The 277,625-nt window shown below is 35.3% G+C and overlaps 20 protein-coding genes, 2 long non-coding RNA genes and 3 other non-coding genes across 35 annotated transcripts; 10 read left to right on the top strand and 15 right to left on the bottom strand.

Moving 5' to 3' along the window:
- Nucleotides 1-7,718: 7,718 nt before the first annotated feature.
- On the bottom strand, nt 7,719-12,184 carry LOC110794776 (BTB/POZ domain-containing protein At3g05675). The gene is made up of 2 exons (XM_021999734.2): nt 12,047-12,184; nt 7,719-11,959 (listed from the first exon to the last, which is right to left on the bottom strand). Exon 2 carries the CDS (start codon nt 11,950-11,952, stop codon nt 10,648-10,650), a length of 1,305 nt encoding a protein of 434 aa, XP_021855426.1. The 5' UTR covers nt 11,953-11,959; nt 12,047-12,184; the 3' UTR covers nt 7,719-10,647.
- An 18-nt stretch (nt 12,185-12,202) lies between these two features.
- LOC110794775 (uncharacterized) lies at nt 12,203-17,920 on the bottom strand. Of its 4 annotated transcripts, XR_002535133.2 has the most exons (7): nt 17,244-17,875; nt 16,181-17,150; nt 15,280-16,089; nt 15,071-15,189; nt 14,094-14,981; nt 12,444-12,499; nt 12,203-12,285 (listed from the first exon to the last, which is right to left on the bottom strand). XR_002535133.2 is itself a non-coding variant. In XM_021999733.2 (6 exons), the coding sequence occupies exons 3-6, from the start codon at nt 17,145-17,147 to the stop codon at nt 14,352-14,354; spliced, it is 2,526 nt and encodes an 841-aa protein (XP_021855425.1). In that variant the 5' UTR covers nt 17,148-17,150; nt 17,244-17,609; nt 17,779-17,920; the 3' UTR covers nt 13,818-14,351. The 4 variants fall into 4 exon arrangements, 3 of the variants coding, with proteins under 3 accessions (XP_021855425.1, XP_056687194.1, XP_056687195.1); XM_021999733.2 differs by lacking the exons at nt 12,203-12,285; nt 12,444-12,499 and having other exon boundaries at nt 13,818-14,981; nt 17,244-17,609; nt 17,779-17,920; XM_056831216.1 differs by lacking the exons at nt 12,203-12,285; nt 12,444-12,499 and having other exon boundaries at nt 13,818-14,981; nt 17,244-17,604; nt 17,779-17,918.
- Nucleotides 17,921-22,500: 4,580 nt separating this feature from the next.
- On the top strand, nt 22,501-29,694 carry LOC110794777 (zinc finger CCCH domain-containing protein 1). Of its 2 annotated transcripts, XM_056830798.1 has the most exons (5): nt 22,501-22,737; nt 24,287-24,634; nt 27,158-27,265; nt 27,352-28,187; nt 29,010-29,694. In XM_056830798.1, the coding sequence occupies exons 3-5, from the start codon at nt 27,226-27,228 to the stop codon at nt 29,112-29,114; spliced, it is 981 nt and encodes a 326-aa protein (XP_056686776.1). In that variant the 5' UTR covers nt 22,501-22,737; nt 24,287-24,634; nt 27,158-27,225; the 3' UTR covers nt 29,115-29,694. The 2 variants fall into 2 exon arrangements, with proteins under 2 accessions (XP_056686776.1, XP_021855427.1); XM_021999735.2 differs by lacking the exon at nt 22,501-22,737 and having other exon boundaries at nt 24,231-24,634.
- A 769-nt stretch (nt 29,695-30,463) lies between these two features.
- On the top strand, nt 30,464-33,826 carry LOC110794779 (NADP-dependent D-sorbitol-6-phosphate dehydrogenase). The gene is made up of 6 exons (XM_056830799.1): nt 30,464-30,708; nt 31,735-31,829; nt 31,940-32,057; nt 32,483-32,615; nt 33,045-33,264; nt 33,389-33,826. The coding sequence occupies exons 1-6, from the start codon at nt 30,576-30,578 to the stop codon at nt 33,617-33,619; spliced, it is 930 nt and encodes a 309-aa protein (XP_056686777.1). The 5' UTR covers nt 30,464-30,575; the 3' UTR covers nt 33,620-33,826.
- Nucleotides 33,827-35,128: 1,302 nt separating this feature from the next.
- LOC110794797 (E3 ubiquitin-protein ligase PUB23-like) lies at nt 35,129-36,677 on the bottom strand. Its single transcript, XM_021999758.2, has one exon. It carries the CDS (start codon nt 36,571-36,573, stop codon nt 35,323-35,325), a length of 1,251 nt encoding a protein of 416 aa, XP_021855450.1. The 5' UTR covers nt 36,574-36,677; the 3' UTR covers nt 35,129-35,322.
- Nucleotides 36,678-50,632: 13,955 nt separating this feature from the next.
- On the top strand, nt 50,633-51,875 carry LOC130464254 (uncharacterized). The gene is made up of 2 exons (XR_008924634.1): nt 50,633-51,324; nt 51,498-51,875. It is a non-coding gene; the product is annotated as an uncharacterized lncRNA (long non-coding RNA).
- Nucleotides 51,876-55,401: 3,526 nt separating this feature from the next.
- On the top strand, nt 55,402-56,867 carry LOC110794799 (E3 ubiquitin-protein ligase PUB23-like). Its single transcript, XM_021999759.2, has one exon. The coding sequence runs from the start codon at nt 55,519-55,521 to the stop codon at nt 56,767-56,769; it is 1,251 nt and encodes a 416-aa protein (XP_021855451.1). The 5' UTR covers nt 55,402-55,518; the 3' UTR covers nt 56,770-56,867.
- Nucleotides 56,868-63,828: 6,961 nt separating this feature from the next.
- On the bottom strand, nt 63,829-63,914 carry LOC130464751 (small nucleolar RNA snoR114). The gene has a single exon (XR_008925102.1). It is a non-coding gene; the product is annotated as a small nucleolar RNA snoR114 (small nucleolar RNA).
- On the bottom strand, nt 63,915-63,985 carry TRNAG-GCC (transfer RNA glycine (anticodon GCC)). The gene has a single exon. It is a non-coding gene; the product is annotated as a tRNA-Gly (tRNA).
- Nucleotides 63,986-65,654: 1,669 nt separating this feature from the next.
- Nucleotides 65,655-66,872, bottom strand: LOC110794800 (dof zinc finger protein DOF3.5). The gene has a single exon (XM_021999760.2). It carries the CDS (start codon nt 66,870-66,872, stop codon nt 65,793-65,795), a length of 1,080 nt encoding a protein of 359 aa, XP_021855452.2. The 3' UTR covers nt 65,655-65,792.
- Nucleotides 66,873-70,550: 3,678 nt separating this feature from the next.
- On the bottom strand, nt 70,551-87,214 carry LOC110794780 (DExH-box ATP-dependent RNA helicase DExH1). 4 transcript variants are annotated; one of them, XM_021999738.2, is made up of 16 exons: nt 86,382-87,214; nt 86,089-86,234; nt 82,732-82,831; nt 82,436-82,651; nt 82,200-82,295; nt 81,365-81,640; nt 80,380-80,583; nt 80,124-80,279; nt 78,039-78,131; nt 75,563-75,777; nt 73,769-73,928; nt 73,414-73,687; nt 72,720-72,912; nt 72,422-72,608; nt 71,210-71,578; nt 70,551-71,114 (listed from the first exon to the last, which is right to left on the bottom strand). In XM_021999738.2, the coding sequence occupies exons 1-16, from the start codon at nt 86,712-86,714 to the stop codon at nt 70,998-71,000; spliced, it is 3,135 nt and encodes a 1,044-aa protein (XP_021855430.1). In that variant the 5' UTR covers nt 86,715-87,214; the 3' UTR covers nt 70,551-70,997. The 4 variants fall into 4 exon arrangements, with proteins under 4 accessions (XP_021855430.1, XP_056687061.1, XP_056687062.1 ...); XM_056831083.1 differs by lacking the exon at nt 78,039-78,131; XM_056831084.1 differs by lacking the exon at nt 86,382-87,214 and having other exon boundaries at nt 82,732-82,835; nt 86,085-86,226.
- Nucleotides 87,215-87,361: 147 nt separating this feature from the next.
- LOC110794781 (alanine--glyoxylate aminotransferase 2 homolog 1, mitochondrial) lies at nt 87,362-92,939 on the bottom strand. The gene is made up of 8 exons (XM_021999739.2): nt 92,500-92,939; nt 91,736-91,966; nt 91,103-91,273; nt 89,456-89,599; nt 89,194-89,373; nt 88,840-89,065; nt 87,987-88,100; nt 87,362-87,877 (listed from the first exon to the last, which is right to left on the bottom strand). The coding sequence occupies exons 1-8, from the start codon at nt 92,734-92,736 to the stop codon at nt 87,747-87,749; spliced, it is 1,434 nt and encodes a 477-aa protein (XP_021855431.1). The 5' UTR covers nt 92,737-92,939; the 3' UTR covers nt 87,362-87,746.
- Nucleotides 92,940-102,647: 9,708 nt separating this feature from the next.
- LOC110794782 (syntaxin-121) lies at nt 102,648-117,814 on the top strand. Its single transcript, XM_056830994.1, has 2 exons — nt 102,648-103,396; nt 117,211-117,814. Exons 1-2 carry the CDS (start codon nt 102,812-102,814, stop codon nt 117,526-117,528), a joined length of 903 nt encoding a protein of 300 aa, XP_056686972.1. The 5' UTR covers nt 102,648-102,811; the 3' UTR covers nt 117,529-117,814.
- Nucleotides 117,815-120,253: 2,439 nt separating this feature from the next.
- On the bottom strand, nt 120,254-121,448 carry LOC130463911 (uncharacterized). The gene is made up of 2 exons (XR_008924126.1): nt 121,043-121,448; nt 120,254-120,451 (listed from the first exon to the last, which is right to left on the bottom strand). It is a non-coding gene; the product is annotated as an uncharacterized lncRNA (long non-coding RNA).
- Nucleotides 121,449-134,575: 13,127 nt separating this feature from the next.
- On the top strand, nt 134,576-136,187 carry LOC110794784 (syntaxin-121). Its single transcript, XM_021999744.2, has 2 exons — nt 134,576-135,540; nt 135,705-136,187. Exons 1-2 carry the CDS (start codon nt 134,971-134,973, stop codon nt 136,020-136,022), a joined length of 888 nt encoding a protein of 295 aa, XP_021855436.1. The 5' UTR covers nt 134,576-134,970; the 3' UTR covers nt 136,023-136,187.
- Nucleotides 136,188-136,346: 159 nt separating this feature from the next.
- On the bottom strand, nt 136,347-143,358 carry LOC110794785 (multifunctional methyltransferase subunit TRM112 homolog A). 4 transcript variants are annotated; one of them, XM_021999747.2, is made up of 2 exons: nt 143,219-143,358; nt 136,347-136,984 (listed from the first exon to the last, which is right to left on the bottom strand). In XM_021999747.2, the coding sequence occupies exon 2, from the start codon at nt 136,934-136,936 to the stop codon at nt 136,568-136,570; it is 369 nt and encodes a 122-aa protein (XP_021855439.1). In that variant the 5' UTR covers nt 136,937-136,984; nt 143,219-143,358; the 3' UTR covers nt 136,347-136,567. The 4 variants fall into 4 exon arrangements, with proteins under 4 accessions (XP_021855439.1, XP_056687158.1, XP_021855438.1 ...); XM_056831180.1 differs by having other exon boundaries at nt 136,347-136,981; nt 143,219-143,351; XM_021999746.2 differs by lacking the exon at nt 143,219-143,358 and adding an exon at nt 137,630-137,815 and having other exon boundaries at nt 136,347-136,981.
- Nucleotides 142,544-143,386, top strand: LOC130462589 (chitin elicitor receptor kinase 1-like). The gene has a single exon (XM_056831178.1). The coding sequence runs from the start codon at nt 142,547-142,549 to the stop codon at nt 143,384-143,386; it is 840 nt and encodes a 279-aa protein (XP_056687156.1). The 5' UTR covers nt 142,544-142,546.
- A 378-nt stretch (nt 143,387-143,764) lies between these two features.
- On the top strand, nt 143,765-155,204 carry LOC110794783 (chitin elicitor receptor kinase 1). Its single transcript, XM_056831181.1, has 12 exons — nt 143,765-144,549; nt 146,281-146,311; nt 147,852-147,856; nt 147,976-148,128; nt 148,510-148,688; nt 149,835-149,924; nt 151,727-151,820; nt 151,900-152,051; nt 152,119-152,210; nt 153,970-154,108; nt 154,585-154,680; nt 154,757-155,204. Exons 1-12 carry the CDS (start codon nt 143,913-143,915, stop codon nt 154,916-154,918), a joined length of 1,830 nt encoding a protein of 609 aa, XP_056687159.1. The 5' UTR covers nt 143,765-143,912; the 3' UTR covers nt 154,919-155,204.
- A 1,058-nt stretch (nt 155,205-156,262) lies between these two features.
- On the top strand, nt 156,263-162,541 carry LOC110794787 (uncharacterized). The gene is made up of 12 exons (XM_021999749.2): nt 156,263-156,419; nt 156,509-156,529; nt 156,639-156,739; nt 156,901-156,958; nt 157,051-157,094; nt 157,263-157,343; nt 158,397-158,467; nt 158,557-158,667; nt 159,946-160,028; nt 160,758-160,974; nt 161,694-161,777; nt 162,226-162,541. The coding sequence occupies exons 1-12, from the start codon at nt 156,392-156,394 to the stop codon at nt 162,290-162,292; spliced, it is 966 nt and encodes a 321-aa protein (XP_021855441.1). The 5' UTR covers nt 156,263-156,391; the 3' UTR covers nt 162,293-162,541.
- Nucleotides 162,542-162,625: 84 nt separating this feature from the next.
- Nucleotides 162,626-165,164, bottom strand: LOC110794788 (33 kDa ribonucleoprotein, chloroplastic). The gene is made up of 4 exons (XM_021999750.2): nt 164,551-165,164; nt 164,358-164,459; nt 163,098-163,406; nt 162,626-162,962 (listed from the first exon to the last, which is right to left on the bottom strand). The coding sequence occupies exons 1-4, from the start codon at nt 164,998-165,000 to the stop codon at nt 162,879-162,881; spliced, it is 945 nt and encodes a 314-aa protein (XP_021855442.1). The 5' UTR covers nt 165,001-165,164; the 3' UTR covers nt 162,626-162,878.
- Nucleotides 165,165-165,479: 315 nt separating this feature from the next.
- On the bottom strand, nt 165,480-171,160 carry LOC110794789 (uncharacterized). Its single transcript, XM_021999751.2, has 4 exons — nt 169,804-171,160; nt 169,257-169,705; nt 166,273-166,315; nt 165,480-166,141 (listed from the first exon to the last, which is right to left on the bottom strand). Exons 1-4 carry the CDS (start codon nt 169,919-169,921, stop codon nt 165,711-165,713), a joined length of 1,041 nt encoding a protein of 346 aa, XP_021855443.1. The 5' UTR covers nt 169,922-171,160; the 3' UTR covers nt 165,480-165,710.
- Nucleotides 171,161-177,505: 6,345 nt separating this feature from the next.
- On the bottom strand, nt 177,506-177,612 carry LOC130464518 (small nucleolar RNA R71). The gene has a single exon (XR_008924922.1). It is a non-coding gene; the product is annotated as a small nucleolar RNA R71 (small nucleolar RNA).
- Nucleotides 177,613-190,303: 12,691 nt separating this feature from the next.
- On the bottom strand, nt 190,304-198,358 carry LOC110794790 (uncharacterized). Its single transcript, XM_021999753.2, has 3 exons — nt 197,825-198,358; nt 190,891-190,998; nt 190,304-190,805 (listed from the first exon to the last, which is right to left on the bottom strand). The coding sequence occupies exons 1-3, from the start codon at nt 198,146-198,148 to the stop codon at nt 190,494-190,496; spliced, it is 744 nt and encodes a 247-aa protein (XP_021855445.1). The 5' UTR covers nt 198,149-198,358; the 3' UTR covers nt 190,304-190,493.
- Nucleotides 198,359-199,724: 1,366 nt separating this feature from the next.
- LOC110794792 (NADPH-dependent aldo-keto reductase, chloroplastic) lies at nt 199,725-203,426 on the top strand. Its single transcript, XM_021999754.2, has 7 exons — nt 199,725-199,974; nt 201,620-201,670; nt 201,838-201,914; nt 202,053-202,140; nt 202,247-202,522; nt 202,682-202,930; nt 203,145-203,426. The coding sequence occupies exons 1-7, from the start codon at nt 199,867-199,869 to the stop codon at nt 203,229-203,231; spliced, it is 936 nt and encodes a 311-aa protein (XP_021855446.1). The 5' UTR covers nt 199,725-199,866; the 3' UTR covers nt 203,232-203,426.
- A 2,807-nt stretch (nt 203,427-206,233) lies between these two features.
- LOC110794749 (NADPH-dependent aldo-keto reductase, chloroplastic) lies at nt 206,234-212,979 on the bottom strand. Its single transcript, XM_056833550.1, has 6 exons — nt 211,966-212,979; nt 207,625-207,701; nt 207,446-207,533; nt 207,051-207,326; nt 206,712-206,963; nt 206,234-206,538 (listed from the first exon to the last, which is right to left on the bottom strand). The coding sequence occupies exons 1-6, from the start codon at nt 212,122-212,124 to the stop codon at nt 206,452-206,454; spliced, it is 939 nt and encodes a 312-aa protein (XP_056689528.1). The 5' UTR covers nt 212,125-212,979; the 3' UTR covers nt 206,234-206,451.
- Between the last annotated feature and the right edge of the window lie 64,646 nt (nt 212,980-277,625).

Genomic DNA, 277,625 nt, shown 5'->3' with positions numbered 1-277,625 from the left:
GATCCAAATGTAATTAAATCATGTTTAGAATTCGATCCGTGTTCACTCAATCCTGATCATGATATAAACTGATGGCTTGATCACAATCCGACCACACCTTGGACAGCTGGACCCAAGTGGGTCAACCCAAAACTCTACCGATGACTCGAATTCACTCAATCCTGATCATGATATCAACTGATGACTTGATCACAACCTGACCACACCTTGGACAGTTGGACCCAAGTGGGTCAACCCAAACTCTACCCATGGCTCGAATTGAAACCTATATAACTCTATTGGTGCGTACATGAGGGTGTTGAATTGCCTAGCCATACTTGTCCACGAAAAAGAATGATAATTCATTTAGTCGAAGAAAAGCCAGAAGAAGAATACAAAAAACTAAAGTAAAAAAGGATTCCTTGTTTAATGAAAATGGGACAAAATCCATCTCTCTCAAAACTTTGTTGCATTACTTCCAAAGACATCGTGATCATTGATAAGTGATAACCTAATTCAATTGATGCAATTGCTACCTACAATCCTCATCTTTATGTGTCAATTTTATTATCAACCTTAAAATACAATACGTAATTTTATGTACTTGTATTTAATCCTCTTAAAGAGTAATTAATTAAGACTTCTTTTGACATTAAAAAAATAAATAAATTAAGACTTCTTTTGATAAATTAATATTTGTACATCAAGAAAATGACACATTTGATGTCATTTGCTTACATTGGATAACAAGGTTAAAAAATACTATTATATGATCACATATTCACATGATGAGGTTTTTAAATTAATTTAAGCATAAGACAATAATAGTCCATCACGTCAGCAAACATCATAATTATTTAAAAGATGATAATATTAAATGCGAACCAATAAGAATTGTGCATGTGTTATGATTAATAAAAATTTCAAAACATCAAGCTATAAAGTATTGATAGTTGAGCTAAATGGATCACTTTTGTCAAGGATTAGGGAAGTTTTAAATTCTACATTAGATTGCTTGTCAGAGAAGGATACCTTATTTTCTAACTTTTATATTTCAATTATAATATTAGCAATTAGTAACTTAATTATTTGTTTTGTGTATTAATTATGAAGATCATGGTGATACTTAACAAATAACGATCCCATTTGGCTTCTATTAAAATAACTCCCTACCTTCCCATACTCACAAAAATATATGTGGGTGGATTGGGTCCAAACTCACTTCAAAGTTTATTTATCAATGAAATAATCGGTTTTAAGATAGCATTCTGCTACGTTTATATGTGATACGGATTTTGTTCTGATATGATTACATGAGTTCTATGTTTGATCCATGATCTGAGTTAATTTTGTGACGAAGGAGGTAATAATAATATAGGAATATTAAAAGAAGTGATGGTTAGGCAATTGATTATTCAAAGATGAGGAGGACCACATAGCTAAAGATATTGTCCCAAACTTAGTTTGGTCATTGTATTTGGTTAGGAGCATAATATTGGATGAGTGAAGACTCCAACTATATTTTATTTTTTTACTCATTTTTCTAAAATGAGTTTTTTTTTCTTTTTTCTTTTTTATTTTTAGCAAATATATTTTACTAGTACGCGTTATTTTATTACATTTTTCTTACACCTGTTACTTTTTCTATAAACAAGAGTTTACGGTAATTGGATACATATAAATAAAAAGTGAGAATGTGTGTATTGTGAATTTGTGATAGATGTTAGGTCCCCACAATTAATTTGTCCAAGTTTTGAAAGAAAAATTAGGTTCACAGAACTTGGTCTTTTTGACAACTTTCCCCTTTAGAGCTCTTGTCCTTTGTCCACTAAACAGCAATGGACAGTGGTTTTGTGGCCCCTCCAAAAAAGAAGAAAAGAAAGAAGATAAGAAGTTGGTTGTAAACGCAAATGCTCATCTTGGATTTTTATGATTCCTAGTTCTCAATTGATGTCAAATTCATGTCTAAGTAAGGCCAAACAACTTTTAAGTGACTTGCTAATATGCTTAAACACTTGGGTCGTAATTGCATTTATGATGGAATCAAATAATGTTAATTGGTGATTGTAAGAGAAAAGGCGGTGAAAAGTTGTAGATTTTAATTGAAATTATTCTTCACTTTTAATGGATTTTTTGTGAGACATACAAACTCAATAAAAAGAAATTACAAGCTACGAAGTACTTTGTAACTACTAATCTAAAAGCACCACTATTATGAGATTTACTGGATTTTATAGACTTACATACTTGTAAGAAAAACCAAAAAAGTAATAAAATTTTAGTATTATCTTGCTCAGAGAGTCAGAGATCAACCCTTGCCTTCGAATAGACTAACACTACTTTTGTTTTATGATACTCATGGTAGCTTGGATGACCTACAATGATACTCCGTACAACTGTTCTTCTTACTAACCTACGTGATTGAATAAATGGAATATATTATATATATCATACTCCTTCCGTCTCTTTTTGTTTTTTACGTTTGGTATTTTTCACGCGTTTTAACGATTAATTAATTTGCATCGAGATTCCTCAATTTTTTTATTTAAACAAGATAAATTACGTTTATTTATAATGTTTTCACTTTTATCAAAATTCTCATATTGGGAAATGAGAAAAATTTTGAGAGATTAAATGACTCAATGAATTTAATTGGTTAATATAATAATTGGACACAAATTTTGATAAAATACTAAGTCATTTATGTGATAATATAAAAAGAAATGTAAAGAACATTTTGAAATACCCAAAAAGAAAAACTAAAAAACAAAAAGAGACGGAGGGAGTAGATTGAATCACGTTAAAGTTAAATTACGCGAATTCAAAATCGCAATGCTCCAATGAGTAAAAGTTGATTTATTCCTCTTTGGATTCAAATTGAGACACATTTTTTACATTTTTCATGTTTATTCATTAAAGATTTTACCAGCCTCATAAATTTTGGTTGATATGTCACTAAGATAATTTTCTTTTTCCCCAACGGAAAAAGCTATTTCCTCCGTTTCTTTTTGTTTATTACGTTTGGACTTTTGCACGTTTATTAACGTATCATAAAGATTCCTTTTTTATTATTAAAAAAATAAACCAAGTGAAACCTCAATCCACTAATCATTACAACAACCAATAAGATTGTTTTATTTATCAAAATGAACCAATAATGGAAAAGCACAAATATTGCTAACTTAACATACTTGGGAAATTGTAAAAAATTTAATGAGTTAAAAAAGTTGGACCAATTAAAATTAAAAGATGGCACAAAAAATGATAATATAATAAATTTATAAAAGGAAGTGTCTTCCACGTAACAAACATTGTGAAACACCATAAAAGTAATACGTAACAAACAAAAAGAAATGAAGGGAGCAGTATAAATGACTTCCTTCCAAATACTATCACTCATAATTTTTTGTTGATCTATAAAAATGAAATAAATGACTTCCTTCCAAATACTACTCTCTCCGTTTCTTTTTATTGTATCCGTTTTCATTTTAAGCGTTTTATATTGTTGTATCCATTTAGAATATATTCTATTTTTGGACATACATTTTATCCTAAAATACCCTTACATTTCTATCTAATTACCAAAATACCTAAAGATTCTACCCATATTCCCACCTAATTTTCCCCACCCATAATATTTAATTCTTTTTCCTTCCCCTTATACCCACTTTCTCACCTCCTTTATCACCCATCGTTATCACTCCTCCCTCTTATCTTATTTCTTTATTATTTTCTCACTCCTTTATTTATTATAATCTCTTACACCCAATCATTTCTCTTACACCCAATCATTACACTTATACCCATACTAACAAATATTCCAATTTTCTTAAAAATCACACCAGATTCCAAATGGATACATCAAAAAGAAATGGAGGGAGTATCATTCTAGAAGCCTAAGCTTTATCGCCTCAAAAAAAAAAAAAAAAAAAAAAAAAAAACAAAGCAAGAAGCCTAAGTTTTCTTCCATAGGGATGAAAAGAAAATGATCATAATGGTTCATTGGGCACAGTATCCCACAGCCGCCAACACCATTGTTGCATTGCACCTATTATTATTATATTTTTATATATATATATAGGCTTAATTTTGCATAAAAGAAACAAAGTTTACAAATTACAATAAGTAACTTACATAAACAAACTACAAATAAACTACTTAATTTTGCATAATAAACTACAAATAATAGCACCTACTATTATAAGTGCTCCTCCAATCCTAAATAATTACACCATTTGTGTTTTCAAAGGTCTTCCACGCATAAGATGTACAATAAATTTATTGTGCATCAATATAACTTTTATCCAACTTTTTTTTTATACAATAAATTTTACCTAATTTTTTGTAACTTTCATATTATAAAAAAATTGATAGTAAAATATTTTTAAAGGGTTAAATGATTAATTTATACATTGTTAGTGATTTTGAAGATTTTTTATTATATTAAAATGAAAGAAATTATCACTACAGACTAGATAAATTTTACATATATATGGAGTATAAAGGTAACTTTTAAAAGAGATATTTCTTTCAATATTGCATAAAGATTCAATAATTCCCAAAATACGCTACTTTCTAACTTAATTTCCACCATATCGTCCACGTCAGCAAGGGAGAAAGAAAAGTTTTTTTTTTTTTTTTTCCGGTTCAGCGTTGAACCGCCTTCTGAGATGGCGGTTTGCTTTAAAATAAAACCGCGCGGTTTTATTATAAAACCACGCGGTTTTATAAGTTTTATTATAAATCGGCGTGGTTTTATAAAGGGTTAACCGCTACCTGAAATGGCGGTTCATTAAATACATAAGCCACTTTTTCAGATAGTGGTTGACCCCTTTAAACCGCTGTTTCAGATAGCGGTTTATTGTAGATTTTATATAAAAAAAAAATTAGACCGGCTTTCTTGCTGACGTGGACGGTAGAGTGGGAAATAAGTGAAAATGTAGCGTATTTTGGGAATTTACGAATCTTCAAACAATATTGAAGGAAATCGCTCCTTTTAAAAGTATTGAGTTATTTTTCATCTGGGTGTATAGTATTATTGTACTCCGTATACCATTTGTAAATAAGAATTTGTGCCGTATTTTTTTAGGGTTACATTTTAATTGTTGGTAAGTTTTCTACCCTGCTCTCCATTTATTATTTACTTTTCTATGAGACCACTAGTATAATAAACTCTATTTTCTTTGTTTAAAATACTTTTTCCACCATTGTTTTTCTATTGATTTATTACTCTCTCCTCCACTTGCTTTATTATTGTATTACACTCAACTCTCCTATCTAATACTCCTGCGCAACTCAACATTTAACTTCTAAAAAAATACGGAGGATGTGTCCCTTTAACATTGCAAACTAGTTCTTGGGCCCGGATTATGCCCTGGGTTACTACATATACTAGTATTATATGCACGCGATGCGTGCGAGAGTATGAAAAACTAAAAAAAGTATTTTATTACATTATCCCCATAAACTTCAGGCGATAAAAAATTGTTCACAAAGTTCTAACTAAAAAAATTATGCATTATTAGGCCACCTTAGGGGATGGGAAGACAGAATAAAAGTCAATAACAAAGAATAAAAATTATGCATAATTAAGCATAACTAAGCATTATTCGATCTGCATTTTTACAACAAAAACCCTGCAATGATAATCGCTTAATTGTGAACGAAACTGGGACATGTTTAGTTGTTAGTCTGTAGGTGTAGCCTGTAAATTACATTGTTGGTCTTAGTGAGAACAGATCAAGTAAGTAGCTGTTAACAGATAAATTGTTATGGAGATGTTTGAGATAAGCCAGCAATTAACGGTTCTTGAATTTGCTCTGAACACACTAAAATGCAAATTCACAATGAAATGACAAAGAGTTGATTCTGCTACGTATCCAATAACATATTCTGGTATTACACAAATGGAAGAAAAGTCATATACAGAGTAGTCATATATTCTGGGAAGAAAAGTAACCATTTACATTTACTTATTTTATTTTTGCAATGATAACATGAAACCTGTAGTTAATTAGTGGTAAATGTTTTATTCTTTAAACTAAAGGTAAGGGTTTCAAACCTTACGTAAATCATGTTTGACATTTTTTTTATGTATATGATAAGTACATGGAACGATCGACTCATAAACAGAGCGGCACATATCACGTAAACTTTATTTTAAACGCGCCTTTAATTAGATTAGTAATTCAAGAAAAAAAAGATGTTTTCTTTGTCTTATAACTTTCATTAATTGAGGACATTTATTCCAATACTCTTCCTCCCAAAACTCTCTTCGAAATACTCTCACTTCCTATTCCTCCTAAACATGTCTTATATTTCCATCTTAATTCCTCTGGTAACCCCCTTTATTAAAGTAACTAGTTTTGTGGCTCGTTCAACGAACGTGCTAGTAGTAAGGAAAATGTGAATTCTTGTAAGAAAGTAAAGTTATGCTAAGCATTGTTATAGGGGTGTTGAAAAGTTACAAACTTACAATATTGGAGACGTCTTGTGCATAACTGGTAAAAGTTACATTAAATTAATAGGTAGTAATATTTAAAACAGTAAATAAGAAGATCGAGCAACATAATTATTAATTTTTCTTTAAAGTGTGTGATGAGCACAAAAACAACACAAATTACAATTGGAGGAGGAGAAATAAACCTGAGAATTATCGTGCACATTCCCTCCGTCTTTACCATTAGACTGATACCTCATTCGAATTAATGCATACTAATAGCTAATTTGTATTGTACCTCCAACTCAAGATATTATTGGTTAAATCTATGCATTATTGTGAAATGTGAAACATCAAACGTTGCAATTAAGAAAAAGAAAAGGAGGATCCCTTACTATAAAAACAAATTACAAAAAAGTGAAAAAAAAAGAAAAAAAAACTCTAGAAAATTAGAATACCCCCTCCACTCACTTTCGTGCTCTATCCGATCACTCTCTGTTCTTTGTTCTTCCTCACCACTGTAAACCACAAATTAACTTCCATTTCTCGGATTCTACCGCCTGAACTCTCACATTCTACAACAATTTATCTGTAAAATCATCTGATAATTGTTATACATCTCCTGATTTTCTACCGCCTAACCCACACTGTCACACATTTTATTACAATTTGATATGGCTGTACAAGATATTTTGGTAGTTTGTGTTGTTTGTAAATATATTGGATTTGATCGAAATTGTGGATTGATAGTTTGCAAGTGCAATAATGCTTATTGCTTTCTTTTGATTCCATTAGCGAAGGTGTTAAGCCTCCATAAGTGGTATTTGGAAAGGTTGGGTACTTGGGGATATGAATTTCACAACTAAATTGTCTCAACTATAAATATTTAGTGAACGATAATATTATAAATTGAAAATACTGAGTTGCTAATTGTAGAGGAGAAAGTTAAGGGATTGAATTAATTATATTGAATAATATTGGAGGAAGAGAGAAGATGGCAGGATTGGTTGAAGTTCTACCGAAATGTGGGAATTAAATTATAACGGTAGAATTAATGAGAGTAGATTAAAGGATTGAATTAAAGGTTTAATTGAATCGAGTTTGAATGAAGTTTGAACTGAAGGTTTAATTAAAGAGGAACAATTGAATGCTCACGAGAAGGTAACAGGGAAGATGGGTGATGCTGATGTGTCTGCCACATGTCTTTACGACGGTGTTGCTTACGTGTATTTAAAATAGAGATGGTTATCTTTTTTAAATACTAGGTATTGATTTAATTGCAACCCTTTTCTACCAAAAATAAAAATAAAAATCCATAATAATAAATGTATTATAGTGCAATACTTCAAATAACTAAAGCATCTGGTTGGAAGGCAAAGATGATTTCACTGGCGCGCAGAGCAACATTAGTACAGTCGTCCATCAGTTCGATGCCCTATTATGATGCAAACTACCAAAATCCTGAGAACCACGTGTGATGACATCGATCGTGTCTCCAGGAGGTTCTTATAGGGTAGTACAGAGGACCAGCGCTTAGTGCATTTAGTATCCTGGGATACGGTCACAAACGACACGGCCAATGGAGGGCTAGGTATACGGTCAATGAGGCAAGCAAACACCGCTTTTCTAACAAAACTGGGGTGGAGGGTCTTGGCTTAACTTGATGTACTGGGCTCGAGTAATGCGGAGTAAATATTGCGAGGGTCGCTGTGACTTGGAGATGTTCAAACACAAGGTGGGAGCATCCAATGCGTGGAGGGGGATGGTGGACAATGTGGACATCCTAAGGCAGGGTGTGAATATGGTTGTGGGTAATGGCAAGAAGGCGTTGTTCTGGCACTACAAATGGGTAAGCAACCACTCATTACTAGATGTGGCAACTAGGGAACCGCCTATATGCATGCGAGATGAAACGATTCAAGAGTTGTGGGATCCACGAAGGGGTTGGAAGTGGGAGGAGTTCGCTGAGTATTTACCTGCTAAGGTACTTCAGCAGATTGACTCCTTCGAAGTGATCGAGGACGAGGAAGCTATAGACACCGTCTATTGGAATGGGTCGACCTCTGGGTGCTTCACCATCAAGTCCGCGTTGAAGATTATTCGAGGGGAACTTGACTTAGGAGCTACTGTAAATTGGAACTTTGTTTGGAAGTTGCAAGTTCCCCAACGAATTAGGTTTTTCTTATGGTTGGCTTTACATAATCGCTTAATGACAAATGCGAATCGATTTATACGAAAGCTCTCAGATGATCCAAGGTGCCTGGCTTGTGGAGAAGTGGAAGAAAATGTGGAGCACATATTACGTAAATGTCCAACAGCCACTATGGTGTGGAGGAAGTTCCCTGGAATCAATTGTCATGAGATATTTGGGAATACATTTGAAGAGTGGGTCATTCGAAACACCAAGCAAGACCCCACTCGTGACGAGCACTGGCCCGTGGTGTTCTGCACCACCTTGTGGTGTTTATGGAAGTGGAGGAACGCTAGAGTGTTTAAAAGTCAGCCTCAGAGATCCCTGTAGATCAACTTGGATTCATTATGGGTAGAGTTGTTTTGATTTTACAGGCGATGGAGAGGGAGGATTACCTAAACGGCGGCAACAATAGGGTACAACAAGAAATTGGGGTGTGTTGGCAGCACCCACAAGAAGGGTGGGTAAAACTTAACACTGATGGAGCTTCGAAAGGAAACCCGGGGCTAGCTGGTGCTGGAGGGATAATTCGAGGATGTCATGGAGAGGAGTTGGGTCTCTTTGCTGCAAACTGTGGCCACACAACAAGTAGGAAGGCAGAATTCCTCGCAGTCCTAAAGGGGCTTGCTTTGGCTTGGAATAAGGGCTTTAAACAAGTTGTACTGGAAGTGGACTCGATGATAGTGGTCCGTACTCTGCTAGGAGATAATCAACCTAGCTCCCCCTACTTTCACCTAGTCAGGAGATGTAAAGAGATGGTGCAACGGCAAGAGTGGGAAGTGGTTATCCAACACTGCTATCGTGAGGCAAATCGTGCGGCCGATTGGTTGGCTAACCACGTAGTTGGACTGTCACCCAAACTTGTGATCACGGAGGCGGCTCCACCGGGCCTTCGTGTAGTTTTATTGGAGGAGTTGGGGGGTGTAGTCCTACTGCGAAGGGTACCTGCTGTTACAGCTTGAGGATGGAGTAACTTAGCTTTTGTTTTCTGTTTTTAGTTTCCCTTTCGTTCGTCTCTTTTTTCTGTTTTGTGCGTTGTTTTTCCTTCTGCGTGTTCCTTTACTTTATTGGAGCTACTCTCCTCCTTTCTCACCAAAAAAAAAAATTGACAATTATTTAGAAATTCGTATAGTTAGCTAAAGCAAAAATGATCAGAACAATCTCTTTCACCCTTTCTTTTAAAGTTTGTGACTTTTTTTTGTGTGTTTTTACTACATTGCAAAGTAGCCGGTTTGAAAGATAAAGTGGTCGTTCGAAAGTCCTTTCACCACAAGGTACTAAATCACATCTTAACTTCCCTCCCTACTCCCTAGTTTGATCTTTCCTTTGCTAATCAATGCACTAAGGCCTTGTTCAATTCATCCGATTTGGTCTAATTTATCTAGTTTTTAGTCTGATCTGCTTGTTTCATATAAGTGTTTGTTTTGCTTTTTTTAATCTGATCTAATAAGCAATAAATATAAGTTAAAGATAACAGAGCCTACCTGTCAATTTGTTACTAACCCGACTTTAGTATGCAGAGACCATAGACATACGAAATTTAATACTTCGTATTTAATGACCGGAGTACTAGGCCGAGATATGCCTAGACTGGAATCGGAACAGGATCGCACCAAAAGCCCTAAAATAGAAGAAAATATAGAAAACCAATTGTTAAAGGCATTATTATATGAAAGCCAAAAATAGAGTAGATCATAAATTCATAACACAATACCTCAAACGCATATTTAAAAGCACCAACTTCCAGGTAAGATTCTTGATGTCAAAAAGAAAAAGAAAAAGAAAAAAAACCTTCTTGGCAAGATAAAAAAAAAAACCAGTCCGGTCTAAAACCATTTTGATGGGTTTCGGACAAGACGGACCAGAAACTAGAAAATAATATTTCCCGACCAAGAGACTGGTCTAGTCTGGTACATTTTCCCGGTCCGAACCGGTTATTGAACACCCCTCCTTACAAAAATATTAATTCTTCACATGAACTAGTCAGAACATCCTGCAAACTGAAGAACGATGAAACACATTGCAATGTTTAAGATAATCATACAAATGAAGCACCAAAAGGTGTCAGTCTCTTTCTGGCAACCTTAGATCTATAACACCATACCTCAAATGCCTCGGTTAAGTCGGGATACTGAATATGTTGATTCTCCAACCATTTTGTCAAAATCTCTGCTTGATCCCCTGAAGGCAACGCGAGTATCATTGAAATAAATGCAGATTCTAATGTCTGCCACACCTCACTATCTATTTTCACCTTCGAACTATCCTCAGACGAAGCGGTATCGATCAGCGGCTTTGTAATTCTTGCAAAAGGGAGCCATAACTTTACCATGTGAAGCCTCTTTGCAGTTGGCAAAACAACATTTCCATACCCTACTGCTTCTAAAACTTTTGTTGCCACCTCAATCACCTTCATCTTAATCTCGAGTGTTTCTACTTTTGAACTTGTGCTATCAATAAGCTTGACAATCATATCGGACACCTCTAACCAAAAATTAACCAAGTCTCTCATTAATTCGAGTTTAGCAGAAATCTGACACGCCCATGATAAATCTGATAAATATGATTGTAGCAGCACAAACTTTTCACCATCAAAAACTGTTGTTTCAAGATCCTTCAGTAAAGATTCTAGAAGATCACTAAATCTCAATGAGAGTCTCTTCATACATTCTCTCACCTCAACCTTTAGCTCATCACAGGAGGTGAGAAGTGGAGCGTCATCATCCTCAGCAAGCATATACTCTAGCTGTTCTTGAGCTGAAGATTTGAGATCCCTTAACGATGGAGGTGGAGATGATGTGGCAAATCGAATGGCTGATGTGAATATCCTCCAAATTACACCCTGATCTACCGGTTGAAGGCGGGCAAGAATCGGGTTAGTTGTGGGTCCAATGGATGGTATGGTTTGTAGAATTTCCTCCTCCTCAGCCTCTTCCCAAGGGACAGCCTCCAAGTACTCTACAGAAGAAGAAACAATTTGAGGGCATCCTAGCTCAACAGCCACTCGAAGGATGCCTAGGGTGTTTCGGACTCCATGCCAGCTTTCAGAAATCAAGCTATCAGAAACAGCATAGAGAAGGCGTAGAAGAGTGATATTGTAGTCAAAGTCAGATTCTTGGCAATAAACCTCAACACAACTGCGTGCATCAAGGATCTGACATGTTGGCCAAGTGTCAGAGAGACGATCAGCAAAATACTTGCTTTTCTTGACAAGGATGGAAGAGTGGCAATATAACCACTCATCACGACCTTCAGGAGTTCGCAGCCTAACAACGACATCACTAGTTGGCCGGTCATTAAATCTGAATGAAGAACCAAATCCATTCTCCTGCTTAAGGGTCATTGAGAACCTAAATGGAACAATAAGTACAGAGAATATAATGTGCAACCAGAATATATATGTATGTATAAGTGTATATTTTCACTCGTTTACCAACCTTTCAAAATAATATAAACTTGGCTACAGCTTCTTACTCAAGCTCAACTCGGGCTGTGAGTCCAATCCGAGTCTAGCTGTCAACTGTGCAAATCAAGCTCGACTGAGGTGAAGCTCAAGTCCAATCTATTTCGAGAAAAGCTAAGCTAAGCCAGACTGAAGCTCCATTCAGCCCATTATCACCCATAGTGCTAAGATTTTTCTTGCAGCTCAAAATTTTCAACAGGGTACAACATGTATCTGAGCAAAAAGTTTCTATTATCATTCAATCACCCTTTTTTATTTTCGTAATCATTAGAGATAAAAAATGAACAACAAAGCCAGGAAAGGATATGCTTCAGAAATAAGAATTGCATCATTAGTTCTCAAACAAAGACCCATATGGTCAGAATACTTACAGGCTTCTCCATTTAATTGACAGGCATTTTTGGGCGCAAAGCAACCAATCATCCAGCTACACATTCACAAAACAATGAAGAGTAAGTTACAGAAAATATAAGAATTTACAACTACAGATCGACACAATCATACATGCTCAGGCCTTAAGCCAATGTAGATTAGCTTGAAATGACAGGAGGCAGATGTTATCAATCTACAGTGGCTATCAAAGTTAGTAGGCACCATCAACAATAACTTGAATGAGTAGAATGCTGAAGGAGACTTATCAGAAGGATCTCAATGAATCATTACATCAACATGCTGTTATTAGAGCAACAAGGCCAACAACATAATTTGTCTTTCACAAAACTGATTAAAAAAAAGTCTGAAATGTAAACTTAACTTAAATTTTTTATACTCAAATGTTCTAGCCTCACATTCCCCTTCGCTGAAGGCAATTCTCAACTCCTAAAACATACACTTAGTTTCTTTCGTCAGGTCAAACCAGAAAAGTTGGTTCCTGATGTCAATTTTATCATCTATTATTCTCATTCATATTCATTTTAATCAAATTCTCTAACACCCCATGCTCCTTTATTAAACCCACTCAAGTTCAGAAGACATAAAAAGAAACAATGCACTTGCTTCTATTTCAGCCACACCAGTAAAATTATCAGATTTTTAAACCATGTACAGTCACTGCTTAATTTTCCCCTGACATCTTCTTTTATAAGAACTCCTGTCCAGAGAACGGATGGAGAAGTGACATATACTATAAATGAAAGAGTAAAACAGATAAACCACGCCCAATCACTGAAGAATAAAGAGAGTAAAATTTAACAACTGTTAGCAAACAGCTAACCTGCGGCTTAATTGACTGTCACAGGCTAATACCACAAATATCAGTCAAACTATTCACAAGTCAAGTGAGAAGGACAAATGAGCACATTTAAGTCAAGAACTGTAAACTAAATAGTCGTTGACTACAAATCTAAGGACACATCCACTCGGTTCTTGGATTGGCAGTGCAAGTTTCTCCATTCTTTTTCATCTTCCTTCCCTGAGTTACATTAAGCAAAGACCAGAAGCGGAAGAGAAAAATGGAACTTACAGACATAACTGAACCTGCCAACAATATAAATGGAATGCAAATTTCCGTAAAATTGAAGCATGTGAAATCAAACTATATTTAGAGTTATACTCGACCTCTTTGTTATTGGTCAGCTAATTGGTTATTGCATCATGTGTAATTGCTTTGTCAGTATTAGGAATAAAAAAATATACATCAGAAGCAGCAGATAACAAAATCATTCTTTGTTAGCATTATTAACTGATAGCCTAAAAGAACAATTTCAAGAAAAGAGAACTAAAAGTTGCAAATTACGCACATCAAATGAAGAAGAAACACATAAATCCCTGTGCTTTAGTATCACCAGAAATGGCAGAGTTTAGTGATAATATGGGAAAGATGAAGAAACTTGCATAGCTGGTTAGCCCAAAAACTCAAAAGCAGAGTACAAAGATGATAGATGACATAGCTCAAGGTTCTTTACCACTATCATATCTCCTCCTAGTGTAGACAAAACTTTGTAGACGACGCAATGTTCTTTAGTGGTTTACAAAGTGGTACTTACTTAAGAAAATGACGTTTGAGAGTTAAGACCCATTACCATTTCTAACAAAGACCCACTAATAAGCAGTCAATCATAACAGATATGTGTCTAGGTTGACTTCCATACCGGCCCTTTCTCCCATGGTACTACAGTTTCTACCAGTCTCCCTTATTCTTTTCATTTGATTCATCCACATTTCAGACATTTCATAAGCTATACGGGTGTACTTGAATCTTAAAGCCTGTGCAAGAATCATCCACAGTAGCTGTTCTTTAGGATTTAGATCAGATCTCTTCTCCCTCACAGTCCTCTAGCCTAGAAGCGCCTACGGCGCCGTACGTAAACCGCATTCCGCCGAAAGTGACTGGGTGTGCCCTGCAGCTGTAGGTCTCTGCGGCCAGGTGTGTCTGATGCGATTGGGTCTGCACCGCTCTGCACCGATCTGCTAGGCACGTCTGACGCTTCCTCTTCATAACTAAGGTCATCAATATACGCATCGTCATCTTCTACGTAATCATCATCTACACCAATATCTTCTTCTATCTCATCTTCATCATCCAACGCCATAGTTCTAAGAGATGTTTTGGGAGTAGAGCAACTAGCATGACCCTTTTCTCTATCAGATTTAAATGAGGGCCTAGATCTATCCCTAACCTTCCTTGATGCCGTAGTGACATAGCTAGGAGCAGAGGTTCCAACAACTCTATCAACCGCACCCCATGTTAAATCATCATCATCAAACACAAAATCATCATCTACATCAGCACAAGAGTTCTCATCCTTTTTCCTGAGTAGCCACTCATTACATTCATCAATCTCTTCTAAGAGAATGGGATTTGTGGTGTCTTTCCTACTGTATCGGCGATTCAAAGCACGATTGCATCTCACAAAGACCAAATCTTTCAATTGTCTCTGTGCACGCTTGTTTTTCTTCTTGGTATGGAGCTGTTAGAAGTTAAAATTTATAAGTTTTGTAGTCTGTTGAACTAAAAAAATTAGTAAAAAAACTAATAATAAAAGGAAAAGCCACTTACAAGTTGAAAACCATCCCAATTCTTCTCACAACCAGTAGCACTACAAGTGAGGCTAAGAACCCTCATAGCAAATTTTTGGAGGTGGGGGGTTGAATATCCAAATGAAGACCACCAATCCGCTGTTAACAAGCAAACATTGAAAATTTAAATAATTAGTGTAAAACAACAAAGATAAAATTATTAACATTCCTTAATTTAATTTTCTTTACCGGGAGATTTTATCTTCCTGTGCCTAACGGCTATGGGTAAACCAAAGAGTCCAGAGCCATTTCGATATGCTTCTAATTCACAACTAATCTTGTCTTGAATTTCCAAATCTGGAACCAACCGTGTAAGGCAATCAAAAAAACCAATCATAACTTCTTCAGAATCTGATACATTAGGATTATCATAATGGAGCTCTGGATTAAGAAAATAGCCGGCTGCATGCAAAGGCAGATGAAGTTGACAATCCCACCTTGCATCAATATACTCGAAAGCTGTCTTGTAGTGTTCTTCCTTCATTGTAAAACTATTAGCAATAGCTTCTTTAGCACTATCCATGGCTTTAAATATATACCCCATGGACGGCTTTTTCTCTTCATCAACCATTTTAAGAATCTTAACAAGAGGCCCAGACAACTTGAGAGCATAAACAACATTCTTCCAAAAGGTGTCTTGCAAAATATATGACGCAACTTTCTTTCCTCCCGCTTCCTTTGGCCAATTGGAAGCATTCCATTCTGGAGAGGTAACCATCTTCTTTAAGTTGTTTCTTTGCTTATGCAATTGCGCAAGAGTGGTGAAACATGATGCAAATCTAGCAATCGTCGGCTGATGCAAATATCTTTGATTTGTGGACCTTCTCATCATGTTCAAAAGAGACGCATAGCTATTTATATATTCATTGATGAACATGCACTTCTTCAGTGCATCTTTGACTTTTGTAATTTTTCCAATATCCTCCAGCATGAGATTAACACAATGTGTCGTACAAGGAGTCCAATAAAGACATGGTCTGTTGGCCTCTAGCAATCTTCCTAAATTTTGACAAACAAAATAAAAAAAGACATCAGATTCAAATTATTATTTTTAGAAAGAAAAAGAAGAGAGAGGAAGTCGTAATCTTACCAGCCTTCACATAATTAGATGTATTACTTGTCACGACTTGGACCACATTATTCTCTCCAACTTCCTCCACCATGGTATCTAACATTTGAAACAACATGTTGACATCTCCCACAATCTCAGAAACATCTATAGATCTTATGAACATGGAGCCCTTTGGAGAGTTGACTAGAAAGTTAACAAAATCCCTTTCTGCAACTGGATCATGCCATCCATCAATGACAATTGAACAACCTCTTTGTGCCCACTCTTTCTTATGCTCTTCCATTTGCTTAAGAATCTCATCTACTTCCTGCTTAAGGAGAGGAACTTCCAACTCATACATGCTTGGTGGTTTCAACACAGGACCGTATAGTGCAATTGATTCAATCATCACTCCAAAACTTTCGTAATTAACAGCATCAAATGGAATTCCCGCATCATAAAACCACCTAGCTATTTCTCTACAAGCTTTATCCCTAGACTCCTCATTACAAATGGAAAAACTGCCACGCTGCCTCCCTTCATTTCCATTCTTTCTACCACTGATTGCATCTTCAGGAATAGGAGTAAAGTACATGTCCATCGGACCCTTTAGTCTTGGTCTTTTAGACGTGGCTTTAACTGAGCTACCTCCCTTAGAGTTCAATGTCTCACAATCTTCTTCATCATCATTACAACCATCAACATCAGACTGAGTTACCCTTGGTAACATCTGACCACCTACCTTTGCTTGTTGCTTTTTTATCATAAAAAACTTGACTTCCTCCTTTACATGTTCCGGACAACTATAACATTTGGTCACATTCCTAAATCCTCCAACCAGGTGCTGCTTTAAACGATACGCCCCTCCCTTTGTTACTTTACCACAAAAATTACAAGTAAAATTGTTCCTATTATTAGGATCTGGTCTCCCATATTTCCTTGCCGGATCTTTAGGATCCAATGAACCAGGACAGGATACCAACAAATCGAAATTACCCAAACTCATTCTCTGAAAACACAAACAACCATACACAGAATAAACAAAAGACTAACCATACTTACATTCTAACTGCAGAGTTTATAGAAGAAGAAGAGAGCATACCTGAATCAACGGCGAGGCGACTAAGAGAATAACTGCTGAACTATGCTAGTGTGTTGCGGCAGGGAGTAGCTAGGGTTTCCCGACTATTGGAGAAGAGAGAATTGATATCCAAAGGAGGGTTATGTTATCTCTTTTTTCGATACACAATTTTTTTCAAAAAATAAAAATCGGTGGCTCCCCTCAAAAAAGTACTCAACCGCGCATAAAATCATAAAGCGCACAAGCGTCTCGCCTTGCGCCCACATTACGTCAAAAGCGCGCGCCTTCTTGCGCCTTTCAGAACTAATTAAGTTAATTAACACACACTTATCCTTCATTACTTGCATTGTAAAATTCTGGGTTTTTAATTGGCAATTCCAATCTGAGCTGAATTTGAATGATTGGAACTCGTGATTATTGATGCACTAAAAAGCACTTAAAAAAATACAGAAAATCTGAGCTGAATTTGAATGATAAATAAGAACAAAAAGCACATACAAAAATCAATCAGAGAAGAAGCAGTAGAAGCTGATTAGCGGAGTGATAAGAAGATTACCTTGAATCAATTTGTTAGAATCTTGAATTGCATTATTGGATTTTGCACATAATTTCATATTTTTCAAATTGGTAAAGCACTTGATTTCAGCAAATTCTCTCTCCTCTCACGGGAGTGATTATCAGTGATCAGTAATCACAATCCATGTCTGAGGTTCAAACTCGGGCTCTTCGGTAGTTTTGGGCTTTAAGTCCGAAATCAGAGATAACTGTTTCTAGAGATTGTCTGGCGGTCTAGCCCAAACATTCTATATAGTCATATAGGGATTACGCAAATTTTTGGCTATACCCGGGTACAGCAAAACTATGTCGTTTTGTATCTTTTAAAATGAACATTAATATACTGGTACAAAAATGAACATTTATTATTTCGGAAATGAACATTTATTTATTTATTTGGAATGAACATTTACTATTTTGGAAATGAACATTTATTTATTTATTTGGAAATAAACTACAAAAATGAACATTTACTATTTCGGAAATGAACATTTATTTATTTATTTGGAATGAACATTTACTATTTCGGAAATGAACATTTATTTATTTATTTGGAAATAAACAATATAGGTGCTTGTAAAAACATAAAAGACCAATGAAGGGAACAATTTCATTATGAACATTAACCATATATTTATTGTGAACAAACAAATAAACAAGAAAGAACAAATAATTCAACAAAAAAGAACAAACAATATAAAAAAGAACATAAAATTCCAGAAAAAAAAGAACAACCAATACAACAATTATGAACAATTTTATGATGAATTTTAAAGCCAACATGAAAGAATAAACAATACAACAAGAAATAACAAATACTGGTACAAAAATGAACATTTACTATTTCGGAAATGAACATTTATTTATTTATTTGGAATGAACATTTACTATTTTGGAAATGAACATTTATTTATTTATTTGAAAATAAACTACAAAAATGAACATTTACTATTTCGGAAATGAACATTTATTTATTTATTTGGAATGAACATTTACTATTTTGGAAATGAACATTTATTTATTTATTTGGAAATAAACAATATAGGCGCTTGTAAAAATATAAAAGACCAATGAAGTGAACAATTTCATTATGAACATTAACCATATATTTATAATTAACGATCTTATAATTAAAAGGTGAAACAAGGAAAGTATATGTTACATATATGGGCCATTTCAATCAATTCGTCACGGAAAACTACTTCCATTATTAACAACCATTGGTTGAGTTACTTGATTATCAGAAAAATCTTCAAAATTAGTAAGAAACGCCCCTCAATCACCATCATCATCCGTGACACTTTTTGTATAAAATTAAAGGAATGTAATTACCCCTACATCCTCACACCACTTCTAATTATTCTTATAAGTTGATCTTTTTCAATTATTTATCTCAAATTATTTTTCTCACTCCACATTTATCAAACTTTCTTCCCCTAAAAAGGAGTAATTTCTATGTCAAAAAAAGAGTAATTCCTCTTTCATTTTCTTATTTTGTTAGGTATAGATGATAATGGTAATTAATTACTGATTTTGAAAAATTGTCTGATATTATTGAATCAATAATTGTTAATGATCCAAAAGTAATTTTACATGACGAGTTGACTGAAATAGTCCAAGTCATGGAACTTGTTTTCCATGCATGTTTTAGCTTCTAATTATGCATGAAAAATCGTGATTCTTTTCCATGTAATACGTTTTAGCTTCTAATTATGCATGAAAAATCGTGATTCTTTTCCATGTAATATCAAGTAAATATAGTAACAAATCAAAATCTATCTATGACGCCTTTTCCATAATTAGAAATCTTGAGTTCGATTTTGTACTATAATAGTTTACGGAGTACTACTCTATCTGATTCTAAAAGTTTTTCACATACATTTCCTCTTAGAGTGTTTGCCAACGTTGCACATATTTACATGCTAGTAAAAATTATAAAAATGTTTGATATTATTATAAAAAAAACTCTTGAAATAAATTAAAAAACACTACATGACTGTGTTTTTCTTTAATATTAGAAATATTTTAGAAAATTCTCCTTATTTGTGGACAGTTTCCAGACTTCTCTAATAGAAAGAACGTAAAAGATGGAAGGAAATAATAGTTTAATCATAACAGGGATATAAATGAACATTTATGCACACATAATTTCGGAGCATGCATGAGTGCGCGCATGACTACATGTTCCCAATCCCATAAGGCCAAGTGGTGTTTTGACCTTAATTAGCTCAAGCAATATGATCGGTAACCAGGCAATGTGTAAAAGTACATAATTCCATCCAAAAAAACGTACATCTCTTCCCAAAAAGCAACAAACACAAGTGACACAACCCTTAGGGCCTTGTTTGATATAAAATTTAAATGGTATAGATGAGATTTGATCTTAATTTTTTGGTATTTAACTCTTAAAATTTCATCAACTAAGGTAGTTGGCATCTTACACTAAAAAAAAATTAACAAAAAATATTAGTTTCTATATTGTTGTTGTCAGTTTTTAAATCTACCAGATTACTATAGATATGGACATATGACTATTGATCGGTTCATGATTCAATATAAATCACTTTTAAAACCAAAAATCAAACTATGATACTGAACCAAAATGGGAAAATATCATTGAATTATTTCTATATCTAGATTATCCTGTCAATAAACATATGATAAGGCATAAAAACATGGAAATAGACATCTAACATGACACTTTAATGTTTGTATTAAAAACCATACCAGAATCTCATACACATGTTAAGATGAATCTATATTGAAGCAGTTACATACTCCTTGCCCTCATGGTGCGTGCTTCAATCCCGATCGATAAAAAACAGAACTCGAGACTCCAAGTGTACGTACTGTAGCATTTCTATTTAGTCCACACAACAAATTTCATTGATGATAACTAGCTTTTAGCCTATGCATGACACATATTCTCTTAATTACAAAAAAAATCATCATAATTTTATGTAATAATCTACATGATATGTGAAATGCAAAAATGTCGAAACAACTGTGAAAAATGAATATGCAGTTTGATAAAAATAAAAAAAAAGGGTGATGATAAAGGTCGTAAGTTGCGACAACATTTAGTTGTCGCAATCTTACGTGTCAGAGTTTAATTGGTACATATAGGCGCCACGTAGGATATTAGTCATCGTAATATTTTTACTATCAATGCAAAAATTTTACTATGAAAGTATGTAAATAAGGTAATCGATATAAAGAAAGAAACAAATTAGAATCTTAAGATTTTTCTACCTTTATTTTAAACATGTATAATAGGATATATAAGTTAAATATTTTAGATTCCAATTTAAATCATGACACATAAGCATGCCATGTCATCATTGTGACACGGCTTAAAGGTCGCATGTTGCGACCTTTATCATTTTCGGAAAAAAAAATCAATTCAAATTGGAATGTCAAACTTATAAATATAAGAAAAAAAAGCCATAATGATTGATAAAGTTTAAGAGATATGTTTGATTTGTTCAAAGAAATCAAATAGAAATACAAAAGGAGAGGGAAATGGGGCATCCTAATATGCAAATTATTTTGCTTTAAAATATTAGTATAGATTAGCTAGAACTTTTAAAAGCCTAATTTTCTCTTCTCAAGAATTGATGAACGTTTGGTTTTGTGAAAAGGAGAAAGAACATATGTTTGACATACTTACTTTTCCCCCTCTTGTTCATCTTATTTATAGAGTATAGGAGGAAATTTCCCATTAATGGAAAACCCTAAAGGTCAACATGAGACAACCTCATACTTCCTTTTTAGGCCCACTTATGTGGCCCTTATAATTCTAATGGACTTCAAGCCCATTAGTTTTATAATTTGGACATGATGAATTTCAATGTTTTGGTAATGTTTTTTTATGGCTTAAATAATACTTCCTCCGTCTTTTAATACTCGCAACGTTTGGACTTTTGCCACTATTCATATAATCTACTTTGACTATTCGTAGTGTTTTTTATATAAGATAAAACATAGTCATGCGGTATCTTGTTAGATTCGTCTCAATGAGTATTTTCAAATTATCAACTTTTTATAATTTTTGCATAAAGAGAATTCAAGATATAAATGATCAAAGTTGTGCATTGGCATGCGTGAAACTTACAAACGTTGCGAGTATTAAAAGACGGAGGAAGTATATTTTAATTACACCGAAAACAACATCATTTTTTATTGAAGCAATAATAATAATAAAATAATAGTAATATGGAGTAATAACAATGATATAATAATAATAATAATAATAATAATAATAATAAAAATTAAAAAAAAAAATTAATAATAATAATAATAATAATAATAATAATAATAATAATAATAATAATAATACTCTTCTCCGGCGCGGCTGTATTATGAGGAGCATACCTTGTGGTCTTGTCAAGGTGTGCAACAAGGGGATCCTCTCGGCTCTTTGCTCTTTTCTCTTGTTCTAAAAGGTAAAATATTATTTTAAATTTTATTATAAGTTTGTCAAAAGCTATCCGCTACCTTCAAAGCTACAAATTTTAATATTTGACAAAAGCTACCCAAACGCTACCTATAACGCTTACAAATTTTACAAGTAGCGTCTTGACTAGGTCAGATCAAATCAGACTAGCGTTTGAGGTAGCGGTTAGCGTTTTCACTTCTCTTCTTGTTCTTCCTTCTTCGTTTCTAGGACTCACTCCTACTCACAAACTTCACCCAAAATTCTGGCTTGTTCACCACCACCGAGAAGTGTTCGCCGCCTCTGTCCTCAAACATCCATAATTCAGGTCGATTTCTTCACGTTGTCCGCCTCCCTCCTCTGGGCTTCGTGTTAGGGTTTTCATCCTTCGCTTTTTGGTTCTCCAAGTATTGCTCACTCTTCCTACTCAAGTGAAATTTTTGGACGAATTCCTCTATGCAATCGATTGCTTCATCATACTTACCTGTTGAATTTGTAATTTCAGCGATTGATTGAATTTTTAAGGTAAGAGTGTCTTTTAATAAATGATGTTCTGCGTTTTGTGCTAGGTAGTTGCGAATTAATAGAAAAATATTCGAATTTCCTTACTCTATCCAAGTCACAAAATGAGTAACCCTCTATGAGAATATGTAATCAGATGCAACAGGTAGTAAGGGAGGACAAACTTACTCTATGTATTAATGTATATTTTTGTTCTAATTAGACAAAGTGAAAATATGGTCAAATTGAACGATGAGAAATTGAGTATTGAGAAATTCTTAAATAACATAACTTGTTGGTGGGAAAGAAAGTTGTTATGTAAAAAGAATTGGAGTACTTAAAATTGTTAGGGCTTGTTTGGTTGACATGGGAATTAAATTCCCATAGGAATTAGTTCCCATGTTTCAATTTATGGGAATTTCTTAAAATTGTTTGGTTGACAACATGGGAATTAGAAATTCCCATGAACTTTGAATGACCAAGGGGACTAGGTAATTTACTTCCAATGTTTTGTAGGAACTCAAAATTCCCATAAATTTCAACTTCCTCCATTTTTACTTTTTTATGTCAACCAAACAACTAATCAATTTATGAATTCCCATGAATTTCCACTTCCTTCATTTTTAGAGTCAACCAAACAACCCCTTTGTTACTCCAATCAACTCTGATTTATATCCAACTAGATTAGATCCCGTGCACGCACGGATTTTGATAATTTTTTTCACAAAATATTTAACTGATTATCTCCCAAACTATTGCATATTATAACATTTTTAACATACTCGTTTAAATTTATTTATCTAATGTGCATATTTAAAATGCTAATATGGTAATTTTACCAAAATATTGAGTGTTATATTTTTCATTATTAATATAGTGATTTGACTAAAATATTACCAAATTAGAATAATTATTATTACTTCGTATCTATTATTGGCATAATTTATAAACTAAATTTTGTTTCCATACATAAATAGTTTATAAAAAAAAGGTAGAGAATAAAATAAAAAAAAATAAAACAGATACACTTAAATTTTTGTTGGAAAAATGAACTTTGGCGGGAAAAAATCGCACCAGGAATTGACACGTGTTATTCCTGGTGTCTCTTTTAGCATATAGTAATAGATGCTTAATATGAACAAAATATTATTATTGATATGAAGATCTGACTAAATATTACCAAAATTGTTTAATAATGTCATATTTAATAATCCTATAAAATTTTCTATTTATAAACATTTATATAAAAGGAGAGAAAATAAAAATAGAATAAAATAAATTTTTTTTAGGAAATGATTTTTGGCGGGAAAAAATCACACTAGGAATTGACACGTGTCATTTCTGGTGTCTCTTTTAGTATATAGTAAAGTAATAGATAGATGGCGGAACTACCATTGGTCCCGGTGGGTCACGTGACCCAGCAAATTTTGTGGAAAAAAACAAAAAAATAAAAAATAAAAAAAATAAAAAAAATAAAAAATTTCGCACACAGAAGCGTAGATTACAGACCCGAAAGACTAAAAGGTCACTATTTCGCGAAATACATTAACCTACTTCTCTCCTCCCCCCACAGCGCTGCCCAGCCCTCTGAGGCTCTGAGTCACCGTTACCGGCACGGCGGCACCACTCACCAGCCGCATCCACTGTCTGCGGCTCACCTCACCGGTCATCGGCAACTTTCCGGTACTCCGTCTCCAGTCGCCCAGTTCTTTAATTGCTCACCAGTCACCTCAATTCCTCAAGTAACGCGAGGTCGCGAGAGCCCAGCCAGTGAGCCAGAGAAGCCTCCCCGGCCGGCGGAGCCCACCTCAACGCGTTCTCATCAGGAACTCCGGCAGCCGCCCACCTCACCATTCACCATTCACCATTCGATCCTGTCCATTCTTCAAGGACGCAAGTACGTAACTCACGCTCACGCAAGGTTGGTCTCTAAATCTCTAATTGCTTCATGTTTTTATTACAATTTATGAATTATGATTGATTTCTCATGTTAATTAGTCAAAATTTCAGTTATTGCATTATTGATGAATGGTGATTGACTGATTGGAATTGAGATATTACTCAGATTAGAATTGGTATGATTTGTGAGATTGGTTATTGCTGGATTTTAATTCATTTATGATTGAATTATGATTGATTGGAATTGGAATTGCAAATGAAATGAAGTAAAAAAAATTGAATAACAGAGAGTTATCCCCCATTCTTTAGTCCACTGACTTGATTTTTGAGTTTGTTTTAAAATTTTCAACATTTAATTCATGAATTTGTTTTAATTGTTCAATTTGTTGTTGTTGTTGTTTGTTATCAGGGGATTATAGTAATTAGTTCATGAGTTAACAATGGAATTTGTTTGGTTAGTTATTTAGAGAAAGATTTGTTTTTAGATGTTCCCATGGATGATGTTATAGATCGATATCAAAACATGAAAACTCGTAGAGAGCAATTGTAATAATTTTGTAGGTATTTGATTGTAATAGGTACTTTTGGGACGAATTTTATTTTTACGTACTTATATATGTATTGTGTGTTTTTATATTGATTTTGCGGTGCGTTACCGATAGTGACCAAGCACCCTAAAATTCCCGGATACGCCACTGTTTATATCTAAGTGTAATTAAATAAAAATGTTCAAAGGACAATCCTGTTATGTACATCCAAAAAATGATTCAAACCTTAATTAATTCTCTAATCTAAATTGAACTAAAATTTAATCAAAAAGAGCCGAAGACGTGAGCAGGAGGAAAAGGAGAGTTCTTCCAAGCCCTGGCATGCATCTTCAAGATTTCTCTAGTTTTCTCCTTTGTCTTTGCTTCACAATCCACTTGCAATGCCAAACACAACTTGGTCACCACCGCTGTCTGTCTGTACTATCTCCGCACCCAGTGGCAGACTCACCTACTAACATGGTTATGCACGTGCATAACCATTGAAAAATTCTCGCGACTGTACTGCAAGGCCCAAACCACGCGTCTTCCTTTCTTCCCCTTCCAACTTCAAAGATATTTTCTCTCTCCTCTCACCATACCTAATCACCTTCTCTGCTCTTTAGACTCCTCCGCCCTCTCATCGGCCCCGGCGCACCACAGCGGAACCACTCTACGTCTCTACCTCCTCTATCCTCTCACCGGCCCTGGCGCACAACGGCACAGTCACCTTCTCTGTTTAGAAAATTAGGGTTCGTGATTTGGGAATTGAGAGTTAGATCTAAGCGGCAGCGGAAGCACGGCACACCAGCGGGAATCGGAAGTGGCCGCACACCATCACGGAACTACGTGGAGTCCTGGACGATTCGGCCGCCGGCAACGGTAGACGACGGACTGACGGAGCAAGGTTTGTTTGGACTTCAATTCAAAAAGTCGTATTTGAATAATTTTTGTGCAATTATCAATTGTGTATTGTAATTTGGACTTCAATTTGGAAAAATCGCAAATCGCAAATAAAAATTTATATTAATTTTGAATTGGAATATCAGTTCCAAATTCAAGGAATTAGGATTAATAGAAGCTGCAATTGATAGTGATTTAGAATTTGTATGATTTCGTATGATCCAAGCTTTCAATACCAAATTAGATTTAGGAATTAGGATAAAATATGAATTTGATGGAAACGTTGTTGATGGGCTCAAGAAACGTTGTTGATGGAAACAGACTGTTTGCAGACTTTTGTTGGGATGTTGGAAACGGTTGGATTTTTGATCTTTTAGAGGTAATAGCCTATTAGGTAGTATGAGAAGTCTGGGAACATAGGTTCTCCACTTCTGTTCTTTCCCCCCTAGTGATTTGGTTGGTCAATGATGCTCAAAACACCTTTCTTGTTGAAGTTATATTGATATTCTTTCATGATCAGGGATTTGGGAAAAACAGGAATTGGCTTAAGTTTGTGGCAAATCTAAGGTATTGTTTGCAAACAGTCTATGAGTAGCTGGTGTGACAGTTAGGCTTTTGCTCTTACCGAGCAGTAAGTTGGCTGGTATATTCATTGTTATGTAACTGCTGGCGCATTGTGTGACTTGGGATAATTTTGCTCTCTCTTTGTTGCTTAGTTTTTTCGTTGAAATCTTTCTCTCCTATACTACTGGGATGTAGAGACTAGAGAGTGTATACCCTAGACAAAAAAATGGTAAAATCAATTCAATTTAAGGACCCCGATACTCTGATAGAAAACTCAACCTATTTTCTCATTGAATTGCATAAGGAGATATATTAACTAAGAAACATTCTCTCTCTATGGATAGTATTATGGACTTATGGTAGGTAATCAAGATATTTCTTACTTACCCCAAAAAAAAAGTATGTCCTTAAACACATTGATATTGCCCTACCCTTATCAAATTCCTGGGTCCGCCACTGGTGAGTGTGATTGTTATAAATGTTTTAGTTAGAATCTTAATTTGGTAGTTCAATAGCTCATACGGTCAGATTGTAATTAGTTTGCAATTTCTCAGTTTCCGGGGTGTGGAAGTTGCTAAAAATTTTGCAGCTCTGCGCATAAGCTGAATCCTTTGATATCATAATGTCAGAGTCAAATGAGCAGGAGAAGAAGGTTGATAAAGGTTTGATTTGTTCCCATGTATCTGGTTTATTGCTCCTTTTTTTGTTTTATGCTTTAAATGCGGCTGATTTTCTTTTCTTTGTGCAGTGTGCAGCTTTGTTAAAAAACCATTGAGGAACAAGGTCATAAGAAAACGTCCTGTTGATGCCGTTTCAGATGGGGATGAAGATAATAAGGGGGAGAGTTCCGTGGTACAGCGTGCTAAAAGGCCTACCATGGCAGACAATGGACTTCACTTTTCTACCGGGACATCCAAACGGTCGGTGTCTGAGGAATCAACCAAGGATTCAAAGAATGTGCTGTTTCAGTATGAGTCTTCTAAAGAGATTCAGGTGCAGAACGATAGCAAAGCGACAGCTACCCTTGAGACTGAGACAGACTTTTCTAGAGATTCCAGGGCTATTCGAGAGCGAGCTCTCAAGAAAGCAGAGGAGGCCTTGAAGGGAATGAATAAGAAATCTGGCGATGATAAGCTATATAAGGGTATGAACAGTTACACTGATCACAGAGCAGGTTTTCGCCGTGAGCAAACTCTTGCTGCCGAGAAAGCTGGTGGGTCTCACGGACCGCTCAGAGCCTCAGCTCATATTAGAGTGTCTGCTAGATTTGACTATCAACCAGATATTTGTAAAGATTACAAAGAAACAGGCTACTGTGGTTATGGTGACTCATGTAAGTTTATGCATGATCGAGGGGATTATAAGTCCGGATGGCAGATGGAAAAAGAATGGGATGAAACAGAAAAGGCAAGGAAGAGAAATTTGGCTCTCGGAGGCCATGACAGTGATGAGGAGGATGTTGAGCATGATGACGAAAATGACGATGATGCCTTGCCGTTTGCCTGCTTTATTTGCAGGGAACCTTTTGTCGACCCAGTAATGACTAAGTGCAAGCATTACTTCTGTGAGCATTGTGCTTTAAAGGTAATTGAAATTTCTCATCTTTTTTTTCTTCCTGATATTCTGCTTTGCCCCATGAGTGATTCTGATTTATGCATAGCATGTGTTGTTTTTGGTACGAGTACTGAATTTTATTTTCTGCTGATGACTTTTGGAATTCGGACTTATGGTATAAGAGGGTTCATGGCACAATTGGTGCTTGGTTCAAATCTTTACCACACCTAGTTTGACAGCGGGTTTGCCACCAGTCCATCACCCTTGCTAACCTTTCAAATGAAAAGATATTTTGTGCCATAGAAAACTTTACGAATGAAAAGTCTTTTAAGGAATTATGTTATTTTTTCTAGCTATTTGTTGCTCATGCCAAGTGGTTTACAATCTTTAAAAGCCTTCAGGTCCCTAAAGGCCTTAAGTAATTAAACAGCTTCAAGGAATGCAATATGGAGCCAAAGGCTTGGCATTGTTAACTCATTAGTTCAAAGGAAGATACTGAGTAGGAGATGGTAAAATGAATTAGGTTTTAGTATAACTATGTTTCATATAATGTCACTGGTTTTTGGTATGGTATTTTTGCTGGTCTTGAGCAAACACTTTCTTTACTACTCATGTTAGTTAACCTTGTTGGTGTTAGTGTTGTTGATCTTTCCTCTTGAATGTTGCATCGTTTAGTATAACTATGTTTCATATAATGTCACTGGTTTTTGGTATGGTGTTTTTGCTGGTCTTGAGCAAACACTCTCTTTACTACTCATGTTAGTTAACCTTGTTGGTCTTAGTGTTGGTTTGTTGATCTTTCCTCTTGAATGTTGCATCGTTAAGTAACTTGAGCTTTCCTCTTGAATGCAGCATCATTCCAAGAACAAAAAGTGCTTCGTGTGCAACAAGCCTACTCAAGGAATCTTTAATACTGCTCATGAGATACGTAAAAGGACAGCAGCAGACAAAAAATGAAGAGTCAGTCTCTCACTCTGATCCTGTACTATACTCTATATTTGTCATTGTGCTGCTCTAGAGGTTTTAGAAATGTAAATGAATCTTGGTAAGTGCTCAGCTTAAGCATCCATAAACTGAAAAATGGAGTAGTTTGATTGTGTTAAGAGACATATTCGCTCTTCAGCTGCTCCTCAACTATCAACTTTCAGTTTAAATGCATCACCAATCACCATGAACCATGGCTCTCAATTTTTTTGATGAGTGAGGGGATCTGCATCCTGTGTTTTATCACATGCTCAGTTTCTGGAAGCTGATTTGATCAACACTCAATTGGAAATAATAATCCAGTTGTTTAACTTTCCATGTTGGCATGTGCAATTGTGCAAGGCGACATAAGGAGATTTTCTCTCTTTTTGCTGAAAATAGAGATGTTTTCTGTGTAGTTTTTACTCAGTTCTGTAGCCTTTGCTTTCTTTTCAAAGGAAGATGTATTGATTCATAAGACTAGTTTCTTGTAGACGACGAGCTTACATGTTTTTACTTTTCTCTATTGCACTTCATCACTTTTGAGCTTCTGAATGGTAGAAATATTTGTATCCCTCGTCTTGCTATTGTCCCATTTCATTTGCGTATTAAGCTTAACTGATGGAAATAAATATTAAAGTCTACGTTATTAGCACGAAACCAATTGAAATACAAACCATTGTTCAAACAAATATTCGATTATGAATTTACGATTAGGCCAATTTGATTTTAATGTAGACTCTACAACATACACTTTTATCGTTGTACTTATATGAGTTGTACCTGATAAGGTAACACCTATACCATCCGAATTCATAGTCCTCACAAGTTAGATGGAGCTATTTCAAAATGTTTAAAAGTTAACTCAATATATGTAAAAGTTAATGATAACATTTTCGGCTTTAATAAAAATTATTTCTTTAAATCACCAGTAACGTATAAATGTAATTATTTAACCTTCTAAAATATTTAGTCATTAAACATATTTTATACGAAGTAATATGAAAGTTAATTAAAATCTACGAAATATTAAAAATTCCCAAAAAAGAGTAAAAATTAGTACAATAAAGTTGTTGTACAGCTAATACGTGCAAGGACCTCTGATTTAATAGTCGCACCTTCGCTAAATATTATCCATGCCAATTTAGTACATTCATCCACCCATTCTCAAGGTAAAAATGTTGTATGGACAACTCTACTTCCTTTTTTAACAAAGATGAGTAGATGACTCCATTTTTTTTTTAACGATTTGCCAATATTTTAGTTTTTACCATCCCTTGACAGAGCAACTGTAAAAAAAACTGGTGGTTATTTGTTGTTTATAAGTGGAATATCAGAATAAGCGGATTAAAAAACAACACTGTACAAAAATTACAACCTGAGAGAGGCAGCAACAAATTTAGCTTCTACATAATTGGAGTTCATCGCTGAAAACCTGAGTTAGAGAGAGGAAAAATGGCGATCACATTGAACAATGGATTCAAAATGCCGGTTGTTGGGCTTGGAGTTTGGCGAATGGATAAGAAGGACGTCAAAGATCTCATCCTCAACTCCATTAAAATGGGTTATCGTCACTTTGATTGCGCTGGTATTTCTCTTTCCCCTTCTTCAATTTTTGGTATCCTTTATTGTTAATTAGCGAATTCCCAGATTATGATTTCCCCCTTTTTTCAGTTTTTTTATAGGGTAGGTGGGTATTTCTGTTTTTGCTCCGGGTTTCATTTTTTTTGGGGGTTTCGTGATTAATTTATTGTTATTGTGCTTTTCAGGCTGTGTTAATTATCATATTAAATGATGTTAGTTGGTGTTAAAATACTACTTTTATAGAATATGAATTCATGATTAGCCTGTTTTGATTTGTGATTCTTCAATTGTTGAACTTTGCGAAATAGTTGCTCTGTACAGATGTACTAAGTTGTCAAAAACAAAAAGTTGTACATTTTGGAGTTGAGCCTAACGTACTCGCTAGCTACCAGCTTAGCTGGGTCTAAAGTCTAAACCCCGACTAAACCTCGAGTTTGGACGGGGATTTTGATAAGCCTAGCACTCAAGCTAAATAAGGGTTGGGACCTTATTAAACAAGAAAAGTGAGCTGGAATGTTTGTTTGAATGTATGAATCAAAAAGAGTAATGAGTTATGACTTAGTCTTACGAGTTATGAGTAAGAATGGATTTTACAAAATACTTATAGTCATTTAGTATTGGCAAAATGCTAAAACGCCTGAAAGTAGGAATGTTTTTAACTTGAGAGAGTATTTGCTTGATTGAAACTCGTTATTAAGGTCGAGTGCTTGAACTTGTTCGGTTTCTTATCACCCATAATTCCAACCAAGTCATAATGGAAGACTCATGGGCGTCATGGCCTGTCAATAGGCGAAGAGGGTGGTTTTTTGATGTTGTGTGATTTATGATTCTGTACTGTTTGTTTGTTGTTGTAGAATGAATATTAAATCGGAATGATGTATCTCGAAAAATTGGGGCAGTTTACTTCAGACAATCTTTTATGCAAGAGCCTTAGACAAGTAGAAAACACATTCTGATGTTCATTAGCAAGTATATCTTAAGCTCTTTATTGATAAAATCACGATGAGTAACCAGTTAACTTTCCTTGCAGCTGATTACCAGAACGAAGCTGAGGTTGGGGAGGCTCTTACTGAAGCATTTCAAACTGGGCTTGTTAAGAGGGAGGATCTTTTCATAACCACTAAGGTCAGTCTATTTGGAAAGGGGAAAAAAGGGACTGTGTTTCTAATTCTGGGAGATATCTTGATCACTAGCTGACAATGACACTCATGTATCATATCTGATTCCAATTGCAGCTGTGGAACTCTGACCATGGACATGTACTTGAAGCCTGCAAAGATAGTTTAAAGAAACTTCGCCTCGATTATTTGGATCTATACTTAGTTCACTTTCCTGTAGCCACAAAGCATACTGGTAAAAGTGAAATTCTCGACTCTTAAATGATAAATTGCAAAATTAGTTAAAATTGGACTACGAAGATGTTGGGTATTTGTGCAGTGGTATACTGGTATGAGATACATGAGAAATATCTCCGGTTCCATACACTTGTATAAATGTCTTACACTTGTATAATTGTTAATGGTCATGAGCTGTGCATGTCAAGGTTCTAGGATGTTACATGAAGAGTTATTTTTATTGAACTTAGATAATCACCCTTAAGCTATCAGTTAGCATTTTGTGTTTTGGCTTCTCACTATAAGTCTATAACTGTAAAAGATGATATTGAATTACTGATAGAAACCTTCTTGTAGATTTTCAGAGGAGTGAACGTAGTAACATATCAACTGATATTTTTTTGGTGTAGCAAAGCTTACTTTTCCTGTACAATGTTCTGGCAGGAGTTGGTACCACTGCAAGTGCATTGGATGAGGATGGTGTGCTGGAAATTGACACTGCCATATCGTTGGAGACCACCTGGCACGCTATGGAAGATCTCGTTTCTACAGGTTTAGTTCGCAGCATTGGTATCAGGTAACTCCGACAAAGCTACTTGAAACCTTATTTAATACTCTGATGTGAAAAAATATGTTTATCTTACTGCCTTATGGTAGCCCTATGTTTTTAGGCTCCCTTGAGACATCATGTTAGTTAGTTACGTAATAACAAAGATAACCCCCCCCCCCCCCCCCCCACCCCACCCTATATGGGAACTGTTCTATGGTGCCTATTTATGTTCTGAATAATGGGATCTGAATCTGTTTGGTCACTCACTTCAAATATCTCATTATTTGCCATGATGCTTTAGATCTTCTCCCATTGACTTTGGTGTTTAGTAATTACTATGAAATTATGAATCTGGGAGTCTGAACTCTAAACAGTATGTTCCTGCGCTAATTGTAAATACGTTTTTATGCATGATAACTTGGACTTTAGATCACTAATTATTGAAATTGCTTGCAGCAACTATGATATCTTTCTGACGAGAGATTGTTTAGCTTATTCCAAAATCAAGCCAGCTGTGAACCAGATTGAAACACATCCTTACTTCCAACGTGATTCTCTGGTGAAATTCTGTCTGAAGCATGGGATCAGTGTTACTGCACATACTCCTCTAGGAGGTGCAGCTGCTAACACTGAATGGTTCGGTACAGTATCTTGCTTGGATGATCCAGTTCTTAAGGTAAATTTCCCCATCTGTTCTGTTCTTATGCGGATATTTTCTTACGAGTATTTAGTATCATCCTCATCCAGCTATATTGAAAAATCTTATGCCAGAGTTTCTTTTATTTTTATTTTTATATCAGGGCCTTGCGGAGAAACACAAAAAGACGGCAGCACAGATTGTTCTTCGATGGGGGATCCAGCGCAATACAGTTGTCATACCAAAGTCCTCCAAGCTAGATAGATTGAAGGAAAACTTCCAAGTTCTAGACTTCGAGCTGACAGAAGAAGACATGCAACAGATTAAAGGCATAGATCGCAAATACCGTACCAATCAACCAGCCAAGTTCTGGGGAGTAGATTTGTATGCATGAAGCTAACTAAGAATAAGATTTTAAGATCTACTTATTAAAGGACATGTTAATGCTTACTGATGGATTCCTTTATTATAATCCCTATGTTGCTGCATGCCTGCATAGATGCATCATTTGTAGGCTAAGGCCCTGTTTAGTTCACCTTATTTTTCCTGATCTGATATGAACTTATTTTTCTGATCTGATATAAACTTATTTTTTCTGATCCGATCTGGTCTGATCTGATCTGATTTTCTGAATTAAGTTTAAACAAAAATCTACATTTATGGTTATTATTTAAACGAAAATCTAAATGACTTACGTGTTAAATAAATGTTACACAAATTCATGATATTGTTATTATTTATTTGACTTTGCTCATGATTTAGCTATTCCTTATATTAGATAGACATAGACATGATCTAGATAGATCGGTTATGATCTTGACATATCAGTTCTGACCTATATATGATATGGACAGATCAATATAGATCTGGACATGATATATACAGAGTAGTTTTGATCTGGACATGATTTGTACGGACAAGTTCTGATTTGGACATGATCTGGACAGATCGGTTTTGATTGAAATAGATCGATTCAATTTTGGACATGATCTGGACATACAGGACATGATCTGGACATATGGATTTTGATATGGATATGATCTTGACAAATCAGTACAGATTTAGACATGATTTAGATAGATCGATCCGAATATATGGGTTATGATCTACACGTATGGGTTCTGATCTAGATCGACATATTGGTCTGTGTATATCAATTCTGATCTGGACATATTGGTTTTGTGTATATCAATTCTGGTTTGGACATGATCTATACAAATCAGATATTCTGATCTGGACATGGTTTGTACAGATCCGTTCTGATCTGGACATGATTTATACAGATCAGTTCTGATCTAGTCATGATCTTTACAAACCATTTCTGATCTGGACATGATCTAAACAAATCAATTCTGATATGGACATGATCTCTGCATATCAATTCTGATCTGAACATATCTATACAGAGTCGATATCTAGACTAGTTCTAATCTGGACATATCGATTCTGATCTGAACATGATCTGTACAAATCGGTTCCAATCTAGACATATTGGTTCTATAAGAATCAGACATGATGTGTAAGGATCGGTTCTGATCTAGACAAGATCTTTGCAGATCTGGACATGATCTGTACATATTGGTTATGATTTGGATATTATCTGGTCATACCGGTTTTGGTCTGGATATATAATGATTCTGATCTGTAAAAATCAGTTCTGATATGAACATGATTTGATCATATCATTTCTGATCAGGTTGCACAAGTAAAATTTGATAAAACAAAGGCTTTCATCAAATCCAAGTCACAAAACGAGTAACCCTTTATGAGAATATGTAATCAATTGCAACAGGTAGTAAGGGAGGACAAACTTACTCTATGTATTAATGTATATTTTTTGTTCTAATTAGACAAAGTGAAAATACGGTCAAATTGAACGATGAGAAATTCTTAAATAACATACTTGTTGGTGGGAAAGAAGTTGTTATGTATAAAGAATTGGAGTACTTAAAATTGTTACTCCAATTAAATTTGATTTATATCTAAGTTAACATAATAATAATGTGCAAAGGACAATATATCCTATTATGTACATCCAAAAAATAATTTAGACAATTAATTCTGTAATCTAAATTGGACTAGCTAGCTAGAATTTAATCAAAAAGAGCCAAAGACATGAGCAGGAGCACAAGGAGAGTTCTTCCAAGCCCTAGCATGCATCTTTAAGATCTCTCTAGTTTTCTCTTTTGTCTTTGCTTCACAATCCACTTGCAATACCAAACACAACTTTGTGACAACCCCTGTCTGTATCATCTCCTGCACCACACTCGGACTTCCCGAGTATTTTGCAATGGCGAACAATATCTTGACACCTCTCTCCGTTGCAAAGTGTGAGACTCTTAATATCTTCTTTGACACAACTGCTAAACCCGCGGCATGACTTAGAAGTTCAGCCCTACCTTCAGCACAACCACTTAGTTGTTCTAACACAGCTAACACCATCTCACTAGTTCTCCTGTCATTAGACTCTAATAAAAGTTCAACCATTACTTGTACTGCACCAGCTTCAACAACCTTAATCCTATTCCTACCCCATGGACATGCCAAAGCCAACACTTTAAGCGCGGCCTTGGTAGACTTTGGGGAAACATCATCCTTAAGCTTGATTAGTTGTACTACTTCTTCAAAATGTTGGCGTGTTAGAGAAACTACTTGTGTTGGTTCAGCTACTTGTATTAACAACTTCATTATACCAACAGCATCAGCTCGTGACTCGTAGCTATTCTTCTGCATTATTCTCACCAATGAATCTAACAAATTATTCTCATTCAACATCTTCTTTAAAACTGTCTCATCAGATATCTGAAGATGAGCTAATATCCTCAATGCTTCATCACTTACACTACTCGAACATTTATTATCAACGTCGTCGTTTTGGCCAAGGATAATAAGACGCGTTAAGAAATCGGCAACACCAGGGGTGGTCTCTAAACAACGCTTGTTACCACTACTTCCATAAGCAATACACTTTATCTTTTCAAGATTCATAACAAGTCGATGAGCTGATGAATTAGAGGATTGATCAATAAGCTTAAGTACCTGAGCTTTTGTCACCGGTGGCTTTGGTGTAGGGAACCGTTCAACGCCGTTAGAAGCGTTCAGAGTACACCAAGACTGAGCAAGGCGTCTAAGAGTGTGGTTGGGTGTCAGAAAACTATCAGGACTATCAATATTAAGGGGTTGTTTGGTAACTGGACAAATACTATTATTGTTGGTGAATACCCATTTCTCAATATTTTCACGATCATAAGTAATTCCTGTTGAAACTGTTACTGGATCTTTCATTATTTGCAATGAAATTGGACACAAGAAAAATGGTGGAACATCAATTTCTTGGTTGTGATCCATTTTTTGCTAATTATGGGTTGACTTTTTAAATGTTTTTAGCTAAATTTGAAGGTCTGGAAACAAAAATGGGCTTGTTGTTTGTCTGCTGGTTGTTAGTGTTGATGGTTTATGAATTATGGGAGAAGAATTTGGGGTTATATATATATATATGGTGTTATGAGGAGAGAGAGAGATTCAAAGGTCAAAACACGGAAAAAACAAAGAAATGAAAATTAAATATAAAAAATAAAATAAAAAGTAGGGAGGACTTTTCAAACAAATTGAAAGGCTCAAGGCAGTTGGATTTTATGACTAAGTTGAACCTTTTTGTTTTTTATTTATTTTTATTTTTTTTTATTTTTTAAGTTTTGGTTATAAAATTGCAAATTTCCAACCTGTTATTTACAAAAGTTTGCCTGTATTTTTGTGTGTATAATAATAAACAGTTGTACTAGTTGAAATTTTTAAGCACAAGGTATATTCCTTTGGAAATTCAAGTTGAATTGGTTGATTTTTTTAATATATTTTAACATTTGTGGTCAAACAAGTTAACTTCAATAAATATTTTGTTGAAATATATATATTTATTCATATTTATGGAATAACTATTTTGAGGGAAAGAAAATAATTAAATTTAGTGTACTCCTGTACAAAATAAATTATTGGTCAACGGGTTATAATGACATTTACTTTAATTTTAAGGATGGATCGAAATTTTTTCATTGATAGTACTGCATAAAAGTAATTATCATGAAAATAATGCAACTTCTTCACGTAAACTTTTATAATTTTTTCTTTCTTTACAATACTATGCACTCTACAAGTCTACATACTCCGGACATAAAGTAGTAAGTACAACGATTATAATATTTTACGGCGTATGTAGGAGTATAAAACTACAATTATCACTACAATAAATTGTACCATTAACGACGGGTGATTCCGTCACTAAAGGTCAATAATCGTTGATTAATGACGGATTTTATGTCGTAAACCCGTCATAAAAGGGGCCGTCATTAATGAAAAATTTTGTCTTTATCCCGTTGTAAAAGACATTTGCGACGGTTGTTCCCGTCTTTGTTTGGTTGTTAGCCCCGTCGCAAAAGGGTTTTGCGATGGGATTTTTTATCATGCGTTATTAGGTTGTCATTAAAGATACAAATTTTTATAGTGTATATTTTATTATTAAATAATTATACTTTATATTTAGAAAGTTACACTCTCTGTCAAAAGTTTAAAATAAAAACCTACACTTTTATCGTCAAACAGTAATGTTTTTTAATATCTTTTAATACCAATAATTATGCTTAGGCTGTATTATGTACATTTGTTCGCCTTATTTCCTTTATTTTGGGGAAAATAAGTTCAAATAATTAGTTTTGATAAAACCAGATAAATTCAGAAAAACAAAGGCTATTCAAGCTAGTGCAATTTATAATTAAAATAAATTTTGGTAAGTTCTAATAAATTATACTACATATAGTTTAGTTAAATTCAAGAAAAATAGTGAAATCAGGTGAATATGACGCACATTAAGTTAATTATCTTTTCTAATATAAAAAAATGTGTTCATATAAGATTTTCATTTTAATAGTTATGGTTTTAGGAATAATAGTTATAGATTTTGTGTTATATAAGATTCTCATTTTGTTTTGGGAATAATAGTTATAGATTTTTATGTTGATAGCAGTATATTTCACAAAACTACTCGTTTGTATTTTCTTATTCCATCTTCAATTCAACCTCTGCATGAATGTTTTTATGTTCTCTCATTACATACGTAATTGTGTCCCATGTTGTTTCATCAAATATGTATTGTGTAGCATGATACTTAATTAAGATGATTAATTAAAGGGGCGGTGTTTATTAATTAATTTAAAGTAATGGCTAATAAAGTTCACTAGTGAAAAAACGTGCTTAAACCACGAGTATTAAGAGAATAATTAGTGGAAATTAAAAGGTAACATATATAATAGTACGGAAATGATAAAGGTCGCAACATGCGACCTTTAAGCCGTGTCGCAATGGTGACATGGCACGCTTATGTGTCATAAATGTATTTGGAAACTAAAATATTTAGATTATGTAACCTATTATATATGTCAAAGGTAAGAAAATCTTAATATTCTAATTTACAAATTGAATAATGTAATTTTTTATTTCAGAAAAGTAATTCTAATTTGTATAGGAAATTAGAAAAAAATATTTTTAGTTATTTATATGATATAGGAAATTAAAATAAAAAAAATATGTGTACTAATTTATACTTAGAAAATAAAAAATACAGTACATTTAGAAAATAAAATATTAAGAAAAGGTTTTCATCTTTATTGGTTTATTGGATTTGTTCTTTCACCTTCATCTTCCTGTCTACCCTGACGCGCCCCTCCCCCCAAAAGAAAAAAAATGTTCTTCAATGGGCGACCATAGTCTGAAATTCAACAACAAGCAGCAATTAAGCTTGTTTCTCAATCTCTCTTTTATTATCATCAATCAATCATCAACGAAAAGTTATCATCAAGCTAATCAATTTTATTTTAAAAATTGGGAATTAGAAATTTGTGGATGAATTGACTTGAAATTGTGGATAGAATTGGCTTAAAAGTTGGGGTTTGGGAATCGATTGTTACAGTGCCTTTGTTTCATATGATTCTGCTTGTTATTAATTAATATGTTAATCCTTGTTTTAGTTAAATATTCAATAGATATTTCACAGGGCATAAACTATAACCGTATTAGCCTAAAGAACTTTTGTCTGCCTAAAAATCATACTTTCAGTGTTTGGTGAGTTGTAATCTGCAATGTAAAACAAATTAAGGATAAAAAACGAGTCACATCTAATCATTAAAATTAAAATAATATTTTAAAGTAATGTATAATTATGAATTTATATTACAAAAATATATTATTAGATTATAATTATAATATTTTTAATTTGTAATTTATAAGATAAAAGGAAATATATATACTATAAATATAATAAAGATTTGTTTCCTTCTTTGTATCGACTGCCTTATTTATATATACTTTCATAGTAAAAATATTGAATTGATAGTAAAAAAAAAATGATGACGTGTATCTTACATGGCACCTATTTGTACCAATAAAATGCCGGCACGTAAGATTGCGACAACGTAATATTGTCGCAACTTGCGACTTATATCATCGTCCATAATAGTAAACATAATTAATACGTAGTATATAAAAATAAAAAATAAAAAAGATTTGAAAGAAGCTAGCCAGCCATAACCATAAATAAAAAGCTACTCGTAAAAGAAAGGGACATGCGATGCATGAAAAAATAAGGTGCTGCGTTGTTTTGACTTTTGTGATGGGTGGATCAAGTAGAAGTATTCCGTAAAAGGGTGGCCCCTCACCTCTAACCTCCAACAGTCTAATTAACCAATCAGCTATCAGGTCTCACCCTCGTGGTGTAATTCAATTCAATTAAAGTCCATAAATTAAGAATAGAATAAGAAGGTGGTGTTTAGGTGCCGACAAACATGATTATATTGAATCTTCCAGGCGGCTACCTTCCCATTACTGTCTTACTGCTTGTTAAAACTTAAAACTACTACGGAGTAGTGAGTACTGTGCCCAACTTGGTGTGCGTTTCAGCTAACCTTTGAAGTTTGAACCCATCCCTTTCTTTTGTCATCGTTCATTCTTGTTTTCTACTCTACTGTTTTAACTATTAACTATTAACTATTAATCGTTAGTGGCGTATTCAGGATTTTGAAATAGGATAGACACTTTTAAAAGAAATAAAAACTACAATTTTTTTTTTAAAAAAAGATACAATGAAAATGACAATTTGCGGAGTACTAATTACAATGTTTACATAAAATTTACCAATTTCACTGTTCACTCTTATTTTATAAATTGTAAGATTTTAAATATTATACAAGGTAAATTATAGGAAATACTTCCTTATTCTATTTTATTATTATTTTAAGTTATAAGTTTGTTAGAAAGTGGTTACAATTCAGTTACACTTTTAGCTGATGTGGCACAATTACATTGTATAATATTCTGTTTGCGTTGTATATAAGCTGATGATCAGCTCTCAGTATTTTGTGAGCTCATAATACAATATTTGGAATCAGTTGATTTCTTCTAAATTCTCTCAAATTGATTTGAGTTTCTTCATGGTATCAGAGCAATAATCTCTGATTTGAGATTGAGGTTTGCTCATTTTGAGATAAATTCGATCTGTTTTCAAATCAAAGCTGGCAGTATCTGTTTACAGGAATTTTATTGCGAAATTTTCTTGCAATTCACGAGTGTGATTGCGAAATTTCTTGCGATAGTTGAGATCTTCTTCGACAATTGTTCGAGACTCTTTGTTTGTTCGAGTGATTTGATCATCAGAAATGACAATTCAAGATTCTGAAAGCAATAATTCACATAACAACAACAACAATGGAGGTAACACTGATAATTGTGATCCGTTTTTCATTGCTAATTCAGATAATCCTACCTCTTCATTAGTTGCTGCTGTGTTTACTGGTACGAATTTTATGAGATGGAGTAGAAATGTTAAACGTGCTTTAGTAGCTAAGAACAAAGAAGGATTTGTCAATGGTGAGATAACAAAACCTGTTGTAAATCATAAAGATTACATGAAATGGAAACGTGCTGATTTCATGGTGGTTACTTGGATTTTAAGTTCCATGAATCATGAATTAGCAGATGATTTTGGTTATATTGACACTGCTGCTGATTTGTGGAGAGAATTGAATGAGAGGTTTGGTCAGTCCAATGGTCCACTGATTTATCAATTGAAGAAAGAAATTGAAAGTTTAACTCAGCAAAACATGACAATTGTTACTTACTATGGGAAACTGAAGAAACTATGGGATGAAACGCAAAATTTGAGAGCATTTCCTAGCTGCACATGTGGTGTTATGATGCAATGTAGCTGTCAGTTTCTGAAGAAGATTGTTGAGTTTGAAGAAGAAGATAAAATGATGAAGTTTCTTCTTGGACTGAATGGTGGATTTGATAGCACTGTAACTAATGTTCTTTCCATGGATCCCTTACCTAGCATTAATAGAGTATTCTCAATTACTCAGCAAATAGAAAAACAGAAAGAATTGAGTGTAGCAGCTGTGGAATCCAATGCTATGACCAGTAGTGCTATGGCTACTCAAGCTTATAGAGGAGGACAAAATCAATCTCAGAAGTATGCTGCTGGATCAGGAAAGAAAGACTGGAAAGAAATCAAGAAGGAGAAAATGAATAGGTTTTGTAATCATTGCAAAGGCAGAGGTCACACTGCTGATCAGTGTTTCAAGCTTATTGGCTATCCTGATTGGTATAATTCCATCAAGGCTTCTAAGGGAACTGGCTCCACTGGAAATAGGCTTGCAGCAAATGTTGGCTACACTGCTGATGATGCTGATGAACCTTTGGGAAATACTGACAATGACAATGATAGGGTGAACAATGAAATGCTGAATGCTATCTGTCAAGAAGTTATGAAAGTGATGAAAGGCAAACAATCTCAAGTGACTGAAACCAGTGGTTCTCATTCCTCTTTTGCAAGTTATGCAGGTATAATCTCCCATTCTTTCAACTGTGCTGTAACTAAACTGCATGATGCTTGCTTATGGATAGTTGACTCAGGAGCTTGTGATCATATGACCTATGATGAAACCATCTTGACCAATATCAGAACTCTGTCCAACCCTATTAAAGTTGGTCTACCTGATGGTTCTCAACTTACAGTAGATACCATTGGTGATACTTCTTTGACCAACAAATTGGTGTTACACAATGTTCTGTTGGTCAAGGGTTTCAAACATAATTTGTTATCTGTTGGTAGACTGATTGAACACACTGGTTTACAAGTCTTATTCAATGGCACTGGATATGTTTTCCAGGACCCTACTAATTCTGAATTGCTTGGTGCTGGAAAAAGAACAAATGGTTTGTATTACTATGTTCTGCCTTCTCTTGCTGGTTCCATCAAAGGTATTGATTCACACAATTCCAGTTGCAATAATATAGATATTGTGCTTGATGACAATGTTGATATTCTGCCAAATAAGACTGCTACCAGTGCTTCTCAAGTTAAGAGTTCCGTAGGAAATAAAATACATTTGTTTCATGCTAGACTAGGTCATCCTTCCTTGTCTAAGATGAAATGTATTGATGCTGAAAGCTGTAAAGGTTTTACTGAATACAATTGTGTTGTTTATTACAAAGCTAAACATCACAAAATGCCTTTTGATGTCAGCATTAGTAAAGCTGTGGCTTGTTTTGATCTGATTCATTTGGATTTGTGGGGACCATATAAAGTCAAGAGTTTAGATGGTGCATCCTACTTCCTGACTATTCTAGATGATCGCAGTAGAACCACCTGGACCTATCTACTTCATAATAAACTACAAGTTGCCAAAGTTATTTCTGAATTCCTAGCAATGGTTGAAACACAATTTCACACCAAAGTCAAAAGAATAAGATCTGACAATGGTACTGAAATTGTGAAAGAATCTTGCAGACTTCTATTTGCTGACAAAGGTATTATTCATGAGAAAAGTACACCTTACACTCCTCAACAGAATGGCAGGGTTGAAAGAAAACACAGAAGCTTACTTGAAATTTCTAGATCTTTGAGATTTCATGCCAATCTGCCCAAGAAGTTATGGGGTGAATGTGTCTTAACTGCCACTCATCTACTTAACAAAATTCCAACTAAAGTGTTGAACTGGAAAACTCCATTTGAGGTTTTATTTCATCATCCACCTGTCTATGATAACCTAAGAGTCTTTGGTTCTCTGTGTTTTGCTCACAATAATCAGGTTCACAGGGATAAATTTGACTCTTGAACAAGAAGGTGTGTGTTTATTGGATATCCAGCTGGATACAAAGCTTTCAAGCTGTATGATCTGGATTCTCACTCTGTGTTTGTTTCTAGGCATGTGACTTTCTTTGAAACCATTTTTCCCTACAATCTATCTTCTCCTTTACTCACAAACTCTAATGATTCACCTTCTCTTGTTCAATTTGGTATTGACTCTGATATGACTGTTAATCAATCTGACAACAGTCTTGTTAATGACTCTTTTACTTATAATCATTCTCCTATACTCACATCTTCTCTTCCATCTTATTCTTCTTCTCCACATCTCACCCACTCTCCTATTACTCATATATCTTCTTCTACCCATGATCTTTCTCTTGATCATAATAATCTTACCCCACCTCAGAATTCTCCTGTTGTTTCTATGCCTGTTGTGAGAAAATCTACCAGAATTATTAAACCACCTGTTGTTCTCAAGGATTTTGTTGGTAGTTATATTCCTCACAGAGATATTCCTCCTCACCTTACTGATAGTGAATCTCTTTCTTTCTCTGTTAGTTCCATTTTGGATGATTCACATGAATCTGACTATTCTGATACAGCTTGGTTGCTTAACCTTTCATTGCATGAATTTGACACTTGGGAATCTCTTGCTTTCTCTGTGTTTGCTTCTCCTACTGATCCCAAGCATTACAATCAAGCTAAGCACAGTGATCATTGGATCAAAGCCATAGATACAGAAATTCTTGCTCTTGAGGGCAATGACACTTGGGATCTTACTACTTTGCCCAAGGGTAAGACATCAATCAATTATAAATGGATTTATAGAACCAAACTCAATCCTGATTATTCTATTGATAAATATAAAGCTAGGCTTGTAGCTGTTGGATATCAACAGGTTGAGGGAAGGGATTTTAATCAAACTTTTTCTCCAGTTGCCAAATTAGCTACTGTGAGAATTGTGATTGCCTTGGCTGCCATGAAGGGTTGGATTTTGTGCCAACTTGATGTCAACAATGCCTTCCTACATGGCTTTATTGATGAAGAAGTTTACATGAAACCCCCTGCTGGATATACTAAAGCTAAACCAGGAGAGGTATGCAAATTGAAAAGATCACTTTATGGTTTGAAACAAGCTTCTAGACAATGGAACAAGGAACTGAGCAAGTTCCTCAAAACTCTACAATTCCAACAATCCACACAGGATTACTCTTTGTTTACCAGAACTCTTAATGGTGAGTTTTTGGTGTTATTGGTGTATGTAGATGACATTTTACTCACAGGCACTTCTGCCTCTCAAATTGAGGATGTTAAACTGGCTCTAGATCGATCAGGCATTCACCATCAAAGATCTTGGTCCCTTGGCTTATTTTCTGGGTATTGAAGTACAGAGAAATGCCAATGGGATATTTCTTTCTCATAAGAAATATGTGTAGGATATCTTGATTGATGCTGGTATGGACAATTGTGATCCTGTGTCTGCACCTTTATCATGTGGTCTCAAGTTATCAACTGATATTGGTGACTTACTTGATGCACCAGATGTCTACAGAAGACTCATTGGAAGATTTCTTTATTTAGGCATCACTAGGCCTGACTTATCCTACAGTGTGCAACACTTAAGTCAATTTGTGCACTCACCTAGGGTACCACAATTGCGTGCAGCTCTACATGTGTTGAAATACCTCAAGGGTACTTTAGATAAGGGAATCTGGTACTCTGCAGGAAACAATTTTGCTCTTTCTGCTTATAGTGATGCTGACTGGAGCTCATGCCAGTTCAATAGTAGATCACTAAGTGCATATGCTGTGTTTCTTGGTTCCAATCTCATCTCTTGGAAAACCAAAAAGCAGAGAAGTGTCAGTAAATCTTCAGCAGAAGCAGAATACAGGAGTATGTCTGCTGCTGCAAGTGAACTGGTTTGGATTCAAGGTTTGCTTGAAGATCTTCAAGTTGTGATCCCTTTACCTGTTAAATTATTCTGTGACAACATGTCTGCTGAACATTTGGCAAAAAATCCTGTTTTTCATGATAAAACAAAGCATTTGAAGAGAGATATGCATTATGTAAGGGAGCAAGTGGAGGCTGGTTTCATCCAGACTGCTCATGTTTCCAGCAATCAGCAACTTGCAGACATTCTTACTAAACCATTGGCTTCATCTCAACATCAATCACTTTCTTCCAAGCTTGGACTTATTTCCAAGGTCCATCTTGAAGGGGGAGTATGGGAAATACTTCCTTATTCTATTTTATTATTATTTTAAGTTATAAGTTTGTTAGAAAGTGGTTACAATTCAGTTACACTTTTAGCTGATGTGGCACAATTACATTGTATAATATTCTGTTTGCGTTGTATATAAGCTGATGATCAGCTCTCAGTATTTTGTGAGCTCATAATACAATATTTGGAATCAGTTGATTTCTTCTAAATTCTCTCAAATTGATTTGAGTTTCTTCATAAATGTATACGGAGTACTCCGTGTTATATAAGAAAATAACAACAAAACTTTAAAAACATACGAAGTAGAAATTAAAAATCATATGAGAATATGACGTGTCATCCCCGAAAAAAGAACAAAAATGGAATTTTAAATACTTGGCAAACTAAAAATAAGGTTTATATATTTAATTTGCAACATAGAAATATGAAGGCAAGATGCTAGAGTGGTTAAAAAGGAAATCTAGTTATGATATTGCCCCATTTGGTCATGGATTCGACTCCTACATTGAACAAATTTGTGTTTTTTTTCTTTTTTTAAACTCAACCTATTAAAAAATGTCTACCCAGGTTACACTATGCATCCGACCCTGTTAACCGTTCATCCCGACCTTTACACCATATGAAATATTCTAAATTTATTTACCTTTACACCATGTATAAGCCGTTCTTAATTTAATTATATTGATATCGTCTCCAATGAGAGTTTTTATTTCCAAAGCATATTAAGTAATAATTAAGTCTTCTATTCTGACTTCTGAGTTTTATTTGTTGCCTACAGAAATTATGGATTTGTTTGACAATTCCATTAATTAGATGTTGGTTGTTAAATGTACTCCCTCTGTCTCTTAATACTCGACCTGTTTTGATCGGACATGCTTGCCAATGCACAACTTTGACCACAAATTTCTTTAACTACATATTATAAAAACTTATAAAAATATTAATATTTTGAAAGTATATATTAAGATGAAGCCGGCCAACAATATATTATATACTAACATTTATTTTCATATACTATAAATAAAATAGTGTCAAAGTGATTTATGTGAATAGTGCAAAAAGTCAAAACAGGTCGAGTATTAAAGGAGTAATTAGTTAGCTGAAATATTTATACTCCGTATTATTTATCACGTCGTACCTTGTAGTTGGTTTGACGTAGTGGCTAGCAACCTAGCTAGCTAGCTAACTAGTTGTAGAATGGGCATTCACAAATGTCTTTTAAAAAATATATTAATTACTTAAGACCAAGTTTTCCAAAATTAGCCTTTTGAGCTCGATCAAACCTTATGTTAAAGAATGCCTTCAACCAGCTTGTCTTGTTTCTTGAACAAGCTCGACCGCATCAACCCAACACGACACTACAAAAAATTGTACTATTAACGACGGGAAATCCCGTCGCGAAAGGCCAATAATCGTTGATTAACGACGGGATTTCCTGTCGCGAACCCGTCATAAAAGGGGGCCGTCGTTAATAGAAATCCCGTCGTAAATCCGTCGTAAACCCGTCGTAAAAGACATTTACGACGGTTATTCCCGTCATTGTTTGGTTGTTAGCCCCGTCGCAAAAGGCTTTTACGACGAGATTTTTGACCCGTCGTAATTAGGTTGTCGTTAAAGATATAAATTCTTGTAGTGCGACCATTTGTGGCGCTACAATTACCCGTTTGTGCCTACTTTGGGGGTGTATTCACATAATTTGTTAGGTTGTGCTATAATTACTTGTTTGTGCCTATTTTTTGGGATTATTCGCATCTGATTTTAGAGTACTATATAAATACCCTACGCCATTACATAATTTATCCAATACCGTCATTTTTTTTACCTCAAGATCAATTAAAAGTTGTTCTCACAAATTCTTATTTACAAGTACATGGTGTACACTAATATTGTACATCGGATTAAAAGTAAACTCAAAATGCTTAAAAGTTACTCTTATTTATATAAAAATTATCTATTTTTCGGTGATAAAACTTTTCATTTTAATAAAATTATTTTTTCAAAATCACTAATAATTTATAATGTATAAAATTAATCATTTAACCCTTTAAAATATTTATCTAACGTACAAGTTTTTTTTTTATAATATAAAAGTTACAAAACTAGGTAAAAGTTACAAAAAAACTGGGAAAAGATTTTCATAGTTTATTCTACACCTTGTGCGTGCAAGACCTTTTGAGTTTCTCTCCTCTAACCTTTGCATATAAACGTAGCTAACGCATTGTAAGCAAATCGACGAATCACTCAATTTGCCGCAAACCCCCTTCAACAAAACCAATATCTATATCATAATATATTTTTGCAACAAAGATACTAATAGACATATATTAATATATGAAATAAAAAATAGCTTTACAATTTTTTATTTCTAAGAACCTTCTATATAAAGGGAACCATTATATTCATTATTAATTAGCATACTAGCTACTAGTACAAATTAATACTTCGTATATAAAAAAAACTAAATAAAAGTTAGTACCAGAATTTTCTTTCGAAAGATTAGTATTACTATTTACTACGTACAACATATATATATATATAATATATATGTAACTGTGATTGGTTCTGAATTTGTGATTAATCTTAGCTTAATGTCCATTTGCATACATCAACATTGAAATAGTCGGCCGATAAAAAGTACAGAGTAGTTGATAACATTATTTACACGCATCTACGTCTAACTACGCATGCCATATTTGCCATGGTTTCTACGTTAAGCAACAAAATTCCAATCTAATTCTTGAATTTAGGCCAACCTTAGATATGCCACCTTCATAATTCTCCCGTCTAACTGCACACAGATTTTTGTCCCAATATTAAATACTCAATTTCAATATTATGGTCACCCCCACCGACTTCATATATATCTACCAGTATCTTTTTTCTACTCTTTAAATTAATAGGCCATTTCTCCATCAAAATATAATAATTATTCATAGGCAGTTTTTCAAGTTTTATTTCACTGATGAAAACTCACTGATTTTGACAACACGGATGATTTAGTTCTTGTTATTAATGTAATAATGTATTATGTTACATAAATAGTCTTCATTTAGTTGTTGTGAGAGTTTTCTCCCACGTGGAAGAAATATGATCTTTTTAGTGTCTTTAAATATACCCATGTAACTCATATATTGAATATGTGTTGGGTTGAGTTGTTGGGCCAAATGGAGCATTGGGCTTGGTGTGCTAGTATTGGGTTGGTAATATATCTATATATTATTAATCAAGACTTAGCACGTGGGGCTAATATTATCATAAGGACAGAGATTATCTCGTCCTAATCTAATTGTCTGTATTTACGTTTTTCATAATTCAAAGTATAGTATATAACATATTATTCTTGAATCCCTTGTTTTATGGACTTTTTTTCTTCGGAATTTCAAAATAACAAAGCCTAAGTTGGCTTTTGGGGTGAATAAATGTGAATTACCTTACAACTTTAAAATTATAGAATGTGAAGAATGTGGTTTCGTTCATGGTAATTAGAAGATGGAAGGATCCATTAACTTTGTCAAATTACAATTTAAAAAACTTATAGCCTTTCGTGAGCATTAGGCATTAGCTTATGTACTGCGTATTTTTTTATTGGTTTTAGATTAAATTGAATGGATTAGTAATTTTCAATTCGATCTCACAGTGGTTGGAATATGAGATAAGAAGTGAGTTCCATATTCTTTTTGACAATATGAATGGATATATGTGTCAAACATATCTTGCCAAATTAGACATAGATATAATTATATATAACATGTACGTCTATATGTTATTTTAAAAAAAAAAATTAAAAAAAAAAAACTCACGTAACAATGTATTATGACACAATGTTGAGTTTGTAATTTAAGTTACCGTTTGAAGTAAATGTCAACAACAGGGATGGAAATATCCATTTGATGATCCATTAATTACCCGATCATCCGCTATAATTAAACGGGTGAACACCCGAATTAAATGGATGAAAAGCGGGTGATGGATGCGGGTCGGATACATGTGATGTTTTTTTTATCCATCACCCATTTAATTAATTTAAATATATTATTTATATTAATTTTGAAACATAAAATGTATTGATAAGTCCATTATTTATTAAAGTTAGTGCTTATTTAATTTTCTTTTTTGATTAAAAGTTATGCGTGATAAGATCGAACTAATTATATGTTTCTGAAATAAGTGAAGTTATGTAACCTTTTTATTTTCGTTAATTATTATGCATATTATTAGATGGTGAATTTTTAATAGTTAATAATTTTCACCCGAATATCACCCGATCCACCCGGTTCACCCGCGGGCGATGGATGGACGGAGTGCGGGCCGGGTGATGAGTAAAGCGGGTGACAAATGGACCGGGTGAAGCGGATGGAAGCGGGTGATGCTCCACCCGACCCAAATCCCACCCATTTCCATCCCTAGACAACAATGTTCTAGGCCGCATGATATATAGGATCGAACTATTTATTTTTTCGGAAATAAAGAGTCACTTCACATTACTACGTCAAAAGGTCATTAAATCAACAATGTTAGGAGAGTTTGGAACGAGCACATTTGCTCCCATATCACTTGGCATATACAAACATCCATTCATGGCGGAGGAAGTACTATTTTTGGACATTAAAATTTACTACCATACCCAACAATGTTTATAACTTAATTTTCCCCTCACTTTGCCTTACTTTATTCATTTCTTTCTTACATTCCCACCTCTCTACACATTTCTTTTTATTTTATCCATATTTTATCATATTCAATCACATTATGAAACGGAAGTAGTATTAATTACAAGATCATGAGCTTAATACAGAGTAAACTACTACCACCGATCACTCATATTTACTGCATTTCCTAAATATCGTGTGTTAATAAACAAAATAAAAAAGAAAATTTATGAAGTAGTTGTGTAGCAAGTGAATGGCAATATTGTAAATAATAAACCAAATAAGGGGTATAAATGTATAATGGGCCAACAAAATGATGCAAACTTCAAATTGAGTTTCGGCTTTTTTAAGAAGTAGAGATATTCTATATATTTTTCCAGATACAAGCAAGCTAGAAATAGTTATTATGGAGTATAGAGTATTGGTTTAGGTTGGTTGTCTATGTTTCTCTTCATTAACCCACTTTCTCTTTCTTTAAATGATTTTTTTTGTCTATTCTTTAAAAAGGAAAAACGATATATTCAAGGCCCAACGTGCCAAGTGTTATACGATCTATTTTTCAAAGCATATAATAATTTTTCGCTGTTTCTAAGGGGTCCTTTACTTCTTTTTGCCCCGGGCCCCCAAAATATCAGGAAAGGCCCTGCCACCACTTAGCTAGGCAGATCAAGCTTTATATGCTTGAATTGTTCCCTTGACCCTTCTAACTTCAGTATTGCTAAAATTCTACTTTGTAATACATACTTGAATTAACAAATAGAGCTATTATAGACGATTAATAAATGTGTTAATGCGAAATTAAAGGGTTGAACTTGTAAGCAATTAAAGGGGAAACATTCACTTATAATAGAATACTTATGTGATAGGTTACTGAATTAAGTTATGTTAGTTTCTATAAATGATTGTAAAATAAGATTGCAATTTTCATAGTTCATATCATACACTTATAATCATAAAGAATACATTTATCTACAGTTTTCTTCGTTAAATAATCTGTTTAACTACTTTACCATCAGAGTTTAAGCAAATGGCGAGAATTTCCACCACATTCTTCATCATTAGCGTCATATTGATAGTTTTTCTAACCACATGTAGTAAGTTCCTTGTATCCCATTAGATTGTAATTTCTATTTTCCAATTTCCAATTTTACAAGATAAAAGAAAATATATATTTACTATAAATATAATAAAAAATGGTTTCCTTCTCTTTTTAAAAACTACCTTATTATATATAGCTTAAACATTGGTGGTGATTTGATGATTACAGGTCTAACATTGGCCCAATACATTGGAGATAATACTGGGATTTTATGTACGTCGGTTGGTGGAACTTGTGGAATCCCAGGAGTTTATGATTGTTGTGACAGAATGATCTGCTTCTTGTTGAATCCCGAAAACCCTTATGCCGGTGGAGTTTGTAGGTATTAATCTCATCGAGGGCATGCCATTGGTTCTGGATTACGAGATTACCAAGCTTCTCGATCATTTTCTTCGACTATAGCTAGCACTTCTTAATTTCACAAATAACGTCGAATTTGCAACTTTTCGATAGTTGATATGTAAGATCGAGTATATGTAGTTTGAATGTTTGATGTATGCCTAAGATTTAATATAAATTTAGTATTTGGGATCCCTTTGAGGTTGAGCCATTATCTCATTTACAAAGTGTTTTTGCATCCTTGCCCAAAATTACTATTTGTCTCTCTTTACTATTTGTCTCTCTTTATTAGTAGTACCGTAGTAGTAGCTTATTACATATTCCTCCATCCGTTCCGGAATACTCGCACTGTTTTGATCGGCACGCAGTTTAAGGAAATTTAATTAGGTGGTAGTTGATATGGAGTAGTTTTTTTAATATAGTAATTAGTGGAAAATGTCAGCTTTTTTAGGGTGGTGGGGGTAATTTTTAATGTTTAGAATACAAGTGGAACCTTATTAAGTAAGTGAGAGAAACAATAGAAAATTAGAAAAATATGTCATTTATAGAACGGTGAAGGTATTCAAGGAGAGCCTTACAAGGAAAGTGGTGTGAGTATTCCGAGACGGAGGGAGTAATTAAGATGTCTCTTTGTCATATATAAAAAAAGACACATCACGTTCCCCACACAACAATGTATTGTGTTACAAATTAAGGGTGATTTACACAACAATGTATTCTGTTACAAATTAAGGGCGAGGGGGAGTCTTGAATAAAATACGGAGTCAGATTTTTGGGATAATATGTTGAAAGATTACTGCAAGTCTGGAGGTGAGTTTGAAAAATCCAAAACTCACTTAAAATTCTACCTATATTTTAGACTCATATAGTCATATGTTATATGTTCTAGGCCGCCACGTACACGACAGGATAATCAGATGAAACTATATATTTTACTGAATGATGACTGTTTCCTTGCATTTCTCCTGGCAGCTGGGTCAAACGAAGATTATCAGATCCACTTTGATGATCAATAAATTAACTACTGATACTCATCAACTTGGCATTTGACTTGGATCATGTCCACATAATTTTTTTTGGAAATAAAACTAGGTGCACATTCGATCAAATCTCATTACAAAGAGAAAAACAAGATGCAATGAATAAAAATTGCGGCCGTTAGTAATAGTAATAGTATACAGTTGATTGACTTAGTTTGTGGACACCATTTTTACAAAATTCGGCTCGTTCATAAAACATATTACGTCTGTTTCAAAATGATCTTCACACTTTTCATTTTAGTTTATTTCATATTTGTATGTGTGTGTGTTAGCACCCGATTCACTCTTTGAGCTAATCAGGTTTCGTGGCGAGTTCTAGGTAGATAGGTTACATTCCCCTCACAATTGTCGTTGCGGGGATCGAACACGTGGTCTTCCCTACCAAGTTCAGCCTCAATCACCACTGGATCAACAGACAATTGGTATTTCATAATGTTCTTTACACTATGTTTTATTCTATTTTTTGACACGAAATTTATTATCTTATCAATCTTATCCCACAACATTTACAACTTCCACTCACTTAATTTCTCTTACTTTATTAACTTTTTTCTTACACCCAACCACCTTTTTATAGATCTGCCATACTTTATCAACATTTTATTATTCACCCACTTTTTAAAAAAAAATCATATTTTATCCTAATATTTGTGCAAATAATAGACATAAAAATCATTTTGAACTGGAGTTTCTGACGCGTGAGGGTTAAAAATACCGTGTAAAACTTTTTTCTATTAACATGCCACTTAAGTATCTAATTATAATTTTAATTTTATGGTAAAATATTTTTGGAATTTTATGACTAATTCTTCCACTTTGCCCCATCACATACAAGTAACACATACTCCATATGTCCCACGTGTAAAACGATGTTTAATTTAATTACCTATGTCCATTTTAACTTTGTTTTACCTCATAAAGTTTGGATAAGGATTATATACACACGTGTGGCAGCTGCTTGTGTATCGTAAATTAATTGTATGAACTGGTTTTTAGGCTCGGGCGATGTCTGAGTTATTACGTTAATAACATTCACAATTTACTTTTATATACTTCGTATATTTTTAATGTAACATCAAACATGTAATAACTTAGTGGTAAAAGCTTTATTGTTTAAATTCAAGGTTAGGGGTTAAAACCTTACATAAATAATGTTTGACAATATTTTTATGTATATATATGAAGTTTACATGGAGCGTACAACACATAAGCAGAGCGCCACATGTCACCTATACTTTAGTTAGTATAGACGCCTTTAATATATACTACGTACCTCCGTTTTATAAAAATATTTACGGTTATTCTTTGCACAAATAGTAAGACCAAAGTAGAAAAGTTTGTAGAATGTAATAAATATGGATAAAGTAAGAAAATGTGTAAAAAGGTGGGTAGGTGTAAGAAAAAAATGATTAAAGTGAGTGGAAAATTGTAAGTATTGTGGGGTAAGAAGGACAAGGTAGTAAATTATCATGCCCAAAAATAGAATAAAACAAAATGTAAAGAACATTATATATGAATCGAACTAAAACAGACTAGTGTAAAAATTATTTTAAAACGGAGATAGTAATATATATAGATGGTAATAAAATTAGCAAAAATTAGAACATTATGAATCGAACAAAAATCAAATACGAAGTACCATGCATGTAGATCGAGATCGAACGTTTAATTTGCTTTTTTCGTGGTTTCCTACTTTCCTCTTATACATAACTTGCGTATAATTTAATATCGATACCTTTTAGAAGTACAATTCATCATTTCGATCCCTTTAAAATGTTTTGTTAAAGGGTTTTCCAAAAAGCAGTAACAATCACAAAACTAAAGTTTAGCCTTTAAGGAAGAAGCATCATGATACAACAAACTCCCACCTTCTTGGAATGAAGAATTGCAAAGAAAAACTACAAAAGTACGTAGTATTATATTGTCCATATATAAGCAAAGGCCAAATAATTAAAGACAGCATTTACATTACACCATATTGTAGATTAGAAGGATAATAACTTTACAACCAACCACACCGGCCAATTTATTTCCAAAATTGAATACATTTCTGTCAAGTTTCCCACTCAATTGTACATATATATATATGCATGCATGGATCATGGATCCTTCTAATAAATAAAAATAAATAAAAACTAGTGTGTAGCTCGAGCAAAGCCGCACATGGCACTTGCTACTTAAATAATTAAAATTTCACAATTTTCTTCAGTTTAATGAGCTATAAACGAGTGTTCGTGAACATTAATGAGCCGAACGTGATGATGTTCGAGCTTGATTCGTTTTATTACCGAGCATATAATTTTGTTCAAACTCATTTATTAATTAATAAATGAGTTTTGACCAAACTTGTTCGCGAGTTATTAGCAAACGTAACGACCCATTTACAGCCCTACATAAAAAAATCAATTCTATCTAACATTTTTCTAAATAACTAGCAAATAAAAATGAAAGAACATAAAAATCTACAAGTGGCAAACAGAGTTATGTTTATTTAGTTATTAAATATTTTGACATAAATTACAGAGAATCATCTACTGTATAATAAGTTTGAAAAGTCATTATATTAGAGCTGGTGAATGAAGTATCTTAGTATCTGCATATTTCCTGTATTTTCCGTGTTTGACTTTATCTCATCTTTGAATCTTTTCTCTCCTCATATATATAAACCCCATCCCACCTCTTATTCCAAAACCATCAACAAATAATAAAAGCTCTTCAATCCAAAACTTTCCAAAAACAATTCAAACCAAATTTAGAACTACAAATTGTAGCTAAAAACATTTAAAAAGTCAATCCAAAATTAGCAAAAAATGGATCACAACCAAGAAATTGATGTTCCACCGTTTTTCTTGTGTCCAATTTCATTGCAAATAATGAAAGATCCAGTAACAGTTTCAACAGGAATTACTTATGATCGTGAAAATATTGAGAAATGGGTATTCACCAACAATAATAGTATTTGTCCAGTTACCAAACAACCCCTTAATATTGATAGTCCTGATAGTTTTCTGACACCCAACCACACTCTTAGACGCCTTGCTCAGTCTTGGTGTACTCTGAACGCTTCTAACGGCGTTGAACGGTTCCCTACACCAAAGCCACCGGTGACAAAAGCTCAGGTACTTAAGCTTATTGATCAATCCTCTAATTCATCAGCTCATCGACTTGTTATGAATCTTGAAAAGATAAAGTGTATTGCTTATGGAAGTAGTGGTAACAAGCGTTGTTTAGAGACCACCCCTGGTGTTGCCGATTTCTTAACGCGTCTTATTATCCTTGGCCAAAACGACGACGTTGATAATAAATGTTCGAGTAGTGTAAGTGATGAAGCATTGAGGATATTAGCTCATCTTCAGATATCTGATGAGACAGTTTTAAAGAAGATGTTGAATGAGAATAATTTGTTAGATTCATTGGTGAGAATAATGCAGAAGAATAGCTACGAGTCACGAGCTGATGCTGTTGGTATAATGAAGTTGTTAATACAAGTAGCTGAACCAACACAAGTAGTTTCTCTAACACGCCAACATTTTGAAGAAGTAGTACAACTAATCAAGCTTAAGGATGATGTTTCCCCAAAGTCTACCAAGGCCGCGCTTAAAGTGTTGGCTTTGGCATGTCCATGGGGTAGGAATAGGATTAAGGTTGTTGAAGCTGGTGCAGTACAAGTAATGGTTGAACTTTTATTAGAGTCTAATGACAGGAGAACTAGTGAGATGGTGTTAGCTGTGTTAGAACAACTAAGTGGTTGTGCTGAAGGTAGGGCTGAACTTCTAAGTCATGCCGCGGGTTTAGCAGTTGTGTCAAAGAAGATATTAAGAGTCTCACACTTTGCAACGGAGAGAGGTGTCAAGATATTGTTCGCCATTGCAAAATACTCGGGAAGTCCGAGTGTGGTGCAGGAGATGATACAGACAGGGGTTGTCACAAAGTTGTGTTTGGTATTGCAAGTGGATTGTGAAGCAAAGACAAAAGAGAAAACTAGAGAGATCTTAAAGATGCATGCTAGGGCTTGGAAGAACTCTCCTTGTGCTCCTGCTCATGTCTTTGGCTCTTTTTGATTAAATTCATGTAATTCAAAATTGAGATAGAAAAGTGTATATAACAAAATTCATTGAATTTAATTTATTCGTATATCGGTATATGGTTAGAGAAACTATTTATTGTCTCCAATTCTTCTCTCGTATACACAATTTATGTCTAATTTAATTTTGTTATTGTTAAAAATCAATTCGATCCTTTTTTTATTCGGATATTGAGACGTACTCACGTATATCTACCCATACAAAATAGGAGTAGTTCATAAATTTAATGTGAATTCCACTGCCACTACTCTATAAGAGGGTTGTTTTTCCCTTGTAGAGAAATCTAAGAAAGATTTTTCATCCTTTATTTCTCTTGATCTTACCCAACAAAATGCGTCTCAACAACTTTAATTTGATTTTTTATTTTTTGAAAAAAAACTGTATTTTTCCTTTATATTGGTCACCGAAAAGAAGATGATCGATGTACAAAACTATTGAATTACTATGTATGTATTACCTCCGGTTCAAAATGATTTTTACACTTTCCGTTTTAATATGTTTCATAATGTTCTTTGCATTATGTTTTATTCTATCTGTGGACATGAAATATAATATCTTACTCCTCTTACCCGACAAAATTTACAACTTTCCACTAATTAGTTTTTCTTTTACTTTCACCCACCTTTTTACACATCTACCTTACTTTATAATTTATTATCCCCACTTACATGTTTACAACATTTTTTATCTTGTCTTAATATTTGTTCAAATAGTAACCGTAAATATCATTTTGAAACGGAGGTAATAAGCTATAAAACGAAAGCTTTTAAAAGCAGATGATGGGAATGTTGTTGTAATATCAAAATTATTTTTGTAGGAAAAAATGTTTAATTATTAGAATTGAAGAGAGTAATAATATATGCAACTGTCTATTAATTTAATATGTATTTAATTTAATGCAATTTCTAATTTGAACTCATTTAAGAATGCGTGTCAAAATTAGTTAATTACACATCGATAAGTTGTATATATCGTTTCGGAAATATCGCACCATGGTTGACTTTTATTTCTTTAACAATCAATTTGATTCTTAATATCTCAAATCGCGTGCAAGTAAAAATTATAAAAAAAATGACATTTAAAAAATATATATCGATATGAATCAAACTTGACCTCAGCTGACTATAATATCATTACGTACGAATCTCAAAAAAGGTCAAAGTCGTAATGTGAATAGTGTAAAAAATAAATGGTGTGATATTTCCGAAACGGGAAAGTATAACCTTTGCTCCGGAAAATAAGTGGCCGGACTGATTAGTACAAGTACTCCATACTCCATACTCCATACTCCATATAAAATAGGCCAATGGGCAATGGCCGTGATGTCAGATGTGTCCCTCAGAAGCATTGTGAAGCTACGGCCGGATTATTATGCAGCTAGAACCTCATGAGTATCGCACATGAAGAACTACAATTGAATTTAAAAGACTTTCAATTTGTCTTTAATGTTTCATGAAAATAGTTATTTAGAAGGTCTATAATAAACTGTTCGTACGTAGACTACAATGTCGCCATTCAATTAGATCAAATTTTGGCAAACTATAGTAGAAACTCCTATCTTACCCCGATCCTTCCATGATTCCGTTCATGGATGCTGTATTTTCACGTTGAGATCGGACATGACAATTAATAATATTTTTATTTAAAATAGATTAGAATCTTCCTTTTTCCAAAGGCAGTACATTTAAAAAAAAAAAAAAAAAAATCAAAGTGGGTGAAAGTTGGAGTCTTTTTTTTGTATTTTTTTTTAAATTTTAAGAGTGTTAGGCCGGTAATTGATTGCCTATCAAATTTCATCAGAGTGATCGTACCTTAAGATAAGTTAATTTAAAAGTATCTTTTATATCCATTGTTACGTTTATGCTTGTGTAATTTCTCATGTTAAAAGAACCGGATGAAAATTGAAGTCTATATTCTATTCATTGAAAAAATATTGCAAAACAATATTCAACCTTTCAGAATTCAGACTTAGAAAAAAGAATAGTATTTTATTAAATTAAAATAAACTAGAATCAATAAAAAGATGAAGAATGTGTCCTCTGCATAAAAGACAACATTTGATCGTATAATATAATCTTGGATTGAGCCAAAACAGTCAACGCCACATGTAATAGTGTGACAATGTTGACTAAGATTTTGTTTACATAATATGGACTAACAACAACTATTAATTTGCAATCAGTCCATTGTAATTGACCGTGTCTTAAATGTTTTGCCAAAAATATATCGGATTTTTCATGAAATGCCCCTAAGGTTTGACTTAATGCACCAAATACCCCTAAACTTTTTAGAATGCACCAAATACCTCCGAGGTTTAAAATAATAACACAAAATGCCCTTAATGAGCATTTTCCGTCCATTCCGTTAAATCTCCGTTAGCGTGAATTTACTTTTTTGTCCTTACTCAACCATTTTCTCTACTAATCCTAATATTAACCCTTAATTATATTAATTAAACCAAAAAAATTAATTAACTATTATTATTAAAAAAAATCCAAAACTTTTGTTGGCTTTTCTTCTTCCCTTCACGCCATTAATCGTCATCATCTCCTTCTTTTTGTTCTTCTTCCACCATCATCATCCCCAATTAAAACCTATCATTTTGCCCTTGGTCGGTCCTTTCTCTCCCTCACCGTCACTTTCCTTCAATTCCTTCATCCCACCCGAATTAAAACCCACCATTTTCTCTCTCCTCAAGCTGCAACAATGGTGGATTTACAACCCATTACAATTATGGCTGGTAGTTGATCAGAAGGTAGACATTGAAGACGAAGACTAACACCGTTAAGATTATTGCGACGAGCAGCAATGCTAGATTGAAATCCCCTAATTAATTTTGTAATTTTTTTTTTTTTAAAAAAAAGAAAACTCTTTCTTTTCCTTTTCTTTTCTACCTCTTCTTTACTTCCCCGCAGGAACCCACTAGCCCCATTAAACTCTCCTACCCAAATCTAGAAACAAGAACTTTAGAGAAGAAAGTGCAAAGGTATTGAAGATTTGAAGGCTCCATCGCATCCATGAACGATGTATCACTCTCAATTCTTGATTTTCTCTTTCTCTCTCATCTCATTCTGTTTTCTCTCCCCTCAATCTCCACTTTCTCTCCCTAAAGTCGGGGAAATCGAAGAAATTGAAGTAATTGGTGACAAAGTGAGATTTTGGGTTACATTGTGAATTGATTTTCTGGTTAAATTCTGATTTATATTTTGAAGAAATTGGGGATTGAAGATTTTTGGTAAATTACTTTGCCCCAGTGGTTTGTGTTGGGTGGTGATTGAAGAGGTGGTGTTCAGCTGGGAGATTAAAATGGTTGAACCCCGGAGATTGACTGAGAAGAATTAGAAAGGGTTTGAGGAGTTGGAGAAAGAAACTGACATCAGGGATTCAATAATTCAAGGCAGTAGATGTAGTTTGATCGGGAGAGGCATTGGGGGTGGGGATTTTAAAAAAGCTCAAGGATTATGAAGGTGAAATAATGGGGTTAACAATGAAGATTGAAAAAGGAAAGAGAAAGAGAAAGAGACTGAGAAAGATAAAGGGAAAAAAGGGGGAATAAAAAAATGTTAACAGAAAAGTTAACAGAATGGACGGAAAATGCTCATCAAGGGCATTTTGTGTTATTGTTTTAAACCTCGGGGGTATTTGGTGCATTCTGGAAAGTTTAGGGGTATTTTGTACATTAAGGCAAACCTCGGGGGCATTTCATGAAAAATCCCATAATTAGTAGTATATATGCAGTGGCGGACCCAGCTAAGGGCCAGGGGACACGTGCCACCCCCGAAAAAAAAAGGAAAAAAAAACTGAAATTTTAAAGATTTTGTCAATGTTATTAAATTTTATATAATAAATCGTTCATAAAGGAAACAAAAAGTGTGTTTGCTCCAGTGGTTTGCGAAGGAATTACTATTGGACACTATATAGGTAGTGGTGTTTATGGGTTCAATTACTGGAATCAACAAATATGCTTTTTTTTCCCTGGAACTTTTTTTCTTCCTTTTCTCTCCCATCAACTTATTTGTTTCTTTTTTTCTTCCTTCAACTTATTTGTTGTTTTTTCAATTCATTTTATCTAATTAGTCAATAACTTTTTATTTTCACTAACTATCAATTGTTAAAAAAAAAAAATTCATAAATCTAAATATTTTGCACCTCATTTAATTGGACTATATTTTTTTCTTCAAAAACGTCCTCCTTTTTTTTTGGCAAATTACCAAAACGGAAAGAGTAATAAGAATAAAATAACTTCCTTTAACTACAAATTTATTATAGTAGTCATCTTCATTTTCGTACATTATTTTATAGAATTTTAGTGATACATTTTAAAAAAAGTCGCAAGCAATTTGAACTTTGCGATGTCTAGAATCAACTACACGAATTTGACATTATAAAAAAACCTTAAGTGTTACCCAGTTTTATTTTATTTTTTTATATAAAAAATTATAATAATGTAATTTTGTATACTAGTAACTACTCATATAGCTTTTGTGCCACCCCTGAGATAGAATCCTGGGTCCGCCACTATTTGGTACTCGTTGTAAATTGATAACTAGCTAGTTAGTGGCCCGGGCGATGTTCCAGAGTGTTGTATACGAAGTATATAGTTACGTTAATGGTAATTAATAACAAGTTTTTCCAATAATTATATGATCGATAATGTTGATTCTACACAACCTTGTTTGTTAAAAACTTGAGTAACTTGAGCAAAAGGAAGGGATTTATATGTTTGGATTTAATCGGCATTTAATTTATAATCTAATATATATATATAAAGGGGAGTTTTTTCAAGAGATTTTGGAGCGCCACGTAGGATTGTACAGTCACAATTTTATTTTATTCTATATTAAATACTACGTAAAAGATAAAAACGAATGGGGATAAAATAATATGGTTGGATAACTTATCACAAATATCTTTTACAAACTACTTTACAAAATTTATCTAATTAAATGATAAGTTATAGGTTGACAGAACCACCACAAATATATCATTCTTATATATTATTGTATAAATAACGTAGTATGAAATTAAACCATCCACGACAAACGTGGTTCACAATCAAATCATTCTCAAATATTGTAACCCATGACGTAGGAAGTAATTTTGGTTTACAATGCTGCAGGTGGGATTTGTTCGAGTACAAAGGTGAGTTAATGGAGGAGATGCAAACGGAGCTAGCCTATAAACGGGCCATGAGAACATATTAGTTCCCCTTGATTTGTATGCATTGTATTATTTAAGTTTTGTTGGTTGGTGTATGAATTAGTTTTCTTTCATTTGTACGCATTAAGTTTTGTTGGTCGGTGTATGAATTAGTTTCCCTAGATTTGTATGCAATGAGTTAGTTTCCCTTGATTTGTATGCAATGAATTAGTTTCCTTGATTTGTATGTATTGTATTATTTAAGTTTTTGTTATGCTTGATTTCATCTTGTTTAATTAACTCACGCACATTAATTATTTATTGTGTTTCAGCGTAAAAGTCGATGGTGGAGTATTACGCATATAGGTTGCACACAAGAACAAGTGAAACACAAAATTTAATGCAAGGAGGGTGATTGATGCAACAAGTTATACTGGACTGCTACTGTTAAATTGATGACAAAAGGTTTTCTTTTATACAGCACAACGAACTACAATATAGGTGTGTAACTGCGGTTGCAAGCCTACATGTGTCCATAATATATTCACTGCAAACCCGAGATAGGTAGAATTAGAAGGACAACAGCCGGAAGGTCGCCCCAATATCATGTTGCATCAAGAATTGTAAAAAATATTTTACTTGGAAGCATTCCACTAACTTAACTATCTATGAAAGACATATCTAAATAAAGCTCAAATGTAGTTTTATAAAATATAAAACACAAGTAACGAGTAGGTAATATTGGTTAATCATATTGTTGTAGTGTTAAATACGTATATAGATTGGTCATATTCAAATATATAGGTTCAAAAATTATATAGATACCTACTATGTATTAATTAATTAATTTGAATACATCAGTAACAATTTGTTACGTTGTGTATTGGACTGAAGAATCAAGTCTGGTTTCTTTAGATCTTAAACTTGATTAGGAGTTGGGGTAGTGATGATCTAACTATAATTAACCTCCTGTTGTTAGATGTAATTTTGATTGATTTTTTTTTTTGTCAAACCCCTTATATTTTGTCAATCTTTGATATACTTATCCTCAAATCTGAATATGATAATTACTACTACGAAGAGATAAATTTCGGTAATAGTATAAAAGATACAATTATCCCCTTTTAAAAAATAAGATAGAATTATAAATAGTGAGTTTTCCCAAATGTAAAATACCATAGAGAGTGGATAGAATAGTCAAAGAAGAAAAATAGATAGAATTTGTATTCATATTAAGCTTTAAAATAAAAATCGAAATTAAAATTCTCGAAAAAAAGATAAATATTTAAACCGGTAGTTGTGAAATCTACCTCATTACGATAAAAATAAAAAAGATAAATATACGGTAGGTGTGATTCCATTCTTTGAGATAGGCGTAGGAGGTGCAAGATGAGTATTTTGTTCTTGGGTTGAATTTGTACAAGGATGACCAGATTGGACTTTATTATGAACCAAATAGAATTTTAGATAAAAATTCTTATAGAATTTTATTCACATTAAACATTTAATATTTGAACTAACTCATATTATAATAGAATTCTACTTACATTAAACCTATATTTTTCTGTAATTATTATTACAAACCCGTGCATTTATAAAACACTTATCTGTATACAATGATATAATAAAACAAATATGTATTTTTCATTACAAACCCGTGCATCGCACGGGATTCAATACTAGTTAAGTTAGATAGTGCAGTTTTTTTTTATCTTAGTAGAAGTTGATACGTCTTAAACTGGATTTAACTTTTACTATGAGTCTAATACGCGAGAGAAAAGGAGAGCTTTTTTATTTGATCACAAAAAAAAAAAAAAAACTTCTACTAAGATCAAGAAATTGTAAAAAAAATTAAAAAAAACGAAAAAATAGAACAAGAAAAGAAAGCAAAAATATAAGCTCAGATGCGCTAGCTTCGTCTGAAGATCAGACAGAAGTGGCGGACCCAACTGCCACATTTCACGCAAATATCATCACAGCTTTGCACCAGCCGGGAATCGAACCCGGGTCTGTACCGTGGCAGGGTACTATTCTACCACTAGACCACTGGTGCTTCTTGGGACATGTATCGTTGAGGTGCTATGCTAATTTCTGAGACAACGAGCTGAGTAAATCATAATCGGCTTATGATTCGTGATGGGTGTTGCTAAATGCAGAAATTAATTTCTTAACATAAAACTTAAAATGACGAAAATACCCCAAATGTAAACAAATAACCTTGTCGTCCTCTTCCTTCTTCTCTGTTGTTTTCTAATCATCCCCACAGGAGTCCACGTAATTTATATCACTTAAAAAACTAGAACACCATCATTAGTCCTAGTAATTGCAAAACCAAAACACCATGTTTATTTGTTATTGGCGATGAGTTTATTAGGTAATTGATTTTGCATTATAAATTAGAAAACTATAGTTTTCAGTGTGACATTCTTCTTCAATAGTAATAACATGGCAAGGAGATTGGATGAAGGTTGAAGGTTTTGGCTGCCATGGATATGGCATGTATTTCCTGTAAAAAGGAAATTAATTAATTTTTTTTTGGCTGCCATGGATATGGCATGTATTTCCTGTAGAAAGGAAATTAATTAATGGTTGATTGTGGAACGGACTAAGGGAGTGCGGTGGACCGGTGGTTAGACATTTCATACTTTTTTGTACAATAAAACGAGAAGATAAGAATCATAGGATTTTTTAAGAAAATATTATATTTTTAAATAAAAATGTAAGGGGTAGTATTGACTTTTACAATTTTGCACAAAGAAAATAATTTCTGCATTTAGAAATTATGTTCGTGATACTCCCTCCGTCCCTTAATACTTGCACCGCTCTCCTTTTCAGGCCGTCCCTTAATACTTGCACCACTTCTATAAATGGAAATCTTCACCAATATTATATTATTTCTCACCCACTGACCTACTACCCCACCTACACCCCTATTCCCTACAAAAAATCATTTAAAAATCAACACCTCTCACTCACTATATAATAAGTTGTAACAAATTTCATTTGCTGATAATAGAGAAACTAGCCTTTGACCGAAGAAGACAGTAGTTTGTTTGTACAATCTTTTTAAAGTATACATGATACAACTTAAATTCATCTTTTAAGTTATCTATCTTTTAGCGATTAAATTTTTCTGTTTAATAAAAGCTATCCCTAAAAATCACTAATCTAATCTAATATACAAGTACAGCCACTACAAAAAAAAAAAAGGGTCTTTAAAAACGGAAAAAAAAAAAATTATATTATTCAATTGCTAATATAATGAAAAAGTTTCTAATTAACTTTGGATATTATCATACCTTACGAGGACTTGACATGCCGCGAATACTCTTAAAAGAGAAGGGGTGCCTCTCGGAAACGCTTACTTTGTATTGTAATTTCTGAATTATTATAGGATGGTCTTTTAACCGAATGATTGGGCCTAAAGCGTATGTAGGTGGATTTTAAGTCCACACTATACAATCGATTCACAACTATTAAGTTTTTCAGGCAATTTAAACTAGAATTCATCTTGCATGCATGATCAAGTACAAAAAGGAGGTAACTAATTAAGCTTTAGTACATAAACGGGTCGGGTTTTTGCAAACAAGAACCTCTAGCTTATATAGTGTGGTCTTGTATATAGCGAGCTAGCAAATGCCCTAGCAATCACTACTAAACTTCATGTAAATTAAAAATATGTATATCAATCCATTATACTTATATTTATACCTATTATTCATGACAAATTAAATAACCTTTCTATACATTTATAATTATATTATACGAGTATATATATACTGAAAATTCTATATTTATCGATGCATGAAAACCAAACAAAATTCGCAAGCTCATTAATCCCAATTAGATAGCTTCTTTAATCAAAGCTTTGAAGAGGAAGAGGAAGTTTCAAAACCTGGTAAATCAAGTGGACTCCAACTCCCATTATTAAACAAGTTGGAAAATTGTGAATCTGACTCCAAATCATCATTTATATTACTATCATCTTGATTATGATGATGGTGATGATGATGATGATGATCATTCAAATTTGAAGCTTCCCATGGAATTCCTTGTTGTTGTTGATGATGATGATGATCTTGTAACAACAATGAGTCTCCGCAGGGCAACGGCGGCAACCCTAATTCATCATGTTGATGATGAATTGATCTACTAAACTCCGTGACAAACACCACTTGATTTTGGTGATCAATGTTGTTATTATGATCATGATGGTTGTTGTTGTTCATCATTAACTCTGGCAAAATGGGAATTGGTTGGGAGAAATTGGGATGTTCTAGTTGTACTTGTAACAAAACTTGTGAAGTAGGAGCAATAATAGTAGCATCCGGTATGCTTGACAACTCTACTAATGGTGGATTGTTATTGTTGTAACCACCACTAGGGAGTACATCGTTACTGTTTTCGGGTTTTTGGGTCAAGAAGTTGGCGTAAACAACCGCGAGGTCTATCGTAGGAGCCTCGGAGTTCATCGGCGAGGGGGTAGAATCACCCATGTTGTTGTTGTTGTTGTTGTTGATGTTTCCATGCCCACCAAGGTGATCTTGATTATTATTATTATTATTATTATTATTATTATTATTATGGTGGTGATGTTGTTGTTGATTACCAAACATGGTGTTATTCCTAGAAGAGATCCCATGATGATGGTTTGAGGATGGAGTTAGCCTTAGGGAGGACGACGATGACCGAGATCTCCGGCTCTTCCGGCAACCGCCGCCGACGGGAACGTTCCGTAGGGACCCACCTTTAGTCCAATACCTTCTACAACCTTTGCAAAAATACCTAGGTTGTGTAAGGCTATAGTTGTTGTAGTAACAAAACTTTGTATTAGATGAACCACACCTAGGACATGTTGGTACCATCTCCCTCCATCCTCTTTCCATAACCAAATCACTATTATCTACAACATTTGCAAGAATATAGCTAGGAAAAACCATGAATATTTTTGTACAAAAAAAGTAGAACAAAAATACTCCTTATATATGTGATTAGTGTATAAACTTGTATAGGAGAGTGGTAAGCTATTTTTTTTGGAAGAAGCAAATTAAAACAAATTTTGTAATGCACATGATTTTGTGTATTAGAAGGACGACCACTAACAGCTCCCATAGTATAATACGGCGTGTCGGCGTTCGAAACACGTGGCGTTGTATGATTGGTGAAGATGAAGGTAACGTGGGATGCAAATGCCTTGAGAGAGGAGAAGGGGTTAATCAGGTTTTCCTTGAGAGAGCAGACAACTTTGAAGGTTTAAAATTTGTCAATAAAATTAATGGAAAATGGTAAGTGTACAAGGGTGTTTGAGTGTGGTTTAAGGGCTCTAATCCCAGGGAATGTACGTAGGTTGGGGTGCTTAGTTTAAGCTTTGCCATGTGATTGAAAGATTTTGCATTTTTGTTTGCTAATTAGAAGTGATCGAAGTGGAGGTGACATTGGTACTTGTGGTACTATTTTTTTTTTGTTTTTTCAAAACGATTTAAGAGGGAACACGCAAATTATTACAAAAGCTAGCTACTTGCTCTTCTGTATTGAAATATACTAAGATGCAAAATCTAGTGAATATAAAATAAAGTCTTAATTTGCGTGTTCAGGATTCAAATCGTGTTACAAACGCAATTCAATCCCTTGTAAACCGACCAATTGAGCCACATGATGCGACTTACCTTCTCCACGATGCTCGAGTGGTCGGGCGATGGGGGACCGGGGGCGAGAATTTTGCCTTTTTTGGAAATAAAGTCTTAATAATTGCGGAATAACGCGCGTAAATGAGTCGTGTCGAGTTCTCTAAATCTAACGAGATTTCAAAATTCTTGTTAATTTGAGGCTGAATTTGGCTTGTTCAAGTTTTGTTCACGAACAAGATCGTATGCTTTTCGAGTTTGACCTTGCGCTTAGACGAGCTAAATCGAGTGTGATTAACATGGAAATAACAATAACATGGGCATCAAAGAAAAGGGAAATAAGATTTTTATTTTTTGGACATCGGTAATAACATACGAAGAACAACAACAACAACAATAAAGTCTTAGTCCCAAATTCAACCCACTTATTCAGTTTATTCAAATTCGAATAATTTGAGTTTGAAATCAAAATATTATTTAAAGCACAATTCTCGGCCAGTTGATACAAGCTTGGTTAATGTCAAAGTTGGTTATAACTATTCCCAGTTCATCTTCTAATTAGGGAAAACGTTACATCAAAAAATTGATCTTTAAACATTAATAAGACTAAAACCTTTAAGAAGATATTGAGTGAAAAAGAGTGAGAAAATTTAAGGACGAACTCACGTGTGCATAGAGATTTCCCTTACTTAGTGGTGGTGTTATGCTCCATAACAAGGAATGTTTCCATTTGTTTAAATTATGCAAAATTGCATTGCTTAGAATAGGATTTCTCGGATCATGGGCTTCTTGGATCATGTGAACCCGCATTCATACTCCATGTACGGAGTACTTCGTATTATAAACCCAATTACTTAATTAATTAATTAATTAATTATTAATGCCTTCATAATTTTGAGGTCCACCCTACAGATTTCCGTCAAATTTAGAGAGAAGCAGACAGCCGTCGGAGAATACGATACCATTCCATGATGATTACGAGCCTACAATTAGGATGATTTTCATCCCATCCCATCTACTCAGTGGCTCATTCGCATCAAAAAAAATAAATAAATGAAAATCATTCCAAATTTTGAAGTTGCTAAGTTACTCAACTCAAGGTTTCTTCCAGTTTACTCACAAGGTACACGAATATGGATATAAAAATAGCCCTAATGTTGAGTAGCTAGGAGGGGATATTAGTCAGAGTAGAACTACAAACTCAAATAAATTTCAACAGTGTTTAAAAATTTTAAACTCTTGAGAAATAAAATTTTGCTCTCCAAAATAATTGCTCCTAACATTAAACTTTTACTATTATGAAAAAATATAAATTTAAAGTTGTGTAAAAGAAAATTCAAACGAACTAAATTTGCATATTACAATACAAAGTTAGGATTATAGTTGTGTACTTGTATGTAGATCGATCTAAGTATCTAACAAAGTTAATCGAACCCATGACTGACCCAAGACTAATTTTCTAAAAGACCCTAGCATAACTGAGTTAGTCAAATGCAACATAGTTTGAATTGAGTAAAATTTTGATAGATGGACTTCTAATGTTAGTCTATCTACCATGTATTATACTTTCAAAATAAAATAAAAAATCTACCATATATTATTATTTTAATTAACACTCGTACATACCATATATTATATTATTAACAATAATCTAACATTACAAGTCCATTCATCAACATTATTTAAATTTGATATCAGATCAAAAAGTTATTATAATACAAAATAAAAGCATATCATAAAAAAAAATCATTAAACTTTCCCCCAATAATATGTTATGTAGTAACATTGATGATAATTGAATTATATTTTTTCACTTAAAATAAAAAATGTTTTGGCAGAAAAAATTACACAAGTAACAGTCTATCACATTTCATTCCTAATGTCTGTTTTGGTAAAACTAGGTGTTGGATTGTGCGCGCATACAATTTTTTTTTTGTAAAAATGTTACTTAAAATCTAGGAACTTACAATTTATGGTAAATGCTAGAAATGATATGTTAAAGTTAGATGTTGGATTTACATGTAACAGGAAATAGAAACCATATGCGTTTTAATTGATAGTTCGAAGGTACAATATATAGGAAATTATACCCAAAGAAAACAATACATTTTGTATAGCAATGGAAGGGTGAAACCGTAAATGCTCTATTGTTAAGAATAAGACAAAATAAAACAAAGAAGGAAATGAGGGGCATGCACGTAAATGCACTATTGGGTGAATAGTAATTAAAGTATGAAGCTTTATAAGTGTTAGGATGTAATATATTTTATAATCTAAAATTTAAAATAATAAACTACTTCCTCCGTTTCATAATGATATTCCAAAATCAAATTTTAACGCTTGACAATGCACATTTTGTATCATTTATATCCTTAATTACACATTACTCCGTTCATGCACCCTATTTTGAAATTTTCCGCCCAGCATGGCCCGACTAGTGCAAAGTGGGCTTGTAATGGGCCAGGCTACCACTCACGGGCCCAAAGTCCGACCCGGACCACAACCTCCCCATCCACATCAATACAATTTGATTTTGATACATTCTGGTTTTGGCCCAAAACCTTGAAACGATTTTTATTTCTTAATACCAGATAATTTTCATATCAACATACGACGTATAAATTGAGAATGTCAATTTCCACCCCCAATCTTGTTTAAATCCACTCCATTATACTCCGCACGAATTAGTTGAAATGTCATTGATACATTCAACTACTTACTACTACATTGTAAAACAGAGTGGAAATAAACTAATACTCATAAATAAACCATTAAGAAATTTGGGCGGCTGAGATATAGACCACGGACCCATAGTTCTCCCTAAATAAGTTGACACAATAGTAAAAGATCAAGCATAACTCAATCAACTGACTCGTCTTACCAGAGAAGGTAAATAGGAAGAACCTGCAGTGACGTAGCAGGCTAACAGCGGCTCAGCGCAGCGCAGGGTTCCATGATAAAATCACAGCTAAGCTCAAGAAAGAATAACAGAAATAAGAAACAAGAATCTAGTTAAGGAAAAGTAGCAACTATTTGTCTACGACTCTACAATATAGTTATTACAATTTTACAATAACTTCTTGCTCACCAAAGAGGAGGAAAGAACTCTGGCTAATTAAAGAAGAAAAACAAAATTGAGCTCACCAACTACTTATTCCTCCATATGGTTATTCTATAAGATTTTGATTTTTGACCAGGCATGCCAATTGTCTCTCCGTCCAATCTAACAGCTAGCGGAGAACTGGTGAATTATATAACCACACAAAATCTAGTATACAAAGTGTTGTTTATGGACAAAAGTTAATTATCTGTTTCTATTCTATATGGTCACTGAATAATTGTGGAGAAGAAAGTCTGTTCCTTATACCTGTAGAGCTGTTCAGAGTCACCGTCGATCTTTGAATTACACAAGTCTGAAATAAAGATCTAGTATCTCAAGTTTTAACTGTGTAACAACTCAACTACAGCAGCAACCACACTCTTCCCCTCGGCAGTGATGTCTAGCCTTGGTTCTTCAATCTTCCTGCTCAAAAGTTTATCAAGCTCCAGTCGCAATTTCTAAGGAATCATCATGTCAGCACTCCATTTAAGCAAATAGCATTGTAGGAAAGAAAAGTAAATACACAGGAAAAAAACAAGGGCACAAGCTTTACCTTCATCAATTCCAACACACTTTTTGAAGCCGAAAAGTGAAGGTAACCTCCAAGCATTTCAATGCCTTCTCCAGATTTACTAGGAAGAAGACTACCACCGAACAGAAGAAGAGCATAATCGGATATATTGGTTGAATCACGAATGTATATGCTAGTTGTCTTCACCTTCTCACTATAAACCATATACGGCAATGGAAAAAGATGAACCCCAGCATTTACCGAAGCAGGATGAATGTCAACTTGCCCAACTTCTTTAGTGTAAAATGCTGTTCGTTTTCCTCTTCTTTTACATTGAACAACATTGGGATAAAGCCCAGCACAAAGGATCGCACAAACCATCTCCATATCATGGCTGTATTGGTTATAAGCCTGCATAATCGTAAAAATCTAGTTTTTAGAAGATTTAAGGGGATTCATTGCTTCTTCCCTCACCAAAGAAACAGATGCAGCATGCAGATGAATGACCAGATCTAACAATACTCGAAGTGCAATGTTTTATTCAAAATTCAAGGGCCTGAGGGAATCATCATTATTATCATTACGCCATTGCCTTCAAAGAGGCTCCCGCAACAAGTGGGATAAGGGGGGGTCAGACGTACGCAACCCTACCCCTGCAATTGCAGAGAGGTTGTTTCCAATTGACCCACAAACAATAACTGGGCGGGACACCATCTTCTACTTCACGGAATGAAAGTGAAGAGGTGTTAGAGAGCCATTTTGATTTAGTCCATTATATCCCAAAGCCAAAAGAACAAATGAATCTTTGGCTCCATAAAAATTGGACACAACATTCAACCAGCCAAATTGGCATTAAAAAAAAAGACAACTATTAACACAAAAGTGTATCAAATACATAATTTATAAATGTAAAAAAAAATAACCTCGTGCAGTCTTGCTACCTGTTTATAAAAAAAATGTTGTTTACATTTACCAAAATATTCATCAAAGCTGAGATTCTTTTAATTAGTTTTGAATATTTATACTAACCAAAACTATCATCAGAGCTGAGATTCTTTAATATAGATTCGATTAAAATATCATTATCTACCCCCACAATTACTAGTCTTGCCCTATTAGAAGCGTCATTCCACTAATGAAGATAGACTCTAAAGCAACATAGATTCAAATGTCTGCTTGAGTGCCTATTGATAGCACAATAGTGAACCCGAAATGTCATAAAAAAAGGAGAAACCATTGAGTTTGAAGGCTCACATTAGGACCCTTTGACTTGTCCACGAAGCCTATATCTGAGAGTAGATCTACAAATTGTTTCCGCATATCATCCATCATTTGCATAGTTACAGGTGACAAGAAATTCTCCCAACAAAATGACTTTTCTGTCCTACTGGATTTTGCTTCTTTCCACCCTTCAAATGCTTTTAAAAGTGCTATATGGTCACTGCAAAAGCACGTAATAGAATAACACAACTTAAGAACCTGCTGAGTACATTTCACAACATAGTTTCTCAAACAACTTAGAAATGACTATTTATACAACCTAAGACCACACCTGCAAGAATCGCCAGCAAAAGATTTCTTTGCAGCATCAGCTTCCTCCTTCCGATTGATTGGCAAAACAAATGGATTACGATAAGCAAGAGCAGCTGCAATTGTCAATGCTGGATTCAGGCATTGAAAAACCGACCCCATGAGCAACATCTTCCCAATATTTGGTTCCAAAGGCAGAGTGCAGAGATGTCGACCTGTTCAATTAAGTACATAGATATTTAAAGGTCGATGTAGACTAAACTTTAATAATTTCTTTGCTTTCTTCGTAGACATTTTTTTATAGACAACTATTTTTTCTTATAGTAAATTAAAAAGATAATAGCCTCTAATTCACAGTTTTCAGGTTGTAACTAAAATTTAATTAATATTATTAACTATTTTAGGGTGGCATATTACGTAATTCCTTTAATGTCAGTCATTAGTGAGCACTTCTTCAACTCTTCATATTTTAATTCATTGAATTTAAACCTAAAGGCTAGAATTGACAGAGAAAACTTGGTGGCACACCAGACCAAATTTAGAATCATATCACCTTACTAAAGAAAGGAACTTTTTGATACAACGATCCGGGTAAACTATTGATATCTTATAGCATGAACCCTAACAATTATCTATGTGATATGCACCCTCCAGAGATATGATTCAACAGACATACACATGGAAGGGAAAGACATAAAGGCAAACATTTTACATACCAAGAGGAGTAAGGTCTTCCCTTTCATCTAAAGCCCCAATTGTCTTCAGAAGTTCAATAGCATTTTGGACAGAGAGAGAATCCGGAGGCTGAAGTGCTTTTGCTAAGAATGACCCAACAGTTCCAAGTTGCAAACTCTTTATGTTTAAACAAAGTTCTTGCAAAGGTGTCCGAAGAATTTCTGGTAACTGATACTGAAGCATTGCATCATAAACCAGTTTTGGATATAGCCTATAACAAACTCCAGGCTGCACTCTACCAGCACGACCTCGTCTCTGTTATCATATCAACCATAATGAAGATTAGGTCAAAAAATATAAAAACTCTAGCAAAGATTATAATAGTTGAATTTAGACCTGATGTGCTGACGCTTTTGAGATCCATGATGGTAACAAACAAGCTAGCTTGTTCAAAGCATCATAGCTAGTCTCCTTTGCCTTTCCACAGTCAATGACATAGACTACATCATCAATAGTAATACTACTCTCTGCAATATTTGTTGCTAGAACAATTTTCCTGCAAAAATTCATAGGAGTACAAGATTAGGAAGATAGGAGAGACGTACAGTAAAACAGAAAAATAAATAAATAAAGTTCGGTATTGTTTTATGTTTAGTTTTTTGTTTCTTAGAAAACTAAAAACCAAAATATGAAAACCACAAGAAGTAGTTTCCAGTCTTTTGTTGTCCGTTTTCAAAATCAACATGATTACTATAGATGTGATTATTTTTTTAATTCATGATTCAATCTAAATCATATGATTTAAAAATAATAAAAACCAAAAACTGAAAATTGGCAGTAATAGCAAATGAGCCCTTAATAAACAGGAGAACAGTTCAAAGAACGTAGAAAGATTAAACACCATCAAGGCTATTTCTTCAGTTTAGAAAGTGATATGATCAGTCCAGATGAGTGATAATATGAGAGGTCTGATTGATGATATTTTACCATAACAGATTACACCACATAGCATTGAAGTTTACAGAACAAACAAGCAGAAAAAGATCCAAAGCTATTACTATAGAATCATGGGATGAGCACTGAACAGATCATCTAAGCAAAGTCGCAGACAAACAATTCTGATGTAAACGCCTAATTTTCAGGCCATGAGACTAACACGATAGTCCTAAGAGCAAATAGACATCTAATTATATCAACACAACCAAAAACCTTTTAAAATGCCGCACCAACAGTCATTGTCAATGAATTCTCCTTTCAATCCCTTGACTCCTTTCAATTAAGCACCTCATTGATGAAAATAGACTGTAAAACTTCCTCCAAAATCCACACCAAATTAAAAATGAAAAATAAAAATAAAAAATCTGAGAGAAAGGGAGAGAGCCAAGAGAAAACTGAAAAGGGGTGAGAAATTGGGTAATTAAAGCTTGAATCTTCATATTGACATATCTGCCCAATCCTACCTGTGAAACCTAAAACCAAGTACAGGAAAGGAAAAGAAGAAAGTAAGAATAGACTGAGAGAACAGGAAGGAGAAGGATAAATCAGCAGCTGCCACCATTGGTGACAATAACGGGGAATAACCAGCAACTGTTACCAAGAAAAGGCAGACAGAAAGACAAAGAAAGAAGCGAGCGAGTGAGCAAAAGAAGAAAGGCATAGTGAGGAAGGAAAGCTTTCCAGAGACCAAAATTTAGAAACCATTAGAAGTGGTTTTCACTTTTCCGTTTCTGTGAGTTCTGTCTTGTGAAAACTGAAGAATACTATATTTTCCAACGCTAATACTGAACAGGCTTTGCTTAATTTTTAAGAAGAAAAAAATGGAAAACACCATAACCACAACGGTCCTACTTATATCGACTTGTAGACAAGGAATCTTCTTTGAAAAATCCGGTTTCTTGGTTTTGTAAATCTGATCATGCATGGTGCTCAATGTGGATCTTGGCAAGCACATCAAAAGCAGGGAAAAAGGTCATCCGTACCAAATATGCAGTAGATAAAGAATGAAAGGAATAAAAATGCAGATCTAATGATATCTTTGTATTACACATGGAATATAGAACAAAAAAAAGTAAGAAAGAAGACATGACTCAGTCCGCATCACTTATCAGTACATGCAAGTGCCAGAAAGAGATGACAGCTTGAGAGCCCATAAGTAAAAAAGCCAAAATTGCCACAAAATTTAAAGCTAACCTTGTACTTGCAGGTGGTTTATCAAAAATTTCACGTTGATTGACAGTTGGCATTGAACCATGCAAAGGGAGCACAAGAAACTTTCTTGTGTCTCCAAGAAAATGGTTCGCCTTAATGCTGTCGAGTAACTTAGAAATTTCATCCCAGCCAGTGAGAAATACAAGAATTGCCCCTTCACCCTCATGCCGACATATGTGTTCGATTGTTGATTGCACCTACAAGCACATTGAACAAAAGAACTAAAGGAGGCTTCACATAAATGGCATGTAAGAGTAACTTGAAAAGACCGTGATGAACTTGAAGCCTAAATATAACCTAAAGAAAGGGGATACACATACGATTAAAATTCACTACCCCTAGAAAAGTCAATTTATTTCACATGCACAAAGCAATCACTAGTATATCCAAATACAATTAGCAGCCTTGTCAAAAGAAATAGGAAAATAATTAACATTAATAATCCCAACTACGGGTGGTCTTCCCATTTTAATCTCAACTACAGTTTCACCTAGAATAATCTCAACTATTATGGTACCCTTCTCAAAATAGTCTAACCTTACCAGTAACCTTTAAAACCGGTAAATAAATACCTCTACCATTCTTTTCCTCTTCGTGTCAACTCAAAGAAATTCAGGAACTGAGAATCTGTCTTACGCTCAATTTCCTACTCTAATCTAATTATGCAGATTCAATCAATATAAATTATTCCCACATCTCTAAACTCAATTTATATGGTTGAGGGTTTGTCAATTCTCTTCTTCCCCTGATTTCCGTTCATCAATATACACCACCATGAACACGAAGTGGTGCCCTCTCACCATCATTTCTTACTGCCGCTCAAAACTCACCGGAAAACACCCCCAATTCCAGCTTTGAACTTCACCAAACAAAACCCATTAAATTCTCTATCGTTTATATTGAATCTCATCTCCTCCTCTGAGCTGTTTCGTGGCCCCTGATGTGTGTTTAATATGTCACCGCCGCCAATAGGTTGCCTTTCGGCAGGAGTCGTGCCATCACCTGATGCCAGAGCTTCATCCCTTTTCATACGTTATAAATTGGAGATTGGTTGCCATAGTTTAGACACAAGGAATTTAATTGAATCATGGGTTTTTGTTGATTGTCAATGGCAATTAATACGGGAGAATTGGAATGCATTATGTGATAATTAGGAGAGAGAATTCGATTTGGGATGAAAGAAATTTAGACAACGAATGTTTTACCCAAGATCAAGTGAGTGAATATGGATTCTATTCATAGAACAAATATATTTTTATTTATTTAAAAAAGTTAGTTTGGGAATTTGATTGCAAGAACTTCTATGGAATCTCTATCTATATGTTAATGTTATCTTAATTACCTCAAACAAAAACAATAATATCACAAGATCCCCAGATTTGTTGCCCTTTGAATTTGATGAAGAGCTAAAACAATGAGAATTAGAAGCAACGGTAAGGGCGACACAAATTTAAGCAAGAACGAAGGAGTGTGGAGGTGAAATGGCAGAAGGAGTTTCCATGGAAGCTTAAAGGAAGAAGAAATGAGAAGAACATACGTAATGGCCCACTTTAGTGAAGTTACCGGTTGTAACAAGTAAATAAATGCGTGAGACTATTTTAAGAAGGATACCTACATAATTGGGATTATTCTAAAATAAATCATATTTGGGATTAATATGAGAAGGCCACCAATAGTTGGGATTAATTTTGTTGATGTTTCCAAGAAAATATAGGTATCTCATCATTGTCACACATAATTTTGCAACATTACCAATTACCATGATCTTGATCCATAGCAGGGATCTAGTGAAAACAGCAGACTGACAGGAAGCAATACAATTGAACAAAATTTTCTTCGAAGTACATTTCATAGGCTTATCTTAACTTGCCTGAACTTATCTGAACTTATTTTGTCTGAAGTTATCTCATTAGTGTGTGCAATTACTATTTTGTCTGAAATTGTCTGGAAAAAAAAACTTATTTTGTAATAAGTTGAGCCAAACAAATCAAAAGTCTAAACAATGTCAGCTCGTAAACACTTCAGAAAGAACTACTAGTAAACTCCCTCCATATAGAAATGATTGGTGCACTTTGACCGGCAAGGAGTTTAATGAAGGTGAGTTGATTTTATTAACATAAGATGTAAGTGGGGTAAATTGAGAATACACAATTGTAATAAAAGATAGTCGGGGTATTAAAGTATTTAAAGGAAAAAAAAAGACAAGGATAAATGATAAAGTATTACTAGTGGGGTCTTTGGTGTAAGAAGAATATAATAAAATAAAGGGGAAATTTCCATAAATAGAAAGTACACCAATCATTAAAATAAGGCCGATTAAGGAACGTGCATTAATCATTTCTATACGGAAGGAGTATCTTTTTATTTAATTCCAAACCTAACACATTCAATCATTAGTAACTTGTTTTGAGCAAGGGGGGATACAGTCACATGGCAGCTAGTCATATTATATACTCACAAGACTCAGATCAAGCTGTAAAGAAGACCAGGCTTCAAGAGATTTTCTAGTATTGATGGTGTAGCTCCTGTAATGTGAATCGATGTCGACATCCTAACAAAAAAAAGAGGTAGGTGTAGACAAATACATCAGTATCTTTTGTTTTGAGAAAAGGAATAAGAAGCAACAAAACAATGAATATGGAAAGTAAAAGTTTCAGTATTAATGACATCAATAATGACTCCTAACCATAGAAAAACAAAAGCAAGTGAAGGTCATTAGACAGAACACAGGCTATAGTATTAATGAAGATGATAAGGGACGATGGAATGCGTATCTTACAAAGAAACAGGTGAAACAACTCGCAACTTTAAAATCAACAAACATCGTGAAGATATTGTTGAATCTTCCAAATCTGATAGGTATTTCTACTGACCTAATTAATAATATTCCCTCTTGATTAACAGCTCCCATTTTTAAAACAATTAATTGAAAAATAGCATTGGTAATTTAGAGAATCAAGGCAGTTATCTTAAGTCTGGATTGGAAGAAGAGTAGAGCACACAACATTTGGTGGGTTGGGACAGCTTCGAGACCTATAAAGGTTGTTCGGCATTGTGATGTCTAGACTCTAGACACATTGGTTCAGAAAATGATACAAGTTCCCTCAAAAACTAATTCCTACCCATAAAGTAATAAAAAGTTACCTATGTAATCCAAAGGAAATATAAAAATCTTTACACAGAAGCATACCTACAACCTACAGGTAACCCCCATAAATTCATTTAACATATATTTTGACTACACCGTGTCAAATATAAGGCTGGAAGGACTTATAGCTTAAAATAATCTTATTTACTTCCCAACTTGATCCTCATAGCTCATCATTCTCATAAATTGTCCCCATATCATATTTCTTGACATTGGAAGGGCATTCCATATTTCCTTTTCATGGAACTTTCTAAAACCATAGGATGCTGAACATTCTGTATATTGAAATAATTACTCCTCTGCTAAAGGGGCTGGTTTCCCTCGGGAAAAGAAAGGGCATCTGCCACAGGAAGCAATTTTCTGAAAGAGACAGAATTAAGGCATGTGATCAAGTACATGTACTGATGTCCACATCCCAAATATCATGAAGGCATATATCAAATATTTAAAAATAATAATAAAAGAGGCATAGTCTAGAGGGAAGAGAGAAATTTGAAAGGAAAAAAAGGGTGAGGATAACAAATCCGTATTCCGGAAAATTTGACCCCCTTCTTCCTAGACGTGCATTAGGAGCATACATGATTCCAGATTTCTAGCATGTCTTCAGCATTAATTTTCAACATTTCGAACAACCAAAATGTTGCAACTGCCAGGGCAGCGTTTAGGAAGCATTTCGTATCTGTTTTCTAGTGATTTTGAAACGTTCCTCATTTCTGGAACACTGAAACGCGACACCCCCCCCCCCCCCCCCCCTATCCCTTGATAGTAGAGGTGTTGGGTAATGTATTGAGTTCAAGGATGTAGATCTTTTTATTACAGTGGGTACCATAAAGCTGTAGGCCTATAGCCATTGAATTTTGTTCCCAATGAATAAACAGGAGCATAAATTGTGAACGCTTTCCCTCTATAATGCTAAAAGATGGCCAAATTCCCCTCATACATTCCTTACCAAAACAAAGCCCTGGATAATGGATACCGGCCACATCAGCATGATTTTGCAACAAAAAAAAAGGAAAAGAAAAAACTGGGTTAACTACAGTACCGCTAATTGAATTAGAGGTTTTCCCAAGGATAAAACAGCTAACTCTATTTTTGTGGTAAAACCGCTAATTCAATTAGCTGCTCATTTATTGTAAAACCGTTAATTGAATTAGCGATTTACTAGAGTGGATCACGAGTTAGTGGTTTACCATTGACTCGTTAAAAAATGACCCATTTACATGCTCATAAGCCTCATATGGATGGTAGGCCGCAAAATATTTGTGGCAGCAACGTATTTTAGGAACTTAGTCATCTTTCAGAATTTCATAGGGAAATTGTTCATATATAATGGATCAATATGCAACGTAGGAAATGTAAAAGTGAAAAGACGTGAAATGTAGAACTTAGGCGTACCTCAAATAATTCAGTTACAGGATCCTTTTTAGAATCCAATTGTTTAACTCGCCGCCTTGAACTACCCTGGAAACTATCAGACTCTTGTTTGATACTATATCGGGTTTTCTCCAACACATCTTCCAAAAAGAACTCTGCAACTGGAAAAGTCAACCCCTGTAGACATGCCACAACTGAATAAAATGTTTGGTCTTTCATCTACATAAGAATACCAAGATCATCCATCATACAAATTGCTTATAGTGGTGTACAGTACCGGAATGTGAATAGAGGGGGCATTCCCAAAATATTGGGAAAACAACTCAGCGTTAATAGTAGCACTCATAAGAATAAGTCGTAAATCTGGACGACGAGGAAGAAGATCCTTTAGTATAATAAGAAGGAAGTCCTCATACATTCCTCTTTCATGAATTTCGTCCACTAGTAGATGGCTTACACCAGTTAAATTTGGATCCTGAACCTGTACGTTAGCAGAAAATAACAAGTAAGACAAGGACAATCACAAAGCACTCTTCAAGCATTCAGAGACAACATGCTGGCACATCCTAACCAGACAAACAATGGAAGGCAGATAAAAGCAAACACTTGCGATGATACTTTCTTCTACATCCTTGCATATAGATAAATGTCAAATACATGAAGTATGCAAAATTTATATCTCAAGCTATCAAGTGGTGTAACACTCCAAGACTAAAGATCATACCATTCATTAGTGATCTACGTTACTCAGACTCAGCTGAAAGAGTCAGACAGCCAATTCACGAAATAGCGTGACATTAACCAAAATTAAAGTGTCTAAGTGTTCTACTAATGTCCGAGTGTCGAGTATCCGACATGGATGCTTGAGGTGAAATCAAGAGTCATTGTAACATTGATATGACACATGAATACCATTGGAACCAATGGCAATTAATCTAACTAATCAGAAATGACAAGAAGTAGGAACTGGGCCTTCCTTTTAATCTCCCATAGTTATTATAGATTATACCATCGATGAGTATGTGCAAGTGCGCAACCTTTGGTGCTTAAATCAACATGTCTATGTAACTTTGGCTATCATACAGTGGGACCAAAATAAAACAAATTGGCAAGTGAATGAGCCATGCAAACAGTATACATAGAAATTACTTATATTTTTATCTCCTGAACGTGTGGAGATTGAGAAAAGAAGATAAAATAGACAAGCTATATCACACACAACAGATACATGTAATAATCCATGAATGATTAATAAAAGCTACCAATCGTCTAAGTAAAACTCCTGTCGTGCAGAACAGTAGCCGTGTCCGTGCAGAACGTTTTGTCTCCAGGCGTATTTGATAGCCAACAGTTTCACCAAGATTTTCTCCTCTTTCAGATGATATTCGAGCAGCAACAGATATAGCTGATATACGACGTGGTTGGGTACATATTATGCTGCAGTCAGCACCACGCAGCAATGAAATCTCCTCTTCCAAAATGAATTGTGGGAGCTGGGTTGTTTTACCACAACCAGTCTCCCCTGACACGACAAGGACCTACAAACGTAAAAAAAGAACAATATAACAAAAACATATCAGGCAAATTTTACTTAGTTTAGGACACAAATGTGAAACAGATAAACTAATTAATACTACGTAAGTCAATGCATGCAAGCGAACACTCCACACGTTAAATATCTAAGAGGGTATAAATTATACAGGATAAAAGGAAAACACGAAAGGAGTCAAGTCACACTGCTACTAAACATTGGAACTTAAAAGAGTAATGAAGCCTCTGCATCAAAAAGCTGCTTTCAATTATTCAAGAGGAAGAGATATTTTCAACCCAAGTAAGAACACACAAACATTTTAGGACGAGACAAAAATTCCCTTCAACTAAAAATGAATAAACAGGAAGATAAAGAGTTAAAGATCGTTTATCCAGAAAAATTCTTTCAGTCATGAGCAATCATCATAACTTAGATAGTGTAAGGGTCAAAAGTATAAGAAAATTACAACAGAGAGCACCTAGCCATATTTTACACACAGTAGCCAATCACATCATCACCCCATGGAAAGAATAATAACTTTATCCAAACAAGAGATGAATACCCACCTGATTCTTAGCAACGGCTTCTAGGAATTTAGATCTCACATTAAAAGCAGGGAGCTTTGCTCTGAATGACTGCATGGCTTGCACACTTGCACTTGCCTAAAAACAATTGGAAATGAAATGTCCAGGGATTGTAAAACCAACTCAGAATAGCCACAATATTTGATTCCAATAGTTTGACATTACAGTAGGCATGAATCTCATAATAGTAGAAAACAAAATCACATGTGAAGACAAACCTTCAACTTCTCCTCCTGATGCTTGAGTTCAGCACTAATTTTCTCTTTTGCAACATGACTCTCTAAAATAGGGACTGGCTTCACAGAGCTTATTGTTGACGATGAATTCTTTGAACTTTGGGACGATTCACCAATTGAATTTTCAGTAGAACTTGTGCCCTTAGAGGTATCCAACAATGAACCAACCCGTCTCTCAATGTCTGTAGACATCCGTATCTGTATAGTGTTTGTAAATACAAGTAAACTATCAGCCGGACAAAAACATATAATTTACATGCACTTTTTGGTAATCATACCTCCTTCTGTGTGGATCCATGACGTTCATCTAGATCTGCACGATAATTTGGTAAGGGGACTTTGCTTGCAACAAGTGTCTTTCCTTTGTTATATGCATGGCTTTCTTTCCGCAATCGCCAAAAAGGGAAGGAAACGGAAAATGAAGTGGCCACCAATAACAATTCAAGGGGAAAAATAACGTGTTAGAGAAGCTAGCTTCAAAAGGCAGGCAACCTCTTGCCTAGTTATGCCAATATTTATATCCTGAATAATTCATGAGCTTTACAGTAACACCGTCTAAGAATAACCAACTGACAAGAACATATCTAATGGTAACCTGACATATAATAAGCACCCAATCATTGCATTAGAGATTCAAGGGGAAATAAAAAATCACTTTCTAGAATAATTACAAGTCCACATGTTCTCGTAGCTTTGCTTCCCAACATGGCAACACCTATTAATCAGACATGGATGAAGAAAAGGTGGCCCTATCAGATGAAAAAACTGAAAGAATAAAGGTTTTAAAGTGGGTACCTTCTGATTGGGCCTCTCAGACACTAGTGAGATTGTCTCTCTGGGTGGAGCACGTATCTAAAAGCAGGTAGGGGAACAGAATGTTTTGAGTTTAACAGGGTCTCTGATGCCTTGCTAAGAAATAAGGCTAATGATAAAGCTACAGGAAGAATCCTAAGATACCCTCCCCCACCCCCTCCCCTCCCCTTCTCTCCCTCTATCTTTATAGAAATCACCTAAGCAGTACATCAAAATCTAGGAGAAAAGGTTCAAAAGACATGATTCTAATCATACATGGACGATAAAAGATCATTAGCAGATTCGCTGAAGGCTGAATCACAGAAATAATATGACAGATAGAAGATGATAAAAATTTTAGGAAGTTTTGAAAAAATATCAGAACATAGAGAATGTTTGTCTTGATTAAAAAGATACGGCTCAAAAGGAATTCGATATGCCGACTATGCCTCTAAGTTTTAACAATGCCTCAAAGTCAAACACAAATATACAGGACATATTTGTGAGTAGACCTAAGTTTTAAAAGGCGCAACGTGTACCAAGGCGCAAAAGGTCCGTGCACCCTAGGCGCAAGGCGAAGGTGGGCGCCTTTTGGGTACAAAGCGTGCCTTTTTTTTTTTTTATTACTACTGATACTAGTTCAAATAAGAGGATAAAAAAGCTGCTATACTTTTTTGTTAGGGGAGAAAACTGTTGTATTTAAAAACCTTTAAAGATAAAATTATGAAAAGGGGGGAGGGACCACTTCATTACTTAACTGCCACCAAATAAAATGAAAGGGTAAAAAGAAATTAAAAAAAGCTGAAGCAAAGGCTCGGGAAGCTAGATCAGTAAGTAAATGAAAAAAATGATAGATGAAAGAAAGTAAGAAAATATTGAAGAAAAAATGAGGCAAGGAACAACAATGAAGAGGACACAAACCTAGAAAACGCAACGTTTCATCGAAGTCGACCACCAAAGACCGCTCTGTCATGGATGGCCTCCCACACCATCGCATGCAGCAGCAGCATGCAAGGCATTGAGCATCGCAAGGCATCGCGGTGCACCGCCAAGGGTGGCGGCAAGGTCGTTGGGCATCACCGGGCAACGTGGTGTTCCATCGGAGATCGGGTCGTGTGGTCGGCAAGGCAACGAAGTGCATCGGGTGCACGGACGTGGGAACTAGCACTCTGAGCAGCATCGTGGGCAGCAGGGCACAACGCTGGCATCAAGTGGAGCACCCACCCCCATAGAGGTTATACGGGAAAAATTCCTAGTGAACACCTACATGACAATAACGTAATAATGGGACGTTCGGGAGACCAAACGATATCCAAATGGGCTGAAACTTAGGGTCCCAAAGTATTTTGGGCCAATGAAGATGATGGTTGGGCCAGATTTTGGGTTTGAGGCCCAGAAGGGCCCGTTATGCAGCAGGTCTGATTCTGCACCAGAAGGTTTTAGAGTGCTCCGGATGGGTCTTGAGCATTCTTCCTTGTACTTAGAGGATTCCCTTAGAGGTGGTAACAACATAGAGAATTGTAGGGCTTTCTTTGTAGAGGCTAGTGTAGAATATTCTAGAGAGTAGAATGTTCTAGGCCTTATGGACTTGGGTGCCTATAAATAGGTTGCCCCATTCCAATTTTGTAGCACACTTAGCCTAACAAAAACATCGGGTAGCCTTAAAGCAGCAGGACTGTGACGACGCTAGTGGGCAGTGTGCATAAGGCTTGACAGCGAGTGACCGACTAAAATTGCTACTCAATTTTAAAATTAGGGTTTTTTATAATTAGGGGTTTCAATTTGGGGTTAGAAATGCGAGTACATGCAATCAATTGAGGGTTTTTGCTCGAAGTTGCATCATAAAGAATGGGTAAGCATTAATTTGGAAAAGTTGGTCTTTTCTATATTTTAACTAAGTTATCTTCAATCCTGTACCTCTTAACCAAAGGTGCCCTAAGCGCACTACCTTGCCCCTTGAGGCGCGCGCATTGTGGAGCCTTCTGGAATGCGCCTTACCTTGGCGGAGGGATGCTCTATGGCCTGCGGCCGGATCTAGGCGCTCCTTGAGAGCGCTTTTAAAATAAAGAGAAGAATCAGATATTGTTCGAGATCAACTTCTCGAAAAAATTGGTATGGGCTTGTGGATGCAAACTTGTCCAAGCACTGAACAATTAATTTTATCCAAGAATAAAAGTAATATGTAACTCTATATGCTTACGAAGTTCTATGTCTTGAAAAGAATGTCTTTCTGGGGGAATTCGTTCATATGGGTCAAGTATCTATCGGGAATTCCACCGATCATGTATTTTGAAGATTGCTCACTAGCTGCTTCTGACAATTCGTGAGTACACCTAGTTTTGTCCCTCATCGCTCTATACCTTTTCTAGGCAACAAAAAAAATCACTTTTTACAAATTGTTGCACTTGTAATGAAATAGAGGAGTATCATTTAGATATGCATAGGATCATGCAAGATTATGCCTATGTTTTAGTGGTTCTCAATGCACATGCCAAAACACCCGCAAACGAGAGGCGTATTATACATACAATTAGGGCTTACCCTGCTTACATCTGTTTTACTCACTCTAAACTCATTTCAATCCCAAATTCACAACACACATCCATTGTACTTTTTCAATTTCTTTTCCTTTTAGTTTCATCCAGAACACATGCACCCCAAGCATCCGTATACATTCACACACACGCTATACATTCACACACACGCATTCATTCACAGATCTAAATAAAGAGAAATTATCAAACAACGTTAAAATTGAATCAGCCAGTACTCTACGTAAATAACAAAATCGCAGAACACTCCGAAATGCATGGTGATACAAATTTCTAAGAACAATTACTCACAAGTGAAGCCCAAGCTGTTGGGCCATGTCGAAGAGAATTTGTTGATCTTCCCGCCTAAAAAGATGCTTGATTATCAACTCCTGATCCCCTCCTTTATAAAATCCCTCCATTTTATTCCACCACTCGTTCTCATCCAACACTTCGTACTATATCATCATCAACATCACCATTACTTAATTAACTAATTAGTTAATAATCAATAAACCCTACCAAAATTAGTAAATTGAAAATTTGAAGATTTTAATCAAATATGAAAAATCTTCATAAGCATGCAAAAACTACATTGATTTCACCTCTGCTGCTTTCTGCGCGAGGCGCTGAGCTCGCCACACCGGGTCCCACCAGCGCTGCTCTCCACCTCCGCCACCGCCTCCACGTCCACCTCTTCCGCCGCTACCTCCGCCACGATTTCCACCTCCGCGATTACGTCCACCTCCTCCACCACCGCCGCGACGGCCGCCTTGGTAATTAGGGCGGGAAGACATGGATGAGAGAAAGAGGCGAGGAGAGAGATGGAGAAGAGGAGGTTTGGAAATGGGGAAGGGGAATGAAGAAGTGAAGTGTTTGAGGAGAGAGAAAGTGGTTGGAACACTTGTAGTTGGGAATGGGAAGCAGCGCATAGACATTACTAATTCAGCTGTTGCCTCCGGAGTGATGCTCTCCACTCTCCGTAGCCCATCATACCAATTCAGTTTTTTTAGTGGGCGTCACAGTAATTCGTTGGAAAAGGGCCAAAACAAAAATGGGGAAAATGGGAAATTATTTCCTTGCTAAATCTAGAAAGTAACCTAGTCATCACTCAACACTGGTATCTAAATAGAAATGTGGCGTATTTTTTTTTGAATTGATTTTCCATTTTTCAATCTTTTGTTCGTAGGTTATGGATGCAATAATATTGACATGTATTACGAAGTAAGATATCGCCAAACGTATTGGGAATAAAGTCGCTCATAATTTAGCTCACTTCCATATTTTTCCCTTTGATGGGTTTCCTTAAAATAAAAATAAAAATAAAAAAAATAAAAGGATGTTTTAATTTTCTCCTGTGTTAGATTGTGGTTCCTGGTAAGTTGTGTATCAATTTGGGGTTTAAGGTAAGTTGAAATCATAAACTTTGAGCTCAAAAACAATGTCCGACTCGATTTGAGCCCGTGTTTAACAGTTATGTTCCCGCACTAAGTTACCCCAGTCTTGAGCTCTGCTCCAGAAATTACCAGGTGTTGTTATAATGCACTACAGTGCTAATCCAGAAAATGACTAGTATCAGAAAAGGTAGAGAACAAAGATTTTGACAGATGAATCACATCAAATTAGCTGTAATGAGAACTGCAAATTCGAGCCATTATTTACATATGATGCATCGGCCACCTAGGTAAAGTAAAAACCATGGATTTGAAGCCTACTTCATCCTATTCAGAGGGAAAAAAAGGAAAGGGAAGGAAGAAGAAAAAAAGAAAAAGACAGAGGAGGGCTGCCTCCAAGACTCCAAGTATGAGCCTTATCTAGCTTCCTCCCAAGAGTAAGGGAACGATATAACCTTTCAGCTGCAGCACAGTGGCATCCAAAACCACAGTGATGATGATGTATACCATCAGTCAAACGTAAGTTGGATGACCTTGGATCATGATTGCTTAGGGAAGCGAAATTAAGGTTTCCTTCTACAACTTTGACATGGAATAGTCCAAAGCATCAACAAGAAAATCTGCATCGTCTTTGTTGAAACACATTGGAGGTTTTATTCGGAAAACATTTCCATGGAGACCACCTTTGCCAACAAGAACACCGAGCTCTTCACACAAAAAAAAGGAAAAAGAAAAAAAGGCAATCATCAGCATAGAATCATATGCAGGAACCTGATAAATCAAATGCTAGCTACCGGAAGTGAAGAGTTCAGTTACCTCTAAGTTTCTCAAACAGCACTCCAGTTTCTGCCTTGGCGGGAGTTTTCTCTTTCCGGTCAGTGACCAATTCTATCCCCACCATCAAACCTCTTCCCCTTACATCTCCAATTACTGAAAAACAAATTTTGCACATGATATCAAGTTAGTGGAAGAGACAAATTCGTGTGTTACTGTACAAGGGACAAAGTACAGCCATGTGAAGCATAAACTGAGAAAATAATTCACTTTGCACCCAAACCCTACCTTCAAATCAAAATAAACAAAAACACTAGTTTACCACCACTATTGGAATAGCTTGACATGGTAATGAGCCCTTCTACACAACAGTGATTAGGGATTAAGATTTGACATGATTTGTAAAACATAAATATGGCATTGCTAGACTACTAGACCAAAAAATCAAACTTCTTTTACCGCCAACTCAACTGTCACCTATGTAGCTTCTTTGATTTGAGCCTTTAAGGTGCTAAAGTGATTATTACTAGTAATAATTAACAACGAAATTTTCTAGTTCGCACCACCAAGAGGAAGAGAATTTGAAATAACAAATTGCATACCTATAAAAAAGAGAAGAATTTAAAGAAATAGACATGACATGTTACCACTACAAATCTTTCATATGTAGGATGTTAGGAACATGGAATTATGCCTCCACTACAGAAGTTTCAAAAGATTAATGAAGAACCAACCCAGGTTCAGCATTATGCACCTCCCCAGATATACCACACTACTTTAAGTTCCATATTTGAATTTCAAGTTGACCTTTAAACTACTATCATATGTCCAATGTTTCAAAAAAAAAAACCATGTATCTTTCATACTACGTATATATTATGGTAGGAACACATACTATCATGTTTCTGCTGCAGAAGCTTCAAACGATCAATCAAGTGGGAACCAACTTCAGCACAGTGCTGTTGACGCTTCTCCTTATCAATTACCCTCAAGACTGCAAGTCCACCTGCAGAGCATACAGGGTTTCCCCCAAATGTGTTGAATTGAATTTTCTGAGCCATCACGCTAGCAATCTCAGGAGTGGTCACCACCGCTCCTAGAGGTAGGCCATTACCAATTCCCTGTAATTTTTATTTAAGTATTGTTCAGATCAATGGATAATTTCAGCAACAGTGTAAATAAGAAAAGAGCACTCCCACACTTCTAGTAAATTTATAATAAATAATAAAACTTTAGAAGACTGAAAGACCTTTGCCATTGTCACTATATCAGGAATAACGCCTTGTGTTTCAAAGCCCCAATAATTGCTCCCCGTCCGACCAAATCCAGTTTGAACTTCATCAGCAATGCAGACTCCTCCAGCTTTATGTACCATATCATACACTAGTTTCAAATATCCAGGAGCTAATTCAACTGCTCCTCCAACACCCTGAACATACCAATTGCACACATTAAGTTATACTAGCTAAAAGCAAGAATTTCTGAAACGTGAAGCAAAGAAAAATATAAACCTGAATTGTTTCAGCAAAGAAGCCGGCTATTTTCCCAGATGTGCCGTAATCAATGAAATCTTGAACATCCCTGGCATAAGAATTTGCATCTGAACCAAAAATGCCACGGTAGGGATCTGGATTTATCACATGATGGATATCACCCTACATATGCACCCGCACTTTCAATTTCTCCACAACATTTACATCTTTTATCAATCAATCCATATCATAGAATACAAAATCTATGAAATTTCTATTGAATATTGTTCACTTAATTAACTTAAATGAACAACTAAGCGTTTTAAGGAAAAGAAAGTCTCTATCGATAAATGAAAGAAAAAACACTGACAGCGTGAGGAGAGATTGGCTAAAGAAAGGTTACATCAAATCGATTACGGGGAACCATTAAGAAGAGATGGAAAGCCAATCAACAAAAAAGCAGGATCGAGAGAATTGTCTTGCCCAAGCTTGCAAGCCATTTAGAATGGAGCAAAAAACACCAAAATGTGGAATAGACCACGGAAATCAGTCCTTTCCTGCCCTTACTTTTGGGCAGAATGCCTCTGCCGATCAGAAAAGAGAGACAATAAGGGTGGTTGAAAATAGACAAAGGTACAAGAAGCAATGCATAAATTTTAGTCAGTGCAGTAGTCCCCTTTGTTTGCTAGGTAGGCCTCCCTTTGACACTCATAATTTGCTATTGTTTCAGCTGCTCTATTAGTTTCTTCTGATCAGTAAGAAAAAGGAAACGTAAAAAGGAGACAAAAGAATTCCACTTTTTTCAGCTTTGACTAAAGCCTCCCTAGATTTTCTTTACACAAAGACTACAAGAGTCCCTAATTTGGCTTTGCACTGTGAAAGTGTGAATAGTGACCTTTGTTGTGACTGCCTTTCTTTTTTCCTTTAGGAATTCTGCAGAGTACACGATGACCTCCCGCAGTCTATTCACTCTATTATTTCCATTGTTGACAGCTGATAAGTCTGATGAACTCCTATATCATTGAATAGTGAATCCACTTCTTTTTACATCTATAACCAATCAAGCATCCAGAAATATGTCTAGGGCCAACTTAAAATCTGAGGGTCATAGAGTTAGATTAATCATACTCCAATAAATAAATAGAACAAGAAAGCAAGTCTGTCAACTTAATTATTACATACTAGCTTGAAAAAGATCAGAGAAGAAATCTTTTTCCAACTTTAAGCTACAGACTCTCTTAAGTTTATGGATGGAACTAGAAACCTTTTATGTCTATAGAAAACTGCGACTAGTTAACACTTAACACAGAACCAGGCCCTTGACTGCTGTATCTTGTGACTCTTGTCCACTGTCCAGTGTAGGTCTTAGATTAAATAAACTCAAGGTCCAGGATAAACAGGAAACATACAAGAAATGGAAGCAATAACGAATTTGTCATTAGTTAATATATGGACAAACAAGGCAATGAGTAGGAGAAAATTGTAATCACATAACCAGCTTGTAGCAGGAAATTAGATGTAAGGTCAATAGTATCAAGTCAAATCCTTAGTAGGTTTGTCATTCTATGCTGTCCAATTATGAAACCATGCATGTAAGGTGGCAGTAACTACGAATTAACAACTTGACGAGGCCTCACATATTATGATAAAAGAACGAGAACTTTCAGGGTTATCATAGAGAGGAACCTGTGGTAATGAGTACTTCCATGTATTTAAAGCCGTCAATCCAAGTGCACCGCCACTTCCACCATGGTAGGCATTTCTCAATGAAATCATACCATGATTACCAGTATAAAGTTTTGCCATCAGCATGGCCAACTCATTTGCTTCTGTCCCAGAATTAACGAAATAAACAACCTGCATTAGAAGTTGACTTTGATGAGCGACAGAAAGGTCATATCCTTACCTCAAAATATTGCTGATTTGACTGTTTGAAAGTGGAAGTCAATAAAGGGGAAGATGATATTTAGACATGTAAAGGGGATCATGGTAAACCTAGGCTAAATAAAAGAACCAAGGAAATGGAGAGCATAGCTTTATATCCTTTGAAATTGAAACCAAATTTGTAAATTAACAGTCCATATACTAAAAACATAGGATTTTGACCATTGATCTTGAGGAAAAGAACTAAAAGCATGTTCACTTGCAAAACCATGAGTGAAATGTTACTTAAGTTGGTAAAACACATCCGTGACAACTGACAACCAACAACAAAGTAGCCACCTAGTCTGCAAGGATTGAGAAGTAGGGACAGCTTAGTCACACATGTCAAAACACAACGATAAACATAATTTCGCAATATACGCTAAGAGAATTAACCTTTAGATTTCCAGGCATTTTCGATGCCAACGCCTCTGCAAAGTCAGCTATGGCATGGTGTAAGTATATGGTTGTCGCATGCTGAAGAAGTTTACTTTGCTCTATTACGGCATCCAAAACATCAGGGTGGCAATGTCCACAAGACACAGTGACAATCCCAGCAAATGCATCAAGATAGCGTCTCCCCGTGTCATCAAATAAATATTGCATCTTGCCCTCCACAATATTAAGCTGCACCAACAATAGCATAAAGTTAAAGACCAATTCAAAGGTATGACATTCATGATTCATGTGAACTTGAACATTTAAGAGTGTTCAAACTTATTAAGTGAACTGTTCTCCATTTATTCTGACTCACAACAAATTTGCTCAACCTAATCTTTGTCCATCATTTTTACTATCTATAGCAACAACAAGTACTCTCTTTGGAATAGAAAAACAAAATAAATCATTTTCAGAAAGAAAAGGTTCAAGTCTAATGTAATGGTACAATTACATACAAAAATTAGTACGGATTTAATCGTCACATCATTAGTTCAAATTACACTATCAGCATGACTACTATTAAACCCGGATAGATGAAGTATCCGATTTGTTCTTCTTCAAGACCAACAACAACAGCAACCCTTAATCTATTGCAAACCCACATTAATAAACAGTCAAAGAATGTAATCAACAGTCAAACCCCACACACACACAAAAAAACATGCAATCAGAACAAATTAAAGAAAATTAAGCGGGAGATTAAAGGGTAATATACTCACTGGCTTCTGATAGTAGTGAAAAAGAGAAGGACCCAGAAACTTTTTGCGCTTCTGCAAAACATCATCAGCTAATTGTCCTTTGTACGGCTTAGGTTGGTAATCAAATTCAGGGAGTTTTGGAGGTTCTGGAGATGTTGACGATGATGACGAAGAAAGAGTTGCGAATCCCGAGGACAGAGAATAATGATTTCTGCATTTCTGCAAACATTTTTCCCGTAAAATTCTTTGTAAAGCCATCTTCAATTGCAAGTTTCGATTCTCAAGATTTTGTTTCCTAGAACAAATTGATGGATTTGAAGACGGGATTTTGTTTGTGATCAGTGATTTGAGTATTTAATCGAGTTTATGATTTTGTTCTGTGTAAATTTGTAATATTGATGTTTGAGCCAGATAAAGCCCAAAATGATGTTCGTGGATTGCTTAAAAAAGGATTCTTTATTCAGTTGGTGGTGAATGGTGATACTGATGACTGTAAACTGACGTGGAGATTCCTGATGCTGAACTGATGTGGAGATTATTCTCATTTGTCGAAATTGAGAACATAGAGGGGATTATTCTTGGGTGGATTTGGTCCACAATAATATTAGTATGGACCAAAATTAATAGTTTTTTCTAGCATTATTTTACACTGATAGTGACCTTTATTGTTCGATTCCAGATCTTCTGGAGTTTTAATAAAACTCTACAACGTAGATTTGTATCTAAACCATACATTTTAAAATCAATGGCTCATATTGATGAGAAAAAATAGGGAGAATTTTGGAAAGATAATATATGAACCATTGATTTTTCATTCAATAGTTGATATGTTCAAACTCTACCTTGTAGAGTTATTTTAGAACTCTAGAGGATCCAAATCCTTATTGTTCATATAGTAACTATAATAAATTAAACACCAAAATTCTTAGATATAATAACCATTTTTTGAAGTATAGTAACCCTATATTTTTAAAAGCGAATTGTGACTTAAGATCATGTTATTCAAACACAATATGTATCAACCACACTAATTTGATATTTTTTTCAAAATAATCCTAATAAAATGCCAAAATAAATTAAGAACAGATTGTTGATTTTATTTTAAGGTATGATCCACAATAATTTTAGTGTGGACCAAGTCCATTTAAGAATTGGTGGCAGGTTTATGAACGCGATCAGTGTAAAAACGATTAGGTAAGTCTAAAAAAAGAAACACAGTGACAGTGGGTACGGACGTATGGTGCATTTAAATACTCCGTATGACATTAGGCAGGCCTGATCAAGGCACAACACGGAAAAGGCACAACATTTATCGAGCACGAAAAATTGTCATCCGATCAAGTACGAAGTCGTGGGTTGTGAGTTGGGTCAGGGCCGCATCTTTTGGGGAAAAAACATGATAAGACACAGTATGACACTATAGCACGTAAAATTGGTTAAATTTAGGCTTAAGCACGATGACTCAGCAAAGCACGAGGGCACGTGGGTTTGGGCCATGTCTGGACTACACTTTTGAAAATTTTTGTAATCCCCCGTAAATTTATAAATTTTATTAATATATTTTAACGTATATTATTTATATTTAAATAGAATTTATGAATTTTAAGTAATAAATATATAATTAACGTATATTTATTTTATTTTAAGTACGTTCTAAATATTTAACGATTTTGAACTTTATTATATTTATATATTTAATGTATATTTAATTTTATTTAAATATATTCTAAATATTTTAGCGATTGTGCAATCAAGAATAATTTTAGAATTTTATGTTGAAAAGAATTTGAATTAGGAAAACTCGTTGAATTCGGAAAAACAATTTTATTCGATTTTTACTCAAACACTAAAACCCAAATCCTAATCCTAGCCCGCATGGGAAAATCCCAAAATATAAACCCATAACCCATTACTCTATTCACGTAAAACCAAAACACAACTCCTCTCCCTTATTCTATTTCACGTGGATTTCAAACCCTCAAGAACTCCCTCCCTCTCGCTGCCGTCCACCTCCTGCTCTCCTCACCGTCGACCTTGCGGTTGCCCAGCCGCCGCCGCACCGCCAGTCACGCAACCGCGGACCACCCTGACCGACGTGCTACAGCCCCCTCGCCGGTAAATCATCCTCCCTCCTCTTCTTCTCTGTTTCTTTTTTTTCTCTTTCGTTCTACTCTCTTTAATCGTGATTCTGTTTGTTTTTGCTCCTTCCTCCGTCAGCCCTCCACCTCAATCCAGCGCCGCCGCGGCCGCCGACCACGACCGTCGCGTCGCTGCAGTCAAGCCGCGCTTGCTTCTCCTCCTCCTTGTTTAGTCCTTGCGCAAGCCAGCCCCAACCACCTGCAATTACCCGCGACCACCAACACCAGTCGCGCCGCCCAGTCGCGTCGCCACCAGCCGCGCCTCCCTCGTCGCCGTGCCTGCACCAGCCGCCGGCAGTCCCTCTCCTCCTCCTCCTCTCCTTTTGGTTATTTCTTAAACCCTAAGTTATTTAAATGTTTTAATTACGTTTTAATAATTTAATTTATGTTTCTTGAATTAAACTTATGATTTTTATGATTAAGTTATGAAATTTCAGATTATATGTTGTTGAAATTAATTTAATTATTTTCAGATTTATTAACTACGTTTAAGTTAGGGTTTTAATGATGTTTTATTAATTTAATTCATGTTCCTTGAATATAAATTATAAGTTTTTATGATTAAGTTAGATTTTCAGATTATATATTATGCTTAATTAATAATTTAAGTTTCAGATTTCATAATTGAATTGAAATGAGAGTTTTTATTATTTAAAACATGAATTGTAAGGTTTTTAATGGCTTTAATCATAATAGAATGATTATATACTATTAAAGCTATTATTTTTATGATTTTAAGAACGTTGATTATGTTTTGTGGACGTTTGAAATTATTTTATATTGCTGGAAATTTAAAAAGGAACGTGTGTTGGAGTTTATGATAATTAGGGATCGTTAGGGAATTAATCACTATTCTAGGAAGTTAATTAATTAAGTTTCGATATTGGGGAATGTTCTAAATATGTTTAGGGTGTGTTTAGAGTACGTTAGTGTTGCTGTAAATTATTAGGAATTGATTTGGGTACGTTTCTTGATTATTTTAGGCGGAAAATTCTTTGTAGGCGACTTTTGAATTCGTTAAATTGGCCTATCAGTTTGTTTACACAAGGTACGTACATACCTGTGTGCTTGGAATGCGTGCTATTTGTTGAAACCATGTTGAAATTGTTGATGAACTTGGTTATGTTGAGATTGTTGATGAACTTGGTTATGTTGATATTATTGATGAACTTGGTCAGGTTGAAATTGCATGTTTAATACTGTTGGATGGACATATTGAACCTAGATTGCATTATGAGAATTATAACATGTTAGTATGGATGATTGATACAAACATGTTGGTTGGGAACACTAGATTATTCTATATATGTTGGTTTGGATCGATCGATCGTTGTTCCTTTTTAGCTTTTCACTACTTTATGAGGGCGGTGGACCTTGTTTAGTAAGTTGAAACTCTACACCCATATACAGGGGTTGATCATGGTTAAAGGAAAGGTTGGATAAATTGGAATGAGTCTTGATTGATGCCTTTATGATCACTTACTTAATTCCAAGATAAAAACAGTTGTGAACAAATGTGAATTGTATGCCTTATGTGATTATTGAGTCATAACAGAGTCTCAATTTGTAAATCATGTAAAGTGAAACTGAGTAGCAATAGCTTTAGACTGTGCACGTCTAAAGTGACGGACAAACAGGAGTTGGGGTTCATGGTGGTAGCCCATGGCCTTTTCTGGGACCGGATTGATCACCGTGTTCTATTTTTATTCAAACGTTCCTCGATATCGCAGGTCAGTGAGGTTACGGAGTCGCGCCCGTACCTCGTCTTCCTTAGTGAAGACTGTTGGACGGACAACTCGGTCCATTGTCTATTTCAACTAAAATAATATTATTGTTATGAGTCTAGCCTAGTCTAGTCAAGTATGGTCGTCGAATTATCATGTTTTGTCTGTCCTTATTTATGTTCATTAGTATCATGTTAGGATTGTTCGTTTAATAGAATCATGTTAGGATTATTATTGATTTAGTATGTAGTACTCAGCTTTGCTGATTACGTGCTTTTGCTTGTGCATGTTGATCATGGCTATGCCTTATTGATCATGTGATGACCCAATCTTTGGTGAGCAGTCTCTAAGGATCAATAAGCATTGTCCATCTGCAGGTTTGAAGATGTTGCATCATTGGGATCGGGAATAGAGAGCTTGTATTTAGTTTTGATTTGCTAAGTTGACTTGGGTTTGTTTAATTGGACTTTAAACTTGTCATATTATTTATATTTCCTTATTTTCGTTGGTTGATTTTTGGGACTAAACCTGTAATCGATTATTTATAAACCTAAAGTTAGTTTTATGTTTTCCGCTGCAAAATTCTGAATAAGCCGTTACGTTTTCACACGGGCGATAATGCCTTGATAATTCTCTATGTTTTATATTAAAAGGTTATTTTAGAAAAGAGAGAATTGTCGGGGTGTTACAATTTTGGTCCAACTCGGCACGTAATTAACAAGTGGTCTTTGAGTGGGTCAGGCCATTTTTGGACCAAAGTACGTGGTCTCGTCCGAAGCATGATCAACCAACACCCATATTTAGGTGCACCTTGGTGTTTACGCAAATACGAAGATAATATATTACTTACGACTTAAGCCTAAATCAAGTTTGTTACAAAAGGGGTACACGCACCTAAAATTTGTTGCCTAAATATTTAAATTCGATCAACGACCCGATAATAACTACCAAAATATTGCAAAAGTAACCAAAATGAACTTCTAGCCTTAAACATATAAACTTTGATCACCATCCAAGCCAAAGAGTTGGAACATCCCTACGACCTCACACCACCTTTGATCCACCACCTTCATCTTTACCACCCGCACTACCTTTAATTCCTTCCCTTTGTTGCGCTTGTAACATATGTCGTAATCGTTGTTAGAATAGTGTCGAACAAGAGCTGAGTAGTAACATGCTACTTCATATGTTGCTTCTGCTGGAGGATCCACTTCCAAATCAAACTAAGCATGCTCATCTCGAGAGGACTTAATTCAGGTTGGGTGTTCTTTGTGGCGGCATAATATGCAAACAATATTGGGCATTGAGTGAAGCTTCAACAATCAATGGGAGGACAATACACACATGCTTTGCAAAGTGTCCTTCAATGCATCACATGCTAGTATCCATCAATTACTTCGACTTGCACAACCTTCTCAATAAGGTGCAAATACAATCGATCACTAGGAACAACACAACAATGTGGTATACAACTGTAGGCAAGCAGGAGAAATTATTGCTTAACAAGAATGCTAGACACCCACTTGTAGAATTTTGAGAGTTTTTAACTAAACTACTTTTCAATTTTTTTGTGTTTGTTACATTTTCGGATTGGAGGCATACATCTCTTTTCTTTTCAATTTTTTTTTGGAACTTGAAACAAAAAACAAACACGGATGCGTATGTATAAAAATATTACAATCATGGAGTGGAACTCAACACGGCTTCTTGAGATGCTTAGAAGCTACCTTACTTCCATCACAAACTTTACCTTCTAAGAATTGGGGTATCAAAGAAGGCTATGGCTTGTGTTTGGGAGTAGAGATGGGTAGACTTCAACACGGGTGTGCAAATGATATATTCAAGAAGGGTTTGTGTTTAGGCACAACATGATACAAAAAATGGCATCTGTCCTAAATCGGCATGTAGTTCATAAAGACAAGTGCATATAAAGAGAACTAAAACAAATCCATGTTTCACGAATCATGTGATGAGGGAAAAATTATAATTTACACCATAATGACACTTGAGAGCTACTTTGGGTGAGACTCGATCAAGAAAGCTAGACTAACCTAGGAAGACAAAATATTTTGGTTTCGAAAAGCTATGCTTGTGTAGGAAAATTCCGAAGTCACACACAAAAGTACAAGAATCATTCAATCATGCATCACCGCAATGTACCACGCATTTCATAGCATTAGACAAGGATCCAAATACAAAACACTTCATCCTTATGTACTAGTTTGGGAATACCTAAGGAGGCATAAAGAAATATTAATATGCACAATGATGCAACTAATGAAAGGGTCAGTACCTAATATGCAAAACAATGCAAAAAAAAAGAAAAAAAAAAGAAATAAACTAGATGCGACCTGCATGCAAAGAAAACTATCAAAGAGAAAAAGAAAATACTACATATAAACACCCCCCAAGCTAATTGAGCACATCATCCCGATGTGTTTTAGCTGGGTGGTAGAGAGAGAGTACCTTATTGTGAGGAGCGGAGAGCTCATGTAGATGATCGGCTAGGGCGGAGGTGCCGATCTTCTTCTTCATCAATCACTTCTATCCATCACGGTAGAGTATCATCACTAACATCTTCAAAATTGCTAACATCGTTTTTTTTTTAAAAAAAAAAAAATTAACTTAATAAATTTAGGAGACGAATGATTTGCTAATTTTATAATTAATAATTTATGTTTAGTATTCAATAAATTTAATAGATTTTAAAAAAAATCCCTTAAAATATTTTATTAGTTATTAATTAATTATATTCAAATGGAAAAAGATCATATTTAAACCCCTAAAAAACAAACTAATACGGAGTAATGGAGAACATAGTTGAAAAAAAAGGATGGATACTTGATTTTTAGATTTGGTATCCTGCTCAATTACTTGCCAACATCTATATGCCAACAAGTTTCACTGTGTGGGGTGGGGGGTGGGGGGGGGGGGGGTAGTTGAAATAAGAAGTTGGTGTTTCTTTAGAGAGGTGGGGAAAGTAATGGGAAAAGATTGGTCGGGTTTAGTGGTAGTGGTGTTGTGAAGATAAAAAATATTTTGTTGCCACTAAGTTGGAATGTGAGAGAGAGCGCAGAAGTTGATATTAAAGTGAGTTGTAGAGAGAGAATGTATTGGTGATAAAGGTAGATGAAGAGAATGTTGTAGCGTTGGAGGAGGATGTGGTAGTGGTGCAAAAGAGGAGACGGTAGTGTATTTTCTATTGGACGACAATGAATAATCAATGGCAGTGGGTGAGTAGGTCGTTGTGCAATTTTGGTAGTCCATGGTGGAATTTTCTACATAAATGATTTTTGGCAAATTTGTTAAAAAGGACCTTTTATAACCAAAAATTTGCGAGAAATGACCTTATATAATTTTTCTTGTGAAATCACACCTTAATGTAATTTTTTTTTGCGAAAGACAACTTAAGGGAAGTTTTCGGCATTGAATGAGCTTTTCCGGCCATTGATTTGCACGTGAGCAGCATGTGTGGCTTAAGTTTGGCTAAAGACACTTATTTCCCGAGTCTTTAATTTTTAAACTTGATTTTTTTTTCGATTTTTTTTTCAACTTTATGTTTTAAAGCTTAGAATTTTGGAGGAAAATTGGGTGTAGTTAGCAAAATAAAGCCACACGTGCTTTTCACGTAAAAGTCAATGCCCGGAAAAACCCAATCAATGCCGGAAACTTCCATTTGGTTGTCTTTCGCAAAAAAAAATTACATTAAGGTGTGTTTTCACAAAAAAATTTACATTAAGGTGTGTTTTCACAAAAAAAATTATATAAGGTCCTTTCTCGCAAGATTTGGGTTATAAAAGGTCCTTTCTGGCAAATTTGCCATGATTTTTACAAAGGTTAATGGTTCTAAATTTGAATGTCATAGACTATATAGGTCGATAAAGAACAAAAAAAACCGAAAAGTTAAAAAAAAAATACGGTACTCCCCCGTTTATTATAACGATTTCTGTTTTCTTAATCGAGTGTCCCAAAAAACGTTTATGCATGTTTCACTTTATTTCTATTTTAAGTCATATACTTCTTCCCACTTTTAGAGAAATTTGTGATTTTTTTTTTGAAGTATTGTGAAAAAATAATAAAGAAATAACACACGATTGTTTTTCCGTTCTCAGCCATCCCACATCCATTTTTTTTGTTCTTTTTCATCAAACAACAATTAAATTTTGTACATTTTCAATAAAAATACACAACAATGATAATTTTTTCTTACACATATTTGTCTTTTCTTAATACCCGTGTTACATTATTCACCAAACACGAAACGTAATAAGAAATAGAGGGAGTATGAAATTAATATTATGAATTAGTAGCCCACACATACCACACATGATTATCAAACAAGGGACAAAGAAGATATTTAAAAAGTGTAATGGTATTATTGTGAAATAAAGTATACCTAAAATAGAAATATTCAAAATTGGAAGAACTTTATGGAATACCCTAAACAGAATGCAGGAAGAACAAAAGAAAACAAAGGGATCAAAGTATTATTACATCCTAAGCGACCAATATTATTGTTTAAATGTATCATCAATTTGTGTTAAGCAAATATATGCCTGCATAATACGTACACATGGCAATTAGACAAACTAAATTTCATCAACTTTAACCAATACTTTGTCCTTTTGAACAAATAATTATTACAATAGAGAAAGTCACAAAAATTATCTCTATATCTTCTATCAAGAATAATTGACATTCTATAAATATCCCGTGCAATAGCACGAACACAAACTAGTTTAAAATTACTGTGGAAATGGTGAATGATGAAGAATGACTACGGGACAACCAAACAAAAACTTAAATAATTATTCCAATACCACACAAAGAAATTCCATTTCCGTGCATTGAAACTATTACTCCCTTTATATTTTAATAATGTATGAAACTAATTGCAAGTAGGATATGGGTAAGTGATTAATTTCTTATTTTCTTATGTGTTGTAGAAATTGAAAGTGAGTGAATTTTTTATCGTAAGAAAAAAAAGAACGTGGATAAGTCTCACTGATATCATTATTGTAAGACCATGTGTATCTTTGACCTTCGGTCAAATGGAAAATAATTTCTCTCTCATCCTTCTCCTTCTTCCACCTCATATTCCACTAACTTGACATACCACTTACTTAAAGCTCTCCTTTTGTTTCTACAATCTTGACTCAAGGTCATTAATTTCTCTTACCTAGCTATTTTTTACTTTTACATATACTCCACTTTAAATTCACCTTCAAACACAATTATTAATTTTAACAAACGCATAAATATGAAATTAAATTAACATTACATATAAATAAAAAATGTAACGTATAATCTTAAACATACATATATAACACAATGAGGTAAAATTGATACATAACTGACTATTAATTTTTTTATTAAGTTCCCTTTGGTTGAAAACGTTGCCATATATGTTCAATCAAATTATTTTCTTCAGTACACTATACACACGTGGATGGTTATCATGCAAAAAGAAAAACAAAAAAAAAATTAAAAAAAATAAATAATTGCTGGCAGGTTCACATGTGACCCCAACATTTTTCCATGCATACAGAATTACAAATGACGGTCCTCTTTGCATGCAAACACCCAAAAATACTGCAAGTGGAGCGGGATGCGGTCCCACGCCAATTTTTACGCATTTGACATTGGGTCACATATGTGACCCGGGTCAAGGAAATTATTTTTTGACCCTTGTACAATGTCAACTTCGTGGTCATTTTGTCCTGTCAATTATCACTTGACCCAAGCTACATGTCAAGGTTGTGTGTGCTCTAAGTCAGTCGGTTTTTATCAAGGGAATAATTATTTTTGACAAAGTCTGACAATGTGAGAATCATGGGAAGGAGGAAAGATTAATATAAATTGGTGCAACTCAAAAATCTACTTAACTCAATTTAAAAATGTACTCAACTCATGTTTAAGTACTAGGGTAGTAAACTACTCCGTATGGAGTATCTCAACCTTTACGGTTAGACGTCACTTTCGAGTAATACTTTTTAGGCATAGAACACTCGGCTACGTTCAGATTCGACCTATGTCCTACACCTTGTTTATAGTAAGTGAGTCTCTCAACAAGAGTTTTTGCATATGACAAGACTCAAATCCGAGACCTCCATCAAACTACATTAAGTTACTTACCACTTAAGCCAATTCTATATTGATTATTAGACTCATTACTAATACTTGGTTTTTACTTGTTTGATTGTTTAACGAGTAAACTACGATTCACATTCAACAAAAAAAAATTGAATTATTATTGTCAGGTTGTATATAATAAAATTAAAAATCCAACCCCCCAATTGGGTCAAAGTCGTCTCCTTCCTATTGACTTCCTCCTCTTGAATCTGTATTAGTACTTGTTCTTCTGTAACCCCATTTTGACAATTCAACTACCCAACCCCCCTTAAATTTTATACCTCATTTTCCCAAATCAAATCCACACAACCCAAAAATAAATTAAAAAACTAGGCAAAAATGAACAACCTAATATCCAGCTCATTTTCCCGGTTACGAGAAAACACCGGCGACTTAGAGATGGGCCCACCCACACCTACACCAAACGCCGGTGTAAACCTCGACAAGTTCTTCGACGACGTTGAAACTATTAAAGACGACCTGAAGGAGATTGAAGAACAACACAAGAAGCTAAGAGCGGCCCATGAGGAAACCAAGACGGCTCACACCGCCGGTTCAGTTAAGGAACTCCGGTCAAGGATGGACCGCGATGTGGGGCTTGCTTTGAAGAAGGCGAAGATGATTAAGGTACGGTTGGAGGCACTGGACCGGTCAAACGCGGCAAATCGGAATTTACCCGGGTGTGGGCCCGGAAGCTCAGCTGATCGGACGAGGACGTCGGTGGTGAATGGGTTGAGGAAGAAGTTGAAGGAGAAGATGGATGAGTTTCAGGAGTTGAGAGAGAAGATTAATGGTGAATATAGGGAGACTGTTGAAAGGAGGTTTTTTACTGTCACTGGTGAAAATCCTGATGAGAGGACGGTTGATTTGTTGATTAGTACTGGTGAAAGTGAAAGTTTCTTGCAAAAGGCTATTCAGCAACAGGTTTGTTTGTTTTACTGATTAGTTCTCTTAATTTAGTTACCATTCAATTTTCTAATATCCATATACTCCCTCTGTATTTATTTATTTTAGGGATACACTTGTCTTTTTCGGCCATATTTATTTAAGTGATACACTTGTCATTTTTAGTAATTTATCGGGAAATGATAAATCCAAGGAATAATTCACTTCTTCCAAGGAAATCATCTTTGAAAAAATATGGATTTCCTTGGAAGAAGTAAAAATTTCCTTGGATTTATCACTTCCCTAATTTATCAACTCCACCATCTAATCTAATTAAATAATCTATCTACACTCCACCTCCACCATCATCCCCTAAAATGACATGGTCCCCATTTATTTTATTTATTAAAATATCTACCCAATTCCACTTTTTTTATTACTTTATTTCATTCAATACTTTTTCTTAATACACGTGTCCGACCAAGTGTATCTCTTAAAATACGGGGGAGTATAAATAGAGGCGACATTTTGTGACTTATACTCTAGTTGAATACAGTAGTTGATAGAGAACATTAAAAAAAAAGTGAGCTTTTCTTTTCTTTGTGGTGATTTGATAATTTGATTGAATGATTGACCAATGACCATGTGGTAGTTATGAATAATCGTAGAATAATATATTTCTGGATCAACATGGACATGTGGGTTTAGGTTATCAACTAGAGTATTGTTAATCACTTTCTTAAGTTCTTGTAAATTGAACGAGTACTACTAATGTTAGAAAATAGAGAATGCAGTAAGAAATTTAAACGAAACAGAAATAGTTGCTCCGGAGTAAGAAAATGTTGCTTTTAGAAAATGTAAACGGTCTTTTAAAGCCATTTACAAGCTTTTAGAAAATGTTGCTCCGGAGTAAGAAATTTAAACGAAACAGAAATAGTAAATTGATGATTCAAACTTCTTAATTTGTAAAATGGTTAGATAATTCTCGATATAGAACAAAGGGAGTACGAAGTAATATACTCAGTAATTATGGAGACATGAATTTCTTTAGTCTACCTGCTTTTGGAGTAGGTGATATATGGTTTATTTATTCTGGGTTTGGTGACGAAAAACTTGTGGTTTTTTAAGGAGTAGAGTGTGCATTGTAAAGAGATTTAGTCAAGTCTGTTTGCCTGATGAATTGTTGACCCTGAGGGTACTTGTCATTCAATCTCAAGTCTTAATCCTTCATCCCTTAATATCAATCTAACATTATACAATATTGACTTGGAGCATTATCAGCCCCAAGTCTTAAGACGTGAGTTGTACTGATGTGGGCCTATAACTCATCAGTCTTAAGATTAGACACATATAATTGTTGCATTGAAGCGGATAAGTTAGCAAGGACTCAACTTAAGACTTGTTGCGTGAGTTGAATTAAATAATAAAATGATATTGTACATAAATTTACAAGTCTTAAATGAATTTGTTGGGTGAAGAGCTAAATTTGATTGAATCTTAAGTAGTCTTAACAACAATTTAATTATTAAATATTAATGGAATGATGACATGGAAATCGAAGAAAATCTTAAAATAAGATGCCCTTGATCTTACCATTATAGGTTATTTGGTTTTTTTTATTGTAACGCCCCGACCTCTAATTCAATAATTATAGCATAATTAGCAGCGGAATTAACCTAATTGGTCAGGGCATTACCTGCCGTAACTCCCTCTTGGGAATTACAAGGCAACCATCAATCATAAGATATTAAATCCCAAAAAGATTAATAAAATAATCTTTAATATTACCAAAATAAAGTGCATAACTTACTACAAGTCTTTAATTAAAACTATTAAACTATTAAAACTGTAAGCATAAACTAGGTGGATGATAATAAAGTGAAACTCCTCGCCACTACTCGTTCCCATCGTTCCCAGCGGTACCTAAAACAGAAAACAAAATAACGGTGAGCCGAAGACTCAGTAACGAACTATTCTAGCGACGTAAATTCACTTCAATTCATTTTATTTAACAACACAGGGAGAATAGAATAATGTAAAACATTTTATAAAGTCCTTTATTTAATTCATTTTCAACTTTTAGGGTGCACATGCTAGTCGTGGCAAGTATGACATGGTGGAACGTCTTCCACGATGGACCGCTGTCCATAAAACATGGGGCCTTGGCCCGAAAAACATGAGAGCCTTGGCTCAATGGGCGGATGCCCCATGGGTACATGCATGACCGAGAATCGTAACCTGTGAACATATACTGCCAAACGGACTAGGAATTTCACTTTCATTTATCATGTTTTGTTTAATTTTACATTTTAGCCTTTTTACTTCAGTAGAAGTAACATAATTCCTTTAGATCATGAGATCATGATAAAACATCATTTAGATCCTGGGATCCATAAAATATCATTTCTTTCCTGGCATCATAGAGACATCATTTCATTCATGGTTTCTTATAAAGATCGTTTTATAAGAATTTCAATCAATCATATTATAATAAATAATTCAATCAAATCACATTTCATTTCCCGCAATTCATAAAACATGTCAAAGCATTCAATTCATCATAACATTGTATTTTCATAAACGCATTTATAAGGGAATTGCGGGTACTAGCAATAGCCGTTACCTCAATTCCGTGCTACGTTAAGCTTTATCCTTGGTTCGTTCTTTCTGAGCTCCGAGTCCGAATTCTTTCAAAAGATTAAATTATCGAATTAATATTCAAACTATAAATATTATAAAATTAATATTATTAGTTTGCAAATATGAAATAATCGTATATTTAAATTCAAGTTTTAAGTGAACACATATTTTTATTAATTTCTAAATCTAGAATTGTAACCAATTTTATTATCATAAAATAACAATTGTAGAATAAATGAGTAAAACATATAAATTTTTACTTGAATAAGTAAGTAAAGTCTATTAAATAAAACATATTAGCAATATTAGAATAGGCAAACAACTTAGAGAGTTGGGCCAAGAAAGAATTGGGCTTACTTAAATTGTAGAATAAAACAAAGTTCCAAAACAGGAACTTGGTTCCTGGAACTCACGCAAAGCAGGGGTGAGGAACGACGAAGGAAACGGAAGAAGGAGGAAGAGGTGTCGGCCTGGTCGGCGCGGCACGCTAGTTATGGTGGTTGCAGGCGGCGAGGTGGTCGGGGCACGCTGGGTGGGTGGTGGTGGCCGCGTGGAGGAGAGGGAGATGGGCGCAAAGAAGGAGGAGGCAGGGGCTGGGCGCGAAGGTGGAGGACGACGAAGGGATATGTGGTGGTTCTGGGCTGTTTGCAGTCGCCGGAGAAATAAGGCGGTGGTGGTGGCGGTAAGTGGTGGTGGTAAGTGGTGGTGGCAGTCGGTGGCAAGAGTGGTGGTGGTGGTGGTTTTAGGAGGTAAATTAGAAATTTAAAAATCAAAATTTAAATTGAAAATGTTAATCTGATTTGGGTTGCATTTGGGGATGATTGAACATCTATTTATAGTTGCTTGAGTGCTCCATTGATGCCACAAATCAGCTTGTTTGCAGTGCCAAGTGTAAGAGGTTGAGCAAGGAAATTGGTGATTCATATTGGCTATTCTAGTTTTAGGTTTACAGATTTGCAAGTAGCTTTGATGAATAAGGCTTGTAAATTTGGATTAGTGTCATATAGGTGATGAGTCATATTGAGATGAATTAGGGTGATGACAAGTAGAAAGTAGTTTGACTCCATGGCCAAAATGGCGTGAGGAAGAAGAAGAGAAAAGAGAAACTGACTTGTTTCATTTAGGTGTTAATAAGGGTAATTTCGTAATTTTGAGCTAATTTTCAGAATTTAATTACTATTAACTAAAATAATGATTTGGCTAAATTAATTTCTGAAAATAATTTTATAAAGTGCAAGTAATTGAATTTATTTTCCGAATAAGTCGTTAACGAAAACGTACGAAATATTTAAAACGTAATTATTCTCGAAAATACGAGATTAGTATAATCTGGAAAAAAAAAAAAAAAAAATAAATAAATCGTGAAATAAAACTTTTGTAAAATAGGTTTAGTTTTCGAATAAAGATAAGAACGTTTCGAAATTATTTAGAATTCGAAAATATTAAGATTAAGCTTGTGAATATGGAATTTAAATTATAAAAATTAAAAATTCAAGCGAAATAAAACTTCGTTAATTAAAATAAAGTTTGAATTTAGGATTTAAAATGATAAAAATACTTAAGCATAATTAATCGAGTTTTAAAAATTCGGGGTATTACACTCTTACCCCCTTAGAAAAAGTTTCGTCCTCGAAACTGGAGCTCAGTTGAACTTACCATTCTTAGAAATTATACATGTCATACAAACATGGCGGAAATAACATGATAACACAGTCATTCAAATAACATATTAAAATTCATACATCTTATCGTTTCTAAACGAATAACTGGGGATATTTCGATCTCATTTGCGCCTCGACTTCCCATGTAGCTTCAGATGTCAAGTGATTGGCCCACAAGACTTTAACCATTGGAATTACTTTGCTTCTAAGTCGCTTTTCTCTTCGTTCAAGAATTTCAATTGGTTTTTCCTCATATGTAAGATCGTTACGCAATAACAAGGGTTCGTGCGTAATCACATGACTAGGATCAGGAACATATTTCCTTAACATCGACACGTGGAACACATTATGCACCTTTTCCAAGTCGGTCGGTAAAGCAAGCCGATACGCTACTTCACCTATTCTTTCCAATATCTCGTACGGCCCGATGTATCTTGGGCTCAATTTTCCAGTTTGACCAAATCTCATTATTCCTTTTGTTGGTGAAATTTTCAAGAACACGTGATCTCCAACTTCAAATTCTAATGGTCTTCTTCGTTGGTCTGCATAACTCTTTTGCCTACTTTGTGCTGCCTTCATTCTCGATTGGATCAAACGAATCTTGTCAGTAGTTTCTTGAATCAATTCAGGTCCTATAACACGTGCCTCATCAATATCACTCCAGCACAACGGTGTTCGACATCTCCTTCCATAAAGAGCTTCATACGGTGCCATACCAATGGTGGCCTGATAACTGTTGTTGTACGAAAATTCAATCATGGGTAGGAACTTTTCCCAAGTTCCTTGAAAATCTAAAACACATGCTCTCAACATATCCTCAACAATTTGGTTAGTGCGTTCTGTTTGCCCATCAGTCGTTGGGTGAAATGCAGTACTGAAGTTGAGCTTTGTTCCAAGAGCTTTCTGCAATTCTTTCCAATAGGTGGATTGATATCTCGTATCACGATCAGAAATAATCGAACTAGGCACCCCATGCAATCTCACAATAGTATTCACATATAGTTCAGCCAGTTGATCTAAACTCGAATTGTTCTTCATGGCTAAGAAATGCGCTGACTTTGTTAATCGATCAACAATGACCCAAATAGCATTCATTCCCTTGGTTGATCTTGGTAATCCTATGATAAAATCCATTGAAACTGAATCCCATTTCCATTCTGGCACATCCAGAGGTTGCAACAAACCTGCTGGTCTTTGATGCTCGATCTTGATTCTCTGACATGTCAAACATTTAGCCACATACTCTGCCACTTCCTGCTTCATGTTGCTCCACCAATACACTTGCCTTAAATCCTTATACATCTTATTTCCTCCAGGGTGAATCGAGTATGGTGAACTATGAGCTTCTTCTAAAATTCTCTTCTTCAACTTTTCATCATTAGGCACACATAATCTTCCCTGAAACCTTAACGTGCCATCTTCTTGAATGACAAAACCAGGTGACTTCCCGTTTTCCACTTCACTCCTTATTCTTTCTAATTGCAAGTCCTTACATTGCGCTTCCTTAATCTCATCAATCAAAGTTGGTTTCATTACTAACACATTCAAGCAGGCATCTCCTTTGGTAAACTCAATTTCCATCTTTCGTAGATCATCTTGGTTGACTCGGGAGAAAGTTAGGATAGAATTTAAGTGAGACTTTCGACTTAATGCATCCGCAACAACGTTAGCCTTTCCGGGATGGTATTGAATATCAAGGTCATAATCTTTAAGAAGTTCTAACCACCTACGTTGCCTCATATTGAGTTCTTTTTGGGTGAAAATATACTTAAGACTTTTATGGTCGGTGAAAATTTGACACGAAACTCCATACAAATAATGTCTCCAAATCTTAAGGGCGAAAACAACAGCTGCAAGTTCGAGGTCATGGGTAGGGTAATTTTGCTCATGGACTTTGAGTTGGCGTGAAGCATAAGCTATAACTTTCCCGTTTTGCATCAAGACACATCCTAACCCATTCTTGGAGGCATCACTATAGATTACAAATCCGCCAGTTCCAGATGGAAGGGTAAGAATAGGGGCAGTGGTGAGACGTTTCTTAAGTTCTTGAAATGCACATTCACAATCATCATTCCACACGAATTTGGTATTCTTTCTAACTAATCGGGTTATGGGTAAGGCAACCTTAGAGAAATCTTGAACAAATCTTCGATAGTATCCAGCTAAACCCATAAAACTCCGTACTTCGGGTACATTAGTTGGTCTAGGCCATTCCACAATTGCTTTTATTTTCTCAGGATCAACAGATACACCTTTCTCAGAGATAATATGTCCTAAAAATGATATTTCCTTAAGCCAGAATTCACATTTCGACAACTTAGCATATAACTGGTTTTCAATCAACATATCTAACACTTTTCTCAGATGCTCTTCGTGTTCCTCATTACTCTTAGAATATATCAAAATATCATCAATGAAAACAACTACAAACTTATCAAGGTATGGTTTAAAAATACGGTTCATCAAATCCATAAATACAGCTGGCGCATTGGTTAATCCAAAAGGCATCACAACAAACTCATAGTGACCATATCTAGTTCTAAAGGCTGTCTTTGGAATATCCTCGGGTTTAATTCGAAGTTGATGGTAACCTGACCTCAAATCAATCTTAGAAAACACTTTTGCACCTCGAAGTTGGTCAAACAAATCATCAATACGGGGTAAGGGATACTTATTCTTAATAGTAATCTTGTTTAACTCTCGATAATCTATGCATAGCCTCATAGTTCCGTCCTTTTTCTTCACAAACAAGACAGGGGCTCCCCAAGGTGAAACACTAGGTCGAACATATCCTTTTTCAAGTAACTCATCTAATTGTTTCTTTAATTCTTGTAACTCAGCTGGTGCCATTCTATATGGTGCCTTAGAAATAGGGGTAGATCCTGGAATTAATTCAATGCTGAAATCTAATTCTCTTGGTGGGGGCATACTAGGTATTTCTTCTGGAAAAACATGTGGGTATTCACAAACAACAGGTATGTCAGTAATGGAAGGTACAGGGGTATTTAGGTCAACAACACTACATAGGTAACCAGATAACCCACTCTCAATCATTTTACGTGCTCTCAAAGCATGGACAATTTGAATCGTTGGTTTTCTTACTAACTTATGGAATGAAACTCTATCTCCACTTGGTGTTCTAAGGGTCACACTCTGCCTCGAACAATTAAGGTTAGCTTCATACTTAGTCAACCAATTCATTCCCAAGATTACATCAAATTCAGATAGGTCAAAGGCTACTAAGTCTGCTAGAAACTCTACTTTTTCTATTACAATGGGACAATCTCTATACATGGTTCTACATTTCACTATTTCTCCACTAGGAAGGGAAACACTCATAGCATGAAAGTCACAACATGGTTTCAAACTTAAACATTTAGCAAACAATGGTGAAATAAAGGAATGTGAAGCTCCAGAATCAAAAAGAACATGGGCAGGTAACGAATGGATAGAAAAGGTACCGGTGATAACATTATCATCCTCATCTGCTTCATCTTGTCTCATCACAAAAACTCTTCCAGTTGGCGGTGGTCGAGGTGGGTTGCGGTTTGGACCTCCTACATTGTTGTTCCGACCACGATCGTTGTTAGTTGAAACTGGTCCTCTCAAGGTTGGCGTCACTTGATTTGGGCAATCTCTGACGTAATGATCATGGCTTCCACATCGATAGCAAGCATTCGTGCCAACACGACATTCACTCTCCACATGACTCCTTTTTCCACATTTGGCACATCCTTGCGACCGATTGTTCCTTCCTTGAAATCCTTGTCCCCTATTATTTCCTTGATTACCATCATTCCTCCTTTGATTTCCCTGGTAACTTTGGTTGGGCTTCTTTGCTCCTCCTTGACTTTGGTTATCATTTCGCCTTTTATACCCAACATTCTTCGCTTCTCGAAGTAGTACCACTCGCTCCACATTAGCTGCAATATCAACCATATCCTGGTATGAAGTAAACCTCTGAGTGGACAACCTATCCTGGTACTTAAGGTGCAGACCTCGTTCGAAACGGTTCATCCTGGACTGCTCTGTCGACACCAAGTCTGGTGCAAACCTTGACAACTCCATAAACTTATTTGCGTATTCCAACACGCTCATTGTTCCTTGTTGCAAGTGTAGAAATTCATCTTCTTTTTGTTTCCTCAAGGATGGTGGATAAAACTTGTCTCTCATTAACTTCTGGAGTTCGTTCCAACCAAATCCAGGCCCATTCTTTCGTTCCTTGTTAACTTTCCACCATAATCCTGCTTGGCCTGACAGGTAGAACACTGCGAACTCAACTCTCCATTTCTCAGGGCATTGCAGGGTTTCAAACAACTGATCAATGCGACTTATCCAATCCTCGAACTCAACTGGATCGGGCTTGCCATCGTAGGATGGTGGGTTGAGCGATGAAAAGTTCTTGAACATCGTTGCGTTCTCGTTCCCACTTACATCTTTCTTTTTCCGAGAATCATGGACTAACTCGGCCAACATTGCACTCACATTTTCCAACCGTTCCATTCTCTCCTCATGTCCATCAATATGGACATTCTCCTCGTGGATAACATTGTTATCATCATGAACATGGTGCTCATTGTGAGCCCCGTTGGTGACATCATTGATAGCATCGATAGTCGACATTCTGTGTAGCATATCTTATCAGATTGAAGCAAAATAATAATAAAATAATCCCTTTGATCCCGTTCCTACACTCACACTCATATTCATTTTAACTTTGCAAGATTTAAGAGCATTCTTTTTAATTCATTCCTTAAAACTCTTTACTTAAAGCCTAATGAATTCAATTCGTGCGAAAACCCATAAGGTTTAGCACTTTATGGTCCAGAACCTTTGCTCTGAATACCAAACTGTAACGCCCCGACCTCTAATTCAATAATTATAGCATAATTAGCAGCGGAATTAACCTAATTGGTCAGGGCATTACCTGCCGTAACTCCCTCTTGGGAATTACAAGGCAACCATCAATCATAAGATATTAAATCCCAAAAAGATTAATAAAATAATCTTTAATATTACCAAAATAAAGTGCATAACTTACTACAAGTCTTTAATTAAAACTATTAAACTATTAAAACTGTAAGCATAAACTAGGTGGATGATAATAAAGTGAAACTCCTCGCCACTACTCGTTCCCATCGTTCCCAGCGGTACCTAAAACAGAAAACAAAATAACGGTGAGCCGAAGACTCAGTAACGAACTATTCTAGCGACGTAAATTCACTTCAATTCATTTTATTTAACAACACAGGGAGAATAGAATAATGTAAAACATTTTATAAAGTCCTTTATTTAATTCATTTTCAACTTTTAGGGTGCACATGCTAGTCGTGGCAAGTATGACATGGTGGAACGTCTTCCACGATGGACCGCTGTCCATAAAACATGGGGCCTTGGCCCGAAAAACATGAGAGCCTTGGCTCAATGGGCGGATGCCCCATGGGTACATGCATGACCGAGAATCGTAACCTGTGAACATATACTGCCAAACGGACTAGGAATTTCACTTTCATTTATCATGTTTTGTTTAATTTTACATTTTAGCCTTTTTACTTCAGTAGAAGTAACATAATTCCTTTAGATCATGAGATCATGATAAAACATCATTTAGATCCTGGGATCCATAAAATATCATTTCTTTCCTGGCATCATAGAGACATCATTTCATTCATGGTTTCTTATAAAGATCGTTTTATAAGAATTTCAATCAATCATATTATAATAAATAATTCAATCAAATCACATTTCATTTCCCGCAATTCATAAAACATGTCAAAGCATTCAATTCATCATAACATTGTATTTTCATAAACGCATTTATAAGGGAATTGCGGGTACTAGCAATAGCCGTTACCTCAATTCCGTGCTACGTTAAGCTTTATCCTTGGTTCGTTCTTTCTGAGCTCCGAGTCCGAATTCTTTCAAAAGATTAAATTATCGAATTAATATTCAAACTATAAATATTATAAAATTAATATTATTAGTTTGCAAATATGAAATAATCGTATATTTAAATTCAAGTTTTAAGTGAACACATATTTTTATTAATTTCTAAATCTAGAATTGTAACCAATTTTATTATCATAAAATAACAATTGTAGAATAAATGAGTAAAACATATAAATTTTTACTTGAATAAGTAAGTAAAGCCTATTAAATAAAACATATTAGCAATATTAGAATAGGCAAACAACTTAGAGAGTTGGGCCAAGAAAGAATTGGGCTTACTTAAATTGTAGAATAAAACAAAGTTCCAAAACAGGAACTTGGTTCCTGGAACTCACGCAAAGCAGGGGTGAGGAACGACGAAGGAAACGGAAGAAGGAGGAAGAGGTGTCGGCCTGGTCGGCGCGGCACGCTAGTTATGGTGGTTGCAGGCGGCGAGGTGGTCGGGGCACGCTGGGTGGGTGGTGGTGGCCGCGTGGAGGAGAGGGAGATGGGCGCAAAGAAGGAGGAGGCAGGGGCTGGGCGCGAAGGTGGAGGACGACGAAGGGATATGTGGTGGTTCTGGGCTGTTTGCAGTCGCCGGAGAAATAAGGCGGTGGTGGTGGCGGTAAGTGGTGGTGGTAAGTGGTGGTGGCAGTCGGTGGCAAGAGTGGTGGTGGTGGTGGTTTTAGGAGGTAAATTAGAAATTTAAAAATCAAAATTTAAATTGAAAATGTTAATCTGATTTGGGTTGCATTTGGGGATGATTGAACATCTATTTATAGTTGCTTGAGTGCTCCATTGATGCCACAAATCAGCTTGTTTGCAGTGCCAAGTGTAAGAGGTTGAGCAAGGAAATTGGTGATTCATATTGGCTATTCTAGTTTTAGGTTTACAGATTTGCAAGTAGCTTTGATGAATAAGGCTTGTAAATTTGGATTAGTGTCATATAGGTGATGAGTCATATTGAGATGAATTAGGGTGATGACAAGTAGAAAGTAGTTTGACTCCATGGCCAAAATGGCGTGAGGAAGAAGAAGAGAAAAGAGAAACTGACTTGTTTCATTTAGGTGTTAATAAGGGTAATTTCGTAATTTTGAGCTAATTTTCAGAATTTAATTACTATTAACTAAAATAATGATTTGGCTAAATTAATTTCTGAAAATAATTTTATAAAGTGCAAGTAATTGAATTTATTTTCCGAATAAGTCGTTAACGAAAACGTACGAAATATTTAAAACGTAATTATTCTCGAAAATACGAGATTAGTATAATCTGAAAAAAAAAAAAAAAAAATAAATAAATCGTGAAATAAAACTTTTGTAAAATAGGTTTAGTTTTCGAATAAAGATAAGAACGTTTCGAAATTATTTAGAATTCGAAAATATTAAGATTAAGCTTGTGAATATGGAATTTAAATTATAAAAATTAAAAATTCAAGCGAAATAAAACTTCGTTAATTAAAATAAAGTTTGAATTTAGGATTTAAAATGATAAAAATACTTAAGCATAATTAATCGAGTTTTAAAAATTCGGGGTATTACATTTATTTTTTATTATTCAGCTCTGCAGATCAGACTCATTGGAAGTGATGGAGATTATAGGGGGAAATCCTCACCTCCAAAGAGCCCCTAGTGGGGTTTGATCCCATAACCTTGAGGTTATGAGGCCAAACCTTTACCACTAGTCCAAGCATTACTAGCTTGGTACTGTTGTTTTTTTCCTAGGAAAGGAATCATTTATATATGTTTCCCTTACTTGATGTTTTGTAAGTAATAAGGAAATGAATAAAATTTGTAGTGTATTCTACATCATACATATACAATAGAAAAGAAGAAATCATAACAAATTAAACTAGTATAGACTCACAAAAATTACTGTTGATGGCTATAAAAATAATGTTGTTGGTCATAAAAATACTATTGCTGCTGCTACTGTTGTAAAACTCAAAAACACTGCATTCTAGCAGAGGACAACAAACCAACAAACATCCTGTTAAAACTTGCTAATACACAATATATCCTGACAATCCTATTATCCTATGCTTACTAATAATGATGCAACTTATACAGCAGAACATTTCCGGATGCAATCCTGCATCCAATCCATCCATGAAACCACCAGAAGGACTAAATTCCAAACTAAAAACATGATACTATACTAGCTTGAGGAATTGAGGAATTCAGATATTGCACTGGATATCTAATACAAATTCGACAATCTAATAGCAAATTAATTGAATAGCAATTAAATCCTAAATTATAGCACAAATTCGACAAAATAAAGCCAAAATAGTACAGAAAAAAATCGAAAATCAATGAATTTCAACTTGAAACAGATAGAAGAAAATCGATAACTCAAGTTCAAGGAGATAGTCGATACAACATCATCTGGGAAAGAGAGGAAAGATAGAGACAGAGGTTGGGATCATTACGTGAGAAGACGAAGAAGAACACTACCGAAGAAATGAGAGAGGAAAGAGATGAAGTTGTGCGGCCGTTGGTAGGAGAAAGAGAGGAAAGGGAATTGTTACCACCAGGTTTTGACCAGTAACAAATGGGAGGATTTGAATACCCAAGGTAATGGTAATTGTTACCCCCAACCAAACATTCGGTAATGGTAACGGTTACTTGAATCCGTTTCCAGCCCAAAAAAAATCCATACCAAACATCCCCTTAATTCACTAGTTGATACTTGAAAGTTGAAAGTAGGAAATTAATACTTCATGCCAGTGTTGGCGAGTTAGTTGTTAGAGCTCCGTGTTTGACAAAACCTTAGAATTTTGAGGGTTACATGGTTGTCTACTAGTTTGGGAAGTTTCTTAGAGGTAAAGAAAGTAAAAAAAAAAAGAAGTTTCCTTTGATGTATGTCTGCAGGCAGCAGGAAGGCTCTTCCTGAGATATAATTCCATTGATGAGAGTATAGTAAAAAATTGACATTCTAACCATCCTTGTTGCTCATGATTGAAGTCGTGATTATAGATGACGTCTGTTCAGACTTTTTGAGAGTCTGCACGCTTAAATTTTTACAGGAAAACTGAAGTTTTGATATGATAGCTTAGTCTATATGTTTGTGTTTGAGGAAATCAGCAAATTCAATGGATAATACTTAACACCCTAAATAAAAGCCAAGTGTTAGTCAACATGATTTGTGTTATTCCTCTGCATAATTAGTATTCCTAATCTCTTTGTTTGTGGGATGGACGGAGTAACTGAATTGAATGGGTTCAAAGGCTCAATTTTTTTATTCCTGTGCTGATTGAGTGAATCTAGACTGTAAAGATGATGTCCTGTAAACTTTGATGAATTGTCAGTTTTCTAAGTTCATCATCCTCCTTTTGATTGTTTGCTCGCTTGCCTTGACTTTGTTAGTGGTAAGTTGATCAACATCTCTTACCAGATGCTTGAATGGTTGGTTACATAACTCACATGGGCCGGGTTACATAACCCATCTTGTAAAAATCTTGTTGTCTGAGGTACCATGTACGAGTGGTAGAAATAAGTAGAATGCTTCTTATTATAAACAGAGTATGTTTTCATCAATCTGGAGCTAGCTACATGTTGTAATTTGGATTGAGATGAGAAACAATGCGAACTGTTATGTGACTTCATTCTTGTGAAAATGCAGGGTAGGGGCCAAGTACTAGATACAATTGCTGAAATACAAGAGAGGCATGACGCTGTGAAAGACATAGAAAGGACCTTAATGGAACTACACCAGACATTTCTTGACATGGCAGTGTTGGTTCAGTATCAAGGTGAACAGTTGAATGACATCCAGGCTAATGTTGGTAGAGCTTCCTCTTTTGTTAGGGGAGGAACTGAGCAACTGCATACTGCTAGGAAACACCAGAAAAATACCCGAAAATGGACTCTCTTTGCCATTATTCTGCTACTCGTCATCATATTGGTTGTCGTTCTCTCCGTACAGCCATGGAAAAAATAACTTGCTCGTCCTTCTGCTCCTTTGGACAAGGGATTACAATATATTGAAATGCAATCTCATACACTCTGTAGTTATGTCATATCTTCGCTTCATTTCTTTTACCGTCTTCTTTCTTTGTAATTAAAAAAAGTGGGAGCTGGATTTTGATCACAGTTTTGTTTCCAAGATGAGGAGAAAAGGCGTTTGTTTGTATTTTGGAGTAGTTCCTGTATTAGGCTCAGCTCAGCCGAGATATTTTGGAGTAGTTCCTCATCTAGTGTAAATATATACCTTGATTGTTTATTCAGTATGTGGGTTTTAACATTAATTTGTTCAAAATTAAATTGTACTGTACCATGCATTTTGAAACATTTTTTTGGGTAGAATAAAACCAAATCCGACTTTAAAATTTAAAACAAAGGACTTTAACCTGATCAAACTTCTTTGTGGGTAGAGTAATACCAAATTCTGACTTGTAATGATGAAACAAATGACTTAATCCGATCAACGTATTTGTCACCTCTAACATCAAAGTTAATGGAGAAACGGACTATGCGATAATTGGACATATACGGTTTATACAGGAGATGTTGAGAAGAAATTATAGTGCACACAACCACGTAGGTAATGACGGATGTGGGCCGGGTCGAGCTTCAGGCTGAGCCCACGTGTCTTGGCCTGAACAAGCCTGGTCCATGTCAAGCCCGTTTGTATCGGGTCGTACGAAAATTTTCAAAAATGGGCTCAGGCCTACGTGTCCTCGTGTCGGACCTGGCAGGATCGTCTTACCTAAGTCATATTTTACTAAATTTATGCTTTGTCGTATCGGGTCGTGCTTTTTCTGTGCATGTGTCGTGCTGGGTTTTTTCATGTAGGGTCGGGCCTCAGCCTGGTCTGGCCTAGAACCATCTATACACATGTAATTATATCATGTACTCCATATTTCAATTATTAGAGGTTATGTTTATTTTTAACGTTATCTCGGAAAAAAAAACTGTACTTTCTCCGCAAATTTTATTCTGCATCCCAGATGCACCTAGCTCTAGACTCGAGCTGCACCCGAGAATTTTTTTCTACCAATTTAATAAATTTTGCTCATGCATCAAATAATGTCAACTCTCCGCAGCAAGCACAAGAAACAAAACACTTGCCTAAAACCTCCTCGTTCTACCGAAGCAACACACCTTTTTCCAAACCCAACCCAAAATATTCCGGAAGATGAGTAAGAGAATGAAAAGGGCCATTGCTCCATTGCTTTAATATTAATAAAGTATCATTAATATAGGTGGACTACCAAAACCCTTTCATGACACGTTCCCTTTTATTATAAGGATTTAAGGAAGATTATTTATTTTATTAAATTAAATACGGAGTAACAAATCTATATCTATCTATATATTATACTAAAAGAGAGGAAATCAATATGGTGATGACAAATGTCACTCATTGATTTGCCTCTCTTTTAATATTAAAAAAAAGTAAAATATTTGATTCAATTATAATTATTTTGTTAACAATATTTGATTCTGTTTTCCTCAACAAAAGATAACAATCTACACATAGAGAAAATTTTGAAAATAGTCTTTTATATTTTTGGTAACAAATATAACCAATACAAGATATCTTTTATAAAAAAAATTACTCCATTATACGGAATATATAGTAGGACTTTAAAAAAAAAATTACTCCATTATACGTAGTATGCAGCAAAGTCTATGCCAGTGCGGTGATGTAGCCCAGAATATGGACATGTTTAAGGTGAGTGTAGATGCTGCAGTGTTTGCTGGATGAAGGGTGGGGCTGGGGGTTGTGGTGAGGTCGAGTGAAGGGGTGGTGTTGGCTGTGGGGTGAGACGACATGAGACAACCTGGGATGCAAGACTTGGGGAATTGATGGCTGCTCGCTTTAGCCTGTGGGTAGCTAACAGACCTGACTTTTAATAGGTTGAGTTGCAGTGCAGTGGCGAAGGAAATATGCAAGGGGAAGATGTGGCAAACACTTAATGATAGCTATAAAGCAAGCTTTAAAGACACCTCTCCTGAATTTTGAACACTTAATTCTCCTCATACCTCTGATCAAACCACTTAAGTTCCTGAAATCGTACCCCAAACCAATCCAGTTTTGCACAGCTTATCAAATTGGAATACTTAATTTAGCCAAGTTCTAAATTACATTTATGCAATATTAAGGAAGTTTCGATTCATTTGATAAAATTAAATCTGAATTATGATTTGTGATCACATGAAAACTCCCTAATCACTACTACAAAAAAGGGTATAGAGCACTGTTGAAATACACTTTATAGGACGCCTTAGAGGCGTTCTCCAACTCAGCGCACTATAAAGTTTATAAAACGGGTAAAATAAGCGTTTTATATACCTAATCATAAAGTACAGTGATAAGAGATAAGCGTCCTCTATTCCCTTCCTAAAATCAGAAAATGAAGAAGGAATATAGAACGGTTAACGTACATAACCGTCTCCTATACTCTATAATAAAGCGCGCCTTCCGTACATAGCCGTCCTCTATTCTTCTTAAAATCAGAAAATAAACAAGGAATATAGAACGGTTAACTTACGTAACCATTATATTTTGTGTTTACAATAGAGAACGATTTTCTATGATAACCGTTTTCTATTCTTCCTTTTTTTTTAAAAATAATAATTTTTTATTTAGGAATTAATAAATGAAATTTGGATATTCTATAATACAAAATATTAAAGAACAAGTAAAAAACAACCTCCAATTTCCAAATACAAGTTGTTATTCACATTTAACGATTTAAAATACATTACAGTCAACGAAATTTTACTAAGTTACAAAATTTACAACTTAATTAACATAAACGAAAGTTATAGTATACAACTCCTAAGAACAATTTAGAAAAATGATAACCCTTATAGCACTCCACAACACGACCAACACCCGAAAAAACTACATTGATCTGCAACAAAACAAACAAACGAATTAGAAAATTTTGTAATAGTCTAGACAAATTAAAGACAAATAAAACAAAAATTAACTAGAATAACTTCAGATTTGTTATCAAAGGCGTAATAAGTTGTAACCAATTTATGGTCAATGGGATTGGGAGCTATCTATTCGTAGCCCATTGTCTTTCACTTATGGTGAGTAACTGTAACAAAAACCAAAAAAACCCACATTCCCCCACCGCAATACAACGAAATACAACTAGCAGACAGGTATTTAGATGATACGTAGTACATGACATTAAGCAACCACCAACGATGGTACATAATAAAAGTTAAAGAACAGACCATTGGAACCTGAAACAGTAACATAAAAATCTTAACTTACATTTCTAAATCTAAAAAATGCCTAAAACTAAAACTTAACATAGTTCATAACATGTATCAGATCTGAATTTGTGAACAGTTCAAACAATCATTTTAGTCATATCAAAATAAACAATCTAAGAATTCATAAATTAACAAATAAAAATCTCGCATATATGCATAGTCTAATATCAATTTAAGTTTATAATTATAAATTAAACATTGAGATAGTTAATTACAATGTGCATTTGCTCTACACTTAATCGAACTTTGCCGGCCTGATTAAGCAGCAGCAACAACAACAAATCGGTAAATTCTTTAAATTAAAAAACTGATACATGAATTCCTTTGAACTGAGAAGAAGCTGAAGTGATAGAAAAGGCTCCTTGAGAGCAGAGAGGGATTCGATCGCGAAGAAATAACACGTTATAGATCAGAGACCTAGAGAAGAATGAGATATTAGGAAAAATATCATCTAAGGAGGCGGTTTGCTAATGTGGCTGCGTGAGTAGTATAGTGTGAGGGTTAGGTTTTCATTTGAGGGGAAATGGAAAAAGCACGCCGCCATCACTCTAATTTGTTTATTTATTTATTTTTGTAAAAGATATGAAGCAGATGTATTAGAACACCGTTGAGTATTATAGATATTTTATTTGGTGAAGTAATTTCTTATTGTGGGAACATCACAAAAAACAGGTATCAAGATAGGCGCTTTGTATTCTTTTTCTCAAATAACAGTGAACTAAGAAAAGTGTACTGTATACTTGCAGAAAGCACTCTTCTAACTTAACCGTTCTATATCTTGCGTTTCTTATTCCAACTTTTGTAGTAGTGAATATTACTTAAATTAAACAACATTCCTACTAAATGAGTGATATAAATATATAGTATGATCAAATGAATTACTGCCTCAAATGAATTATCAAAACTCTATTGCTATATAGACATAGGAAGATGAATAACCACCTAAGAGATCTCGCTGAACCTAAAAGTTAAATGAATGACAGCAAAAATTCACACAAACTATGCCTCAATTTTTAGATAGAGAAAATACTCTGTGTCATTAAACATATTCTTGAGCAGGATGCAATTTTCTATAAGCTACGTTGATACCAGACACTCACATAGTTGAAGAATCAAATGAACTATGTTATGAGATTCGGGTTCTGCAAACGTATTTTCCCGACCAATACCAACTTATTCAAGTATTGATTGTGAGAGAAAACACGATTTACACATAAGGCCATGCTAGATTTCCACTCACAGTGGGAATGTATGGAGTCGATCAAACTTGAGGCTTGGGCAACTGAAAATAGCATCCAAGTCCTTTTCAGTTGACACAACCACCTTCAGCTTCTTCAAAGTCATGCTCAGTTTTTGCATCTCTCTTGAGAACCAATCACCCCCTACACATTTTACACCCCAGAGTATTGACACTCAAGCTTCAAATAAATCCCCTTTAATTAGTTTCTCATGCTAAACAAACCATTAATTTAAACCCCTAGACCAACATGACGTGATTTTAGTCACAAACTTGGGTACTAGGCTAATGATACAGATAATCATGCTATACAGTAATCCAGGTTAATTAACAATTACTTTCAGGAAAATCAGAAAATTCGAAAAGCTGATATTAGAATCAACAACAACACATTTTCATCAGAATGACCTTCCAAGGTGGTGATATTATCAGTTACCTGCACATAATCATCAGAATCTACAACAACAGGGCAGCCATGACTATTCGGCCAACTCTTCCTCACCCGATCAGCCACCTCCGCCATTTACCGGCAGTGTCTTCCCAATCACCTCGCCCACCCCCACCGCCGCTGGTGTCACCATCGGCGTTTCAATCGGAACAATTGACATGACCCAATTCTTCCAATAAGATGACCGATAACCGCTTGTGTCACCACCTTTGTATTAGGAACAAATCTGAATGCCAGAAAGGTCGAAATCAAGTGGGAATCGATCCAAATGAAATAAAACAATTAATAAGACTATTCTATCAATATATTTTCAAAGATCCAAAATATATTCATGAACTTTTTTCGATCAAACTATTCTCAAAAACATTCGTATATTTCAATTCTCAAAATTCAGAATTCAACCAAAATTGTATTATACTAACCTGGAAGACATTAGGAGGAAGAACGATTTCTACGCAATACACTAAATCAACTTCAAAATTTGGAAAGTGTGAAAGATTTATTTGGAGTTTTTGATTGAATTACCAAAACAATTTTGTAAAATCTTGATCTAAATTTTGGAAGGTGTGAAAGAAATTTTGCAAACCTACCAATTTAGGCGTAATTTAATTTGTTCTTGGTTTGGCTTCAATCGATCTGGTGTGATTTGTGGCATGAATAAATTTTAGGCGGTGGAACAGAGGAGAAAATTGCTTCTCAATTTTTTCTTTATTTTTTTTTTGGTTTAACGCCTATTCAAATTACCATGTTCAAAAATATTGTCTTAGTAACTTACGAGATTATAATATTGTCTTAATATTTGTAATAACCCTTATTTTATCTCTAACAATGCTAATTATTGTAGTAAAATAAAATACTATTTTATCAATAAACATAATTGTTTTATTAAATTTTATAAATGTTAGCTATTATCTTAAATCTAAAAGTAGTACTTTATTATTCTAATAATTATCATGATCTACTTATTATAAAATTGACTTATTATAAATTGTTTTTGTTTTACCTAGACAATTAGTGGGAGGCACCTACACCAAAGAAACCGTATGACTCATTAACCTCCATCACCAAGTAACCCCTAGTATCTCGCATACGTGATCAAGCCTCAAGATTTAACTCATCTCAATCTTATTATGATTTGAATTGTCCAACAAACTTAGGATCATAACCCAATCCACCGTGATCTTATTCCATCCATCTCTAACAAACTTCCCGAAACTAACAAACTAGCTACTTATCTTTTAGCAATGCTTATCATCATCTTATCCCGGTTAATTAGTATTTTAACCCTTAACTTCACACTTTTAGGATTTCCTATAAATACTGACTTTGTCATCATTCCTAGGGTTTTGCAAAAACATATTACTCCCTCACATCCTCTCCAGAAGAACCACTCAAGAAAACTAAAGATAAACCTCGATCGCGGAAGTTGGTTTCTACCTACTTTCGGCTGCACCGAAACACCACTAAATTACACCGAATACTACCGTGAAAAACACTACCTTGTAGTCTGCATCATCCCCTACACACTTGGCTTTACATTTTAGAAACCCGACCGGTAACGAAGGTAGTGTTCCTTTCCGAAATTGGCTTGGTTGCTCGACTATTCTTTTGCATTTTTTTTAGGTGTCTTGGTTACGTAAAGTTAACTCTTTTCTTGAGGGTTCATCCTTTTCTCTTGAGTCACATAAGAGAAAGGATTTCATTATTAACCTCTGTTTTCATTAAACTTTGGTACTATATTTATAAATAAACAAATTCTTTTTTTTTATGAAATCGATTCTAACACTGCTACGTATTTAGATGCTAGGTTGATTTAGCTTTCCTTATAATTTTGACTTATTATAGTAATAAGGTTATCATATTTTGGATTTAAATATTTTATCCACCCACTAATCTAACAGAGATTATAACAAGGCCTTTCACACCCGCATCGTACACACACACACATATATTTGTATCGTAAAATATGTCTACTATATATATTACATAGGTTACGACCACTATGGTATTTGACACTGGTTATGTTATACTTGGTTGTAGAATCCGTAGAGCGGGAAGATCCCTATTAGTGTGCGTGTACGCGATCTTTGAAACTATATAAGCAGTTAAGGTAAGTTACTATGTTCACTGTTTTGCCAAACCCTGTAAAAATTGGATTTTGACGTGCGTATGTGACGTCCGTATATGTATTATGATTTTGGTGAAAAATATATTGCGCCGTCTTCCAACTATGTGGGTTCTCTGCCTTTGGTGATTGATTATTCATGACGTATTTCACCTTGGATATATAGTGCCAACTAATAACCAAAGCTCAACAATACCAATATTTGAGTATCTGACGTACATGTATCATGTATAGTAATTCTCTATATCACAGGGATTGTAATGTGAAACAATGAGAAGCAATATAGTTGATCACATATAGTTAACTTGTTAATAATGAAAGCCGAGATGCTTTTAAATGATTTCGTGCAATATAGCTCAATGTTAGATCTTTTCTTGTATTATATGGCCACGAGTAACCCCTTTAACAATAACCATTTACACTGAAATACACTTGGTTGGTAAGGCATCTTAGGTAGGATCCCCTAAGGTGGTGAACATATTGGTGGTACGACACAATGTGTCTTAATATTTTGGTCGAAGCTAACTAGCACGACCTAGGCTTAATCTACTCCTTTGAGTTAAAAACACTCACTGGGGGGTGTGCACACTTAAAGACTAAGACCTGTTTGGTGGTTACATCCAATAGTCCAATACTATTGGGTGGTGGACTAGATTCACATTTTTCTGGTGGTTACATCCAATAGTTTAATATATACTAATGGGTGGTGGACGCGATCCACATCTCTCTGGTGGTTACATCCAATAGTTCAATATATACTATTGGGTGGTGGACTCGATCCACAATACTCAAATGGTGAACTTATAAGAAATTAAAAATAAACCCTTGTTACTTATGGTTATATGTACTGGTTTTATAAGAATTGTTTATCAATTTGTACTTATGTGTTTGTTAAATTATTATTATTATTATTATTATTATTATTATTATTATTATTATTATTATTATTATTATTATTATTATTATTATTATTATTATTATTATTATTATTATATGTCTGCTTATTCAATAAGCGTTGATTACTCAGCTTTTGCTGACGTGTGTGTTTATTTGTTATGTGTGTTTGCGGCCATGTCTTTTTCTTATGGTGGCCCTGCGACGATCCTTTTGGAATTTGTCCACTATGGTGAGCAGTCAAGATTGACTGGAGCAGATGGATCGTGAAAGATGCAATTACAAGTTGAAAGAGCTCAATATTATCGTTTTGTCGTGTATGACCGTTTAATACTTCTAGTTTAAATAGACCACCTAGTAATCGAGTTGTAATAGTTTGAGTATTGTAAGCCTTAGCACTTGACAATGTGATCAAGTGTGGCGGTGACACCTCCGATTTAGGTGTAAGTTTCCGCAAATTTATTATAAAGTCTTTTATATTCTTATTTCTTTCTAGTTAGTAAATCGGGGGTGTTACAAAATGGTATCAGAGCCAAATCGCTCTTTGGGATTGACGCAGAGATCTTCACATCTCAGCGTTTGAGTTGTCTAGGATTAAAATGACTAATTAAGAGTGAAGTTAAAAGTTATAGGACAAGCCGTTTAATTGAAGAGACTATCTCTTTTTACTTGTTAGTATGTGATTCTCCTTACATGATTATGTGACTAGTGTAATTAGAGTTCGGGGACGAACTCCTTTTTTTTAAGGGGGATAGAAGGTAATATCCTTAATATTTTATGGTTCAAAATGTTGCAAAATTTTATTGATTTTATTTTAGAAAGAGTTTCAAAGTATTAAATTTTCCAAACTTTAAGTTTCAGGACGAAACTTCTTTTAAAGAGGGTAGATTTTAATACCCTATATTTTTATAACTAAAAGTTTCCGAACAAACCTTCTTTTAAGGAGGGTAGATTTTAATACCTATATTTTTCTAACTTTAAGTTTCGGGACGAAACTTCTTTTAAGGGGGATAGATTGTAATAACCCTTATTTTATCTCTAACAATGCTAATTATTGTAGTAAAATAAAATACTATTTTATCAATAAACATAATTGTTTTATTAAATTTTATAAATGTTAGCTATTATCTTAAATCTAAAAGTAGTACTTTATTATTCTAATAATTATCATGATCTACTTATTATAAAATTGACTTATTATAAATTGTTTTTGTTTTACCTAGACAATTAGTGGGAGGCACCTACACCAAAGAAACCGTATGACTCATTAACCTCCATCACCAAGTAACCCCTAGTATCTCGCATACGTGATCAAGCCTCAAGATTTAACTCATCTCAATCTTATTATGATTTGAATTGTCCAACAAACTTAGGATCATAACCCAATCCACCGTGATCTTATTCCATCCATCTCTAACAAACTTCCCGAAACTAACAAACTAGCTACTTATCTTTTAGCAATGCTTATCATCATCTTATCCCGGTTAATTAGTATTTTAACCCTTAACTTCACACTTTTAGGATTTCCTATAAATACTGACTTTGTCATCATTCCTAGGGTTTTGCAAAAACATATTACTCCCTCACATCCTCTCCAGAAGAACCACTCAAGAAAACTAAAGATAAACCTCGATCGCGGAAGTTGGTTTCTACCTACTTTCGGCTGCACCGAAACACCACTAAATTACACCGAATACTACCGTGAAAAACACTACCTTGTAGTCTGCATCATCCCCTACACACTTGGCTTTACATTTTAGAAACCCGACCGGTAACGAAGGTAGTGTTCCTTTCCGAAATTGGCTTGGTTGCTCGACTATTCTTTTGCATTTTTTTTAGGTGTCTTGGTTACGTAAAGTTAACTCTTTTCTTGAGGGTTCATCCTTTTCTCTTGAGTCACATAAGAGAAAGGATTTCATTATTAACCTCTGTTTTCATTAAACTTTGGTACTATATTTATAAATAAACAAATTCTTTTTTTTTATGAAATCGATTCTAACACTGCTACGTATTTAGATGCTAGGTTGATTTAGCTTTCCTTATAATTTTGACTTATTATAGTAATAAGGTTATCATATTTTGGATTTAAATATTTTATCCACCCACTAATCTAACAGAGATTATAACAAGGCCTTTCACACCCGCATCGTACACACACACACATATATTTGTATCGTAAAATATGTCTACTATATATATTACATAGGTTACGACCACTATGGTATTTGACACTGGTTATGTTATACTTGGTTGTAGAATCCGTAGAGCGGGAAGATCCCTATTAGTGTGCGTGTACGCGATCTTTGAAACTATATAAGCAGTTAAGGTAAGTTACTATGTTCACTGTTTTGCCAAACCCTGTAAAAATTGGATTTTGACGTGCGTATGTGACGTCCGTATATGTATTATGATTTTGGTGAAAAATATATTGCGCCGTCTTCCAACTATGTGGGTTCTCTGCCTTTGGTGATTGATTATTCATGACGTATTTCACCTTGGATATATAGTGCCAACTAATAACCAAAGCTCAACAATACCAATATTTGAGTATCTGACGTACATGTATCATGTATAGTAATTCTCTATATCACAGGGATTGTAATGTGAAACAATGAGAAGCAATATAGTTGATCACATATAGTTAACTTGTTAATAATGAAAGCCGAGATGCTTTTAAATGATTTCGTGCAATATAGCTCAATGTTAGATCTTTTCTTGTATTATATGGCCACGAGTAACCCCTTTAACAATAACCATTTACACTGAAATACACTTGGTTGGTAAGGCATCTTAGGTAGGATCCCCTAAGGTGGTGAACATATTGGTGGTACGACACAATGTGTCTTAATATTTTGGTCGAAGCTAACTAGCACGACCTAGGCTTAATCTACTCCTTTGAGTTAAAAACACTCACTGGGGGGTGTGCACACTTAAAGACTAAGACCTGTTTGGTGGTTACATCCAATAGTCCAATACTATTGGGTGGTGGACTAGATTCACATTTTTCTGGTGGTTACATCCAATAGTTTAATATATACTAATGGGTGGTGGACGCGATCCACATCTCTCTGGTGGTTACATCCAATAGTTCAATATATACTATTGGGTGGTGGACTCGATCCACAATACTCAAATGGTGAACTTATAAGAAATTAAAAATAAACCCTTGTTACTTATGGTTATATGTACTGGTTTTATAAGAATTGTTTATCAATTTGTACTTATGTGTTTGTTAAATTATTATTATTATTATTATTATTATTATTATTATTATTATTATTATTATTATTATTATTTATTATTATTATTATTATTATTATTATTATTATTATTATTATTATTATTATTATTATATGTCTGCTTATTCAATAAGCGTTGATTACTCAGCTTTTGCTGACGTGTGTGTTTATTTGTTATGTGTGTTTGCGGCCATGTCTTTTTCTTATGGTGGCCCTGCGACGATCCTTTTGGAATTTGTCCACTATGGTGAGCAGTCAAGATTGACTGGAGCAGATGGATCGTGAAAGATGCAATTACAAGTTGAAAGAGCTCAATATTATCGTTTTGTCGTGTATGACCGTTTAATACTTCTAGTTTAAATAGACCACCTAGTAATCGAGTTGTAATAGTTTGAGTATTGTAAGCCTTAGCACTTGACAATGTGATCAAGTGTGGCGGTGACACCTCCGATTTAGGTGTAAGTTTCCGCAAATTTATTATAAAGTCTTTTATATTCTTATTTCTTTCTAGTTAGTAAATCGGGGGTGTTACAATATTATAAGTGTAACGTCTTTTTACAAAAAAAATTATGTCTTTTTCCTTTGCCAAACTGTATATCCATGTTTAGTATAAAAATTTAATAAGCTTTTCTTATTCATGTACATATTCATATTATTTTTCTTTTATTTTGTTAAAAAAAAAAGTGGGGAGGGCAGACAGCCAGGGGACTGCACCGTGTATATATTCATATTATTAGTAGATAGATTGTTCACTTATGCACCGTAATAACAATGGAAATTAATAATTATACGAAGTATTTGAAAAACGGAATATTAGTGTTACATAATAGATGGATACGAATTATTTTAAAAGAAATTATATTTATAACATATCAATAATTTTGGGTAACCGTGCATGGCACGGGTCCTATACTAGTATTATACTAAAAGAGAGGAAATCAATATGGTGATGACAACTGTCACTCATTGATTTGCCTCTCTTTTAATATAAAAAAAAAAAGTAAAATATTTGATTCAATTATAATTATTTTGTTAACAATATTTGATTCTGTTTTCCTCAACAAAAGATAACAATCTACACATAGAGAAAATTTTGTAAATGGTCTTTTATATTTTTGATAACAAATATAACCAATACAAGATATCTTTTATAAAAAAAATTACTCCATTATACGGAGTATATAGTAGGACTTTAAAAAAAAAAATTGACGTGTCTACTGATGCTAACCAATTACACTACAAAAAATTAGCACATAAGTATTTACAAGTATTATGTATCACCAATGACACATAAATTAGCACATACTACCTCCGTTCCTAAATGATCTTTACGGTTACTATTTGCACGGTAATTAAGGAATTTTGGTGAACATGTGATGGTGGGGTAACAAATGGAAAATGAGTGGCTATAAATTGTCCAACAATGTGAGTGGGTGGAAACTAATATTAAAGTATTGTGAGTGGGTAAGTTATGGTGGGCCAAATAAGAGTAAAAATGGAATAAAGTAGGAGTGTAAAGAACTTTTAGGAACGGACTAAAACGGAAAGCGTAAAGAACTTTTAGGAACGGAGGTAGTACGTATTTTATAAATAAATTAGCACATTAATAGTTTCAAGGCAGACACATAAACTTTTACAAATAAACATTACGGATTAGCACATAAAAGTTTTTCAAATAAGAGACATAAATATTTTACAAATAAATTATCACATAAATATTTTCCAAGGCAGTTACAAATAGAGTCACGAGTATGAATAAGAGTGTATAAAAACAATACTATATCACTCTATAATATTTTGACAATGTAACTAAATTCGATTATTATAACCGCCATTGGTTGTAACATTTTATACGTTGTATATTTAGCAACTTAATTCGATAATTATCACCGCCATTGATAGTAATATTTTACTACTTTAAAAAAAGTGGAGCGCTAAAAGCCTCCCCATATTACTCAAAACCGCCCCACTATTTTACCCATATACCCTCATTTGTTTACCCCATCATTCAATATTTACCATCCTCATTTACCCTCTTACCTTCCCACCCCAAACCGGTCCACCACCGGCCAACACCGCCGACCAGCACCCCCGTCCACCATCGTCGCCACCACCACGTTGCCAGCGACAAAATGCGTATTAATGTTTACATGGCCGAGTCTACCGGTGGAACGTCGAATTCGCAAAGAGTTTTTTTTTTGTCCGGAAAAAGTTTCAGAAACTTATGCATTTTTAGCTTGTACCATGGTACAGGCTTATGAAATTTAAGCTTGTACCATGGTACAGAATTATGAGTTTTTAGCTTCGACCATGGTATAGACTTATGCAGTTTAAGCTCGTACCATGGACGGAGCTTAAAATTCATAAGTCTACGCCATGGTACGAGCTTAAAGTGCATAAGCCTATACCATGGTTGAAGCTAAAAATTCATAAGTCTATAATTTTTTTTTCCATGTAGATTAAATCAAATTCAGCAGTAAATCAAAACCTTAAATATTATAGACTTATGCATATTAAACTCACACCATGGCGTGGACTTATTAATTTTAAGCTCCGTCCATGGTACGAGCTTAAAATGCATAAGTCTATACCATGGTCGAAGCTAAAATCTCATAAGTCTGTACCATGGCACAAGTTTAAAATTCATAAGTCTGTACAAGGTACAAGCTAAAAATGCATAAGTTTCTGAAATTTTTTCCGAACAAAAATTTAAATAAATTCGACGTTACTCCAGTAGATTCGGCCATGTAAACATTATTACGCATTTTTTCGCATGTGGTGGCGGTGGTGGTGGTGGACGGAGGTGGGAATGTAAGAGGGTAAATAAGGATGGTAAATGTTGAATGAGGGGGTAAATAAAGAAAGGTATATGGGCGTGATTTGGTTTGAGCAACGGGTCTTGACGTGAAACATCTTCGTAATGAAAATGGAGGGAAAAAAATAAGTAAATATGAGTGTTAAAGATAATTTCAAAATCCATATACATATTTGCAATTTTATCAATCTATAAATATAAACATGTCCATTATTACTCAGTAAAATAGATTGATTATAATTAGTATATAAGGATGCATTGATGTGGAGCTGACAAGTATCACTCTCTAATTGTATTTCTTTGTTGTTGAACATTCAAAAAAGAAGAAAATAGGAGAGTTAAAAAAAATCTCATAGTCCATATAAATATTTGTAGTTTATTAATCTAAAATGTAAACATCTTCACTATTACTCGGAAAGTAGATTGATTTTAATTAGTGAAAAAGTGATATTAAAATTTTATAAACTTGAATCTTACAAGTGATATACTATCCTTGCAATAATGAACTATTTGATATATATGTAACTTAGTTATCTGATGTGGGGATGGAGGAAAGTTTTTGACCCTCGGCATGGTTCTCCCCATCATCGATCCCAGGTGGCTGGAGATGGAGATAAGTTTGTGGGTTATGGTAATGAAACATGTATCTGATGCAGGTGATGGGGTTATCCACCGTGGGTAGGACCTGATTATGAGTATATCAATATTTTTTTTTAATACTAACGTACATATTATAATTTTGTAAACTCGATCACCCTAATCAGACAACTAAGTTGCCAAACAGTCTAGAACATAGTTTTAAAATTCAAAACTCTCATACCAAAAAAACTTGCCGGACCATGGTTGAGCATGAGACGGGTGTGGATTTCGGGTTGGGTGATGGAGCGAGGATGAGTTTTATTTTGTACCCAGTGAGGGTGGGCTCAGGATTGTGTTTGAGATGAGGATGAGTATCATACTTATCGTGGGTGGTGAGGATAGGAACAAGATAAGCAAGTACGGTTATGGAGGGATCAATCCTCCACACTCGCCCCACGTCGAAGTCATCTGTAGCTAAATAAAATAGACTATGTGAGTGAGTGTTAAGTGATCGGGTATAAAGATACATGGTGTGTCGAGTATTAGGTGGATATGATTATCGAAGTAAATGATGGATGTAAATGACTTTACTTATTGACACGGGTGATGAACAAGGTGAAAATAATTTTATATACGTACCCTTTGTCGTTTTAATTTTTTTACAAATAAAATAAAATAAGAGACTGAACGGGTCATAACATATCTATCGTGTATTAGTTTTAATTAGAAGAATATCGATAAGCACTATTGATTATAATTGTCAATAACTGTAATTTAGTTTTCATTCAAAATTAATTTATAATTGTCCCGCTTTGAAGTCAACTTTAGCTGAATAAAGTAGATGGCGGAGGTAAGTGTTAAGTGATGAGGTAAATGGTGGGACGAGTATTAGATGGGTATGGTATCGAAGTAAACGATGGATGGAAATAACTTTTTGTTTGACACAGATGGTGAACGGGGCTGAAAATAATTTTATATGCATTATTTGTTTTAACCTTTTTAAGAACAAAATGTCTTGCGCGCACAAGGTGTACAATAAATTTATTGTACACCAAGATAACTTTTATCCATTTTTTTATAACTTTAACCTAGTTTTGATTAACTTTTATATTAGTAAAAAAAAATTGATAGATAAATATTTTAAAGGGTTAAATGATTAATTTTATACATTATTATTGATTTTGAAGAAATAAGTTTTACTAAAATGAAAAAAATTATCACTAAAAAATAGATAAATTTTACATATATAAGCTTAACTTTTAAGCATTTTGAGTTAACTTTTACTCCGGTGTACAATAAATATTGTACACCCATTGTATATAAGAATTTGTGATTTAAGAAATATTACATTGAATGGTGCAATAACAGATCTATCAATAATTATTCCCTTAATTTTAATTGGAAGAATATCTATAATTTTTCTCTTACAAAAAAATATCGGTGGCGGAGTGGGGATGATTTTTAGGCAGGTAACAGGGTGGAAGGACCATCCTCCGCCCCCGTCATGCCCGGCTTTGAAGTCAACTTTAGCTTAATAAAGTAGATGGCGGGGATAAGTGTTAAGTGATAACGAATATTAGGCGGGTATGATATCGAAATAAAGGATGGATGAAAATAATTTTTTGTTTGACACAGTTGGTGGACGGGACTGAAAACAATTTATATGCATAATTTGTTTTAACTTTTTTCAAGAAATCTTACATTAAATGGAGCAATAACAGATCTATCGATAAAATCTATTTAGATGATTATTTCCTATAACTATAGTTTAGATTTCATACAAAATTAATATTTAGATTATAAGTCGTGCATCGCATGGATTTTATACTAGTTAACAACCTATATTTCCCATCCCCCTCCACATACGAAAACATTGCCGCATTTTATACAGTAGCTCTGTAGCTTCCTTTCACGCGTTGTTTTACTCTTTTTTCAATTTTATACAGTAGCTTCCATTCAAATGATAAAACAGGAAATCTTACCAAATTAGTCGTACAAACTATACCTCACCCAAAGATGTCTATAACTGACTTTTTCCAAATAAATATTTTTACCAGGTTAATTTTATTTTTGACGGCAATAACATTAATAATACGCCATACTGGATAATGCGTCTAGATTGAACATTAAAATTGGTGAAATACCGAAATACATATTACATACTCTTTCTTTTTTGGTGCAAATCAATTACAAGACTAATACAAATTACAAATTGGAGAAAAATATTATCGCACACTGATACACAACCTTAACCACTAGCCAGAATCTCAATGATACATAATACGAAGTACTTACGTAGTGTAATATTAAGAAACTCTAAAATCCAAAATAAATATTTACGGAGTATATCAAATGGTAAAAGATGTGTAAAAACTATATTAGGAAGTTAAAGTCACTGCATAAATTAAGAAAATCTTCTTTGCAAAGCAATACCTCCAGCAAAGTAATTTCCTGGGATACTTCCTCCCTCTTTCTCTTACTCGGAATATATGTCAAAAATAATATAAATAATTGCATAAAATTCTAAACCAAAATTTCATGTATTGACTTCATCTTGTTCTAGAAGTTGAATAAATCTATCTATAAACCCAATTTGACGAGAATTTGTCTTTGAAGTTATACACAGGAGGAGGAAAGGGAAACCCAATTCCTTAAACAAAAATATTTCCTCCAAATACAACTTCCATAATCAGGAGAATTTTTCTTTGAAGTTATACACAGGAGGAGGAGGAGAAAAGGAAAACCCAATTCCTTAAAACACAAACATTCCTCCAAATAACTCCATAATTACTTTTTTGTGTTGACGATGAACAACTTATTATCAAAATCATTTGCGCAGCACCGGAGTTCCTCCGGTGACATAGAGATGGGTGGTGATGTTGGTGCAAACCTTGACAAGTTCTTCGAAGATGTGGAGAAGATTAAAGAGGATTTGAAGGAGATAGAGGAGCTCCAACGTAAGCTGAGGGCAGCTCATGAGGAGAGCAAAACAGTCCATAAAGTTGGTGTAGTGAAGGCACTCAGGTCCAGGATGGACCAAGATGTAAACCAGACACTGAAGAAGGCGAAGCACATCAAGAACTGCCTTCAGGCCTTGGATAAGTCTAATGAAGAAAGTCGGAGTTTGCCAGATTGCGGCCCTGGTAGCTCCACTGACAGGACTAGGACCTCGGTTGTTGGGGGTCTGGGGAAACAGCTTAAAGATAAGATGGAGGAGTTTCAAGAGCTGAGATCGAAGATTAATCAAGAGTATAAAGAGACAGTTGAGAGGAGGTATTTTACAGTTACAGGGGAGAATCCAGATGAGAAGACGGTTGATTTGCTGATTAGCAGTGGTGAGAGCGAGACCTTCTTGCAGAAAGCTATTCAACAGCAGGTTCGTTCCTGTCATATTCACTTTCTTTTATACTCTGTTTTACATACATGCACATCTGTAAGACTGTAACCTAGTCCCATAGTAATGTCAAATCTGCATCAGATCATTAACTTTTACCTGTTAAGAAGACAATCATGCTAAATCTGTGTGTGATGTGAATGCAGGGCAGAGGACAGATTTTAGATACAATTGCTGAGATTCAAGAGAGGCATGATGCTGTCAAAGACATCGAAAGAAGCTTGATGGAACTGCATCAGATATTTCTCGACATAGCAGTGTTGGTTCAGCATCAAGGAGGGCTAATAGACGATATTGAGGCCAATGTTGATAGAGCTAACTCCTTTGTGCAAAGGGGAACAACGCAACTGCAGGAAGCTAGAAAAAAACAGAAAAATACCCGGAAATGGACTTGCTTTGCCATAATTCTGCTTCTCATCATCATACTGGTTATTGTCCTCTCCATACGTCCATGGTCTAGATAGGTCCGATGCAGGTCGTGAGCTTCTAGGTGTAGCATTCTCCAGCTGTCACATATCCCCCGATTTTTTTTCCCATTTCATGTTTGATTTACCCGAATATTATTGTATATAAGATTATTATTTTGTTGAGAACACCAGGATTGAATTTTATTGAGATATATACTACTACAGATTCATTTCAAAAAGCGAAAAACAGGAAACCCAAAAGTGATACAAGTTCTGTGAATGCTTCTAGCCATTGCCAACCATCCTACTCAACAACCAGATAAAGTTCTATCAAACGTTAAGAACATGGAACTTGAGCTAAATGAATAATAAGATAAAATATGTGCATAAACTCCACAATAGTAAATAGACCAAAAAACTTGCATAAGTTGCCAGTAAAGTCTACATCTTCATTGTGACAATTCACCGAATAACACAACAGAACAAGCTCAGCAGAACAAGTTTGAAGCTTATCATTCTCGTCTACAAACCATCTTTCTGGGGGAGGGGGGGAGAGAATACAGAAAAGGACTAACAAACAAGTCAATCAAGATTCTAAATAATCAGACTTCATCCTCATGAAGAAGCATGTTAGGGATACCTTTACTGACAGGAAACTTGCGTTCAGTTTCCGGGCAAACAAGCGCACCTTCTTCGAGGTGAATCTCAAGGAGTGCATGGTGGAACTTGGTGAGGAACTCATGGGAGTCAAGTAGAGAAGAGTCAGCATCTTCAGGAAGTTCAGAGAATCCCAAGGTCTTGGCAGCTTCAACGAAAGGCTTCCACTCGATTTTGGAGAAGATGTTCTTAAGGAAGTCCGTATTCATGTCGACCTCTTTCTCCACCACCTTCTCTGCTTCTATTTTTAAAGGAAACCCGTTTGTTACCCCCTTTATGTTTGAAGATAGCATGTTGTGGGTTAATAGCCTCATCTCAAATTCTTGGAAATATATGCCAGCAGCAAAGTTGTAATTCTTCTACTACACCAAAATGCAACCAAAACCACTTCAGAAAACATTCAGTCTTATATTATACCCATCAGGAAAGAGTCACACCATTGAATTTGGAACCGTGGAAAAACGTTTTATCACTCGAATAGACGAGTACTCGGGTAATCATATGAAACTATGGAAAACAAGCAATATATTGAATATACTGGAGTTTTGTTGCAGAATACGACAGCAACAAAGTTCTAATTTTTCTAAGATGCAACCACCATAATCTATATCAGCAAACCCATTCTTTTTATCTTGAGTGGAAAATCTGGAAAACCCCTAACATAGTATGATTAATCACAGAAAACCCTTAAAATCGTTGTTTTATCGTTCAATTTATTTGAGTTATCACAGGAAACCCCCAGAACACAGTATTTATTAAAATTTTCAAGGACAATTGCAAAGTGGGTATAGACTAATTAGACATAATACAGCACCAAAACAAGCCAACAAAAAACCCAACAGAATATATTTAACCATTTGAAACATCATAAGGAAAAATCCATCATCCTAACATGAGAATAAATCACTTTTGGATCTATGAATGTACAAATAAGATCAATAGAAAATCCCATTAAAATAGATACAAAACAGAAAATTGAAGAAAGTACAGAGGAAAAGAAACTATACACTGTCGTCAACACCGAGAATCGCAGCGGCAGAGAAGGAGAGGTGGTTGGTAGAGGCGCCGACGATTAGAGGTGGTGATACAACTGGAAGAATGGAAGATGATGGTTTTGTTGGAGGGTTTTAAGAGAAGGTAGAGGCGGGAGGAAGAGGCTGCGACTTGGAGTCTGAGGAGAGAGAAATTACATTTGTTATTTTTTTCTTTTTCTTTTTCCAAACACTTTTCTTTTTACTCCTTCCGTTTCTATTTTTGGTGTTCCTAATCCTAAATGTTCTTCCCAGTTTAAATATATACTATCTTTTTCTCTCAAAATATCCTTATATTTTAGTCTATTTACCAAAATACCTAAAGATTATACTCATATTCTAACCTAAAATTCCTAACCCCCAATATTAAATTCATTAACCCTTCTCCATAAACTATCCTCTCACGTCCTTTTTAACTCATCCTTATCACCCTCTCTCTCCCCATAAATATCACTTTTTTACCTTATCTATTTTATTATTTCCCTCTCCGTTATTTATTCCAATCTTTTACACACAATCATTACTCTTACAAACCATCATTACACATATACCCAAACAAACCAAGATCCAATTTTCTTAATCCCCTCCCCGATTCCAACCGGGAAGAACTTAAAGGAACCGAGAGAGTACAAAATTTAGGGTGAGTACCATTATTTCCACTTACTTCATGAAAAAATAATTTAAATGTCTTGTGCGTATATTTATTGTACACCGAGATAACTTTTACCCATTTTTTAATTTTTAATGTTTTGATTAACTTTTCTATTATGAAAAAAAATTGATCAATGAATAATACAAACCTTTATACTCCCTTTGTCCCTTAATACTCGTCTCGGTTTGATCGACACATAGTTTTAGACAATTTAATTGACTTATTAATTTATTAGGTGGTAGTTGATAGTAGAGTATTTTTTAAAATAGTTAGGCCACGTTCTTTAGAGTTGAACTGAACTTAACTTAACATAATATTACTGAAATAAATAATAAATAATAAGTAATAAGTAATAAGTAATAAATAATAAATAATAAAAAATAAAAAAAATAAGAAATTAATAATTATTTAATTAATAATAATTAATTATTTAATTAATAATAGTTAATTATTTGTTAATAATTAATGAAAAATAATTAATACGGAGTAATAAATAATAGTAATCTGTAATTAATTACTAAATGATTATAAGAAATGATAAATATTAATAATAACTCATACTTAATAACTAAATAATAAATAAATAATTAATTAATAATCCATAATTAATTACTAAAATAATAATAAATGATAAAAATAAATTATATTAATTAATAATAAATAATTAGTTATATATAATAATAATATAATATAAATATAAATAATTAGTAACATAAAAATAATAATAATAATAAATAAATAAATAATAAGAATATTATTATTATTATTATTACTATTATTATTATTATTAAGTTGAATTGAATTGAACTGAACTGAACTGAACTGAACAGCGACTACCTGAAACTGAAATTAAGCCAAAAAGAGCAGGGCCTTAGTAGGAAATGTGTCAATAGAGGGGTGTGGATGGGGTAGGGGTGGGTGGGGGTTGAATTTTTAATGTTTTTTTAGGAAGTCTTAGTAAGGAATATATGCGGGTTCATGGTTAGGTGAAATGATATTATATTAGTAAAAGTATGTCATTTATAGAAACGGAGTGAGTATTAAGGGACTACTTTATAAGGAAAGTGAGGCGAGTATTAAGGAACAGAGGGAGTACATTATGAATGAATATTTTTTATTAAAATGAAAAATTATCACTAAGTATATAAATTTTATCTTATATCGGGTAAATTTTATGCATTTTGAGTTAACTTTTACTCCGATATACAATATTTATAAATAAGAATTGGTCAAAATAAGTTCACGATAAGTTTAAATAAGTCGGGATTCGATAAGAACAAATTAGTACAATTTACCACTAAAACAAGTTATAATTAACTTAAGTTCATATACTCCATAAAAAAAGTATTAAGATTCCATAAAAAAAGTATGTTTCCATAAAAAAAGAGTAAAAAATAAGGTATTAAGATTCGTTTGTTCAATTGATTTTGACTTATTTTTAAAAAAAATATTAAATATATAAATTAATACTTGCATATAGCCTTAGATTACAATATTACCTCTGAAAAATATAAGGATAAAATTATTGCCGTGTGATTCTGTTTTGTCGTATTGAATTTTCTCATCCCATAAATGTGGTCAAAATATAAAAAAATTGATGGATACAGTCTAGAAATCTTTTGGTATAATTAACTAAACTTCCAGTTTGGGAATTTGAACTTACTTGAAACAATGACTAAAATAGAAGGGATGGCAATGTAGCTCATCATCTTGCAAGACTAGTTCCTTGATGTTGAACAAATTTGGCAAAATCAATCCTATAGTGATTTCTCCTTACGTATTTATGAACACTTTATCCCTAAATTAATGAACTAACTCGTATTTTTCCTCACAAAAATAGAAGCGGGATTTATTTTTATATTTTAGTAATAACAATATAGTAAACCTTCACAAGATTTATTTTTATGCCACATCATTATTTTACAAACCTCATTCCCAAGAAAACTTATGCCACAATAGACAAACTTAAAGGTTTATGTTCGAAGTTGGAACCCACGAATATATCACACAACCCACATAACGAATACAATATTATTTTACTTTCTTTACATTATGAGATGCAAATAGGTTTATTTTTAGTAACCTCTCTTAATATTAGTTGGACTAACAATTTCAAGGTTTGCATATAAACCCGAATGCAAACCTGAAAATCATGAAACAAACCTTATGAAAAATCTCATATTGCAATTGCAAGTGGCAGAAAACTCAAAAGTAAGTGACAAGTATCAGTTTTTGCTTGCTTCCTATTGGGAACATGACTCGTGGCCCGAGGATGTTAGTGACTCTGCAGTCAACACATCCATCCCATGAGCAAGCTAAGAGTCAACTACAATCTGCAATGATAGCTTACTCACAAAGTAGGAGAAAATATTGTAAGTAAGAATAAACTCACAATTGATCATGCTCTTAATCCTTTACTCTTTCTAGGCAATTACTTTCTTCAAAGTTCATGTACTTTCATAGTGTCGCTTGTATAATTTTCATCACAAATTAAACCTTAAGCAAAATTGCGCTCAAAATTTTATTTAGGATTTTTTGTGATTTACCACCTAAAAAAAAACCAAATTTGTGTTTTACCACCTTAAAATCTCAAAGTTTTAAATTACCACCTAAAAAAAGTTTTTTTTTCTTCTTTTTCACCACCTCTTAACAGATCTGTTAACGGTTCCGTCAAGTGGGGCCCACTCCCAATGGGCCATGGCTAGCTCATTATATTCTTACAAAATACACGGCATAATCTACTGAAGGCTTCTCGTTCTCCCTGCTTCTTCCAATCTTCATGAAAATCAGAAATTTGCATCACAAAGTTGAAATTGATTGAGGGTTTTCATTAGCTTTTTATTTTCGAGCCATTTGGTGGGTGAAAGAAGAAGAATCAAGGTACAATTAAGTATGAATTTCGGTCGTTTGTTAAAATTTAGTAGGTAATTTTATGTTGAAATTGATGATAATTTTGACATAAATTGAGCCAATATTTGTGTGTGACTGATTTGGTATGCGAATTCAGTACTTTGGTTTGCTGAATTATCGATTCAATCAATCAAATACCTCTTGATTTTTCTCCAATTGAATTTCCTTCGCTTAGATGCATCTTCATTTGTCAGAAATACTGGGTTACTGGTTGATAATTTGTTAGAATTCATATAATCAGTGAATAATTTGAGTCAAAAAGCTTATTTGTCGAAATTTGATCAAGTGATTTAGGAAAAACGGAAGAATAAAATTGTCTAAAAATGTTGGATGAATAGTCATAAGCTCAATGCAGCTGTCATGGCAGAAGCTGCAAAGTATTTTATTGGAAAGCATGACTTCTCGGCCTTTGCTAATGCAAATCGCAATGATAGAGTACGGGATCCTATCAAGACGATATCCCGATTTGATGTCACTGAAAGGGTAATTGTCATAAATGACCTGGTAGCATTTTTTTAGGGATTTTAAGTCTTGTTAATTTTCTGGAAATGAATATTGTTGGGTATTTTGAGTGAAATGTAAGGCATTTTGTTGGTTTGCAGGGATCTCTTATGGAGGGAAATTTAATTGGTGGGCCCTACTTGACGGAACCGTTAACGGATCTGTTAAGAGGTGGTGAAAAAAAAAAGCTTTTTTTAGGTGGTAATTTAAAACAGGGCCGACTCCGACAATTTGGTGGCCCGGTGCTAAGCTTATCAATGAAGCTCATATGAGGCCCCTAAAAAAATTAATGTAAAACACATAATTATTATATTAATATTATTTTATTTATACAAAATATAAAGTCAAATTAATAATATGGTTTAACGTTTTATGTGTGATGGTTTGAGAAAATTGATGTAAAGGTTTGATGGACATGAAAAAGACAAATAAAAAAAAGGGGGCATGAGAAGAATTAAACCCTTATATAATAAAAAAAAGGGGCACTTATAAATCCTTACCAACTAGGACAAAGATTACTTAATGCATAATAAAACAGCTGTTAAATATATAATATTTATTCTTGGGGGTTTAACCAACATAATTTCTTTTTGGGCCCCAAAATTTTGTGGCCCGGTGCTAAAGGTCCACCTGGACCTCCCTTTAGCCGGCCCTGATTTAAAACTTTGAGATTTTAAGGTAGTAAATCACAAAAAAAATCACAAAAAAATCCTTTTATTTATGCCACCCGCGCCACGGTATATAAATAACAAACCGTAGACGTGCATTCCGCGGGTTAGCCAACTAGAATCCATTAATTAATTAATTAATTTGTTGGTTGACAGTCAAATATGGCAACATCTACGTCTTCACTTCAGTCCACTAGTCAACAAAAGGGTCATCCTCCCTTGATTAATTTTACCCACTTAACCAAATCTTCTCTCGGTCTCTCCCCAACCCAAATCAATCACTCAAAATTCCCCATTCTAACTTCAATTTCTGGGTTATTTTTTTTCACAATCTTAATGTTGTCATTTCATACCAAATTACCACCTTTCTGGTTTCTTCTCCTATGGATTTCTTCATCTTTAATGGCAGAATCAAAATGCACAAAAGGGTGTCCTCTAGCTTTAGCATCATACTATGTATGGACTGATTCAAATCTCACATTCATATCCCAAGTTCTGAATACTACTGAAGATGTTATACTCACTTACAACCCAAGTATTCCCGACAAAGATAGGCTTAAATCTTTCATTAGGGTTAATGTTCCTTATTCATGTAATTGCCTTAATAATGGGCAATTTCTGGGTCGCATTTTTCAGTATATGATTCAAAAGGGTGATACTTATAATAAACTTGCTAATACATACTATGCCAATCTTACTACTGTAAGTTTGCTTCAGGAATTTAATAGTTTTCCCACAACCAATGTACCTGAGAATTCCATTGTGAATGTTCCAGTTAGTTGCTACTGTGGGAGTAGGAAAATTGATAAGAAGTATGGGTTGTTCTTGACTTACCCGCTTCGTCCTGATGATAGCGGGAATATTGCTCTGGATTCGAATTCGACCAAGAGTTTGCTGCAGAGGTATAACCCTAATGTGGATTTGAATGCTGGAGCAGGAATTGTGTATATACCTGCTAAAGGTATACCTTCTCTCAAGAATACTTTTTATGCTATGATATAATTCAAAGTGTTTGATGTTTGTTAGTTTATGCGTTTGATCATTTCACTGAATATGGAAGTGATTTGTTTTGTGTGACTTTGAAAATGGTTGATTTCAGTGATTTTATCTTTGAATTGAAGGCAATAGTACTTGTTGTTGACTTGTTGTGTGTAGTGTTACGGTTATGCATTCTTCGGCTAAGATAAAAACTTGGGTGTGATAAGTTATTATCTGATTTCATCATTATTGTTTGATGAAGATAAGAACTTGGTTGATTGGGTCTAGTTTTGGGATTATAGCTTGGTTGTGACCACTCATCAATTATATATAGTTTCAAGAAATACTTTTCCAAATCTGGATGTCACGCTCCAACAACTACGCCCCACTAGTCCAAATAAAGGTCATTCCTTGATTATTCTATGCACATAATCCAAATTGGTTTCTTACTCTTCTTTTTTGTACAGTAGTTCCTTGAATTAAAAAAACCCAACACAAGAATTTCAAATCTGAGTTTAATTTTTGGGATTTTTTTTTGTTTCTGATCTTGATGTTGTCTCCTCACAAACAATTATCGCCTTTTTGGTTTCTTCTTCTTTTATTTCTATGGAGTATTTCAATTTTTATGGTAGAATCAACATGCAAAAAAGGGTGCCCTTTAGCTTTAGGTTCATTCTATGTATGGCCAGGGGCAAACATCACATTCATAGCCCAAGTGCTGGGAACTACTACAGGTGATGTACTCAGTTATAACCCAAGTGTTCCTGACAAAGATAGGGTTCAATCTGGTTCCAGGGTCAATGTTCCTTTCTCCTGTGATTGCCTCAATGATGGCCAATTTCTGGGTCATATGTTTGAGTATAGGGTTCAAAAGGGTGATACTTACATCAGAGTTGCGCAGACATACTATTCAGATCTTACTACTGCAAGTTGGATTCAGAAATTCAATAGTTTCCCCGCAACTAATATACCTGAAAATTCCATTGTTAACGTACCTGTTAATTGCTCTTGTGGGAGTAGTGATATTGATAAGAGTTATGGTTTGTTCTTGACTTACCCTCTGCGTGCTGAGGATAGTTTGAGCTCTATTGCTCAGTATTCGAATTCGACCCCGAGTTTGCTGCAGAGTTATAACCCAAATGTGAATTTTAGTGCTGGAACTGGGATTGTGTTCATTCCTGCTAAAGGTATTAGTATCTGAAGAGTACTTTTTGTCCTGTGCTGTGATTTGAATATTTTTTCCGGTTGTTGTTAGTTTGATTACAGTGACTTTTATCTTTGAAGAGCTATTGTAATTTTGCATTCTTTGATGATAATAAGAACTTGGGTATGGTCAGCTATCTGTTTTCATCATTTTTGACAGCACACATGTTTATGTTTGGATTTACCTCTATTATATTTTCTTGGTGTTGTATTTATTTTTATAACCTGAAATATGAACGATCAAGACAAACCATTTGAAACACTTGATGCACAAAATCTCGATGTTGGGGAGGGGAGGTGTAAGTCGGTGGGCATAACTTCAAGTGACTCAATTGTGAGATTGATATTTATCCCCTTAAGGTGCTGACTCTTAATCCTAACTAACCATCACATTTGAAAAAAGAAGAAAGAAAGAGGAAACTTTAGCATATTCGAAAAAACACGTGTGCTCGGGTGAGGCTGAGGCTGTACGCATCTTTGTCTTTCTAGGTAATGGCTGTTACTCTGTTAGGTCTCTAACTTTCGTAATAAGTTAATGATGAGAAAGTCTCTCCTAGTTTCTATCCTTTCAAAGGAGCTGTTCAAATAAAACATCTCGATCTTTCTAGGCATTAACGATCTCCAACTAATTGTGAGAAAATGTCATGACTGTGAATATTATGGCAAAGTTCTAAGGGGATATGCACGTGCTGTTAGCCTGTTATTAAATCATTAGGGAAGATGAGAACCAAACTGGCCTAACAGATGAATAACCCCCTCTGATTAGTATTTTTCCTGTGTGAAGGAATCTATAATCGCAAAAGATAGCTAGAATTGAACTTGTAAATCCAAGGAGCAATGTGATTTAGCCCTTAGGTATTGTCGCTGCCATGGTTAAGGTAAACTCAAGATATGCAGATAATTGTAAAAAAATCGCTAGGTTTGATGGTACCTTTCTAATTAGGAATAATAACTGATTGGAGTAAAGTAAAATTTGGCCTGGGCAACCTCAAAATAGTAGACAATTTCGCGCTCAAATAATAAACCCTTCCTTCTTGCTGGAAAACCACTATGTCTCCAAAGGGGAACAGTTAAGGAGCCTGCATGAAAATATAGGGAAGGCACAAGTAAATATTCTCTTTTCTTGTGTTGATAAGGTAAAAAGACAAACACTTGAAGCAAAGTTTTAGAAGGCCTTAATTATTGCTGTTAATTTTGCTACCGCCATCCATATTCAAGCCTTGAAGGCTTGAACTACGAGGACATTTTTCCTTCCAAGTGATTGGGGGGAGGGTAAGAACTCATGTCTGATAATTTTTCTCTTCCAATTTCCAATTATATAAAAAGGTCTTTACGTATCAATGAATAGAATATGATTCGGTTGGACTTTGGAGCTAGAATTTTCAAGAGATAGATTAAGAAACAATGTCCTCATGCCTTCTCATCCTACCCGAATAAGTGGTAATGGCATATGATAATTAGCAATCAAGAGGGGCCAATGAGAAAGGAGCTAAAAAGAATTTCTGGTGTATCATCTGCTTCGTGTCCTGTCTTTGATTTATCTTTTGCTATCCCTTTTCTTGTCATGGAGAAAACAAATAAGGAAAAAAAATCCAGCAAGTACCTTTTGTCTATGGAATGTGCTTGTGATTGTTTGCCCTGAAATTTTTATAGTTGTTTTAGCCCATGAATATCTGAAACGGTGTCACTAAGATTTTTTCATGTTCTGATTACAGATAAAACTGGACAGTATCCTCCTCTGCCAAGGTACAATTTGATGGTAAATACTGTATGCATATATATGTGGAAAATCCAGAAATTCCCCCATGGTACCGCTGGTTTGGATATTTAATTTATGGGACAGTCAACTACTCAAGGATGTTTCGTTTAACTTTCCCTTTATCCTCGGATGTTAGATGCGTAAATCTGTGCTTAGTAGCATAATTTTTGTGCATATTTACTAACTATTTGCACCACTTTCCACTGTAATCCCCATTCGGTTATTCCCATTTAATTGTTTCTTCTTTTTTTTTTTTCTTTTTTTTTCTGTTACCAGGTGGAGATATATATTTATAATCAACAAATTTAGTTAGTCTTTCAACTCAATTTTGCCTGCTCCTATAGAAACTGCCCCATGGGACTTATCCCAAAGCTTAAGAAAGAATTTTTGACTTGTTTATTATAGTTGTGTAGCACAAACAGTTACTAATGTTGGAACCATAATGTTTTACTGTTTAAAAGTATAGATAATCATATACTACCTTCTCTGTAAAATAATATGTTTTATGTGACTTTAATGGATTACAACTCTCTAAATTTACCAAAAATTAACATTGGTAGATATCTCTCAGAAGGTAGTTGTATAAATTTTGAAGTTTATACTATGATTTACTGTAAAAGAACTAGTAACCATCAAAGTGGACAAGGTTTGATCGAAAAAGTGATATACTGAAATGTAAGCTGTTAGTATGGTATAGAGGGAGTATGTCCTATTCGGCTATTTATATTTGGTTTCACAGACGTAGCCCATATGAAATGAAGTTTCCAGTAACAGACCTGGCGGTAATTGACTGCTATTAAGACCCCTTTAGGCATAAATCTGCCAATCCGGTGGTGTATTCTGGACCGTTTGCCAATGGATTTTTCCAGCTCTGGGTAAAGAGTGAAGTCAGTTTTCACTTTAGACTTCTTTCCCATCACCATATCTCTTTCGTCTCCATTTTCTGGGGGTGTTTTCCCTATGGCTAAAGTCATATTGATGGATGTCGTAAGGTTTATTGGCTTGCTTTTTACCAGCAACCCATCTTGTGTATGTAGGATGGTTAAGGGGGGGAATGTCTAGTTTGTTTATGTGAGGAGAGAAGGGGAGGGTTCATGATGGTCATATATAAGCTGGGGAATATTTAGTTATTCGATTAGGATCTGTGATAGACATCAGTGATCAGTGGCAAACATCTAAGGAAGAATTGAATTTGTTCTAGGTACGATAGAGTAACGTCCCGAAATCTGAAATTCCAAATTGGCGGAACTGTATGCATAATAGGTTATTGAATTATACTTATTGAGAAGTTTTTTGGTGCGACGTGAATGTACAGCCAACAAAGATCCTGTGTGACTGTGTGAGGTATGCACATACCATGCATGTGTGTCAGAATATATGAGAGAGTATGTATCCAAAATTAGATATCCCAAACCTTAGGGCTGTGGTGTGGAATTTCGTAAAGATGAACTGGATATGTTTCTCGTGCTATGTTGGTTAGGATAATCTGTTAACTTATTTGTTTTGTTTCCATTTTGTCTTTTGCAGCTCAGGTGCTTTGGTCCCTTTCATTGAATCCTTTGGGAGTTTGGGATATATCTTGTTTCTGTCATAGGACATCATAAAATCCAGATATAATGCTTTGTGAAGTAATAGTTTTGTTTTATGCAAGCAGGACTTTCTGGTGTAGTCATTGCCGTTATATCTGTGGCAGTCGTAGCTGTTGTGATTATTTTGGCTATTTTATTTGTGCGTATGAGAAGAAAGAGAATGAAGAAGGCTTCAATAATCCTTGGCAAGCCTGAAGAGGTGTTACCACGGTCTGGTAAGAGTTGACCCATTTATTTGCAGCCTACCACAGTCCACAACTACCCCAAAACAATAATGGAGAGGGGAAGAGAGAGACAGAAGGGAGGAACGGAGGGGTAAAATATGAACCGGAATTACTAAAACATATGCGTTGTTATTTTATGATTGGAAGTAAAGTAAGGGTATAAGGATGGGGATATTTTTTCTTGATCATTCTATTATGAGATTCTGTACACTCCTCGTTTTACTAGACAGCAGTCCACCATCAACTTTAAGTTCACTCATCTTTTGTTCTATAACCAATGTGCACTAATTTATTAGGAAGTCAATATTATTGCATTAGTCTTGAATATTACATTTCAAGGTACAAGTTATCTTGGTTTACTTACTATGACAGTTTATGGAAGTTCCCATAATGCAAGTTCCATGGATGCTGGAAACATGGGTGTGACTGTTGACAAATCAGTTGAGTTCTCCTATGAAGAGCTTGCGCAAGCAACAGAAAACTTCAGCATGGCTAACAAGATTGGTTCAGGTGGTTTTGGGGATGTTTTTTATGCAGAGCTGAGAGGGGAGGTTTGTATTACACTTTTACTTATAGTGGCTTTTAATTATTGGACATTCATTGTCCTGATTGAAGATCTCATGGATGAAATTTAGTTAGTGGAGTAATTAATCTTCTTGTGAAGTACCCTATGTCCCATAATACCTTTTCCAGTTTGATTGGGCACATTTGGCAACAAACAACTTTGACCATTAATATCTTAATTATATGAATATATTTGCATCATAAAAATTGATATTATGAAAACATACATCTAAAACAATCCAACAACATTTTCATAATAACATTTGTTATTTACTCCCTTCGTTCTTTTTTAGTTGACATAGTTTGACTTTTAATAATATTCCTATAATCTAATGTGACTATCAATTGTGATTTATACTTAATAAAGAAAATAGTCATGCGAGGTCTTGTTGTAATCGTCTCATTGTATGGACTTATAATATCATCTTTTTATAACTTTTACCAATTGATAAATAAAGATATTAATAATTGAAATGTTGCATTGGCGAATGTGATAAAAGAAATGTGTTAACTAAAAAAGAATGGAAGAAGTATATATTAGTAAAAAAATGCGGTCAAAGTAACCACACGAATTGTGCAAAAAGTGAAAACAGGTAAGGTAGTATGAGACGAAGGGAGTATTAGCAAACCTTCGCTTGTGGCAGTCTTGGATTATTAAAAGTATGTTGAATGGGGATACCATACAATATTTGACTTCCTAATTATTTTGTTCTCATAGATTCAAAGATTTTTTTAGTTTCATATTATGTACATCTAAAAGGATATTACGAAGTAGAGAGTATCCCCGGAATCTGATGTTTCTTATTCCTTCTATGTAAATTTAAAATGAGTGGTGTGTATAGCTGGGAACTATGGATATCTGTAAAGATTTTGCTACATTCCTTAAGGCTCTGTTCTCTTCACCCTTATTTTGATTATTTCATGAAAAACAAGTTTTGATAGGTTATGTTCAGGCCCAATAAGGGCTACCCAAGCACAATTCGAATTGTAGCAACTAGCAAGTTCTAAAAACTTGAGATTAGTTTAGAAGTAACTTTCTACTAGTCCTAAAATAATAGGAACTCTTCCTTGCTTCATTTTTATGTTGATTTATGATATTTTACCTCAATTTTATGTCTGTAAAATCTTTGCAGAAAGCAGCTGTCAAGAAGATGGATATGCAAGCATCTAAAGAATTTCTTGCTGAGTTAAAGGTTTTGACTCGTGTTCATCACTTGAATCTGGTATGCTTCAAGCACTTTCTTTAAGTTAATGATGCATTTTCTTGATTAATAGATCTGTAGTATGTCTCCTATTTATTGCGTGATTTAGCTTGTATGTCCAGCATATATATAGCTGTGTGATGTGTTGAACCTCTCGCGAATACTTATGATGCAGAACATGTGTATAAGACAAAATCTTATGTTCAAGAATCCAGAGATTGATTTAATGTTAGAATTATTCTTGCATCTTTTTTTGTTGTGACTTGTGACAGTTGTGAGTCTTGTGACTAGCAGTGATTTCCTCATTTCCAAAGTCATGTACTATATTATTTATCTACTATTATTTAGCGTATAAATCAATTTACTAACATTCTATGAGACTTTTATCTCCTGTTAAATAGAGGTCTCTGCAACTATTTTTATGTTTTTGTTTGATATGCTTTGTCATAACCTGGTCCAGTAGGCAGGTCTATGACTGCTTTAGGCCTTCAAAAGTATGAATAGAGGGCTGCAAGGACAGACTTGGATTTATGTTCTATATAAGTCCAAGAAGTTACGAGTTGGACTTCTTTAGGCTCTGTCATGCGTGCTTATATTCCTAGTCTTTTGAAGGTATCATTCAGTTCTTAGCCTCCGATCTTGATTTTTAAAAGGCGCAGGATTAAATTCTCTACATGAAATTTATTTAGTTAATATGAGTAAATGGAATTGAAGCTATCATATTACTGTTACCACCTTCACTAAATAATACGTAGTAGGTTACATTTTCACACTAGTGGTAAAGCTCACTAACTTTGATCATAAATTTTTCAATAACCATATTAATGTATTTGGAAATTTGCAAAAATCACCATATAAAACACACTTTTTAGGAAAATCCATCTTAAAAAGTTTTCTTTGTCAAAAACCACCAGTATATCTGTAGTTCTGTACAAAGTCCTCAATAATTCCTTCCTCTCCCAAAATTTTCTCAATAATTGATTATGAATGTTAACCATTATCATACTTAATATCAATTGTATTCCAGGATTTTTAATTTCGTGTCTGTATGGTACTAAAGCATAGTGTTATTTTAATTTCAACGTATTAAATGATACGGCATTCAAATGGACAAATTATAGTGGACTGATATTTTAAGTGACAGATTATGTGAATTGAGAAAAGTTAGTTAAGTAATCAGATAATTTGGAATGGAGGGAGTATACATTTTGAGATGAAAGATTTCTTGATTGCCTTCTGGGAAGCCCAGGATCCATATCTGAAACTTTGAAAATTAATTTGTCATTCATATTCAATTTCTCCCTTTGTGTTCAGCTGTTTAGGCCTTGTGCTAGAACTTCACGAGTCTTCCAAAAAGTTAACATATTAGGTGCTCGATGGCAGTTTAAGCTATCTAATTATCTATTAAATATTTAAAAGAATTTCAACGGAGAATATCCTGCCATGTTTCTTGTTGGGCAGGATCCTCTCCATTTCCTAAAAGAAATGGATGGTCCATTTCTTAAATCAACGGTTGTGAATGCATGAAAGGGGGGGAATAGTGGGGTTATTTAGGATTTTTTTTTATTACCTTATGTGTCATCATCTTAAGATAGGAAATAGATGAAAGAAATGGATAGAATCCTAACACATTTCTTGTCAGTTTGCTCTCTGATTGCATATTCTATCGCTGCCTTCTTTTTTGGGGGAAAGTCTTGATTGTCTTTCAACTACTTATGAGTTATGACATTGTTGATAGGAGATTATTTATTGAGTACTAAGTCAGTTTTATTTCCCTTATTTTCTTTATAGGTGCAGTTTATGATTTATTTTATTGCCTGCAGGTTCGCTTGATTGGATATTGTGTTGAAGAGTGTCTTTTCCTGGTATATGAATTTATAGAGAATGGCAATTTAAGCCAACATTTGCGTGGCTCAGGTGAATTTTTATCATTCGAAATCTTCTTGTTGATGTATCTTGGCGTTATGCTAATTGTCTATTTATTTTACATTTTCAGGAAAAGACCCACTAACCTGGCCTACCAGAGTGCAAATTGCCCTTGATTCAGCAAGGGGTCTTGAGTACATTCATGAGCACACAGTCCCTGTTTATATCCACCGTGACATTAAATCTGCCAATATACTGATAGACAAGAGCTGCCATGCAAAGGTATGACTGGTTACTTTCTGTCCGCAGCCATTCAATGTTTTCCTTGCTTATTCCGTCATCTTTGCAGGTTGCAGATTTTGGATTGACCAAGCTGACTGAAGTTGGAAATAATTCTGCTCCCACACGTCTTGTGGGTACATTTGGATATATGCCTCCAGAGTAAGAAACTGCCCTACTATTTGTCTGACTCAATAATACTTTTCCAGTGAGCAATTGTTAGTCTAAACTCTGTGATACAATTTGTGCACAGCTGTTAGTAATGACAGAATTTGACAATCTGTTTTCTCAAATCAGTAGGCATGGGTGACAGGTTTAATTTGGATATACCTAGTTGTTAATCTGCTGAATCAACCTTGTACACTGTCTGATTTGGTTCCCATTAATATCTAGAATTGCTGTTACATTAAGGAGGTTGCAAGTGTCAGAAGTTCCTCCCTGTTCATCTTCCCCTCTCCTCCTTAAAGTCGGCACTAAATTACTATTTCTGATAGGTTTCACGTTGGCACTTCTGATGTGTGGGCATATTTTACTGGTAGTCCATAATTTTTGTGAACTCTTTGCCTCTCAATTTATCATTGCCAGGTTCGTTAGTGGCTCTTAATTAGAGACCATACCATTCATCATAAATCATAAGCTTAGGTTTTTATTTGTTACAGGTTTTACAATCCAATCTGCCATGTAAAATCTTAACTAGAGACATAGCCTTTGTCATAAATCATAATTTTAGGTTTTTAATTTTTGCTTGTTTTGTGATCCAATCTGCCATTGTAAAACCGTAATTCTTTGAAGTATTCCAGTTCTTAGTTCGAAAACTTGTGTTCGATTTCCTTTGCGTTGCCAAATTTTGCAAGGCTAATATTATATTATCAATATGTTACCTAGGATATAATGCTCCATGCCATTTATCAATCCACTAGCACATCCTTTTACCTTTAAGACTTATTAGTTGCAGGTATTTCAGCTTGTATGTAATGCTTTAAAGTCATCTTCTTCACTTTGTATTTTTGTAAGGTATCCTTTAATATAAATAGATACTTGTAGCCGGTGTAGGAGTCTTGTTTTTGCTGGTCAAGGCATTTGGCATTGATCCTTGTCCGGAGCATTTTCCTTCCCAGATTTGATCAATGCAAATCAATGGCACACACATTGAAACTATAATAAATCACCCCGTAATCCACGAAACTGGATATATTTCTGTGACATTATCACAACAGGCATCACTATGTGGCCTCCCTCCCATTCCTGCAGCTGCAGATTTCATTGTTACAAGCAAATACAATCAGGGATGCTGATAAATTGAGTTGATCTATTGTACACTTGGGTGTACCTTCACAACTCACAAGGTAGACCTAACCTCAAGTGTATGGGCATTGTTTATGTAATATTTAATGATCATTTGCAAAACAAAATGCATAAAACATATGATCCTTGCCGTAGCCGCCTGGGTCATGCACCATGTATAGGGAAACTTTTAGATCTGGGTTTTGTAAAAAAATTGCATGATGATATATCGTGCAGAACACTGACAATATTTCAAAATAGTTACTTCATTATTCTTGGTTGAGCCTAATGTTTCGGTTTCATAATATTCTAGCTTTTCACTAGCTTAGTCAAGTGGTCTATCTTTTGTCAGGACAACTTGGTCTACAAAATCGTGTACACACTCCGTCTTTCTCCCTCTAGATGTTATAGTAAGCATTAATTTTTGCTGCCGAATGCTGATTAAATGCCAGAATTTTGTCTCTCTCCTGTTTTACAGACTCAGCATTATTTCCCTTTTTGCTTGTGACTTGTGTGACAGTTCTTCATTTATTTTTCTGCAACTTGTTGGAGGATTGGTTAGCTTTTTGTAAATTTGCTCATGTAAGTTTAGCATACAGTTGTCATACTCATAACTGTCTTTATTTGCGCTTTACAGGTATGCTCAGTATGGTGAGGTCTCTCCAAAAGTTGATGTTTATGCATTTGGAGTTGTCCTCTATGAGCTTATATCAGCCAAGGCAGCTGTAGTGAAGCAAAATTTCTCTGGTCCTGACTCAAAGGGCCTTGTCGGTATGGTAAGCCTGTGTTCCACCCTGAAATGGGTTTTATAGTGAGAATAAGGCATAGTTAGGGATTTTCACCATTAATTTCTTTTTCTCATACTTTAGACAATCCTTTCAAAATAGATACTTGGAAATGATATGGATTCATGATTCATCCCATTTTCTGAGTACCACTTAGGGGCTGTATGAGCGGTAATTTGGCTGGTAAAGGAAGTGATAAGATAAATCTGTGATTGTTGAAGAGGATGGGTTAGCTAGGACTTGTAGACAATTGTCTGACACATTACATAATAGAGTTATACAAAGTACTGCATTTGGGAGAATGAAGCATCATTAACTTAACCGCAATCAGTAGATGAAGGAATCATTCTAGAAAATTATAAAGGCGGGACAGATGCTATATAATCTTAAGGAGCATGTACTCAAAGACCAATTGATTTGAAAGCTGAAGATTTCCCGTTTTTGTTTTTGTTGTTGTTGTTTCACAGTTTGAGGTTGTTCTCAAACAGAATGACCAAAACGAGATTCGTAAACTGGTGGATCCTAGGCTGGGGGACGACTACCCTATTGACTCGGTTTGTAAGGTGAAAAAACTTTCTATTCAATATCCTGGTTGAAGTCACTTAGAAACTGCATTTTTATAATGGATTTTTGCTGCAGGTGGCACAACTTGCATATAAGTGCACTCAAGAGGATCCTCATCTAAGGCCAAGCATGAGGTCTGTTGTGGTAAACTTAATGACTCTGTCATCCACAACAGGTGAGTGGGACACAGGTGCCTACTACGAAAGCCATCTTGCAAAAGTAAGATCTACACATTAAAAGAGTTTATGTCACAATGGATGAAAAGAAGAAAGGCGAGAATGTAAAGGGTCGTGTTGAAATGTTGGCGAAATTTCTTTTGCCATTACAACTCTGTATATAGGCAATGTAATCGTTGTAATATGATCTTGAAGGTTACCTTGCCCAGACACAGCGTTTTGTAGCAGTTGCGATGATTAAATTCAGTAACTGTAAGAATATCTGGTGCAGGAGCTGAAAAACAGTCCATTCTTTCTGGGTGTGTATTTATCAGAGGGTTATTAAATAAGAGGAGTTTATTGTTTAATAGAGTAAACTTGATGAATGAAACTTTCTTTGTACAAACAAGTAACAACACATTCCTCACAGGAAGTTGCACCAAGATAAGCCTCTCGAGTTTATGAACTGCATTCTGAAACTTATGCTCCGGTAGATAGACTTCCTTTGGATTATTTCCACTAATATTAGTCCATCAGAGAGATTCAGTGTTAGAAATCCTTGAATCTAGCTAGTTCCCCAGTTGGCAACAAGTCCATAACAATTGTAATTTTAGGTTGGAGGTCTAATGGCCGACCTTTGGTTAGAGTACGAAAACACAAAAGTGGGAATGTAAAACAACACAACAGTTCCTTAGTAGAGTCTTGCAGAGTAAAATGCTTGGACATTTGCTTTTAAGATTTTTTTTAAAAAGAAGGGTGAATGTTTTGCAAAACTCTGGTACACTTTCATGTGTGTGTTGATTTTCACTCAAGGTCAGTTGACAATCTCGGTTTTCTCTATCTTTTCAACATAAGTGCTTCTAATTAAATCACTCTAAAACTCCGACACTTAGTGCAAGGTACGAGTAATATGAAATTAGGAAAGGAATATTATTTTATTTTTTTACAAGAGGTTGCGAGTTTGGTTAGGTTACATATTGGAAATGTATCACGATCATACGCGTGAGATTATTGTTCTTAAACGTCCAAGTAATGAAATGTCAAACTCAACTTATTTTAACAAAGATGTTCTCGATTTCACAGAGAGAGGCTCTTGATTTTAGACAGAGATGCTCTTAATTTAAAGAGAGATTTCACAAAAGAACAAACAAATCAACGTCTTACATCATTTAACATCAACATTATCTAACATCATTTAGTATCAACAAATTGATTCATAAATTTTGGTAACACAAAGCTTATTAAATAATGGAAGTTCTACAATAAACAACGTGTACTGCTATGTACCACTAATTTAATAAACGTCGTATACCGCTATGTACTATTAATAATACCCATTAATCATTTAATTAAATTGTGCCCAATGTTTGAATTAATCTCGGAGATTAGCTATGTTAATTGAGACTTTTAAAATTTTGCATTAAACAAAGTATTAGGGGGAAAAAGTCCAAAATAGATTTCTCCTCAACCTTCAAACTCCTCCTGTTCTTCAGACTTTCAGATTAGTTCACTTTCCCGTCCTCCATCACCAAAGTAAGGCACAACGAATTTGGCAATGGCTACACCTGCACTGCGGATGATAGGCAAGTCATCTTTTATCCCCTCAAACATTTAATCTAACCAAACAACTCTTAATTCATTCTTTAATCTATTTTTCCTTCTCTTTTAACAGATATTGCAGTTAATTTCACAGGTCAGGCATTTTATCAAACACTTGGTGTTCATTCTCTGCTTCACTAGTTTTAATGCCCTTTCTATTATCTTTTTTCATCTAATTTGATGAAGTTTCTGAATTTTTATAGATGGCATGTTTAAGGGAATTTATCATGGCAAGAATTGCCATATCCCAGATATTCAAGTAGTTTTAAACAGAGCTTGGAATGCTGGAATTGATCGAATAATCGTAATTCATCTCTTTTTGTGATACCTATATTTTGTTTTGAGTTGAAGTCTATGTTGTTGCTCCTAATTTTTCCTGGGTTTGTTGTATTTTGATGAATTGTGATGTATTTACCATTAAATTAATGATTTTTGTGGCAGTAATTCAAGTTTTATTGGGTTTAGGTTACAGGAGGATCTCTCGAGGAGTCGAAAAAAGCTCTAGCAATTGCAGAAACTGATGGTTTGGGCTATGATTTCTTTTAAATTGAATTAAGTTAGTATGAATATAGTAAGTTATGTAATGTTGGTAATTTGAGGTGTTAATCTTTGCAGGAAGGCTATTTTGTACGGTTGGTGTGCATCCAACTAGATGCAATGTATGTATATCAGTGTTTGTTTTACAGTAGTTTTTTTTTCCACATAAAATGACCCTAAATAAGTTAGCTGTTCGAACTTACTAAATGATGATTTGTTGAAAAGAGTTGTGATGCTTGCTTAAGGTAATTTGGACTGATTTATTTGGGTGAATGTTCTGTCGCTTCAAGGAATTTGAAGAAAGCGGCGATCCAGAAAAGCATTTTCAGGAACTTCTATTCCTAGCTAAGGAGGGAGTCGAGAAGGGAAAGGTAGGGATCATTTATAAAAATCTGAAATTTTATTTGGGTTACTGGTGAGTATCTGATTGTGGAACTTGATCATCTGTTTATCTTATTGGGAGTTGCTAGTTTCTTTTGGTGCTTTATATTTTCTGTTATTCATTTTGCACTGGACTTGCCGCACCATTCAAGAATACTAAGACCACCTTAAGTATTTTGCTTCAATCTTGAATTGATTTATTTTGCTAATATGAACTAATGCTATGTTCATGTAATTGAATTATATGTTGGTTTCATCAATTGAACTCTACCTTAAGAATATTGTGTCGGTCATTAAACAAAATCCCCATTTTCTATGAGCAATCAAATGAGCATTCTGTCCTTGTACTGCTGCTATGTTCATCAATGTCTTCTCAACAGTGAGATGATTACATGTATCCAAAGAACATTATATACAGTAGACGAAGCTTTCTGTTTTTCTTGATGCTACTGTGCTAGTAGTTGCTGTCACATGAACTTTTACTAATATGAGACATGTAGCTCAATTGACAAAGTTTCGTCATGTGCGCTGAGATATAATACTATAATAATCTATGCATGTCATCAGCAGAATTAATTAGCTAGATGAGATCATATAAATAGCAACATATCCTTCTTTTTAGTCCATTTTTCTCCATTGTAGCAGTCATTTCCAGTTCGACTTTGTTACAGAAGTGATATGATATAGAAAATCACTAACGCTGACCCTTTTACTGGTCATTTTTTTTTTTTTTTTGGTATGATACTATTTCCTATGTAACTAATCAACAAACAATTAGGTCATGGCCCTCATGGCTGCTTTTATGGCATACTCTGTATTGCATGAAAAGCTCCATATGTGATTAATGAATTGGAGTCAATCTTACTTTCATCCTAACCACCTTTTGTGATTTTATCTTGTCCATTTCCTGTTTTAACATTATACATGGTTATTCACTTCTTCCCTTTGATACATTGGGATGCTGGTTTTTTGGATTGACGTTTTATTCTTACAGTATTCAAATGTTTTTGTGCTTGATATTTATGATTTACTATTTAAGGTAGGTTGTGGCGATAGGTGAATGTGGACTGGACTATGACAGACTTCAGTTTTGTCAAGTTGATATCCAAAAGAAGTATGTATTTCTATTTAATCCTTACTGCCATTGGTTTTCTTTCTCTACTTATCATTGGTTTAGTCACGTGAAAATGTCTGTGGTCCTAGGTATTTTGAGAAACAATTCGAATTGGCATATGCTATGAAGCTGCCAATGTTCCTGCATATGCGTGAAGCTGCAGCAGATTTCTGTGATATTCTTGATCGCAATAAAAGCAGGTACATCGATATCCTCGTGCCTTTCATGTAATATTTTGTCCGATCTTACTTTATATTATTGCCTGTATCTCAAATTCCAGATATAGCATTTAAGTGGCTGCTGCGGCCCTAGTAAAACACATTATTGTCTATGATCCTGCAAAATTGTATGTGAAAAGTAATAGAAAGAAACACCTGAACATCGATTGTTTGTTAGTAAGCAATAATATTTGGTGGTAGAAAGAATCTATATTTAATTTTGTATGGAGAGTCTCATGCTATTGTCCATGGGAGTGCTTCTCCACCTCAAATTATTTTATTTTTTTAATTGATTTTCATTGCCATCCATGACCACTTTAGAGGTGCTGTTGAGTGGTAATGGAAAAATGAGAAGAGTAACACATGTTTGGGTTGGACTTCCATTACCAACTTACCATTAACATTGGCATGCGACCCTCTGTACAACAATGCGTATTAATTCGTTACCATTACTTTTATTTAGTAACGCCTTCCAAACAGGCAGTGAAAGCCATACTGATCAAAATAAGATGACCATTAGAAGACAGTGTGCTAAAGAAGTTTGATTTTAAATGTGTCATTTTGGATTGCTGCATTGCTCTCCTCCATTAAACTCTTAACTCGGATGTCAGTAATAATCAGTATCTCAAATGCCGCTCTCAGCTGTATATCACTGATATCTTAGTTTCTATTTTCTTCAGTTCAAACTTTCCATGTCTATAGTACGGTTTCAAATTAGTCGAGTTTGTAAGAGAACTCCTGTTCACTTACTAGCCTTTGAGTTGAGCTGAAATTTTCAAGGTTAAGGCTAGGCGAAAATCTTATTGTAATTAGGATGGACCAATATCAGTTTGTGAACCTGAACATACCAACAATACAGCAATACTCAACTCATTTGTACCCCTACTGAGTACTGACAAACTTTCTTTGGCTGTGATCATCAACCTGGTGGTAATTATGTCGTATGTCGCAAATTTAGAATCAACTTACAATATGTCTTTCCACTTACAACAATTCATATCCTAAACCTGGATAATAGCAATCTTACTGGTTTTTTATTATAAGATTATTGAAATTGGATCACGAGTAATAACTTTCGTAAGGTAGTGAGAACTCTGAGAAGAGTACTTAGACCAAGGATGTGATACTGGAAGGAGTTTTGTTGTATTCTGTATGGCAATTTTTGGAAATATAACATGACTGTATTTAAGATGATTGCAGATGTCTATGTTCTCTTTAGATGCAGCAATTTGATATCACTGCCACATTCTTGGTTTTCAGATTTTTATCTGGAGTTGCTCATTCTTTTACTGGAAGTGCAGAAGATCGTGATAAACTACTTTCTTTCAGTAATATGTACATTGGTAAATACACTTATTTCCCAAGCAAGCTTCTATTATATTTCTATTTCTGTATTAGGCAGTAGTAGGTCAAAGTTGTGGATTTAACCAACAGTATATTGATACGATGAGAAAAATGATCGATGGCTGAATACTTTTCCGTCGTTGACTAATTAAAAGAGCCAAAAAAAGAATTCCAGGGGTCGTTTTTTGGACCTTTTCTGTCGGTGCATGTCAAATTGTCAATTAAATTTCCTGAAAGAATAAATAATGGGCTCTTGAACAATTAAGGAAAAGGGGTGGCCTGTTGCGGAAAGAAACCGGTAAAATCTGCTACTCCTATATCCCGCTGATGCTCAACTACTGAAAAAGTGAAAACTAATAGGTTTTAGTTTGGAACAACACAAATTTGTACTTAACATTGCCAATGTATTGAAGGGTATTACATCGTTGCTCTTCTATACTGCCCAGTTTCTATTTCAATGTTCCAAAGTTCTAAATCTTATTTCTTCATGCAATTGTTTGTGTTTGAAATCCGGAAGCCCTTTCCTTCTACTAGATAAATGCTTGGATGTGGTTGAAGTTGCTGAGTATATAAAACTGTGGTAATTATTTACTCTTTTAGCTATGGAAAATATGATCCTTTTGCTCAGTAAGTCATATGAGTTTTAATAATTCCTTTCCATGTATGATTATTAGCTTCAAGCAGAATCCTGACCTGTGGTTCTTTTCTCTTATTACTGTTACAAACAGGACTCAATGGCTGCTCTCTGAAGACGGCTGAGAATCTGGAGGTGGTGAAGGGAATACCTGTTGAGAGGATGATGATTGAAACAGATTCACCGTACTGTGAGATTAAGAACACTCATGCAGGGATTAAAATGGTTAAGTCAACTTGGCCATCTAAAAAGAAAGAGAAATATGATCCAGAGTGCCTTGTCAAAGGGAGAAATGAACCCTGCTTAGTTCGGTTAGTTTAATTTATTCTCAAGTTACAACTTCGTGTGGCATTTCTTCTTTTGAATTTCTGCGACTGCTTTAGACTGGTTTTGTGCTGAACTCCTGATGCATCATTGTCATATAATTTTGTTTTCTTGGCATTGTTTCTGAATCAGAAATGTTCAAAATACAAAAATTAATGTGGACAAATATTCGAAACGGTAACACGTTGATTTTGTCCTGAGTTTTTATGTGATAAAAGATGTAGCATCTTCTTCGAATGATGTTGCTAACACGATCTAGCTCCCAAATAGGAAACGGTGTGGGGTGCGGGTTGTCTCGTTGGATAATCATATAAATTCTGGCTTGTGGTGTACGCATGATTATGGTTTAGAATTTCTCGTCATATGAAATTTTGTTTGAAGAAGCATAGAGCACAAGTTCACTGCCGATTTAGTGTCCAGTGTACTGCTTCTATGCATCATGAACCACCATATCATTCAAGTTTGGAATGAGTGTTTGTTTTAGGCACCCTTTGGCTAGTGAGTTATGTAAATACTCAGAGGCTGTTTAATCATACTAGTTTCTTTAACTCGCTTATCATAGTCTCGATTTATATTCCTACTTTTTTTTTAAATCATGTATTTTTGTTGCTTGTGATCGATATTCTTTCTTGTGGTTTGTGATATATTTCTTTCTGGTTATTGTTATGTTCAGTTATGAGTCTGATGAGACACCTTTGAACTGTAGGCAAGTCCTCGAGGTGGTTGCTGGCTGCAAGGGTATTGCTGACATAAATCAGCTGAGTCAGGATGTGTACCACAATACTTGCAGGTAAATTCATGGGCATTCATTCATTCATTCATTCATGCTTTTATTACTTTCTTTATGGGAATTATTTAAATTTATTTTATTTGGTGTTCTAGAGTTAATCGGATAGTTTCCACAGGCATTAGCACGCTTATAGCTGCACAAGTATGTATACAACAAAAGAGTATTTATTACAGAGTACTCTGTATGGGGTCAAAATCCTCGATCCCACAATTTATGCACCACTTATGTGTCACTTCTGCCTATTGGTTGATTTTGTAAGTTAATCAACCACTTTTATTTTCATATCCAAAATAATATTAATATTAACCAATGGAATGAAGTAGCACACAAATGGTATATGGATTGAGGGACAGAAGATTCGGACTCCTATGTGCTAATGAGCTACATTTCTGGTAACACATACATGCCCTAGAATGTAATTCTAAATCCATTCTGTTATACGGTGCAGGGTCTTTTTTCCTCATGATTTGGACTCTGCTGCTGATGCTCTACTCACTGGTAAAGAGAACCAGTAAAAAAATTCTGCCCCATTTAACAGACTTGATTGCTAAAGGACTTGATGGCTAAGGAAGATAACCTTCTTGCAGTTTATGGAGAAGCAACATCCTACCTTTTTATTCTATGACTGAAGGTTTTGTACCAAAACTCAAAATTAGATTGTTGCTTAAGTAGTGAAACCATGAATAATAATTTCGATGTTCATGTTGGATCTTGGAAGTTCGAATCCTTTGGTCAATGACATTTTTGTGTTTTAGTTGCCAAAAGTTTGGACAAGCAATCTGCACTTCGCCATGAAAAATGGAGCTATACTATGTTGTGTACAGATTCAGAATTATGATGCTTTATCAGATCGCTAACGATAAAGGGATCTGTATTCACCTTAAGAATTCAACTTACACATAGTAAATTATGAAATTAAATGAAAAAGAATAGCCTCATTTGCACCACAGAGCCATACTCTATACTCCGCTTGTATTTGAAAAAGAACTATGAGATCAAAAGTAAGGAGCTTGACCGAGTGCTTCCTCTAAATTTGTTCCTCAAATATCATCTTAGTAAATCTAGTCAGATGGTATTTCATCCTAAATCCCTTTTCAAGGGCTAACTCTGCTCAACGTTAGCCTCAGGGGTAGAGCGAATTCTATCAGATGCCATGTTCAATCGTAAAGGCCGTCCTTCCAGTTCCTATTAATCAAAAGTTGCAAAATCAAAACATATCCAATTATTAAAAACTAAGTACTCCGTATTATTATGATTATTAGTCAAATTCAACAACGTTAATATTGAAAATCCAAGAGACAAATTTCAAACAGTACTTACCACTCCATTCATAGAAGTGAGAGCAGAATTTGCAGCCTCAACAGTTGAGAAAGTGACGAAGCCAAAACCTCGTGATCTTCCACTTGCTCTCTCGTATATCACTTTGGCACTTAGAAAGCCTTCTCGGTTAACAAAGGCTTCTCGGAGGCCTTGTGTTGTAACTCCCCATCCGAGATTACCAGCATAGATCTTGTGAGGAGTATCCACATAACTCTGGTTGCTATTTCGAATAGTTGGCCCCATCACTTTCCTCTCACCACCTCTTGGCACTTCTGGTAAGTTTGCCCTCACAGTTCGGCCTCCAACTTGCTGCCCAATGCAATTACATATAGATTAAGTCATTAATTTGTGATGTCACTAAAACAAGGTAACTGTCATTTGTCTATCTTTTGGATCAAAGTCTTAAACTTGGGAACTGAACTAAATTTATTGCATTTTCTGTCAACTAATAAGTTGTAGCCAATGTAACTCACCAAACACTCAGTCACTAGAGAAGAAAATAACAAAACAACTCTATGATCAAGTTTGGAATTTTTTTTAGCACAGTTCTATATAGTCTTCGGCACTGCTAATTTTTTTTTTGGCACAGTTCATATAGTTTTTGCAAAACAACTCATCAACTTCGAAATTTTATATCAACCCAGGCTCAACCAATTTGTGAAAATTATCAAAATTTATGGACCAATATGAAGTTGCAAGTGTCCTTATCCAGGGGACCATATGGGCGGAGACGGAGCCTTTGTCAAGGGAGAGGGTGAGGTCGTCCCCGGAGTTGAGGACCTTACCTCTACCATCTCCCCAAGTAATGGTAAAGTCATCATTGAAGTTGGCTTTGGAGGCAGCAATAAAACTGGCTAAGAAAAGTGTAATGAAAAAAATCTTTGAGATTGATGTTTGAAGTGAAGATGATAAAGTTTGATTGGAGGAGAGAGATATATATAGGGGGTTATGGAGAGAAGAAATGGAAAGGTATGATAGGGAAGGTTCGAGTGAAGTTAAGTGTGAGCTGTAGAAGGTGTTAGCTGTAGAAAGCAGGAAATGGTTTGACATGACAGTTTCTAGATACTCTGGTTCATTCCTAGATACAAATGAGATACACTTCTAAATTAATAAGTTTTTTACTTGAATTTTGTTCTTTCTAGTACCGTTCAGCAACAGTATTAGAACTAGTTAGTTCTAATGTTAACAAAGTAGTAAATGGCTCAAACAGATAACAAAATTTAGTTGTATAAGCAAGCAACAATCAGACGAAAGACTTACAGAACCATCAAACAGCCGAACAGCCTCTTTCGCCTCATCAACGCTTCCCATGGTAACAAATCCAAACCCTCTGCTCCTATCAGTAACCTTATCATATATAATCTGCAATTTTGTGAGCGTAATAATAAAAAACATCAGAATTTTACCAAAAAAAAATACTCAATTTCCACAACAAATTATGAGGAGAATATACCTCAATGGACTTTACTTGACCAGCTTCAGCAAAGACTTCAGACAATTGATCAGAAGTCATAGTATAAGGCAAATTTCCCACAAAAATCCTGGAATCATCAACTGAATCTAACCCTTTATTTTTTGCAACTTCAACTTCTTCTGACTCAATTCCCTCTTGTTCTTGTTCCGGTTCTTGCTCAAATTCATCTGGGTTTTCTTCAAATTCATCGGTTATCTGTTCTTCGGTATCGCTCAAGGCGGAAGCACAGTGGCAGAGGTGGAGAGGGAAGAGAAGAGGGAGGGGAGTGGGAATGAAATGTTGGGATTTAAGTGTTAGGGTTGTTTTGAGGAAAGGTTTAGGCTTGAGAGAAAAGTGGGCGAAAGAGCTTTCTGAAGGGAGGAGAGAGAAAGTAGTAGAGGAGGAGGATGAAGGTGTAACAATGGTGGAAAGAGCTGTTGCTATCGCCATTGCTACAATGGAGATGAGGAGGGGAAAGTCGCTTGGCAAATTGGCTGTTGGTTAGGATTGTTTCCCTCCCATATTCAGTTCTTGGATAAGGTAGTTGATGTTTTTACCAATTACCACGAGTTCAAACTTAAAATTACCAAAATTTACCATGGATTAACGTATTGATTCCAAACTGGTGAGAAATTGTGAGAGATATATATCACAATGGGCAAAAAAAACTATGTAATACCTTAAATGCATAGTAATATGGTATACCGGAGGCATCTAATAATTTTCACAGAAAATTACCTACAGACGCCACTTTAAGAGTTGCCTTATACAAAGAATTGTTATTATAATGTTTGAAGGAACAAACATTTTATTTTATATTAAGGGTAAATCGAAAATACTTCCTCCGACTTATATTGGATAATATTTTATTGGTGAAATTGCGGTAAGTAATTAAAATTGTTAAATGAACTAGTTTTGGATGCCAATAGTAAACGGTATAATAAGAACTCTTTCTATTTCCATAATAATTCGTGATGGAGTATCTATTATACATTCTCTGGTTCTCTCTTCAATCTTCAATCTTCAATCTTCAATCTTCACCATCTCAAAGAGGAATAATAAACAATACATATAATATTAGAAAAAAAAAAGAAAAAAAAAACTCTCGTTGTCTGACGGAGTCACGGTATAACAACAAGAGGGAAGCCACCAGACAGAACTCAAATAGAGTTAACAGAATCACCATCACTGCTCTCACTATCGCTGCTGCTACTACCGCTACCACTTCCACTGCTGCTTCCGCTACTATCACTCCCACTGCTAGCACTTGAGCTGGAAGTGTGGCCCACCCTTTCCACTGCATTAACCTGGGCTCGTAGGGCTGCCGCAGCATTACCAGCCATAACCCCGTTATCATCATTCACGTCCACATCAGCAAAATCATCATCCGTGTCATTTTGCTGTGGGATGTTAATATCAATGCCAGTATGGACTGCTTTTTCTTCACCACTATCTTTGACAGCCTCTAATGTGTCCTCGTCGTCATCAATCATTATGTCCAAGTGTTCTTCCAAATCAAAGTCCGGAGATGCCATAACATTTTGTTGTTGAGGAGGGGTATTTGTCGGCTTCTCAACATTAGGTTTTCTTCCTGCACCAACAAAATACATATCATCGGACTTTGGCAAAAAATGTAGCTTAAGCAGTTAAGCATGTCCCGTTCAACAGAAAAATGAAACCAGGAATATATAACAAAAGAAGAAAGTAAATATTCTTTCTTACCCGAATTTCCAGCATCACCAACATCCATTCGCTCAACTTCAACCTGAAGCATTGATAGAGAGAGGAGAGGCACAGAATATATGAAGTCAGGAACGCTAACGGAAAGTAATTCAGACTATCAGGCTATCTAAAGGCATTCATAAATGTTTAACACATCACTTTTGCTGAAATTCCAGAGTTGTTGTAAAAATAAAATATATTATGTAATGTGAAAGAATAGTTTAATGAACTCTTGGCAAAAATCCTTATGGCCCGTTTGGTAACCAGGATTTCATTTGAAATCCTGGATTTGGCCCTATTACATTGTTTGGGAGTGTATGGAATTTGTAATTGGATTTGGGCCAAATCCAAGGCTTTAAAAAAACTAGGCTTAGGTTAAGAATTTGAAATCCAAAGTCAAATGCTGTAATTTGAAATCCATTTTTTTTCTCTTTCCCCTACTCACAGCCGTCACTCCTTCATCTTCTTCCTCTCTTCACTTTCTCTCTCCTTAGCTCTTCCATTGATGAACATCCCAAAACTCAATCAACTCTCTCAACCTCCATCAATTTTCTCCTCCACCACTCCTTATATCTACACCATCACCCTCGTTCTCGCAACTTCTTCATAGCCTCGTGCTTTTCTCCATTCAAATCGAAGAGTCCAAACCAACGACGTGCTTTTCTCCATTCAAATCCAGAACCTTACCATGACGATCAAACAGTGAAGATTAGAGATCAAACAGTGACGATTAGAGATCTCAATAATCATACTCCTCTCCGATCTAAGTCGGTATCTAAGGATGGAAATACATGATCAAATAGCATATGTACTCCTTGAGTATTAGTTCTTTTAATTGTGAAATAATATTTCAATTTCAACCCAAACCATTTGAAATGATGGAATTTGAGTTTTTATTTTTCCCAAACAAGTAATTTGGAATTGAATGTCAGGATTTGAAATGTGGGAATCGAAATGCATAATTTGAAATGAAATACTTATATCCATACACTACCTTAAGATAAACCTATCTTTACAGAGGGAACATGTGACCCTGGAGACAATAAGCAGTCACATAGTCAGTTCCCTATGGCCACTTCAACAGCAAACCCTTTCTGATAATGCAGCCAAAAGAATACTTAGCATGCTTTATCAATGATTCTTTGAAAGGCTGAGCCTCAGGCCTTAGTCCTCCTCTCCCTTCACCTCCCTAGCCATGATGGGAAAGGAAAGTGGAAAACAGAGTAGTCCAGAGATAAAGGAAATGAATCAAACATGACCAGAAAATGCTTTGGTAACTGATATACTTTCTACCATCAAAAGGCATTCCCCCTGATGCCTAAAAAGAAGCAACAACATAGGAGACAGGAAGGAGGTGGCGGGAGGAGGGATGTCTGCAACATTACCCCTGTTATAACATAAAGGTTGTTTCCCATTAAGAATAAGTTTTGATCAGAAGACTGCCAATCACAAATATGGAACTGAACTAATCTTTTACAAGCAGATTAGTATGCCTCCTCATTGCTTCAATTCTTCTGGTTATAAATACTATGCTTGGGCCAATACCAAGTTGGAGCTCCGTTATGAAACACATTTTTTATGAGATTCGGTTCAGTGGAGTATTATAGATGATTAATAGGCATTTATGGGATGTTGAGGTCCATCATATTTAAGCAGCAACAAGTACCTAGTATTTACTTCATTAAAGAGAGGTCAAATACTCAAATCACTTTAAAAAATAAACTTCCCTTTACACAGCAACATTCCACAACCTTCTTTATATCTGCTACATCAGTCTTTGAAGGCTATGGTGGAGTAGTTCACTACTTTGGAGAGTACCAGATATTGTCCTATTAAAGTTTGTAACATAGGGAACTATGATTCTATGAATTACAGTAGAATGGGAAACCTATTACACAGTATCCTAGTAGGTAAGAGGATTATGGTCCCAGCACTCTAGTCAGCAATTTAATGAGAAAGATCTATCATACAAGGGTAACCTAAAGCCACATGCTGATCTAAAAAGGACTCCAGGTTGAAATCAGAGACAATTCACAATCCTAAATCCTCCACTGATTTCACTTACCCTGACCTTGACTAGTACCCTCATGATTTGAACTAGTTCAACCTTTACAGTTTCACTTACCCTTGACTAGTGCCCTCATGATTTTTAACTAGTTCACCTGCCAGATATTTCACTTACCCTTGACTAGTGCCCTCATAATTTTGAACTAGTTCACCCGCTACAGATTTCACTTACCCTAAGTGCCCTCTGTGATTTTGAACTAGTTCACCCTCCGTAGGGCACGGAAAAATCCAATGATTTCTGCATTCAAATATGTAATGCAAGCAACCGATGCATATCTATCGAAAATGAACCTACGCACATTTGATATTTTTTTATCAATGGATACAAGACTGGAAACTTATGACCAGAAGCAAGCTGTATTGTTTACCCAAGCAGGTCAAGATTAGATTTCCCATCCTAGCTGTTTTAGCATATGATTCATATATGTATGATTACTACAGTTATTAGCTACCACCATGTCCACCAAACATACTTTTCATCACCTAAACGCATCATACAACCCCTAATTAACCAACCTACAACAAGATGTGGGTTTGACCTGTCAGTGTAACCGAAATCCAGTTACTCCACAAAGGAAGAATTAACCAGCACCTTATTAAAAGTGCAATTTAAGTACACAGCCTAGCCAAAACACACTCATTTAATCCTAATGATATAAATCATCCCCTAAATTACTGTACCGAGAATCTAATACCCAAAAAATCAGTATTGATCAGAAACTAATACAGTACTATATATATGTTCCAAACTAATAATCTACATTTGACTCTAGTGATTAAACCACATTAATTCTATCACAACAACATAGTAAACAGTTAGTAGCACCTTCTACGCAAGATAAATGTAACAATGAAAATTGATACATTAAAATAATTCAGAACATACTGAAGATGAATGGTAAAACACGAAAACTGACCGAAACCGGTGGTGGTGGAGGTGGCGGCTGAGGTGGTAAGGGCGCTGTAAAAGCAGACCGGCTATTATAAGCTTGAGGCTGCACCTGTTGATGCTGCACATGTTGCACCTGTTGATGCTGCACTTGGGCTTGAGCTTTAACTCCTCTTCCCACAGGTGGCGAACTACCGTCCGCTGCGGAAGATGCAGCCAGCGCAGCGGTGGCAGATTCGCCGGGCAAGCGAACATGACGCAAACGCTTAACAGCACGGTGAAGGCGTTCAAGTTTGAAACTATTGCCGTCAAAAAACAAAACGGCGTCGTTTTCCTTGTAATCTTCGCTAGAACCTTCGAAGGTAACCTTAGGTTTACCAGGCTGATTATTGTTGAATTCGACGCTTATTTTATTGTCCTTCGTCTTATGCAATGCTCCCCGTTGACTTTTATCAATCGACGCCGGCTTAAATTCATCTGTAAAATACAAAAAACAAATCAAAATCAGAATTTTCAAATTCAAAGAGATAAAAAAAATATAAATTGAAAGAGGGAAATTAGGGGAGGAAGATTACAGCGTAGAGTGCAGAATTTGGAAGACGGTTGATGATCTTTGAAGGAAGAACCTAGGGTTAGAGTGTACCATCGATCTGAATTTGGTGCTGTGCTTGGTTCTTCTTGGTTCATCGACATTTTGAATTCAATTTAAATTTTGGTATTTAATTTAAATTTTTTGTGGAATGTTTTAGGTTGAGATTTGCAGAAATTGATTGGAGTGAATTCAGAGCTGGGTTGCCATTGATTTCAGTCATGTAAGAAGAGGGATATTGATTTCTGCTCTACTCACGGAGGAGAAAATTAAATTCGATTTGGGTCAAAATCAGTCAGGTCTGGAAAAAAAAGTGCCACTCATTCCGAAAGGGAGGTACTAAATGCAACTACTCCATCTGTTGCGGAGTATAAGACACTTGAATTGACTTACTAATTTAATGGGGTTACTCCCTCCGTTTCTTTTTGTTCTTTACGTTTGATATTTTTCACGCGTTTTAACGATTAATTAATGTGTGTTGAGATTCCTTTATTTTTTTATTTAAACAAGACAAATTACGTTTATTTATAATGTTTTCACTTTTATCAAAATTCTGATATTCCACTCATTCCGAAAGGGAGGTACTAAATGCAACTACTCCATCCATTGCGGAGTATAACACACTTGAATTGACTTACTAATTTAATGGGGTTACTCCCTCCGTTTCTTTTTGTTCTTTACGTTTGATATTTTTCACGCGTTTTAACGATTAATTAATGTGTGTTGAGATTCCTTTATTTTTTTTATTTAAACAAGACAAATTACGTTTATTTATAATGTTTTCACTTTTATCAAAATTCTGATATTGGGAATATAAGAAATATTTAATGTTCCAATGAAAAAGTGTGAGAGATTAAATGACTCAATGAATTTAATTGGTTAAAATAATTATTGGACACAGATTTTGATAGAACATTATGGCATTTATATGATAATATAAAAGGAAATGTAAAGAACATTTTGAAATACCAAAAAAGGAAAACGTAAAAAACAAAAAGAGACGGAGGGAGTAGTTGACAGTGGGGTATGTAGTATTTGCAAGTCGATGGGCACGGATGGACTCACAACGACAATTATTTTACGGTATGTAATATTTGCAAGTCGGATTTGTTTCCCGTAATGTTTTTTTGTTGGACTAGTATTGTAAAAAGAAACCAATCAAACATAACTTCCGGAAGAGAAACACGAAACTCGTGTATTACCTCTGATAACCTATCCGACACCCTAATTCTACCACCGGGTATTCTATCCGAAGCCCTTTTTGGAACATATCAAACTCATTCATATGTTCTTTATCAAAATTCAGAATTCTTATACATATATAATTTGAAAGATTAATCAACAATTAAACCACAAAAATCTTACCTTAGAAAGGAGGGAGAAAGGAATTCATCAATCAATTGAGAGTGTTTGTTGAGAGGGGAGAGAGTCAGACAAGAAGATCGAGAAGAAGGTCAAAGGCTGAAGAATAGGTATGAATAATTAAGGGTTATTTCGCCTTTTAAAAAATTTTAGGTGTCAATAACTTGTTTTACATTAATTTAGGATACTATGTACTGTATTAGTACTCGCGTTCTGAAACGGATGGAGCTATATAGTTGTATTAAGTCCCCGTTTACCTTATTTCTCATATCTGATCTGATCTGATCTGCATTTATTTTTTCTGATCTGAACTCATTATTTCTTGATCTGATCTGAATTTATTATTTTTGATCTCATCTGATTTTAATATGAACTAATCTAATCTGGTCTGTTTTGTGATCTGATCTGAACGAATCTAATTTTTCAAAATTAACATTTAAATACAAATATATAATTATTAATATTAAACGATTCACGTGTAAAATAAATGCTATTCAAATTTATAATGTTATTCAAATTACACTATTCCTTATATTAGATAGAATTGAACATGATCTAGATATATAGATCAGTTATGATATGGACATGATCTGGACATGATCTAGACGTACATAACGGTTCTGGTCTGGACATATACGTTCTTGTCTAGACATGATCTGGACATATCAGCTATGATCTGGACATGTTATGCACATATCAGTTATGATTTGGATAGATCTGTTATAATCTGGACATATGAGTTATGTTATTGACATGATGGGTTCTGATATGGACATATCAATTTTGATCTGAATATATGGGTTCGGATCTAGACATGATCCGGTCATATCAGTTTTGATCTGAATATATAGGTTTTGATAAGAACATGATCTGGATATATCAATTCTGATGTGTACATATGGGTTATGATAAGAACATGATATGGATATATCGATTCTAATATGGACATGATCTTGATAGATCGATTTTGATATAAACATCATCTGGACATATCGATTTTGATTTGGACATATGGGTTTTGATCTTGACATGATCTCGGCAAATTAATTTTGATTTGGACATGAGTTCTGATTTGAACATGATCTGGAGACCTGGACAAATCGGTTATGATCTAAATAAATCGATTATGATCCGGACGTACGTGGTCTGGACAGATCAATTCTTATCTGGACAAGATCTGGACATATCGGTTTTGATCTGAATATATGGGTTCTGACTTGGACATGACATGGACAAATCGGTTAGACATATAGGCTTTGATCAGGGCATGATCTATATAGTTCGGTTCTAATCTGTATAGATCGATTATGATGTGGATAGATATGTTCTGATTTGGACATGATCTGGACATATCAGTTCTAATCTAGACATGATCTAGACAGATCGATTCTGAGCTGGACATGATCTGGACTTATCGATTCTAAGCATGACATGATCTAGACAGATCAGTTATAAGTTGGACATGATCTGAACATATTGGTTCTAAGCTGGACATGATTAGACAAGTCGATTTTGATTTGGACATATAGTTTCTTATCTGGACATGATATGAAAAAATTATAATCTAGACATGAGTTTTAGACATATCGGTTTTGATCTGAATGGGTTATGGTCTGGACATGATCTGGACAAATTGGTTAGATAGATCCGTTGGATAGATCAATTAGATAGATTAGTTCTGATTTGGATATGATCTGGATAGATCGATTTTGATCTGGACAGGTCGGATCTAAGCTGGATATGGTTTGAAATTTTTTTACACAGATCGTTTATGATATATAATAATAATAATAAAAATAATAACAAAAATAATAACAAAAATAATAACAATAATAATAATAATAATAATAATAATAATAATAATAATAATAATAATAATAATATAATCTCGTCTACTCTTGGGACAAAGGGAAGAATGTATGCTTAGATGTCACATGTATCTCTCCATTCACCGGGCCAGGAGTTGATGCTTTTGCTCCTGGGTTTGCTGTCGCTAATGCTGTTGCCAGGAAGAAGAAGAAGTATGAAGCGAAGTGCATAGGCAACGGATATGGTTTTATCGCTTTTGCTTTCTCCACCTTCGGAGAACTAGGGAGTGATTCCCTCGAGTTCATGTTTAGGGTCTCACGGGTTGCTCAGAGTAACACGGATGCTGTTAACATTCGTTCTTTTCTTTTTCATCGTTTGTGTTTTGCTTTGAATAAGGGTGTCGGAGCCCAATTAGTGGCTAGGCTCCCATCCAACTTTGTGTAATCGCTTCTTTGATATAATAATAATAATAATAATAATAATAATAATAATAATAATAATAATAATAATAATAATAATAATAATAATAATAATAATAATATCTAAAATAAGTAATAAGTTCCTGAAGGTGGACTGAACAGGGCCTAAAAGGTCTTATACGTATTATCAGATAACGTTTCTTGTTTTTTATAACTTTTAATATATTTTGATTAAATTTTATCCTATCAATATTTTAACTCAATTTAAAGTCCACTTAATCAACAGTCCCAAATAAACAAATTTGTTTTCTAGGTTCAACAATTAGCAATCAACTAAATCGGCGATCTATGACAAAAACGCCAATTCAGGGAGGTTTCTCCTTGTTTTTGCATGGCAATAGAAGTGGAATAATGTTCGTCACAAAAATTTATAAAACGACAATTAAATTGATGGTTTTGTACTGATCAATAATTTAAAGAAAAAAAAAAGCTAGTTTGCTTGATGTGGACGGTAAAGAAATTATGTTTAAAATGGCATATTTTGGGAATTTCGACATCCCTAAACATTTTTTACGAAAATCGCTCAAATAAGTTCCTATAAAGCTAAGTCAAGTGAAATCAAATGAACAATTTTGTTTTTAAAGGAAAGATACAACAAAAGTTAGCATAGTCTTCTCTCAAGATTGCGCCCTAACTTATCTAATGATATAAAATAAGAAAATTTACTATCTAAGTATAGATCAATTTCTTGATGTGTATGTATGCGATGATCCAAAGAGACAACATAATCTACTGTGCGATTGGCTTCCATGTAGATGTGGCGAGAAGAAGTACTATAAAAATTATTCAATAGTTGCTTGACATCATTCATTCACTTGTATCTTCCACGGGCATTGAATTTGTTCCTGTAAAATACTTATAATTAATAAATTGTCACCCTCAATGAAATAATATCGTATATTATTTTTGATGGCTAATAAAAGACCATTACGAAGACCCGTTGCTTTAGCAAAAAGTGGAGAGGAAGTTCCAAGATTGTAGGTTCGACGAACAACATTATTTCCTAAGTGGTCCCCAATAATAGTTGTTCCAAAGTTGTTACGAATTGACTCATGCATCAAAGTTAATTTTCACAATACCAGGGGATGGAGGTGTCAAAGCAACTTATGTGGTACGTGGAGACTTCGAAGGAGCATTATTATCAATGTTAACATCCATAATCAATCAAGTTGTGTACGCATATTCCATTATGTAAAGATCCTGAAAGCTTTAATGTACATTCCCACCAATGAGATCGGAGATTGTCTATAAATGCGAGCATTACTTATTTTCTAAATGCTCCAAATAGAAGTTATAAATTATTTAGCCGATAGCTTTTAATAAATGAAAATTGAACATGGGGTGAGTGCAGTCTTGTATGGTACGATTAGGGACGTACGCTTTTTTTTTGTTTTGACATGAGCTTAATTTTCATAAATAAAGAAAGTGTACATATTACAACTTACTAATGCTAAAACAACCTAAATTATTAGGGTCATTAAAACCCCTTACATAGTATACACACCGAACTACCGACAAAATATTAAAAACTGAAGGGGTAGCATGATCTTCATATATCGACCCTTGATTGTTGGCTTGTTGCCATGACTCTGTTTACCACGCCTTACATAGGTCAACTGACCGGAGTCATTTTTGCTATTAATTTCCTTATTGAAGATTGAATTGCAACGGGATTGATAAACATTGGGAGAAACCTCTGAAAACCTATGGAGCTTGGAAACCAAAGAAAAGAGCGAAAGAGAAGTAATACCCTGAGATGGTTGCAAACGACTTGTTATTTCCTCACAAGCCCAGAGAGTCACTAAAAGTAACTCGAAATGCATGCTATAAACCCCCGAAAGGGAAGCAACGATAAGATAAAAGTTTTTTGAAAGCAACGAGAATCAATCTCGTCGCTAACCTAAAATGAGAATTAACACTAGTTAACCTCATCAACCAACTGATATATGCGTTTTATATAGAGTTTTCACCCCCGTCCCTTAGTACTTTTATGTATCAAACGTGCTCTTAGGAGCCGTTTCTAGTACTAATGTGTGCTATTGAGTGTGCCTTGAGTTTCAGGTTTGATTATGAGAAATTGGTCGTTTTAGACCCGTTTCATTGTTGATCAAGGCCACTAGATGAGTCCGAGAAGTTCGGGACTTCCATCATCGACTTTCGGGAGCCTTAGATGCTTATGGTTGAGCCCCGGGAGTTAGACTTGGCGATACGGGCGAGATACATTGAAGATTGCAAATCGCCCTGGAAGCTGAGGGCGAAATGCAACCATCGGGCGGAATTATAAGCAAGCCAAGTTCATCAACGCAACTCGCCCGATGCGGATCGGGCGGTCAATCTGGAGGCTTTGTGGAGATTTCGCAATCCGCCCGATCGGGCGGATTTTGGCCCGATCGGGCCGACTATCGAGTGATTCGCCCGATCGGGCGAAGCGTCGCCCGATCGGGCGAAGCGACGCCAACCTCCAGCAGTTTTTCGCGTTTTTAATTCCGTTTTTAGGCCTTGTTTTGGCAAAACTATATAAGCAAACTTGTTTTATTTTTTAGGGATATCTTATTTTCGAGCACTAAACCCTTAGTTTATTTTTCTAAGTTTTATTTCCTCTCTACATTAATTCAAACACTTAGTTCGATTTATAAAAAAACACAAGCTTTCAATTTCCATTGTTCGAGAATTAGGTATTGCTTCTTACTTTAATTTATTCTATTGCTTTGATCATGTTTTCCATTATGTTAATCGCTTTGTTATTAGTTATCATGAGTGAGTAGTTTAATTTCTAGGGTTTAGGGGATCCATGAATGCATGATTGGGATTATATGTGGACTTGATTATTTGATTGATTGATTATAATTTCTATAGCTTATTATTATTGCTCGTCAATTCTGTTCGGCCGGACTATTTTGATTTGAGTTTGATTAACCTTAGATTATGCGCCGAGAGGTATAAATATGATGTTTTTGGTCTGTGGCTATTAGATGGGAATTATTTCTAGTACGTAGCGAGAGCCCGCTAGTTGTTCTATCCTAAGGAATTCATAAGATTCGAGAGATGCATGTTTTCCTAGTTATGATTGTTAATTAATTGTTATTGTCTGTTGTCCAATCCCGGTCTGCATTTGTGGTGAACCGCTGCCCTAGATTCCCTTAATATTGTTATATTCCAGTTTGATTATTTGCCTTAGCTTAATATACAAACCAATCCAATTCTTTGTTACCAGTAGTCTAGATTAGTTAATTAATAGTAGAAAGAACATTGTTTCCCTGTGGATACGATCCCTGCTTCCCTTGCTATATTTTTAGTTGGTGAACGTTAGGTTTATCTTTGATAGGAGTGCGATTTAGCCTGTCAAATTTTGGCGCCGTTGCCGGGGAAACGGTTTTATTTTCCGTTATTAATTGTTTTTCTAGATTATTGTTTGTCACTTCTCAAGGGACTCTCGTTCCTTGAGACCGGATCTCACGACTGTTTTCTAGTTCTTGCTTGTTTATGCCCAGGACTGTCCCTACCAGCGATCTAACTTCGTTCGATCCTGAACCTGAACGGACCTTTCGTAGACGGCGTAGATTCGTTGAACAGTTGAGAGACTATTCTGACTCTGAATCCGACCATCTGATTAGCAATCTATTCCATACAGATTCAGAGATGGGTGACCAAGCACCACCACCCCCACTTGTGCCAAGGCTTACAGACTATTCTAAACCAAGTCTGTCTATGCTTCCCAAGGCAATCATGCCTTCCATTGCGGTCGAGAATTTCAAGATTGAACCCCAACTGATAAACATGATCGAGAGACACCAATTCGGTGGGGAAAAGGGTGAAGATCCCAATCTCCACATTCAGTCTTTCATTCAGTATTGTGCCACCATTAAGCAGAAGAATTTAACACCGGAGCAGACTATGGAGATACTCTTTCCATTTTCATTGAGTGGGAAGGCCAAGCTATGGATTAACAGTCTCAACCGCGCAGCTATGAAAATCACCGATTGGAATTCTTTGGCCCTCGCATTCTATGTTAAATATTTCCCACCTGAGAAGACAGCTCGTCTGAGGGGTCAGATATTAGGTATCTCTCAACAAGTAGATGAGAGTTTGTTCGAAGTTTGGGAGAGATTCAAGGACTTGCAAAGAGAGTGCCCACACCATGGTTTAGATGACTGGTTCCTGGTTCAGCAGTTCTACAATGGTCTGGGTAATGAATCTAGGTGTCTTTTGGATTCAGCTGCCAGTGGGAGATTTATGCAACTGGAGGTGCCTAGAGCTTTGGAGGTGATTGAGGAGATGGCCATCCATAGTGCCCAATATGGGAATCCCAGAGGTTTTGCCGACCGAGGTGTTAAGCATGAGATGAATTCTATTGAACAGCTTACTGCTCAGCTAACTGCCCTACATCACAAGCTCGACAATATACAGATCGCATCTTCCCAATCTTCCCAATCCACCCAACATGCTAGTGTCGCTGCAATGAGTGCCCAATCTGCTAATGTCTGTAATAGTTGTGGGATGCAGGGCCATTATGCACAGGTATGCCGAAGCTCCATCGAACAATGCAATGCATTCCAGTCCTACAAGCAGAACAATCCGTATTCCAACTCATACAATGAGGGGTATAAAAACAACCCCCTATTATCATATAGGAGTACTAATGTTCAGAACCCCCACCAGATTCAACACCCTCCACCACCACAACAACCCTACCAACCGCGGAGTAACTACAACTCGCAACCTAGTGGATCACCTGGCTTACCACCACAACCTCAACCCACACAACCTGATCCCATGCTTGTAGAGATGAGGAATATGATGTTGGAATTGCAGAGATCTCTAAGCGAAAAGGATGCCAAAATCGATGCCCTCACTGCTCATAACAAGATCATGGATAAACAGTTGGCACAAATGGCTACCGCTCTTGCAGAGAGACCCAAAGGTCAACTCCCTTCACAGCCTGTGACCAGAGAGTCTGTAAATGCTGTCACTCTGCGGGTTGGATATGAGTATGATGGGCCACCTATGACTATAGAGGAAGGGGTTGAAGTATCTGTTAGTGGTGCTGTGCCAGGAGAAAGTGAGAAGGTGGTCAAGGATAAAGAAGCTGACACAGAGGTTGAGAAGAAAGTTGAGATACAAGTTCCACCTATCAAACTTCCCTTCCCTCATCGTCAGCTAAAGAACAAGCTAGACAAGCAGTTTGGTAAGTTCTTAGAAGTGGTAAAGAATCTGCAGGTAACAGTCCCTTTCACTGAATTAATTACTCAAGTACCTGCATATGCTAAATACATGAAAGACATCTTGACTAGGAAGAGAGCATTTAGTGAGGTGGAGACTGTTGCATTTACTGAGGAGTGCAGTGCCTTACTACAAAATAAGTCTCCACCCAAGTTGAAGGACCCCGGGAGTTTCTCTATCCCGTGTAATATTGGCAACCTTTTTATTGACAAAGCCTTATGTGATTTAGGTGCCAGTGTTAGTGTCATGCCCCTGTCTGTATGTACTAAGTTGAACATGGGTGATTTAAAAGTTACCAACATAACTCTGCAAATGGCCGATAGATCTGTAAAATACCCCCTAGGTGTCTTAGAAGATGTGCCTGTTAGAGTAGGTAAATTCTTTATTCCTGTTGATTTTGTTGTTTTAGACATGGAAGAGGATAGGCAAATTCCTATTATTTTAGGTCGGCCTTTCCTACACACTGCGGGGGCAATCATAGATGTCAAGAATGGCAAGTTGACGCTAAATGTGGGAGATGATAAGGTTACTTTCAATTTAACCCATGTTGCTAAGAACCCTATGGTAGAGGAGTCATGTTTTGGAGTCAATATTTCTAATGATTATTTTAATACCGAATTGACTCATACTAACTCTAATAACTCCTCGGAAAAAGCACATGTTTCAAATTGTCTTGCAGGTGGAGGTGATCGGAGTATACACTCTTCGGCATGGGTTCGAAAGAAGGGACGGATTGATGATGCCACGACCCAAGGGGACGAAAGTTCTGTAAACGGTGGACATCGTATTCACGATCGGGGTCGTGATCTGTCACTTCCCGCACCACACAGCCCATCCAAGGTAATCGATGTGACACCAGGTGGCACCATCTTTGGTGCCCCCATTCGATGAGCTGTCGTGGCTCTCATCCCTTTCATGTCTATTGTCTGCGCATAAACGGAGATTGTGTAATGGGGACATTACATCAATCTCATAGGGGATGAGTATTTCATTATCCATTTATTGCCTTAGTAGTATAAGCTTGATTGTTGATTCTAATTTTTGTGTGTTTAGTTAGTATTTTCCATTACCTACGTGTGTTTAAGTATTTCTATTACCTACGTGTGTTTAAGTATTGTTTTTGGTGTTAGTGAGGCGAGAAGAGGGCATTACGCTGTTTGGGTGTTTCTTAATGTGCAGGCCTAAAGCCCCAAGTTCGAGAAAGTGAAATTAAGCTCAAGGCCAAGCACACTGCAAATCGCCCGATGCGGATCGGGCGAGCTGCGCCCGATCGGGCGCGCACGGATGATTTTCATAAAGCTTATTCATGCCCGATCGAGCGGACTAGCGAGTGGAATGCCCGATCGGGCGAAATTATTTTGCCCGATCGGGCGGTTGTGGAAAATTCGTGGAAAAGTCAAGGAGGAATTCTGGGCAGAAAAAGTCAAGAAAAGAGGCAATCGCAAATCGCCCGATGCGGATCGGGCGAGCTGCGCCCGATCGGGCGCGTACGGATCAGAAGAAAAGGATCGCAAACCGCCCGATCGGGCGGAATGTCGCCCGATCGGGCGAGATGCGATTTCAGCGACAAGTTCACGGTTTCTTCTTTCTTTCTTCACTTCTTCTTCATCTTCAACCTAACTCTCTCTCTCTTCCTCCATTAAACCCCAACCTCAAAAAAACTTCAAACCACCATATCTCCCTCAATTCTCCACCAAATTCAACAAAATTTTCATCAAAATCATCCCCTCATCATCCTCTACAACCTACACCTAATCGATTTAAGTTTTCACTCATCCCCACAAAATCCCCAAATTCACCCAAAAAAAACTCAAAAAACTCAAAAATTCAGATTTTTCATCAATGGCAAATAGACCACAAAGAAAATGCACGAGGGTACCAAGAAATCAACATGAGGCTTCCACAAGCCGAGCTCGGGAACCGACACCACCACCTCCACCACCGCTAATCTTTATTACGGAGGAGCAACGAGCACGATTCATGCACCTCAAATTGAGGGAGGTAATCCCTACTCGCTTTATATGTCAAAAATCATTGCATGAAATGGGAATTGAGCGTGATGTAAAACGTGTTTTTGTTGGTGTTGGTATGAGTAGCATGTATGGTATGCTCCGTCTCACATTTAGGCGGTTGACTCTAGAATTTTTGAGTAGTTTTAATATTCGTAGGGATGGTTATCGAACCGTGTCATCGGTTCAATTTCGTGTCATGAACCGAACCTACACCATGAGCTTATCTGATTTTGGTAGGATTTTTGGATTGTCTACCACATATAGTAGGAAACCCAAGGAGACTCACAATAATTGTACCATGTGGGGAAAGCTTACGGGCAATGATAATCCCGGGAGTATGCAACATTTGCATGCTTCCAAGATTCAACACCCGGTACCCATTGTCTTTTACAGGTTCCTAGGATTTACTATCTTTGGTAGGGATGAGACCCAGAACATTAGAAGTACGGAGCTAGAGATCCTAGGTGGCTACGTTTCCGAAGGAGAGGAGAGCTACAAAATGAACCTTGCACATCACATGGCCTCTCAATTTTACTCCATAGCCACCTCCACACATACTACCAAGATTACCATTGGTGGGTTGATCACCCACATAGCCATGGCCACGGCCAATTTTACTGAGGCTAACCAGATCCCAGTTCTGGGTAGCAACTTGCTTGATTTGGCTTATTTTGCTGGACTCCGTAGGCTGCAGGGGCAGCACGGGTTATTAGGCCGGGAGCCATGTACTGGATGTTCGAGGGAAACAGGCTTTTCACCTTGCCTGACCCTCAGGGCCGCACTAGTTTCAGACCCGGTCAGGCTCATTATCTATTTGTTGGATTTGAGCGAGAGCCTCAGCCTGACCCCCAGCCTCAGCCTGACCCTCAGCCAGAGCCCCATCAGTACCAGCCAGAGCCTCGCACCTACTTCAGGAGGGGGCGTCGAGACACGGGGAGGCCCCAGAGTGGCCCGGTAGTTCATGAGGATCAGGGGTCCATTGATGAGAGGTTGAGCAGACTTGAGCTCGGGTTCCGGGAGTTCGCAGCTGATCACCAGAGGACCATGTTCCCATTTTATGATCAGTATGCCAGGCAGGGCTATATTGCCCCAGATTACGAGCACCCTACCTGGTTTACCTATCCCGCGGAGGGATATGGAGCTCCGGGTTCTATGGGCACCTTCACACCCACCCAGTACGGAGGGTGGGGAGCGGGTCCTAGTGGGCATGCTGGCCGAGATGATGGTGATGATGATGGTGATGATGGCCAAGGCCATCAGTGATGCCGAGATGATGTTGATGATGAGGTTCGATACCCTTGAGCCAATGAGGACATTGTCTGATTTGGTTTGGGGGGGGGGGTTTCACACTACTTGTACATTGTAGGTATGTCTTTCTTTTATTATTGCATTTCTTTATTTTGGTGTGTTTATTTTGGTGTGTTTAATGCTTTCTAGATTAGTTTATTGCTTTGAAAAAAAAAAAAATACAAAAATACGTTCCGATGAATACAAAACCATGCTTCCCTGTGCCCCTTGATTGTAAACTGTTTTGAGTCTTGGTTTTTGATGACGAGTATTGTTGATTTGTTAACCATGATTTGAGATCCGATTATTTTGATGCCTTGACATGAGTCAACTCTGACCAACTCCTTGTGGACTTGGTGCTTGACTAGTTGACTTGGTTAGGATGTGTGATAGCTTCCTGGTGTGCCATTGATTTTGAGTATTGGTTTGCAACTATTAGTAATGTTTTATGACTCATATACATGCACATTGTGGAGGACGAAGGCATTTTTCTGTTTAGGTAGCCTTCAGATGAATCTAGATACATTTGTTCCCTCCTTTTCTACCCATGTTGTTGCTTGTGCCCCTTTATTCGGTGACTAGCCATATTACAAGCCCATGAAAGCCCCATTGGTTACTAGTCCCAAGCCTAGCTTGGGGCAGCTAATAGTAAGTGAGGTGAGGGAGTTGTAGTGTGCTTAGTTTTGAGCACAAAGTGAGTGTTGAAAAGGAAATAAGGGAGTCCTTCTTATCCTGTTGTTGTTTGAAAAAGAGAAAAAAAATAATGAAGAGTGAAAGAGATGAGAAGAATAGAAAATATGAAGGTTTCCAAAGAAAAAGAAAAAAAAAGGAAATTGAAAGAAAAAAATAAAAAGAAAAAAAAAAAAAAATTCATTACTCTCAGAAAAATTCAAAGCATTGTTACACTCAAGTATTGTAATTTCTTATCTTTATGAGTGATTGATTTTAATTGTGAAAGAAAGGCAATAAAGTATAGTGTGGTTTGTTTGTTGTTTCATCATGTGTTGAGTGGGAAGTTGTGGTTGCGGTCGTCATTTGTGGTTGACCATGGTTTTGCTAGGATTTATGCTCCCCAAAGCCAAGGCTTTAAGCTCACGTTTTACCCAAATTTACCGCACCTCTACCTAAGCCTATCATTACAAGCTTTGAAGACCTTCCGACCTTTGTGCATAGAGTCATATTAATGTGAAAGTAGTTGTTTATCAATGCAAGTTATGACATGACACATTCCGAGTCGACTACTAGGTTGAGTGCATGTTTTTCTAGACACACGAGTGTTGTGAGTTGGGAGGGCATTGTACACATATATGTTGGGAGGGGAGCGAACGAGTACATTTTTTATCCGCCACATAAATGAGTGACGAGTGTGTGAGCACTAGTCTTGAATTCCATTGTACACTTGTGGTTCGCTTTGCGTGACGATCGTTGAGGTGGATTAGCGGTTGGATGGATTTGATTGGTTGACATTGATGCATGCTTGTTGGATTTTGCCTCGAATCGTATCCATTGTTTTAAGATGTGTTTGGGGTGAAGTTGGTTTATGTATTCATTGATGATTTCTTTGCTTAGGGACAAGCAAAGATCTAGCTTGGGGGAGTTTGATATATGCGTTTTATATAGAGTTTTCACCCCCGTCCCTTAGTACTTTTATGTATCAAACGTGCTCTTAGGAGCCGTTTCTAGTACTAATGTGTGCTATTGAGTGTGCCTTGAGTTTCAGGTTTGATTATGAGAAATTGGTCGTTTTAGACCCGTTTCATTGTTGATCAAGGCCACTAGATGAGTCCGAGAAGTTCGGGACTTCCATCGTCGACTTTCGGGAGCCTTAGATGCTTATGGTTGAGCCCCGGGAGTTAGACTTGGCGATACGGGCGAGATACATTGAAGATTGCAAATCGCCCTGGAAGCTGAGGGCGAAATGCAACCATCGGGCGGAATATATGGGTTCGGATCTAGACATGATCCGGTCATATCAGTTTTGATCTGAATATATAGGTTTTGATAAGAACATGATCTGGATATATCAATTCTGATGTGTACATATGGGTTATGATAAGAACATGATATGGATATATCGATTCTAATATGGACATGATCTTGATAGATCGATTTTGATATAAACATCATCTGGACATATCGATTTTGATTTGGACATATGGGTTTTGATCTTGACATGATCTCGGCAAATTAATTTTGATTTGGACATGATTTCTGATTTGAACATGATCTGGAGACCTGGACAAATCGGTTATGATCTAAATAAATCGATTATGATCCGGACGTACGTGGTCTGGACAGATCAATTCTTATCTGGACAAGATCTGGACATATCGGTTTTGATCTGAATATATGGGTTCTGACTTGGACATGACATGGACAAATCGGTTAGACATATAGGCTTTGATCAGGGCATGATCTATATAGTTCGGTTCTAATCTGTATAGATCGATTATGATGTGGATAGATATGTTCTGATTTGGACATGATCTGGACATATCAGTTCTAATCTAGACATGATCTAGACAGATCGATTCTGAGCTGGACATGATCTGGACTTATCGATTCTAAGCATGACATGATCTAGACAGATCAGTTATAAGTTGGACATGATCTGAACATATTGGTTCTAAGCTGGACATGATTAGACAAGTCGATTTTGATTTGGACATATAGTTTCTTATCTGGACATGATATGAAAAAATTATAATCTAGACATGAGTTTTAGACATATCGGTTTTGATCTGAATGGGTTATGGTCTGGACATGATCTGGACAAATTGGTTAGATAGATCCGTTGGATAGATCAATTAGATAGATTAGTTCTGATTTGGATATGATCTGGATAGATCGATTTTGATCTGGACAGGTCGGGTCTAAGCTGGATATGGTTTGAAATTTTTTTACACAGATCGTTTATGATATATAATAATAATAATAAAAATAATAACAAAAATAATAACAAAAATAATAACAATAATAATAATAATAATAATATAATCTCGTCTACTCTTGGGACAAAGGGAAGAATGTATGCTTAGATGTCACATGTATCTCTCCATTCACCGGGCCAGGAGTTGATGCTTTTGCTCCTGGGGTTGCTGTCGCTAATGCTGTTGCCAGGAAGAAGAAGAAGTATGAAGCGAAGTGCATAGGCAACGGATATGGTTTTATCGCTTTTGCTTTCTCCACCTTCGGAGAACTAGGGAGTGATTCCCTCGAGTTCATGTTTAGGGTCTCACGGGTTGCTCAGAGTAACACGGATGCTGTTAACATTCGTTCTTTTCTTTTTCATCGTTTGTGTTTTGCTTTGAATAAGGGTGTCGGAGCCCAATTAGTGGCTAGGCTCCCATCCAACTTTGTGTAATCGCTTCTTTGATATAATAATAATAATAATAATAATAATAATAATAATAATAATAATAATAATAATAATAATAATAATAATAATATCTAAAATAAGTAATAAGTTCCTGAAGGTGGACTGAACAGGGCCTAAAAGGTCTTATACGTATTATCAGATAACGTTTCTTGTTTTTTTATAACTTTTAATATATTTTGATTAAATTTTATCCTATCAATATTTTAACTCAATTTAAAGTCCACTTAATCAACAGTCCCAAATAAACAAATTTGTTTTCTAGGTTCAACAATTAGCAATCAACTAAATCGGTGATCTATGACAAAAACGCCAATTCAGGGAGGTTTCTCCTTGTTTTTGCATGGCAATAGAAGTGGAATAATGTTCGTCACAAAAATTTAGAAAACGACAATTAAATTGATGGTTTTGTACTGACCAATAATTTAAAGAAAAAAAAAGCTAGTTTGCTTGATGTGGACGGTAAAGAAATTATGTTTAAAATGGCATATTTTGGGAATTTCGACATCCCTAAACATTTTTTACGAAAATCGCTCAAATAAGTTCCTATAAAGCTAAGTCAAGTGAAATCAAATGAACAATTTTGTTTTTAAAGGAAAGATACAACAAAAGTTAGCATAGTCTTCTCTCAAGATTGCGCCCTAACTTATCTAATGATATAAAATAAGAAAATTTACTATCTAAGTATAGATCAATTTCTTGATGTGTATGTATGCGATGATCCAAAGAGACAACATAATCTACTGTGCGATTGGCTTCCATGTAGATGTGGCGAGAAGAAGTACTATAAAAATTATTCAATAGTTGCTTGACATCATTCATTCACTTGTATCTTCCACGGGCATTGAATTTGTTCCTGTAAAATACTTATAATTAATAAATTGTCACCCTCAATGAAATAATATCGTATATTATTTTTGATGGCTAATAAAAGACCATTACGAAGACCCGTTGCTTTAGCAAAAAGTGGAGAGGAAGTTCCAAGATTGTAGGTTCGACGAACAACATTATTTCCTAAGTGGTCCCCAATAATAGTTGTTCCAAAGTTGTTACGAATTGACTCATGCATCAAAGTTAATTTTCACAATACCAGGGGATGGAGGTGTCAAAGCAACTTATGTGGTACGTGGAGACTTCGAAGAAGCATTATTATCAATGTTAACATCCATAATCAATCAAGTTGTGTACGCATATTCCATTATGTAAAGATCCTGAAAGCTTTAATGTACATTCCCACCAATGAGATCGGAGATTGTCTATAAATGCGAGCATTACTTATTTTCTAAATGCTCCAAATAGAAGTTATAAATTATTTAGCCGATAGCTTTTAATAAATGAAAATTGAACATGGGGTGAGTGCAGTCTTGTATGGTACGATTAGGGACGTACGCTTTTTTTTTGTTTTGACATGAGCTTAATTTTCATAAATAAAGAAAGTGTACATATTACAACTTACTAATGCTAAAACAACCTAAATTATTAGGGTCATTAAAACCCCTTACATAGTATACACACCGAACTACCGACAAAATATTAAAAACTGAAGGGGTAGCATGATCTTCATATATCGACCCTTGATTGTTGGCTTGTTGCCATGACTCTGTTTACCACGCCTTACATAGGTCAACTGACCGGAGTCATTTTTGCTATTAATTTCCTTATTGAAGATTGAATTGCAACGGGATTGATAAACATTGGGAGAAACCTCTGAAAACCTATGGAGCTTGGAAACCAAAGAAAAGAGCGAAAGAGAAGTAATACCCTGAGATGGTTGCAAACGACTTGTTATTTCCTCACAAGCCCAGAGAGTCACTAAAAGTAACTCGAAATGCATGCTATAAACCCCCGAAAGGGAAGCAACGATAAGATAAAAGTTTTTTGAAAGCAACGAGAATCAATCTCGTCGCTAACCTAAAATGAGAATTAACACTAGTTAACCTCATCAACCAACTGATATATGCGTTTTATATAGAGTTTTCACCCCCGTCCCTTAGTACTTTTATGTATCAAACGTGCTCTTAGGAGCCGTTTCTAGTACTAATGTGTGCTATTGAGTGTGCCTTGAGTTTCAGGTTTGATTATGAGAAATTGGTCGTTTTAGACCCGTTTCATTGTTGATCAAGGCCACTAGATGAGTCCGAGAAGTTCGGGACTTCCATCGTCGACTTTCGGGAGCCTTAGATGCTTATGGTTGAGCCCCGGGAGTTAGACTTGGCGATACGGGCGAGATACATTGAAGATTGCAAATCGCCCTGGAAGCCGAGGGCGAAATGCAACCATCGGGCGGAATTATAAGCAAGCCAAGTTCATCAACGCAACTCGCCCGATGCGGATCGGGCGGTCAATCTGGAGGCTTTGTGGAGATTTCGCAATCCGCCCGATCGGGCGGATTTTGGCCCGATCGGGCCGACTATCGAGTGATTCGCCCGATCGGGCGAAGCGTCGCCCGATCGGGCGACGCCAACCTCCAGCAGTTTTTCGCGTTTTTAATTCCGTTTTTAGGCCTTATTTTGGCAAAACTATATAAGCAAACTTGTTTTATTTTTTAGGGATATCTTATTTTCGAGCACTAAACCCTTAGTTTATTTTTCTAAGTTTTATTTCCTCTCTACATTAATTCAAACACTTAGTTCGATTTATAAAAAAACACAAGCTTTCAATTTCCATTGTTCGAGAATTAGGTATTGCTTCTTACTTTAATTTATTCTATTGCTTTGATCATGTTTTCCATTATGTTAATCGCTTTGTTATTAGTTATCATGAGTGAGTAGTTTAATTTCTAGGGTTTAGGGGATCCATGAATGCATGATTGGGATTATATGTGGACTTGATTATTTGATTGATTGATTATAATTTCTATAGCTTATTATTATTGCTCGTCAATTCTGTTCGGCCGGACTATTTTGATTTGAGTTTGATTAACCTTAGATTATGCGCAGAGAGGTATAAATCTGATGTTTTTGGTCTGTGGCTATTAGATGGGAATTATTTCTAGTACGTAGCGAGAGCCCGCTAGTTGTTCTATCCTAAGGAATTCATAAGATTCGAGAGATGCATGTTTTCCTAGTTATGATTGTTAATTAATTGTTATTGTCTGTTGTCCAATCCCGGTCTGCATTTGTGGTGAACCGCTGCCCTAGATTCCCTTAATATTGTTATATTCCAGTTTGATTATTTGCCTTAGCTTAATATACAAACCAATCCAATTCTTTGTTACCAGTAGTCTAGATTAGTTAATTAATAGTAGAAAGAACATTGTTTCCCTGTGGATACGATCCCTGCTTCCCTTGCTATATTTTTAGTTGGTGAACGTTAGGTTTATCTTTGATAGGAGTGCGATTTAGCCTGTCACCAACACACAACCAAGACTCTCAAACAATAAAACCCCTTCCAAACATACCTCCTTCCCCTGACACAAAAACATAACCATTACCTCCAAGGATCCTAAGTTCCTAACAGAGGAAATTGACTCCTTAAAACACAACATCACACCCTCTATGGACGGACGAAGGATACCAATTCTCATAACCTCCTTGTACCAAAGGAAAACTCTCCACTCTACAATTACAACAAACTTCCAACATTGTACATCCCACATAGGATGTCCAATTAAAACCGGCACTTTCGAAAACAAAAGCAAATTTCTACAAGCAACAACCTCATATGGGAAACTTTCGACATTAATGAAGAACAAACATACTACCCACAGGACACTAAACAACTTCAACATGACTAATTAACTAAGGGGAGACTAACTAATGATAAACCAAGCAACAAGAACCAGAGAGAGAAAAAGATGAAAGGAAAACACTTACAAGTCCCTCAAATTCAGCTACTTTGACACCAAAAACGGAAGCCCCAACCTAGCCTTTACCTTTACCTTTACCATCGATTCTCCTTTACCAGATACCTTCCGACGGTGGCGGCAAGATTGACTTTTGATGACTTATTGCTGAATTCCCCTTAATCAAGAACTGAAACCCTTCGATTTGAAGATCAACAAAATCCTCAATTTGAAACCTAACCCTAATCCAAGCTTTACCTTTACCGATGAGTGTCACAACCTCGAACACTACGCGGCTACGATTGGACAAGGCTTGGGAAATCAGATATGTGACAACACCTCTCCGATGAAACCCCAGTGAGTATATCAAACTTCCCCGACGAACCTGTCGTAGCCGATTAATCAGAAAACAAAAGATACTACTTACTACACTAACTCCGGTAAGAAGAGCGGCACACTAAAAGGAGGGAGAAGCGTTCGCCGGCGAAAACTTGGCTCTGTCTTTCTCTTCTCTCCCGTGAACCATCACTGAAAGAGTGGAGGTTACGATCTGTGGTTGGGAAGCTTGCGGCAGCCTTGAGATCCGGCCACCAGCGAGCCTGCGGCGGTGGCGGCTAGGGTTTTGGTTTTGGGGGTTTCTCTTTTGAGAGGAAAACTAGAGAGAGAAAGGGTCTGGTTTTTTTTAGGGACGTACGTAAGTTAAACCAAAATTGTATGTTTGGTAGGAGTATATTTTTTGAACATGAGAATACAAGCCTCCACGTTTATACGGAGTATTATTTTTAGAAGTATATATTTTTCTAACATCTTCTCTTAGTTTGTCGACTCGTTTTTTCAAATATTGGTCATACGCATGACTCACCATCTTTTTTTGCTCGTTGGTGTGACCAAACGAGAGAGATAGCAAGCACAAGTGCACAAGCACAACCACTTGCAAAATACGAACGTTAATCTTGTCTCAAAATGGACTACAAAGAAAAACAGAGAACGGGTACAAAATATGGGTTTGAGTGAAAAGATCTGCAAAACCCTGATCAGCTCTACAACACCGATTATTGGGAATGGCGTAGTACTAAAGACAGCTGTTTTTTTTTTTTTTTAATTAGTTACTGAGGCCATATCCTTGAATCAGAGGTCAATATTACAAGGCATAACGATACGCAAACAACGACTAATTAATCACATTATCTCATTTTAAATATACATTGTAAAACAAATATTAAAAAACAATTACATACCCAAAACATGTTACAGATTTTCACACAAGACTGCTGGAGAATTAAAGGTGAATAAATTGAGGAATTGTGCAGTTGAAAACGCAGAGAAAAACCACAACAGTAAAAAAAATCAGAAGAAGTTGCTGAATTGATCAGAGAAAGACTTGCGCAAATTGGAATATAGACCAAATAGTGAATATTGCCGAAGGTTCTCCACTTCATACCAAGAGTTAAGAACTGTATAATGCTTATCTGTACCAGAAAAGGCCAATTGTATGCCAAGGCTGCAATCCATTGAGCCACCTCGATTCTTGCAGTCATTCATTCTGATTGCACAATCCTGGTTGTTAAGGCACACAAACTTAGACTTGCCTTCACACGATGCACATCCATCCCTTTTCCAGAACAAATTTTCTAGTCGGCCTTGCTTAAATTCTAGAATCTGCTTCCACAAGAACAACATATGAGCTTCATAAAGAATAACAAGAACAGAAAAAGAAAAAGAACATGATTCCTGACATCATTACCAGAGTAAAACTAGTCACTATGAAGGAGCTATTTGCAACAAATGCAGGAGGAGATCTTGCAGCATATTTTGAGCCAGCAAAAGCCACCATATTCCCACCAGCTGAATCCTGAAAAATCAACATTCCATCGAATTTTAAAAAGCAATCATCAGGATAGTCCAATTCAGAAACAGAAATCTCATTCGACAAAAGGAATAGACGAGATCAAATTGACATAAAAACATTTTGCTCAACATTTGCACAACACCACAAAGTGGAGCAGCTCCTAGAGATAATACCATCACAGGAAGGCACTCAGAAGACAAGAATTATCAAACTACCAAGTCAAATATCAGTGAACCAAATCTTGTCCACGAAACAGCAGGCAAGAAAAACAGCAACCAAGTGAGATCACTAACAGGCCAGTTAGGACTAGGAGCACAATCATAAGGAAGACTAACATGTGTCAACCCTCACTATCAGATGTCTAGCAAGCTTATCTGATGGAGAATTGGAGATGGGAGAAGTTGAATTTAGTAATGAAATGGTCACCTGCATTTATGCTAAAGCCCAGACCTACAGATACCTCTGATTCTAATTCATCACATTTGTAGCCTATGTATTAGGAAGCTTGATGATGTACTTCGTATAAGCTATTTTGTGGAAGAAAAGTACCTTGTCATGGGCTGTATAGAAATTGAAGATTAGGATAAGGTTTGTCTTATTAAACAATCAAGTGTGGGAGCTACCAAATTCTAATTTAATATCAGCAAAAGGGGTTAACCAGGAATAAGGTGGTTATTTGACTATGCTAAGAGAAAGATGTGTATGAAACCCCAGAAAAGAGGTGGATGAGTCATGAAAATAAGTTATGGGAACGAAATAGAGTTACAAATATTAAGCAATGAAGCCTCTGGGAAAGGATTAATATGAATTTTTTTTGTTTCATAAAACATGGGAGGAGCTTTTGCAAAACCTCTCAAATACTACATCACAATATACAACTGAAACTTGTTTCCATCAGAAAAACACAGATCAGCCTCTTGTAGGCAAAACAAACCACATTCATTTTGCTGAAGCTTAAAAGTTTAGCATAAGGGAGATCAAATCACGAGGCTCTGTTAGTTACACCATAAAAATCATATGTCAAGACTCAATAGAAGTTCAAGATAAACTCGGAAATGTTCTAATGAGTTCCAAACTTCCAATAAGTTCAGGATAAGTTCCAATGAGAGCTACACAAGTTAATTCACAACTATAATAAGTTTCAACAAGTTCTGATAAGTTTCAATTAGTTCTGAAGTTCAGATGAGTTACTTTCAGATGAAAAGAACACGACCTTAGTTTCGTAAAATTGGCTTGTCTTTCTCAGAAAAGGAAATGCATTCAGTGAATTATGGAGCGAGTAACATGCAGCTCCAACAGATAAGATCCTAGTTGTAGCACCAATTGTCAATTTAAAACACCACACAGCTACGAATTTTATATAAAATATCCAACTTAGGCAACTGAGAGACTGGAACTCAACTTTCAGCTCCACATAAAATATGGTATTTAGTTCCTATTAGAGATTTGTGGCAGTAGGCCAATTGCAAAAAAGAAAATGTGTTGTGTACGCACTAAGTTCTCTTGATCCTAACAAAACAGTGAAGGTACTTAGTTCCTGTCAAAACAATTGGCGGCTGTAGGTTGACAACTCAAAGCAGATCAACAATCATTCTTAAATGTGCTAGCTCCTTCCATTTTCTGACCTCTAAGTCCTAGTCTTGGTTAAAGAATATGGCCACAAGTAAACTACAAAAAGCGCAAAGGAATTCCCAAAAGATGTTCCACTAAATAACAAAACATCTGATAAGCCAACAACATGCTTACTGGTGACAGGCTTGTGAATCCCTCTCAAGACACAGATTAAAGGTACACCGTACACGGCTAAAATAGCATTCCTTTTTGCAGTCAGTTCTCCTTCATAACCCAAAAGAACCAAATCTACGGTCAAAACTAAGATTTCCCTTCTAGCTTCTACATTAGGCAGCTGTTCTTGTGTACCCAGCACCTAAGTTAGCGTAGAAAGAAATTCATATTGTGTTACTGCATTAAAACAATACACAACCATCTAAAACAAAGTGTTATTCTGTCTCCACTCTCCACATTGAAAGCAATCATCGCAAATACTCATTCAAAAGCAGCTGTTAAAGCTAAGGCCTAAACTCTAGAGTATCATGAGAACCATCTTCATCTTTCTTCAATTTATCAGATTTCTTGTCTATCAGAGCTAGATCATGGACCACGAGAATGAGATATCTCAAGGCTGAGATGTTCTGAAATTCTGAGCTCAAAAGGCTGACAGGTTTAAGTTAGCGTACAGTGGATTGTAATTCATGGGGATGACTTCTCTATGCAACTTATGGATCAACGGAAGATCCAAACTACCAGAGGATCAGAGAATGTACTTATGTAGAGAAGATTTTGGATGACGAATCTTATAAAACATCTCAGAGATTTGTAATGACTCATACCAGACCTTGTGTTGACATATGCAAGAAGCTGCCCCAAGGGTGATTAAGGAAAACTGAAATTCAGTTAAAGAGATGCTGAGTTTGTTTGTATGATGTATATCATTTCTTGGGGAGAGAATCTAAGCCTCTCAAATGCTAAGAACAGTTGTAACCATAGATAAAAAATGCGGTATCGGTCACGGTCGCGGGATCGGTCGCGGAGTCTCGGTAACGGAAATGATGCGTTAGTCGCGGACCGTGTCGCGGTTGTCGCGTAGGAATTTGAAATCTAAAAATAAGCCCCATGTCAGCCCCATTCACTACCTACCCTAGTCCCCCTCCCCTAAACCGTACACGTGACATAATTAAAATGAATTCCTTTGTCTACCTTCTCTCTCCTCTCTTGTTTTAGATTTGAAAATGGAGTTCTCTACTCTATTTCAATGGAGTTTCTCCATTTCTTTCCTTTTTCCCTTTCTTTTTGTCGAAAACATGGGGAATTCGGCTGAAAACCGAGTAGATGTGAGGTTTATAACGTTTAATGCGGACAAAATTCGTTCGGATCGGTTGAACCGGTCGAGATCTCGCCGTTTTTAAAAACACCTTTACAACTCGGGATATCTCGTATCGCCAGCCTCCAAAACCTTGTTAACTCCGGCGATACGAGTTAACTCGGGCTAGTTTTTACACCATGGTTGTAACCATCCATAAAATAAAAAAAACCTCTTTTTTCTCTATTTCTCCATTTCCTCTGTTACTTGCATTCGCCAATCCAATTCATAACAATTTTGTCATGGAAAAGACTATATGGCTAGAAGTGATCCACTCTCAAGTTGATAGTACAGTCCGTATTCAATCTTGGATAATGGTATCCGTAATCCATATATCCTTGCTTAGCAAGTTAGCATTATCTAGCACGCTTTTAAACCAATGTTTAGAATCCTCAACTATCCAGAAACTCTCGTTCGGAATCCTTGAAGTATAGAATCCTTGAAAGACGTCGAGAGGATCCTTTGTTTATGAAATTGTAATAGAACTGAAGAGGTTATGAACTTTGCTATTATGGTTTCAAAAAGTCCTCTGCATGATTTGAGTCCCTCTCGATTCTAAAACCTAGAATAAAGAGATCAGATGTTCGGAACTAAACACGGCCACCAGAAAGACAGACGGAAATGAATCTAACAATGGCATTCCTTCCCATGGTCATATCTAAAGTTGCAGGAGAACAACTATCTTGGAAACAATATTTATAAAGAAGCATTTTCAAATCCATTATCCTTGCTGTTACAACATCTCAGCTTAAAGAAATTTTGAATTTGGGGATAGATATGCATGTTCGCCGTTCTTAAAAATCCTAGAAAGAGTTGTGAAAGAACTAAAGTATCTCCAGAAAGTTTTTTTAGTTCGTATAAAATTTTGACTGACCACTTAAAGGAACGGTAAGGGTGGCATCCTACTTTGCGAGACTTTCTCTAATCTGATTATTTTCATACACCAGTTTTAGAGTCTTCTACCAAACTATTTTACTATTACAGCAAGATTATAGAAGGAACCTAGAAATACATTTCGATGAAAGAATTATTGAACAATCTGTAAAACATGGTCATAACCCACTCTAATAAAAAATTAAGCGTCTCAGGAACTGAAAGAGCAGCATAATTAGGGAATCACCCCATTGAACAAAAAATGCTTAACTTCAAGGAGAAAAGGGGAATGAGCCCAGCTACCCATGCAATTTTACAACAATCACAAATCAATGCAACATTCGCAGGAATGCTTCCGTTGCTACTATTTATGGCTTGTCAGCTAGTCCTCTATCGTACTTTAACAGAATTTTGGGCAATTCTTTAGTCTCGAAGATAAAGCACTTATTTATTTCAATTTGTTTGGTATAAAACTTACAAGTTGCCATGCATATCTTCCATGCATTCAAATTACACAAATTGTGTGGCTTTCAAAGTTTCAACCAAATACCGGGCACAATTCAAAACAAAAATAGTTGATGTCTTCTATTAAACACAAGTAAAGATTAGATGAATTTTAGGCAGCTCTTTATCATCATATATTAGGCGTCCAAGCATCAATTCATTCTTATCTTCCAAACATCATAATCCACCAAAAAACTAAGGCAACGACAGTGGTCTACAATTCTACAGTCTACAATGAGTCAGCACACCCAAGCAAGCCAAGCTTAGTGGAGAGGAAAGAAACGGACATAACTCACAACCATTTCTCATGGACAAAACAATACTTGAGGGAAGAACAACTGCTGCAGTCTAGACTCTATAAAGTACATGCTTGAATGAGAGCTATTGTAATGGTCGTTGCTTCAATGGAAAGGGTGGACAAACGAGCACCTGATTGTGAGGTTTGGCTGCGTAATGTTCTTACCAAGTGTTAGGAAAGGAGTTACCCAAAAGCTGACAAATACTCCAGATATTCTAGTTACAGGCTCGCAGAGTCGCAGGTGACAAGATCACACAACAGAACGGCCATTGCCTACATAAACCTATTGATCTGTGACAAATGTATAGGTGGGAGCCTAAATCCACAGCTAAGAACTCTTTGGAAGACTTGCAGAGTCTTAGTACCATACAAATCGCAATAAGTGGCTATTAAACAATGGCAAGATTAGAACACTAAGATCTAATATGTAAGTTTGCAGGTCCTTATACCACCTCAAACTGGGACAACTGATGCCCATTTCACTAAGCAGAATCTTCAAACACATCAAAACAAGGGATATTGGAGGGAGTGGGGGGCCCGGGGGTTGATCATTTGAAGTTCATCAGCATGAAAGATGACTAAGCTTTAAATATTTCGTAATAGTAGTGAACGCCAAGTTAATAAGGACTTTTAAGACCTTGTTTTTTCACCATATAAAGGCCAAAAGGTTCAACAAGAAAAATTAGTGTAGATCTGTCCAAATAAGGGACACTTAACTCAACTAAGTTCATATTAGGGAATAAAGGTGCAAAATACAAGGCCTGACTCTAGCCACAACACCATGGTAATGTCTTTTATTGACCAAATAAGTGATCATGTCAACAAAAAACCTAGTTTTACCCAACTTAAGGCACCCTGGTCCAGCAGAAGAACCCCCAATCTGCTTCAAAACCTATGACCTGTGAACATTCAACAATCGAAAGGACCCTAAAGCATCAACTGTAGAAAGGAAGAACGGGGAATCTTCTCACATCTAACAACAGCTCTCACTCACTTCAAACTTTCCGTATCACCATCCTCCAATGGAACACCAGAAACTTAGGGGAATGCTTTCAACATTACAAGGCTCTAGAAACACTAAGCACATTAACGATATGAAGCTTAATTTCTGATGCATCACCGACTACGGCATTAAGTAAGCTAAGAGATGCTTCCAAGGATTTTATCAAGTTAGCGGCACAGCCGGCACTGCCAAATTGCCAATAAATACAATGTGCCCAATAGCAAAGATGACAATAGGATCAAACAGCAGGGATTTAAAGGCATACTATCCGACAATATTTCTTTCAGTTGAAATGTTTATCATGAATCCGACTAGTTGTACACCACGGGGTTAAATTTGCTACAGCCCAATGGGACGCCTTTCAGCAGCATTTTGCTTCTTAATTATAAAATACACATCAATAGCTTGTTCTTTGTTAAGAAAAACAAAAGGAGTAAGTAAAAACCACGGCAACCAATACAATAAACTAACCCAATAGAGAACTTAGAGCATGCTTGGTTATCGGTATATAAGGCCAGGAAACGGAATCTTAAAATGAATTCAATTACTTTATGTTTAGTGAGATAGAAACAGTATTCCATTCTAAATTCTGTCACCGGAGAATAGCCCATTCTCCTAATTTGTTACCCTAGTTTTAGATTACTTTCCTAATGCATTCATTATCTCCCTCTCTACAGTCTCATGGCCCACATTCTTCTCTCCTATAACATCATCATCTCAATCCTTAAATTCTGATTTTGTTAATGTGTCACTATACAATTTGAACTACAAAACGTAAATGTTGAAGACAAGTGATTCATTCCTCTGGTTGAACCAAACAATCGCCACCACTAACACCGACTAATACCACTTACTCTTTTCATCTGTTTCTGTTTCATTTTGTTTCCAACACTCTGAATCAAGCGCCTCCTTAATCTCCAATTACACCACATATCACATAGAAAACCCACCAAAGCTATAACCTTTTCCTTGAAACTACATATATACAAGCAATTCAACAATTACTTCAAGGTCAAATGCACTTCAACGAACAATCTCATTTTCAAATGAAATTGAAATCTATTAAATCAATCACTATGATCCGATCTCATCATAAAATGAACACAATCATACAACATGAACACCCAATAATTCGACAAGCACTAAAAATCAGCCCAATTTCAACAAATTCAATAAATAAAAACCGAGAATAAAAACCCTAATTCAAAAATCAGAGAGAAGAGTAACATACCGGAGAGAAGGAAGATGAATTGATAGTGAGGAGAGAGATCTCGTCAACCTTAGGCCGAAAAAGCGCGAGTTGCGAGTTAGAGGAGGAGAGAGAAAGGCGATGGTCGCAAGGTGAGAGCTGAACCGAAGCATTATTGTTGAAGAAGAAAGACGACCTGGATGAGAACGCAATTCCGAATGTGAACCCATCGTCGCGCTGCACTGTAGTGTCGCGGCAAGGGGTGTAGACATGGTTGTTGTCGTCTCCTTGAACTGGTGCTAAGATCGAGATTGCTGTTATGGCGAGTATGAGGATGGTGGGAGTCCACCTTGAAGGTCCTCCCATGGCGAAAGAAGGTTCTGGAATGTGTAGTTTTTGTAGGAGAGAGAAAGTGATTAGGGAGTGAGAAGCGGTGGTTTTGGTTTTAGTTCCGGTGAGAAGGTGGTGGTGGAGGTGGTAATTACGTGGTATTGGAGACTTTGGAGTTTGGACAGTTGGATTTTCAAGTTTGAACTTCTCAAAGTTGGAAAGAAAAAGAAAATTTGCTCAACTATTTCAAATTTGGAACCATTTCCCATGAATAATTACTTGAATAAAGTATTACTGAATATTACACTGGTAACAAATGAAAAAAAAAAGGATCATATAGATTTTGTATGGTTTTTCTCATTAAGTTTTTTTTATAATATTTACGGCGTATAATTTTATAATTACTTTTTTCACTTGATATTTTTTTGGTTTAATATTTGGTGATTTTAGTAAATATCTAGCGTTTAAATTATTTCCCTTTTAATTGTGCTCTGTAATATAAAATATTTTAAGCGGTCATTCGATATCAATGTCGGTTTCCAGTTTTTGGTTTTTTTGATTTTGTAAACCATATGATTTAGATTGAATCATGAACAAAAAGATAATCTTACTTAGTAATAATGTTGATTTTGAAAACTGGCAACAAAAAACTGAAAAGTACGAGCCCGTTCGGTATCATTTTTGTTTCCAGTTTTTTGTTTTTTACAAAACTAAAAACCAAAATATGAAAACAACAAAAAGTAGTTTCCTGTTTTTTGTTGTCAGTTTTCAAAATCAACCCGATTACTATAATTAGGATTATTTTTTAGTTCATTATTCAATTTAAATCATATTTAAAAAATATAATATAAAATATTAAAAATATTAAAAAATTTCCTTTAATATATTGTAAATATTACTTTATATACAAAGTATTTTATTTTATCTTCAAAAAAAGGCCTTAAACATTTGGGTTTTATATACTTATTTTTTTTTCTTTTTAACCATATTTTATAGAAAAAAATAAAAAAGTGTAAAAATTGGTCTACAACTGGTCTAAGCCGGCCCGGTTCGGATTTTGGTCCTACTTTTCCGGTGTAATCCAAACATAACTGGTCTGTTCTCCGGATCTTGAATTATCAAAATTTCGATCTTCGGTCCAGTCGGGTCGGTCCGGTCCGATGAACACCCTTAACTACTGCCCTCTTGTCGGGTCGAACCTTTGTGCCTAAGTCTAATTTCACTCAATTTAACATATTTTGTCATATCGGACCAGGTCATATCATACCTTGATGTGCTTTTTCCTCAAAAATACCATCCCGAGCAGAGCCCACTACTTCGTATTTGTGCAGGGGCTAATTTAACTCAATTTAACATGTTTTATCATCGGGCCAGGTCATATCATACCTTGACGTGCTTTTCCTTAAAAATATCATCCCGAGCCCAGTCCACTACTCCGTATTTGTGCAGGGTCGTGTTTTTTTCGTATGGGGCGTGCCGTGCCAGCCCAGTGCCAGCAGTGAGTCATTCTGTTTTTTGGAAGCCAAAGTCGTCACTCGTCACTCTCCACTACGGACTACAGCTCTAGTTTCAGTTTGTTCTGGAATTGATAAAACTCCACGATGATGACGACCAGAATGAAGTCACGGGAACCTGTAACTTTCAAAACGTCATTTTCTCACCGTTCATTCTCTCTCATCATTTCTTTTGTCCTGGAGTACTCCGTAATACCATAAAACTCGTACTCCATATTGTAATTTCTAGAAATTGGAAAAATGGAGGGGGAATTGCAATCTTTTGAGTTGAATACAGCAGCCAAAATCCCTTCAATTGGGCTGGGCACTTACGCAACTCCTCCACAAATTGTTGCTGCTGCCGTCAAGGTTTTATTTTCTCCCTCCTCCTCTATTACCCCTTTGTTAATTACTTCAGTATTCTTGATTTTTTGTGCGATTAATCTATCTATAACTCGTTGAGTATCTTCGGTTTATGTTACTATTCCTTTTTAATTAATCGGTTATTTTTATTTTTTTTTGCCGAATCATTGAATATTGTTAATTTCAATGAGGTCGAGATGATCAAGTTACCGAATTTGGTTAATTATTGTCTTTTTTAGATGTTCTTATGCAAGGAAAGCGAGGGCAGCCGAGTTGATCTCCTTGATTGTTCTATAAAACAGATAAGGGGGAAAGGGAAAGGGTAAGGTTAACTATTACCATTATTGGTTGTTTGGTAATTCGTATAACTTAGGAAAGGAATCAGAAGTATCAAATTGGGATTGAGGAGAGCAACAATTTTGCTACCAGTAGTTTTTACACATAGGGTTGAGATTTGGGAAAGGTAACAAATGGTGGTAGGTTACTCCCAACTTACCCTTATGGAATGGACTGTGTTATCACAACTCTTGGACTGATTATTAGGTCATGAAAATAGTTAATTGATTCCACTTCCGTCACTTAAAAACTCTGTACCAAAAATGTTCTAAATGTGGATTTTCTTTTCTAGCCTTTGGTGCAGTAATTTGAAGTCTGAGTTGCAAAGAGGCTAAATAAAAGGGTTTGCAATATAGATTACTTGGATGGGATCATTGTAGGAACTAGGATGTTAGTTGGGCATTGGAAATGGATAGTTGTGCAACTTATGGCCTAAGCCATGATCTTTTCACCAGGGGGAAAAAAGTTTGAAGTCGAATAACTTCATATAAGGACAAACAGGTTCTTATAAGGTTAAAGAGCTTAATTCAAATCTTTAAATTAAGTCCTGAAAGTTCTAAGGAAGGTCAAGAAGTTCAGACAACTGCCTAAATTTAGGAGATTTAGGTAGTATAGTCCTAGCATAGTCGTTTGTGAGGCATAGCGGCATATATAAGTGGTGATAGTGTGATACATTCTTCATATCTTTGAGTAGCATGGATGAGAGTCCCTTTCGGCTGAACAGTACAATCACAAATTCACTCATCTTTAGTCCTTTTATTTTTGTAGCTCCCTCCAAATTGCTTTTTCTTGCTTGCTTGTAAGATTGATGGTGGACTTGACAGGATGGAGGCAATAAAGATTCCGAGTTATTTTATCAGGTTATGCTTATTGCTAAACCCCATGTGTTGATTTACTTGATTCCATACCATTTTACACGGTTATTAATTCCCTACAAGCAGCCTAATCACTTTTCGGGGAAATTTAGTGAGCCGGTGAGCCCATAAAATTAGAAAGAAAGGCCAACTAACCAACTAAAGTGCACTGTGCACATTCTCGGTTTGGAAAATGTAAGCTAAGTAGCTAACAGGCTTTTAGGTGGGAACTATGGTAGTTAGAGACTTAGAGCAGTATTTTAACCTTTCTCTCAAGTATTAGAAGAGCCTTCTCAGTTTTTCTTGGTAGAGTACTCCGTACAATGTGCACGATATATGTACTAGTAATCCAACTATAATAATGTGTATTTTATTACAGCTTCAGAGCTTCTTATGGTGATTAAGTACGAAAGCAATTTTTAGTGTAATTGCTGGAAGCTCACTTTTATTTCCTGATGCAGTTGGGTTATCGGCACATTGATTGTGCGCATATCTATGGAAATGAGAAGCAGGTAATGAACTAATGACAAAACTTAAGGATCCACCTTTCTCATTATAGTGTCTTCTGTTTTTAGTTTTCTTAGAAAATACTTTTCTATAGTATCTTAAAGTTCTACTCCAGTTGACTTAATTTTTTTACCAATCTTGTTGACATGATTGTGTTTTTCTTGATTACTAGATAGGAGTTGTTTTGAAGGAGTTGTTTGAAGATGGCATAGTGAAGCGAGAAGAATTATTTATCACCTCCAAACTCTAGTGAGTATTTAAAGGATTGCTTTGACTGTAATCTCATATTCAAGGGACTAGTTTTATCTATGTTGTAGAAATTGAGAAGATGACTGTGGTTAACAGGAAGGATGAGCAATTTATCACTTTGTTAATGTTCATGTGCAGTAACTTTGATCATGATCCAGAAGATGTTCCCAAGGCACTTGATAGAACTTTGAGTGACCTTCAACTTGACTACGTGGACCTATATCTTGTATGTGACTTGTTTTAATCAAGAAAATACATCAGTGTTTTTTTTATCCGTCTTTTCTGATTTCTGATTTTTATTCTTTTTCCTGGATATGATTGTTTTATGAAAGATCCACTGGCCAGTAAAGGAGAAAAAAGGATTGAGTGGTGATAATCCTGAGAGATATCTTCCCACAGACATACCTAGTACATGGAAAGCAATGGAGGCACTTTGTGATTCAGGTAGGGTTCGAGCAATAGGAGTTAGCAATTTCTCTGTGAAGAAACTAGAAGACCTTCTGAAAGTTGCTCGTGTTCCTCCTGCTGTAAACCAAGTGGAATGTCATCCTATGTGGCAACAAGCAAAGCTGCATGAATTTTGTAGATCAAACAACATTCATCTATCTGTAAGTTCCATTTGATGTCTATTTGAAAGGATTAAACATATGATATGCCTTATTATTGGAAACACGGATGACCCTTTGGAGCTGATTTATTTGTGTGTCCCTTTTGCACGTTTGCTTTAAAAACTAAATAGATTGTTTACTAAACGTGATGTTCCACAGGGATATTCACCATTGGGTTCCCAATCTTCTGAAGCAAACAAAACACGGCTTCTTGCCGATCCTATTCTCAACATGGTTGCAGAGGAACTAGGAAAATCTGCTGCACAAGTAACTCTTCGTTGGGGGATTCAAATGGGGCATAGTGTGTTGCCTAAAACCTCAAATGAAACAAGGTTGAAGGAGAATTTGGATGTTTTTAACTGGTCAATACCAGCAAATTTACTCGCCAAAATTTCTGAGATTAAGCAGGCAAGTATTCATTATAATTCTTTCTGCTTCCTCGTGTTGTCTTTCGATATGGTCTACAGTATTTTAGATATTGAATTCATTTTTCATCATATTGGAAATGATTGTGCTCGAGTCTATTGAATTGGATGAATGCATCTGCATGGTTTAAATATATTGGGTGTCTTTTTCACTTCATGCATGTTTAATTTAATTCGAATTTGTTTCACTGGTGCAGGAAAAGTTGGTTAAAGGCAAAGATTTGGTGCACGAGGCATCTGCTGGGTATAAAACTCTTGAAGAATTATGGGATGAGCAAGTCTAAGCTCTAATTTAAAAAGTATTTCATGGATTTTATTTCGCTCAATAGTCTCTCTCTAATATTGTACTCTGAAAATAAACTGTCTCATTTTTATACTCCTAGTATTTTAATGTTCTGTACTACTAACATACAAGTACCTGAGTATAAAATTTGAGATTAATAATCAAGAAAGGGCATAATATCAGGTTATCTTAATCAGATCTGGGTTTTGTGTTCTTTTTGAGGATGTTTTCTGATGTTCTTTGTTGCTTTTGCTGGTTTATTGTCTCCGCCTTCCCGGTGCAAGTATAAATCACTGAAGGAGGACATTAGTTCTGTTTCACAAAATAAATAAGTTCCAAATTGACCAACTACAGTTCCATCATACGGTGCCTAAGTGGGATCATTTGTGAACAAGTATATCATCACCAAGTTGTTCATTTTGTTGTACTGCACTTTCTCTACAGAGATTTCTTAGCAACCATCTTTCGGGTGAAAAATAAAATAAAAACAGAGTTCTCAAAAAATACATTTGTAAAGTTCTCAAATGTTAACATTCAGAATTTCTGACTTGCTCATCCCATGGTTCTTCAAGAGTCTTGTACCCAGCAGATGCCTCGTGCACCAAGTACACCGCTTTCTCAATTTTTTCCTGCTAATGACATGAGCATTAGCAGTGATGGTGGTGACATGAGCACCACTACAAAACAAAATTTTGGAGAAACAAATGCCGATGCAGAAAATGTAGAAGAAAATATTTTGAAGTTTGCCAATGGACAAGAGCATTCGGGATGGTCGGTGACATGAGCATCAGTGGGATAGTTGATAACATGAATACCAACGAGAAGATTATCAAAATTAATAAAAGGTATTGAGAAGATGGAGGTTGGTAACACGAGTGCCAACATTAATGGAACTCAAGCGTTCATGTCTGTTGGTGGTTGATGACAAGTGCATCAACGAGATTTTCGAAAAATAAACATTTTGGAGTACAAGATTTTTCAAGATGAAGGGACGAGCGTTGAAATATTAATCTAGACAAATCTAGATAATATTATTGTAAAAATCTAGTAGTGAAATGTATTAATGTAGAACAATCTAGAAATATATAATAGTAAATTATAATCTAGAATTATCCTAATAAAAATCTAGATAAATGACAAGTGTAGAAATATCTAAAAACTAGAATACAACCACTATAAATATGATGTATGTGCATGAGTTGAGAGGTGAGCCTATCAAAAGAGCTTCCACAAAATATGAGGGGAACAGAGCGGAGGCCGTTAAAAACAAGGTTTAACTTGTTGGTAATGAATGTCAATAATGCCATTAGTTCCAATTTCGTGTTCTTTTATTTCTTTATTATTTTATGATATTGGTAGTCCTATTTCTCAACAATTGCTTTCTTACTTCAACCTCTCTTTACCTCAATCTCCTCTTCCAATTATTTAGTGTCAATCAATTTATTTTTCTCCTTATTATCATATATACATTTTATACTATTTTATAAGGGGTTACTTTTTGACCATTATTATATTTCCATAAAATGATTAAATTTGAGAAAAACAAGCAAAAAATCGTCATATAAGGGTCATATATAAGTAGTCGTAGATAAAAATATATAGGCTAATGAAAAACGGGTTTGAATTTTGTCTATTTACATTTGCATACCCTATAATCAAATCCTGGATTGCAAATATTGTTGTACATTTCTTATTAATGTAATCAATGATAAAAATGCAATTTTGATACATTATTAAGGTCCATCAAAAATTCCGCGTGCGTCCTCAAATTTCTATCATCAAAGAGTGTCAATTACACGTTATTTCCAGTCAAACATAATCTCTCATAATTCTTCTTCTCCGGGTTATCAATTACATCGCAACAAGACTTCGAAGTCCTTAATTGTTTCAAGCATGAACAAGAGAAAGTGGTTTCCGTGATGAAAGTAATTGTTTTGTTTTTACGAATTATCGGTGTTTATCACGATAATCCACATCTAAAGATATTGCCACTGATTTTTGAAATACAGATTGCGTCGAAGACAGTGCATGAATTGGTTAACAAAAATGAAATCAAATCAAAACAAGTGACGAATAATCCAGTTCTTGATGATTCTTGAATATCTGTGACGTTGTTGGGCACCAGTACTTCAATTTAATAATGTTAATGCGTTTTTAGATTATCTCTATTATATAAGCCAAGAGGGAAGGGTTATTTTCGTAATCACACTTTTGGTGTCCCCATGTAAAATACTGAAATACCCTTCACATTTCACACTTACCTATTATTGTAAATCTGATTATTTATTATTTTAAAAAACTGATTAATTAGTTTTTCATGGCAAATAATTACCTATATTAACTATATAATCTTTGATTTTATTATGTAAATCAATTACAACAAATAATTACCTATAGTAGCTATATAATCTTTGATTTTATTAGGTAAATCAATCACGGAAAATAATTACCTATATTAGCTAGCTAATTATATTCCTGTATATTAGTTGTCAAAGATACTTCTAGAAATTAAGCTTTCATCAAGCAATGTAAGTAGTATATATTATATGATTAACATCAATGCGAAACACACAATTCCATTCATTTCTGAAATATGGGCTTCATCTTTATGTCATTTTCTTTACGTTAGTACTACAATTTAGATTTTTCGTCATATAATACATGTATAACATTGTTCCACTATATGTAAATTCTTTTTTTAATCTAGAGATTATTATAGCTAATTTTTATTCATATGAACATTTTGACAATTTTTCTAACATATTATTTATTGTAATTAGTTGTCATAACGCAATTTTTAGTTTTTATATCTCGCAGACATAGTGTGCATATAAGACTAGTTTTTAATAGTCTAGGGGACTTGCGTATACAATGATAGTGGATATTTACATTTGATTGTTGCTAATTGCTATGATGAAAATGGAAATATTAATTGTTTTAATTATAAGACCTTATTTCTTTTATCTAAATTTGCGTTTTACAAATCTATTTTATTTTTGTAGGTGACGTAAGACTACTTGTATATTATAAGAATTTTGTTCTTGGTACCAATCTAGGCTTAAAAATTGGGTAATATACTAAAACTTGCATAGCTGTGGTATTGGAATGAACTTTCTCTACAGAAATTTCTAAGCAACCATCTTCCGGGTGAAAAATAAAATAAAATAATGTCAAAAATATGATACACTTGTAAAGTTCTCAAATGTTGAACATTCAGAATTTCAGACTTGCTCATCCCATAGTTCTTCAAGAGTCTTGTACCCAGCAGATGCCTCGTGCACCAAATACACTGCTTTCTCAAATTTTTCCTGGATCCAAAAAAAAAAAAAAAAAACAATATTAGAAAATTATGACACTTAAAAAAACTGTAAATAATTTCACCCCGTTCAACCAACTCAAAAGCATAATCATTCTAGTCTTGAAAAAACTGCATCAAAAAATGCAACGGGAGGAAGTAGAAAATACTACAACGCGTACTTGCCTGCTTAATTTCAGAAAATTTACAGAGCAAGTTATCTGGTATAGACCAACTAAAAACATCCATATTTTCCTTCAACCTCGATTCGTTGGAGGTTTTAGGCAATACACTATGCCCCATCTGAAGTCCCCAACGAAGAGCTACCTGGGCCGCAGATTTGCCTAGTTCGTCTGCAAGCTTATTGAGAATAGGATTGGCAAGAAGGCTTTTATTCCTGTCTCCTTCAGGAATTGTAGACCCCAATGGTGAATAACCCTGAAGAACATAAGTATATTCAATTCAATTATATTCTTACCATGTATTAAAGCGTTAAAGGTTATTTAAGCTGGTACATTAACTTACAGATAGATGTATGTTTTTTGATCTACAAAAATGATGCAGCTTCTCCTGTTGCCACATAGGGTGACATTCAACTTGGTTTACAGCAGGAGGAACACGCGCAACTTGGAGAAGCTCGTCTAGTTTCTTTGTAGAGAAATTGCTAACTCCAATGGCTCGGACCTTACCTGAATCATACAACGCCTCCATTGCTTTCCATGTGCTAGGTATGTCTGTTGGAATGAATCTTTCTGGATTGTTGTAACGGAATCCCTTTTTCTCCTTTACTGGAAAGTGGATCTTTTTAGCAGACACAACAACATCAATGAGAAATCAGAGTAGCTTCAATATTGAACAAATTTTAAAGATTTGTTATAAAATTATACAGATTGAATAAAACATGTGACATATATACGTACAAGGTATAGATCCAAGTAGTCAAGTTGAAGGTCACTCAAAGTTGTTTCTAGTGCCTTTGGCACATCTTCTGCCTCATGATCAAAGTTCCTGTCATGGTAACAAAACAGACAAACCCTAAATACAAATTACAGTTATGAGTGGTAAGATCAAAGACTACCATTTTTACGTGCTACTTTACCAGAGTTTGGAGGTAATAAACAAGTCTTCTCGCTTGATAGTGCCATCTTCAAACAGCTCCTTCAAAACAACTCCAATCTGATAATCAAGAAAAAGAACAATTAATCATGTTAACCATTATCAAACTAGAACGAAATAGTTTTATTTCATCAAAATAAGAACAGAAAAAAGAACGAAATAGTTTTAAGAGTAACTGATTTTAGCACCCCACTCTCACACTGCTATGTGCAGTTTGTTCTTGTGCTATCACAATCGTGTGTATTTCTCCAAGAATGTAGCTGCTGACTCCCAAGAGAGGATTAGTGCAGCGTTGGGGATGGAGAGCACCAATGACCTAGGGATGTACTTGGGTATGCCCACGCTCACAAGCCGAGTTACACGCGATACCTTCAGTCATATTTGTGAGAAAATTGATCGTAGACTATCGGGGTGGAAGACTAAATACTTGTCATTAGCGGGTCGTATAACACTTGCTAAGTCAACTTTAACCTCAATGGGTCTCTACTCTATGCAGTCAGCGAAAATACCACGCTCAATTTGCGACGACATTGATAGAAAAGCCCGCAAATTCATATGGGGTGGTAGTGAAGAGCGCAGAGGAGTTCACCTTATCTCGTGGGAGGTACTGCAAAGGAATACGGAAAATGGAGGAATTGGGGTTCGTTCAGCGAGACAAGCTAATGCGGCTTTTTTAACTAAACTTGGATGGAGGGTGCTCACGGAACCAAACGCGCTATGGTCTAGAGTCTTGAGATCAAAGTATTGCAAAGGTAGATGCGATGTGGACATGTTTGTGCCTAAGAAAGGGATGTCTAATGTTTGGAATGGCATAACTGAAAACTCCAAATTACTTGGAGAAGGTCTGAAAAAAGCTGTGGGCAATGGCACCACCACCCTCTTTTGGGACCATAAGTGGGCTACTAACACGCCTCTCAGTAACTTAGCCACGCAAGAAATACCTCAGGAGATTATTGGTGCCACTGTGGAGGAAATGTGGGAGAAAGATCAAGGTTGGAAATGGAACATTTTTGCCCCTTATTTGCAGCAGGATGTGCTAAAACAAATCCAAAGCTTTAAGCTTAAAGATGATCCTAGTGTGGGGGACTTAGTATACTGGCAGGGCTCTTCGAAGGGAAAGTTCACGATAAAATCTGCACTTAATATACTGCGTAATGAGACGGATACAATAGACGATGAATGTTGGGGTGCGATTTGGAAGGCTCCAATTCAACAAAGAGTTCGTGCCTTTATTTGGTTGTCTTGTCATGATCGTTTGTTAGGCAACTTAAACAGATATAGAAGAAGCATGACAGATGATCCTAGATGTTACATTTGCAATGACGAGGAAGAATCTACCCTCCATATCCTACGGGATTGTCCAGCAGCCAGACTAGTGTGGAGACGCATTGGAGGTCCTGCCCATGATAATAAATTCTTTCAAATGCACCTTAAACAATGGATCACTATTAACATTACAGGAGCTGAGGCTAGCAATGAAGATCTTTGGGCCACATACTTTGGCACGACTCTTTGGTGGATTTGGCGTTGGAGGAATGCATTTGTTTTTGGTAGAGGAAATGATATACCAAGAGACATAGGTGCCTTCTTACAAGTTCGTGTGAATGAATCGCGTAGAGCGCTGCAAGAACTGGACCAAGACAATCAAGGGAACAAGCCCACTAAAATTCAGAAGTTTATAAATTGGAGTACCCCAGGGGAGGGATGGTATGCACTCAACTGTGATGGAGCTGCTAAGGGAAGCCCAGGACCTGCGGGAGGGGGAATGCTCATTCGTGACAATGAAGGAGTATTTGTGTCTGCTGCAGTGGCATATTACGGCCATTGCTCGGCTTTCCGTGCTGAAGTGTTAGCTCTCACTCAAGGGCTAGAGCTAGCTCGCGATCTTATGATCTGTCAGTTGGAGGTGCAATTAGATAGTTTATCTTGTGTCCAAGCAATTGAGAACAAACATCCTAGCTGTGGGGAGTGTATTCATGAACTCAATTACTGCCGTACTATGCTGGAAAAAGAAGATTGGAAGGTGAAGATCATACATGTGTATCGCGAGGGCAACAGGGCTGCGGATTGGCTTGCCAACTACGGAGTCTCGCAATCTACCAATTATCTCATCCTAGACAACCCCCCATTAGAACTTAACCGTATTTTAGAAGAGGATATTCGAGGTGTGGCTTTACCACGTCTTGCCCCTCCGTAGTTAGTTAGTTTAGCTGCTTTCTTTCTGTTTGTTAGTTTTTTCTTGTACCCTTTCTCTTTTTGAAGCTTCTCTTCTCACTGGAATCAAAAAAAAAAAAAAAAAAAAAATTAGCAAGAGGCTAAAACGGTCCCATTGTTACACCTACAACAGGTGGGTAGCTGATTAAACCCCGATGCTATGAGAACTCAAAAAAAACGGTCCCATTGTTAGGCCTAAATTCTCGGTCTCTCTAATTAATTTTACTATCGATCATTCAGGTATTCCTTGTCAAATAACTCTGATATGGGTTAGGTTAGAGTTCTTGGAGATTGCCCGTTGATTATTCTTCTACCTCTTAGGGGGTGTTTGGTATGAAGAATGTTAGAGCCGGAAACGGAATCAAGTAATGGTTTAGGTTACAACTTGTTTGGTATGGGATGTTGGTAACAGTTACCGTTTTCGGAGAGTAATTAATCCCCTTACTTTGTTTCTGCTGTAAACCTTACAGTAACCATTTCCATTCCCCCTCAAACAATTGTTTGCCGCCTCCATTTCTCTCCCTCTCCTTCTCTCCCCCTCTCTCTGTTGAATTTCGATCCGATCTCACAAGTGATTCGCTTCATCTTCATCGATTTTCGGATCAATTAACATCGGGTTCTTCGCAATTTCATTCACAACGGTAGCATTTATCGACTATTCTTCGCAATTTCGTTGATTATTGTTTCATTTTTTGATTTATTAGGTAGTAATCTAGGAAAATTTCTGCATTTTGAGAAGCTGTGAGCTATGATTTGATAAATTAATCATACTTTTTGGATTTTGGCGATTAATCTTTAAAGATGAGTGCAGCACCTTTGTCTTCATCTTCTTCATTTTGACACTAATCTTTAAAGATGAGTGCACCTTTGTCTTCATCTTCTTCATTTTGGCGATTAATCAAAAATCTCAAATTCAACTACTACAACTGTTAATACTCCCACAATCGGCTTACATTTATCAAACACATAATCAATCGGTTATTTTGGAGTTTTTAGTTGTTGGGATTATTTTGGGGTTTTTTAGTTGCTGGGATTATTTTTGGGTTTTTTAGTTGCCGAGTTTATTTGGGGTTTTTTAGTTGCTGGGATTATTGTTTGACCTTGAAATGTTGATATCTTTAGCTAATTTGTTGGGTAGTAGTTCAAGTATGTTATTCCTTTACCTTGAAATGTTGATATTTTATAACAGCAGCAAGAGTAGTATTTTTATGCCAAACAACATGATTTTATAACCAGCATCAGTAGTTTCTTTTGATTTATTCTTTTCTATTGTACATGTATGATGTAGAACATAACACTACAAAATTTATTCCTTTCCTTATTACTTACCAAACATCAAGTAAGGAAAATGTATATAAGCGATTCCTTTCCTACGATATACCAAACAACCCATAATAGTAATACTTAACCTTACCCTTTCCCCTTCTTATTTGTTTTCATTCCACTCCCTTTCCAACATTCATACCAAACACCCCCTTATATTCTACGGAAACCGTTCAAGATAGCATAGCTAGTTCCATTTTTTATATTTTATTTTTGTGTGCCAGACTGCTAGTATTCGACTAATCCATATATAAATCCAACAAACCAAATTAAAAAATATCAAGAAAATAAAAAGAAGGGCGACATAAATTTTTTCCATTAAATTAGCTGCAAAAAAAGACCTTCCTAGCTAAGAACTATCCTTAAAAGGACCCAAGAATATAAAAAAAAACAGATTTTACAATAACCAAATACAATACCAATCTCTGAATCAAAAAAAACACAATACGTACCAATTTCATTGAACAAACAGAAAAAAAAAAAACTACACAACAATAGATTAGTAGGCTATTAGGCTAATAAAACAATATGCGCGCATATAACACAATCAAAAACAATATGTGCGCATATAGGTATACGACAGACGGTATAGGTCACAATTTCTAATCCCTCGTCCCCCAATTGTAAGTTGTCGCACAAAGAAAAAAAAGATAGGTTATATGTTCAAATCCCTTACTCCGTTCGCAATTTGTGACAATTTGCGGAGGACGTATAATATATGGAGATTGATATTAGAAATATACACTTCATTAATGGAATTTTGGGTCGAAAGTATAGGAGAGAGTACCTTAATGGCAGCAGCAACAATATGTGGAGGGGCTTCGTATGTGCCGAGACCAACGGATGGAATTTTGACTCCATTGTTTAACTCAACCAGTTGCAGTTCTTCCTCCATTTCAATCTGCACCAATAAAATGGAGTCCGACTCAATGAGGCTGGGTGTCATTGTTTAACTGCATTAATATTAATATACGCTGGGTGAGGGTGATTTTCCGGCCAAATCGGCGCTGCTTCTCCTTCTAGCAATTTTTTTTTTTTGGGATGTTAACGACTGCGCAGTATTAGGAATTGAGTTGTATTACTGCATTACCAGTTGGTAAGGCATTAATTTGTTTGACCGCTCTTTTTTTTGGGTTTTTCTCATTGGTAGCCATCAACTTTTGCAAATTCTCAATGGTAACAAAATTTTTGCCATATTCTCTTAAATAACATTAGTTTTTAAAAGTTTCTCTAATATAGCAATATATTTATAATTAGTAGCTAATTAACCTAATTATAAATAATTAAATAAAAGAAAAAGGAAATTCATTACTCCTCTCTTAAACTCCACCCGTCTTCTTGCTCTTCTTGCCATAAACCATGGCTTCGATTTTTAAAACTTTTTTATGGTAAAAGTAAAGTTTAATCATCTATTGATCAAATGGGGACTTCTTATAACAAATTGTAAAATTAAAGTAACTTTTTTTTTGCGTCAGTTCTTTAAACCTTTTTCCCCATGAGCCCATTGCGATGAGAACCCTTAACAGATTGATTCAAGCATGCCAGAGGCCAGCATTGCCAAAGAGCTTGAATTAGACAAAGATAAGCGGTGGGAGAAACTGCACCATATGAATCATCTGAATGATCAAATGGGTCTTCTTCCAGCAAAGAGGAAAGGTCTTTTTTTAATTAAGTTTTAATTACAAGAACAATGCTACCATAGAGAAACTTTTAAAAACTAATGTTATTTAAGAGAATATGGCAAAACTTTTGTTACCATTGAGAATTTGCAAAAGTTCATGGCTACCAAAGAGAAAAACCCCTTTTTTTTTATATATAAAAAAAAACAAATACCGACCGCTAATTTGGTGGGAGATCATAAATAAGCGGTTACTAAAATTTTAAATGGCTTTTGGAATTAGTCGGATATTTAGCGACTGCTAAGTAGTCGGAACACAGGAAAAAGCGGTCACTAAATTACCGACTGCTGTACAAGCGGACGGTAAATTTATAAAATAGCGACCGCTAATAATTCAGTTGGTAAATTAGCGACTGTTTTTTTAGCGGTTGGTAAATTTTGTTTTACTGACCATTTTTTTGGCGGTTGGTAAATTCAGTTGGTAATCAACCGCTTCCTTGTAGTGATTGTATCATCATCAAGCAATATCATCATTTTTATTTGAAATTCCATGATTAAAGTTTTGCCAAGAGCCAAGGTTCTTGAAGGTGTTAGGTTATGATACATATGACAATTCATAAATCATGCGGAAAAACCATAAAGCCAGGAAAGCATATTATATTCACATAATCATTTAGCATAGAATTGATGCATACATGTTGTAGCGTGCCTTCCCTAGCTGCGCCCGAACCGAACAAGAACAAGTCTTTAGGACTCCAAATGTCGTCCCTCCGTAGATAGTCCACAGTACGTCCGGATCCGCCTCAAGTTAGACCAACTAGAATCGCCCTTAAGGTTACTAGGAATTTCGGCTAGTGTTTGCAAGTGTATGGTTAATTTTATTTCAAAAACTTACCCTTTGAATACTTCAATCGTACCCATAAATTATGACCCTAGGCACTTATTTATAGGAGTATGGAAAAGGAATTGTAATCCTACTAGGATGTGGATTTGTTAATTAGAACTTTATTAGGACTCTAAATAACATAGCAAATCTAATAGGATTAGGATTTTAATCTTCGCACGAATCCTAATAGGATTAGGATTTCCCGCACACGCATCGTACAAGCCGTGCACCCGCGCAGGCCTTGCGGCCCACGACAAGCGCACAACCCATGTGCGGTGCTGCGCGCGCGCGCGCCCTTGGCTGGGCCTGGCCTTGCGCTGGGCCTGGTCGAGGCGTGCGTTGCTGCGTGCGGGTCGTTGGGCGATGGCCTGGCTTCGTGCTGGGCCTTCGTCTAGCGGGCCTCGTCCGATGCTAATTCGTACGATACGCTTCCGATTAAATTCCCGATTCCGGAATTCATTTCCGATACGAACAACATTTAATATTTCCGATTCCGGAATTAATTTCCGTTTCGAACAAATATTTAATATTTCCGTTTCCGGAATTATTTTCCGATTCCGATAATATTTCCGATTCTGAAAATATTTCCGTTTCCGGCAATATTTCCGATTCCGGCAATATTTCCATTTCCGATAATATTTTCCGATACGTACCATGTTTCCGTTTCCGGCAACATCTACGACTTGGATAATATTTATATTTCCGATACGATCCATATTTCCGTTTCCGGCAATATCATCGTTTCCGGAGTATTCATTTCTTGCTTGTGACGATCTCAGCTCCCACTGAAACCAAGATCCGTCGATTCCGAATATCCATAGATAGAGTATTTAATGCCATTAAATACTTGATCCGTTTACGTACTATTTGTGTGACCCTACGGGTTCAGTCAAGAGTAAGCTGTGGATTAATATCATTAATTCCACTTGAACTGAAGCGGCCTCTAGCTAGGCATTCAGCTCACTTGATCTCACTGAATTTATTAACTTGTTAATTAATACTGAACCGCATTTATTAGACTTAACATAGAATGCATACTTGGACCAAGGGCATTATTTCCTTCAGAAGGATCCTGTTAAGTTGACCGAGTGACAAAAAAAAAAAAGGATAGATCCAACCGTTTTGAGTAGATGAGAGCCATCACTGGACTGTAATAACAACAAAACAACAAATTATCATATGATTATACACAAATTCTTATTTACAATGGGTGTACAATAAATATTGTACATCAGATTAAAAGTTATCTCAAAATGCTTAAAAGTTAAGCATATACATGTAAAAGTTATCTATTTTTAAGTGATAAATTTTTTCATTTTAGTAAAAATTATTTCTTCAAAATCACTAATAATGTATAAAATTAATAATTTAACCTTTTAAATATTTATCTATCAATTTTTTGTTACTAATATAAAAGTTAATCAAAACTAAGTTAAAGTTACAAAAAATATGGTTAAAGTTATCTTGGTGTATAATAAATTTATTGTACACCTTGTACGCGCAAGATCTTTTGATGATTATAATAATTAATAAATGTCTTGCTGTTGTATTTGTATAGTATGATGACAATAACTAAAAAACTGCAGGCACACAAATTAAGTGATCTTACCAAGGGCTATGTAGTCTTCTCCAGGGCTTTGTTCATTTTTAAATCCAATTGAGAATAGTGATAGAAATTTGAGGACGCACACGAAAGTTTTATGGTCCTGAATAATATAACAAAATTGTATTTTCATAATTGATTACTCCCTTCGTCTCTTAATACTCGCACCTATTTGACCGGTGCGGAGTTTAAGACACTTAAATTGACTTATTAATTTATGGGTGGTAGTTGATAGTGGAGTATTTTTTAATATAGTTAGTGGGAAATGTGTAACTGTATAAGGGTAGTGGGGGTGTGAATTTTTAAATGATTTTTTGTAGGGAGTGGGTTAGTAGGTAAGTGTGAGAAATAATATAATATTGGTAAAAAAATTCCATTTATAGAAATGGTGCATGTATTAAGGGACAACCCGAAAAGGAAAGCGGTGCGAGTATTAAGGGACGGAGGGAGTACATTAATAAGAATTGTATAACAATATTTTCTACCCTCATATTTTGTGGGAGCTCTCTTAATTGGCGCACCTCTCAACTTATGCATACAACATATTTATATTTGTTGTATCCTAGTTTCTAGATTTTTCTACACTTGTTATTTATCTAGATTTTTTTACTAGATTTTTTCTTAGGATAATTCTAGACATTTCCTAAGATTATTCCAGATTATCATATATTTCTAGATTGTTCTACATCAATACATTTCACTACTAGATTTTTACACTTGATAGAGTATAAAACTAATCTTGGGGCTTCAACCATCAGCTTAAGCTTTTGGTTGAGGCCTATGCTGCATCCACACTTCAAACCCAAAGGGCTTTCATGTGAGAGGGCGTGATAGAGTATAAAACTAATCTTGAGACTTTAACCACCGGCTTAAGCTTAACTAATCTTGGGGCTTCAACCAAATATTTCAACAAATAGAATGTACAGCTTGCGCCCCTTAGTCAGGATACCAACATTGACTAATTGCAGATACAACAAGATATACGGTTTATGCCGGAAATGGACGAAGTTTGACTAATTTGGAAACATTGGGCAATTTTCTTCATACTTACTATTTTGTGTGGTAGTCCATATCTATCGTTACTAGCACCACCATAGAGTGCGTCGAGGCAGATATCGGGCATGCAACAACAAACACATATCAACTAAAAGACAAATAGCTAAAAGACAAAAAAGGAAGTACCATTCATGTAAAAAAAGTACCATTCTAATACCATTCTGTAAAAAAAAGTACCATTTGTGTTTAGAAAAGTACCATTTAATTTTTTTTTTGTCCTTTTTCCTATTTTGTCTTATGTTCTGATATGTATTTGGACACACATATCAGATATGTGTTTTTACTTCCTCCCACCATACACCCATTTTCCTACGCATATAGCACAAATACATATAGTATGCATCAGATTATCTAGTGTGCATTTCCAAACTTACTTTACTTATAGGTATTACTTTGGCAGAAGACATACTATACTATGAGAAATATACATTACATACTACGAGAATCTACCAATGTTGAAGGTAGGAGACCATGAAACTGATAGCCTTGGTGTGTACACAGCCAGGGGTACTTCCAGTCATGTTGTGGTACGACTGATTGCAATACATTCAGTCTTCTTGCTGTCGTTGAGAAGAACTTCTACGCCAAATTCACAACAGTCCTTGACTAGGAAACCCCTATCAGGATCAGTGAAATCATTAAGGAATAACTCTCGAAATTCCCCAAGTTTTATTCGAAACACTAAACCTCTGTTCAGTTATACATGGATATATTGAACCATATACAAATGAACAAATTAAACCAAATGCTAGGGCTCTCACTCCATCTTAATAATTGGGACATAAGTGAAAGCTCAATTATGCATTAATTAGATAAAGTGATAATTAATTACAGACCTTGGATAATGAGATAATTGTTCTGTTTCTGATTAAGAATGAAAAATTGAAGCATGACATCAATATCGATAATGTTTCTAGGCGTGATTTCTCTAACCAGTGTCACATAGAGAGAGATGTGACCAGCTAAACCTTCTTTTTTATTTCCTTTAGGATACGCCGTCAATGACCTGATTGAGGCCAAGCATAATCCGAACAAGCTTGTTAAATCCGGCAAACAAATTACTTAAATTCCATAAAATAGAATGAAGCATGTATTAATAATATCATAACTTGAGTTGGTATGCCACCTACCGAACATAGCCTTCTGCCTGGAATTCTGTCAACTCAATGTGACCGTGTAAATTCTGTAGAAGCGCATCATATGATTCAACTATATGGCTGCACCCTAAGGGTTGGTAACCCTTTCAATATTGAATTTTGATTGGTTACAAATGCATTGAAACTTTACATACAACACTCTCTCTTTTCAATTAATTATGCTTATATATTATTTTATATTATATGTATCTTAGGGGTTGCCAACCCTTAGGGTCAACCAAACATTTTCCAGTCCAAAAAGAAGAATAAAAGACAATAAATATGTCATTTCAACCAATAGAAAAATCATGGTGTACAAGATGCCTTGTACACTAGGTGTACATGTTCATTTTCGGTTCGGGTTCATCGGTTCGGGTCATCGGTTCGGTTTCGGTTCGGTTCATCGGTTCGGTTTCGGTTCGGGTTCATCGGTTCGGTTTCATCGGTTCGGGTTGAAACCGGTTCATTTTGCTATCGGCTCGGTTCGGGTCGGGTTGAAAAATTAACGGTTCGGTTCGGGTTCGGGTTATGTGGTACGGGTTCATATCGGGTCGGGTTCATATTGGGTCGGTTTCATAACGGGTCGGGTTCGTATCGGGTCGGGTTCATATCGGGTCGATTCGTATTTGGTCGGGTCATAAACGGGTTAAGTCGGGTTCAAATCGGTTCAGGTTCATATCGGGTCGGGTTCATATCGGGTCGGGTTCATACCGGGTCGGGTCAGATCGGGTCGGTTTGTTGCCGGGTCAGGTCGATTCGGTTCGGTTTGTTAACGGGTTTAGCCGGATTGTAATCGGGTCGGGTTCATATCGGATCGGTTTCATGTTTAGTCAGATCAATTCGGATACAAATTACAAACAATGTCGAGTTATTACTAAAATCACATCTTTCAATACGTTTATACTATAATATCTACATTATAAAAGCAAAGTGACATGTAAAAGAGGCCATATAATTTGATTACGTGGTTTATAACTAATGTTATTTTCTTTTTTGACGAACAACTAATGTAGTAATGTTCATATCCAATTAATTTCATAAACTTAATTAAGAAAAGTCAGTCAATTCTTTTATTATGTCATGTAATATTTACCAATCAAATTATTCAAATGGAATCAAAATCATCTATGCCCTCCCCCACCATGCCAGAGTATTACGAAACATGTATAGATGAACTAAATACTAATAACGTAGTAATTAATAATCGATAATGATAAATTAATACGTAATGAATTTGTAAAATTTGTAAATACAAGTTTGTAATATATTCATATTGGTTTAAACAACAACGAGACTAACATGTTCATTAACGAAACGAGACAAACAAGTTCAATTGTTAATGAATTAAGTCGATTCAATTAAAATAGCATAGTTTTTCGATTAGTTCTTAGGTTACAATTAAGCTTATAAGCTTATAAGGTATTGAGTTAGATCAATTTAGTTTAATGATCGATTAGACGATTAGTCAGTTGAATACGAGTCAATAAAAAAGTGCACATTCAATTCTACAAGACTATAACTATACAGTAATATAGCTATATTGGAAATACATCTAATAAAGAATAATATGTTAAATGATAACATGTTTAGTTACTTAGTCGGTTGATAAATAACAGTTCGAATACTCGGTTGAACAACGCACATTGAATTATATCTTTGGTTTATAAAGGTTTAAGAAGTACAATTACTTACGAATTATTTCATTTGATATATATCTTAGTATTTCGGCTCTGTTTGGTTTGAAGGAAAACATTTCAAGTAAAAACTTATTTTTGATGCGGGTTATGAACGGTTTGAATTAAACGGGGTGTAAACGGGTTACGGGTTGTAAACGGTTCGGGTTGTAAACGGTTCGGGTTGAAACAGTTCGGGTTGCAAACGGTCCGGGTTGTAAACGGTTCGGGTTGAAACAGTTCGGGTTGTGAACGGGTTTTCCCCGGGTTGAAACGGTTCGGGTTGAAATAAATCGGGTCATTAACAGTTTTCGGGTCCATTCAGTTCGGGTAGAAACGGTTTCGGGTTGACGCATGACGGTTTGCTATCGGGTATCGGGTCTTAATCGGTTTAATATTTTCGAGACGGTTCGGATTCGGGTTGAATGTTATCGGTTCGGTTAGTTTTCGGGTTCCAACTAACGGGTTATTAACGGTTCGGGTTCTTAACGAATCGGATTAACCCAGCGGGTTCAACGGTTCGGGTTGAGATTTGACAGCCCTAAGTAGGATCCATAAAAGTAGGGAAATGATAAATCCAAGGACGAAGATCAAGGTGGAATGAGAATGCATTTAATGAATTTGTCAACACTATTAATAAGGGATAAAATTTCAAGTTACTACACATAAATACATGGATAATTAATTATGTCAATTTTTGTTTCTTTAAAAACAAGACTTTTTTGAAATACTTTAAAAACAAGACTCTTTGATCCCTAATTAACTCTGCATTTTATGGGAAAGAAAAACGCTAGTACCTTCAAAGAAAAAGAAAAAAAAAACACAAGTACTCTTCTACTGGAAGGGGAAAAACCGAAAAACTCATGTTAAGAGTAGTATTCTTGAGTGGCGGCATTCTTTTGATGAAATTATAGGGAGCCATTTTTTATGCAATAGAACCTGTGTAACAATTTTGCTTTTTTATTTTTTTTTTATTTTTTATGTTAATATAAACAAAACTCATTTTTTATGCAATAAAACCTTCTGTAACAATTTTGCTTTTTTATTTATTTATTTATGTTAATATAAACAAAACTTAAATGCAAATTGTTTGTTATTTAGGAAAAACAAAACACATATTATTAAAAGAAAAAATAGGGACATGAAACATTAGTGTAACATTAGAAAAAAACAGATTTTCCTCTCTTACACATTGAAAAGATAAAATACAATAATAATACTCATCTTTTATTAAAACTGTTTTAATCTATTTTAAGATAATAAAATGTAATTAGCCTCTAATTAAAAACACCTGGAAAAAATTGCGCTATTACATACTACCATCCTTAAAAATAAATTTCGTCCTCGAAATTTCAGAATGCAATTTTAGATCATTTGAAACATATTACTTTGAAATGACATCTTGAAATCACAGTGTAGGAAATAATCTAAGATATCTCGATTCCCTTGACAGATATGATTCGAATATTAATATTGGATCTTGAGGAACAATGGATGGATTGGAGATTAACGATACTCAATCCAGTTTAGGAAGAAGGTGATAGATGGATTGATGATGACAATATATTGAAACTCTTGATCCAATTATAACGAATTTAACTATATCTTTTTCAATGGGCCCAATCTTTACATTAGAACTCTAATCACCTAAATCAAACGATCTATTCCAAACTCAAATTCTCGTAATTCAAAACAAGCAATGAAATCTAAAATCCTCAACCCATCATCTCCAAGTTCATAACCACACTAATATTTATAAATCCAATTTCATTCATCGACACTTCTTCCCACATAATTAAAATGAAGTTTCACTAACTCCCAAAACCTATGTTTTAGCTTTCAACCTTCATGTTCGTAAGACATTTTACAAACCAAATATCATCACTTTAAATCTTTCAATTCTAGACTTCTCGGTTTAAGGCATAAAACTTTTAAGCTTTAACATCCCAAACATAACTCACATACTTACGGACTCTTATTCAATCCAATAAACCCACTTCCAACTCATATGCTATTCATAGCAAACCCAAAATCAACCTTGGCTCTGATACCACCTGTAACAGCCCGCTCTTAACGAGCTGCTAAGTAAAATTACTTAATAGCATTAATCAAACTTAGCTCTTAACCAACAAGGAACTAATCCATGAAATTCAATAACTCTTCTTATTTAGCTTAAGAATATTCACACAAAAACTATTACAACCTTATATATGAAATTCAGCTAGCATCTATCGTTTTTTTGCATTCGCGATCCCTGATTCAACTTCCAGCATTAACTAAACCTGCAAAATCACGAATAGGAATCTGCCCCCACCAGGACAGGTTCAAAGAACAAAGTCAGGGAAACTGAGTACACATTGCCCAACCTAAAACTCATTTTAGTGGCTTAAAACATAATTTCGTGAGTTAATTTATTTGTAAGGTAAAAACGATTTGATCCGATCAAAAATCATATTTCAAATTTGCAAGAACTTAAATAATTTCACATAAAATCTTTAATCATAACTGTAGTATTCGTGATTGATTAAATAAATTAAGCAAAGGTTTCAGACTTATTCACTAGGTGTTCAAAAGATGTTCATAGCATAAGAAGTCTTCAAATCCACAATTCAACATAATCAAACCTTAACACATACCGGAAAAGTATCCATCATGGATTCACAATTCGTCTCTCATGATTTTAATGACGAACATAAGCTAAGTACAAACACATCTCGAACATAATAGCCACTAATGATTCTCCATACTGAATCTCTCATACCAATACACATATATATTCTCTCAAAGCCATTGGAACTTCGATTCGTATCGATCTCGATAATTTATTTTTGAAATTGTATCATAATACTAGTATAAACTTTTCAAAAGAGTAACTATAAGTTATTGATACTCCAAAACTATAAATTTTCCAAAAATACTTCTTATAAATGATAAATAACGTATCAAAATCACACTTCGAATTTCGCAAACAATATATGTTTGATATTTCAAAACACATAAACATACTTATTCTTTCACAATATTTGCTTATTCCAGCAAATTCTAACATGTTTGTCTTTAAAACTTATAAACTAACTAGGGGAAGAGAACACGAATAGAGATGGGTTGAAGAACCATTGTCTCCAAAATTTTAGGGGCCGTCACCCACCTTTTCACACAAGCTTGCAAGACTTTTAGGACATGTCCCCACACAGATGTACATATGTACATTTACACAGATGCTCAGATGTGCATTTACAAAGATCACACACAAATACACAAGTGTTGTTCATGGCCGTTGTTAACGGCTTCTTCCCCACTAAAACACATTTGAAAACTCATTTAATAAATTTAAGAAATATAATTCTTCAAAGGCTTATATCACAAACCAAATCACATATGAATTAACACAATTAAACACAATTGAAACTATTGTCACAATGATACTTATTCAATTTGACAGATCCATTCAAAAGATTTGCTTAAAGATCATAATAGCTTATCCAAAGATTTTTCACAAACTCTGTATACATAAATCTTGAAAACAAGATAACCTAAGCACCTATATGTTATTCGGTTCGCTTGAAAGCACTCGCATATAGTTAAAATCCAAGATATATAGTCGAAATCCTTAAGCTTGTCAGGAATTATACTCATGAATACAAAGTAGTAAACTCAATATTAATCTATTGATATATTCTCGGTCCCAAAACGCAAATATTAAGTTTGTAGCACAAAGATCACCATTTTAAATTACTCCAACCTTTAGTCACAATAGTATAATAAACTCAAACCCTTATTATACTATGAAACATTCATAACTCCAAGTATAATAACCCAAAATCTTCCTTATCTAACTCCAGTTGCATATAGGTTATACCCAAGTTAGCGTAATAGCTCAATTAAGACTAGTCAACTTAATTTTCTCTTGATCGTACGTGGTTACATACCCAACACTGTAATTTAGATCTTAAAATAATTCTCATTAAGAATAAAGTATAAAATGATGTGTAAATACACAATACAATGGTATAAAATATATATATATATATATATATATATATATATATATATATATATATGTATATATATATATCATTTATATTATTTTATCTTAGTCAAAGAATAATCTTAAACTTTTAAATTCAAACATACTCTTTACAGAAACCGTGTAAAGATCTCAAATGAAATAATTTAATTAAACATTGATCTTCAAAACTCGATAAATGATAACTTGGTAAATATAGGCCATAAATCATAATTCAGAAAATTAAAATACATTATATATTGAGTAGCTCAAAACTGGATTTTTAGAAGATCATTTAGTTTATTTTTATGGTTACCTAATTCATAAAACTTATTTCAAAAAGCCATTCACGTTGTAACCAATCCTTATCATCATATTCGAGTTAGAATTATACAATAACTAATATGTTAGTAAAACTACCGTTTAGTGATAACGTTAACTATAACATAAAGAAAATATTTATCTTATCGATCTTATTAAAAAAAATTATATCGCTCAAATAATAGTTCAAGATAAACAAAAGAATATAGAGGAATATATCTATCGCTTATGATTCAACCGATAGTCCCTGCTAAACCTTATTAATCCCAACATAGATTAATATTTATGAGTCACACTCATAGTTCCCTAATCATGTACTCCGTACCTTATTTCATAATTTGTCATATCTATAGCTTGATTACCCATAATGATATTCAACTGTATTTTCCGGAATGCACTAAATATACTGAAGCTAACATGAGCCGACTTAGAGTATGGAATTCCGATTACATTACAACCCATATTATTCTTAATAAATATATGTATCTTTATAAATCTCACATGGGTCACATCCTCCAACTATGTAACCAACCCTTAATAAATCTCGCTACCAAGTCTTCACAAGTCTCACAATCGAATTGACACAAGTTTCATTTTCAAATGTATCAAAATGTCTCACGATCAAAATTTCAAGTCTAAAAAATCGAGCTTTCACAATCCTCATGTTTAAATCAATTGAGATATATATAGATTAAAAACACAAATATTAAAATCATTGAAATTCTATAAATATAATGTTCATATTCACATCTTATATAGGATTTCCAAACCACAATATTATAAGTAAAAATTAAATCGAAATTCATATTGTTAAACGTAAAATCACATTCTTAAAATAAAGATAGCACAAGCCATAAATTTTCATCAAAGTGGATGGACAATGTGTACCTTAAGCATGCGACAATAATACTCCAAGAGTACGATCTCAGGTTCATAATCCGATCATCAACACCAATTTCATGATACCCATCACTCCTTTGCTTGAACTCCCAATTATACATCCATAGTTCAATCTTCATAATATATGCATGAACTCAACTCTTTAATAAGCTCCATATATTATCTTAACAAGGGTTCTACTTCGCTAATCAAATCAGAGTTGGGAACTCAGAGGAAAGATCAACAACAACAAGGCCGCAACAACAATAAATTGAGGTATCAACAACAACTTGTAGCCAGCAGCAGCGACTGATTTCAGAAGAGCATATCTCCTGAAATACGGCTCCAAATTGAGTGACGTTTGAGCCTAAATTCATCTACGCAAAGATATCTAAAATTTTTGTTTAGAAACAAGAAGGGAAAAATTAGCGTAAGATCTTCAAAACATCACAAACAGAAGCTAGTTCTGAAAACAATAACTGCAGCAGCAGTGACAAGAAGAGGGCGTATCTCCCACAATACAACTCCAAATTGAGTGATTCTTGAGGCTAAATTGATTAGCTTTTCAAGGGCTACAACTTTCTTGAAGAAACTATTGGAAAAATCCGAACTCGTGTTGTAGAAAACGAACGAAACAGAAGCAGCAGCAGATACTCAAGCTAGAGGAGAGAGATTTTTTTTTGGGTTGTGAGTGTTTTCCCCTAGGAGAAACCATTAAACAAATTTATTTTCTACCTTACTTGCCACTCAATTGTGAAGAATTAACAAGAAAATGACACCAATACTTGTGTGTGGCAACTCCCATGAGTGACACATAGCATGGAAGAGCAAGGCATATGAAATTATTTTATTTTTCTCACCAAGGGCAAAATTGTAATTTTACATTAAAAAAAAAAAAAAAAAAACAGATTTTCCTCTCTTACACATTGAAAAGATAAAATACAATAATAATACTCATCTTTTATTAAAACTGTTTTAATCTATTTTAAGATAATAAAATGTAATTAGCCTCTAATTAAAAACACCTGGAAAAAATTGCGCTATTACATACTACCATCCTTAAAAATAAATTTCGTCCTCGAAATTTCAGAATGCAATTTTAGATCATTTGAAACATATTACTTTGAAATGACATCTTGAAATCACAGTGTAGGAAATAATCTAAGATATCTCGATTCCCTTGACAGATATGATTCGAATTTAATATTGGATCTTGAGGAACAATGGATGGATTGGAGATTAACGATACTCAATCCAGTTTAGGAAGAAGGTGACTAGATGGATTGATGATGACAATATATTGAAACTCTTGATCCAATTATAACGAATTTAACTATATGTTTTTCAATGGGCCCAATCTTTACATTAGAACTCTAATCACCTAAATCAAACGATCTATTCCAAACTCAAATTCTCGTAATTCAAAACAAGCAATGAAATCTAAAATCCTCAACCCATCATCTCCAAGTTCATAACCACACTAATATTTATAAATCCAATTTCATTCATCGACACTTCTTCCCACATAATTAAAATGAAGTTTCACTAACTCCCAAAACCTATGTTTTAGCTTTCAACCTTCATGTTCGTAAGACATTTTACAAACCAAATATCATCACTTTAAATCTTTCAATTCTAGACTTCTCGGTTTAAGGCATAAAACTTTTAAGCTTTAACATCCCAAACATAACTCACATACTTACGGACTCTTATTCAATCCAATAAACCCACTTCCAACTCATATGCTATTCATAGCAAACCCAAAATCAACCTTGGCTCTGATACCACCTGTAACAGCCCGCTCTTAACGAGCTGCTAAGTAAAATTACTTAATAGCATTAATCAAACTTAGCTCTTAACCAACAAGGAACTAGTCCATGAAATTCAATAACTCTTCATATTTAGCTTAAGAATATTCACACAAAAACTATTACAACCTTATATATGAAATTCAGCTAGCATCTATCGTTTTTTTGCATTCGCGATCCCTGATTCAACTTCCAGCATTAACTAAACCTGCAAAATCACGAATAGGAATCTGCCCCCACCAGGACAGGTTCAAAGAACAAAGTCAGGGAAACTGAGTACACATTGCCCAACCTGAAACTCATTTTAGTGGCTTAAAACATAATTTCGTGAGTTAATTTATTTGTAAGGTAAAAACGATTTGATCCGATCAAAAATCATATTTCAAATTTGCAAGAACTTAAATAATTTCACATAAAATCTTTAATCATAACTGTAGTATTCGTGATTGATTAAATAAATTAAGCAAAGGTTTCAGACTTATTCACTAGGTGTTCAAAAGATGTTCATAGCATAAGAAGTCTTCAAATCCACAATTCAACATAATCAAACCTTAACACATACCGGAAAAGTATCCATCATGGATTCACAATTCGTCTCTCATGATTTTAATGACGAACATAAGCTAAGTACAAACACATCTCGAACATAATAGCCACTAATGATTCTCCATACTGAATCTCTCATACCAATACACATATATATTCTCTCAAAGCCATTGGAACTTCGATTCGTATCGATCTCGATAATTTATTTTTGAAATTGTATCATAATACTAGTATAAACTTTTCAAAAGAGTAACTATAAGTTATTGATACTCCAAAACTATAAATTTTCCAAAAATACTTCTTATAAATGATAAATAACGTATCAAAATCACACTTCGAATTTCGCAAACAATATATGTTTGATATTTCAAAACACATAAACATACTTATTCTTTCACAATATTTGCTTATTCCAGCAAATTCTAACATGTTTGTCTTTAAAACTTATAAACTAACTAGGGGAAGAGAACACGAATAGAGATGGGTTGAAGAACCATTGTCTCCAAACTTTTAGGGGTCGTCACCCACCTTTTCACACAAGCTTGCAAGACTTTTAGGACATGTCCCCACACAGATGTACATATGTACATTTACACAGATGCTCAGATGTGCATTTACAAAGATCACACACAAATACACAAGTGTTGTTCATGGCCGTTGTTAACGGCTTCTTCCCCACTAAAACACATTTGAAAACTCATTTAATAAATTTAAGAAATATAATTCTTCAAAGGCTTATATCACAAACCAAATCACATATGAATTAACACAATTAAACACAATTGAAACTATTGTCACAATGATACTTATTCAATTTGACAGATCCATTCAAAAGATTTGCTTAAAGATCATAATAGCTTATCCAAAGATTTTTCACAAACTCTGTATACATAAATCTTGAAAACAAGATAACCTAAGCACCTATATGTTATTCGGTTCGCTTGAAAGCACTCGCATATAGTTAAAATCCAAGATATATAGTCGAAATCCTTAAGCTTGTCAGGAATTATACTCATGAATACAAAGTAGTAAACTCAATATTAATCTATTGATATATTCTCGGTCCCAAAACGCAAATATTAAGTTTGTAGCACAAAGATCACCATTTTAAATTACTCCAACCTTTAGTCACAATAGTATAATAAACTCAAACCCTTATTATACTATGAAACATTCATAACTCCAAGTATAATAACCCAAAATCTTCCTTATCTAACTCCAGTTGCATATAGGTTATACCCAAGTTAGCGTAATAGCTCAATTAAGACTAGTCAACTTAATTTTCTCTTGATCGTACGTGGTTACATACCCAACACTGTAATTTAGATCTTAAAATAATTCTCATTAAGAATAAAGTATAAAATGATGTGTAAATACACAATACAATGGTATAAAAAATATATATATATATATATATATATGTATATATATATATATATATATATATATGTATATATATATATATCATTTATATTATTTTATCTTAGTCAAAGAATAATCTTAAACTTTTAAATTCAAACATACTCTTTACAGAAACCGTGTAAAGATCTCAAATGAAATAATTTAATTAAACATTGAGCTTCAAAACTCGATAAATGATAACTTGGTAAATATAGGCCATAAATCATAATTCAGAAAATTAAAATACATTATATATTAAGTAGCTCAAAACTGGATTTTTAGAAGATCAATTAGTTTATTTTTCTGGTTACCTAATTCATAAAACTTATTTCAAAAAGCCATTCACGTTGTAACCAATCCTTATCATCATATTCGAGTTAGAATTATACAATAACTAATATGTTAGTAAAACTACCGTTTAGTGATAACGTTAACTATAACATAAAGAAAATATTTATCTTATAGATCTTATTAAAAAAAATTATATCGCTCAAATAATAGTTCAAGATAAACAAAAGAATATAGAGGAATATATCTATCGCTTATGATTCAACCGATAGTCCCTGCTAAACCTTATTAATCCCAACATAGGTTAATATTTATGAGTCACACTCATAGTTCCCTAATCATGTACTCCGTACCTTATTTCATAATTTGTCATATCTATAGCTTGATTACCCATAATGATATTCAACTGTATTTTCCGGAATGCACTAAATATACTGAAGCTAACATGAGCCGACTTAGAGTATGGAATTCCGATTACATTACAACCCATATTATTCTTAATAAATATATGTATCTTTATAAATCTCACATGGGTCACATCCTCCAACTATGTAACCAACCCTTAATAAATCTCGCTACCAAGTCTTCACAAGTCTCACAATCGAATTGACACAAGTTTCATTTTCAAATGTATCAAAATGTCTCACGATCAAAATTTCAAGTCTAAAAAATCGAGCTTTCACAATCCTCATGTTTAAATCAATTGAGATATATATAGATTAAAAACACAAATATTAAAATCATTGAAATTCTATAAATATAATGTTCATATTCACATCTTATATAGGATTTCCAAACCACAATATTATAAGTAAAAATTAAATCGAAATTCATATTGTTAAACGTAAAATCACATTCTTAAAATAAAGATAGCACAAGCCATAAATTTTCATCAAAGTGGATGGACAATGTGTACCTTAAGCATGCGACAATAATACTCCAAGAGTACGATCTCAGGTTCATAATCCGATCATCAACACCAATTTCATGATACCCATCACTCCTTTGCTTGAACTCCCAATTATACATCCATAGTTCAATCTTCATAATATATGCATGAACTCAACTCTTTAATAAGCTCCATATATTATCTTAACAAGGGTTCTACTTCGCTAATCAAATCAGAGTTGGGAACTCAGAGGAAAGATCAACAACAACAAGGCCGCAACAACAATAAATTGAGGTATCAACAACAACTTGTAGCCAGCAGCAGCGACTGATTTCAGAAGAGCATATCTCCTAAAATACGGCTCCAAATTGAGTGATGTTTGAGCCTAAATTCATCTACGCAAAGATATCTAAAGTTTTTGTTTAGAAACAAGAAGGGAAAAATTAGCGTAAGATCTTCAAAACATCACAAACAGAAGCTAGTTCTGAAAACAACAACTGCAGCAGCAGTGACAAGAAGAGGGCGTATCTCCCACAATACAACTCCAAATTGAGTGATTCTTGAGGCTAAATTGATTAGCTTTTCAAGGGATACAACTTTCCTGAAGAAACTATTGGAAAAATCCGAACTCGTGTTGTAGAAAACGAACGAAACAGAAGCAGCAGCAGATAATCAAGCTAGAGGAGAGAGATTTTTTTTTGGGTTTTGAGTGTTTTCCCCTAGGAGAAACCATTAAACAAATTTATTTTCTACCTTACTTGCCACTCAATTGTGAAGAATTAACAAGAAAATGACACCAATACTTGTGTGTGGCAACTCCCATGAGTGACACATAGCATGGAAGAGCAAGGCATATGAAATTATTTTATTTTTCTCACCAAGGGCAAAATTGTAATTTTACATTTAAAATAAAAAAAAAACAGATTTTCCTCTCTTACACATTGAAAAGATAAAATACAATAATAATACTCATCTTTTATTAAAACTGTTTTAATCTATTTTAAGATAATAAAATGTAATTAGCCTCTAATTAAAAACACCTGGAAAAAATTGCGCTATTACAATTAGTACATTAGTAACATTCACATCTACTTATATATATATATATATATATATATATATATATATATATATATATATATATATATATATATATATATATATATATATATATATATATATATATAGAGAGGAAGGCTCTCGTGAGAACACTTCCTTACGGTGAGAACACTTCTTTACGGTGAGAACACTTTTTAATAATGGCATTTTCGTAATTATTATGAACAAATATCCCAATATAATTATTTTTTAACCATTTTTTTCATTATTTCCAGCCCTATTTCTCTCTCTTCGATTCCCCTCTCTCTCTCTCTCCTTTCGAACGCTTCTCTCACTGCTCAGTTCGCTGCTCGCCGCCGCCGATCGCCGCCGCTTCTCGCCGTTGCTCACCGCCGCCGCTCGACGCTGCTCGCCGCCGCAGATCGCCGCTGCTCCCAGCAATTCCATCGTTGGTCGCCGAACCTGAAATCGAACCAAAAATGGTGGTGCTGTTAGTTGTGGTGCGCGAATCATGTAAAAGTAATTTCAATTCAGCAATTCAATCTCGCTGAAATTCAATTCAATCGATTTCTTAATTCAATCTCGCTGAAATTCTTCGAAATCAAATTGAAATCGATTTTAATCTCGCCAAAATTGATTTCTCAATTCAACCTCGCCTAAATCGATCGCCGCCGTTGCTCGCGGTGGTTCCTTCTCTTCTCGTCGCCGCTCGAACAAATGCGCCGGTCAAATTGAACCAGAAATCCACTAATTTCAATCAGCAATTTCAATCGGTAATTTCAATCCAGTAATTCTCATTTCTCGATTTCTCGATTCAAAATCAATTTTAATCAACAATTTTCAATCGATTTTTCAATCGATTCTTCGAAATCAAAACATATATGTGAACCTGCAAATCAAACTTCGAATGTTTCTAGCAACTTTACCAGATGTTTTTAATTACATTCCAATCAGTACGACCTTAATATTTTGGAAACCTGCAATTGTATACTGGTATATTATGTTATTTCTTTGGTGCTGGTGCGGTAGAATATCGGAGTTTATCTATTTAGATTGTGTAAACCTGGAAGTTGTTTGGTAAATATTTCACTCTCAAAGTGTATTGTAGCCTCTAAATTTGCAAAATTATGCTGTGAACACTGTGGCTTATCGTAGTACATGGTTGCGCAATTAGTTTATCTTTATTTTACTTTTCTGTATGTATCTCTTCTTAATTGCCAACATATATCAAGTGTACATTGGCAATAAAGAAAAGTGGCAGCATTAAAACATGCTATAATAAATTTTAGAACTTGCTTGAATACATTTAGAACATGCTTGAATAAAGTTAGAACACCGTTGAAAAAGTTAAAACATGCTTGAATAAATTTAGAACATGTTTGGATGAATTTAGAACATGTTTAAATAAATGTAGAACATGGTTGAATAAATTTAGAACATGCTTGAATAAATTTAGAACATGCTTGAAAAAATTTAGAACATCATTTAATAAATTTAGAACATGCTTGAATAAATTTAGAACATGAGCTTGAAAATGTAGAACATGATTGAATAAATTTAGAACATGCTTGAATTAATTTTGAAGATGCTTGAATAATTTTATAACATGTTTAATAGTTTTAGAACATGTTTGAATTAATTTAGAACATGAGCTTAAAAGTTTAGAACATGTATATATGTATATGTGTTGACTACATTCTCATGTTCTAAATTTAGAACATTGTTGAATAAATTTAGAACATCTTTGAATAAATTTAGAACATGGTTGAACAAATTTAGAACATGGTTGAATAAATTTAGAACATCGTTGAATAAATTTAGAACATCGTTGAATAAATTTAGAACATCGTTGAATAAATTTAGAACATCATTTAATAAATTTAGAACATCGTTGAATAAATTTAGAACATGCTTGAATAAATTTAGAACATGAGCTTACAAATTTAGAACATGGTTGGATAATTTTAGAACATGCTTGAATTAATATAGAACATAAGGTTAAAAATTTAGAACATGGTTGAATAATTTTAGAACATGCTTGAATTAATCTAGAACATGAAGTTAAAAATTTAGAACATGGTTGAATAAAATTAAAACATGCTTGAATAAATTTAGAACATGGTTGAACCAATTTAGAATATGGTTAAATAAATTTAGAACATCGTTGAATAAATTTAGAATATGAGTTAGCAAATTTAGAACATTGTTGAATAAATATAGAACACAGAGAGTGCAAAAGTGTTCTCACCATAAGAAGTGTTCTTACATAAGGAGGTGTTCTCACCGGATCCCTCCCCTATATATATGTATCCCCTATATATATATATATATATATATATATATATATATATATATATACATATTTGCAATGGGAACATGAAACATGTCATATATTAGTGTTAAAGACTTTATTGTTTGAACATGCAAATTATGTTTGACAATTTTTATGAATGTGAAAATAACATGGAACCAAAGTCTCATAAGCAGAGCGGCACGTGTCATGCAAACTTTCTTATAAACGCCATTTAATTTATAGTATAGATAGGAAAAGAAAAGTCCCCGAAAATTTTGTGAACTACTACATTTTATCATGTTACTTTTGTGAATTACGTACTACAATAATTTGGGATCAGAAAATATTTGGGTCAGATAAAATTTAGGTCGGGTCACTCTTAGAGTCTTGGACATGGTCAAACTCAAATCTAATAATTAGATAGTCAGATTTTTAACCTATAAATTTTATTTTCCTTATATTGTAAAAAAAAAAATTTAGAGTTGAACTTTATTCAGACAACTAATCACGTGTTTTTGTCAAACTAATACATATATATCGTGAATATGGACTACAACTTTACAAGTCAATGATCGATTTAGTCATCTTAAAATGTAGTGAGAAATATTTACCCTAACTACCATAAATTTTATATGTTTTGAAACTCATTTATTCATTATTATTATACTACTCTCTCCGTTTCTTTTTGTTTGTTACGTATTCCTTTTAGGGTGTTTCACAATGTTTGTTACGTGGAAGAATTTTTTTTTTATATAAATTTATTATACTATCATTTTTTGTGCCATCTTTTAATTTTAATTGGTCCAATTTTTTCAACTCATTAAATTTCTTTACAATTTCCCAAGTATGTTAAGTTAGCAATATTTGTGCTTTTCCATTATTGGTTCATTTTGATAAATAAAACAATTTTATTGGTTGTTGTAATGATTAGTAGTTGAGGTTTTACTTGAGTTTATTTTTTTAATAAAAAGAAAAACGATCTTTATTATACGTTAATAAACGTGCAAAAATCCAAACGTAACAAACAAAAAGAAACGGAGGGAGTATTTATTATTGGCGAAAGACATGCATCAATCTCCAACACTAAATTGGGAAACGATTCAAATAAAACACTAGAAATTTAATAAATTGGCACAAATTAAATTTGCCCTCATTTTGATCTTCAACTTGTTTCGAAAGCTCAATTCCTCCCCCAATTAACTAACTTCTTTTTTACCTACCATCACTGAGTTTTACGAAATTAAATAATTATAATGAAAACCTGAAATTCAAGCAACAAAACTAAAAAAAGCGAGGGAATAAAATGAAAATAGGAAGAAAATACGTGTGTGTCTAAAAAACTTTTATTCTCAAAAAATAAGTAACATACCGAAGTATACCGAAGTTGAGTAGGGTTTATATCCGCTGAGTGGGGTCGATCTATATCGTAATACTTCGTACTCCCTCTGTCCCTTAATACTCGCACTGTTTTGACTTTTTGTACTATTCACATAATTCACTTTGACCTATTTTATTTATAGTATATGAAAACAAATATTAGTATATAATATATTGTTGGTTTCATCTTAACATATATTTTCAAAATATTAATATTTTAATAAGTTTTTATAATATGTAGTTAAAGATATTGGTGATCAAAGTTGTGCATTGGCAAGCGTGTCCAGTCAAAACGGTGCGAGTATTAAGGGACGGAGGGAGTATATATTACTCCTATCACTTTCAAGACCAACCTAAGTTGGTAGAGTATGTTGGTGCAATTCAGGTCATAAGGCCGAGTCTCATCAGCTATAAAATGTTTGTAGTGGCTTAAACACAAACTCATATAGTTGAGATGACTAACCTGAGATAGGTATTGGTTCAGTGGAGTCTTACTATATGATTTTTTATTTCAGAAGGAAGTAAAATACTTTATTCTTAAAACCAAGTAAAATACAAAAGTATAAGGCGCCCTTGTAATTTTTGGTTGAATTGCAGGAAAATTTAGCTCGTTTTTTCAGTAAAATTCAATTCAATTTAATTTAATTTAATTTAATTTAAATTATTAATATAATAACTTATCAGAGTATTTATTATACTTTTATAATTTTTTAATTAAATAATTTTTTTTTATTTTATAATTAATATAATAATTTTTTTAATATTATGTATTATTTATTTATTTACTTATTTGTTTATTATCATTATACTTTATTATTATTTATAATTAATTATATCCGATTATTAATTATTGCTTTTTTTATAACTTGTTATTATTACTAGGAATTTATTATTTATTTTAGAGTATTATTATTTATTACTTATTACTTCCTCCGTTCCATTTTATTCGATCTTTACGTTTGGATCGAATCGATGAGGGAATTAAGAAAAGCACTCCCCCCGTCTTTTTTTGTTCTTTACGTTTGGTATTTTTCACGTGTTTTAACGATTAATTAATGTGTGTTGAGATTCCTCTATTTTTTATTTAAACAAGACAAATTACGTTTATTTATAATGTTTTAACCTTTATCAAAATTTTGATATTGGGAATATGAGAAAGATTTAATGTTCCAATGAAAAAGTGTGAGAGATTAAATGACTCAATAAATTTAATTGGTTAAAATAATTATTGAACACGGACTTTGATAGAATATTATGACAAAAAGAGACGAAGGAAGTAGAATTTGTAATGATTGAGTGTAAGAGAAAGTATTAAACAAACAAGATTTTACTTTATGAAAAAAGAAAGAAAGAAAGTGGGAATAATGAATTAAATGAGGTGAGTGGGGAAATAAATGGGAATTAGTAAGTGTTATTGGTCGTTTTGTACGACGTGAGGTCGACGCTGGAACAAGTCATCGCAAGTCAGTCCGTCCTCGGATCCTATTAAGGAAGCAGTCAAGGTTGGTTCCTATATTCAAGGAGCCATCATCTCCACTATATGCTTGTTGAGAAAAGTCAAAGAGGCTAGCAAAGGTCAAGCAAGCAGTTAGAGGAGATCAAGGAGTCAATTGAGTAATTCAAGGAGCGCCACCACCCTTATTCTCTCAACAGATGCCACACCTAAACTCCTATATAAATACATTTCAAGACCTACATAAAACCCAACCTGGGACTACCATTCTCTACGGGCTATTTCTCATCTCACCATACTATCATATCCCCTAATTCCAAGTCTCTCACGGAGCTCCAATAGTATAAAATACCCCCCTTTTTACCTTCCACAAAGATATCCCATTATACTCTCAAACTACTGTTGTTTATTCTTAGCCAAAGGACACTAAGCCAAATACTTTCCCTAATAGTAAACCTGCTGCCGTAACACAAAGCTAATCCACAACAAGCCTTCCCGTACCGAGCGTACTCCACTTATGTACTTTCTTCGCACATCCCATTACCGTTTACTTACGTCTTATTATTAGCATTGTTTACATACCCGCAAACATACAATTGTATTTGTACTTACTTAGGCTATTTACGCCCGCAACATAGTGGATTGGTGGACTCATTGCCACCCGCGGTTTTTATCCCTTTCGGGTTTTCCGCGTCAACATATCGTGTCTCGTCTCTCTTTATTTTTGTCCTTTATTTCCTGCCATTATTTCTTGTTATTTATTTACTCTATTTAATCTAGTCGTCTATGTCCCAACAAAAGGTCGTCCATACGAAATTTGGCATAAACAGTTTGGCGCCGTATGTGGGGAGATGGCTAGATTTATCTTCAAACACATATCCACAAATATTCTCTCAAACACAATATCCGACCCACTTGGGTTCACCAATAAATTTGTCGTCAGGCTATGGATTGTTGTCATACTTTGTCGCCACCATGAGATGGAGCTACGTCAGGGTACATGTCATCAACATGACAGGTGTCGTCGACGGGTCAGGCGTCGTCGACGGTCAGGTGTCGTCGACGGTCAGGTGTCGTCGATGGATCAGGTGTCGTCGACCGGTCAGGAGTCACCGACGGGTCAGGTGTCGTCGACGGTCAGGTGTCGTCGACGGTCAGGTGTCGTCGACGGGTCAGGTGTCGTCGAAGGTCAGGCGTCGTCGACGGGTCAGGTGTCGTCGACGGGTCAGGTGTCGTCGCCAGGCTCGTTAGTCGATGGAATATGGAATGACGTCAGGGTACATGTCGTTGCCAGATCAGGTGTCGACATCAGCAGGTGTCATCGCTAGAAGTGACGCGTCTGAGTGGTCGAATTCAACCTAGATGATGCATATCGTGACAACAACGACACCAACGCTTGATGACATCGAAAATAGGTACTAATATTTATAATATTCAACTCTAATCGTTTGGCCTCGTTTTCGAATACGTGACAGGTTTCGGTCTAGACGTCACAGACCATCATGCAGATGTCACCACAGACAAGATACAATATGAGTTGTCTCGTACCTTGATAAGATCTCGAGACGATTTGATCACTTGACGTCGCGAGAAGTATGGTATAAAACTCAACCCCAGTGATTTTAATTTAAACTAATATTGTTTCTAGTACTTGTTGTCACTAAAACAGATGCGAACATGTGACGTCATCCACCAATGACATGACGTCAACATAGTTTCGTCCGACGTCACCTCCACATCAGTCGACGACGTCTCCAAAAACGAAGGCGACAAATGGAGATTCAACAACAAATTGTCGGCAATACTAGATTTTGTGGCTAACTTCAGTCCAAGTATCAAATAGGAGAATTTGTAGTTGTCCTGAAGTCGCCACAGGGGGGCATATAGTATACTCTATCTCATTTAATTTTCATATAGTATACTTGATTTTCTTTTTATATAGTATACTTTGCTTGTTTTAATTTCCAAAAGCACTTTGAAATATATGCTATACGTTGTTATCCTACTTTTTGTACTAACATCGTCACCACTTGTCGTTTGATCATGTCGTGTCGCCAAGTATTGTCTTGTCTACAGGTATTGACGTGTCGCTTGGCTAGGTCATGAGTACATCAGGCGACCGACGTTAGAATGCAGGTGACAAGGTACTGTCTTGTCTACAGGTACTGACGTGTCGCTTGGCAAGGTCGTGAGTAAAGCAGGTGACCAACGTTAGAAGTGTTACACGAGGTCACGACACGACATGAGGTCACGACGATACAACATGACGCCACGACAGCAAGTCACGACAGCAGGACGCGACCATTCTGGTTACCCCTATGACGACAAGAAGTTTCTTGGCGTTAAACATGGTACATAGAAGTAATCATCGAACATCTTTATTTTAACAATATATTTCTTCGTAAGTTCGCCAACAGATCGTTGATTGATACATGAATATCAATGGGGGCTAAAGGTACGAACATACTTTCGAAGTGAGTTATCTTTTATTTATAATATACACGTATTGTCGCTGCCACGTACATCGCAGATCGTGAGGGTCATCAACACAATCGAATGGTATGAGTGACTCAATTCATTTATTAGTGACGTCAAAATTTTATAAATTAACACCTCATATCCTATTGAAATTTTCTCATATATCATCCGTGATAACTATTTTTCATTTACTAACGACATGCCGCGACTATACGCGTTAGTATGTATATTAATGACAACAGATTACCTTGATCATGATGGTATGCCCCGACGCCACGAGATGGCAATGACCGATGACACGACGCCACCAGACTACCGAGAAAGCTAAGGAAATCGGAATGTCGAATAATCATCATCAATGACCATGATGACACATGAGTAACTTCTAAACTATTTTTCACACACTTTCTCATTTCAATTCATTCATTGTTGTTCTCTTGTATTAATATGTCTCGTATTCAACGTTCATCAAGTTAACTAATAAATTTTTGCATCGCACCATGAATGTCTCAATTTCTCTAATGACTAAACCATTTTATCAAATCGTTTTGAGGTAATTTGACTTGACAGGACGTTTAGAGGTTGCATCATGCTGGCACGCATGTACGACGTCAAATATAAACGAACGTCATCATATTTGTGGCCGACTTCAGTCATGATATCTTCCTAAAGCCGCCACAGGGGGGCAAGATAGTACATACTCCCGTTCAGTTTAATATACTTGTTACAACTTTGAAATTTAACTGACGATGTGATACAATTTATTTTCATGATGATCTTGTCGTAAGATTTTGGTAACAGGTACGACGCTAAGACAAATGTACGGACACTGGGGCTCAACCACTATCACATGTCGAAATAGGCGGATAAAGAGAAGTCATTGGGTTTCCCAAAGACGACAAGTGATAAGACGTCAACCGATTAACAAGAAAGGTAATTTATAAAGAGTTCACATGTATTTGAATTTACGACATATTGTAATGTAAGTTTGTCAAATGATTTTACCAAAGACGTTAAGAAAAAGTCCACTTAAGACAGTATAAGGAATTCACATTAACCATATGCTCCTTCTTGTGCCACATTGCGAGGATCAACCAATAAGTCGACCAACGTTGGAATGGATAGTGTCAAAACCAGCGATGCGTCAATCTCATTCAACGTGACGGGACGACGCCAGATGTGACGACGATGATACAAGCGATGACAATGATCTCAGGAACGAAAACAAGATCGGCGACGAGAGGTGCCACGACATCAGGAGAATGCTGTTGATTGTAGAATCGTCATCAAGGGACAGTCAGCGACACGACGTAATTTCGTCACACGAGCCTATATTAAGTGATATCTAACACTTACTTCGTGCGTTAATTAATTTATTACATTTTTCACTACACTGCGATTAAAGTTCAATTTCAATTTTTGTCATCTGTCGCTTTGAATATCTCTTTCCAAACGCAATTATATTATATTTATGTTTCATCTTATTTGTTTGAAAACCAACACTAACATCGCATCAAGAAAACGTCCACCTCTACCTTTTGTATTTTCTACGGATCACTTCTTAACGATATCACCAACGGCAACAGCAGCGAACGACGTCATCAGAAGACGACATCAACGAACGACGCCGTAAAATACAAGCGACGACGCCTCCAAGGTCACGACCCTTAAACTAATTGGATCCCAACGATGACATGTCGCTTCTAAGCGCGACTACTACAGACGACCCAGGTACTATTTATGCGCACATAACTTCGTTCTTTGAGTACCTCACAGGTGACATCTATTTCACAGCGAACAGCAGAGACAGCGTAAAAGCTATCGACATGTATGCACCCCCGACGCTTGTCCAAACGCCTAACCAATCGCCAAATACAAAATAGAAAAACACATGTCTTTCCATAACACTGACGAAAAACAAAGCAAGCCCAGAATGCTCAAAACCTACTTAAATTTCTGTTCTAAAAATCCCATAGGCTAAAGTCTTATGCCATAGACTACACCATCAAAACATCTTATCCCTTGTCCTCATGTTATAGGAAACCTCACAACCCTTCGAATCTTCTTGACATTCGTCATAAGGTTGCTTCAAATCATTCACTTCATTCACCTGTAACTTCAACTTAGTCTCCTGCTACCTACCCTCACACGACATTACATCCGACTAAAATAATTCGACCTTATGCCCAATCGACGCAACTTCCTTCTCTAAATTCTTCGCATGACTACGAACAAACGAAAAGGCTTATATCGCCTGCATACGATAGATGTCACACAACATCGACAATAGAGGCACGCCTGTAAACATCAGATGACCGACTGAGATACAACAGTTGGCCATGGCGCCTGTAAACATCAGACGACAGACTACGATACAATCGTTGGCCATGACGCCTGTAAACATCAGACGACAGACTAAGATACAATCGTTGGCCATGACGCCTGTAAACATCAGACGATAGACTAAGATACAACAGTTGGCCATGACGCCTGTAAACATCAGAAGACAGACTAAGATACAACAGTTGGCCATGACGCCTGTAAACATCAAACGACGGACTAAGGTACAATAGTTGGCCGTGACGCCCGCAAATATCAAACGACAGACGAAGATACAAAAGTTGGCCATGACGCTAGATACCTAACTAACGTTGTGTCTTAACATATATGTTTTCGCACAGGTTTTTTGAGAATTACATTCTGTTGTCTCACGCTCGTTAAGAGGAACGATTCTTTCACAAGATGTCAGGTTTACGTCTAATTAAGCTAAGGACACCAACGCCAACATGAAGACGCCAATATACGCATGATGACATCAAGTGCTGTCAAAAATCATGGATGACACCAAGTTGCGACGCCACTGATCAAGATTAAGTACGGAAGACGACGGACAAGACGAAGACAATGACAGATTAGCATCGACATCAAATGAACGCGGCGACAGACTTTGAAGATTAATTATTTATTATTAGATGAAATAATAAAGGTAGGATATGATAGGAAATTAAATTGTAGAATGAGGGCATTTTGGAGGAAATTTTTTGCCAAAAAAAGGAAAACATTCACAATGAGAAAAACAAAAAAGAACGTCAATTCGGGAAACGAGAAGAACTTTGAGGAATTAAGGGAGTACTTATTGCTTATTTCAGTTAAGTCTAGTTCAACTCAGCTCAGTTCACCTCAAAAAAATAGGGCCTAAATTGAATAGGTTATATAAATTAAATACATGTTAAGCATTGTTAGAGTAATCCCTTTTGTATAAGCATTATTTTCTTTGCCACAGGTTATGTGTGACATTTATCGAGGTCACGACATGACCGCAGTCTATCAAATCCATGTTCAACCTCCATTTTGTATCTCTAGAAATACCCTTTTCGTAGTAGTTTTTACATTACAGTAAGGGTATTTCAACAGAGAAGATGAATGCGAGAGAAGATGAATGTGTGTATGCAGTGGCGGTGCCAGGATTTCTTGACTAAAGGTTCGGAATTTTCAGACACATTTTTGTTTTATTATAGAACTCAGGAGATCATTATGGTAAATGACCTTTTGGTGTCCCCTTATGAATAGTCTGTAATCCCCCTGTTAATTGCGAAATATAACCAGTGTTTTATTCCAAAACACGCTGAAAAGAATATTACTTAAGGGAAGGTGAAAAACAGTAAATAAGGAAGTGCAATTATATAAAGAAAAGTGCAAATCATATATTAAAGGACATATCTTAAATCAAGGGATGCTTAATTATTCAAAATCAATCAAAAGGTCAACATTTCCTTTGATACTAACCCCATCTAAAATTATACACATACGGAATAATATTACTCCTTAACTGATTACAATCACAGAAAAGTTTCCCCTCAATAAAAAAAAAAAAACAATCACATAAAAGTCATAGATAAAAGTCATATTTTTTTTAGGATAGTTTTGCAAGTGTAAAGCAAAACCAGTAAGAAAAATGAAAAAAGACCGGTAAAATGGTGCATTTGAGAATGGAACACTAGAGCTTTCTAACACATTTCCCTCTACAACCGCTGAGGCACTTAATGCTTATATGATACATCACACGTTTAGTTTTATTTATTTAAATTTACTGTTTTAACTTGTCAGTTTTTTCGAAACTATTAAGGGTTCAGTTGAACCCACTGAACCCTTACTAGTGTCGCCACTGTGTGTATGAACCTTTCTCCGTGGATATTTTTTGGTCATTGTGAGAGAAGATGATTGTGTTTATGAACTTTTCTTTGTGAGATATATTTTTGGCTGATAAGAAAGAAAGATAATATAATGAGGCTAATTGCAACGGTCAAAACAACGGGATTATGAGGAGAGTATAATGCATTAAGACTATCAATTCCCAACCGTTATGTAATTAATCTCAAAACGGCTATAAGATTCTCCATAACAATGACTAATCAAACCGATGAGTGCAAAAAACATAGGTAGGCCCATGGCCCACACATGACTCAAGGCTCGAGCCTAACCCGACCAACACGCGCGTGTGAGTCTTTCTATTAAGCCTCCTTATCTATACTAATACTAGTCTTATATGCACGCGATGCGTGCGAGAGTATAAAAACTAAAAGTTATCACATAATAGGCAAAAACTTCACAAAACCCATCATAAGAAACACTAAGCATCATTTATATTAAAAAAAATCTTTATTATATAGTGCAACAATGTAATACACTAACACTCATCCCTCTACAAATTGATAGTTTAACATCGTTAGCACTTACACCCAAAAATGCAAGGCTATCATATCCATGTTCCTCTGTCCAGATTTTAAAATAACATAATTCTGAATCATTAATCAGATTTTAAATAATGATCTAACTGCTATCATGATTTGTTTCCCTCATGCAAACAACATATCGAGAATAGAACAAATCATTAACTATGGATATCGTACATTTAGTATGTATTAGTGCTAATCATATCCTTGTTTCTTTGTTAAGGTTTCAAATTACATCATTTTGAATCTTTAATCAGATTTCAAATAAACTAACTATTATCATGATCTGTTTCCCTTTGTCTGGCCGGATACTTTGAGGGTCCATATCACCTGTAAGCCCAAATGTTAAGAAACTTTAGCGACATGAACATCAAAATAATCCTTTTTTTCAACTAAAAACAATCATATCCAGCAAAACCAGCAGAATATGAAGATGCAAAGTCGCACAAAATGCTACAATCAAATCCAAACATCTACAAAAATATATCTGGTGATAATATAATATTCAGATTATGCAGCCCCCACAAATATGTTAAAAAGAAAAAAAACACACCAAAATCTACTGTGGGAATTCAACCCAGAAATCCAAACCAGAAATCACAACAGAAATCCAACCTTTTTACCAGATTTAAGCAATATGTACACACAAAAAATCAATTTTTTCAACTGAACAATTAAAGCCACATTTGTAAAGAGAACAAACATCATATGATTCATATCAGCAAAATATGAACATGCAAAGTCATTAATCATATTTGGAGTTCATTTTCAGATTTTAAATAACATTGACTCAGCAAACATCTATCTGTATTTAGCAAACATCTATCGGTATTATTTAGATTTTAATTTATCCGATTGTAAAGGGATAAGTACATTAATTTATCCGATTAGCATCTCATGAATGAACAGGATTAAGCAGTTTTCTCCCATTACTGTCTTAACTCTTGACTCATAATTATGAAGCACGCTGAGATACCACATAATATATATTTTCAAACATGTCATTTGAATAGCCAATATCGGCAATTGAGATGAATTAGAAGTCAATCTAGCATGCCAGGTAGCCAATTCACTTCCACCAGCCTCGTGGTCATCTAAAAAAGATAACTACAATCTCGACTGAGTATAGCAGTAGAGCATATCAGAGAAATAATATTACCTAAAGTTTCAGAAAGAAAAATGCACATAAGACAATACAAAAAGACATGTGAGTTCAAGCATAACACTGGAGAATTTCAAGAACCAAAAGACCATATCAAATTAGAAACGGGAGTTAAGCAGCATCAATATCAACCCCATTCCAAGTATGCACTTCTCTCTTAAAATACTTAAGGAAAAACATACTTAAAATCAAATTTGAGATAAATTATTATCTGATATCAAGAGACCCAAAACAAAACAAAAACATTAAAATAGACAAAAGAAACCCTAAAGCTGAATAAATGTCTCAAGAAGTTTTGGTAGAATTAGACCTAGAAATGAATCAGGTATAGAAATAAGATTGAGACGATAACATAAAATCCTACCAGTTTAGCAGGGAAACAAATGGCCAAACATCCATAATTTTGAGAGACAAAATTAATTCGCTTCACTCCCACCGCTACTTGAACCACTCACTTCCTTCTTCCCATCACCACCAAACCACCCACCACCACTACCACCTTGACTCATCTCTTCAGACCCAGAGAAAACAGAGAGCAAGCTATAAGGAATCGCGAATTTGACACACATATTCTAAAGCAAGGAATCGAGAATTTGACACACATATTCAAATTGTATCGGTTTTAATTCAAAAACAAACAAAGTCACATAATATTTTCTTCAAAATACATATTCAAAGCTCAAAAAAAGATATGGAACCTAGAAATACAAAATTCAAGATTGAGAGTCGGGAAATACCTAGAACTACTCCCCTTTAAGTGATGAGCATGATTTGCCACTTGATTAAAATCTATAACTGGATGCTCACTGTAAAACATAGAAAATATCCAATTTAAAATTACAGAAATCAAGCAAAAATAAATTAAAAAACCTAGAAATATTGAAAAAAAATAATTAAACTCACAGAGCTTTGCCCACATTGTCAAGGAGCTTTTGATACGCTTGTAATCCTTATGCTTTGAGCCTGTTAAGAAATTCAAACAAAAATCAGAAAAAACACATCAATCAACAAAAATCTCCAGAATCAATTGGAAAAAAATGAAAATTTGAACAAAAATGTTGAACTCCACCCACCATTGTTATCTCTCTCCTCCATTATAGACCTTCAATCTGTTCTTATTATTAATTCTATAATCGAATCCCCTTTCCTACACCCCTAAATTCGATTATTATTACGAAAATTTCAATTTCCCCCCAAATTTGAATCTATATCCTCCAATGTAAAAAATTCCTAGAAACCCTATAAAACCCACTTCCATCTATAAATCCAATCCATAAATTTCCCACTAAAACTTTCAAAGGGAAAACAGGTCTTAAATTTTGATATAGAATTAGAACCTGGGACCACAATCTCCAACAATGCCATTGAAATCGTTAGATAGCGGATTTTGGGAGGGTTTTTAATTTAGCCCCAGAATTGGGTCGGAGCTAGGAATTTAGGGATCTTTAGGCATTTGAGTATTTGATGATCATTGATTAATTTCCCCAAAAAAAAAAAATTAACCCAATTATTATGAACAACCAAAAAATTAAAAAAAATTAAAAGAGGGTAAAGAAAGAAACCTTGGCGAGGAGTAGAAGAATGCGGGGAATCCAAGCCACCCAAGACGCCACCTTCGACGAAGAGGGATTGCGAAATCCAAATTCAAGTTAGTGTATTTCTTCATTACCTGCAACAAATCATGGGTCGTCTTCATGTTAAGCCTAAACAAATCAATATTCAATCACACAATGTCGAAAAAATCGATTGCGAAATCCAAATCAAATTTCTAAGACCTAATCAAAAGCAAAACCTCGTTATAAATAAGCTTTCAATTAGTGAAAATGCAAAAACGAAAACAAAATAGCAATTAAAATCCCTAGATTGTAAAGTCGGAGTCGCAAAAACAGACCAGATCCGAAGAAACAACAAAATTGATGCAAAATAAAAATAAAAAAAAGGAATTGATGAATGAATTACCTGAGGATGAGATCGAAGATGAGAGAGAACCGAAGATCATTGAGCGAAGGGAGGAGAGAGAATGATGAGAGTGAAGCGGCGTACATGTGAATTTGGGGGTTTACGCGAATGGTTTGAAAGTTAAAGGGGAGGGGGTGTTTTAGTCTTTTTAAAAGGGGACACGAAAAGTTAATTTACTATTTTAACCTCAGCTGTTCCTTTATATAATAGAGATATTAAAAGGCGTTTATGAAAACGTATATGTGTCACGGATACCCCTCCTTATTACGCCATGTCACCAATAATAAGCATCATGACATGTTGACAACCAAAAAAAATCATGTAGCAAGGATCGAACATCATACCTCATGGATTAAAGTTTCACTTCTTGCCATCTTAACTAACTACAATGTATGTTATATTTTCCCATATAAATATTAAATACAATCTTTTAAAAATGGACACATTTTTACAAAATGTAAGCCCTACTAAAAATAAAACCCGGAGCAACACCCAAGCCACACACTAGTTACTTTCTTAAACAGAAGTACTCCTACCCTTTTAAAGTGAAACAATTCTTGGTCATCCTTTCGTTCATGTGGGAGAAAACAATCCTCATTCTTTTCACTCTCTTTTTGTGGACTTATTTGAAACATAAGATAACTTCCAACTAGGGGTGTCAATTCTCAATCCGACCCAGTGAACCCGATGGGTTTGTCCGACCGTTTAGAATACGAACCGTTTAGAATCCGCGAGTTAAAATCCGAAATCCGATCCGATCCGATTATATTCAACCCGAATCCGACCCAACCCGTTAGTATTGATCTGATTAAGATCCGAATCCGTTAACAGTCCGATCCGTGACAATCCGAATCCATTTAATTCGATCCGAAGCGATCCGAAACCCGTTTATGATCCGATCCGTTACAATCCGAATCCGTTCCAACTCGAGGAATATCCGTTTAATCCGATCCATTTTTAATCCGTGACCCGTTTAATCCGACCCGTTTCAACCCGTGACCCGTTTAATCCGATCCGTTTTAAATCCGTGACCCGTTTAATCCGACCCGTTTCAACCCGTGACCCGTTTAATCCGATCCGTTTTTAATCCGTGACCCGTTTAATCCAATCCGTTTTTAATCCGTGACATATGGTTATCATCATCAATCCATACGATGATGATATAGCCGTATATGGTTATCATCATCAATCCATAAGATATCCAATTTCGTATATGAAAAAATTAAAAAAACTTAATATTCCGAAAATATATATCGAGACCAATATAACAAGATCTTACATGATAACATTTTGATGTATATAATAGTGAGAATGTACGGTCAAAGTTTTCATACTTTGTACACATATTCCAAGACGTAAAGAACTTTCAGGAATGATGGTAGTATTAAACCAAGTTATACAATATACTCAATAACTTATATTACTGATCTTAAATTCTTATTACTTTTAAAAGTTAGTTATCGTATTCGTCCCCTATTTAAGTCATTGATATTATAATATATAATTTGGAACCGAATGGACCCGACCAAAATTTCAACCCGCTACTGAATAACCCGATCCGGTAATTACCCGAACCAATTTAAAACTGAATCCAATGTAACCCGGCTAAATTTGTTTCAATCCGACCCGTTTTAGTCTTTTACCGATTAAACCGATCCGATATGAATCCGATCCGATATGAATCCGATCCAATATGAATCCGATCCGATACGAATCCGATCCGATATGAATCCGACCGACATGAACCCGAACCCGTTATAGTCCGACTAAACCCGTTAACAATCCATCATATTCCAATCCGATCTGATCCGACCCAAACCGACTACAATCCGACCCGTTTACAACCCGATCCGATATGAACCCGTGAATAAATAATCCGACCCGATCCGGTCCGTTAAGTTTCAATCCGATCCGATCCGACCCGTGAACCAAATTAATCCGTTCCAATTCGATCTGTTTCAATCCGAATCCGATGAGTCCGATCCAAACCCGATCCGTTGATCCGATTTGACACCCCTACTTCCAACACTTGAAATACAAATTCTGATTAACTTCCATTGATGAAGTGGCGTTAATTCATAATTGGGGTTTGTTGCATAGTTTTGATATACTTCGTATGTGTTAGTTGATGGATGACATGTACTGTGTCAATAAAAAAAATTCACACAAAATTGTAGCTATAAGACAAATAATAATGATAAAGAGTAATTAGCAATTTTAACATTTAAATGCCATATACTGCTATTTTACTTAGTAATCAAAAGAAAATAAATATATAATGTGGAATGTATACATTACCAACTAATTAAAAAGGTAGCTTAAATAATCAGTTTACCAAACAGTAATATATTCAACTATCTTATTAATTTCAACATCTTATCAGTTTCAGTCACCACCTTTTCAGTTTCGGACGACTTATCAAATTCAACTTTATTTCAGTCAGTATGGCCAAATAGATCTTTTAAACGCTATAACACTTAAACATGATCTTATTGTGTTTTGTATTTGAACACATTTGAAATGGAAAACACAAAATACAAAGTTAATGCAGTCAAACCACTAATTTTAGTGGCACATTGTTACATATGTTTTATATAGATACCTATATAATATGTGTCTAATATTTATATATTGTTGGTATTCCCTCTTGTAAGCAAGCACTGTTAGGTTATGATACATATGACAATTCATAAATCATGCGGAAAAACCATAAAGCCAGGAAAGCATATTATTTACACATAATCATTTAGCATAGTTTAGATGCATACACTTTGTTGCGTGCCTTCCCTAGCTGCGCCCGAACCGAACAAGAATAAGTCTTTAGGACTCCAAATGTCGTCCCTCCGTAGATAGTCCACAGCACGTCCGGATCCGCCTTAAGCTTGACCAACTAGGATCGCCCTTAAGGTACTTAGAATTTTCGGCTATTGTAGGCAATTATATGACTGAATGTTTGCTCTCAAAAATCACTTTGAATACTTGAATCGTATATACAAATAATGACCCTAGGCCCTTATTTATAGAGGTATGGAAAAGGAATTGTAATCCTACTAGGATGTGGATTTGTTAATTAGAACTTTATTAGGACTCTAAATAACAAAGCAAATCTAATAGGATTAGGATTTTAATCTTCGCACGAATCTTAATAGGATTAGGATTTCCCGCACACGCATCGTACAAGCCGTGCACCCGCGCAGGCCTTGCGGCCCACGACAAGCGCACAACCCATGTGCGGTGCTGCGCGCGCGCGCGCCCTTGGCTGGGCCTGGCCTTGCGCTGGGCCTGGTCGAGGCGTGCGTTGCTGCGTGCGGGTCGCTGGGCGATGGCCTGGCTTCGTGCTGGGCCTTCGTCTAGCGGGCCTCGTCCGATGCTAATTCGTACGATACGCTTCCGATTAAATTCCCGATTCCGGAATTCATTTCCGATACGAACAACATTTAATATTTCCGATTCCGGAATTAATTTCCGTTTCGAACAAATATTTAATATTTCCGTTTCAGGAATTATTTTCCGATTCCGATAATATTTCCGATTCTGACAATATTTCCGTTTCCGGCAATATTTCCGATTCCGGCAATATTTCCATTTCCGATAATATTTTCCGATACGTACCATGTTTCCGTTTCCGGCAACATCTACGACTTGGATAATATTTATATTTCCGATACGATCCATATTTCCGTTTCCGGAAATATCATCGTTTCCGGAGTATTCATTTCTTGCCTGTGACGATCTCAGCTCCCACTGAAACCAAGATCCGTCGATTCCGAATATCCATAGATGGAGTATTTAATGCCATTAAATACTTGATCCGTTTACGTACTATTTGTGTGACCCTACGGGTTCAGTCAAGAGTAAGCTGTGGATTAATATCATTAATTCCACTTGAACTGAAGCGGCCTCTAGCTAGGCATTCAGCTCACTTGATCTCACTGAATTATTAACTTGTTAATTAATACTGAACCGCATTTATTAGACTTAATATTATATGCATACTTGGACCAAGGGCACTATTTCCTTCAGTCTCCCACTTGTCCTTAGGGACAAGTGTGCATTTCCTAATTCCTTTGTCGCTCGATGCTTGCTCTTGAACATAAGGTAAGAGTTGTCATCCTTATTATGTCCAGAGGTGTTCCTCGGTTTCAGAGTTCAACTGATCAAATAAACAGATAATCATAGCCTATGATTCATCCGAGCACGGCCATGCATTTCACCGTTTCTAGCTCTCCGAGTGGCCTTGCACAACTTTTAAGCATCTCATCCCGATTTATGGGAGGACAATCCCAATCTTGCGATCTTGAGATTAGACTTCGTTTGATAGGTGATTACCTGAGCGTTGCCTTTATAGCCTCCTTTTACGGTGCGACGGTTGGTCAACGTCAAAGCAACCAGTTCTCAAACAAGTAATCTCAAATCATTCAGGTATTGAGGATTTAGTGTCTAATAATTTTAATGAAATTTACTTATGACAGATTTTCATCTCTTACAGTAAAGTTTCATAGGTCTTGTCCGATACTAGTCTTCCCAAAGTAAGTATCTATGCAAATGATTATGATATTGCCATGTCCACATAGTTCAAGAAACAGAACTACTAGTCATCTTGCATTCTAATCGTCTAACGTTTTCTATGCGTCCAATTTTATAGAAAACTCCGACTAGGGACCATTTTCAACCTTTGACATTCAAGTTCACTTGATAGACATTTCTTAGTCACAGGAATGGTCCTGACAGTCTATCTTGAATATATCGTCAAATTGAAGGGACTCATCATTTAACAAACCAAAAATTAAATGGAAAAATGAATTCTTTTCATTTATTGTGAATGATTAACCAATAATGTTTTACAAAGATTTAAACTCTAAAACTTTAAAACATTAAACAGGGATATCAAAGCCGTTCTCCAATATGCTTGATTCCCATAGCTGCAGTGTGCGAGTTGTGCTTCGCCTGCGGCAGAGGTTTAGTCAATGGATCTGATATGTTGTCATCAGTTCCAATCTTGTTTATCTCGACTTCTTTTCTTTCAACGAACTCTCGTAGAAGGTGAAATCTACGAAGTACATGCTTGACTCTCTGGTGGTGTCTAGGCTCCTTTGCCTGTGCAATAGCTCCGTTATTATCACAATACAGGGCTATTGGTCCTTTAATGGAGGGGACTACACCAAGTTTACCTATGAACTTCCTTAGCCGTATAGCTTCCTTTGCTGCTTCATGTGCAGCAATGTACTCCGCTTCAGTTGTAGAATCCGCAATGGTGCTTTGCTTAGCACTTTTCCAGCTTACTGCACCTCCGTTGAGGCAGAAGACAAACCCAGACTGTGATCTGAAATCATCTTTGTCGGTTTGGAAACTTGCGCCCGTGTAACCTTTAACAATTAATTCATCATCTCCACCATAGACCAGGAAGTCATCTTTGTGCCTTTTCAGGTACTTCAGAATATTCTTGGCAGCAGTCCAATGCGCCTCTCCTGGGTCTGACTGGTATCTGCTCGTAGCACTGAGTGCGTACGCAACATCCGGGCGTGTACATATCATAGCATACATTATTGAACCAATCAATGATGCATATGGAATCCCATGCATTCGTCTACGCTCATCAAGTGTTTTTGGGCACTGAGTCTTGCTTAGAGTTATTCCATGAGACATGGGTAGGTAGCCTCGCTTGGAGTCTGCCATCTTGAACCTATCAAGCACCTTATTGATATAAGTGCTTTGACTAAGTCCAATCATCTTTTTAGATCTATCTCTGTAAATCTTGATGCCCAATATGTATTGTGCTTCTCCTAGATCTTTCATCGAAAAACATTTCCCAAGCCAAATCTTGACAGAGTTCAACATAGGAATGTCATTTCCGATAAGTAATATGTCGTCAACATATAATACTAGGAAAGCAATTTTGCTCCCACTGACCTTCTTGTATACACAAGATTCGTCTGCGTTCTTGATGAAACCAAAGTCACTGACTGCTTCATCAAAACGTCTATTCCAGCTCCTGGATGCCTGCTTCAATCCGTAGATTGACTTCTTTAGCTTGCATACCTTTTTAGCATTCTTTGGATCCTCAAAACCTTCAGGTTGTGTCATAAACACAGTTTCTGTTAAAACGCCGTTTAAGAAAGCAGTTTTGACATCCATCTGCCATATTTCGTAATCGTAATATGCAGCGATTGCTAACATTATCCGAATAGACTTTAGCATTGCAACTGGTGAAAAGGTTTCATCGTAATCCACACTGTGGACTTGCCTGTAACCTTTTGCAACCAATCTAGCTTTGAAAACTTCAAGTTTCCCATCTTTGTCCTTTTTCAGTTTGAAAACCCATTTGCTTCCAATGGCTTGGTAGCCATCTGGCAAATCGACCAAATCCCATACTTGGTTTTCAGACATGGAGTCTAATTCAGATTGCATGGCTTCTTGCCATTGCTTGGAGCTAGGGCTCGTCATAGATTGTTTGTAAGTCGCAGGTTCATCACTTTCAAGTAATAGAACGTCATAGCTCTCGTTCGTCAAAATACCTAAGTACCTTTCCGGTTGAGATCTATATCTTTGCGATCTACGCGGGGTAATATTTCTGGATTGACCATGATTCTCACCAGATTCTTCTAAAGATCTCTGAGTTTCATCCTGAATGTCATCTTGAGCATTCTCTAGAGTTTGTTGTTCGACTCGAATTTCTTCGAGGTCTACTTTTCTCCCACTTGTCATTTTGGAAATGTGATCTTTCTCCAAAAAGACACCATCTCGAGCAACAAACACCTTGTTCTCAGATGTATTGTAGAAGTAATACCCCTTTGTTTCCTTTGGATAGCCCACAAGGATACATTTGTCAGATTTTGGATGAAGTTTGTCTGAAATTAATCGTTTGACGTATACTTCACATCCCCAAATCTTAAGAAAAGACACATTTGGAGGCTTTCCAAACCATAACTCATATGGAGTCTTTTCAACAGCTTTAGACGGAGCTCTATTTATAGTGAGTGCAGCTGTATTTAGTGCATGTCCCCAAAATTCTAATGGAAGTTTGGCCTGACCCATCATTGACCTGACCATGTCTAGCAAGGTTCTGTTCCTCCGTTCCGACACACCGTTCCATTGTGGTGTTCCAGGAGGAGTCAATTCTGATAGAATTCCACATTCTTTCAGATGGTCATCAAATTCATAGCTCAGATATTCACCGCCTCTGTCAGACCGCAGTGCCTTAATCTTCTTGCCTAATTGATTCTCTACTTCACTCTGAAATTCCTTGAATTTGTCAAAGGATTCAGACTTATGCTTCATTAGGTAGACATAACCATATCTACTGAAGTCATCAGTGAAAGTGATAAAGTAGCTGAAACCACCTCTAGCATTTGTACTCATTGGTCCACATACATCTGTATGGATTAAACCCAATAGTTCATTTGCTCTTTCTCCAACTTTAGAGAAAGGTTGCTTTGTCATTTTGCCAAGTAAACATGATTCGCATTTACCATAATCCTCTAAGTCAAATGGTTCTAGAATTCCTTCCTTTTGAAGTCTTTCTAAGCGTTTCAAGTTTATATGGCCTAATCGACAATGCCACAGATAGGTGAGATCTGAATCATCCTTTTTGGCCTTTTTGGTATTTATGTTATATACTTGTTTGTCGTGATCTAATAAATAAAGTCCATTGACTAATCTAGCAGATCCATAAAACATCTCTTTAAAAATAAAACGAACAACTATTGTCTTTTATTAAAAAGGAAAATCCCTTAGCATCTAAGCAAGAAACTGAAATGATGTTTTTAGTAAGACTTGGAACATGGAAACACTCTTCCAGTTCCAAAACTAGCCCGGAGGGCAACGACAAATAATAAGTTCCTACAGCTAATGCAGCAATCCGTGCTCCATTTCCCACTCGTAGGTCGACTTCACCCTTGCTTAACTTTCTACTTCTTCTTAGTCCCTGTGGATTGGAACATAAGTGTGAGCCACAACCTGTATCTAATACCCAAGAAGTTGAATTAGCAAGTATATAGTCTATAACGAAAATACCTGAAGATGGAACGACTGTTCCGTTCTTCTGATCTTCCTTTAGCTTCAAGAAATCTCTCTTCCAATGCCCCTTCTTCTTGCAGTAGAAGCATTCGGATTCAGAAGTGGGTTGACTGACCTTTCGCTTTACAGATTTGGCGCCAGTTTGCTTAGTTGGGCTGGCCTTGTTGCCACCTTTCTTAGCATTCCTCTTCTTTCCAGATTTCTTGAACTTGCCCCCACGCACCATAAGCACATCCTGCTTATCACTTTCGAGCGTCTTTTCAGCGGTCTTCAGCATACCGTGAAGCTCAGTGAGCGTTTTGTCCAGACTATTCATACTGTAGTTCAGTTTGAACTGATCATACCCGCTATGAAGAGAATGGAGGATGGTGTCTATAGCCATTTACTGAGAAAATTGCTGATCCAGCCGACTCATATTCTCAATGAGTCCAATCATTTTGAGAACATGTGGACTTACGGGTTCGCCTTTCTTAAGCTTGGTCTCAAGAATTTGCCTATGAGTCTCGAATCTTTTGACTCGAGCCAGATCTTGGAACATGTTCTTCAACTCACTGATGATTGTGAAAGCATCTGAGTTGATGAACGTTTTCTGCAGATCTGCACTCATGGTGGCGGGCATTAGACATTTCACATCCTTGTTGGCATCAATCCAACGATTAAGGGCTGCCTGAGTGACCCCGTCGCCTGCGGCTTCGGGCATCGCCTCTTCTAGGACATACTCCTTATCTTCCTGCATAAGAACTATTTGCAAGTTCCTTTGCCAGTCAAGGAAGTTTTTCCCGCTCAACTTCTCCTTTTCGAGAATTGATCGAATGTTGAATGAATTGTTGTTTGCCATATTTAAAACTACAATTGAAAAGAATAAACAAATAAATAACCATTCACAGTTTCTCTTAATAAACTTAAATTCTAGCATACATGCATAATTCAATGTTCATTAAGCATTTTATTCAAGTTATGTGTTCCGGCAGGTGTGAATAAAATGATTCCAAGATCCTAAAATCATTAAAGAACTAAGCACAGTTTGTCGACTTAATCCTAAAACATCTTAGGTAAGCAAAAGCCTTTTGTTAATAGTCTAGAAACTATTCTTGGTTGATAGGTACGTCTAAGAACTTATTAGGTAAACCTATCAATTTTGCCACGACATAAAAGGACTCCTTACTTATATCGTTGAGTTTCACCAAAACTAACATGTACTCACAATTATTTGTGTACCTTGCCCCTTTAGGACCAATAAGTAACACCTCGTTGAGCGAAAACTATTACTAGATTGATGTAAAGGATATCCAAGCAAGTGTATATTTTGGCATGGCACCTTTTAACTCAATTTTTAAGTTTGGAACTTAAGGCTCTTACTATGTTGGTTAGATTTTAAGTGAACTAAAATCCTTAATCATGCAACATAATCAAGCTTTTGATCTCATGCATTTTAAGACATATTTAAAAGCAATAAATAACTTAAAACATGCATAAGATAAATGTGATCTAGTATGGCCCGACTTCATCTTGAAGCTTTAACTTCAAAGTCCGTCTTGAAAATCTCCGTGGGAGGCACCATTTTCTTCAAATAGGATAAGCTATAATTAAAACTAATTACAACTATTTGATGGTACGCAGACCATATTTGAATTGAAAAACAACTTTGGTACTTTAGACCAATTACATTCAAATTAATGGTACGCAGACCATATTTTCTATCCTATTTGGGCCATACTAGTCACTTCATAACCTGCAAAACAGTACATATACAATATATACCATTCACCCATTCATTATCATGAATGGCCCACATAGCTGGTTAGTAAAACACATTATGCATCACATAAACATTTGCAGCAATTAATCAAGGGCACCAATAATCTACAAATTATTCAGTCCTTATTAATTCTAATCAAGTTGTTTTAACCTTAAGGATTTGTAGACCTAATCAAGAGTTTATGACTAAAAAGGGCTCCCACTTAAACCAATAAATTCATATGCTTTACTAATTTTAAACATAAAAATGTATTTCTAGTCTAACCGGAAACATACAAATTTAATTAAAATTTAAAGCTCATATAAATTTATAATTGAATCCAAAAAGTTTAATTTAATTTCAGTCGTATTTAAATTAATTCATGATTTTAATTTTAGTAAAATAATTAGAATAAATAAAATTTATTATAATTACAATATTCAAAATTAAAATCCAAGAAAATAATTTAAATTATTAATTTTAAAATTAATTAAAATTACGTAAACTGAAAATTTCAAATTAAAATTTCAAAACGATCTAACCGCAACGCAACAATCCCACGCAACGCACGCCCATGGGCCACACGCACACAGCCATCGCTGGCCATGTGCGTGCAGCCCATGCGCTGCGTCGCATCGCTGCTGCTCACCATCGCAAGGCATCAATCGAACACGCGAGCTGGTGCTCGCTGCGCGCACCAGCGCTCGATGCACGCGAGCCATCGCTCGCTGCGCTCGCTTGCCAGCGCTCGATCCATGCGAGCCATTGCTCGCTGCGCGCCTGCCTTTCCCGCACGCGAGCTTGCGCTCATCGCATGAGGCAGCAGTATGCGAGCTGGCGCTCGCTGCGCGCGAGCCATCGACGCTGTGCGTAGCGCTCGTGGCACGCGAGCTTGCGCTCGCTGCACGCGAGGCTCCGCATTCTTGCGCGAGGCAGTGCGCGCTGTGGCGCAGCACGCTTGCTGCCCACACGCGACTGCTCGTGCCTTGCTCTCGCCCCTGCCCACACGCCCATTGCTCACAGCCCACGACACAAGGCAGGGCTGCTGCCTTGTGCTCGTGCACTATGCCCTTGCTCGCTGCATTCGTACCGCATGGGCGACGAGCTCCCTTGCTCGTCGTCGCATGCCCGCACTATACAACACCCCTTAAGGGTAACACGTAGCGTCCATTGCTTTGTGCGTGCAAGTTATATGAGCGAGTCGCATAAAAATTAAAAATTTATATTCAAAATTAATGACAAATTAATAAATAATATTAATTTCATAATTTTAGGGCGAAAAAATCGAAAATTTATTATTTAATTGATTTCCGATTAACATGGATTCAAGTCTAGGTCATAAAAAATTTAAAATTTAACATAAATTTACAATTTTTATGGTGGTTTTTAATCATAGGTATCTAATTAAATTATAACTAATTATGAAAATCAAATTAATTCTAAATTATTCCAATTTTCAACAAATTAATCATAATTACAAATTAGATTGCATAATTAACAAGGCTAGGCATTCAAACTTGTTAAACATATACAGTAGGTCAATCAAAAATTCAAGATTTATCAACAAGAATCGCAAATATTTAATTTAACATCTTAAATTTACGAAATTTTGCATTCGAAAAACTAAAACCTCCAAGAAGTCATAGTTAGGCTTCGAATTTGAGAATTCTGGGTTCGGCCGAAAATTATTATTTTTGTCAAAATTTTAGAATGCCTTTTACATGCGGAGTTGACACAAAAATCACTCGATTTGGATGAGTAACGAAGAAACTGCCGAAAAATTGCGTACGTATAATTAAATAAACGCAATTTGCAATTAATTAACAATTACGAAAATTAATCACCCCTTTTAATTCTTGCAAATTTGTAATATTTAACCATGTTCATGCAATTTAGATTATGAAAATAATAAGAGGCTCGTGATACCACAGTTAGGTTATGATACATATGACAATTCATAAATCATGCGGAAAAACCATAAAGCCAGGAAAGCATATTATTTACACATAATCATTTAGCATAGTTTAGATGCATACACTTTGTTGCGTGTCTTCCCTAGCTGCGCCCGAACCGAACAAGAACAAGTCTTTAGGACTCCAAATGTCGTCCCTCCGTAGATAGTCCACAGCACGTCCGGATCCGCCTTAAGCTTGACCAACTAGGATCGCCCTTAAGGTACTTAGAATTTTCGGCTATTGTAGGCAATTATATGACTGAATTTTTGCTCTTAAAAATCACTTTGAATACTTGAATCGTATATACAAATAATGACCCTAGGCCCTTATTTATAGAGGTATGGAAAAGGAATTGTAATCCTACTAGAATGTGGATTTGTTAATTAGAACTTTATTAGGACTCTAAATAACAAAGCAAATCTAATAGGATTAGGATTTTAATCTTCGCACGAATCTTAATAGGATTAGGATTTCCCGCACACGCATCGTACAAGCCGTGCACCCGCGCAGGCCTTGCGGCCCACGACAAGCGCACAACCCATGTGCGGTGCTGCGCGCGCGCGCCCTTGGCTGGGCCTGGCCTTGCGCTGGGCCTGGTCGAGGCGTGCGTTGCTGCGTGCGGGTCGCTGGGCGATGGCCTGGCTTCGTGCTGGGCCTTCGTCTAGCGGGCCTCGTCCGATGCTAATTCGTACGATACGCTTCCGATTAAATTCCCGATTCCGGAATTCATTTCCGATACGAACAACATTTAATATTTCCGATTCCGGAATTAATTTCCGTTTCGAACAAATATTTAATATTTCAGTTTCCGGAATTATTTTCCGATTCCGATAATATTTCCGATTCTGACAATATTTCCGTTTCCGGCAATATTTCCGATTCCGGCAATATTTCCATTTCCGATAATATTTTTCGATACGTACCATGTTTCCGTTTCCGGCAACATCTACGGCTTGGATAATATTTATATTTCCGATACGATCCATATTTCCGTTTCCGGAAATATCATCGTTTCCGGAGTATTCATTTCTTGCCTGTGACGATCTCAGCTCCCACTGAAACCAAGATCCGTCAATTCCGAATATCCATAGATGGAGTATTTAATGCCATTAAATACTTGATCCGTTTACGTACTATTTGTGTGACCCTACGGGTTCAGTCAAGAGTAAGCTGTGGATTAATATCATTAATTCCACTTGAACTGAAGCGGCCTCTAGCTAGGCATTCAGCTCACTTGATCTCACTGAATTATTAACTTGTTAATTAATACTGAACCGCATTTATTAGACTTAATATTATATGCATACTTGGACCAAGGGCACTATTTCCTTCAAGCACGAGCTGCATGTTTAACCATGCACATGCATTATGAAGCTTCTAGAAACAACTCTAACTACTTTCCCTACAAACAAGGAAGGTTGTTAGAAGGTTGTTAGGTTTGTTAGATGATGATCAATGCTGATCATCCTTGTAATATTAGTCAGCTTAGTATATTGATGCTGAAGTGTACAAATAGAAGCTCCTGATTAGCTAGTACACCTCATTGGTGTTAGTTTAGATTAGTGTATATATAGCATTCATTGTAAACACTTTGCCTATTTATTCATTCAAGCAATAATACTCTACTTCCTAAAACTCTCTCTCAAATTCTTCGAACAGATTTTCATCCAACAATGGTGAAATCTGACATGGTATCAGAGCAGAATCTTTAGATCCAGCTGAGTGTTTTCTTTTGCAATTTCACTCTGATTACTTGATCAAACTGATCAAGTCATTATCTCAAACTGAATCATCAGTTTCTTCTTCGATTTCATTCTGCTCAGCAATTTCCTTCTTGATTTTCTGTAGAAATTCTATCTAGAATTTTTTTCAAAGATGCCTGATTATCAGGATTCTTCTCTTAATCTAAACTCTGCATATTATCTCAGCAAAAATGATCTTAATACCTCGAAATTGGTTAACATAGTATTTGATGGCAAATGCTTCAATGACTGGAAAAGGTCTATGGTGATTGCTTTATCTGCTAGGAACAAGTTGTGTTTTGTTGATGGAACTATGAATCAGCCAGCTGTTGGATCAATAAACTTCAGAATTTGGAACAGGTGCAACGATTTGGTAATATCCTGGATGCTAGGATCTCTTGAGGTTTCAATTGCAAGGAGTGTGCTATACTTGAAAACTGCTAGAGAAATCTGGTTGGATCTTGAGGAAAGATTTTGTCAATCTTCTGGTCCACAGTTGTTCACAATACAACAGAAACTTTGTGATCTGAATCAAGAAGATGATGAGCAAATTTCAAGTTTCTTTACCAAGATCAAGCTTCTTTGGGACCAACTTGATGGCCTTGATCCACTTCCATCATGTGTTTGTACTGGTTGCAGCTGCACATTAACTCAAAAACTTTTGAAATCTCAACGGGATCAGAGGTTAATACAATTTCTGATGAAGTTGAATCAGAAATATGATCATTCAAAGAGCACTATTCTTATGATGTCTCCATTGCCAACAATTTCAAAGGCATATGGACTACTCCTGCAAGAAGAGAAGCAGAAAGAAGTCAACAGCAACAGGACTCATAATATGGAATCAACTGTGTTTACTGCAAGGAAGTTTACTGACAATAGACCATATAAATCTACCTATGCTTCTAACTCTGGTAGTTTTGGTGTTCAGAATGCAAGCAGTGGAAATCAGCAAAGGAATTTTACCTATTCTAGAAATAATCTGTACTGTGAACATTGCAAGATGAAAAACCACATTGTTGACAAGTGTTGGAAACTACATGGCTATCCTAAAGATTTCAAAGGCAGAGGAAAAAAAGTAGCAGCAGCAGCTCAGTTGGAAGAATTCACTGAGAAAGAAAACCAAATTGAGTCAGACACAGGAGTTGTTCATGCAACTTTCACAGAAGAGCAATACAATCAGCTTTTAAGCTTTCTCAACACTCAGAAAACTGCTAATCAAGCTGAACACTCAGGCTCTAGTTCACTTGGATTAGCAACTGCTACTCAGCTGAGAGGTACATTCTGTTTATTTTCTAAATTCAAAACTAAATGGATTTTAGATAGTGGAGCAAGTGATCACATGTGTTCAGACAAAAGTATGTTCAGCAATCTAGAACCAGTTGATGATAAGTGTCATACAATCACAATTCCTAATGGTGCAGAAATTCAAGTAACACACAAAGGCACAGTTGATCTAGGAAAAAATATAACACTTAGGAATGTGTTGTTTGTGCCAGGTTTCCAGTTTAACCTGATTATTGTTTCCCAACTATGCTGTGATATTGAGTGCACAATTTTGTTTACACATGGTGAATGTTTTGCACAGGACCTTTCCAAGAACAAGCACATTCTGCTTGGTAAGTTGGACAAAGGCCTATATTGCTTAGATGAAGACTTACTATCAGACAGTTCAAAGTCCAATAACTATGCTCTTTCAAGTACTTCAGCAATTGAAGAAGCCAAACTGTGGCATCTTAGGCTAGGACATATTTCTTTTGGCAAAATAAAGAATATTAAAGGCATTGATGTCAAGGGTTGTTTAGCTGAGTGTTTCTGTCAAATCTGTCCCTTAGCCAAACAGACAAGATTTCCCTTCTCTGTAAGTAGTATTAAGTCAGTACAACCTTTTGATTTGTTGCACATAGATGTGTGGGGTCCCTACTCTGTATATGACTCATCCAAATGTAATCAATTTCTTACAATTGTAGATGATTACACCAGAATGACTTGGACTCATTTAATGAGAAATAAAACTGATTCTGTTAAAATCATGAGTGATTTTATTTTGTATGTTGAAAATCAGTTTGGTCTTACTGTCAAGAAGGTTAGATCAGATAATGCTCTTGATCTGACAGAAGGTGGAATGAGAGAATTGTTTCTCATCAAAGGAATTCTACACCAAAAGAGCTGTAGTTACACTCCTCAACAAAATGGAGTTGTTGAGAGGAAACATAAGCATTTACTTGAAACTGCCAGGGCACTTTCTTTTCAATCCAAACTGCCTGATAAGTATTGGAGTGATTGTGTTCTTACTGCAACTTTTCTCATTAACAGAATGCCACTGAAAAGCATTCAGTTCAGTACTCCCTATGAAAGGTTGTTCAAACAACCTCCTGATCTTTCACACTTGAAAGTATTTGGTTGTTTGTGTTACATCAGCACACCTAAATTCAATAGGTCTAAATTTGATCCTAGAGCAGATGCTTGTGTTTTACTTGGTTATCCACCAACTCATAAAGCTTACAAAGTTCTCAACCTTACAACAAAGAAATATGTCATTTCAAGGGATGTTACTTTTTATGAACATCACTTTCCTTTTCATTTTTCTCAAAATCCATCCACTGCATACTCTACTCAATTTTTCTTGCCTATTGAAACTCCATACACTTCTGATACACCAGATATACCAACATCAGATACATCAGACTCAAACACACACACTTCTGTTGATCAAGAAATTGACACTCACAGTTCTGGACCTTTTTTGTCCAATCCAGAATCATCACCCACTTCTCCTTCCCTTTCACATACTTCTCCTCCCATCTCTCCTACAGTATCTCTTCCAGAACCAAGAAAATCTACCAGAATTTCTAAACCTCCCTCTCATTTCAATGATTATATATTCCATAAACCTCCTAAACATTGGTGCAATCTTGTTGCATATGATACACTGCCAGACAATCACAAACTGCTCATTGCTGCTCATATGGAGCTTGTTGAACCTACTAACTATTCTGAAGCTGCTGCTGATTCTAAGTGGATTGAGGCAATGAACAAAGAAGTTGATTCTTTGCAGCACAACAAAACTTGGGATTATGTTCTCCTACCTAAGGGAAAGAAAGCAATTGGGTGCAAGTGGGTTTATAGAATTAAGAAGAATGCAGATGGATCAGTTGAGAGGTACAAGGCCAGATTAGTGGCTAAAGGATTTACTCAGAAATATGGCATAGATTATCATGAAACATTTTCACTTGTTGTTAAAATGGCTACAGTGAGGTGTTTAATTAGTCTTGCTGCCAGCAAAGGATGGAAATTGTTTCAGTTGGATATCAATAATGCTTTCCTACATGGTACACTTGAAGAAGAAGTGTACATGAAGATTCTTGAAGGGGTTCCAGCTCCACTTGGTTATGTATGCAAGCTGAATAAATCATTGTATGGGCTCAAGCAAGCTTCTAGACAATGGTTTGCAAGATTGCACTGTGAACTCAAATCTAAGGGCTACATTCAATCAAAAAATGACTATTCTTTGTTCATCAAGAAGGATTCTACTGATATTACTGTTGTTGCTGTCTATGTTGATGATATAATCATCACTGGCTCTAATGAAGACACTATTTCTGCACTTAAACAACATCTGCATCTTACTTTCAACATCAAGGATCTTGGTCTCTTAAATTTCTTTCTGAGAATTGAAATTAGCCACACTGATGATGGATATATTCTCACCCAAAAGAAATACACCAAGGAACTTCTCCATGATTGTGAATGGGATCTCTCCAAATCTGTTGTTACTCCATTCCCTCTCAATCTGAAACTCACCACTGATGGAGTTGATTATCATGATCCAGAATTGTACAGGTGTTTTGTTGGCAAGTTAAACTTTCTCACTCACACCAGGCCTGATATTTCCTTTGATGTCCAATCATTAAGCCAATTCATGCACTCTCCTAAATTGCAGCATGTTGATGCTCTCATTCATACCCTTAAGTACATAAAGGGGACTGCAGGTCAAGGTATCTTGTTACAAGCCACTGACAAGCTTACTTTACAAGCCTTTTCTGATTCAGATTGGGCAGCTTGTCCCACCACAAGGAGGTCTGTCACTGGCTATATTCTTTTGCTTGGTAACTCCCCCCATCAGTTGGAAATCTAAAAAGCAAAGTACCATCTCTAAAAGTTCTTCTGAGGCAGAGTACAGAGCCATGTCACAGGCTGCTGGTGAGGTGACTTGGACAATTCGATTACTAGAAGAACTTGGTGTTAACAATCTCAAACCAGTTGAGCTTCACTGTGATAATCAATCAGCCATTCACATTGCTACCAATCCCATTTTCCATGAGAGGACAAAACACATTGAAGTGGATTGTCACTTCACAAGGGACAAAGTTCTGGAAAGACTTCTTCAACTGTCCTATTTGCCCACTCAAAACCAGCTGGCTGATATTTTCACTAAGGTTTTACCTGGAGTTCAACATAGAAACCTATCTAGCAAACTTGGCATGCTCAACTCTGATCTCATGCCTAGTTTGAGGGGGGGGGGGGGGGGGGGTGTTGGTATTCCCTCTTGTAAGCAAGCACGAGCTGCATGTTTAACCATGCACATGCATTATGAAGCTTCTAGAAACAACTCTAACTACTTTCCCTACAAACAAGGAAGGTTGTTAGAAGGTTGTTAGGTTTGTTAGATGATGATCAATGCTGATCATCCTTGTAATATTAGTCAGCTTAGTATATTGATGCTGAAGTGTACAAATAGAAGCTCCTGATTAGCTAGTACACCTCATTGGTGTTAGTTTAGATTAGTGTATATATAGCATTCATTGTAAACACTTTGCCTATTTATTCATTCAAGCAATAATACTCTACTTCCTAAAACTCTCTCTCAAATTCTTCGAACAGATTTTCATCCAACAATGGTGAAATCTGACATATATTATAATATATAATATGTATACAATTTTTTATATTTAAATATATAATATATGTACTCTGTATAATATGTATAAAATAAATCTTCAACATTTGATGAAGTGACGTTAACACTAAACACTTTAAGATTTGAATTGAAGGTTAAAAATGTGAATTAACATAGTCAACTATATATTTAAGATTAAGGACACATAACAGTGACCAACTTTTGTCATCACATCGAACTAAGGGGAAATTCATTGATTGAGCTTCCACAAAACTTGTGTTATTGAGAATACCAAAAGTATTTGTGAAACGTTAAGCCCATATTTTGTATGCAAAATGATAAAGGTCGCAAGATGCGACCTTTAAGACTCGTCACGATGATACATATCACGCTTACATGTCATATTTTAAAATGGAAAAATAAGATATTTAACTTATATACCATATTTTACATGTTAGAAAAAAAGGAATAAAATTTCAATATCCTAATTTACAAATTGAATAAGATAATTTACAATAAAACAGTTTTGCAACAAGAAAAAGCTACTTCATAAAATCCGTTAACATTATTTTCTCAAAACAAATAAATTATTATATGCTTCTTTATCCGTCCAAACCTACCACAGTAATTAAAATTCCATCAGTATAATCTATCATCCACCCAACAATCAATAGCTTTATGATTAAAACATACTCGGTACTGTTTAGAAAATCACTTTGTCTAACTAATTGTTGAAATATATCATTCCATTGAATTTACTGTTTTTATTATTTTCGATCCCATGATGTTCTCTCTTTGATCTTTTTATTTATTTTTAACGGAATCCCAATGTCTTCTTCTATTCATTGTATGAGGGAAAACTAGATAAATGATAATCTATTTGAGAGGAGGAAACGAAAAGAAGTTATTTAAAAAAAAAAAATCAATTTCTTTGGCCACAATGAAAGACATCATATGAGAATGAAACAAAGTCCTCCGTACTGATTTAGTTTTTGTTTTCTTGATTTTACAGTAATCGATTATTTGATATTACTAATTTCTTAAATTAAATTATATTATTAGATAATAAATTAATGTATTTTTTTAATTACGCAAAATATATAATTAGATTATAATTTTGTGTTTTAATTTAAATTTACAAAAAAATGGAAATATATATTTACTATACATATATTAAATATTTATTTCCTTCTTTGTATCGACTACCTTAATTACATATTTTCATAGTAAAAATTTAGCATTGATAGTAAAAATATTTTGCTGACTCATGATCTATGTGGCGCCCATGTGGCACCACTAAGAATACGCCATGTAGGATTGCGACAATTAAAACTTGTCGCAAGTTGAGACTTTTATCATCACCCATTTTGTATAAGCTCAACCAATTAATTTCATATTAGCTCGATGAGAAGACGTGTTCAAGTTTTTTCAACAATTATGTGTCCCAACTCTTGAAGAAATGACCGACTACTTGAACCCATAATTTCAAACGTCGATTTTAGACCTTAAAGTTTTACCAATGGAAGTTAGTCGGAGGTATATATATCCCCGGATATGTGTTAATTACATCGCATTTTAGTTAGAATGTACTTTAAACACCATCCTATTAGATTGTATAGATATTTTCCATATTTTGTTTGAAGAATCCAATTTAAGTCACAAATAACATTTAGTGGTTACCGCGTAAGAGGCGTGAAAAATGTTGGGAATGTAAGAAAAATTGTAAGTTGCCACAAGGCTGCATTCCCTTTGAGTGTGTTCATGTGCCACCGCTTGCAAGGGCGAGCTTATCATGTCAAACTTCAAAGCCCGGACAAGGATGGGGTGAAGGTAGAGGCTTTACTGGGTTGTATGACAACCAGCAATTGGAGTCCTATATATGGTGCCTTTAGGATTCTTAATCTTGCACCAGGGCAGATTTGTGTCATTTCCTTCTTGGAGACAGTGTGATCTTCACAAAACCCAACTGACATCGTTATTAACTATTAAGGTCCAAGCTTCCTGTAGATCGAGGATTATGTAAAAATAAAACCCGAGTATTTATTTTTCAAATTTAGTGGCATATTGTTTCATGTGTTAGTATATGTTACCTATATACTATGTTCAATATTTTTATAATTTAATATACTTCGTATAATATATAAATTAAATGTTCAATATTTTAGTTAGTTGACTTGAACCTACTTGAAACATAAACTCCTGCTAACTTCCATTAATGAAGTGATGTTAATATCAAACATGTTAAGATCTGTAACTGATGGTTGAAACTGCGAATTTGCACCTTCGAATATATCTTTAATTAGATTTTAGGACGCATAAATGGTGACCAAACTTATACGCCTTCGCATCGAGTTAAGATGAATTTTTTTAATTAGTTGAGCTTCCACATAACTTGGGTTTATGAAAATACCGAAAGTATGGTACTTGAACGATGCTTGGGTATTTTCTTTTGACATGAAAGGAGGTGTGATTAGACCTGTCAAAAATCGACCCGATTCGAAAACCGATCCGAATTCGACCCGAAAATAATGGGTTCCGAACAAGATTTTGTGACCCGTAACCCGATTTTATCCGAACCCGAGTAACCCGAAAAAGAATGGGTCAAAACCCGACCGAACCTGTTTTGGACCCGACCGATTGAAAATCGTTGTATTTATAGTAATAAATGAGATTATAAGAAAATTTAAGCATAATAAACACGTTGTTTTTACTATTATTGTGTGTAATATGATTTTAATTTGGATTCTACGTCATTTGATGGTTGAATTTGACTTAATATAAACTTGTGTAGGAAAATTTGTTAATTTGTGCCCATATTTTGTATATTTATCACCTAAATTAATGAAAATATAATGCGCGTTTTAAAATCTCTCAACCCGTTGGGTTGACCTGAACCCGAAAGTTCTGGGTCTTGAACAAGCATTTGTAAACCCGAACCCGAAAGTGACCGACCCGATCTAACCCGAACCCGAAAATAATTTTTTTACAACCCGACCCGACCGACCCGTTTGACAGGTCTAGGTGTGATCGAGGTCGGCAAGGCTGAGGTATTGCAATTCATAGGTTGAACCTGGTTTTAATATACGTTTACAAATGACACCACTTAACTTTTTAAAAGTTTATACTCTGTAACACTTAACATGAATTTATTGAGCTATATATTTGAATACGTTTACAATGAAAAATACAAAATACGAGTACAATACAATTTAAACTTCTAAAGGTCTTGTGCGCACAAGGTATACAATAAATTTATTGTACACCAAGATAACTTTAACCCTTTTTTTATAACTTTAACCTAGTTTTGATTAACTTTTATATTAGTAAAAAAAAATTGATAGATAAATATTTTGAAGGGTTAAATGATTAATTTTATACATTATTAGTTATTTTGAAGAAATAAGTTTTACTAAAATGAAAAAATTTATAACTGAAAAATTTATAACTTTTACTTATATATGCTTAACTTTTAAGCATTTTGGGTTAACTTTTACTCCGGTGTACAATATTTATTGTACACCCATTGTAAATAAGAATTTGTGTTTAAACTTAATTCTAATTTTTGTGGCATGTCGTTACATTTTTTAGCATAGGTACATTACATATATAAAATATATGTTCAATATTTGTATGTTATATAATAATGTATGTACTCCGTATAATATATAATAAATGTTCAATATTTTAGTTAATTAGTTGTCTTGATCCTACCAGCTAAATAGATGGAGTGACATTAACACCAAAACTTTAACATTTGTAATTTAAGGTTGAAAAAATTCACGTAGTCGAATATATCTTTAAGAGTTAGCGTACATAAATGGTAACCAAAGTTGGATGTGTTTCACACCAAACTATGGAGAAATTCATTAGTTGAGGTTCCACACAAAATATGGGCTTATTGAAAATACTGCAAGTATTTGCAAAAAATTAAGGGATTTGAACGGTGCTTTGGTATTTTTTTTCTTCTTTTGACATGAAAGAAGGTATGAGGTTTACAGGGCCGAGTTACGTATTTGGGTTAAACCTAGTTTCAATTAGAGCTGGCAATGGGTTGGGTTGGGTCGAAATCAGGTCGACCCATTTATAAACGGGTTGAGATTTTCCCAACCCAACCCGACCTGTTTAATTAAACGGGTTGAGATTTTCAACCCAACCCAACCCAACTATAAACGGGTTGACCTGAAGTTGACCCGTTTAATTTACTTTCCACTTTTAAGTGTAAACTGACTTGAATTGCGAGGTGATGTTTTTGTGGTACATCTCATAGCAAAAAATAATACTTCAATATGTATTTGACATGAATCAAAATGTCAAATAATTTTTCAATGTTGAAGGAAAAGTGAGAAATAAAATCTTTCAAATAACATTCTACAGATCTATATTACATACTTGCTTGAACTTAAACGGGTTAGGCGGGTTGTTTTCGGGTTGAAAATTTCAACCTGACCCAACCCATTTAATTAAACGGGTTGGGTTGGGTTGACCCATTTAATTAAACGGGTTGAAAATCTCGACCCAACCCTTTATTATTGGGTTGGGTTCGGGTTGGGTTGGTGGGTTGGGTCAATTTTTGCCAGCTCTAGTTTCAATAGGTCATCTTAACTAACAAAGATAAACTTAAATATATTGTTTTACAGTTGTTCCCTATGAGTTTCAAGCTTATAGTTATTATCTTGTCATTCATGAACTTAAAATGACCACCTATATATAGATAATGACTATTCTGATAGTATGATTGTGGATAATATTAGAGCTGGCAATGGGTTGGGTTGGGTCGAAATCAGGTCGACCCATTTATAAACGGGTTGAGATTTTCCCAACCCAACCCGACCTGTTTAATTAAACGGGTTGAGATTTTCAACCCAACCCAACCCAACTATAAACGGGTTGACCTGAAGTTGACCCGTTTAATTTTTTTTTCCCACTTTTAATTGTAAATTGATTTGATTATAGACTTGCGAGGTGATTTTGTTATGGCATATCTCATTGCAAAAAGTAATTTTTCAATATGTATTTGACATGAATCAAAACGTCAAATAATTATTCAATGTTGAAGGGAAAATGAGAAATAAAATCTTTCAAATCACATTATACATATATATATTACATACTTGCTTGCACTTAAACGGGTTAGACGGGTTGTTTTCGGGTTGAAAATTTCAACCTGACCCAACCCATTTAATTAAACGGGTTGGGTTGGGTTGACCCATTTAATTAAACGGGTTGAAAATCTTGACCCAACCCTTTATTATTGGGTTGGGTTCGGGTTGGGTTGGTGGGTTGGGTCAATTTTTGCCAGCTCTAGATAATATAGCGAGGAATACAAAAAACACAAAATCTTTTGTGTGCAACCCGATGTACACTATTTTACTTTATGTCAACAATTCACTTGCCAACCAAAGAAATAAGCCACTCTTTTAAGTACAAAGTCACACATATTGTGCACAAAGATTGAAATTATTGAGAATACCTCAAACATTTGTAAAGTAAAGGGATTTGAGCGGTGCTTTCGTCTTTTGTTCTTCTTTTGACAATTAAAGAAGGTCCAAATATTGCGACTCATGGGTCGAACCTATTTTTTAATGTAATTTCACAAATGAGTGAATGACCCTACTTAACTTTTTAAAAGCTATAATACTTAAACATGAACTTATTGTGTTTTGTATTTGAACACATGTGAAATAGAAAACACAAAATACGAAGTTAATACAGTTAAACTACTAATTTTAGTGGCACATTGTTACAAATGTTTTATTTAGATACCTATATAATATGTGTCACATATTTGTATATTATAATACGAAGTATATAATATGTATTCAATTTTTTTATATATATTATAAATATATAATATATGCACTCCGTATAGTATATATATAAATAAATCTTCAACATTTTAGTTAATTGTCTTGAACCCACTTGAAAGTTGAAACACAAAGTCCAACTAGCTTTGATTTGATGAAGTGACGTTAACACCAAACACTTTAAGATTCGAAATTGAAGGTTAAAGCTGTGAGCCTGTGAATTCATATAGTCGACTATGAGGCCGTTTGGCCAAGCTTCTACAACAGCTTCTGGAGGTGAGAATCAGAAACTATCAAATTAGGCCAAACATGAGTTTTTTGAAGAAAAGCTGGTTTGTAGAAGCCCAAAAGCTTTTCTTAAGGCCTGAGAAATAGAAGCTCCAAAATGAAGCTTCTTCAAACTGTTTCTCGGGGAGCTCTTTTCCCATTTAATGAATATTTGACTTGGACAATGATACCCCTGCTATATGTAGAAAATGACTCCATGTCCCATCTAATTCATTAGTGCTTCTTGTTTTTGTTAGGTTATGATACATATGATATTACATAAATCATGCGGAAACAACCATTAACCCAGGATTACATATTATTTACACATAATCATATAGCATAATTTAGATGCATACTCTTTGTTGCGTGCCCTCCCTAGCTGCGCCCGAACCGAGCAAGAACAAGTCTTTAGGACTCCAAGTGTCGTCCCTCCGTAGATAGTCCACAGCACGTCCGGATCCGCCTTAAGATTGACCAACTAGAATCGCCCTTAAGGTACTAGAATTTTCGGCACTTTTGAGCAAGATGTGTGGCCGAATTTTTCTCTCAAAAACTCACTTTGAATACTTTGAAACTCGTCATAAATTGTGAACCCAGGCCACATATTTATAGGGTTATGGAAAGGGAATTGGAATCCTATTCAGATACAAATTAATTAAACCTAGAATCCTACAAGAACTCTAATTTAATTAATTTATCAAATAGAATTAGGAATTTAATCATTAACCGAACTCTGCACGTTTTAGGAAACGTGCACGAACACAAACACTTACGCACACACACACGGCAGCCTCGATGGGCCGCCCATGCGTGCGTGCGAGCAGCAGCCCACGCAGCGAGGCCTGCGCGAGCCACAAGCCCACGCAAGCACCCGCGCGCGCTGCGCGCGCTGTGCGCGCTGCCACGGCCTGCTGGGCCTGGCCTTGCGCTGGGCCCGGCGTGGCTGTTTGTGTGGCGCGCTTGGCTTGCTGGGCGATGGCCTGGCTTCGTGCTGGGCCCTCGTCCGGCAGGCCTCGTCCGATGCTTATTCGTACGATACGCTTCCGATTAAATTTCCGATTCCGGAATTCATTTCCGATACGAACAATATTTAACATTTCCGATTCCGGAATTAATTTCCGTTTCGAACAAATATTTAATATTTCCGTTTCCGGAATTATTTTCCGATTCCGGTAATATTTCCGATTCTGACAATATTTCCGTTTCCGGCAATATTTCCGATTTTGGTAATATTTCCATTTCCGATAATATTTTCCGATACGTACCATGTTTCCGTTTCCGGCAACATCTACGACTTGGATAATATTTATATTTCCGATACGATCCATATTTCCGTTTCCGGCAATATCATCGTTTCCGGAGTATTCATTTCTTGCCTGTGACGATCTCAGCTCCCACTGAAACCAAGATCCGTCGATTCCGAATATCCATAGATAGAGTATTTAATGCCATTAAATACTTGATCCGTTTACGTACTATTTGTGTGACCCTACGGGTTCAGTCAAGAGTAAGCTGTGGATTAATATCATTAATTCCACTTGAACTGAAGCGGCCTCTAGCTAGGCATTCAGCTCACTTGATCTCACTGAATTATTAACTTGTTAATTAATACTGAACCGCATTTATTAGACTTAACATAGAATGCATACTTGGACCAAGGGCATTATTTCCTTCAGTCTCCCACTTGTCCTTAGGGACAAGTGTGCATTTCCTAATTCCTTTGTCGCTCGATGCTTGCTCTTGAACATAAGGTAAGAGTTGTCATCCTTATTATGTCCAGAGGTGTTCCTCGGTTTCAGAGTTCAACTGATCAAATAAACAGATAATCATAGCCTATGATTCATCCGAGCACGGCCATGCATTTCACAGTTTCTAGCTCTCCGAGTGGTCTTGTACAACTTTTAAGCATCTCATCCCGATTTATGGGAGGACAATCCCAATCTTGCGATCTTGAGATTAGACTTCGTTTGATAGGTGATTACCTGAGCGTTGCCTTTATAGCCTCCTTTTACGGTGCGACGGTTGGTCAACGTCAAAGCAACCAGTTCTCAAACAAGTAATCTCAAATCACTCAGGTATTGAGGATTTAGTGTCTAATAATTTAATGAAATTTACTTATGACAGACTTTCATCTCTTACAGTAAAGTTTCATAGGTCTTGTCCGATACTAGTCTTCCCAAAGTAAGTATCTATGCAAATGATTATGACATTGCCATGTCCACATAGTTCAAGAAACAGAACTACTAGTCATCTTGCATTCTAATCGTCTAACGTTTTCTATGCGTCCAATTTTATAGAAAACTCCGAATAGGGACCATTTTCAACCTTTGACTTTCAAGTTCACTTGATAGACATTTCTTAGTCACAGGACTGGTCCTGACAGTCTATCTTGAATATATCGTCAAATTTGAAGGGACTCATCATTTAATACTAAACCAAGATTAAATGGAATATGAAAATACATTTCATATATGATAAATGTTCAACCCCAATGTTTTATAACCATGGGCCTCAAACCCATCTTCTAAAACAATTCATGGAATTCAAAGCTATGCTTGATTTCCAGTGCTACAACGTGAGTGTTGCTTCTCACTTGTTGCATAGGTTTAGTTATCATGCTTTGCCAATCTTAATATCCTTTTCATCGAATGTTCTTCGAGATATGATGATAAGATCTTTTCGAGTTTGTTTATTATGTGATCTAGTCTTTCTTACTTCGATGGTGGTTTTACTCATTTTTCAATGAAGAACCATCAAGTTAGCAGACGTTTTTCTTGCTTCAAGAGTGGTTCTACGCATTTTTCAATGAAGAACCATCAAGCCAGCAGATAGGTGATCTACCAAAGTTCAGTGAAGAACTTTAAACAACCCTGTTTTATTGCCTCTTAGGCAATAATTACTTTTACTTCAACTGTATAGGTTGCTAGTGATGCTTAGTTTGGATTTACCTATCCAGGCAGTTCATAGATATGTGGAAGATTCTCCAACTCTATCTTAGAACATAGAAATTATTATTTTAATTTCCCACGCAACAACTCATGGTCTCCAATCCATGTTGCCATTTCAAAACACGATGCTCTATAGCTCGTCCTTATCAATGATTAACTCCAAAGGGTCTTGCTTGATCCTTTTCCAGTGTTTATGCGTGTAGCATCAATATTTAGCATATCTTTATTTCCTTGAATCAAGAACTATTCCTATGTACCTTTTCAAGTACCATAAGTATTCTTGATCTCAATCTAGTTGATCTTCACTTAGATCAATAGAGATTGGTATATGTTCGTCATGCCTAAAGTCATACGATACATTTTTGGCGATCCTCATATTATATCATACATGATAAATTCTTTTGCAGAATAATTCCCAATTGAATTCTATTCATGTAACTTTAGCTTATCTAGTTTCAGTAGATACTAAATTCAGCTAAATTCTTTGACATATAATATAGGTTAAGAATCTTATTTAGATCATTTGATGTTTAACTTAGTAAATGCTTATACATAGTTCAAACATCTTTTACTTAGATTTATTCACATGGGTCGAATATCTCCAATGGAGACTTTCGTGTTTGATTTAGTAAATGCCATTACTTAATCCAAAACAATATCATAAGATCTTTGTAAATAGATCTTAATACCCAGTATGTACTAAGTTTCGCCATGGTCCATCATTGATGAATAATTTCAAATCTAAGTCATTAGCATTTGAATGTTATTTCACAATAGAGAGATATGTGTGTAATACACATAGGACCAATTAAGTTTTAAGTACTCCCACTAAACTTCTTATATATCTATAAGAATTATGTATATTTTATGAAACTAAAATACTTATTAGCTTCACTAAAATACAGTTCTAATTCCCAATTGCTTGCTTAAATCTGGACTTAGATTTCATAAGCTAGCTTTCCTTTTCAAGCATTTATTTGGATCCACAAATCCTATGACATACCATGTACATAGTTTATTCCAACATTTGATTGAGGAATACGTTTTGTCATCCAATTGACATATGTACCAATATGCAATCATTGCTTGAATTATAGACTTAAGCATTACGATTTTGCATGAGGTTTCAACACAATCCATGCCATGAATTTGCTTGTAACCTTTAGCAACTAATCTAGCTTTGTGTGTGAACACAATTCCATGTTTGATGGTTTTTATCCTTAAAACAAACTTGCAACCAATAGGTGTGAAACTATTCTTGCAAATCAACAAAATTTCATTTTTGTCATCAAAACATTGAGTATGTTTTATGGCCTCTAACCATTTAAAATATTTGAGTCTATATATGGCCTCTAACCATTTTAGGGAATCTGGGTTTCGTCATAGCTTTCTTACAAGTCACAAACTCATTAATCTACATGATAATAGTTTGACTGCAAGTTGTAGGTTTCTTCACTATCTAATAGAAGAATTGCATAGTTTTCAGTGACCTGAACTCCATGTTTCTTCACTATAGAAGAATCTCATAGTTTCAGTGATTTGAACTCTATGCCTACTAGGGTATAGAACATCAAATAATAGAATATCAATAGCCACTTGAAAGTCCTTTGAATATTCTGTTCTCTTTGAAGCACTTGTAAAGTTTTCTAAGAGATGTCTATTCTTTAAAGCCACTTCTAAAGTCCTTAAAGAATAAGTTCGGATTTTCTGAAGCACTTCGAAAAGCCTCCGGAATGTCCGTTTATGTTTGTTGTTCGCCTCGAAGACTTTCGAGGTCTATTTTCTCCCACTTGTCATTTTGGAAACGAATCTCCAAAAGGACATTATTCCGAGCAAACAAACATTATGTTCTCAAAAATTCGTGGTAGAAATAATACCCTTGTGTCTCATTTGAATAAATCACAATGAAACATATATCTAGACTTGGGCCTTAGTTTGTTGAATAACAAACACTAAGCTCCCACTGAGTTTAGCAACTCTTTAGATATATATAATTGAAAAGATATCATGAAATTACTTTTCAATAGCTTTGACGAATTTGGTTTAGTTTGGTGGTAGTTGAGCATTTTGTTTTAGAAATTATAGGAAAAGTTTTTATGATTCATCATTAATCGAATCAAGTACCAATTGACTTCGATTATTCCAACTAAGATATGCCATATCTTATGGAGCTAGATTGTGAAATTACAACACACAATCATTGATGATCATATTTGGTCTCAAGTAATCATCAACATGATCTAACCTAGATCTTTATGATTTCTTGCCAAGTGGATTTTATACTTCTGAATCTTTGAACTAGCCAAACAGATTCACCTTATATCACATTTGAGTAAATAAACCTATATTCACTCAAATCCATGTGAAATAATAAAGTCATGAAACCTTTCTTTAGCTTTGAACTCTATCGTCTAGGCGTTCTAACAATAGTTCATATTCTTTGTTACTTTCAACAAGTAAGACTAGCTTGTCTTAAGTTGATCTAGAAATCAACCAACTTTCAAAAGTCCATAAAAATAGAGCTTATGAATGTTAACTTGTTGATATGGTCTAAGCAACAACGCCAAAGATTAGTGGAACTCAAATCAAGGGTTTGATTTGAACCTAGTAAAGTTCTTTAAAGAGTTGTTTGTTTTAATCAAGCATATTGACTCAACCTGTAATTGACCATTTCATTTAAATAAACAAACAAACAAGCATTGTTTTTTCTGAATGTGAGTCTTTCTGTGTTTGAAGCAGAAATTTAGGTATGCTGATTATGGAACAAAATAGCCATTTAGTTCCAGCCTTTGAAAGGACTTAAAACAAACTAGATGACCCTACAACTAATGTAGCATTGCCATGCTTCATTTCCCACTTGTAGGTCATTAGTGTATCCTAGCTTCCATTGTTTGAGTTATTATCGAAGTAAGAACCTCAAGCGGTATATGATACCAAGGAAGTTTGATTGCTAGGTCACTTCTCTTTAAACATAAACTTATAGGTAGAAACGAAATCGTAAATTCCTTTCATTTGTTCCTCGTTTTCCTATTTCTTGTACCTTTTCTTATAGTCTTAAGAATTGAATTCTTTAGTGTTGACTTTTATACTTTGTTAGACATGTCCAATGTCACCAACAAGGTTCTTTACCATTTTAATTTATGTTGAATATTTTGTTTCAACTAGATGATCTTACCAGAAGCTTCTAAAGTTCTCTAAGCATCGATCTATTCGAATGTCTAGGGACTAGACTCATTCGAGAATTAAATGGACAAAGATATTAGGTTGTTAACCATTGGTAAAGCTGGGCGTATTAAACTCAATGCTTTATGATCTCAAAACTACATTGTATTTTGAATTCACAAGCACCAATTGGTTTGCCATTCGATTTTGATCTTCGAAAACAACCATAAAAGTCGCTAAAAGAAACGTACATTTTAAATTGCTCACTTTCTCTCATTTCCGTGAATCGTTCTTGGATTCACTACCAATCGAGGAAATTTACTGTTACCTTTCTAAAAGGATTTACTGCAGTGCAAGATATTTAATTATAAACAATAATTAAAATATACATTGAAGCATGCAAAGTCTAAACATTTATCATGAATAATAACTTGAAATTAAAGCAACCATGCAATTCAAACAAGTCATTAGCATTTTATTCGAGTTTATTGTTCCGGCAGGTGTGAATAAAATGATTCCAAGATCCTAAAATCATTGAAGAACTAAGCACAGTTTGTCGACTTAATCCTAAAACATCTTAGGTAAGCAAAAGCCTTTTGCTAATAGTCTAGAAACTATTCTTGGTTGATAGGTACGTCTAAGAACTTATTAGGTAAACCTATCGATTTTGCCACGACATAAAAGGACTCCTTACTTATATCGTTGAGTTTCACCAAAACTAACACTACAAAAAAACGCGGCACATTGTGACGCTTTTTGGGACAAATTGTGACGCTCTACAGTGTCGCTATTTCACATAGCGACGCTTTGGGAGAGGGTCGCTATTTTCATTGCCGCTATTTACCGACGCTTTAGAGCGTCACAATTTGCAAAATATCGACATATTTCTCCGTCGCTATTTGGGATATAGTGACTCTTTAGAGAGTCGCAATATTTAGACTGTATAAAGCGTCACTATTTGCACGTGTATAGACACATTTTTCCGCCACTATAAACCACATAGAGACGCTTTAGACACCCGAAATATATAGACTCTTATTAGAGTCACTATATGTTCACTTTCGTGCGAGGTCCCCCCATTCCCTCCAAAATAATTTAGACCCTTTGGAGCGTCACAATTTGCATCATATTATTTTTCATATATACATAATAATTTAGACGCTTTGGAGCGTCACAATTTGCATCATATTTTTTTCATATATATATATATATATATATATATATATATATATATATATATATATATATATATATATATATATATATATATATATATATATATATATAT

This window comes from Spinacia oleracea, chromosome 6, assembly GCF_020520425.1.
Source record: "Spinacia oleracea cultivar Varoflay chromosome 6, BTI_SOV_V1, whole genome shotgun sequence".
Classification (NCBI taxonomy): domain Eukaryota; kingdom Viridiplantae; phylum Streptophyta; class Magnoliopsida; order Caryophyllales; family Amaranthaceae; genus Spinacia; species Spinacia oleracea.
This window is presented reverse-complemented; position numbering and strand designations above follow the sequence as displayed.

Bases quoted from the DNA above. Each gene is read 5' to 3' on its own strand.
- LOC110794776 (XM_021999734.2), bottom strand. From the start codon at position 11,952: ATGACCCTTAAGCAGGAGAATGGATTTGGTTCTTCATTCAGATTTAAT.
- LOC110794775 (XM_021999733.2), bottom strand. From the start codon at position 17,147: ATGAGTTTGGGTAATTTCGATTTGTTGGTATCCTGTCCTGGTTCATTG. The intron at 16,090-16,180 runs GTAAGATTACGA...GTCAAAATTTAG, and splicing joins ATCTAATTATGTGAAGGCTG to GAAGATTGCTAGAGGCCAAC. The intron at 14,982-15,070 runs GTAAGTGGCTTT...AACTTCTAACAG, and splicing joins ATTGGGATGGTTTTCAACTT to CTCCATACCAAGAAGAAAAA.
- LOC110794777 (XM_056830798.1), top strand. From the start codon at position 27,226: ATGTCAGAGTCAAATGAGCAGGAGAAGAAGGTTGATAAAG. The intron at 27,266-27,351 runs GTTTGATTTGTT...TTCTTTGTGCAG, and splicing joins GGAGAAGAAGGTTGATAAAG to TGTGCAGCTTTGTTAAAAAA. The intron at 28,188-29,009 runs GTAATTGAAATT...TCTTGAATGCAG, and splicing joins GTGAGCATTGTGCTTTAAAG to CATCATTCCAAGAACAAAAA.
- LOC110794779 (XM_056830799.1), top strand. From the start codon at position 30,576: ATGGCGATCACATTGAACAATGGATTCAAAATGCCGGTTGTTGGGCTT. The intron at 32,616-33,044 runs GTAACTCCGACA...AATTGCTTGCAG, and splicing joins GTTCGCAGCATTGGTATCAG to CAACTATGATATCTTTCTGA. The intron at 33,265-33,388 runs GTAAATTTCCCC...TTTTTATATCAG, and splicing joins TGGATGATCCAGTTCTTAAG to GGCCTTGCGGAGAAACACAA.
- LOC110794797 (XM_021999758.2), bottom strand. From the start codon at position 36,573: ATGGATCACAACCAAGAAATTGATGTTCCACCATTTTTCTTGTGTCCA.
- LOC110794799 (XM_021999759.2), top strand. From the start codon at position 55,519: ATGGATCACAACCAAGAAATTGATGTTCCACCGTTTTTCTTGTGTCCA.
- LOC110794800 (XM_021999760.2), bottom strand. From the start codon at position 66,872: ATGGTTTTTCCTAGCTATATTCTTGCAAATGTTGTAGATAATAGTGAT.
- LOC110794780 (XM_021999738.2), bottom strand. From the start codon at position 86,714: ATGTCTATGCGCTGCTTCCCATTCCCAACTACAAGTGTTCCAACCACT. The intron at 72,913-73,413 runs GTATGTAAAATG...TTAATTGAACAG, and splicing joins GGAAGACCTTACTCCTCTTG to GTCGACATCTCTGCACTCTG. The intron at 71,115-71,209 runs GTAAAGCTTGTG...ATGATTCCTTAG, and splicing joins GTGTGTTGGAATTGATGAAG to AAATTGCGACTGGAGCTTGA.
- LOC110794781 (XM_021999739.2), bottom strand. From the start codon at position 92,736: ATGGCTTTACAAAGAATTTTACGGGAAAAATGTTTGCAGAAATGCAGA. The intron at 89,600-91,102 runs GTTCCTCTCTAT...GTGCATATGTAG, and splicing joins GGAAGTACTCATTACCACAG to GGTGATATCCATCATGTGAT. The intron at 87,878-87,986 runs GTAACTGAACTC...TTTTGTGTGAAG, and splicing joins GCTGTTTGAGAAACTTAGAG to AGCTCGGTGTTCTTGTTGGC.
- LOC110794782 (XM_056830994.1), top strand. From the start codon at position 102,812: ATGAACAACCTAATATCCAGCTCATTTTCCCGGTTACGAGAAAACACC. The intron at 103,397-117,210 runs GTTTGTTTGTTT...GTGAAAATGCAG, and splicing joins AAAAGGCTATTCAGCAACAG to GGTAGGGGCCAAGTACTAGA.
- LOC110794784 (XM_021999744.2), top strand. From the start codon at position 134,971: ATGAACAACTTATTATCAAAATCATTTGCGCAGCACCGGAGTTCCTCC. The intron at 135,541-135,704 runs GTTCGTTCCTGT...ATGTGAATGCAG, and splicing joins AGAAAGCTATTCAACAGCAG to GGCAGAGGACAGATTTTAGA.
- LOC110794785 (XM_021999747.2), bottom strand. From the start codon at position 136,936: ATGAGGCTATTAACCCACAACATGCTATCTTCAAACATAAAGGGGGTA.
- LOC130462589 (XM_056831178.1), top strand. From the start codon at position 142,547: ATGGCAACATCTACGTCTTCACTTCAGTCCACTAGTCAACAAAAGGGT.
- LOC110794783 (XM_056831181.1), top strand. From the start codon at position 143,913: ATGTTGTCTCCTCACAAACAATTATCGCCTTTTTGGTTTCTTCTTCTT. The intron at 151,821-151,899 runs GTGAATTTTTAT...TTACATTTTCAG, and splicing joins CCAACATTTGCGTGGCTCAG to GAAAAGACCCACTAACCTGG. The intron at 152,211-153,969 runs GTAAGAAACTGC...TGCGCTTTACAG, and splicing joins TTTGGATATATGCCTCCAGA to GTATGCTCAGTATGGTGAGG.
- LOC110794787 (XM_021999749.2), top strand. From the start codon at position 156,392: ATGGCTACACCTGCACTGCGGATGATAG. The intron at 156,420-156,508 runs GCAAGTCATCTT...CTCTTTTAACAG, and splicing joins ACCTGCACTGCGGATGATAG to ATATTGCAGTTAATTTCACA. The intron at 157,344-158,396 runs GTAGGGATCATT...TATTTAAGGTAG, and splicing joins AGGGAGTCGAGAAGGGAAAG to GTTGTGGCGATAGGTGAATG.
- LOC110794788 (XM_021999750.2), bottom strand. From the start codon at position 165,000: ATGGCGATAGCAACAGCTCTTTCCACCATTGTTACACCTTCATCCTCC. The intron at 164,460-164,550 runs GTATATTCTCCT...ACAAAATTGCAG, and splicing joins GTCAAGTAAAGTCCATTGAG to ATTATATATGATAAGGTTAC. The intron at 163,407-164,357 runs GTAAGTCTTTCG...TGCATTGGGCAG, and splicing joins TTCGGCTGTTTGATGGTTCT to CAAGTTGGAGGCCGAACTGT.
- LOC110794789 (XM_021999751.2), bottom strand. From the start codon at position 169,921: ATGTCGATGAACCAAGAAGAACCAAGCACAGCACCAAATTCAGATCGA. The intron at 166,316-169,256 runs GTCAGTTTTCGT...TCAATGCTTCAG, and splicing joins CTCCACCACCACCGGTTTCG to GTTGAAGTTGAGCGAATGGA. The intron at 166,142-166,272 runs GTAAGAAAGAAT...TTGTTGGTGCAG, and splicing joins TGGTGATGCTGGAAATTCGG to GAAGAAAACCTAATGTTGAG.
- LOC110794790 (XM_021999753.2), bottom strand. From the start codon at position 198,148: ATGGGAGGACCTTCAAGGTGGACTCCCACCATCCTCATACTCGCCATA. The intron at 190,999-197,824 runs GTATGTTACTCT...TTGATTTTTCAG, and splicing joins ATTCATCTTCCTTCTCTCCG to GATTCAGCTGGTGGGAATAT. The intron at 190,806-190,890 runs GTAATGATGTCA...TTGTGGAAGCAG, and splicing joins TAGTGACTAGTTTTACTCTG to ATTCTAGAATTTAAGCAAGG.
- LOC110794792 (XM_021999754.2), top strand. From the start codon at position 199,867: ATGGAGGGGGAATTGCAATCTTTTGAGTTGAATACAGCAGCCAAAATC. The intron at 199,975-201,619 runs GTTTTATTTTCT...TTCCTGATGCAG, and splicing joins TTGTTGCTGCTGCCGTCAAG to TTGGGTTATCGGCACATTGA. The intron at 201,915-202,052 runs GTGAGTATTTAA...GTTCATGTGCAG, and splicing joins TTTATCACCTCCAAACTCTA to TAACTTTGATCATGATCCAG.
- LOC110794749 (XM_056833550.1), bottom strand. From the start codon at position 212,124: ATGACACCCAGCCTCATTGAGTCGGACTCCATTTTATTGGTGCAGATT. The intron at 207,327-207,445 runs GTACGTATATAT...TCTGCTAAAAAG, and splicing joins ACTACTTGGATCTATACCTT to ATCCACTTTCCAGTAAAGGA. The intron at 206,964-207,050 runs GTAAGTTAATGT...TATGTTCTTCAG, and splicing joins CAAAAAACATACATCTATCT to GGTTATTCACCATTGGGGTC.